The sequence below is a fragment of the Echiichthys vipera genome (genome assembly GCF_963691815.1).
Source record: "Echiichthys vipera genome assembly, chromosome: 8".
NCBI classification, from domain to species: domain Eukaryota; kingdom Metazoa; phylum Chordata; class Actinopteri; order Perciformes; family Trachinidae; genus Echiichthys; species Echiichthys vipera.
Window position 1 is genome coordinate 15,485,106 of NC_139833.1, and position 243,793 is coordinate 15,728,898.

General features: G+C 40.9%; 19 protein-coding genes across 24 annotated transcripts in view; 6 read left to right on the forward strand and 13 right to left on the reverse strand.

Annotated features, from left to right (window-relative positions):
- Positions 1-9,023, reverse strand: part of LOC310950416 (ataxin-1-like) — a 10,711-nt gene extending 1,688 nt beyond the window's left edge. Inside the window, exons 1-3 of the mRNA XM_083918218.1 lie at positions 8,767-9,023; positions 2,681-4,744; positions 1-1,488 (exon numbers count right to left, since the gene is read on the reverse strand). The exon at positions 1-1,488 is cut by the window's left edge and continues 1,688 nt beyond it. Of these exons, the coding sequence (XP_083774344.1) occupies positions 793-1,488; positions 2,681-4,477 (2,493 nt within the window). The 5' untranslated portion in view covers positions 4,478-4,744; positions 8,767-9,023 and the 3' untranslated portion in view covers positions 1-792. The remainder of the gene's footprint in view (positions 1,489-2,680; positions 4,745-8,766) is intronic.
- An 11,882-nt stretch (positions 9,024-20,905) lies between these two features.
- Positions 20,906-25,205, reverse strand: fam8a1b (family with sequence similarity 8 member A1b). Its single transcript, XM_083917589.1, has 5 exons — positions 24,722-25,205; positions 22,327-22,447; positions 22,057-22,180; positions 21,782-21,921; positions 20,906-21,679 (listed from the first exon to the last, which is right to left on the reverse strand). Exons 1-5 carry the CDS (start codon positions 25,176-25,178, stop codon positions 21,535-21,537), a joined length of 987 nt encoding a protein of 328 aa, XP_083773715.1. The 5' UTR covers positions 25,179-25,205; the 3' UTR covers positions 20,906-21,534.
- A 2,706-nt stretch (positions 25,206-27,911) lies between these two features.
- fabp4b (fatty acid binding protein 4b) lies at positions 27,912-28,761 on the reverse strand (the record flags this gene model as incomplete). The annotated part of the gene is made up of 4 exons (XM_083918276.1): positions 28,635-28,761; positions 28,299-28,474; positions 28,112-28,213; positions 27,912-27,965 (listed from the first exon to the last, which is right to left on the reverse strand). The coding sequence occupies exons 1-4, from the start codon at positions 28,705-28,707 to the stop codon at positions 27,912-27,914; spliced, it is 405 nt and encodes a 134-aa protein (XP_083774402.1). The 5' UTR covers positions 28,708-28,761.
- Positions 28,762-40,250: 11,489 nt separating this feature from the next.
- On the forward strand, positions 40,251-42,246 carry LOC310950884 (hairy/enhancer-of-split related with YRPW motif protein 1-like). Its single transcript, XM_083918908.1, has 5 exons — positions 40,251-40,382; positions 40,599-40,671; positions 40,777-40,860; positions 40,987-41,068; positions 41,185-42,246. The coding sequence occupies exons 1-5, from the start codon at positions 40,297-40,299 to the stop codon at positions 41,790-41,792; spliced, it is 933 nt and encodes a 310-aa protein (XP_083775034.1). The 5' UTR covers positions 40,251-40,296; the 3' UTR covers positions 41,793-42,246.
- A 2,559-nt stretch (positions 42,247-44,805) lies between these two features.
- On the reverse strand, positions 44,806-48,826 carry stmn2a (stathmin 2a). Its single transcript, XM_083918171.1, has 5 exons — positions 48,707-48,826; positions 46,962-47,057; positions 46,653-46,825; positions 46,336-46,527; positions 44,806-46,232 (listed from the first exon to the last, which is right to left on the reverse strand). Exons 1-5 carry the CDS (start codon positions 48,723-48,725, stop codon positions 46,173-46,175), a joined length of 540 nt encoding a protein of 179 aa, XP_083774297.1. The 5' UTR covers positions 48,726-48,826; the 3' UTR covers positions 44,806-46,172.
- A 1,928-nt stretch (positions 48,827-50,754) lies between these two features.
- Positions 50,755-55,122, reverse strand: upp1 (uridine phosphorylase 1; the record flags this gene model as incomplete). Its single annotated transcript, XM_083918076.1, has 7 exons — positions 55,110-55,122; positions 52,383-52,494; positions 52,119-52,277; positions 51,887-52,001; positions 51,236-51,445; positions 50,995-51,141; positions 50,755-50,906 (listed from the first exon to the last, which is right to left on the reverse strand). Exons 2-7 carry the CDS (start codon positions 52,398-52,400, stop codon positions 50,755-50,757), a joined length of 801 nt encoding a protein of 266 aa, XP_083774202.1. The 5' UTR covers positions 52,401-52,494; positions 55,110-55,122.
- A 2,463-nt stretch (positions 55,123-57,585) lies between these two features.
- gra (granulito) lies at positions 57,586-58,985 on the reverse strand. Its single transcript, XM_083918103.1, has 6 exons — positions 58,889-58,985; positions 58,697-58,755; positions 58,250-58,307; positions 57,932-58,038; positions 57,784-57,842; positions 57,586-57,639 (listed from the first exon to the last, which is right to left on the reverse strand). The coding sequence occupies exons 1-6, from the start codon at positions 58,968-58,970 to the stop codon at positions 57,612-57,614; spliced, it is 393 nt and encodes a 130-aa protein (XP_083774229.1). The 5' UTR covers positions 58,971-58,985; the 3' UTR covers positions 57,586-57,611.
- Positions 58,986-62,937: 3,952 nt separating this feature from the next.
- Positions 62,938-68,801, reverse strand: rbm12bb (RNA binding motif protein 12Bb). The gene is made up of 2 exons (XM_083919198.1): positions 68,719-68,801; positions 62,938-65,384 (listed from the first exon to the last, which is right to left on the reverse strand). The coding sequence occupies exon 2, from the start codon at positions 65,360-65,362 to the stop codon at positions 63,440-63,442; it is 1,923 nt and encodes a 640-aa protein (XP_083775324.1). The 5' UTR covers positions 65,363-65,384; positions 68,719-68,801; the 3' UTR covers positions 62,938-63,439.
- A 2,572-nt stretch (positions 68,802-71,373) lies between these two features.
- Positions 71,374-92,039, forward strand: setd2 (SET domain containing 2, histone lysine methyltransferase). 2 transcript variants are annotated; one of them, XM_083918289.1, is made up of 22 exons: positions 71,374-71,500; positions 72,864-72,985; positions 75,463-75,484; positions 75,576-79,616; positions 79,745-79,872; positions 80,049-80,177; positions 80,316-80,439; positions 80,546-80,623; positions 80,708-80,805; positions 80,948-81,080; positions 81,334-81,468; positions 81,560-81,688; positions 82,043-83,122; positions 83,205-83,253; positions 83,333-83,705; positions 83,834-84,650; positions 86,194-86,319; positions 86,835-86,971; positions 88,010-88,121; positions 89,403-89,477; positions 89,624-89,725; positions 90,319-92,039. In XM_083918289.1, the coding sequence occupies exons 2-22, from the start codon at positions 72,957-72,959 to the stop codon at positions 90,478-90,480; spliced, it is 8,079 nt and encodes a 2,692-aa protein (XP_083774415.1). In that variant the 5' UTR covers positions 71,374-71,500; positions 72,864-72,956; the 3' UTR covers positions 90,481-92,039. The 2 variants fall into 2 exon arrangements, with proteins under 2 accessions (XP_083774415.1, XP_083774414.1); XM_083918288.1 differs by lacking the exon at positions 72,864-72,985 and having other exon boundaries at positions 71,396-71,500.
- A 1,512-nt stretch (positions 92,040-93,551) lies between these two features.
- On the reverse strand, positions 93,552-103,379 carry nradd (neurotrophin receptor associated death domain). The gene is made up of 6 exons (XM_083918483.1): positions 102,994-103,379; positions 98,686-98,818; positions 98,144-98,497; positions 96,529-96,736; positions 96,272-96,414; positions 93,552-95,371 (listed from the first exon to the last, which is right to left on the reverse strand). Exons 1-6 carry the CDS (start codon positions 103,030-103,032, stop codon positions 95,058-95,060), a joined length of 1,191 nt encoding a protein of 396 aa, XP_083774609.1. The 5' UTR covers positions 103,033-103,379; the 3' UTR covers positions 93,552-95,057.
- A 4,763-nt stretch (positions 103,380-108,142) lies between these two features.
- nbeal2 (neurobeachin-like 2) lies at positions 108,143-143,555 on the reverse strand. Of its 3 annotated transcripts, XM_083918411.1 has the most exons (55): positions 142,990-143,555; positions 135,987-136,075; positions 135,620-135,784; positions 134,999-135,080; positions 134,524-134,636; positions 134,231-134,313; positions 133,428-133,513; positions 133,022-133,325; positions 132,783-132,889; positions 132,295-132,381; positions 131,321-131,404; positions 131,023-131,121; positions 130,238-130,872; positions 130,013-130,145; positions 129,528-129,647; positions 129,083-129,416; positions 128,777-128,859; positions 128,558-128,650; positions 128,132-128,303; positions 127,377-127,510; positions 126,281-126,440; positions 125,870-125,972; positions 125,551-125,701; positions 125,171-125,326; positions 124,896-125,055; positions 124,521-124,609; positions 123,686-124,393; positions 123,370-123,554; positions 123,048-123,204; positions 120,770-120,913; positions 118,878-119,201; positions 117,331-117,480; positions 117,062-117,219; positions 116,766-116,890; positions 116,541-116,658; positions 116,156-116,313; positions 115,921-116,054; positions 115,729-115,836; positions 115,554-115,649; positions 115,327-115,451; positions 114,233-114,373; positions 114,017-114,147; positions 113,809-113,918; positions 113,594-113,711; positions 113,305-113,402; positions 113,089-113,202; positions 112,904-112,990; positions 112,695-112,804; positions 111,534-111,706; positions 111,346-111,440; positions 111,121-111,237; positions 110,061-110,222; positions 109,817-109,965; positions 109,585-109,720; positions 108,143-109,379 (listed from the first exon to the last, which is right to left on the reverse strand). In XM_083918411.1, the coding sequence occupies exons 1-55, from the start codon at positions 143,062-143,064 to the stop codon at positions 109,272-109,274; spliced, it is 8,436 nt and encodes a 2,811-aa protein (XP_083774537.1). In that variant the 5' UTR covers positions 143,065-143,555; the 3' UTR covers positions 108,143-109,271. The 3 variants fall into 3 exon arrangements, with proteins under 3 accessions (XP_083774537.1, XP_083774538.1, XP_083774539.1); XM_083918412.1 differs by lacking the exon at positions 132,295-132,381 and having other exon boundaries at positions 123,370-123,551; XM_083918413.1 differs by lacking the exon at positions 132,295-132,381.
- A 2,328-nt stretch (positions 143,556-145,883) lies between these two features.
- On the forward strand, positions 145,884-152,977 carry ccdc12 (coiled-coil domain containing 12). Its single transcript, XM_083918301.1, has 7 exons — positions 145,884-145,974; positions 148,797-148,870; positions 151,552-151,631; positions 151,827-151,888; positions 151,984-152,018; positions 152,122-152,198; positions 152,664-152,977. Exons 1-7 carry the CDS (start codon positions 145,891-145,893, stop codon positions 152,741-152,743), a joined length of 492 nt encoding a protein of 163 aa, XP_083774427.1. The 5' UTR covers positions 145,884-145,890; the 3' UTR covers positions 152,744-152,977.
- A 2,875-nt stretch (positions 152,978-155,852) lies between these two features.
- Positions 155,853-164,853, reverse strand: LOC310950838 (kinesin-like protein KIFC3; the record flags this gene model as incomplete). Its single annotated transcript, XM_083918844.1, has 19 exons — positions 155,853-155,978; positions 156,110-156,339; positions 157,421-157,550; positions 157,656-157,776; positions 157,879-158,009; positions 158,096-158,200; positions 158,274-158,455; positions 158,533-158,644; positions 158,735-158,865; positions 159,608-159,755; positions 160,269-160,442; positions 160,550-160,747; positions 160,845-160,982; positions 161,219-161,284; positions 161,606-161,778; positions 163,725-163,977; positions 164,101-164,258; positions 164,420-164,516; positions 164,752-164,853. 19 exons carry the CDS (start codon positions 164,851-164,853, stop codon positions 155,853-155,855), a joined length of 2,775 nt encoding a protein of 924 aa, XP_083774970.1.
- Positions 164,854-168,956: 4,103 nt separating this feature from the next.
- On the forward strand, positions 168,957-173,509 carry cep72 (centrosomal protein 72). Its single transcript, XM_083918657.1, has 14 exons — positions 168,957-169,065; positions 169,281-169,408; positions 170,190-170,382; positions 170,465-170,573; positions 170,836-170,987; positions 171,069-171,127; positions 171,221-171,263; positions 171,840-172,040; positions 172,146-172,327; positions 172,451-172,544; positions 172,633-172,811; positions 172,912-173,038; positions 173,132-173,243; positions 173,345-173,509. Exons 1-14 carry the CDS (start codon positions 168,990-168,992, stop codon positions 173,403-173,405), a joined length of 1,716 nt encoding a protein of 571 aa, XP_083774783.1. The 5' UTR covers positions 168,957-168,989; the 3' UTR covers positions 173,406-173,509.
- Positions 173,510-174,399: 890 nt separating this feature from the next.
- Positions 174,400-188,271, reverse strand: tppp (tubulin polymerization promoting protein). Its single transcript, XM_083918077.1, has 5 exons — positions 188,161-188,271; positions 182,573-182,653; positions 181,187-181,522; positions 176,386-176,539; positions 174,400-176,301 (listed from the first exon to the last, which is right to left on the reverse strand). The coding sequence occupies exons 2-5, from the start codon at positions 182,584-182,586 to the stop codon at positions 176,113-176,115; spliced, it is 693 nt and encodes a 230-aa protein (XP_083774203.1). The 5' UTR covers positions 182,587-182,653; positions 188,161-188,271; the 3' UTR covers positions 174,400-176,112.
- A 2,991-nt stretch (positions 188,272-191,262) lies between these two features.
- On the reverse strand, positions 191,263-195,608 carry zdhhc11 (zDHHC palmitoyltransferase 11; the record flags this gene model as incomplete). The annotated part of the gene is made up of 11 exons (XM_083917833.1): positions 195,493-195,608; positions 194,406-194,618; positions 193,762-193,940; positions 193,539-193,640; positions 193,325-193,449; positions 192,344-192,499; positions 192,118-192,236; positions 191,971-192,020; positions 191,822-191,885; positions 191,671-191,749; positions 191,263-191,402 (listed from the first exon to the last, which is right to left on the reverse strand). Exons 2-11 carry the CDS (start codon positions 194,616-194,618, stop codon positions 191,263-191,265), a joined length of 1,227 nt encoding a protein of 408 aa, XP_083773959.1. The 5' UTR covers positions 195,493-195,608.
- A 1,100-nt stretch (positions 195,609-196,708) lies between these two features.
- brd9 (bromodomain containing 9) lies at positions 196,709-204,913 on the reverse strand. Of its 2 annotated transcripts, none has more exons than XM_083917661.1 (17): positions 204,779-204,913; positions 203,717-203,937; positions 203,503-203,628; positions 203,279-203,417; positions 203,097-203,154; positions 201,809-201,953; positions 201,566-201,676; positions 199,833-199,978; positions 199,600-199,732; positions 199,366-199,441; positions 199,164-199,259; positions 198,568-198,700; positions 198,091-198,202; positions 197,891-197,947; positions 197,700-197,805; positions 197,178-197,348; positions 196,709-196,958 (listed from the first exon to the last, which is right to left on the reverse strand). In XM_083917661.1, exons 1-17 carry the CDS (start codon positions 204,825-204,827, stop codon positions 196,858-196,860), a joined length of 1,980 nt encoding a protein of 659 aa, XP_083773787.1. In that variant the 5' UTR covers positions 204,828-204,913; the 3' UTR covers positions 196,709-196,857. The 2 variants fall into 2 exon arrangements, with proteins under 2 accessions (XP_083773787.1, XP_083773786.1); XM_083917660.1 differs by having other exon boundaries at positions 199,833-200,020.
- Positions 204,914-205,690: 777 nt separating this feature from the next.
- Positions 205,691-210,664, forward strand: trip13 (thyroid hormone receptor interactor 13). The gene is made up of 13 exons (XM_083918081.1): positions 205,691-205,769; positions 206,588-206,735; positions 206,880-207,006; positions 207,993-208,048; positions 208,148-208,238; positions 208,341-208,413; positions 208,497-208,560; positions 208,653-208,739; positions 208,925-209,031; positions 209,137-209,290; positions 209,912-210,024; positions 210,149-210,218; positions 210,300-210,664. Exons 1-13 carry the CDS (start codon positions 205,696-205,698, stop codon positions 210,393-210,395), a joined length of 1,260 nt encoding a protein of 419 aa, XP_083774207.1. The 5' UTR covers positions 205,691-205,695; the 3' UTR covers positions 210,396-210,664.
- A 4,569-nt stretch (positions 210,665-215,233) lies between these two features.
- nkd2b (NKD inhibitor of WNT signaling pathway 2b) lies at positions 215,234-242,767 on the forward strand. Of its 2 annotated transcripts, none has more exons than XM_083919160.1 (10): positions 215,234-215,578; positions 215,698-215,724; positions 215,840-215,931; positions 237,411-237,471; positions 238,651-238,778; positions 239,995-240,090; positions 240,233-240,374; positions 240,731-240,788; positions 241,342-241,469; positions 241,641-242,767. In XM_083919160.1, the coding sequence occupies exons 1-10, from the start codon at positions 215,554-215,556 to the stop codon at positions 242,228-242,230; spliced, it is 1,347 nt and encodes a 448-aa protein (XP_083775286.1). In that variant the 5' UTR covers positions 215,234-215,553; the 3' UTR covers positions 242,231-242,767. The 2 variants fall into 2 exon arrangements, with proteins under 2 accessions (XP_083775286.1, XP_083775287.1); XM_083919161.1 differs by having other exon boundaries at positions 241,345-241,469.
- Positions 242,768-243,793: the final 1,026 nt, after the last annotated feature.

Here is a 243,793-nt window from a genome sequence, read left to right on the forward strand (position 1 = left end):
ACACACTGCAAACACAATGGTTTCAAATCCTTAACTGATTGACGAATAATTAAATGATTTACATTCAGGCCTTTTCAGTTGATATTTGCAGGTTGTCCTGACGACTGAGCTTGTAGCTACAGCCACACAAACGCAACTTAATTCTGTGCTTTGTCTGACAGATGTGCAGCAAAACACACAGGCCAGCGCACAGATTTTCAACGGTATGAAAATTAAAAAGAAAACCTCATATGCTCATTAGATATACAAGGCAGCATGAGATAAAAGCCATGATTATTGAGCATTGTCACTGAAACACCAGAGGTCTCTCTTTGTCTCCAACCACTCATAAACGTCACCACAAAACAAATAAACGGTTAAATAAACAGGATGAGGGTTAAAATATGGTTACCCACTTTGTACACACTGACATCGGGGTCTGTGCTTGTTTGTGTGATAAGAGGAATGGTCGACTGCTCAGCATCAAAGAGGATTAAGCCACGTGACAAAGGAGACCCCAGTTTATGATACGCCACACACAAGTCAAATGTCTCTCAGCTGTCCGACTGCCATTCATACTCAACATTCACGCTGCATTCATTTTTGCTTCCAGCATTGATTGCACTAATCTCGTGTGTGATACCACTTAAGGTGCTCTACTGTACTTCATCGTAGATGTCAGACTTGTGTGAAAGAAAGGAAAATGTGTAAATACTGTGTAAACTCAGCCTATATTACAGTAGTCTGGATAGAGAAGAGAGAGGGGATAAACACAAAGCAAACCACAGGTAATCAAAATTCCTTAAATTTGTCTCAACAGTCTATTCTTCTGTTCAAGCACCTTTCACTCCCAGTACTGGAGTGACCCTCTATGCTGATTTTAACCTCCTGAGGGATGAAGGAGGGTTTGGGCAGAGTCAGAGGAGGCTCCTCCTCAGCTCTCTCAGTCTGGTCCCGCTCCGGTGCTGACCAGCGCCTCTTGCGGACTGTGGATCTCTCTGGATCCCCACATTGTATTTTGGTAAGAGCAGCCATGTCTGTTTTCACTGATTCCTGTCTTACTTCTTCATTCCCAGAGACTGCCAGCATTGGTCCAGCTCCATAGATCCCCTCCCCTTGTCCTGGATCTAGTCCCAATCCTGGGGGTAGCTCTAGTCCTGGTCCTGGTCCAGAAACCTGCTCTCTCTCCAGCCTGCCTGCACTGGAAGCCTTCATGAGGAGGCCACCGTTTCTGCCTGCTACGTTTGGACTTGCACTGTTTCTTATAGTGGCTTCCACACTGTGACAGGAGTGAGAGAGATGAGCGGTCTTCAGCTTGGTTTCCAAAGACTGGCTGTCTGTTAGTGAAGTGGTCCTCAAGCCACGGAGGGTCAGCGAAACGCATACATCACCCACACACAGCTTAGCGCAGGAGAGCTCAAACTGTTGGGTGGTCCTGTCTGGGCAGCAAGACGACCAGCCCTGGCCAAATACAAAGAAGGGATACTCCACCAGCACCTCCACACACACCTGGAGATGAGCACAACAGACACAGTTAGCTTTTAGCTAGATACAGAATGAAATGTTTCTGTAGGATTTATAAAAGAAACATCTGTTTAAAGCCACTATGGTTACATTTGTGTGGGGTTATGTATGTTGGAAATCCTTCTGTTGGCATAAGTTTTTGTTTGTAGAACAACAAGCCTCAGGCCTTTTTCAGAGAACATATTTTGACGTGTCACAGTGGGAACTCAGGTGTAAATAACATGTATGATGGCTGAATTCCAGATTAGGGGTCCTAGTACTGGGCCTGCTGGCTCGCTGTCACACTGTCAACGCTTACCGTGTCACTTAATAGAACTGTGCCATTGTTAATGTTATTATTTACACCTGTGTTTTTCCTGCTTTGAAAATTCAAAATGTCTGCTGTGAAAAGAGTCTATTGGTGCAGTCTATTTTAGAGCCAGACCAATATATTGACACAGCTATTAAATGCTTATCTTAACACAGATATATCAGTATCGCTGTATATGCAGTACAGAAATTCACTGACAAATGTATTCTTCATGAAAAAATAAACTTTTAAGTAAATTTCTCAGTACAATTCTTGAATAACCATATTCAGCAAATCCTTATCAAAAATGTTATGTATTCATGTTAAAAAAAAACTCTAATACAGATATTGGTATCAGCTTCAGTATCAGTTGGGTTCTGGAGCCCTTTACAGACATGGGGTCCGTAACACTGATGGATCCATTTATCTGTATAAGTAATAATTGGACCTTTAATAGCTACATATATAATGTAAATATTTTGACAAATGCTACACAAGCATGAGCAGTGTAGGTACTGCTGGAGAACAATCAGTAGGTTGGAAAATAATGACATGAAGGAAGAAGAGTTCTGCATCAAAGATGGATTTCATGGAGGTTCATTTTTGCAGCTGAGGGCCTAATTAAGGACCACAGTGAGCATTTAGGGAGCTCAGCCGTGTTTATCAAAAATGGATCACTTCATACATTTCCTCATCCATTTCATTACATTTAGACAGAATATAGAATTACGGTGACTATTCCTTTATGTGTGCATTGATATCTGCCACAGTGGCTTTTTTAATAATATCACTGGGGGGCGCCAAATACTTTCACATTCTATACATAGTGGCTTTAGAAATTAAACTCATCATTAACCATATAAGAATAATGAAGGAGGAATAATTTACCTGGGCCTTGAGCTCTCCCACAGAAAACTGTATGACCACAGCATTAGGACTCTGTCCACTGTCAATACGCTCAACAGTGCTGGAGTCAATCTTCAGCTCGCTGCTAATCTCAGCACTCTGGATAAAGTCCTCCGTCTTGAGGTCCTCCACACGCTTCAGCTCCCCGTCAGCCAGCTGGATGATGGAGCCTCGCATGAAGAATGGAGGAAGCGCCACAGGGGAAGAAGAAGAGGAGATGGAGTGGGAGGCTTGGATGGAAACAGGGGCAGGACTGGGGACAGGAGCAGGAGTTGGGGAGGGAGCTGCCGCCACTGCAGGAGCCGGGTTTGAAGGCAGGACCGGCATCACCGGTGCCTGTGCTATGGCAGGGGGTGGTTGATTTCCATCCGGCCCGAGCGCCTCACACTTGGACAGAGCTGTGGCCAGATAAGCGTGCGGCATGGCAGTGGATATTTGAGGGGTAGTTGTAGCAGTCAGGGCGCTGACGGTACGACTGACCTCAATTTCTGTGCAGTTATTGGTGCCGCTGACTGGGATGAGGAGGGACTGACCGCTCGGGATGACCAGGTGCTGAGGCAGTGCCGCATGGTAGCTGACAGCATGCTGATTTGAACTGGTGATATAGCCAATTATTGGCGGCTGTGTGGAGGAATAGAGACTGGCTGGCAGCTCCTCGTGGGGTAGAGTGGTCTGGATGACTGTATGAGGACCAACAGACTTAACCACATCTGAGGAAGAGAGGGAGGTGAAGGAGGAGGATCTGGACACTGGTTTCCCCAAACAGATTCCCCCTTTCTCGGTCTGGACAAAGGAGATCTTATTTGAGCCGGTTTCACGTTCAGCTCCATGGTTGGGCTGGGCCAACAGCACCAAGGAGGTCTGGAGTCCTGCGTGGTTTTGGCCGTAGTCTGCAGGCAGGAGGATATGTCTGGCCTCATAGTTCTGGACCTGCTGATGGTTCACTTGATGACTGTGAGTTTTAGTTTGTTTGACCATCTCTAATTCCCCGTTCAGCACGCCCTTAGAATGCCCCTCTGGTTTCTTTCCAATCGAACCATCAGCGTACTGAACCAGCAACTGGGAGGGGGCAAGAGTGAGCGTTTGAGGGAGGACAGCTGCTTGAGGGTGGAGCTGGAGGTGGGCCGTGGATGAAGTGACAGCGTTTCCGCTAACGGTCAGAGGTGTTCTGCTGTCCAGGTGAATGTACTGGCTGGTCACTTGGGGAGAGTTTGGGAGCGACACAGGAGCCAGTTCTGTGGGAGAGAGGCCTATTTGAAACTGCTGCTCCCCTTTGGTGTTGGGGGAGATGAGAGCAGTGGTGTAACCATCCAGGTGGGGACGCTGTCCTATAGCAGAGTTGTTAGATGCAGAGCTAGTATTTGTGGAGATAATGTGAGAGGAGATGTAGCCGGCATAGGGCCCAGAGCTGATGAACTGAACGTTGGGCCCCAGCTGAGCAAACTGGATTGTCCCGGCCTGCTGGGGAAGGGCCGTGGGGTAAACTGCAGGCAGAGAGGCCAGGGGTACCGCAGACAGAGGGGTGGCCGAGGAAGGGATAGAAGTGGAAGGAGAAGAGGAGGAAGTGGAGGAGATGGGATATCTTGGGCTCTCTGCGTCCCTGGATTTGCAGCGTTCACTGGCTACACTTGCCAGCCATGCTAGATTCTCTGTGTGAGGACTGTCAGTAACCACTGAAGCCGGAGGTGTGGCTACTACCACCGGCCTTTGCTCCAGCGCCAGGATCTCACGCTTCTTAGGAGGCAGGCATCCATTACTCCGCTCCTGGTTGGATTTCATTGTGCCAGTGTGGTTTTAATATCCTCAGGTAGTAATTCCGAGTTCTTCTAGGTCTGTCTTTCTCACTCCACTCACCTCAATGGTTATGTGCAGCGGACGGCCTAGCTTTGTGCTGGGTGGCTCAGGTTCTTTTTGTGTTCACTGGAAGACAGCTCCAGGTCTCAGACCAGAGAAGATGTAGTCACTCCAGCTCAGGAAATGAGCTCCATAGACTTCATGAGGAATCATGTCTGACCGATCCACCTCTTCCACAAAGTCGGCAGGAATCTGATGGCAGAGAAAAGCTCAAATCAGATAACACGTAAATGTCCACACCACATGTTGTACAGATTTCTAAGCCCACTTAGGAGAGATTATGGAGCTTTATAGATAAACTTTCCTTTACTTGAATTTCAATTCAATCTCATTAGTCTTATTGTACTGCAGAACTAGCTCAGTAAGTACAGCCTGTGTTTATAAACCATATTCACATAATGTTCCCTGCAAATGCAAAACAGCAAACACCAAGATACTCCACTCTTAAAAATGCCCCCCACTTTCATATTTTGGTCAAGGTGTTGTTCTTTGTTTTGCCACAAGGTGGTACCTGGTATTACGACTGCGTCTCATTCGTCTAATGCACTTGAGCACAACATGTAGGCCATACTATGTGTACACGTTTCTCCACGAAGAAATAGTTGCCTCTCGAGGATCTACATGGACTAATCTGTCGAAACTCAACCGGTCTTTCGATGGGTAATGATATCTGACATACAAGAAACTACAGTACAATGGTGTGTGTCATCATTTACATAACATGGAAAAAAAGCTCTTTCATGTTTTTCACCACCAGGCTGGAGTTTCCTGAACTACTGTGTGTGTGTGTGTGTGTGTGTGTGTGTGTGTGTGTGTGTGTGTGTGTGTGTGTGTGTGTGTGTGTGTGTGTGTGTGTGTGTGTGTGTGTGTGTGTGTGTGTGTGTGTGTGTGTGTGTGTGTGTGTGTGTGTCTGTGTACATGCTCACGTGTACAGGGTAAGCGAATGTGTGTTGCTTGCTGTTGGCTGTTATCTTGTTCCAGGCTCTAGGGTAAGAAAGTAGAGCAGAGTAACAGCCTCAGAGGAGCTTATTGTTTTGTCTTGCGCGGATTCGGTAGGGCTACTGAAAATATAACATCCACCTCCACACAGGAACTCTGGGTCAGCGGGCACGTTAGAAAAATAAAGTGAAATCAATATGGCTTAAAATTTGATTATGGAACATTCAGCAAGAAGTGTAAATGGGCCTCACTGAAGTGCTTCAAAAATATTTTAACAATCGCCTTCAGCCGTACCCCCTTTAAGCAGTGTTTTAAAATCCAAGGGAATACAAAGTGGACAACATACAATGAATGAGTAGGCTCTCTTAGAGTTTGATTTAGTGAGAGGCTAGGTGAAGGCTGAGTTTAATGAGTACTGGAAAAAGCTCTTTATTCGCAGCAAGAAATAGGGGAGGTTCAGTGGAACTCATGACGTATAGATGGTGGGTAAGTAAAAGGTCTAGTTAGTGAACTATGTCAACAAGCTACAGCAGCAACTAGCCATGATCAATGTTTAATTGCAGGGCTACCCCAAAATTCAGTCTTGGATACTGTAATTCTTATGCATGCATTCATGCTCGCTGACTTAAAACATGCACACACAAACAATATGCAGTGCATCTATTATTTCAAACAACAATAAAATGCAGCCTTTAGCTTCCCATGGGCTCAAGTTTCTTTTTCAGATGTACTGTGCTTTCCCTGCAGGGTTATCTGTGGGTCAATGCACACAACTCTGAGTTGTTCATTAGCCAGAGGCACCACAGAGATGGAGTGTATGACACACACTCACACATCCATCCATTAATTTTCTCCCCCTACATTCCATTCAGAGGTGCCGGGCTATTTGACAGTGCTAAATTGTATTTTCATATTACAGAGAGAGGGTTCGCTACAGCAGGCTACCACAGACATGTTACATAAAGATGGGGGGGACCCCACAGAAGTCTACCATGTTCAGTTTCTATTCAGATGCATCTACATCTAGTGCTGCCTTTGACAAGGTCACAGCATCCAGAAGCAGCAAAAAACCTCCGTGCCATTCATCTAACCGTACAGCATAGTAAATCCACCAGATGTAACAAAGGGGGGAGCAGCAGAGCTGGAGAAACGGAAAGAGGAGAGTGAGGGGGAGGAGAGGGAGGAAGGCAATGTAAGATGATAGAACTGTGTAGAAGGAGGAAAGAGAGTAAGAGGGGGGGAGTGAGAGAAGAAAGAAGATTAGGAATGGGAGAGGAAGAGAGAATGGGGAGAAGACAGAGCGCTGCTTCTTCTGACCCACATTGAGCAGCGCCCGCAGCATCAGAGCGCCATAGCCCCCGCCTCGCTGAGAGGTTCCCGATCAGCAACACAGCCGCTGCTACAGCCGCCGCTACAGCCACTGCTACACTGTGCAGCATCTCTCTGTGGCAACAACCCCACCTCAGCAACACCGTGTCAACACTGTAATGACATCACATCTGAAGCACAAGTATGATTATAGCCGCATTGGAAGACAAAGCCAGCATTATCTGATTTCCAAACGCCACAAAAACAGTTACTTTCAACAGACCAGCAGATACAACAGAATGCTCTTAAAGAAGGTGTCTTTTCCTTTCCTCATATGACCTGTACACAGCTGCACTCTATGCACATGGTCACACACACACACACACACACACACACACACACACACACACACACACACACACACACACACACACACACACACACACACACACACACACACACACACACACACACACACACACACACACACACACACACACACACACACACACACACACACACACACACACACACACACACACACACACACACACACACACACACACACACACACACACACACACACACACACACACACACGGTGCAGCAGCCAAATGCCTCACTAGATTTTCCAGCCTATTATTAGAACACTGACACCAACAAACATACGGTCTATGTGATACTACGGAGAACAAAGGCGAGCTTTCAAGACATGACTGTTACACTGAGCCAGACAGCCCTGAGTCAGTCCCCTGGCCCAGGACTGTCACCTCTGAGACATGTATGGAGGGATGACAGCAGAGAGCAAGTAGGGAGGAAGGATGCTCTCTGTTCCGTTCATCACACTGATGCTTTTGAGCCTGACGGATGTGATCCGCTTTCATACTCCCTCATAAAAAGCCACACAAACCAGAGATATAGGTTTTTCCGCTGTCACTCTGCACGCAGGAGGGCAGATGACATCTTTTCATTCAACCTCTCTGTTGTTTCCAGGTGGAAAGGCACCCCCAGCAGAGTTACATCTCCTCTCTTTACGCAGCAGTCGCCAGCTCCTCCAGTCCCCCCGCCTTCACTCATTCCGCCTTGAGCCCGGAGTCTTCTCTCGTGCTCCCAGACCCACTATTTACTCCTCCCACTGATCCATTGCTCCATAGCAATAATATTTCTCTGCAGCAGCATGATGCAGGTGACAGAAAGGCAACAAAATTATTTTGTGACAAAATATGTAAAAGATTCATGCAAAAAGCTATAAACCTGGAGTGATAAACCTGTTGTCACTACTGCTGTACACCATGTTTCACCTGCTAGACCAGTCATAGATACACAGTGAATACCCTGTACGGCAAATGGCTATATATAGAAAACAAAAACATCATTATCAATCCGTGCTCTGGCATGAAACAGAGGGGGAGGTACTGTGGAAGACAATATGTACGTGCGTGTATGTGTGATTTGCTGCATATAAACAGGACCTCGACTCAACCCCTATTATAAACGTAGCTGCTTTACCACAAAGCTGATCAATACAGTGTACTGCTTTTCTAATAACCAAAAGAGCCATTTTACTGCCCATTCTCTGTAAAACAGTGGTGTCTGTGCCTTTAAGAGGCGGACCGATCGTGTGGCAGACTAAAGCAGACAGTAAGAACAGGCAGTGGGTTCAGGCTGTTTGTCTTCACAAAGACTCCAGAGTTCTGCATCACTGCCCAATACACACCGATCGCACAATATACAAGCAGAGCGGATGAGCGCAACTACAACCAAACAGGGTCAGTGCATGCTGAAGCACACAACTGTGACTCTGGACAGATGCTGTGACTGTAGCCTCTGGGGGCTTTAGAATGACAGTGAGAGCGCATGAGTGTAGTAGCAGAGCAGGAAAATACTACTATGCCACAAATCAAGAGGAAAAGACAACCCCCCACCCCTCCTCCAGTCCTCTGGTTAGAGTACTAAGAATAGCTCACCAGTCTCTCCACAGCCACTGCTTGCAGAGCCTGTCCAAGGATTCTTCCTGCCTCTCAGTGTATTTGTGTGTCTGTGTGTGAGTGCGTATGTGTGTTGGAGACGTGTTTCCTAGGACTCCTCTTCCTGAATCTCTCCTTTGTGCCGATCTCCTCTCCTGGAGCCTGTGCTGTTGCTGCTCCAGCTCTGCCTTCCTTTCTGGACTCTACCGTTTGGAGGCTATGCTGCTGCTGCTGCTGCTGCTGCTGCAAAGGAGGTAAAGGAGGTTCCCCACTGCTGAAGCTAACACCAAGTCCTGTGTTCAAGGCTGCTCCAACGCGTGTTATGCAAGGCCACCAGACCGCCAGCTCCCTCTCTGCCTGGCTGCTTCTCTCTCTCGCTCTCTCTCTCTACCTCCCTCCCTCCTCTTTCTTTCTCTCTCTCTCTCTCAGTACTCCAGTGACACAGCTCCTCCCCCAGCCAGCCTCATCAGCCGCATCAGGTATTCATTCAAAAAAACACACTCTACTTGGCATAGCGCCCAGACTACGCTCACACAGAGAGGGAAGGAGGGGGAGGGAGCAACAGACGGAGGGAGAGGGAGGGAGAGAGCGAGAGGGCTGGAGGATCAGAAAGCATTTGCTCAGACAGACATACTGCATGGATGTGAATAACTGTGGGATATTCACTTCGGTGTATAAATGCAGAGACACTAACACATGCACGTTCGCAAACCGACGGAGGATTAAATTGTCCAGTGTGTTAGCATGATGAAGCCGTTTTAATGCACTGCTTCCTTCTTGTTCGTTTCCTAACCTGCCTTGTGAGCTGCTAAACAGAGTCTCAACCTGTATTCAGCTGCAAAGTGACTCAGTGTAACCTGCCACCCCTTCCCCAGGTCTCCCTAGGCCTCCCTATCTTTTCCCCAGAGATAGTTCCCTCGAAGCAGGCAGGCAGCGCTGATAAACACCCCCTCACCCAGCCGCTTGGCACCGGGGCCGTCCTCACCCGAAGGCCTCCTCCTTATCCTGTACAGCATACAGCAGCAGAGTGAGCCAGGCTGCAGTGGCTTCACCAGAAGGCCAGCCAGCTATCTGCTCCTCTGCAGGCGAGACAAGCAGGGTGTCCCCTCCATCCAAACTGTGGACTATAGGGAAAACACAGAGAATGTGAAAAAAAAAACCCACAATACTACTACTACAACAACAAGCTTAGTGAATAGTATTACACCCACAAACGCTCTTGATTGGGTGGGAGGGTTCCTAAACTTTCTCACGGGTGCATTCTGTACAACAAGAGATGTAATGTGCATAGCTATAGGGAATTGTGTGCAGGAGCGTCTGAACTGCATATTGAATTTATTCCTTGCATTGGGAACTACATAACCACCTCATTAAAGTTTAATTTGGATAATTTCTTTCTTTACTCGTCAACCTACTTGGCCCAGAGCTGGACTCAACCAATGCAACAGACACACACACACACACACACACACACACACACACACACACACACACACACACACACACACACACACACACACACACACACACACACACACACACACACACACACACACACACACACACACACACACACACACACACACACACACACACACACACACACACACACACACACACACACACACACACACACACACACACACACACACACGCACACACACAGGCACACACAAACTCAGGAGGATCTTCAACAAACACTGCATCCCTGTTTAACTCCAACCCAGTAACACACTCAGACAGATACTAGTACATCCCAAGGAAAGAACACAAAGCACTCACAAAAGCAATCTGGTTTATGCTGTCCAATGCAACGAGGAATGCAAAGATCTCTACATTGGAGAACAAAACAACCACTGCTTAAACGCATGGCCCAACAGAGGAGAGCTAACTCCTCAGGCCTGGACTCTGCTGTCCACTTACATCTCAAGGAGAAAGCCCACTCCTTTGAGGACAACAATGTCCACATCCTGGACAGAGAGGACAGATGGTTTGAAAGAGGAGTAAAAGAAGCGATCTATGTAAAAGTAGGGAAACCATCGCTAAACAGAGGAGGAGGCCTGAGACACCACTTATCTCCAATTTACAATGCGGCCCTTCCATCTCTTCCCAGGAGATTCAACAATCTAACCTCAAAAAATAACTGTTCACAAACGGCCTCCTGTGACTTCAACGACTGTCGTTATAACCCAGTAGAGCACTAACGAAGTCGAAACCAACTTCTTCCAGTGAGAAACATGCTGTCTCGAGCGGGGAGACTAGGAGGATTGATAGAGGGGTTGGTCACAGAGGAAAGAACAAAGTTGTAGTCATGACAGCAGACATTGACAATGCATCAAATATGGATGTTGTGGCAAAATGAGCTACAAATTCAAAGGCATGGATGCTTCAGGCACATCTTCAACCTAACAGCACAGAAAAACATTCACCACAGATTCAAGGTGGGCACCCAAGTTGAGTGTCATCAGTTCAGCATCTGACCACACACACGTGACAATCTCCCCTTCTGTTCCTGACCTATGGTGTTGAATTATGTCCAGAAAAGTATTTTTGCTGAACATTATGATGTTACAGTGAAGTTGACAAAAATATAATCAGTTCATCCTTGAGTCCAAGTGGACGTTTATGCCACATTTGAAAGGCGTTCCTTAGATATAGAATTCACAAGAATGGAGCAGACGAGCAGACAACCCGAAAAACATTAGACAAAAAAAATAACAAGAACGTGCTGTATGTCTTCCTTGACAAAGGGGCTACAGCCTCCTCTACCTACTGTAACTAATGTTCCTTCAAAGAAACCTACCAAGCCAATGTAAACCTCAGGACAAAGCTATCCATCCATTCATCCATCCATCTTCAACCATGAGGCGGGAGCTGATCCAAGCTGACATCGGGCGTGAGGCGGGGTACACATTTGACAGGACGCCAGTCGATCAATCAATCGCAGGGCAGGACCGAGCAACACAATCCTTTATGGAAATAAACATGACAGAATACCATCATGAAGCATGAGGGCATCTACAAGGGACTTAGAATTTCATTGCCTTGAAATGTCTCACAATGCTATAAAATGAAGGTCAGAATAGTGTCAGCCAAGGGGGCTGAAATAAGCTTCCCTGTGAGAATTCACATGTCCAGCTGGAGTTGCATGGAGCACAAATTTGCACTGAACTGAGTAGATCCAAGAGTGACACTGCTTTAAGACGGAACGGTCAAATCGCTGTTTGCACCTCTATCTAAGATTTCTTGTCAATTTCTTCATAGAATCAATCATCTTCTACACCTTTGTTGCCTGCTAGATGTCACTCCTGGTTTTCGGTTACTGTATCTACTGAAAAAACTTAATCTTTACTGAATCGAACAACAAACTGCACCGTCAGTCCACATAAACATGAACAGCCTTAAGCTGCTCAAGTTCCCTGTATGTTGCACCCCATTAACTACAATATGTTCCTGCCAATACTCTTGAAAAAATACCTAGAGTATAAATTATTGAAAGGTTCTGAGCTTGTCTCCCCTTATTCCCATGTATGTATGCAGTACTGGTACAAAGTTATAACGCTGAGGTTACCAGAAAGTCTTCAACGCTGATCAGGAATATTTGACTTTTGTTGACAGTTTTTCAGATACTAAAGATACCATTGGATGCTGACAACTGTAGTCCAACCTGACAGAAGGGTTTTGCTGGCCTGGTTGCGCGTAACTTTTTACTCTGAGCACACACAACTAAGTTTTGCATTCCTCAGTGGTTTGCACACATAAGGAGAGGGCGTGCTCCAATCCCTAATAACATCATCGTATGGATATTAACTACTGAAAGCTGATGATCATGTGAGCCAGAGTAACAGTAGTATAAACGGTGGTAAAGTAAAAAATAGTCATGGTAATAGCACTTGCAGCAGTAGCACCCTGCCTCACCATCGCATTGCATTCCTTCATGTTTAAACACACAGATGTCTCTACTCACTGCCTCTGCGTGCTCTCTCTTGCTCGTACACAGTAGCCTTCAGCAGAAAACACAACGAAATCTCATGTGGGCTCCAGTTGCTGCAATTTGCATGACCTTTTACTGCAAAGCACAACACAAGTTCCAATTTAAGTTCTGGGTGAACTTTTTTTTTTTTCAACCACAGTCCTCACAAACCTCAAGAGATAAATCGCATTACCTTGAAACTGTTTAGTGTCCAGAGAGCAATTATCCAAGCATCCTTACCCACATGCTGTTCTGCATCCTCCCCATTACACTCCCTGGGTTTAAGTGAGCCTCCTCTCATGCAGCAGACATGTCCAGACATGTAACACACACCCATGCACACAGCACAGCACAGGACAGGGAAGCATGTGCATGATGCAAACACACATGGGGAATGGCAAGCTCTTTCCCACGATGTGCGAACGCTCTAGTTGTTTGCACTCATTCATCATTTTTCAGAAACATTTCCAAGAACACCCTTTTAAAACAATTAGCAAACATCCTGCAAAGTTCGGTTCAGGCACTAGCATGAAGTTGGTGATTGTTTGATACATTAAAATAGTAGTGGAAGAAATACTTACTTCTGATACTGAAGGCGACGCCTCCTAATTTAAAAGCAAGCTAGCTATTGTGAAAATTAGCTTGCTGCCAGGTTAACTAGCTGTGTTACATCGGTAATATTAAACCATTGTGTAAACAGACACAGCTGTTGTTGTGTTGAGACGTGTTCTCTATTACTGACTTTCTTATTCTCTTTTGAACAGCCCCATTTTACATTTTTAATAATAATAATTGAAGATGAGCTATGTTTGTCCTAAGTGGACTTAACCAGAGATCTCTAACAGGGGGTCCCCAGAGTTACTGCAGGGAACAAGGCAAATTTTTAATCTTTACAACAGTTTTTTGTTTTTGTTATTTTCTTTAAAAATGTGTCTGAAACTAACGTGAATACAACGTTTTATTAGCAACTATAAATTCGTGGGGAAAAATACATTTACACAACCTTGATGATAGGCTTACTGGTTTATAGGCACTAAAGTGACCATGAATATGTATGAATATGTTAATAATTATCATTGTAATATCTTAGTATTGTATGCACTATATAAAAAAAAGAAGCTGGGTATAGGTATCGGCCACTATAGCTGTTAGGCCCAATTTAATATGCTGCGATTGTAGTAGGGGTCCCTACTTCACCTCTCTTTCAGCAAAGGGGTCCTTGACCTAAAAAACTGAGAACCCCTGGACTAATCCATGTGCACATTATAGATGGGGGAAGGGGCCCTGAAAAGCCTCTAATAAGGTTTGAAATGCATCTTAATAACTATTCAACCAATAGTAAATAGTAGTTAAATAATGCTAATAATGTAAAACTCCAAAGTTGCAGATAAAAACTAACTTTTAATATCTAGATTTTGAGGGCCTTCCCCAAGGTGAGGCCAAAGTTAGTCCAACTATTCCTCTCAAGCAGGTCTGTACCCCAGGTATACAACCAGCAAAGAATAGCAACAAAGCCTGAAGAAATATGAAAAAAGTAAGTTTTGGAGCAAAGTTCTGTAGCCTATGTGAGAGCAGTCAACCATGCATTCGTAACAAAGAAGAGAAAGAAAAGTGAGGTGTGGGTGGTTGGATTAGACGGGCATCTGGTATCAGAGCGGGAGGTAAATAACCCTGGCGCAGTTCTGTGTAGGAGCAGACCTGTCTCTGCTGTGGCGGGCTCCAGTTTGGAGGGAACAACATGCATACTCCACGCTATGTGGGGAGAATGTGAAAGCGCTTGCTGCCATGGCAACAAGGCAGCTCCACAGTCTCCAGTCCCCATTAAGAAAGATGGGTGGCAACGTGGCTATAGCTCAATGGTGGTGTAGCATGACACGCTGAAAGAGCCTATTGAAAGCCAGTGAATTCAGCAGTTAATGAAAAGAGCAAAGGGACAGCGAATCCGCCAGGCAGGTGACACTGACCTCACCTCTTTATTTGGGTCCATGCACTAGTGAGAGGTGCGTGAATATTACATCTTCTCAGCATCACTGTTTTTATCAGTACACTTTTTGCTCAAAATCTATGGGACATTGGCATTAAATTCAGCTGTAATTACAATACGCCATTTGTTGAGTGCTGCCAGTGACCTTGAATAGACTCCTTGAATTAAATGTCTAAAAATGTAATCAATGATGGTTAAGCAAGGGGTTGGACCTCTGAAAACATCCCATTTTACCCTTGTAAAGAAAACAGTGTCCCTTTATTTTAAGGTTATTATAAGGTCAAGGTCCTTCTTTCACAGACTCCAGGAAATGGTTATCTACACAAGCCTAATGGACTGTAGTGCAATATATAATACCTTTATTACTGTGTGTGTCATTTCACATCAGAAGGTCCAAGTTTAGAAATGTTTTGTTTATTCAGCATCTGAATGATTTCCTACACAAAACAAGTGCAATGTGTTTCGTACGTAGTTGAGGTAGTGGCTGCTTGATCTGAGGTAGTAGGCTCCATCAAAAAAGATTACTATTACCCCTTTCTACATACAACTTACAAACAAATGTATTGTATCAACCAAAAACACATACATTTTATTCTGTCCTCAGAATAGTACATGTTGTATTTATTCATTCATCTTCAACGGCTTGTTCCTGTCGGGGTCGCGCGGGGGGGCTGGAGCCGATCCCAGCTGACATGTTGTATTTATGTTCCTAAGAATAACATATTCCACCAAACAGATCATTTGAAAGTCATGCTTCTCAGTTAAAGGATTGTGGTTTTACCTTAAGACATCATTAAACTGCTCTGTTACATGTAGATACTGTGCATGTGGTGAAAGCCAAATACAGCAGAACAAAACAGATTTCATCCTGGGTCTGTGTGCCAAGACTTCATTCAGCTGAAAATAGCAAGCCACTGCTTACGCACATCTCCACAACATAGTTTAGGCAACTGAAGGATTGGGTGGGAGTGATTTGTGGAGGAGGAATACAACAAGTCCCTGAAGGAAGTTAGCAGAGTTTGTTCAAACACATGAACCGAATCAATCACAAAAACACCAAATGGTGACATAATAATAATAATAATTATAATAATGAGTTAATTTGAAATGTGCAAGCAAGAAGCTCTAAAGATGTCTGCCGGAGATTTGTGGTTTAACAGAAGAGCAAATGAGCAAAGGACACTCTCTTATATTATCTATTACATTTTATAACATTAACGTCATTACAGAGTAACTGTTACAAGTAGTCAACATGGATCCATGCTGTTTCTTTCATAAGTGCCTGATTGGGATATTCAAACGAGGAACCAGGGCATCATTGAAATGACCTCAGTGACCTCGGTAAAAGCCTGCCCACTCCGCCCACTGAGGTGTAGGTTCAATACCAGATTCCCACAACAGAGGGCAGTGTATGGATCTCTTGACCTGCAGCTGACAGTCGGGTAGATACTGTACATTGATCTTTAATGCAAAAATATGTCTATCTCAACATTATGATGACTATGAAAACAAACTAATACTTGTATGTGGCTACTTCTTCTTATGTGTACATCATCTTTGCTGTTTAGGAAATCATATAATAACGATAAATAGACCGATTCATAACGATTGAGAAGAGGCTACTGAAGTTTGTCCAGCTTGGATTCTGTGGTATATTTCAATATTTATCGCCTTCATACACCGCCACATTATAATGTAAAGATATCTTAAAACTAAATAAAACCATAGGAAATGTATCACCACATATATTTAAAGCTGTTTGGAAAGTGAATATAAATCAAATATTTCATGTTTACATGTGAAAAGAAAAAGACAGAAAATAGGGAATGACAGGCAGCAAGAATCACATCATCGTGGGCAACAATAGGCTTTGCACTACAATCGCTGTGGAGATTAAACCGTGTAACAAATAGATATGTAGTAAAACCCTAATTTAATGCAATTTTAGGTTGGTTCTTAATCGTTCAGACTAAAACATTCAGATACCACTCACAATCGGAAAGTCTCAAGGGTGACCAAAACAGATATGTCCTTTTTCAGCTGTCATGTCTGTTTGAACTAATGAGCTAGTTTAATAAATCAATCTTTAATTAAATGCATTTGAATATGTGATTTAAAGGTCAAGCTCAACCATATTAAATCACATGGTTTTCTTGAGACTCAAAAGCTGCAGAAAACTGTTACTACTTTCTCTCTGCTGGTCAGATGCTTTTATCAGGACTAGTTTATCTGCTCTTCCTTTTTTTCTCCATTATGATTACATTTAGCTACGGCCTTATTTCTGTTTAACAAACTCAGTCCCTGAAATATCATAGCATCAAAGTTGATTTTGTTCTGTTTTTCCATTCAAAGGAAACAGGAGAATGCATGTCAATTGGCAGCTAACATTAATTAGCCAGAGTACTTGAATTTTCATTTTTCATCTCTGTTTTCTAGTTCTCACAAAGATTTTTTTTGCCCACGAAAAAAAACTATACGCCATAATACATTTTTATATAGTACAGCACTGATGATGAAAATGTCTGCGTTACATCGCTACATCAGGCTAAATGTTGGGAGAACATCATTCCTTTGCCATCTCTTTGTTTGTTTCTCTGTCTCTTTAAAGGTCCTGAGAGTGTTGTGTTGATTATAATGCAACTGTTGCCAGGCAAATATATGCAGCACCTCCTTAGTCCAAATCAGTGGTGAAGTGGAACCAAGGCACAATCTCTCTTGACATGAGGGTGAATGTCAAAAGTTGCAGAGCAGCTTTTGAGATGACACACGAGGGAAATGTATTGGCCAGTTTCTACCCGTCAGTTTCTCTTCAAACATACATATGTGTGGAAAATGCCCATCAGATAGTGTGTTACCTTAAATCACTAATCTGCGAAGGAGAGAAAAAGCTGAATGTCTCTGCAGTAACCAATGCAGCCTCCATGGTTGTCTTGACAACTCATGTCTTTCGCTGCCTTTAGAAGAAATCTATTGTATTAAAAAAAACACCCAGACACCTAATGTTATTATTTTATAGAAAATAGTATGAATGCTTTAAGCTACTGCTCTCCCTCGACACACTCAAGGTCTCTCTTGGTGCTTCATCACTCATCCTGAGTTTTTACTTCCTCACTTCATATTCACATCTACCTTTATACCATTTCAACACCAGGCAGCAAACGAATCTAGAGAAGATTATTCATATCCTTACTCTCATTTATTCACTTTCTTAATAGTTCATTCATAGTCAATTGGCCATTTAAACTGCATCCAAATGGTACAGTGCTGATGCCCACATCCAGTTTAAATTGGCTGCCTGGATGAAAATAGTCAGGGTGAGGAGGGCAGCTGGACTTAATTATTCACTTTTTTTAAAGTGTTACCCTCCCTGCTTTATTAAACTTTCCAATGGACTTTCCCCTTGACTGAGATAAAGAAATAACAAACTCACAAAAGTGCGAAAGTAAATAATGACTTTAAGGACACAAAATGTGTCATTCACAGTGAATATTTTAGTCCGGTTGAGCCCAGACTGTTTACCTTATCCCTCTGCCCTGTATGTGGCTCTGACACATGGCTGTCAGAGAAAGCTGTGAGCCCTCCATGCTGCCTGTAGATGACTCCCTTGTCAAAAAGAGCCCGAAAGAGTGGCAGGAACTCAGGCTGGACACCTCACCAGTTCAATGCCATATGGCATGCCATGTGGCAGCAAGGAACTAGTTTTGTGAAGCACGGCATCAAACAACAGACAGAAAATAAAGAACCAAACAGACTAATGTTTTTGCAGTCAGTAGCAGTGAGGACGATAAACTCACCTTACTTCTTAATGTCTGAGACCACCTTCTTAGTTTAGGGTGATTTATGATCAAACAAAGTATGGATGGACCTTACATTGATTTTTTTTTTTGGCGATAGCAGGAATAACTCTCAGCACTGCATCATTAATGCCATATTAGGATTCCTATTCTTAGACACAAGGATGATCTTGACTGTGGTAAGGATAATTTATTTGTGTTTTTAATGATAACTAGTGCTAGGGCTGCATGTGAGGGTTATGCAACAGCAAGTAGCATACTTTTACATAAATGTCTGTTATAATAATTGTAGTAATAATTGTTCCCTTGAGCTTTTCTAAAAAATCTTCCTCCTTCACAATCCCTTTGGATACGAGCCAGAGCATGTTGATGCAAAAATAGATTACAAACATGCCTCAACTCCCAATAGAGCTACAGTCACTCATCAGTGTACAGCGCAGTAATGGTAGTGGATGGTGGGTAGTGTCTGCCCACACTTATCTGTTCTTGGTAAAGCCCTTCACAACTATGAGTTATATTATTCCACTGCCTACAGTAATGGCATGGTGCATGGCAGCATGTGTGTGTGTGTGTGTGTGTGTGGGGGGGGGGGGGGTCGGGGTCGCCCTATAATCTGGAAGTACCATCTGTGGCTGTCAGCTGAAGCTGCCACTTAGTGGGCCTAACACAATCACCACTGCCAACAATTGGAGCTTCAACAGTCCTCAGGTAGCATGCCAGAAACGTCAAAGCATGGGAGAAATGTCTTGAAACATGTGCTCACCGTTTTCCTGATATAATGAATTGTTCCTTTTTCTTTTAAAAATATAATTACTTGACACTTTTGGCAATATTGTCTTTTTTTACACTATTTTGTTAAAAATGAAATTGAATGATTTGTTTTCTGTGCAGACGGTTGACTGTGGTTCACTTTTTCTGTGATGATCATTACACAGATTTAAAAGATTATGAAAGCAACAGTACTGTGGGCTTATTCTGCACTGCATGATGCATCTACCAAGGAAGAGTGTTGTCTGCATGACTGACAAATACACACTAGGTGGAGCCAAACTCCTGTGGAACATGATCGCTTTGTGTTTTGGAATATACCATTTTTTACAATTTCAGCTTCTCACAAGACAGCATGTAATCAATTTAAAGTACTGTATATATGGATTACAATGAATATGTTACCAGGTTCATATATTATGACACATTTAACTGGAAAAATATTGAAGCATCATACTAATGAAATAAAATAATTTACTGTGGGAGTACATCAGCCAGCAGGAATAACTGCATCATATTTATATCATCTACAGCATTATCTATATTTATACGCAATGCTCATATATGCTCTGTATTCTTCTGCACATTTAGAACTATAAATATAATTATAAATTGGTGTATTTAAAAATTCAGTTGTATAGTATTATTTATATCTACAATACCATTATCCACTGTAACTGCTACACTGACCTTAGTGTTCAGTGCTAGAAAACCCCACATTGGGAGATAAAGCCACAGTCTTTATTCATATTTTCTGTAGTATGTCTTTACTCTTATTTTGTTGGTCTCTGTTACATTTTATATATATGTGTGAGTATTTTGTGCACCTTGGGCTCAGAAAACAACATTTTGTTTCCAAAAACTGTGTATGTGGAAATTAGAATTAAACCACTTGACCTAAATTCAATGAATACCCCATATACATAATAATACAGTGTTATAAAATAAAACAAATTAGTAGAGCAATTTGAGCAAAACCTTAAGGTTACAGTTTTAAAATGTGGCCACAAAGTGCTGGGTAATGGGCCATAGTAAAAGGAAAACATACAAATGGGTGGTAGAGGAAAAGCCATCAGTCTCACTTGTGGTCAGGGCGACCACAAGCTTTTAGAGCAGCTCAAATGCACGTTTGTATTAATTCTACAAGACTGGTGGAGACTTTTCCAAATATACAATAAATATAAGCTTAACACTTGGTGGTAGAGAGAATTGTTAATAGGTCTTTGGATTATATTTGGTGACTATGAAGGTCATTTGTTTATTTCGTCAACCATCTATGTCTCTCTGAGTTATACTTTTTAGGGTATGGAATTCTTCCTAATGACGCGTTGACATGCACAATAAAATGATTACTAGTTCAAACATACTGTATGCTAATATTAGCACCAATTACTCAAGGAAAATATACGATAATTGCACATTGATGATTCCATGCAGCCCACATTAACAAAACATGAAGCCACTTAATTAGTAAAAAGTATATTGTACGAATGATCAAATAGCCGATAAAGTACTAACAGACAGAAATCTCAAACATTCAGGGAAATAGTGGTGGTTTAATTTAATATTCTTAAATGCAAAAACAGTTAATCACATAAAACGTGTCATACATTAACCTTTCAGTCACACACATGCTGTGAGAGTAAAAGGATGAGCAATTGTGATCAGGTTTACATTTCCTTTTGATAAATTTGAATGAACCCCAGGGTTTCAGCATCTGAAAAAGCTGATCATGAGGCATCACTCCTGCAGTGATGAAGGTCGACAATCCATAATTTAAAAGTGTGAGCATACAACTCTTAAGACAACAATTTAATACAAAGAGATACTGAAGGTATAATCTCATAAATGCATGACTAGCAACTCCAATACTGAGTGATACAAGACATTCACCCTTAATCTGGAAGATTAGTATTTAATAAAAGAGGCAAATGTTGTGTTAATTAAATGGTGGTATATTCCAACATTATTCCTGCCTTAGAAGGAGACGTCAATTTGGCACAGGAACAGTTTTTGAAAGCAGCATGTAGGAATGCATGCAGTAATACAGTACGTATCCCAGACAAACCAAACCCAAGTTGTAGGGAACTGAAATAGTTCAGATCCAGATGTGTATAAAACTTCCATCCATCTTAATGCTCCTGTATGTTCTGACCAAACCTTGAAAGGCTGAGTTCTGCAGGCATTAAAAAAAAGACACACACACTGACACACAAAGTGCCTGCTTAGTATTAGTGGATCCTTCTGTGTCATCTGATCCTGGATCGCTTGACAACAATTGTACCAGCTACCATATCATACACAGTCCTGTTGTGTTGGAAAAACAGAAGCGTGATGAAGGCCGGGAAAAAGAAGGCAATTGAAAAGTTCTTGTTTAAAGCTCGCACAGCTGATCTGCAGAGGGAGATAGAGACAGGAATTACAATACATACAGGAGAGACAAACTGGGTTGCGTCTGTAATGAAAAATCTGAAAGATTTCAAATGAACTACTCACGCAGACAGAGAGACGTTAGTTGCCGGCACTACAAGCACCCTGTTGGGCTGAATCAGAACTGATGAGTCACATGTAACGACTCTGAGTCCAACAAGAAACTTCCCTGGAGTTGCTCCTCCTGCTCCCCAAATACACACAATCTGAAAGGAGAATGGCGTAGAAGCTGTCACTTAAACTGCATGGGGGCCTTGCCAAATTTACTAAGAAACGGCTACGGTTGAGACCACCGCTTTGTCTCACCTTACTTGTATTAGTAGACAGAAAAAAGTGCTCACCTCATAAAAACATACTAATATCCGGTACACAAGTGCAACAAGCATCATTTTCTGTAGCTCCTCCATTGATGTGTCCTCGTCTATTTCCTCCACTATGAAATGCATGGCAAACTTGGAAACATCCCTGAAAAGCAAAACAAAATACTTATATGATATTAATCCCAAGAGTCCCCATTCAGTTAGTTTTTTTTAATGGGATGAAAAAACACAGGCCTGATCATCATTTCAACCCCCCCCCCCCTTCTACTTACAGAAATGAAAGAAACTCACTTGATTCCACTCAGATGCATAATACTGATGATTATGGTCGCTTTTATGAAAAACAGTATGAAGAAATCAACCATTTCAGCCAGGAATCTTTGGAGAGGTGAAGGGATGCCATACTCCCGACCTGTGAAAGAAGCAAAAAAAGCAGCAGGTACAGTAAATAATAAAGCCAAACACCCTGTCATTGAAAAACCTTTCACACACTCACACTCTCCTAGGGAGGCTTTCCACAGGATTTAGCAAGTAGAGATGTTCCAAAACCATTTTTCCCTCCCGATAAAGAACTCCTGAAATCAAGTCAGTCGAAACTGAGTACTGATCTGATATTAGTGCATCAAAAAAATAAATAAATAAATATACACTTTTTTTTAACAGCTGTATGTGATACGACTGCTATTGTTATGTTATGGCCTGGCTCAGGTTTGTAAAACATAAACAAATACATATAGACAATGAATGCCATATAACTACTTTATCATCTAATGTGACGACAGTCATAACACAAAAAAGAACATAACCTCCTTTAAATTAGTAGATATTTTTTCGGGGCTAAATGACATGGTATTGGATGGGTTCATAGACTTGTGTGCTTGTCAATACAAGTATTTTAGACAGTATCAGAGGCATTTGCGATACTGGTATCATTATCAAAACTATTAACCAGGCTGCATGGATTTGATCTCATTCGGTCACAAGAACATTTGATGAGACTGCATGCATTTAAAATATGCTATCCATGCAATTTATAACATTCATTCATTCATTCATTCATTCATCTTCAACCGCTTGTCCCTGTCGGGGTCGCGGGGGCTGGAGCCGATCCCAGCTGACATTGGGCGTGAGGCGAGGTACACCCTGGACAGGACGCCAGTCTATCACAGGGCACATAGAGACGAACAGAGACAGACAACCATTCACACCTACAGGCAATTTTAGAGTCATCAATTAACCTAACACGTGCATGTCTTTGGACTGTGGGAGGAAACCGGAGAACCCGGAGAAATAACATGGTCAATAATAATTTGGTATGGTTATTCTCATTCTGTTAGTTATAGAAGTACTGTGAACTATGGCACAGACCTTCAGGGAGCCTTTGTTGCAATTCAAACAACGTTACATTAAAAAAATATAACAACCCTGGAGTCTTTGTATCATTATTAGGCTGTTGGCATCTGGCAATGCTAGATGCAGTGGAAGAATGTAACTAAGTAAATTTACTCCAGTACTGTACTTAAGAACAAATGTGGGGTGCATATACTTTATTTTAGTATTTCCATTTTATACTTCTACTCCACAACATCTCAGATGAGAATCTTGTACTTTTTACTCCACTATATTTATTTTAAAACTTTGGATACAAGTTACTTTGCATATTTACATTATTAATACAAAATACGAAACAAAATAATACATTATGATGAATTGCTATTAATATTAAGCTTCCATGCAGTATATAAAGAAATTACAATTAGCTCCCCCTTCAACAGCTGCAATATTAAAGTGATGAACACATTGATACCAATAAAAATAATAATATCAATAATCCTAATTCAATAATATGTGTGTCACTGGTTCTCAAACTGTGGTGCTAGTACCATTGGTGGTACTCAACCTCTCTGTGGGTGCTTGAAGGAATCTCTAAAATAAAAAAAGGAAACATTAATTACTAAATTAATATAATACTTAAACTTTTAGGATCCTTGAAATGTAATTTAAAATAACTTTAGCGTTTCCTGTCATATTTTTTGTTTCTGGAAAGTTTCCAGCAATTTATCAAAGATGCAGCGCCCCTTTGCAAACCTTAGCTGTGAAAGGTTACCTACAGTGTCTCATCCACATTTTAAGAATGCAGGGTAGGAAATCAATGACACCTCTTGGTTTGTTTGATCAAATTGTTCAGTCATGTAATCAGAGCCGAATTACGAGCTAAACTGTGATGGCAAGATAGTGAGCAGAGGTAAAATGATTGGTGACATGTCAGTTCTGGTGTTAACCTTTCATACAAAGTAGCTGTGGCTGAAGACAGTCAACAATAAATAATCTTAATTGGGAATAACCTTCCTGTCCGTAGCTGAATAGTGTCGGCCCACGCTGTTGTATTTGAACATTGGTCTTAGTAGTGGGACTTGAGAGAGTCGGGTATTTCCTGAGGTGGTACGTCATGTAGTTTGTAGTTTGAGAACCACTGATGTTTGTTATTCTGAAATTGGACATTTTGCACAATGTCAACTTCAAATAGTTTTATGCTGATGCTTTTGTACTTTTATTTGAGCAAGATTTGAACGCAGAACTTTCCCTTCTAACACAGTATTTTTACACAAGCTCTTAAGTAAGACACTTCTTCTGTGACCTCAACCTGGAGAGACTAAACGGCCAACGCAACGCCAGCAGCTGTTACCTGGTCTCTGTGCATTTCCGTTCTCCCGCTGCGGCTGAGCGGCCACTGCAGCCCCGCCAGCGGCGTCGCCTGCTCGGCTGCTTTGGGAGGAGATGGCAGGCGGATAAGGCGACAACGACAGACCAAACGGACTGTTATACCAGTTCTGGGAGTTGATATCAAATTGTGTCGCCGAAGTGCCGCTCTCCGACTGTAAATAATAAGGGCAGGACATGGCTGACGCTGCCATCCAGCTCTGCCAGTGGACATATCCAGTGTAATACTGCCACATCCACCTCTGCAGCTGCTCGCAGTACTCCCGCGTGGCTCGGCTTTCTTCGGCGTCTTTCTTGCCCTCGAGGTTGTTCTGGTTGCCTATTCTTTGGGAAACATCGCCAACTACTTGCTTGACTGTGTTAGCAAAAGGTTTCTTCTTTTCCTTGTCGACTTCCATGTTTGTGTTTTCTTCGTCGGCCATGTTTGATGATGGCGTCACGTCACGTATGACGTCATTCCGGATCATTTTATCTGGACGACGAAAATATTTTTTTTTTTCTTGTTAAACCATTTCCGGTAAGACTTTAGTTTGGTAGTGGAAGTTATCCCTCTCGGTATATCTGCAAGAAGCACTGCGATTTGAACCTCTTCTGATGATAAATTGTATTGACATAAATATTAAATGTAATAAACACATACGTAATGCCTTCTTTGAAAGAAGAAAAATTAGAAATTAAAGATTTTTGGTACAATATTTTTACAGGTACTGATTGGCAGAGGGCATTACTATTACCATATACATTCTGTATCACCAATGCAATTAAGGAAGTACACATCAAAGTTGTACACAACATATATTCTACAAATCTATTTTTTTTTCCAAATTCCTAGATATTGAAAACAAATGTTCTTGCAACAATGAACCAGAATCGGACGCATGTATTATATAATTGTTTGCTTCCTTTTGGACTTTAATGTCAATCTGTATTTGGTCAAAATTAACTGTTAATCCGAATTGAGTGTAGAAATGTAATTCTGTATTTTGAACATGAGACATAATACTGAATTTATTGTTAACTTGCTGATTTTATAATTTATATATTTATATCTTATTTGCACAGATCCAAGGTAACAAAAACTATCCCGTACTTCATCGCTTTCCAAATCAAATTCCAGAATTATCTAAAATCTCTCCAATATGTGGAAGTCCTTAATTCTTTCATGGAAAAAAAATATATATATACATATACACGGTTTGTTATACAGAAGTGTATTTATACCCGATTTATTTTCTTTTTTCTATGCATTTTCCATCTCAAATTGTGTGTCGAATACATGTCTGATTTGTTGTAGATGTTAAATTTTTAGTTTGTTTAAAAAAAAGAAAACTGTAAGGTAGCAAGTTATGATCGATAAAACATTTGTAGGGAAGTATAGAGTAAAAATTAAACATTTATATGCTAAAGACAGACTAACTCTTATAAAACTCTTCATTTCACGACTAAACGTGACCCCCACCCCCCTTATTTGGTTATAGTGGGGCCGTCCAATAATCACCTGCTATTACAAGTATCAGCAACAAGGGGGTAGCATTTCTGTGACAAACTGCAGTGAGAAGTTCACATTATGTAATAATTCAAATTAACAATTTGCCTAATGCAGCTAAAACAGGGTGTACATATTTTAATTAGCTCTTGGTTATATCTGGTGCAATATATCTTTTGTGTATTGTCCCTGTCAAATGAACAAATAAATGAACGCTTCATAATGTTACTTTTAGTCTTGGATTTGTTTGGATTAGGCCACCCCTAGCTGTGATAGTTACATTAATTATTGTACCTTAGTTTTGAAAACTATTTTTATTTTATATATTGCTGCAATTCACATTTTGAACTTCTTAAACTTGAGCCGTTATACATAACACTTTATGTCCTAGTAACATTTAAGGCAATTTTGTCAGTGTTGTATTATAGAATAAATGATTAATCATTTATGACTAAAATATCTATTTTTAATAATGTGAAAAAAATAAAACAATGTTTGTCGACATAGCCACTGATGGGTCCTTTTAACAAGCTTTAACAGCCAGGTCGAAAAATAACAATTTCTAAGAAATCATCATCATCATCATCATCTCATGGTGTGACTGTTTAAGGGGTAAACCCATTTAAAATGAGATCTGCTTATCAAAGCCTTCACCCACACACCACCCAAGTAATCCTTAACAATGGGGTATTCAGACATCTAAAATGCGTTTGAGAGAACTGATCTGCAAACCCAACAGTCTTTTAAAAAGTAATTTTTAATGCAAAATTTAACCTCTTCAGTCATTTCTACAAAATATACATTAAACACATGGAAAATGTCCAAAACAATTGTGCGCATTTAGCATGGGCTCAGGATAAGTCAGCTTTTCATTAGTCTGTGCTCAAAGTTGCCAGTGCACCACCTGGGGGTCGATCATTCCCTAAAGCCTGGAAATCTTTCGGAGAATTTGGGCCTCAACCTACTGCCCCAAAGAAGCCTAATTAACACAAATCATGTGCACTTGGTTGAGCGCCACAGCTTTTCATCCAAGACAAATGAGGTCACTGCTCTGACCCCAAGCAGGGATTTGGCCTTCTCACATCCCAGTCACCCACATCCTCATGTGCAGATATGGCATGTTGCCTTTTGTTTAAACAAAAGGCCTCTGTAAAGCCCCCCATGTCCATGTCCATGTCCAATAGCTTTAAAGATTGGAATTACTTGCTATAGGAGTTAAAATCAGGATTTTGTTAAGCCAACCCCTACCTATGAGATTGGGGACTCATTAAAAATAAAGCCAGGTCATAACGAGCGCATGATTAAAGTGAGGTTTTTTTTAAAAAAAAAGAATTCTTAAGTCCTTGTCTTATGACTACAACTACAGTAGCTGTGCTTTAATAGTTTCAGCTTTAACAGAAGCATACACTCCAGTTTGGAGTTATGTTTTAGGAAAGCAGGACATAAGCTGCCCCAGAAGTAGTCTAGCATTTAAAAAAGCAAACAAACAATTTAAGGGGGGGGGGGGGGGGGGGCATGCAAATCATGACATTTGATCCTACAAGAAAATAAAAATGTTATAGTCATGCACAACTCCACAGATTGAAGTGTCAGTTAAAACTTTATTGGCAGTAGCTCAGTGCATAGTGTCTTGCAATGGCACAGAGGTCCAGTCTGAACTACTGATGTTTTAAGCTGCTTTCTCATAGGTCCTCACTGCAACCACCTCATCCATGAAACATTTCTGTTGAGTCAGTGTTCAAATGTTAAGCATCTTATAGGAAAATTTAAAAAAAATAGACTTAAATAGAAACATTTAACATTATAATGCATATGAAAATACCATACACAAACTGCTTATTAATCAGTGTTGCTCAGTTAATTACTTACAGCTGTTAGTTTTCCACCTTCAATTTCTCTTTCTAGCGTTGTTTTCTTTCCATCCCACGTCTGTTGTTGCACTAGTTTGCCATTGTCAAAAGTGATGGTTGTCTGAAAATCACGTTCGCCCGTCAGAGCCTCTATAATAATAATAATAATGAGTTATGATGAGTCTAAATAACAAAACTTGACCCACCTTGGTCTTTCGGCCATCTGCAGTAGTCTCCTCGAATTCCTCGCTCAGCTTGAACTTGATCTCTGTGGTCTTGAAAGTGGTCTCAGACTTCATGGACACAAACCCGGCCTCGTCCACGCTGATCACCAGGTTAGGCTTGGCCATGTTGCCCATTTGCCGGGTGGCGAAGCTCACACCTTCAACACACAATGAGGATTAAATAAGATGCTGTTTGTTTGTGCGATGGTTGAATGGTTGATTCAAATTGCACATGGCTACTGAGATCCCCACCCTTAGACTGGACACACCGTTCAACAACAATAGCTTTGGCGACTACTAATTAAATAATGACCATACCGATTGCCTTCATGTATTCATCAAAGTTCTCGCTGGATGCAAGAGTCCAGGTTCCAACAAACTGTTCAACCATGTTGCTGAAGAGTGACCTCAGTCAGCCGCACAAACAAGATACGTGAGATTCTCCGGTGAGACGCAGAAAGAGTCAGACCCTCAGGAGGCCGCATATTTGAAGCCCGGTCCAACACGTGCTTGATTCATGGCTGACCAATCAAGAGCAGGTGCCGACGTTGCTGTGGCAACCGGTGGATTAGGGGGCGTGGCTTTTAAATCATATTTCCATGTGTTTGATAGGAGCGAAAGTGTGAGTTAAGCCGAGGTCTGCTGACTCTGACTTTTTTAGAAGAAGTACTCCGAGCTTTTACTTCAGTAAGAAGAGTAATGCACACTGTAGAAATACTCAAAATGTTAATTAAGTGAAAGTACAAACGCATTGCCATCAAAATATAGGCCTACTTAAAGTACTCAATATGCAGAATTGCCTGTTTTGGAACAGAATATTATTGGATTATAACTATTGAGAGAGTATTGTAAATGTTTAATGTCGCCGTTGTTAAGGTTGAGGTAATTTGAATAATTGTATTGCTGCGGTGTAGCTTAATCTACCTGTATATATTTGTTGCTAATATTTTGTATTATTGTTTATTTGAATTATGTGAAGTCACTAGTAACTGAAGTTACCAAATAAATGTAGTGGAGTAGAAATATTAAGTAGATTAAAAAGTGTCTCAAAATAGTACTAAAGTAAAGTACTTGAGTAAATGTACTTTCCACCATTGGTTTTGGAGGAGGGGGAAAGTGGATTTATGTGTGTCTCCATCACCCCCATAATTGAACAACTTTAAAACAAACATCTTCAGCCAGTGTGCATGTAAACGTTTATATAAAACAACATTTAACAACAATAGAAAATGCACAAAAAGGCCTACCCATCAGGATCACATTGAAATGTAGTCACAGTGTTTTCTCAACAACTGCAATAGATTGGAGACTTTTATTTAAAACATTTTTTTGTAAATCTGTCTAAAATTCCACAATATCACATACATTTGTGCCACTACACAGCAACACTGACTCTTTGAGTGAATGGTAATACTACTTTTGTCCAGTAGATGGCGCCTGTGAAAAGCAAATAAAATAGTTCCTAGAGTTTCTGTTCATAGCTGAGCATTTTTTGCACACTTTGTAAAATATGAGTGTTGGTATGGATCTCCAAATCGAATTAAAGTTAAACATTTGTATGTCCATTCCTCATGTAGCCCATGTTTTTCAACTTGACTAAAGCATGTGCAATACATTTACAAATGAATTGCTTGACATGCAATGAGAATTGCAACAGGTACATTATGGTAGACTTAGCCTATCAAAACTGAATTACAACACTGTAGCAGAAAATAATCATTTGAGTGGATTTGTGTCCAAATGTCAGACTGCTGTGTACTGCCTCCCAGTGGTTTCAGTGAGACATTACAATATGCCTTTTGTGGCTATTTAAAATTGACAACTCAAAATATACCCAAATGCATGAGTTGCATTTGAGAGAAACCAAATATACAAAATCAAAATCCCGTTCTGCTGCTTATGTAATCTAGTTTAGAGCATTTGTAAAGTAAAGCAGAACGCCCTGAACAATAAGTACAGACCTTGCTTCTCTTTAATAGATGAGATTTCATTAATTTATGTATTTATGCAGACCTGTGAATAAAGACCGTTTTGATCATATATCAACCAATAAAAACAATAAAAACAGCCTAATCCTTATTTTTCCATTTGGGTTGGCTGCTGAGGTGATGAGAGTTCACAAGTGCTGCTGATGAATGTCTCAATGAGATCAAAGTGAAAGGGTCTGCAGACAGAAATGATTGGAGATGCTCAGAGCAAATCAGATAGAGATCAGATGATTGCCCTGTGACATATCTTCTCAGTTAATTAAAATGGATTCACTGGTTAACAAGCTCTTACGACCGCCTCCCACCGTAAAATGCCTTCACATTTCAAACAGCAACAGCAAAGTCCTTCGGTTATGTAATAAGGAAACATAATAATAACTGAGCTGCTGACAGTGAGTATGAGTGCAATGAAAACTCTTCTGAGAAGAAGAACAAGCTTGTTTGCCGCCCCAAATGAGTCCCTGTGGCATTATTCTGCATCCCATCATAATTTTGTGTTTCCAGCTTTTGATGAGAGATCCTGATTTTTATTCATATTAATCATAAGAGCAGGGATATACCATACATGACGACCCTCGTGAGGTGGATTCATCCTTTTATCACGCCAGATGCTGGCTGTATAATGCAAAATTTGCCGTATATATGAGAGAAACTATCAATGCATGTCATGAAAGGCTATATGAGACCCCCACACGGCTGCAATATTTGATTTCATGGTCCACATGCATTAATTATTTATTAACTTCAGTGACGGGCTGTAATGGTGTGATAGGCTGTGATATATCATGGAATGTTGTTTACCAATCCAATAAGCCGATTACTTGTTGTTCTGTCACCCGGGTTTTTTTTCCTGCATACATACAGGTGCCATCCAGCAGGCGCAGAGCCCATCTAATGAACATGAACTCTCACTGGCAGCCACAGAGAAGTCCTTTCCTCCTGGTTTTCATCAACACTTCAGCCCCCATTGATGGGAGAACAGTGGCCATGGACAAAAGCTGTATATACTGTACAAACACAGCTCTGAGCGGCAGCACACTGACTCATTCTTCAGTGTGTGTGAGAACGGAGGGGGACCCCTTTCAGCTCCTTTGTGTTGGTGTCTGTCAACAGTGTAGTTGGAGGCAGAGCCCATTGTGGCAGCCAGTGTTTCGTATTGACACAGGGCCTCGCTCAGCTTGTTCCCAGGGTCCAACCTGAGGACTCATGAATAATGGAGAGAGGATCCTCAGGGCCAAGGGGGAGTTCGCAAGTCTGACTGGGCTCGTTATAAACCTAAACTACAGCTTTATATGGCGGCAGGTAAAGATGCGGTCATGGCTCTGCAGCCAAAGATCTGCCACTGTGAGAATCTGGCAGAGGACTGAAGTACAATAAATAAAAAGGGCACAGCACATGTAAGATCATGCAAGTCTTTTTCACTTCATCTTGTTTGATTATTTCGTTGTATTCCCCTAAGCTTGAACCGTCCTCTATTCTGGGAAAAGCCTTTGCCTGAGGTAGAAGATACATTTCCTCCATGTAGAGCTCTATGAAAGCCTTTCAGTAGTGTCTTTTATGTTCTGTAGTTGAGACGTCCATAATCTGTTCCCCTTTTGAAACAAATCCCACAGATGATTTATTCATTTTATTTTGGCGACCTCCTGCTGACTTGTCCCAGAACCGCAAAACTTGTTTAAATAGATGCATCTGAGTCATGACATTTAACAATACAAATGAGCCATCAGAATGCCAATAAAAAGACATGTCATAAATTTAACAGCTATAAATGTAAAGTAAAAAAACAAATGATGAAACAATATGTTCAAGTTTGTGCGCCACAAGCATTCAGGTCTGGTTCTCAGCAGGTTGCAACCATCTGCTGAGAGGCTCACACGACCTGAACGTTGTGCCCTCTCCTTTTTGCCTTTTTACACGGCTGCTGGATGAAGGGGAACCAGAGGTTAGGGTGGGCGCCAATGGTGTTGAGTGTATGTGTGTGTGTGTGTGTATGTGTGTGTGTGTGTGTGTGTGTGTGTGTGTGTGTGTGTGTGTGTGTGTGTGTGTGTGTGTGTGTGTGTGTGTGTGTGTGTGTGTGTGTGTGTGTGTGTGTGTGTGTGTGTGTGTGCGGTGGAGGTCAGAGAGGTGCCTCTTGCTTGTGTGCTTTGAGCTGTTTCATGCTTCATGCTTTGATCTTCTCTCTCATCCCTTCATCCCACACGCTCCCTGTGCCTCAGGCTTCTGGTTTGCAGCACACCGACGGTGGGGCGGGAGAGGCATGATGGGGAGGGGGGTGTCTACCTCTCACAGAGACACTGCTTGTTCTGTCAATACAGAGAGAGATGCACAGAGTAGCCCATGGGGCACAGCCACCGGGTGCAGAGGGCAGTGGGCGGAGGGTTTTCACCAGGAGCTAAAGTGATGCATATTGTACAGTTCTCTGCTCCTCTTTTATGCTCTCTTAGATCTCCAAACAGTGGGCTGGAATTCTTGTGTGAAAAACAACTGCCACAGTGCTTTGAGGGCGGCCTCCTGACCCCTTACAACATGGGAAAGTGCACCCCTCAGCTGGCAGTTATATCAAGCCTGCCAGAGTCATGAGAATCCCTGATAAATCATTTGGCTTGAGGCCTCTCATCTCTCTCTCTGCATCTCACGTGGAACGATTATTTCCTATGAGTCAATATAATATGCTATGCTACAAAAGCTTTATATAGACTGTGATCAAAGTGTTGTCGTGTAGACCTAATAATTGTGGAAATAGGTGATAGTCTTGGTACAGCGTGACAGCCGTCATGTGTCAAAAAAACATCCTTTTATCCCTGTCCCGTGAGCCTCCCCCCCCCCCAAAGAGTTTGATAATCCTCATATAACCCCTCGTACACACACACATGCACACAGCCCTCCCAATACACCACCTGCTGAGCCGAGACTGGGAAACACAAAAGCAGAGGCACAGAGCAGAACCCCTAATTGATGATTAATTGGAAGGGGGAGCACTTACCTTTATTTAGACATGTGGTAAGTGTTAGGCTGTGACAATTAAGTCAACCATCTCAGCAGATGACTGCATTTAATATTTCATGACACACTTAGACAAAGGGGGGCTTTCGGGGAGGGGGGGGGGGGTTCTGCTGTGCCACTCTACAGCCAAACAACCAAGACTTTCATCCCTTTCAAGACGATGACAGCGATCATAAATTTCTATGACATTGCTCTGGTGAACTGACAAGTACTTTCTACTTTCTTTCTTCTTCTAAAGGTCCCATATTATAAAAATTTAATTTTTTTTTAATTATAAAGCAGGTGCTTTAAAAGTACTGTGGAAGTGCAATCCACAGAGAAATTAATTCAAAAACTTTGGCTTTAAGGAGGTCGTCAGGTCTTTCTTACGTTGAGATGTCACAACTATACTATATATAATTAGAAAGTGCTGCTACAGGGCCATTGCAGTCATTCCCCAGCTGCAACGATGGTAAAGAAGACGCCGAGAGTGCAGATGCTGAGGACCCGGCAGCGCTGACCAATCAGAGCAGACTGGGCTTTTTCAGGAGGGGGTCTTAAAGGGACAGGAGCTAAGACAGAGAATTTCAGACAGAGGGTGAATACAGGTATTAAGACAGACAATATGATAAAATAATGTGTTTTTTAATCAAAGCATGTACGAGTAGAAACCCAAAATACAAGTATGAACCTGAAAATAGCCAAATATGGGACCCTAAGTTAAATGGACATGACTGTGGAGTGGACTAGGCAGCTAAGACTTAAGGACAATGATGCATTTACATCAGTTTTTGGACAATTAAACATGTTGCCAAGGAAGGTTTGCCAGATGGAGAACATACTTTTGTTGTTGTCAGCATTTCATTCTACATAACTTGAAATGGACACATGATAAATTGAAAAAGGGGAGGCAAAGCTAAAGAATTGCATAAAACATGTGGCTTATAGAGTAAAAATAATGCATAGAGACAGATACAAGTTGGGTTAGAATTAACAGTACGGGATCTGATTCATGTTTGTGTGAGTGAGAGAGAGAGAGAGAGAGAGAGAGAGAGAGAGAGAGAGAGAGAGAGAGAGAGAGAGAGAAAGAGTAAAGGCTGCGCCAACAGGCTTTCTGCAGATCACTGGCAGTTTGACTGCAGTGGAGAGTAATGGGGCTGGCAGGGCGGAATCAATTACTGGCCACAACAGATTTTCCCACAGGTCGGAGCTTGGGAAAGCAGTACTTTACTGCAGCGCAGACAGCTGGCACAGAGCATCCACTGGGAAAGGAGCCGGCTCACAAAATAGACGGCTTTTTTCTCTTTTTGATAAACTTGTGACACACTACATATTGACTCTTTTTTTGTTCTTTTTTCTGTCTAAAAATAAAAGTTGTTATAGTCAGATGATAAGATTTTATTCCAAATTGCATCATGCAAAAATAAAACTGCACACAAGCCCCGCTATAAAACCTTGGCCCGGTGTTTGAGGGAATGTAACTAGCTCATGCTGTGATAGTTGACCTTCAGAGACAGACCTATCCTAAAACATAGATGTGATCAATCATGTCTCTAACAACAGTACACACGCACACACACACACACACACACACACACACACACACACAAGGAAGAGAGAATTGTCTACAGCTTGACTCAACTAATAATTCATATGGCCAGTGCCTGTGAGGTTCCCTTTCCTTTGCGTGATGTAAACCAGGAGATACATTTCAATTAGAGCCCCAAACCACCCCCACCTTGCCTCACACACACACACACACACACACACACACAAGAGCACACACACTCCATTGATATGCAAACAATGTTTTTCCTGTGGCAACACAATGTGTGGCCTTAAAAGTAGCTTGCTCCTTTCTCTGTGTGGACATCACGTGCTGTCTCCTGTTGCGCCTATTTGGGAAACCAGTCTTGTGATCTGCCTTCACTCTATTGTGAAGTTGCATACGTTAACTGGTAATGGGCAGCATACTGGTAAACCTTATGAACAATATAATTGTTGGGGGGCCATTGTGACGGGAGTGTGCACCATTGTGGGAAAAACTAATGAAATATATTTTTATTTATGCAAAAGCGACTCAGGCCATCCACATTTATTTCAAGCCAGCACATACGATTGTCCATATCAGGGTCCAGAGTTTTGTCTTTTCTTTCCTTTTCTTTTCTTTTCTTTTCTTTTCTTTTCTCGTTGCTGTTTATGCCCTGTAATTGACTCTAAGCCCCTGTAATTGGCAGCCGGTGCTGAGATCCTGGTGTCAGTATTATGACCGGAGGAGCTGTCTTCAGAAAAAAAGTTTTTTGTTTTTTTTTTAAAAAAAGGCTGTTAAACAAAGAAACAAGGAAGTCAACATATCCTTACCTATCTAAAAAGCACAGAGAGAATGGATCCCAACAAAGGCAGGAAAGTAAAGAATGAGAAGGCGGGTGTATTACAATCAAACAGTCGGAGTAGGTCTCAGGCCTGGCCTGATCCCTGCCCAATATAGCGCCTGGGTGCTGACTGGAACCAGAGGGGACAGACAGGAAGCTGTGGCCCATAGGATAACATTGTTGTATGGAAGCTGTCTGGGAGACATTTCCCTCAGTCAGACAAGCTATTTAGAACCAACATGGGTGGCATTTTCTCTTTCTTACATAATATATCATAGCTCATGTATCTGTACATATGCAGAAAATTGAACACTTCTTTACATGCGCCTCCACATGCTTAAATAAAGCATGAATAAGGCATGATCTCACACACTCACACTATGAAATATTCTCCTGATGACCCCCCCTCAACACACACACACACATGCAAACTTCACTGCAGCAGTTGTTGAATGACAGGTATAAGATGTCAGGGTGGTGTGCACACAGGATGCAGGCACGGCTGTGAACGTCGCTGCTGCCGACAGCCCCAACGGTTGACATATAGTAAATCAATCCTGATGGGAGGGTGGGTAGGACGGAGGCAGAGGGGGGGAGGGGGGTCCAATGGGACTGAGTCGGCCTCTGTCAGACACACTCAGCCACTCAGCCAGCCAGAGAGAGACTGTCGACGGGTGGGAGAACACTCGCCGGGAAGCGCTCACACGGAGATTGAGTTACCACGGAATTAGATCAGGGCTGTGGGAAACAGCACCTCCTAAACACACTCGCACACTCTCGGTCACACACACATAAACACATGCAGACACACCAGCACACACTCAGGCTGCACTCTTCCACACAAAGAGTCACCAAGGGAAACCTGAGGGAAGATTGAGGAAGGCAGCTGGGCACACGCCAGTTTCAAACAAATGCTTGCTTATACCTCTTAGCTTCCTGGCACTGGTTTGAGAGTGGTTTCTTCAAATTGGTTCAGAGTTAGGCCCACGGTCAACAGGCAGACTGGCATGTTCCAGTTATTAAATGCAGGAGAGTTAGAGAAATGTAGCAAATGAACTCAAAACCAAACACCAAACTTGTTCACGTCCAAAAAATCATCAAAGGTCAACTGGAGTGGAGGCTGAGAAAATGTTGAAAAGTCAAGGTTTTTGGAGGGGAAAAAAAAAAATCATAATTATGTTTAATGGATCACAGGAATGTCAGGGCTAATGTGAAGGACCTTGACAGTCAGGTGTGACGAGAGTGGTTTGTGTCTGCTTAATGGAGACCACATGAACCTGCCTGTCCGCACTGTAGAGCCCTATTACCATAATAGCATCATAAACAATACTAAAGTGATCCCAAATATACTCAGGCTGCCTATCAGCAAGAGAGTCACAGGAAGGCTGTGTATGGTTTAGTCTGAGGGCTTGTACCGCTACTGGCTAAGGATATGAACCTGTCCCGCAAGCACCAAACATCCTGAGTAAAGAGCAATATAGAAGCCTACATGAGAAACACTATCCAGAAAGGGAGTGTGCAGGCCTCAGGAGTTTTTCACCACGGGATTATGCACATGCTAAGGTCTATAAATCGACCAAATGGGAGTATGAAAGTGTAGAAATGCATGAAATGAGTGAAGTTAGGCATGATTTTTTTTTTAGTGAAAGTGTGCTGACAGGGAGGGGGGGGGGTCAGGGATAGTGTGAAGGCTCATCCACACTCAGAAATGACTGAAGCTTGCACATTGTATCTGTCACCACCGAAACCCCTCTGACATTCTGGGAACAGCATGTTGGCCTGCAGTTGCTCCCTGGAATCAAGCTCTCATCCGCACTTGTCTAGCTCCCAACGCACCGAGTTAACAACTGACCTGATGGACAGAGCAGAGAAACAGCTGCTGCTCTACAAGGTACTGGAATGGAAGGCAGCAGGGGGGTCACACTCCCACTGATGGCCTTACCAGACACGATGGGTCAGGATGCAGGAATTATACCAGCCTCAAGTGGTGTCGTCTCACAGGCATGACATTTGGCTGGTGTTTTTATATAGTATTTCATGCATTTTATATGTCCACTTATGTATAGGATGGCAATCTTAAATTAAAGTAGCACCATTAAAGGTAAATGTTTTGCATTACAAGTTTTACTTGAGGTAAGGAGCAGAAGTATTGGCAGTGCTGGACAGCAAATAAGTATATGTACTTAAGCAGCCTACTGCACTTGATACAATTTTGAGGTATTTGTATTAGACTTATAGTATTAGAGTATTATAATTGTATGCTTTCTGCTTCTTCTCCGCTAGGGAAAACATTGTACCTTTTACTTCACTACATTTATATGACAACTTTACTAATTACTTATATTTCAATTCAATTCAATTCAATTCAATGAACTTTATTTATCCGTGAGGAACTTTCATTTGTGCGGTGCATGTACTGTTCACATACCCAACAACACAATATACCACGCACATCACATACACATACCAGCAGTCCAACGGTGGTCCGACGATATAAACTTGCAAAGCACAATACATGAAGTAGAGGCAATAAAAAACACAACAAGAATGTTAAAGATTTAGATATTAAAAACCCATATGAGTATATGAAATAAAAGGCATTTTCATACAGTAAATTAAACCTCCCAACAGTATAAAATCTCTGTTGCAGCCACATACAACATTAAAATGCCTCGTACGTGTTACTGCATCAATAATAATAATAATAATAATAATAATAATAATAACAATAATAATCTTATATAATATATAACATCAAAATGCCTCTTACATGTTACTGCATCAATAATAATAATGATCTTATATAATATATAATGTAACAGCTGAAGAGCCAATTGGGCTGACTAGTGAGTACTATTACTTTTATACTTTGAGTGCATTTTCTTGATTTCACTTAATTTAGTAAGATTTTGAAGGCAGGATATTTACTTGTAAATGTTTTTTAAATTGTGGTATTAGTACTTTTACTTAAGTAAAATATCTGAATAAGCTTACTTAAAAGTTAGTATTACTAATTATTATTATTAACAAGTACTCACAGTGTCAAAAATAAAAGTAACTTAACATGAACTTATTAAAGCATAACATGTTTTTGAGGTCATTCACAACATTTGATATATATTGATATATAAATATATATATATATATATATATATAAATATATATATATAAGCAGAAATATCTGTATCTCCTGCTTATTTCTCCCTGATACATACTAGAAAAGCAGCCAGTGAGGATCAGTTACAGAGTGGAACATAAACATTGAAAGCTCCCATGTTTTATATAGTTTGCCCTCTGACCTGAGCATATAAGTGGTGTCAAAATTTTCACACCTTCTGCAGACCACCCCTGCTCCCCATCCAGAGCGAGGTGTTCTTATGTTTTGCCGCCTGTGCCTAAAATTGTTTTTTAATGTAGCTCACAAACCAAAATACTCATTTACTGCATGCAGCTTGAGCTTCTAAAAACATGTCTGTGTCTCTTCCCCACTCCACGGCAGAGCGAGGTTCACTGTTTTCACTCACAGTGAATGAATGATTCCCTGGGAAGGTCTGTCTGCGCCAGTCAGCTGACCTGTTTGCACTGACTGGGGAGGAGGTGGTTTCCTAGGAGAGCCTGGCAACGCTGACCGACTAATGTTGGGCCTCCCGGCTGATCAATGCTGTTTTGGAACCACACAGCTGACAGCAGACAATGAACAACACACTCTGCTAATAGGCCGTGTGTCCTCCACAACACCAAAGAAGAAGACGGCTCCTGCTATAATGGGGGCCTGCTGCTCATGAACTGGGGTCTCAGCAGGGAGACTGGGAACCTGAGGCTAGGAGTCCACCGGTCAGCCCGAGCTGGCAGGCCTCACACTCAATCCTCTCTATTAAAGGCGTGTATTAAAGATAAGATAAGATAAGATAAGATATTCCTTTATTAGTCCCACAAAGGGGAAATGTCCCATTTACAGCAGCAAAGTGGATAGCAAACATAGAAGAAGTATCAATATGAAACAATACATTGTACAAAAACTATAAACAATATAAACACAGGAAAATATAAGAATCTTACCTACGCTTAACCACGACGTCTGTTGGACTCTGTCACACTTGGTTCATTGCTTGATTTATCTGACGTTAGCTTTTTTTTAATTTGATTTATGTTTATGCTTATTGTTACTCTGATCCTTTTCCGCCTTTGTATTGAAACTGTTGCACAATAATTTCCCTCGGGATAAATAAAGCTTCTTGAATCTTGAATCTTGAATCTTGAATCTTGAGATTGAAACCAGTTGGTGAACGATATATATCATAAAAATCACGCTTTTAACATAACATTTTAAATGTTGATTCATTGCAGAAACTTGTCTCAGTCGGGGCTTTCCTCTGAAACTTTTTCATTGATTTTTTTATTTTTTTTTTTTTTGTAAAGCAAATGTCATTCAAATGCCAGCTCGATGTTAACAGGCTCAAGTCTTTCCAAGCCCCGCCCACGTCCTTCGTGAGGCCCCGCCCCTTCCCCGCGGTGTGAAAATGATCAGAGCAGAGGCGCGCCTGACGTTTAAACGGCTGCACGTACCCCTCTGCTGTCAGTGCACCGCTGGAGCTGTCTCTGAAAGGACTACCTGTGATCACTGAGTCTGCAAGCGGGATGAAGCGAAGCCACAATTACAGCTCGTCGGACAGCGATCTGGACGACAATGTCGAAGTGGAAAAGGATAGCGGTGACGAAAATGGGTGTGTTAACTTTTTTTAAAAGTGTATTTATTTAAATCATTATATGTCACATGGCAGATCTGTTAGTTTTATTTCCCTAAGCGCAACATTTGAACATTATGTCATGTGTATTTAATGTTGTCTTGTTTTTGTTGATGAACTCAGAAGAACCATATATTTGATTTTAATTGATATATATTTTAATTGATATATATTTATTGCTGTTTTACCTCTCAGTCCGCTTGATTCTCACGGCTCGATGTCACCCTCCACAACCACCCAAGTTCAAGCCAGAAAAAGGCGCAGAGGGGTAAGTGAACTCACTGTCTCTGGTGCCAATTTGTTGTTCGATAGATTCCACTATGTTCCTTTCACCTGTGACCTAAATGACATTGTTTCTTTTACCCATTGGCAGATTATTGAGAAACGGAGACGTGATCGGATCAATAATAGTCTGTCAGAGTTAAGAAGATTGGTGCCAAGTGCTTTTGAGAAACAGGTAAATGGCTCATACTTTCATTCTTTCCTTATGGACAGACTCACATTTGCCCATGCATGTTTTTTTTCTACATAGACAATAAGGAATATCAATATAAAGTGACTCTTTTGTCCTTTTTCTTTACAGGGATCAGCTAAATTGGAAAAAGCTGAAATTTTGCAAATGACTGTTGACCATTTGAAGATGCTGCATGCGTCTGGTGGCAAAGGTACCTTTTGTTTGGCTTTGGATTTAGATGAAAAATACATGAATTAATGTTGTATTTCCCAAATTCAAAGTGCTGTGAATCACATGTCCTAACCACTCTGCTTCCTTTCCTGATAGGTTACTTTGAGGCTCATGCTCTAGCTAAGGATTACCGCACCCTGGGCTTCAGGGAATGCCTGGCAGAGACAGCTCGCTACCTGAGCATCATAGAGGGTCGGGACGGTGCAGACCCCCTCCGTATACGTTTGGTGTCCCACCTCAGCAACTACGCCTCTCAGAGGGAGGTGCACAGTGGACTGGAACACTTAGCCTGGGGCTCTGCCTACGGGACTGCCCCTGCCCATCTTCCCCACCCCCTGCTCCTACAACACCCCCAGGGCAGGACACCTGCATCCAGAAGCAACAGTAGCCCACCCTCCTCCTCTTCTTCTTCCTCTACATCTTCCTCCCCCTCCACCGAGGCATCTGGGACATCCAGACTCAGTGTCATGCCCCCCACAGAGACCCTCAGGGTGATTCCAAACGGCTCACTGGCCCTCAGTCTGTCTGTGCCAACATCCAAGCTTTCCCCACCACTCCTTTCATCCCTCTCCTCACTATCCGGCTTTCCCCTGTCCTTCGGCGCGTTGCCCCTGGTGTCCCAGACGGCCCTCGGCACAGTGAGCCCCTCCTCCAGTCTGTCAAAGCCTTACAGGCCGTGGGGCACGGAGATTGGAGCCTTCTGAAGCTAACAACTGGACTGAAGGCAACAGCTGAGCTGTGCCCATCACCACAAACAGGACATTGAAACGGGGAACAAAGCAAACTTATTTTATTTTATTAAGTATAAAGAATAAGTGGGAGAGGTTACTCTAAGTATATCTTTACTCTAAAGAAAGAAATTCTAAATGAGTTTATGTTATTCATTGACTAATTTAGTTAGTATCCACCATCTCCAGGCTGAGGACTGATATGATGATATGACATACGGGCTATGGATAGATTTACTGTAAGCACAAATATAGAGGTAATATTTTGTAGTTTACATACTGAAACTTTTCAGAAATGTGTCAAGCACGGATGTCTGTATTTAACATCATGTAGAGTTACTGAATTTGGTCTGCTTCTTGTATGAGAACTTGTGCAAATTAATATTATATTTGCAGTTGTTAAAAAAAACTAACCACTTGAGAATTGGAAACTTGCATTCTTGTATCTATTTGTAATATTTTTGTACAAATAAATTGAAAGTATGATACATGGATTTAAACCAACATTTTTCTTTCTGTTGTATTAGCTGCATGTTTTGTTATTATAATGTATAATAGGTAGCTATTCTTTTTACCATGATGCAACGTAGTCCTTTATACAATCAAACTAAATGCCCTCCAAGTGATTAAGACGTTATCTTTCCAGATGACATATAATCTGCAGGTGCATTTTTGTTACAACCCTGTAGCTGTTAATCATGAGATAATAAGGTCCCGGTTATTGACTGAAAGGCAATTCCTTTACTGCGTGCCAGGTAAGTAACCAAATCTGAGAGCATTGTTGCCCTTATGAATACCCAGGAAATCATTAAGAGCCAGAGGAAATCCTTTACAATGTTGTCCTGACCTCACCAGCTTGGGTTGGTCTGAAACGGAGACAATAGTGTGAACAGGATGGGGACATTGGAGGAAAGCAGTTAAAAAGTAACAATAATACACAAGACAGCCAGACCAATAAATCACTGTTCAGCTCCACTGTGTTGTTTCTGGTCGAATCTGAGTGACAGATTTTTTTTTTTTCCTAGGGGGTCGGGGGTACTCCAAAATGTTAAATGACTCAATTTTATTCATCCATGAAACAGCTCCGGCTTGGAGGAGTCTGTGATTTGTTCCATGTGGGTTTAGTCCACATGCTATTATTAATGTTAAGTAACTTGTCTTCCTTCAAAATAATAATCAATCTAAAGCAGGATACACACAACTGTATTTGATGTTCTGAGTTCTGATGAATTACACAAACCAGCTCCCTCTAAATCAGTTTTTGTTATAATATGTCTTTATAATATTTGCTTTTGGCATATTGTGAACTTTTTCCCTACTTTTGGATTGGTATAGGCTCCAGCTTGGTTTCTGTTGCTTAAAAATAATCTTTCACCGCCACCTAGTGGAGGAACTTTGTCTCACACATGTACAGAAAGTCATCGTACCCTTTTGAAATAGTCACTTCTTTTTTTCAAAATTTCTGAAAATTTAGAAAAAAGAAAAACAGTTTTGTAAAAGTGATGAGTCCCCAGATTTAATACTTTGTGGAGGCACCTTTTGCTTTAATTTCAGCCATCAGTCTGTTGGGAAATGTCTCTACCAGCTTTGTGCACATTGGGAAATATTTCCCCATTCGTCCTGCAGGACTGTTCCAATTCTGTGGTGAGCGGTGATGGATGGCACTCTTCAAGTACATCCACAGATGTTCTGTAGGATTCAGGTCAGGGCTCTAACTAGGCCACTCTAGGACATCCACCTTCCTGTTCTTTAGCCACTGTGTTTTTATGGAGGTGTGTTTTGGGTCGTTGTCATGCTGGAAGGTGAACCACCTGCCCATTTTCAAGTGTCTAACCGAGGGCTGCAGGTTTTCCTCATGCATTTGGGTGGACTTGGCAGCATCCATTTTCCCTTCAATCCTGACCAGTTGCCCAGTCCCTGCTGAAGAGAAACAAGCCCACAATATAATGCTGCCACCACCATGCTTCACTGTAGGGATGGAGTGTTTGGGTGGTGCACTGTGTTTGGTTTCTGCCCAAAAAGTTAAATTTTGGTCTCATCTTACCATATAAACTTTGCCACATGGCATCAGAATCTTCAATATGTTTTTTCTTACAAGACTCGGTGTAACATTCATGTAGAACTTGTGAAATTGTTGTCATATGCACAGATCGACCAACCTCTGCCATTTAGACTCATAACTCCTTCAAGGTCACCATGGGCCCTTTGGTAGCTTCCCTGCTCAATCTTTTCCTGGCTCAGTCATCCAGTTTGGAGGGGCGACCCGATCTAGGCAGGTCTGGGTGGTGCCATATGCCTCCACTTCTGGACAATACTCTGAACGGTACTCAGAGGGATAGTTAAAGCCTTTGAAATCTTTTTCTATTCTTCTCCTAACTTGTGCCTATCCACAACTTTATCCTGAGCTCTTTTGAAAGCATCTTTCCAACCATGGTGAATTATTATCTGTGTTACCATGCTATATAGGAGAGGAATCCTCAAGGAAGAGCTGATTTTATTCTGAAGTAAAATCAAAAACACCACACTTGATTTCAGATGGATGCCAATTAACTTGGTGTGTAATCTGGAAGGTGATTGGTTATACCTGAGAATGTGTATAATGGTTATTCTAAAGGGAGTCATCTCTTTTCCAGCCCTGCTTTTCTAGTTTTCCATTTTTTATTAATTTTCAGAAATTTTGAAAAAAAAAATCCCTTGGATGTTGCAAGGCAAAATGTGTAAATCACACTGAAAAAAATCATTTTGAATATAAAAAATATAATTTCAGGCTGTAAAACCAAAAAAGTGACTATTTCAAAGGGTAAGATTACTTTCTATAGGTACTGATCGATTCATTGTATATGTTTATTATATGTTAGTCTAACCCTCAAGGAGTTAAATTCCAAAAAATTGGACTGAAACATGAATGAAACATCAACTAGGGGAAACCGGTGATTCTCAGGATGTGTAGATAACTGGTTCTTTTTATTTGGCAGTTTTCATTTCCCTCCTCTTTTAGCACAGAAAAGTATTAGATGGTGCATGCCATGTTCACAGAACCCCCAACCTTTATTCAGCAAAGCTTTCACAGAGAAATATATGAAGGGAGAAACACAAGCAGCAGAGGATGCAGGCAGATATCAGTGGTACTGTATATTAAAAAGAGACTAGTTCAGTGTGCTGAATGTAAACCATCCTGCATCCATTCCCGTCTAAAGAGAGCAGAGGCTAATGATGCCTTGTGGTATATATTCGCATTCACCCACACCCACGCAGACATACGTTATGTTCACTCTATCCATATCCAGGTGGGAACAACAGCACATTCCACTGTCCAAGAGGATATGCATGGTACCAGTATTGTGTCATAACATTCAAGAGCTCAAATACTGTGTGTGTAACAGAACTACTTATTCAGCTAAAGATGGAATCATTGAGAAAAGCCGTTGTCAGGGTAAGTGGGAATCTGCGTGTGTACAAACAGTTGCTTCCATTTGGCAAAGACATTCTTAATTACAATAAAGCACCTATCAAGTTCATTATCAAGCTCATTTCAGAGGAGGTGGACACTTTGTGTACTTTACTGTGGAGTTTGGCGTATTGTTAAATTCCAAGCGTGCGTGTTGAAAAATGAGTGGGTGTGCGTGAGGAAGATACAGATGCGATACGTTGATATCTCGAAAAGGAGCCTGTGGTGGAGGTACACCGACCGTCATTCTTTACAAAGACACAGAAACATCATCATCATGACATCATCAGAAAACACTGCAAATGCCAGTCTACAGCCAACTCACAACACCAACGGCTTTCACAAGAACATGGTTGTGGCGTCAAATTTCAAGAACTGAATAATTAATCAATTACAAACAAAATGTTTGAAATTGTACAGTGCAGTACAGTACAATCTTTGTATGTACTTCACCTACCATCATAGATAGATAGATAGATAGATAGATAGATAGATAGATAGATAGAAAGATAGATAGATAGATAGATAGATAGATAGATAGATAGATAGATAGATAGATAGATAGATAGATAGATAGATAGATAGATAGATAGATAGATAGATAGATAGATAGATAGATGGATAGATAGATGAGAGAAAGACTTTAAGAAAAAAGTATTTACAAAATAATAGCCATATCCTCACATTTTCTCTAAAATCAACAAATCCATTCAACTTTCAAGATGAGTGTTATTGATGTTTGTATCCATTGATAATACTGATAGTGGTGGTGCGGTGTATTGTGATGTAGTGGTGGGGTCCAATGGTTGGGTGTCTGTTCTGAGGAGGTTGAGGGCAGGGCAAGGAAGGGGGTGGGACTGGATGGAGGGGACGTTGATGGACCATGGAAGTCAGGACTTGTGGGAGGCTCATGCTGTCAGCTCTTCCCTCAGCTCTTTGTTCTTGCGCACCAAAGCTGCGTGTCTCTCCTAAACACATCAGAACAACAGAGAGAGAGAGAGACTAGTTAAACATCAGGCGGTGCCCAAACCATACCGAGTCAGAAGGTGGATACACAAATGCCTTTCTCACCTTCTCCTGTAGACGCTCGAGCTTGGCTGCCAGATGGGCGTCACGGTTCTCCTTGATCTGCTCCATCTTCATCTGGAGCTTCTCCTCGGCCATCTTGCTGAAGTTGCTGTTCTCTTCCATGGCCTTTAGCAACACGTCCCTCTCATGGTCTCGCTTTTCCGCCAAAGCCCTCAGCACCTGGGCCTCCTGATACTAAAAACACACAGCAAACAAAACAAAAAAAAATACATCAACTCATTATTTTTTTAAATCCCAAAGTGTGCTTTCTTTTTTTCATTTAAACACCCAAAGCTATTTCAAACATGTAAAGTACTTACCTTCCTCCGGTCTTCAGCGGCTTCCAGTTTCTTCTCAATGTCCTCCAGGGAGAGATCTCTCTTGGGGGGTGAGGGGAGGTTGTGGGCCACCTCCGACACCGGAGACAGAGGCTTGAGAATCACCTCAAAAGCCTGGCCAGACGCTCGCTTGTTTAAAGCTTTCACCTCCATGTCTGTAAATCAGACAATTATGATGGTGACACCAGCCAAATCAATGTCCAATAACACAATATATCAGTCTAACCATATGTCATCATTACTAACATTTGTATTTAAAAAGGGCGGATGATACAATGAGCTGATCCATACCTTCAAACTCACAAACAAGCTTGTTGCGTGTCTCTGGGTAGAAGCAGGAGCAGATGAGGGAGAGGACAGACAGCTCCTTCATCTTCTCTTTGTATGCTGTGGGGATAAAAAAAACACCATACTGGTGAGTCTCTCTGTGTTACTCATGAAAACAGTAAATCAGACCTGTTTAGGTTTTCTCAAAAACCACGTCACTGTACAAATGAAAATTAATAAATATACTTTATATATGTATATACCTGTATATAACAAAATAAACCAATTATAATTATATCCCTTATTGTCTCAGCGTCTATTGTGTTTCTTTATTAGATGAATGCAGGGTGATTAAACTAAGATTATACCATTGGGAGCCGTCTGGGACTCATTTGAATCAAGGTATCAGTGCCTTGTCTAATATCCAGTTGCAATCTGTATAAAAAGAAAGATTAGACAGGCCTGTGCGTCAATTTATTCAATTTCCTGTTTAACTTTCAGCTGATTGTCTCTTGTCAAGATCGCAATAATAAGAAACTTGGGGCTTGAGGCGAGATGTGCTTTCACTAGTTCTTTACTGACAATTTTAAACTCAACAAGTCACTTTTTCCATGCTCCCTCTCTGTATGTTGACAATGTGCCCACCTGGCTGTTTGGAGAGGACCACAGATTGTTGGTGCTGCTTAGCCTTCTGCTGCAAAGGCCAGTGTGTGTGAAACAGCCCCATGCTGCAGGGCTGGCCTGCCTCCCACCCTACCATGCACCTCTCCTCCACTAGCTCTGCCACCACACATACCATAATGAAGCCAATCTGCACACCCTGTTGTATTTTAGAAGGACCAAATGGCTTGCTTATATTACTGAGGCACCATTAATGTTTTTGATATCTATAAAGATGATAAACAAACCCATGGAAACAAATATGCTAAATACCTGGCCTACAACAATAACTGTCCTTCACAGGAGATGACTAATGCAGGCTACAGTCTTATCTGTTCATATAAGATTCAGTAGGCTCCTACGCACCATTTCTATTTCTTCATATGCCGTTTATTTCGCAGGTTTTTTTTTGCGAAATAAACGGCAGCCCATCGGCCCCAGCTGGTGATGCATCCTTGGCAAGGAATACATAAGGAAAGCTTATATAGATAGATCAATCCCAAATCTGATTTAAAAAATCGTGTTCAGGAGACATGTTGAGTATAATACGAATTATAATAATCATAGCAATAACCTAAGCCAAGTAATATAGAAGACAGGCGGATGAAGCCATCTCAGCTTCGCTGTCGGCTAAATGGTCGGCAGCTCAGCATCTTGGGTGGGGTCCGTCTGCATTATGCTGCATGTTGGGGCCGATGAACCGCAGGTGCGGCGTTGTAAATAAAGCTGTCGAGGGTCAATCCGTGTTATCTAAAGATCAACTGTAACACAATATATCATCAAAGCAAATTGTGACGAATACATTGACGTAAATAGGATAATAAAGGAGACATTTCAGTAACCTAATGACGGAGGACGCTTTGCTTGTAAACCCATTGAAAAGCCTATTCTTGCTGACTTACAGTCTAAAGATATATCAAGGCGAGTGCTATTAGTTTTAATCATTCCAAAGAGAATATTTCTGAGCAAAGCCATTGCAGAAGCACGGCCATACATATAGACAATACCAGGCCGACATGCATGGGCTCTATTCTGTTCGTTAAGGCCATCATTCATCCAATCATCTATCCATGCATCGGTTTTAACATGATCAGTCTGAACACGCTTACCGGTTGCTGTTTTGGCCATGGCTTATGTATTTCTCCGCAGAGGATGCTGTAGCTCTATTCAGGTGACGGTGATGCTGCTTAAGGCACTGAGTCAGCGAATAGACCAGAAGTAGGATCGGATGGCAAACAGGAGGTGGGCACGCACGGGAGCGCGCAAACAGACCCTCCTCTCTTCCTATGACGCGCAGAGCGGTTTCAGCATCCTATATGACCATATAGCCTACTTAAAGCTGGCGATTACACCGCAGAAACACAAGGAGATCGATAAATATGTTCTCCAGACCAGATATTTAATGACTTTTGTTTCAATGGATCCCCATTTATGATACATTTATGAGAAAATAGGTTCACAGGAAGCCACTACAACAGTGTAACCAATATACCATCAAATACTTTGTTTAGTCATTTTAAAAACAAACAGGACCAACTTTAATTGAAATATTTCAAATAGGCTAATAAGAATTTAGGATAATTGAGCCAATCTGCTGTGTATTGTTCCCTCTTGTCAAAACAGGCTATTAGTCAGACCGTCCAATTTAAACCGTGACGTCATCTGACGTCAGTGTTGTCCTACAAAGTGAAAGCATCCAGTCCTCCAACATAACTAATAGGAATTTTTGTTGAAGTTGAACCCAGTGACTGATTTAAGTTCTTGAAAGCGGTGTTGTTCATTGTCATCAGTAGTAAAACTATTCAAGAGGTGCACATAAGCTGGTTAATCTAAAGACAGGAGGCACCCATGGGCATATGTTTATGATATTGTTTATAAGCCAAATACAGTTTCAATAGAGATCATCTTCAAGAAGTATTCTTATCATTCACTGGCCAGGAATTTGTCCTCCTGCTTTACACATAGTGCTTCTTGAACTGAGAAATAGTTGCAAGATGTTGTGTACTTTTGTGTTGTGTGCAATTGTAATAAGCGAGAACATAGAAAACATTTCAGACTGCATGATAATTTATTAGTGATAGAAGTTAAGACATTCAGTTGATTTTTCCCTCTTAAAATAACATTTTTTTTGCAGTATTTAGGTCCTGTATGACACTTCTTGAAACATTACAGAAGCGAAATTTGAAGAAAAACAAATGCAACATACATTGTGCATAAATAAATACTCGAGATTATACATATTTTGCACAACCAATACCACCACCAGGACACATTTATCAATATCAGTGTCATTTTTCATAAAAAAATGTCATGAAACATTTCATTTCATTTCATTACATGAGGTAATTCTGTATACATGTTGCATAAAATAGAGGCCTTAAATAAGACATCTGATGACAGTGAAATCATTCAACTACTGTGAATAAAGCCCATTTCACACATGCACCACAAACCTTCAGTTATCTAGCAAATACCTTGAGGAGCTATATGCCAGAACGCAAATGTTCGAATCACCTGAATCAGACAATAAAACTGACTTTTACCATGCCAGCACCCTTCTACAAAATCTGTGTAATGTCTGTTTGAATGTAAGAATTCTGTGTAAGAATTAAGAGAGCGAGTGGGCGTGTTGATGACTTTTCTGTCACAAGGCTCGCTTGACACCAGGAAACAAACTCACGCCCAAATTGTCGGACAAATACAAGGAATAGCAAGATACTGTTGTTCATGACTAAATAACAAACCGGCTACTTAAGCACATAGCGTAAATTGCATCAAGTCCTGCCTTTTGCAACTCCACCCAGGTACCACCCCTTGTCTAAATCAGAGTATTTCCAGTAAGTGAGAATGCTTCTGACACGGACAATCTCCTGTTGTGTGCTACATGTGAGAAAGGGAAATGTCAGACAATGTCCTATACTAATACGTCAGACATTGTCCGGAGTTCATATGAAAAAACGACTTAAGTGTCAAATGATCAACAAAAGACAGTACACATTTAGGCAGTACATATATCAAAATGCAGTGATTATTCTGGGGGTATTGAAAGGTATGGCTATTGGTGTAGAAGGAAAAGAGTGTATACAAAACAATTGAGTCATTGCATGGCACCATGTTTTGATGTATGCTTGCATAGCAGTGGAATAACTGTTAAACTTTAGCTATGTGTTGCTTTAGCCTTCAACTGCTTCTTAATGTAGTAGCCAACCAGTATCTGAGGACGTTGTTGGTAACTGTGAAGGACTTCATGAGAGACATTAAGCTGATCCCCCTTCAGTCGATCCAGCAATGTCACACACACCACCGCAGCTTCACACAAGAAAGAAATGTTAGAAACGAGTTGAAGACAACAGTCTTTGTTTCAATTTGTCAGCATGATGCTATTGCATTTTCTTACCTCTTAGACCACTAAGCTTGCACATAGCAGCAAAAACTGATGACTCCATTTCAATATTGCAGACTCCTGCTTCACTGGCTTTACTGAGGTAGTCCTGTTTGTCCTTCTCAGTGTAGGAGCAGAAAGCACCATCCAAACGGGCTTGTCCTGGATCAGACAGACAGAAAAATGTGGCAAAAGATGAACTTAACTGAAATACTGGTGAGACGTTATTTCCACATAGATGCATCAGGAACCATACCTTCGTAGAAATCCAGTGTACACATGGTGTTGCCGATCACTGTCTCAAATTGATTCAGCTCTTTGCTGCACTGCAGAAGCTCCTCGGCCAGGCTTTGGTCCAGATCAGTATTGCGCACCACTGTTTTCCCCAGGATAACCTGCTCAAACTTGGGCAGGAAGGTGGCATCCATAGACTGCTTGGTGACAACAACTGTGCCAGGCTTAAGTCCTCAAAACCAAAATTGTCAAGTCAGATAAACAATAGTTTCTAGTCTGAAAGTACAGTTTCAATGTTGGTTAACATCAGAATGAATATCAATTACTTACTTTAAAATACCTATGTTGTTCTGAAAACTTTAAGCAATTATACACAAAAGCGGATGGCACACTTTAAAACCTAAGGCCTAAATACTGAGTACTCAAATATACATCCATTGTATGAGCACCACACTAACCCATCTCATGGTAAGGGCATTTGACCCCACAGGGAGTCTTAGTCAAGTCGATTAATCTTTTCTTATAGAAGTTCATAAAGTTCATTTACAAGTTGATTTTCAGTCACAGGGAAACCAACAGTATTTAATAGCAGAATTTATGGTTTCATAATACAGGAATAATCAATATATAATCAGGCATTCGGGTAACAAAAATAAATAATTAATAAGCTTACCTATTCCACCTGATGTCCCGATGCGTACAATTGTAACATCTGTGCAATGAGCGTGATGGAGGAGCTTTATTAGCTCGTGCAACATTATGGCAATAGATGGGATGCCCATCCCATGCTGCAAAATAAAGCACAGCCATGTCATACACTATTTAAACAGCTATGTAGTTTTTAATACAAGTACACAGATTATTAGAATTACTACTATTTTCATGTTATGATAGGTCTTACGTACACTGACAGACAGTACAGGGCCAATTTTGTACATAGCATAGCGGTCCGTTCCAGCACAGATGTTTGGGTACTCTGATTTGGGGTCTTCCATACTGAGCTCAGCAGCAATGTACTCAGTGAATGATTTCATTCTCCAAGGACTGCCCCCAACACACACAAACTGAAAGAAAAAACAAACAAACAAAAATACAAGTAACAGCACAATAAAGATTATTATGGAGGTTATTTTTTTCCTCACAAATTCATGTAATAAAAAAGTCTTTACTTTGACATCACCAAACATAGCTGGTAGGTCATGAGTTCCGGTTCCTAAACCGAAGTGGTAGAGGATGTCATCTTTCAGTCCATCCAGGTGTGGGTTGTGCAGAAAAACAGGGCTTTGGGGGGGAAAGAGATTTTACAAGGGTCAGTTCTAACCTGATGATCACACTGAATTGTCATTTTGTTTCACTTCATTCATTAAGTGGCTTTTATATAGATAGTTTATGTATAGGTGTGTATATGTTAAAAATAGTGTGCATTTTAACTGCAACAATGTAATCTATAATGGAAGCAAGTGGATGTTTTAGTGTGTTCTGTGACCTAGAAATGCAACTTAATAATCTTATATTTAATTTTTGTACATTATGTAATTATCATTTTGGCTGATACTGTTTATTAATTATACTGTTTTTTGTACAGGAGTAGTAATGTTTCAAATGTAATGTTTCGATGGTTTTGAGCAGCAGCACATGCACATTTTTTTACTACAGTGTAACAGCCAACAAAAATAAAGAAATCATAAGTGGACATGGCAAAATCTAGTGGTAAATGTACTTATATAGGCGCTTTCAGTCTACTTGTCACATTCACCCATTCATACAGACAATCACAATGATGACAGTGGACATCTACAGACCATCTAATCTAATCATTTACACCACATTACAAAACCATGCGCAGCACAGGGAGATATTTGGGGTTCAGTGTCTTGCCCAAGGACACTTCGACATGCGGACCGGAGGAGCCGGGGATTGAACCACTTATCTCTTGAATGGAAGACGACCCGCTCTATCTCTGAGCCTTAGTCAAAGTGATATCTACATCATAGGCTACATCCACCCAGTTGCTAGTTTTAAACACACCTAGCTAAAACTAATGCAGTCTAATACAACAGTCTTGTGATACATCTCACTTCATGTGGGTTATAATGGTGAATTATTGTTGAACTGTTTTAGTGAACCGTTTAGAGAGAGAGAGACGTTGATTCTGTATTGACATTTTAAAGGATGTGTTTTGTGGTGCTGTTGAACTGTATCACATTATACAGAGGTATACTCTCATTGAGCTACTGAGTGTAGCCTAGATATATTACACAATCAGCAGTGAGAACATGTATTAAGTGAGAAAATGTGAATTGGGTGAAACGAGCTTTTACTGATGCTGACAACTCTTCTAAGTTTGACTGTTTAATAAGCTCAAGCAACAGTACAGAACATGGGCATAGCTTTATGTGAGTGGTTTAGCTTAAATACAGAACAAATACGCAACTACACATCCACTTCTAGCTGACCAATTAACAATCATAGGCTGTTAAGTTAGCAAGTAGCCCCATCTAGGTGGCTATATATATATATATACACTCCCGATGCACCGCGCACATCCGCCTCTAAACACAGTCACGCGCCCAAAGTAAATAATAACTGCCTACGTCCCTTTCGTACACGAGCAGTTGAGGAACTATGCTTTATCTTTAAAGGTTGAAAATGGAGAATGAGCAGAACACCACCATCTAGTGTCTCAAGATCGTAGTCGCAACAACAAAAATAATTCCAGCTGTCAGGTTGCCAGGTTCGTCAGACCCGGACCAGTAGCGTACAGGAGACCAGAGTCTGTTTGAGCCTGTTTGAACCCACCCCCTCCCGCAAATCGCACCATAAAAACAAGTATTGCAGAGAAGTTTGACTGACAGTTACCGCTACAGCTAAGTTAACATGAACGTTAGCTTACCGATGCTGTTGAACTGCTTTATCTTAGTCCATCGAGTGAATGCTTGGCCTATATTGACTCTCGTTTTTGCCCGTCTCCTGTCACTCGTGGGACAAATAACGCAGCTACATGATTGGCAAACTGCATTTCACCCAGTGTCAGTCTCCAGTAGCTGCGTCCAACAACAGACAACCCTGGCAACCCCACAATGCCCGCAGCTATTGGCTGGTACAATGTAAACAGAATGTGACAGAAAGTCATTGTCAAACCCGTAAAAAAAATTGATAAAACAATACTAATTCGGACTTTAAATATTTTTTTATGCAAAAGCAATACTTTCATTCTGTACCCCTCAAAATACCCTGTGGGTGTATTATCTTTTTCTAAATATAGCTTTTAATGAAGATTCTACATATTCAACCTTTAACTTAAACTGTTATTTGTAAACAACGTAGCCTATAAATGGAGTAGACCTACTACTGGCATTTAACATTCCCTTGTAATTGAATTTCATATAGAGGACCAACATTTCCTTTATGCTTGGTAGCTAAACCAGATATGATAGAAATAGTTAAATAACATTACTGCCTTGGCTTGTTATCCTTACAGTTTCCTCCTCCAAAATGAACCATACAGCATAGCGATAGCCTGAGTCTAGTCTATGGACCCTTTTTCAAGATGTAAACATAAACATTCAAAACCTTAGTCCTAGTTTATTTCCTGTTGCAGTGTATGTGAATGGCATCAGCTGACAGGAAGTTAAAAAGGATCAAGGTTGTTGCCTAGCAATGTAATTCAGTTGCAAAGGTATATAACCCATTTCACAGTAGTAAGCAAACATTCTAGATGGTTATGTTACATAAACATTGTAAATGTTTCAGTTCATTTCCTGTTGCAGTAAACAAGCACCCATGCTGTTGCCTAGCAATGGAATCCCACTGAAAAGGTCTATCGGCCAATCAAATGTCTCGTTTTAAACACTTTGGAACTACAGGGATTAACTCGGGACAGGGGAACTTCTCACCTGGTGCATAACGCGTTCCGCTTGTCGTACTTTGGATTCATCTTCCTGGAAAAAGGAAATTGTGTCCATGTAAAATTACATAAAGAAATACAGTGACCAAGAACAAGCCCTAAACGTTGCACGGAGAAACGGAAATGGTGCTTAGCCTTACATGAGGTGAGGAATTATCCTAAACTAAAACACAATTAAGATGCTTTTTCCCAGTTCAGGACACCCCAGCTGCGAAAGCACGCAGCACTTTCTCTCTCACAGCGGGGATACGAAACCGAAACAGCTCGCTCCATCTGTTCCCCTCGAGGTAAACCAACAGGACAAGAGAATCTATTTTAAAAAAAAAGCTTCAATATAAACACCAAACAGACATTTACCTTGGGTATGTTGCTGCTCGACTGCCGGTGCCGTTCTGCCAAATTACCTTCGCTCTCTGAACTGACGTGACGTGAGTGTCCAGCACAATGGCGTGACGTCGAGCACGTAACCGGGGTCACGTAGGCCTTGCTGCCCCATTCACAGGATGTTGACTACTCTGCTTGGGTCACGAACACAAAGGTCTAAACAGCAGACGTGCAATTACCACATGCACTGATGTCCGCAGAGAAAAATAACAGTGTGTTGTGAAAATCCCTATGTTTCACAGATGATTCCTGTTACATGGCAAGCAGTTTAAACATTTAATAGCTAGACTGGATATGTATTGCAGATATCTGTGATTCAACAATTCCTAGTCAAAAATAACACCAGATATCCACAATTACATTTTAGATATGTAGAATGAACACTCTGGTTCTCTGTTATGTAATTCTTAATAGGGAAAACTCCCATTTCAGATACCTACAATCCAAGTGTTACTAGTCATCATTTAATTCCAGATATCCATGTAATTTTGACTATCCAAAATGCATTCAGACTAGTTAAAGTGTCATTACAGATATGCACAACTGCAGTTTTCCTAGTAAGAATTACATTACAGATAACAAGATAATAAGTAACATAGTTTATACTTATCATTTTTACTAGTAAGAATTCACTTTTGACTAGGACAAACGGTGTTATGGATATCTAAGATGCAATTACAGATACTGTAAGAGTGTAGACATTAAAACAGCTTGCCATACCACATCCACTGCTGTCCGTAGAGAAAGCAACAGTGTGTTAAAATCCCTATGTTGCAAAACGATTACTGTCAGCTTCATTAAAAAAAATTGATGACGGTGGTGATAACCTCCGCGTACACTCCCAAAACCTATAAAACAGCCCAGGTTAGTGTTCCCTAATTAATCAAATGACTCATCACGCTCCTTTCAAGACATTTTACTGTTATTTACCATAGGTGAATTCAACTAACTTTCAAAAATGGTGTGCAATATCTCAATAAAACATGAACCTTAATTCATTACGCCGTTTTTGTTCTCTGGGCCTGTAAAAACTCACTAATTTGCTTCTATTGACTGGTCTTTAATGACCGAAAAACTAGCTAAATAAAGTCAGTTTGCCTTATATTGAGCTCCTTCACTGCATTACAGTGGCCTTTCGTGGTTCCATTTTGAAATAGCTTGCAGCATTTTACAGCAATATTTATTTCCCTCTCATTCGCTGCATATATATATATATTTATATATATACATACAATTTTTTTTATATATGCATGGCACTTTAAGCCTTTGCGTGTAGGTGAGTGTTTAGAAGTATTTAGTGTGTCATGACTTAGTAGTTCTTATACAGTTGAGACTATTTTTTAAAACTGTGATGTCACTTGTCCTTTGTATAATTGCTGCGATGTCTTGTTTTAATCCTGGAACGCTAAATCCCCCACCTGCACAACAAATTTAAAACTAAAAGAGAAACCTTAAACTTTGTCTTTCTGTGTTTTTTTAAGCAACATCTTCCACGTTACAGTCATTTGATACATTAATATAGAAATAGGGATTATTGCAGCTTTAAGTTTAATTACATGCAAGAAAGAAAATATCAGCACACTCAACTTTTGAGACAAATGTTCCTTTATCAGAGAAGAATTTCACATGTTTAGTAAGACACTTTAAATCACAAGGCTGATGTTATCCCAGCTGAAACCGCTGATCACAAACATCATTCTGACTCACTTCAGGTAGTGTTTTTTTAATGACTTGACTTATATGAGTGACGATGAGTCTGCATTAAATGTCATTTCCTCCCCAGTTTCTTTAAACAAAACATTTTCCTCACACTTGACTTGTAGCCACGAATATCTTATTTTACAAAATGTAAATACTTCACTCCAAACTCTCACACAGCAAAAAAATAAATAAAAGAAAACATGCAATATTCATACTAATCAAATAAAGTCGTTTAGTATTATGACGTTGTGAAACTTCACAGCAAACTCTTATTAGTCTCAAATAAAAATAATGTACATGTACATGTTATTTCCATAAGTTAAACCATTTCACCAAGAAAAGCAATAAGCAAAAGAAAAAACAAACAGAAACATTCTTTGGGGAAGTGAACACCTGTGCAACCTCCTTAAGGTGAGTGAAGCCTTTCTGCCGCCCTAAAAAGAGAAAAAAATAGTAATTTCAAACTGTGATGTTTATACTGTTAATTGTGTCAAGATACCCACTGAGCCCAACACCATGATTGTGATGTGAAGTTAAGGTAAAGTCACACTGACTTCACATTATAAAATGAAACTCACATGTCTTCTTTTCCTTCATTACACCTAAATTCATGACGCCTTAGGTGACCAAGATCTCTCTGTTGAGATGGTAAACAAACACAATTCAATCCAAATGGCACAGTTATTATTTAGATAGGATTCCTACATAAAACTGAATACCACTTACGGCCTCCATTAGGACTACTGGATGCTCTGGCAGGAATTCTGGCTTCTTCCTGGCCTCAGGACAACTTGCCAGACCAATTAAAAATTCTCGCGTGTAAGAAATTCTTCCTATTAAAATATATAAAAATAAACATGATAAGAGTTCAAACCAGGGAAATCAAAAGATAGGCAAGAGCGTTTTGTTTCTGTCACTGCAGGGGCCTTTTGGCAAACCACTACTGTAAATAACAATTTTGGAAAAATAACCTCCCTGCTGTAAGCACATAAACCTTGCAGAAGTGCACACATTTTAATAGTCTTTCAAATAAACACAGCTTACCTTCTTTCTGTTTGTGGAGGTTGACAATCTTGTAGAACTGCTCTATGCCAATAATTGTCTATCAAGCATGATATTAAAAGATCATTAGAATAGCTTTACAAAGCTCAATATTATCTAAATCAACAGGCAAATATTTTATTCAAAGCTATTGGAATGGGGAAAAAAAATCAGTGAATCAGTGATTAAAATGATTAGCCGTTCAAAAGAAAATGATTATCTATTATAAACTATTATCAAAATAGTTGCCCATTCATAATTGTTTAAGTCATATATCAGGCAGAAATACCAAACATTGTCTGGTTTCAAGGTCTCAAAGATGACGATTAGCTGCTTTTGCTTTGGTTTTTATATTTGACAGATTTCTTTTAAAAATCCACAGAATGATCAATAAAGAAAATGATTTGCAAATTGCAACCCTAAAATCGTGTCTTCTTTGGGGTTTCTTACCTCTCGAGCTTCTTCCTTCATCAGTGCCTGTGCACATGTAGCAGCATTTAATTTGGGCTCTAAATGAAGTGAAAAAATATGAGCATATCATATCATATCATATGAGCATGGCGTTAAATAAGAACCCAATGCATTTCACACTGACGTCTTTGAGATTCCTATAGGTTTGACCAACCGGTGGAGAGTGCTTACCACTGTCAACGTGGATGCAGCGGCGCAGGGGTCTGGCAGGCTCCAGATGTTTTTGGAGGATTCTTCTCCTTGATACCTCCATTCTAGTGTCAGTGAGGTTCAAACTTGTTTTAAATCTACTGCACTCTACACGTTTATACTGAGTAGAGCTGTATTAATACAGGCAGGCGATACTAGTGTTTCAATATAATCCGTGTTTTTGCTGCGTGTCAGGAATGGTGTTTTGATTGATTTCAATTTCATTTTAAACAGAAAATAATATTACACAACTAAAAAGCACAGATATACATCAATACCAAATACTTGAAGCTTACACTTATTTATTCCCAACCCTTCTCCATAATTCATTGTTAGTGAACAGCTTCCTTTTGTCATATATTCATATATATTCATATATTCATTTTTTATTTCTTTATTATTATTATTATAATTTTTTCGACTTGAAGCGTAATTCCAGTGTAAAATCATCCCAGGGCCTTTTTCGACAAATTCAGTCATCAAATAAGCCATAAAGATCATTTTTTCACGTATAAATGATTAACGGAGATATCCCAGAGTCGCTAACAAAACCAGCAGTGGTCAGAATCAGAATCAGAAATACTTTAATAATCCTAGGGGGAAATTGTTTTTGTTTCCAAGTACAGCTATACAAACAACAACAATATTATACAGATAACATACGGTATATATATATATATATATATATATATATATATATATATATATATATATATACATAAAATATCAAAACTACAAATGTAATATATATACAGCTGTTAGCTAACACTGGTTAGCTTGGGGAACTATGGTGTTGGCATTAAAACGGACTTTTTAACCAATACTGATCAGAATAACACCAAACCTCTGCAGTGGCATGATAAGAGTCCTTACACATAAAACAAAGCTCCAACAACGTAGTTCGTGAACCCGGAGTTTATTAAAAGAGTGTTTTAAAGACTTACCAACTGGCCCCGGTAACAGCTCCTCTCATAGTCCATTCAAGTCGAATACCAAATGATATCTAAAAGAAAGGAGCCCATTGATGCTTCATTTGATGTGCAGGGACTCTTATCATGCTACTGCAGAGGTTTGGTGTTATTTTGTTATTAGTGGTTAAAAAAGCCGTTTTAATGCCAACACCGTAGTTACCAGAGCTAATCAATGTTAGCTAACAGCTGACCACTGCCGGTGTTGTTGGCGACTCAAGGATTTCTCTGTTAATCGTTCATACACAAAAAAAATGGTCTTGATGGCTTATTTGATGACCGAATTTGCCGAAAAAGACCCTGGGATGATTTTACACCGAAATTACGCTTTAACGTCAAAAGTATCTTAGAAAATGCAATTTATTTCGCATATATTCCTCTCAATTATATATCATATTTTAGTGTTACAACTCTTACTTAAGAGTCTGTCAAACTTAAACTGATCTTTGCCCATTTTTATTATTATTAATGTAATTACTTTATGAACTATTTACTAATTAGCTAGATAATAAGTCTTCGGCATAATTTCACAATATCTTTAAGTTCAATTATTTAAATAGGTCTACTAGAGAAAAAAATCATTTGGCACTGAGGAGATGCTCCAGGTTGAGTGCAGTATAACAGCAATGCGAGCAATTCAATAGAAAAGACTTAAATTGGACCTAGGAGCTGATGCCGAACTCTTCCACAACTGTTTGTGTAAAATGATGTTCGTGAGAATTAGCAAATAAAGTTGTGAGAAAAGAAAGACTTCATTAATCCACTGCAGGTATCCTTAGTGCATCCTCAAACGTTATTCAAACAAAAGGAAAGTACTAGTATTTGATTTTCTCTAATTTCACGTGACATTCCTATTCATTAATGATACATTATATTTTCCTGCAATGTGTGTATTGGCAATAAATTGAATTAAGGGTCCCTTATTTTAATCTTGTCTTTATTTCCTTCCTATTTCTTACCCAATTGATTGTTTGTTTTTTTTTGTATTGTCTTGTCATCATATTGTCGTGTATGTGCACTATTTGCCTGTGTAAGAAAATGATTAAAAAAGAAGGAGCCTTTTTATCTTAATTAACTGTAAAATAATTGAACATAAACTGATATATGTGATGACAAGCTAATCCTAAACTATTTTCAAAAGCTCTTTCTAACGCTACCTGGACTGTGAACGACCTAAGCTTTGGAACACGGCGAACATTCCTGTTGCCCATCGCAGCAGTAGTTTCACAGCAGACGTCTGTGTGCGTGATAACGGGAGGCGGTTTAACGTTCAACAATCACTGTTTATCTAACGGACGGGACTGTGTCTAACGATTGTACCGACCTCGCTTTATAACGTTAACGAAACAAAACTAAACTGTAAACAAGTTAACGTTAGCTAACCCTATGAAAACTGCAACTTGACAATGATGCAGAAGTTTGAACTGTGTAAAAAAAAAAAAAAAATCATAATTCTACCTAGCAACACGTTGGCCTAGTAACTCATACCAAAGCTGTACGGGCTCGTCGTTGTCATTTTTACTTCAAATGAAATACTTTTTATGTTTAATTATTCACCTGTCAGTTCGGAAAGGCTCCCTTGGCGTGGTTTGGTCTGCTCACCTCACCGGTGTCATGGTAGTCAAGATAAAACACAACTTCCGGTGGACAACTTTCAAAATAAAATATTTAAATATTATTATTAGCGTGTAAAAATCCAACATCTGTTCAGTTTAGTCAGGTAAATGGTGACTTGGTGAACACCGAATAAAACCTTGTGTAAAGTAAAATGCAAAAACCCTCCTCCCCTCCACTCTCTAAGAACTGAGCTGAATGTGCAATAACCCCCTAATCCCCCTTTTACTTTTACTCCTTTGTAGAGTAACACCTCATGGTGTGTATCTTTATCTTCTTTTTTTTTTTTTTGCAATTTCTATTTATATTGCCAATTCTTGAGAGCTGCTAAACTGTGTTTCGTTGTCCTAAAAAATAATGACAATAAACTAGTGATAGATTGATACCTTGGCCAGCAGATATTTGTGTTTTTTTTAGGTGTATTGGTATTCGCCGATAATTTACACACAGGCAGCTTTATGTTGCTGGAGACGCCTTTTAAAGTTCCTTTTTTTAATTGAGACTCGTAACATTTGTTATCATCATTGTGTAAGTTTTATTATGTACACTGAGGGGGCAAAAGTAGTACCAGCTCCAAATATCAGCAGTCCGTATCGGTATCTACAAAATCCACATCAGTCAATCCCTACAATAAAGACATTCTAATGTGGTTATATTGGATCGATATATCGAGAATCTTTAAGGTTTGTTTACACAAAGATTACAGGGGTTAAATGACCGCTTCCTCTGCTTGTGATTCAATAAGACATGGAAAAGGATCATTGCATGCATACATATCTTGGCTGCATCCATATAAACACTTTCTAATTTGCCTTAAATCTGTCAGTTTGTATTTAATGTTTATTTAAATCATTTTGATGTTTGTTAAATGTAAGATTTGGATTCATCATTACACCAGGATCTTAACTCCGTAACTATTAAAAATATTTTCACCCTTAACAAAAATGTCAACATTACTAAGCATTGAATTGGTTTTCTAAGACCATACCTTTTGTCTTGCTGATGTTCAGACGTGATTGATCAAGCCACCCTGATCTTTCCATAGCAGTTAGTGGCTTCTCGGCTGTTGTGTGGATACAACTGTCCCTGCGTTCCAATACCCACACTAACCGACAACAAGTATGCTAGAAAAGATTTCATATGTCCCAATACATAATGTGTCAAATGCAGTAATCCAAAGATGCCAGGATGGGACATTGATCATCGGCAGACATTGCGATTCTATCCCATAACACTGTTTTGGAAGATCATTAACATAGAGACTAAAAAAAATAAGTCTAATACCAATCATTGAAGTGCACCATTGTACACTTCATATTACTAGACAGTGCATTATTAAATGTAAGACACAGACATGCGCTTAAAGAAACAAAATGTTTATTTGAAATACAGCTTCTAACAGTTGTTACTAATATATCATTTTACAAGTCTTGCTCTTGAACGTATGAGTATAAAAGTCAAACACTGTATCCCATTTTAACACCATCATGAATACATACAGCCTCTTAACCATTGAAACAAAACTTTTAATAGTAACTGATTCATTTTAATTGGTGATTAATCTGTACTTTATATACATGTTTGTGGGGCATGCAAAATGTGTTAACACTGCATTTTTATACACTTCAGAAAAAAACAGGGAAACTTAATGTACAGACATTTGTCCACACTACGTTGCAAGCTAAATAAAATGAATTTCACTTAATTATTTATATTTAATCAATATATTGCTTCATCACAAATAAAGGATGCAATTAGGGGAAAAAACAATTCACTGTATTCACAATCATAAGGCCATGGCATAAAAACAAATCCAAATTCAAGATCAAATCAAAGAAAAGGAAAAGGCTATTGCTTCCCTTAAATCAAATTAGTTTCAATCAATATTGTATATGTTGAAGCTACACCAACAGGGCATGATAAGTGCCAGCCATGAAAAGCAATGTGACTTTCACACGAGTAATAGCTGAATTTTTCTTGGACCGATGGGTCTTCCACTCAGTTCCTTAATTGCTGTTAAGGCCTCCTGGAGGGACTCAAATATCGCAGTCGCAGAGCCTGTAGGTTTCCCACCCTGGTCATACTGCAATGAGACAGACCCAGGGATGACGCGATAGCCATAGCAAAAGTCATAGATTTCTTCATTTCTGATTTGGAATGGCAAGTTAAGCAGCTTTACACATGTGTGACTGTTATTATGAAGCTCTGAGGGACCTAAGCCTCCACGAAAGCCATTACCTCTGTCTTGTGGAGCATTTGGCCCTACTGCATAGGGCTCATAATTACGGCCTTCATGGATGTGAGCCTGTGTATTAGTCATTGGTATATCACCATCACTGGGAATCCTAAAGTCACGGTACTCTGTGTCACCAGGGCGATAGGATGAATCGCTTCTCCTGCCTGAGAACCTCTCCTTTCTTGGCAGTGTCTCTTGCACCATTGCCTTTTGCACCACTGGTGGCTCAACCCCCAACTGCCGCATTTGAGAAGGTGAAATGCATTTTAGTATGACTTCTGACCCAAGAAATCTTTGTCCGTTGAGAGAGAGTGCCCTCAAAGCCTCTGCCTCAGACCGGAAGATAACCAAAGCCTTCCCAACTCCAGCACCATTATCGTCACGCAGCACAAACACCTTGTCCTCTGTGATATTATACCCAAGGAAGAAGTCCATGATCTCAACTTTCCGTACATCAAATGGCAGGTTCCGCACAAACAGACACAGTTGCTCTGAGTCATAAGGATCACTGGGGTGAGATGGAGGCCTCTCCTGAGACATTTCAGAGTCTTCACCGGGTTTGACATCCATGATCTGAGATTCCAGAAGGGCAATCATTTTCTCTCTAGAGATTGGCTTGGTAGATATCCATCGGTTCAAAAATAGCCTTTTTTCAGGAGTTAACGCATCGCAATAGTCACGCAGACTCTTGAACAGCACAAATGCAGATCTGGTTTTTCTCCCGTCACTGCCAATTAGGTAGAGGATCTGGTCGTCCTCAAGGTTTGCATTACGAAAAAGCCTTTTAATTTCATCTTTTTCCACTCCATAGGACAGATTTTCCACCAAAACACAGTACTCATCATCAGACGGAGCAATGGGTCTCTGGGCCAAAGGTGATTGTGACCTCACATGATGTGGATTCCTCTGACGGCTAACGGGAGATCTGTCCCTTTCAAAGTTGTCATCCATGTTGACATCCCTTGACTTATTACCAGTACACTGATGCCAAAAGTTTGATGTTGTTTGGGAAACCTCCACATACCTCGACTGAATGTATTTCCTATCCCTCTTTAGGGCTTCAATTGCATCCTCTCTTGTTGCAAATTTGACGAGACCTTTCCCATTGTTTTGACCACTTTTTTTTTTCAATATGACCATGTCAATAATATGCAACCCACGGAAAAAGTCACAGATTTGCTCTTCAGTCACAGAGAAAGGCATTCCACTTAGATACACATGCAGGAAGTCATCAGTGTTTGAAGCCCTCCGGTGATGGGGGGGAGGGGTATTGCCCGATCTACTAGCTGATCTCCTGCCCATCTCAGGGTCCACAGATCTTCTAGGACGTCTTGCATTCTCCTCATGTTGTCCCTTTTGATCAAGCTCCACATATGTTGTACTTCTTTCAAGCATATTTTGCATCTCTGCTTTACTACTTAGTAGCAATGTAACAGGTGAACTCTTGATGAAACCGCCTGACCGTGTCATGGCTCTTCTTGCATCTTCATCAGAAGCAAAGATAATGAAAGCTTCCTCTCGCTCCCCACCAATTATATGCACCCCTCCATCCGGAATTTTGAGGCCAGTGAAGAACTTGCGAATATCTTCAGAACCTGCTGTGACTCTTAGCCCCTGTAAACGGATGACGACTGCCATGCTGAAGTACAAACAACAGCACCTGCAGACAGAAGGGTATAGAACAGCATTATTGCCACAGCTTCTCAGGCTCAGCTTCAGTTTCCTGGCTTTCCAATATAACACCACTGAACTGGAAGAGCAATGTGAGGCAAAGAAAATCAGAGAGAAGGAACACCATTACGCTCAACGCCAGTTTTAAAAACAAACAAGAATTTCTAATTTGTTAAACATAATTCAACACTGTAGGCTTGCTCGAGACTGGAAAGTCACAATTCACAATATCAATCATCAGACCAGACCATCTGCTCTTTACTGAAATGGCAGCTAGACTAATGATAACAATATCAACCACAAACCTTTTTCTTAATTCCAACCCAAATTGAATTCACTTTATATTCAATCAAGTTCCATGCAAGATTCATCACTTCGCCACATATGAATGCATCACGACTCATATTTTTGAAACGTCACAGCCATTATTTCATTTTTATGACTTCTCCACCATTAAAGGCTGAATCCAGGTGTTGCGCATCACAATTGTACGTCCAAAGCTTTCAAGTTTACCAACGACTATTTCCACTTATTGAGTCAACAAAGTGATCAATAACACCAGGGTTGAACTTGGAACAAGATTTTTTCCAAATCATAATTGGACAGCCTTGTTGAACCGTCTTGAAGTGCAGACTTGGAAGTAGGCAGTTTGTCAACTGGAACACAGCGACTATGCGGAAAGGACAATGCCACCATTATCATGGCAAATCTACAAGACATTTGCATTGGCTACATCAGCACCGGCTGCGATCTAACCAAAGAAGCTCAAATTGTGTCGCTGAATGGAACCACAGGCCAAAAAGCATTAACAGTGACGATTACGACTTACATAATTTGGCAAATTTTACTATTACAGGGTGGTAAAGGACGACACAAGTGGTTTTGCATGTTCAAACTGAATACCATCCGTGATTTATTTCCGTGACAGTTCACCAACGCATGCAGTCAGATTTGAGATTATTTTGCCAAACAGAAATGTTTAGGTGCTTCACCTGCCAAAACATGTCCACCTTTGTAACTCACAGTAATTATGATAGTGCTCGTGAAATACTTTTTATCCTCAGACAAAGTTCCATGGCAAAGACAATTCTTCTGTGCAGTCACATGTTGGCTTGATTAGCAGGACTGATTTCCCGCCTATAAGTAGTTCTCCATGGAGCATAAAACGTTTCTGACCAAAACATGGCTCGCTATAAAAGGATGCACAACTCCATCAACTTTACTGCAAATCTGCTGGATAGCGCTTAAAATCAGGATGTCGTCATTCACAAAAGATTCATCCACTGCGTCTCCACTTTGCTTTAACTCTTGTAACAGCGGTTCCAAAATATCCCATTCACGGAAGAAGAAAAGCAGTTGTAGATTGCATTGTTTGCCAATCTACACCACGCAGTCCGTTTGTTTCAGAGGACGGTGTTCTGTTTAATGCAATAGCAGCAGTGTCCCCCTTTCTTGCCTTTTCTCCGTCCCGCTCTGCTCAGCCTCATTTCCTCCTTTTCTGGCCCAAACAGACAACAAACCAGCTGTTCCATAGAAAGTGTCATCGTCTCTTCATCAGAATTCCTCATCATGATAGTTGATGTGCTGTAAAGTATCAAAAAACTTCCCACTCTGAAGTCAGCAAAAATATCAGACCACCACAATCAGACAACTCAGTGCAACTGTCAAAACTTAATTTTTCGTTAAATGAATATTTCATAATAATTTGTAGGCTATTTCCTGTTGAATTTCCAACATCAAAGCTTATGAAACCAATGCTTTGTGGCAGCTGAATGGCAAAGTTCTGTAGTCAGATCTTCAAAAAGTTAGCTTTAAAAAAAAAAAAGTACAAAAACTCAGTGCATATATGTGCTTTACTTTGATCCATTAGTTATGTTGAGTAGGTTTCAACTTTGCAGGATTTTTAAGGTGAACTAAAATGAATTTGGAAATGGATTTCAGTGATGTAAATGTTACCACATTAGATTTATTGGGCTGACTGTACAAAGCCAATCATATGGTTCTGTAGGATTTACTATGACATGGCTAGCTGTTTCGTGACGAACCTCTGAACCAGACTAACGTTAGCCTGCTGCCAACTCGGGTCAAATGTTAGAGAGGAAATTATAACACATTAGGTGCTCAACACATAGCTGTGGTTGAAAAAGTTGTTCATCCACATAGTCAAATCCACCATGAAGACAATATAAGTTACATAGTCACTGTTACTTCTTTTAGGTTTGATTTAAAGAAGTAACATTTAAACGTATTCTAAAAAATGTGATACTAAGAGCATTACAACAATACTATATATTTGGCAGATGAAATTTCTATAATTAAACTGATGATTCTTAGAAAAATACTATATCCATAAAATGATTTGACTCAACAAACTATCCTGAATAAAGATTTCTAAAGATTCAGATAAAAATCATATTTGACCACTATGGAAAACCTAAAACTTAAAAACTAAATTGGCAAACACAGATTCTTTAGGCATTTCAAATGTACTACATTAGTTTAGCAGAAACCATACGTTTTTATATTTGATTGTTATTCTTCCTTCCTTTTTCTGTTTTACTGTCTTTGTAAGATTTTAAATTATTATATAAAAATAATCATAAATTAATTTTATATAGCACAATTTGTTTCAGTACTCAGACGCTTCACAGGAAATACACATACAAAACAGACAAACAGAAAGCAAGCTTACCAACACTAGAACAAAAAACATTAATAGAAAAACAGGGTGGAAGATGGCGGAGTTAAGCTGTTGTAGGTGATGTGATATAAATGTATAATTATATTCTATATGTATTGTGTATAACTCTGGAGCATGTAAGAAAAGTAATTATTATTTTAAATCTTTTCAATCATATTTAAATTTCCAATTAATTGTTATTACATAATCACTTAATATCAGTACCAAAACAGCTTAGCCACCTACACCCCCCCACAAAACAAAAACCGCACCGCAACGTCACACCACCGGACACACGTAGTATGTACGTCGCCGTTAATACCGCTCGCGGTAATCCACCTGCAAACGCAATGACAAAGAATAACGCGACCCCGACAGGGATAAGCGGTTGAAGATGAATGAATGAATGAATAACGTAAGCTAATTCGTTAATTAGGAAGGTGGCGAACATTACAAACGCCCGTGCCGTCCGAAACAAAGAAGCTCAGCAAAGTAGCTACCGATAGCTCTGTAGACGGCTAAGTTAGGCCTCAAGCGTTAACCTAGCCGGTTTGACAGCCAACAACCGACCCGAGTCAACGACGACGTATTCCCTAGAAACCACAACACAGTCATAACGACACAACCGACGACAAACACTTACACAATTGACAACCACAGATTCTCGTGCAAAATCTCAAGAATATCGGATATAGGCTCTGGTTGGGCTAGTTCGGTTTCGTGTCGCTCTCGTCTCGAAGTGGTGGCGGAGAGGTAGATGTTCTTCTTCCTCTTCTTCGAATTTCTTCTTCTTCCTTTCTCTGACGTCACACTGTGCGTAAACTAGCTTGGAAGCTGTTTGTCGCCACCTACTGTGTCGAAATGGGTAATGTCCATATCCTGCAGTCCATGAAGAAGAAGAAGATGAGATCAGAAACAGAAATACAGGGGGGAAATTATTTAATTTATTTATCAGTCCCACAAAGGGTAGACTTCCATATTACAGCGGCAACGTGGATAGCAAACATAAAAGAAGCATGAATAAGACATAAAAAGTAGACATATTCTATCATTCCACAAGGGATGTTCATTTTTTTCAATCTGTTATTTTAGGATATCACACACACGCACACGCACACGCGCACGCGCACACGCACGCACACACGCACACACACACACACACACACGTTCTCCTTTATCATTTAAAAAATCAGAAAAAAAACATTTTACTGTATCAATGGCCTTATTTTATTTTGTCTTTTTATGATTACTTTTCTTTTTCTTTTCTTGTTTCACATTTTATTTATCCACCTTATTTGTTTGACCATTTCTTCTATCCTGTATTATAGACTATTTGTTCTTTTATTTTACTAGGCATAAATATATATATATATATATATATATATATATATATATATATATATATATATATATATATATATATATATATATATATCACCAGCAATTGAGCATCATACTGATTTCTTTCAAGAGAGCAATAATATTAGTCTAAGTTTAGAACAGGCTGTGATTGTAAGATTACAACCTTCTCATGAGTCACCATGAGACTATTAGGCCTACAAATCCAAAAGTCAGAAGTCCTCAAGGTTTTTCTGGGGTGGAGAACACAAATTAAACATCAAGATCTTACATGCAATTCGCCTGTGACTGTTGTTTAGTTTTTTCTAATATATATATTTTTCTAATATATATATATATATATAGCCTAGTTTCATTACATTGCCACAATGATAAATTTCAAGTCAAGTAGTTTCCGTTTGTTTTGGGCCTCCTCTATGTTGTCGCTTATTCTCATCAAGATAGTGAAGCTTTTAATTGTATCTTTAATAGCCTATATATTTTATTTTGATGGCTCGGCCTCCCAGTGCGCTCCGGGGTTCCATGTTTCCACATCATGTGATGTTGTTTAGCACAGCAACCTCAGCCAAAAAACGCTGTTGGAGGATCAGTGTGGAATAAAAAACATTCCAAAAAGCATGCTCATAATCCTTTGTGCAGATTGGGTTGCGACCCTTGTTGTAAATTTACAGTTTGACCAATTTAATGCACTAAGAATTGCTAACAATCAAGTTTGCAACAAAACATGTTAGGCTGTAGACTGGAAAGATGAAGGCTGAAGCTACAGCGTATTATGCCTATACCCTGCTTACATTTAGATTATTGGCATAGTTTAATTAAGGTCAATCAGTCAAAAGAAAAACAATCGCAAACAAAAAAACAGATAAACAAACACATTTCCTTATATTGAACACACATAAATATTACATGTCACAGATTTTCTTCTTTAATGTATTTGCTGTTCATCACCTTATATTATAAATGTCTGCTATGTCTTATAGCAGACATTTATAACAAAAACGTCCAGCTGGAAAGTGTCACTTTGCAACAATAGATACCAGGAATCTCAGGAAGGGACACTCGTTAATACTCAACGATTGAAACCATGTGAAACATACACATACACATACTTTTAGACATGGTGTACATATAGACTGTGTTTTGCACAAGCCACATGTTCTATTAAACACTATTAAAGGTGGGTTGTTTCTTTTTCAATTTGATGATGTCAAAATTGATATAAGTTCCTGGCAGAGTAGCTGTAAGCTATTGTGGACAAAGCAGACTAAGTTAATTGCAACCGTATCTCTCTTTTTGTCAGGTGTGCCATAACCTTATATTCCCATATTTGTTTTAAACCTATGAATTGAGTTACACCTTTTTTTGTTCCTTCTCAAGATTATTCCATGAATCCATACTGTATGGAGGAATGCGTATGACTTAAGTCTCAATAAATAAACAAATAAATGCATAAATAAATGTGTAAATAAATACAGGAATAAGTCAATAAATGCAAAAATGAATAAATACATAATTAAACGTATATATACATAAATAAAATAATAAATACATGTATTTATGTATGAATAAACAAATTAATAAAGGCCCGAATAAATGTATACATAAATAAATAAAATAAATCAATGATTTACATTTATTTCTTCATTTTTGTTCACTATTTATTTCCTCATTCCTGTGTCCATATGTTAATGAGGTAGGAGGTCCCATGTATTAATTTATTCATTATTTATGCTTTTTATTTATTTATTGAGACTTAAGTCATGTTTAGCTCTCCATAAATCCACACCTTTTTACAGACACACATCTATTTTCTATATCAGTTCTAACTCTTGTTCCTCTGAGTTGGCTTACTGTGTGAGCTCATGCTGTAGCTCGAAAGTACCGACACTCACCCAGGCTGCAGCTGGGGCGCAGCAGCGGCAGCGGAGCCTCCAGCCGACGATCATTTCCGACAGCTCCGTATGGATTTGACGTCGGCATATATTGTTGCTTGATGTTTTACAAAAGGGTCGAGTACCAGTGATTTCGAAGATGGGGGAACCTTGTGACCTTAAGCACTTCGTAAAGTAAGTAACGCTGATTTTTAATCATGTTATTTTTGATTTAGCCATCTTAACTACACACAAGACAAAACATCACTAGCACAGCATGCTAGTGAAGCCGGTGGAGAGACTCGGGAGTGTTACGGGACCATTATATCCTTAAACGGAAACGTATAATCAAACCCTTTCTTGCTTATTCCGTACACCAGAAAAGCAGCGAGCTTCCCCACAAGTAGAGGAATTAATTAAATAGACTTTGAACAGTCGGCACAGATCAAAGTTAACAACAGTCACGTTAGCCTATAGTGGCTAATACCGTGTTAGCCTAGCTTAGGTTAGCTACCGATGCTAGTACAATTCCTCGGCTTCGTTAACAGAAAGAAATGTTTAACGTTGCCCAGGCAACCTAAATGTCAAATGTCATTGCATTTCCAAGCATATGTTTGTTTGCCATTAACATGAATACACATATAACAACACGAGCTAACGCTATATAAAGATGGTACACTGTTAGTTAGCATGCTCAAGGTAGCTTAGCCTGCTCTGATATTTTCTATAAACAAGCGTCACAGTCGAACACCTACGTTAATGTCACGACACCTGCCCGTTTAATACTTATAGAATGATGTGGTATGACTAGTTATAATACCTTGGTACAATATTTCACTAAATTGAAAGGTTTGCTACACATCCGCTTGTCGTTTCCATGATGGGTTGAACCATCTTTTTAAAGGCCATGTTTTGGCTGCATCCAATTCTCGCGCACAGGCCATGCTTAAGTTAAGTTTCTTAATTTGCTTCAAACCACAAGTCACTGTTTGTGTTCACAAGCGTGTCGTTCCAACTCCTCATTGCACCGACGGCCTTTGTGTTCTCTGTAGGCCATTTGCTTGCGCTTGTACGTTACATGTCCAATAATAATGACATGCATGCTCTCTGATCGCCCCTGCATCCATGTTTTCCATCTTCAACCATGATAGTACTATTTATGAACTATAGGTGCATGCAACCTTTTGCTTTTGTTGTTTTTGGGATGCACACTAAAAGCGTCAGCAGTAGAGAGCAACAGCCCACAAAACTGGGGAAAAGGAAAATCCTTGTCCTATAGCAGACATTTATAATAACGTGCAGCTGGAAACTCTCTCACATTGCAACAATAGATAACAGGAATCTCAGGAAGGGACACTCGGTTGAAAGCATGTGAAACCACATACGTTTTGACATGGTGTACATATAGACTGTGTTTTGCACAAGCCACATGTTCTATTAAACACTATTAAAGTTGATTTTTGAATTTCAAAATCGATAAGTTCATGGCAGAGTAGCTGTAAGCTATTGTGGACGAAGCAGACTAAGTTAATTGCAACCGTATCTCTCTTTTTGTCAGGTGTGCCATCACTTTGGAGGGCTCATTTCTCTGATTTGGATTATTGTTGGCCAGCAGCCTCTTCAGGCCTACTAATCCTAGACGAGTTTCTCAATGGACACTCTGCTCAAGTCAGAGATCAGGTATTAGACAGCATAAAATGCAACTCACAGTGTATGTCTTGTTTAGAGTAGTGTGGAATTAAATTGGAAATCATCTTAGTATGGTTTCCAAGTTGTATTTTGTTTTGGATGCAGTCTATGTAGATATATCTGGCATCTGTGTATTGTTAAAACATATTCAATATTTCAAGGTCATCCTAAAACCAAGGCCTTGTCATTATTTATGCACCAATAGTTAATTATATTAGTTATTTAACAATTAAAACTACACAACCATTCTCTCAAAAATGTTTTGGGCTCATTTTAAATGCAGATGTCTGATAACATGTTGTCTTCATGTGCCTATACAGTAGTATACAATGGAAAAAACATATCTAAATAAAAAGTGAAGCCATGTAATTTAATCCACTTGCATGAACACGATTATATCATAAGTAGGGAAGGAGACATTTTTTTTTTGAGAAATCATTTCAGGAACTGTCATTAGGTATCAGTTAAGGTCACCATATATAAATAAAGGATGGCACAGTACTTGCTATTGGATATTATGTTCACTCATACTCAGCTGATGTTTATTATCTTGACATCTTTCTATTTTGTTTAAAGATTTAAAAAAAAGATGTATAAAGCTTTTGGTCTAGTAGGCCCAGTCGATGTAAGCTGCTTGTTAAAGCCTTTTCTATATAAAAGAATGTCACTGCAGACGTGCCTTATTTTGAAGGTCACAGGGAAAAAATGAAATCTCAAAGGATTAAATGACCCAATTGTTGCCCAGCACCCGTATTGAGTCTACCCTAAGGAAAACATACTTTAACATGACAAAAGGAGAAACAAAAACCCTATTATTAATCTGTTATACACAATGAATGCGTACTGTACATTTTGTGTTTCTTTGTTTTGGTGGATTGTTTTTTGCCTCTGCTGTTTTTTTAAGTTGCAGCACCAGTTGCCATCTTAGCATTGTAGGGAAGTTTTGGTTTACTTAGTTTCAGGGTTAGGAATATATGTCAATGACATTTATCGGACAGTAATTATCTCATCATCTCATAAATGGTTAAACTCATCTCCATCCCATTATTATCAGCACAGACTTTTTTTCAAGGTTACAAAACAAACTATTTTCTGTCAGAAAACGTGCGTGGACCTATTGATAGAAAGATTAAAGACAGGCAGTCCTTTATGTCATACAAATATTTGTTGTTTCATATGGCCTTAACTTTTTGAAACAAAATAATTTATTCAGATGTTGCAGTTCTCCCAATTTTATTGCAGACAAAGTGGATTTCTTTGGTTTTTGTAGTGGTGTTGTATCATATTAAATGTGAATAATGCATAATGTCTGGTCATGTTCACTTAGCCTAACCTTTTATTATATTTATGTCTGACAATAATTTTAAATTAAGTAGGCTATGGAAAGCTAGCCTTTTACTATGGAGGTTATCTCATGTTGGACACATATTTTATAGTGAAAAGGCCTATTGTTGCTTTTCTGTGCATGGTGGCTCATTGTCTAGCACTTTAGCCTCACAATAAGAGACAGGTCCCAGGGTTGAATAACAACTCTGTCCACCATGTTAAAGCTTGAGCTTGCATGCTCTCTTCATGTTTATGAGTTTCCCATGGGTGCATATGTTTTCTTCTACACCATAGGCACATTACTGCTATTGGGCAAGGCACTGGCTTTAGAAATGGAGGTGGCACTTAGAGGCATTAGAGAATCCAGCTCCAAGAGGGTTAGAATGGATCAAATGCCTAGGCGATATTTATTTACAGGAATCAATATAATCCTGTTCGGGTTGGATCTAACACAGGTTTTCCTGTTTTAGATCTGTTGTTTCATTGCCCTATTCTCAGAGCATAGCAGTTAAGCACTTGGCCTCAAGGTTTGATGGATTAAATATTCAAGACCATCAACACCATGCAGTATTTATGTAATGTTGAGCAGGAAACACCCTTATATTGATAAATTGTTGTTGAGTTGGCATCGGTCCCAGGAGTTTTGCCAAGTGTCAGCCGTTTACCGCCATTTCCTGTCACTAGATAATTTGGCGGTAAAGTGACAGAAGTGGTTTAGAAGAAATTTGAAAATGGATTCTATATCACAGTACTTTCTTTACTTAAAATTTGAGACAAATCTCAAGCATGCTTAGATTAGATTAGATTTCTTTATTTGTATCTGCAGGCAAATTTGTCTTGCAGTGAGAAACATTCATACAAAACAATACAATCAATAAAAAAAACAGTAAAATAGTAAAACCAGGCTTGCCCTTAAGCTTGGGAGAGTATACCTGACACTGTTGTAGATTAGGGAGCAAATGTAACAGGAACAGGAAGGAGCACACATATGTTCAGGGACATGTTTATATCCCATAAAGACAACTACTGATTCTTATATCCCTCCCACTCTTATTCTAAGTTGTTGTGCTGCATGAACTGTGTAAATTGATTTCTGTATGTCCTCTCTTTTTATGTTCCCATGATGCTCTAATGAACAACAGAGAGGAGGGGAGCAGTGCCTCGGTAAGTCTTAACTAAACAAAGTTACCCCTATGTCTAATTTCACAATTTCCAAAAGAAACTCAAGTTACAAGTGGTCTCTCTTTTATTGTAGGTGAAGGTGGAGGGCCTATCCAAGGCAGCTCTAATCAAAAGCCTGTCTCCCAGAGTCATGCTATCCAATCATCTCTTGCCTAAGGGGACCAAGATGAAGGTCAACCTAGAGGATCAGGGTCGTCAGAAAGTGTCCTTCAGCTTCGCACCAACCAAGAAGCCGTTGCAGAGCCCGTTCTTTGTCCCTGCTAGTCCTGAAAAGTCTGTCACTGAGCCTATTGCTGCCTCACAGTCAACCTCAGACAAAGGAGGGCAGAATATAGACAGCAAAACTGAGCAAAACCAGATACCTGTGGTGCAAACACCAATAGCAGAGACACCTTCTCAATCACCAGTCTCCCCAGCCACTAAACTAAAAACAGACTTGGCAAAGATGCATTTCAAGAAGCAAATTCTCAGTGTCTCTGTGACTGAAGAGGAACCAGCATCTCTGGTGCCAGAGGAGCCGCACTCTCTTGAATTGGAGGTTCTGCAGGAACCAACAAGTGTAACTGAATTTCCAACACCCCAGCCTCAGAATGTCATCAGTGTTTGCCCCTCTGAGAATGCTCACATTGAAGCTACTGAGTCAAAGGTAACCCCTAGCCTCAAGAAGGCAGCTGCTTTCTCAGGAAAAGATGGAGAGAGTTCCAGCTGTGCAGAACAGGACAGTAAGCTAGACAAAAGGAAAACCAGGTCCCAAACTAATAGTGCACCCCTTGGTTCAGAATCTGATGGAGATTTAGGCTTGATGTCTTCTATTCGCAAGTCAGTTGACTCCAAAAGTAAAACAAACTCTGACAGCAGAAGCAAAGAGGTCAAAAAGTCTTCCTCTGGTTCACATGTGGAAGAAAAGGAAAAAAGTTCATCCAAGCGGTTAGAGAATCATGAAAGGTCTTCTAGTTACTCCAAATTAGACCGTGATTCTAGACACACATCCTCACGCTCATCTCGATCAGACAAAGACCGCAGAAGGTCCAGGTCTAGATCACGGTCTAGATCAAGAGGGTCTCGTACAAGTTCTTCTCACTCCAGGTCCGAGAGATCCCGATGTGATAGAGGATCACGCTCCGAAAGGTCCTACTATCATGATTCTGATCGAAGATCACACCGGAGTTCTCCACGCAGAGAGAGAAGACGTTCTCGCTCTCGCACAGACAGAACTCGGGACAGTTCTGACTCTGAGGATGACCATAGGAAGACAAGGACAAGGACTAGTGACTCAAGTAGATTGTCGACCCATTCAAGCTCACATAAAGAGTCAAAATCATCTTCCTATTCAAAATCTGAGAAAATCTCTAAATCTGCAGATTCTCCTCACTCTTCAGAGTTGGATAAAAGAACACAATTGTCAAAGTCTGAAAGGACTACAAAGCGACTATCGGACTCTGATTCCCAGCGCAAGTGCTCGCCTGATCTGGATTCCAGTTACCGTAAATCTAGCACCCATTACAAGTCCGAGACCAACAGCAAATCCTCTACTTCCAGTATGCATACCCACTCTCAAACATATGAAAAACAGCAAAAATGCAGCTCTAGTGACTCTGAGGCAGATCATAAGGGAATATCACAGGCGTCTGACAAAAGCTCTGGCTCTGAGGAGAACTGTAAAAACGCCTTTAAGAAAACCAGTAGGCCAGACTCGAGGCAGATGACCCCTTCTAGATCTTCTGTTAAAACTAGCGGACATGATCGACAATCAAATGACATTTTTCACAGCCCTGGCAAAGCACCATCATGTGAAAACCCCACAGAATCGTGTTCTCAGAGTGAAAATGAAAAATCTGAATCCCAACAAGGTGGAAATGAACATAGTAGTCAGGATTTTAAGGGGATGGTCTCATGCACTGATTTTTTGCAAGAATCATCATCCAAGAGATCGATAGAAACAAAAACAAGTATTGAAGTTGTAACATCTGCTATAACCTCGAGTGAAAGCCCAAAGCATGTAAATGCTGACCTGGAAAACTTGACTAGTGTAAAGGATAGCCTTTATTCTAACGATCGACCACATGTGAACTCAAATACAGCGGTCTTCGATTCATACAGTAGTAATAATAGTATAAAGTGCAGCCAGGACAGGAAGGCGGTTGATTGTTCACTGGGGCTAAATTCCTTACTTGATACAGCAGATATACCGGTCATCCATGATGTCCAGCAGAACACTAAACCAGAAATTGTTAAAGTTTTGACAGTCGAGGAGCCATCCGCCACACGTTTGCAGTTAAAATTTGATTCATCGTGTCTTGAATCAGAGGATCAGCTGACACTTGAACAGCAAAATATGAATACTGTTAAAAAGAGCAGCAGTACTACCAAAAAGTCCAGATGGGATATTGTTGGGCAGGACACGTCAGAGAACGATAATTCACAGAGGACACTTTGTGCAGAGAGTAAGCCTACTGTTAAAAAAGTGATTTCTGTCAAGAAAATAGAGATTTCTAAAGACAATAGCCAACATGAATCTGAAATGAAAGATACTATTCAGCAAGAGGCTGAGACACATTCCAAACTGGTTAAGCAGATGGAGATCTCCAAGCAGGAAGTCGGCTCAGACACCACGTCAATGAACGATAAACACAAAGACCAAAGTGAGCCTTCACAAGCGAGCACCAGCATTGACCATTGTTACTTAAAACTGAGTGTTTCTCACACAGAAACAAAAAAAGATGAGCTTCACGTAAATGATACATCACAGGGTGACACAGCTGCAAAGATACAGAGTTGGAATGGTGATGATCATGAAGAAAAACCCAAGGGCAGCTCTCACAAGAGCAAAGTGACTAAGAGAACGTTACTCAATCAGGATGCACTAGGAGGACAGAGTGATATCAGCGATAGTGACAACTCCGAGTATGATTCTGACTGTGGCGAGGCTATAAAACGACTGCACTCGGTGGTGGTGGTGCCAAAGAATTCTTCCCTAACAATGGACACACAGGACACAGGAGCTTCCCCATGCAGTCTAGTGAGAAGTTCAGGACTGCACAATGTAAATATTGATGAAGTCCCAAATCAAAGCCTGCAACAAAGGCAGGGGAGTCCTTCTGCACTCGTGGAGACCGGTGGTCCATGTGCTGGTATTAATGATTCATCCCACAGCACCATGTTGTGTCAATCCCAGAGTAATATGATTGATAGCACCAGTCACTCGGAGGGCTCCAGCTTCATCAGTGTGCAGCCTTACATGGCTGGTCATATCAGTGCCCATAGAAGCACCATGGATCCTGCTCACAGCCTTGATACTTCCAGACAGTGTGAGCAAGCTTACACACAGCATAATGTAAGCAGCAGAGGAGAAAGGATGCTCTCTCATTACCAACATGATGATTTCTCCAATGCTGACAATATCAATGACAAGAATGGATTCAGCCTGGGCTGGGATTTTTCACAGTCAGAACAGCCCAGTAGTACATACCAGCAGCCGGATAGCAGTCACGGGCCACAGCTACCAAACACTAAACTGACTGAAGCCTCTCCCAAGGGACAGGAGCACAGGCAAAGTAATGCCATCTGGAACCACCTATCCCCAAATACGCAGACTAGCAGACAACCCTACCTCCATGTGCATGAACATTATCAGGATCTTGCAGGCGAAATCCATCCAGACTCCCTAACTAATGACCACGACGACTACAGTAGGGATAAACTATCTGATCCCAGTAAAACAGCTGTTGAATGCAGTGGACCTAACACTCCTGGGTCATCAAGCTTTGTACAAGGACATGAAATAAGCAGCAACAGCAGGGGCTCTGCTGTGCCTGACCTCCCTAGAGAAGACAACTTCAGACCCCACAGAAGTCGGGGTCCTCCCAAGAAAAGACGACCAGAGATCGAGTCAGATTCAGACAATGAGGCAGAAGCCGGGCCTGCAGGCAAAAGGGAGTGTCAAGGAGATGCCGACGATGCTAAGGAAACTCTTGTCAAACCCGAGGCGCAGCGTCCAGTACTCAATCTGCGAGAATTTCAAGACGCCAATAAATGGAAAGAGTTTGCTAGGTCTAAGAAGATGCCTCCTTACTTTGACTTGATTGAGGAGAATCTGTACCTGACTGAGAGGCAAGTTGTTGTCCAGCCTGATTTAAGAAAATATTATTTTGTTTAAAGATGAACCTTTTAATAAAAGAATGAAGTTCTTTCAGGTTTGATCTTTGAAAGTTTTAATTTTGAATGTAATTTTTTTGCAGAAAGAAGAGCAAATCTCATCGAGATATTAAGAGAATGCAATGTGAGTGCCCAGTGCTGCCCAGAGAAGAGCGTTCAAGGGGAGTATTGGCATGCGGGGAAGACTGTTTAAACCGGCTGCTGATGATTGAGTGGTAAGTTAATTATTACAGATTAGGTTGTGACAACATATAAGAAAGCAACATTTAATATTTAACATTTTGCCAGGTTCTCGGCTTTGAAAAGCAAATTTACTAACAGAGTTACACCGTGTAGGATCCTACTTATATACATATGTCTTGACCTATGATTTTTTTTTTTTTTACCCCAGCTCCTCACGGTGCCTGAATGGAGCCTACTGCTCTAATCGTCGCTTTCAGATGAAACAACATGCAGACTTTGAGGTTATCCTCACAGAAGACAAGGGCTGGGGTCTACGGGCAGCTAGAGACTTGACTACGTAAGACTCGTAAAATCTTTCAATACATTTTAAAGTGTTTTTCTACCACTTATCATTAAAAGATTCACAAACTTACTGGTTATTGTGGGGTTACTTACTTTATTGTATTGCATTATTATATTTCTATTGTTATCTCAGAAACACCTTTGTACTGGAATACTGTGGGGAGGTATTGGACCACAAGGAGTTCAAAACAAGGGTGAAAGAATATGCTCGCAATAAGAACATCCACTACTACTTCATGTCTCTAAAGAATAATGAGGTAAGTGATGGTATGACACAATTCGTTAATGTATATATTTAAACGGCAATCTAGTTCAATGATTCAGGCAAAGTGGTAGAAATGCTGATCTATTATGTTTCCTCAGATCATTGATGCAACACTGAAGGGTAATTGCTCTCGGTTTATGAACCATAGCTGCGAGCCTAACTGTGAGACCCAAAAGGTACAGTGGCGAGATAAATAATACTTTTTGATGTTAACTTACTGACAGCTCAATTACCTCATGCTGATTTTTATCCCTTTCCAGTGGACTGTCAATGGTCAACTTAGAGTTGGGTTCTTCACTTCCAAGGCAGTCCCTGCAGGAGCTGAACTGACGTTTGATTACCAGTTCCAGAGATATGGGTACTGTTTCTCTGCAGTTATTTCTTTTCTTCACACTTGTATTTTGTGCAGTTTATGTTTATGTCTTATAACACTTAAAACAGAGTGGTTATTTATCCTGTTAATGATGGTGGTGACCCTTTTGCTGTATGTTTTTCTATAGCAAAGAAGCACAGAAATGCTTCTGTGGAGCAGCCAGCTGCAGAGGCTTCCTGGGTGGGGAGAACAGAGTTAGTGTTCGGGCAGCTGGAGGGAAGATGAAGAAAGACCGCAGTCGAAAGAACGCTCTCACCACGGTCAGTTCTTCATATTTTAAAGTGTTAATTGTCTTTGGTTTACATCTGGCTGCCAGTAATGTTAGCGTAGTTCCACAAGAATTACGGCCACAATTACTTAAAGAATTTTCTTAAATTGTCATGCTCCAAATTTTAGATTATTTTGTTCTAACCATCGTGATATTAGCACCTTATTGTATGATTTGTCTCTAAACCAGTTTCTCAAAGTAAAATCTCTTATTTTAAATGTTGTCATCACTTTGTCCTTACTCAGGTTGATGAGGAGCTGGAGGCATTACTGGAGAATGGAGAAGGCCTGTATGATGAGAAACAGGTGGTGTCTCTCTGCAGACTAATGGTTCGCGTGGAAACCATGGAGCAGAAACTCATCTGTCTCAAACTCATACAAGTATGACCTGAGTAGTTGATGTCTTTTTTTATATTGCTGATATTTATATTATCATTTGCAGTACATAATATGATATTTTTGTGTTGCACAGGATACTCAAAATCTTTCATGCCTGAAACAGTTCCTGGACCATCATGGGTTGTCTTTGCTGTGGATCTTCATGGTGGAGCTTTCTGAAGCTAAAGGCAACAATGCCAATAACACCAAACTGCAGTTAGAGGTGAAATATGTCATTGACTTTGCATTAAAAGTAGCCTCATGTTAAAATGCCCAACTTTACAGAAGAAATAAGCAAAGCCTGGTACAAAAAACGGCTTTGGTCTCTGTAACTGTACGGAAGATAAATTCTTTTATAACTCACCCATTTTAATTATATATATATGCTTAAAGTTATATATACTTAAGGGTGTGACAGGTGAGTGCCATCACAGGAGACTGTAGGCTTCATTTAGCCCACCTCAGCTCCACCCCTTCAACCATTTTTTCGATTAGCTGGGAGTTAGGTGAGATTAATACAGTCATTTACATAGCCCTCTGCTGTATGATCACTGTTAATCTACGACTCTGTTTCCAGATTATGAAGACCTTAGCTGTGATGCCGATTGCTACGAAGAACATGTTGGAGGAGAGCAGAGTCCTTACCTTCATCCAGCGATGGGCCCAGACAAAAACTCTCCCTCACCCGGCTGAGATGGACGGCTACTCCAGTGAGAACACCTCCCGTGCTCAAACGCCCCTCAACACTCCTGATGGTTCCTCTACCAAATTAGGACCAGAGTTGGATAGTGACTCCTCCAAACCTGCTGTGTACCCCCGCCTTAAAATCATCAGTGAAAACAGTCTGGACAGCGCACTCTCTGATGCTAGCAAAGCATCTGATGGGAAGGAGGAAGAGGAGGATGAAGATGATGAGGAAGAAGATGAATCCTCACGTGCCGGACTTCCTGATGCCAAACCGTTGAATGCAGAGCCAGCATGTAAAGCTGCAGATCCAATGAAAGAAAAGGCGGAAGAGTCTATGAAAGAGGAGGTTGAAGTCAAAGGGGAGAAAGAGGAAGAGACGGGGATGAATTTAAGCAGTGAACTCCATCCTGAAGCTGAGGAAGGAGAAGCAAAAATGGAGTTGGATGTGGAGAAGGAGATTGAGTTGAAGGAGGACATGAGTGAGGATCATACAGATGAACTTGAGGGGCCAAAAGAGCCAAGTGAAGAACAGGGGAGTGAGTGGGAGCAGACCAGTCAGGCAGTGACAGAAAAGCCTGAATTGGACGGAGACCAGCCCACCGTTCAAGTTCCTGAGCCAGAGAGTCAGTCCATACAAACAGATGTTGCTGATCTTCCAACTGAGCTGCCTTCAAATAATATGGAGGCCCAGGCAGAGACACAAGAGGGTGAGAAACCTCCTCCTGGCAGTGAGGTGCAACCTGGTGAATCTACCGCTGATGCCGCCCTAAGCTCTGAGGTCCCGGAAGCCAGTATACCCTCAGAGGTCATAGCGACCCCCATAGATCCTTCAGTGATAGGAACTCCTTCTCAGGATGAAGAGGAAGGTGTCTCAGATGTGGAGAGTGAGAGGAGTCAGGAGCCCCACCTCAGTGCTTTGGACATTAGTGGCATGGCTGCTAGGCTTCTGGACAGCTGGAAAGATCTGAAGGTGAGCTCAAACAGGTTCACTTAACTGTTTGCATACTATTGTACTCAGAATTTTGAAGTCAAAGTTGTCCTTGTCCTTTCAGGAGGTGTACAGAATACCAAAAAAGAGTCAGGTGGAAAAGGAAGCAAATGGTAAGTTTAGTCCAATACTGATATTTGGCAGATTTTTTATATTATCCGTATGATTTTGGCTGACTAGATTTTCTCGCAGATCGCAGCAGAGATCGAGACACAGCTTTGACGCCACGCACCCCTTCTGGTAGCCGAGAACGTGAAAGGGAGAGAGAGAAGGAGCGGGAACGCGACAGAGACCGAGATTATGACAGGGACAGGGACAGGGACAAGGATCGAGAACGGGATCGGGAGCGAGACCGGGACCGAGAGCGAGACCGAGATCGGGACCGAGACCGAGATTGGGACAGGGATCGGGAACGGGATCGGGATCGAGATAGAGATAGAGATCGGGAACGGGATCGAGATCGAGCCTCTGATAAAACTCCACAACGCAGCGCGGAGAGACGTAGGAGACGCTCCGCTTCACCACCCTCATCCTATGAGAGGAGCAGTCGACGCACTGAGGAACGGTAGGAAATTTTGTGATTGGAGTAACATTGTCGAGGGTCTCTTCAAAGCATAATGTAATATTTGTACAGCAGTATTTCATAGTGAAGTTTTTGCATTAAGCTGTGGTCTTGTTCTCTGGACTTTTAAGGTTTGACCCATCTAACAGCAACAAGACACGGGGAGTTGGTGGAAAGGAGCGCAACAAGCTGTCCACAGAGGAGCGCAGAAAGCTGTTTGAGCAGGAGGTTGCTCAGCGGGAAGCCCAGAAACAACAACAGCTTCAACAGCAGCAGCAGCAGCAGCTCCAACAGCAGCAGCAGCAGCAGCTCCAACAGCAGCAGCAGCAGCTTCAACAGCAGCAGCAGCTTCAACAACAGCAGCAGCAGCAGCTTCAAACTATGGTTTATGATCCTGCTCTGGCCTATGTCTCCAGCCCTGGCTTCATCACCTACCCTCCTGGATATCCCATTCAGACCTTTGTGGATCCCACCAACCCCAATGCAGGCAAAGTACTGCTACCTACCCCTGCGGTTGAGCCCACCCTAAACTATGAAGAGACACCTCCTCAGCATCTTATCTCAGACATGGGACTGTCCTCTCCATCCCCCACCTCCCAGGCCACTCCAGTCTCTAATCTTTCTCAGCACATTACCACCACTGACCTCGCCACTGGTAACCCCCAACCGTATGCTCAGCCAACTGTAGCAACTCAGGACGCAGGCGTAGCTGTCCTCTCTGTACCAGCCCAGGCGGCCCCTCAGGTACAGGGCCAGCAGAGCTACACTACTCTCTGGGATCCCACTACTCAGCAGGCACTGACTGTGCACACACAACCTCCACAGCAGTATGCTACAGCCCCAGCACAGGCTCAGACACAGACAGCCATCTATTACCAGGGTCAGCCATGCCAAACCATCTACAGCATCCCCACTGCCTACCCACAGGCAAACACTCCCGTCATACAGGTAGGGTGCTCTGTGCCTGAGGCGAATATCCTCTGTTGATTTTGCTGTACTTAGTTATTTGAATTGCTCTCTAGAGCACAGGTTCCCAACCTGGCAGTCCCGACCAGAGCTTCAGTTGGCCTATAACTCAGCATTTCATTCATTTCTGTGAAAATAACAACCTCATTAAGTTTTCTTCAAAGTTCAGATTAAACTCACAGATTAAGGGCGCACTCACACTGTCCTTCCGCACCGGGCCAAAACAGGTTTTTCGGCTAAAGCCTAGTGCGTTTGATCAGTGTGAGTGCACCCGATCCGCGCATAGCTGCGGCCAGCTGGCCGTCCACGGCCCGTCTGAGAGAGGTGGGCTTTTGTAGAGCTCGTTTGCACATGCACAAGCACGAGCGTGGGCACGTGTACAAGCACGAGGCCTACGGCGGTTCTGATGTCTTTTATGTGAGCCTGTTCGGACATAGAAAATAGAAGGACGGACCATGCGCGGACATTTAACAACAACAACAATGGCGGTGAAAGGTTCACGTTGGTGTGATGCGGAGGTGGAGTGTTTACTGCAGATTTGGTCAGATGAAAATATTCAAAAACAGTCAGACAAGACGCACAAAAACTCTGAGGTCTAGCGAAAGATTTGTAAACAAAGTGACGCATTGCGATGACGTCATCAATGCGTGTGACGTGTTACGACGTGATGACGTATAGGCAGGCAAGAAGCATTGGCCGAGGCCCAGGCAGTGTGAGTACAAACAAGCTGGCAAGCGGGGGGAGAGGGAGGGGGGGACAAGTACCCTAAAGCCCGGGGCGCGGTGCGGAAGGACAGTGTGAGTGCGCCCTAAGAGCATGGTGAAGACCTGACCAAATGCTATATTCAGAGCCTTTCCTCTTGTCCAGCATTAGAAAAATATGTAAAATAACCAAAAGAGCTAATAGAACAATGGTCAAGTGTCAGGGAGAAAAAAAAACATAACAAAATGCATAATACAGAGAATTGTGTTATAAGTTCACAGGAAATAATCTGTTCAAAATTCATCCAATCGCTCGTTTTTTACAAACTTCTCACAGTTATTGAGTTCACAGTTTATCAGTGGTTCTTTACTGTTATTATTGTGCATTGGATAGATACTGTAATATCCATAAATCATGTCATTTAGTCAGAGGTCATCAGTTTACTCAATGATAGAAAGGGGGTCCATTAAGGAAAAAGGTTGAGAACCACTGCTCCAGAATATCCAGTGTTGAAAAGCATAGATCTTTTATTTTTGCCATTGATGTTGAAAGCCCTTTATATTAATGGTGTTATAATTTAAAGTGTTTGTGGTTGGACTTTTGCCTAACCAATTTAGTTTAACTTTAAACAGAAGCAAAAAATAATGCAGTATTGTAGAAAAAAAGAGAATCATAGCAGTTGTGCATTGCTGCAAACCTTTAAGCCATCCTGTGTATTAAATCATTATTGAACACTACAACACAATGCAGAAGCATGCGCAACACACAATTTCTAAATGTTCATAGTGACCGTCTAATGTGAGTGGATTTTATGTTTCTGAAGGCGTACACTGAACCCACAGCCAGCTACCTGCATGCCCAGCCTGTGTATCCTGGTCATCAGCAGGGAGTGGTGGTGCAGCAGGGAGGCACAGTCACCACCATTGTCACATCCCAAACTGTCCAACAGGTAATGCATAAACACACTAAAATGGTGTTTTGAAAGGATGATGGAAACCTAACACATTGACTCATTCTCAACTGTAAAGTAGTAGTAAAATAATTTTTATTCTTGAGTTGCATGAGGTCACTGTTTATTTGGCAGTTTAAGTCTCCTGTCTTGAGGATTTTTGAGATTTTTCCAAAATATGTAATAGGCTACATGGGATTTTGAGGGAACCTTTGTCTCAATATGGCCACAAGGGGGTAGTATACAGTTAAATAAGTTAGTGCTTAAAAGCTACAGCATTTGGTTCATGTCTCACATAATGACAAAGATGTGACTAGAGAACAAATACAGGAAAAGTCTCATTTGGCTTTATTTGTAAATATGAATCTAAATTCTGTTAAATGACTTTAAACTACTGCTGTCATCAAAAATGCAGCTTAGATTCTTTCGATTAGCAAAATCCAAAAAGGGTATTTCAAAGTGAAGCTACATGGATTTGCTGCTAATCCTTTTTTTTTTTTTTTTCTCATCTCCAGGAAATGATTGTACCCAACAATGTGATAGACCTGCCTCCTCCCTCTCCCCCCAAACCCAAAACTATTGTCCTACCTCCCAACTGGAAAGTGGCCCGGGACCCTGAAGGCAAGATCTACTACTACCATATTGGTACAAGGTTGGTATTACTATGTATCTGTGAAGTGTTTGTGCCTCTAGAACCCCCCTGCATTGTATGTTTACAACCCCTTTCCCACTGGAAAAAAATCCCACCACTTACTTAGCTTTTGTCTTTAATGGGAAAGGTTTGAATTAGAAAGTATTCCCGGGACAAATGACTGAAGTAGTCATAGGTAATAAGCGGCTCCAGCTCCACTCAGCAGTGATAGAAACACTACATGCTGCACTGTGTGTGTGTGTGTGTGTGTGTGTGTGTGTGTGTGTGTGTGTGTGTGTGTGTGTGTGTGTGTGTGTGTGTGTGTGTGTGTGTGTGTGTGTGTGTGTGTGTGTGTGTGTGTGTGTGTGTGTGTGTGTGTGTGTGTGTGTGTGTGTGTGTGTGTGTGTGTGTGTGTGTGTGTGTGTGTGTGTGTGTGTGTGTGTGTGTGTGTGTGTGTGTGTGTGTGTGTGTGTGTGTGTGTGTGTGTGTGTGTGTGTGTGTGTGTGTGTGTGTGTCGCAAAAAAGGTGTACGTGAAAGGTCATTTGAGATAAGAAAACATGACGTCAATACATATTTTGATATTATTCGATGATACTGCACTTTTATTGCTGTTCCCGAGAAGCCATTAAAGTCCATCAATGTGTTAATCTCTATACATCTCTTGTTATAATTGATTTCACTACAACAGTAACGTCTGCTACTCTTTGTCATCTTAGCCTCAAATTAGATGCCAGTGCACTGGGCCAATTACGCTGGTACTGAGTTTGAAAGAGAGACTGAATTAGAAACAGACATTAAAAAAAGAAGTAGCCATTGTAATATTATCACTGGCCTCCGTGCTGCTTTCTACTGTTTGCTGGTGAGTTTGACGCATTGAACGTGACACACCAGATAAAAAAGAAAAACAATAAAAAGGGCACACTTGTCTACTGGCAATGGGAAAGGAGTCTATCGGCTATTTTTGGAGCGTTTTCCCGGACAAAAAAAAACCCCTGCATGTACACTCTATTTTTGATGGGAAAGGGTTTTATCTGACATTTCTTTCTTCTGTGCTTTAGGCAAACACAGTGGGACCCTCCAACCTGGGATGGATGTAGTGACAGTACTAGTGTGGACCATGAATCTGAGATGGACCTGGGAACACCCACCTACGATGAGAATCCTTCCAAGGTGAGCAGTGATCGTTTTCGAAGTGTGCTCTGAAATATAAATTATGTGTAGCAGTTGCGCACTAGGCTTTTGTGACTTTTTAGACTTTTTAGACTTTTTTTATAGCTACATAGTACACGGAAAAGTCTGTGTCCTCGTTTGACAATGAGAAAGAATCGTTTTCACTGTTTTTTGTTCCCAGAAAGTTGTGTGCTTGGATGCGGAACATGATAATAGTGTTTGTTCTTTGAGGTAATTGAAGAAGCAGCACTGGTGATTACTTTCAGCTGTGTCTCAAGGGAGGGAAAAAAGAAAAACCCTCAGCACAACACCATCTTCAGTGAGTGTTATGTCCTCGCTGATGATGACTCCTCTTTGCAAAATGGCTTCATCAGAATCTACATGGAGACAAAGATTCGAAGAGATTCCACTCACTCCATCCCCCTGCTCAGCTGCTTGTCCCTAAGCCTCAAGGCCATAAAGGGGAGGGGTGACTCAGCTCATCTCTTCTTCCTCTGCCTCGTTTGTTTTCCCTCTTCATTTTTATCCTGACTTTGAGGATAATAGAAACCATCTGGAAGGACTAGAATTCATTTATTTGCGGTTTCTTGTGTTATAATTTAACTACGTAAGTGTCCCTTTTGTCTTTTAAAAGATGGTACGCAGCTGAAAAAAGCATCAAAAACTGAGATGGTGAGACCCATGTTTTCCATGCAGAGTTTCCCGCCAAGAACAGCTACAAGGTCATGGACCATTTCCCAACATGTGTTTAGACAGTGGTGGTGTCCACGTCCAGCACTTGAAACTATGGCACATGGTCTGCACTTGTAAAGCGTCTGATTTCACTGTTTTTAGATTCCTGGCCCTGGCACTGTGTTTGTGCGAATCTTTGGTGCTTGCTTTTGATCCTCACCACTTTGTTGTGGGTATAGGAGTCAGCTGTTGCCAGCTTCCCTTTGTTGTTGAAGGCTGAGGCCACAGAGGCAGCATCCTGGCAGGATATCCCTGCTTTGTGTCAAGTAGCTGGTGAGCAGGTGCTGTTTGATGCCCCACTGACCTTGATAGCTACTGTTTTGCAGCCAGTTGCCATGCTTGATTGAGCTGATGCACAGGTGGGGCCTCACTTTTGATTTTAATTTAAGGGAAATTACTGTCATTATGACACAGTACTACTGAGTAGAACTGGATGGAAGTTAGCTTGAAAAGTTAGACTTGCAAAGCAAAGGGTTTAAAACAAACCATAATTGTTGGCACACAAGTATTTGAAAGATCTCATCCATCTCCTCTATTATGTCGTTACAGTTCTCCACAAAGACGGCTGAAGCAGACACTTCCAGTGAGCTGGCTAAAAAGAGTAAAGAGACATTTCGCAAAGAGGTGAGCCATAGTCTCTAAACAATATTCGCACCAATGTTATTTAATTCCAGATGTTTCAATCTGCCGATCCTCTTCTAGCCACCCGTGCAAATGTTCATATTGTCCTGTTTTTAACAAATATTTTTTTGTGTGTGTATGTTACTCAGATGTCCCAGTTCATAGTGCAATGTCTAAATCCTTATCGGAAACCAGATTGCAAACTTGGACGCATCAGCAACACAGAAGATTTCAAACACCTGGCTAGAAAGGTAAGATTAAACAATAAGATGTTTACACATGCTGTTCGAACTTGCATTAATACAGAGAAGCTGTAGACCTTTCCTCGGCCTCTTCGTGGTCAGAGCACAATGGACATATTGGTCAGCTTTAAACTTAAAAGGCAAAGTTTTCCTCAAACCAGAACTAAATAGTTGAGCTCCCACGATTTATTTTTCCAGCCAAATGTTTTTGTATTGTGCCTCTGGAAGAACACATTGTACATGTAAACTATTATCTCCCTCTTCTTTGTTTTACTCATTCCTTTCTAAAAAGCTCTGTTCAACCAGTGTTTCTTCAAAGGGCAGCATTCTTTTTTTCTTTTTTTTTTCCATGGTTCCCGGTGGGATGTAGGGAGTGGTTTGCGCTGAGTGCCACTCGGACATACCACGACTCTGAGAACATGGGCACAGTAAACAGAAAGACGAGTTGGACTTCACTCATTTAGAGATTGGGTTATAAAGGGCCAAGTCAACAAAAGAGAATTAACTAGCCGACCAGAACTTGCAATGTAGTTATTTAATTTACCGTAGTCTGGTGACAAGAAACATGTCTAACGCTTTCCTCATCTCGCCCATTCTTCTAGCTAACTCATGGAGTTATGAACAAGGAGTTGAAGGCTTGTAATAATCCTGAGGACCTTGAGTGTAACGAGAATGTGAAGCACAAGACCAAGGAGTATATCAAGAAATACATGCAGAGATTTGGCACCGTGTACAGGCCCAAGGAAGACACAGAGGTATACTAACCTCAGAGGCCACCATGTTACATTTGCTCTGCGCTAACACAGGAGAAGCACAGATTTGCCTTCCCATTCACTCATCCATGTATGTACTGGCCAGCCTGAGCCGTGACGTAGTTTCCTACGTGTATTTATGACTAAGAATTGCACTGCTGCCCAAGAAGCTCTCCAGGCCCCGTGGTTTCACGTAGAAGGCCCCGTTCTCGAGACTGATGCAGGCTTGAGTGTCGCCGAACGACCCGGAAACTCCAGGTGCAGTGTTGTCGAAGGATAACGCTACGGGGGTGCTATGGAGACTAATGTTTTCACTGACTGTTTGATTTTAAGGTTTTTTTTTCCTTCCCATTTGTGGCTCTTAAATGTTCCTGAGAAGATCACCTCAATTCCACTTTTTAAACTCTGCTAGCCCTGAATGAGGATTGCTCAACAGAATCAGCTTTGGTATCATACGTATCAGTTTCTTTCTTACTTTTCACTGTAAAAAATGGATCAATGACAGAACAGTGCAGTGCCCCCGCCTCCCTCTTCCTTTTTCTTGTGCACGCTTTAACCCCCTGCCACTGACTCTGTATCTGGTGCTGCTTTTAACTGGGCTGTGGAGGTCCAAGCTCTACTCCTCAAACCCTTCCTGCCTTCTAAACCGCAAGACTTTGGAGCCTCGGTTGTTTTATGAATGCATGATGTAGGCTGAGGTCAGAGTGGTGTCCTTATGGAAATTCCTACGTTTTCCACGGCTCCTGCTTCAAGTAATAGGCCCTCACTGGGATGAGCTTTTACTCACAAAACACTTAGGGATCAGCAAATAACCAGCAGGTTGGCAACGTGATCAAAATGTCTTTTATGAAATGTGTCTATAATAACAGAAGCAGGGTTTGAATGCTGTTTGATGTGCTGTTTAGCCATTTCCTCTCCAACCCCTCTCAACTTTTTTTCTGCCGTTTCCTCCTCTTACAGGAATATTGCTGAACATGAAGGTTGTAGCATTTAAGTTTTAACCGTTTCTAAACAATGTGTGTGTGTGTGTGTGTGTGTGTTCTGGTTCTTTTTTATCACATTAAGTCCAAGTTAGAGGATACTTTGAACCTCCTCGCTCCACAAACTGTCAGTTATTATTAATTTCAAGGATTTTTCCTCCGGTTGTCAAGGTTGTATTCATTAGCATTAGGTCACTGATTTGTTGCAGCCTATTAAATTGCATTAAATAAAGTTCCAACATATGTACATTTCTCTTTATGTGAATATATTGAATAATAGTTTTGGGAATGTTTAAATAAGCAGACATTTTGTAAAAGGACTATCATTTCTGTATTGAAAGTGTAAATAATGTGTAAAATTACCAAAGCTGTACGCAGGAGAGTAGGGTCAAGGAGCCCACCCATCCTCACCAGCTCAGCCCTCCTGATGCAGTTCCCACATCAGTATGTCAAACCTAGGACTCTGTTGAATCACATCCCTCTATTTTATTTCAGTGGTGGGGGAGATTTTCATAGTGTTTCCTTTTTTTTTAATTATTATTTTTCTATGTACAAAGTAAATTTCACCCTATTCTTCTGTAAGTACTGTGTAAGCACATTGTCATACTGAGTGTACAAACATTTTAAAAGATAAATAAACTTTTTTTGTAAAATGACATCCGCTTTCCTGTTGTGCCATTGAATTGGGTTCACTTGGTTGTGAGTGATTTAGACTCAAACAGATCTAAGCAAATGTGAGTGACCTCTGTGACATGATTAACTGCTGAGTGCACACTCAATCCCATTTTAGATCGACTCCCTCTAATAAGGGGCGCTCATGGCATGAATGCCACTAAGACGCATACACACAGTGTTGAGCCAGATGTCTGGCCCCAGTAAAGGGAATCAAAGTGATCGACTGCCTTCATTAGAGGCGTTCAGTGCGCTCTAAATCAGGAGACCTGTGACGAGTAGAGTGAGGCGCTGCTGTGCTTCCCCTCTCTCTCTCCGGTCCCAACCCCCCTCCCAGTGTACGCACATTCCGCAGCCCCATGCCTGTGTGCTCCAGACCGCAGTTAAGCAGTCCCGTCTGGAGTGTGTGACGGCATGTAACACTGCCCTAGGCCATGCAAGATGCCTGCTCCCACTTAGAACTGAATGCAAAGAGATCATTAACAGATTTGAGTTCAGAGCTGAGGGGGAGCAGGATCAAGATTGTGCCTCAAAGAGAAAAAGGAAACTCTCCTGCAGAATATTTTGGATGAAGCTGTTATTGTCATTTCACCCTCAAAATTATTAAATACCCCTTAACTGATTTCCCTCTGGGTCTTGGATAGGAAATGTTCTTATATACTAAATCCCTTGATAAGGGCAAGTATATCCCAAATACGTCCAAACTTCCTCACTCTGTTATTCATCAAGTGGGTTTTATATTTTACTGTATGTGACAGACGTGTTTCCATTTCCATATTTCCATGAATGTTAAATGTTCTTGCCATTTGTTTAGGCCCTATGGGAGGTTTAACAGAAGGATATCTAATTATAAACATAGAAGTAGAGATATGTTGATTTTTTTTATTATTATCTGTACTCTTTCAAACCTATTTGATGAACTCAAATACCTCTTTGTTGTTCCCGCCATCTATTTCACCCATTTACACTAGCTATTTTAAATGTATTTATTATGTATTCTTTTCATTTTAGCCGCTCCTTCAACCATTTAGTAATCCATTACTTTTGGCAAATTATTTCAACAGTTTTTACCTTTGGCTGACATGTATCCATTTAAAATGTCACATTTATCCATTTATTTTAGGTAGTTCACTCTCCATTAGTTTAAGCTACAATGTCAACTGTTTATCCATTAACTTTAGCTACTTAACCTTATTTAGCCATCACCGTTTCATTGTTAAAACGTATTATTCCGATGTTACATATGACTCAAAATGAGAATAAAAAAGTTATTTAGTGTGGATGTTAATTGGAATTCTATTTTATTTTTTATTTTCAAAATGAATTGAGCCACACCACAAGCATACTGCAGAAGTATCTCTGGGGAGAATAACCGATGTACAGCATAAACACTTAAGAGTTGTCGCTTCTGGTACAACAAAGGTGCACTGACTTATCAAAGTTATTTATTAAATGAATAAAACTCTTACAAAAACACATTAAAGCATACCATTAGGAAATATATACACAAAACCATACATGGCTGGCGTTAAGAAAAATATCAAACCATCTGAAGCCATCACAAAGTGTAACTAGCACTCTGCAGATGTCCAAGGTTCTCATAGATTTTATTTAGTTTTAAATTTGACATAGTGATAAAATAAATACAAAAGATGGCAACTTGGACACGAGCATTGATGTTAACAGTGTCTTTGATTTTTCTTTTTTTCTGTGTCTAATATGAGAAATCAAAAATGGAGTTGTGTATTACGAATGTAAGGAGAATTGATTCATTTCTCTTCCCTTTCTTCAGTCTTCACATCCCATAAATGATCTCACTTTAAGCCATGAAACAAATCATTATTTAAGATATTTACAATCATAGATGATTATTAGGAAGAGCTAAAAGAAAAAAAGGTGTTTTTATATTTCACAGAATGCTTCATTTTCGTTTCTTCTCATGATAGTCGAAACATCACTGGTGCATAATATATCCTCAGTTTGAATAAATACCAAGGCTACATGGTGACTGCAGCAGAAAATAGAAGGGAAACAAACAACAGAACAAGGCAACAAACTTAATCTAGTGAGTAGTTCCCATCTACACATTAGATAAAGTGTTCTTAGCAACTGAAAGAATCATCACAGCGGTTGATCGCCTGGCCGCGTAAACGTTTTCTTCTCTTTTTGGGCGTGCACATGTACTGTACACTGAAATGATCCCAAATAGGGAAAGTCACATCATGTTGGAAAGCAGAGTAGTTGGAAGAAAGTGTCTCCATCTGGCAAAAATCCTCCTCAATACCAAAGAGGTTGCTGGAGTTGTGATTCATAAAACAAGGCTAGCTAGACTAGAAACTTGATGATCTAAGCGTTATTTGTTTACAATAGCACGGGGAAGGCAAGGGATAAATCTGATTACTGTCCAAATAACATGTAAACTACATTTTTTAGAATAATCATACTTATGCAACCTGTCTAAACACATTTTTCTGTTTCTGAATACTCACAGTAATCAAGTTTTTATGCATGGCAACAACATTATACTTATTGTAGTTCTCACTCTAGTTCTAATCCAATATGACCAGGTTTCTGCATTGTCTATTGAGCGAGGCTCAACCAGAATTGAAAATGTTGTTCCCCCAGTAGAAGTAATGAGAGGTTGCAACACACTGTATATTCAGAGTTCTCATTTCCAAGTGGTGATTTGCTCTGAGGCGATAACAGACGCATCACAGGAGATTCTTTCATGCAGATGGATCCATATAAAATCAAACGGTGACATAACCTGGGGCAAAGGAAAGCGATAAAAAAATGAATTTGTTCTCTAAGTAAAAAAAAAAAGAAGTTGTCCAACGAAACAATCAAAGACAGAGGTGATTATATCAGAGTGCCTTCCTTGTCAATGAAAGTTCTTCACTTGAGTCTGTTAATGTCACACGTGTGTTCGAGGAGTCTTCAGACTAAAGAGACACCCTGCGTGGGGCAGTTAAGAGACGTTACCACATCGGGTCTCTCAATGCGGGCCAGTGCAGAACACAGCAGTCCCAGAGTGGAGCCTTCTTTCTGGGCCCAGTTAGAGAGGAGCGTGTGAGCAGGAGCCTCTCCGCGCCCAAACAGGTCCAGCTGTTCAGGCTCATAGCCCAGCGCTGCGCCCAGCTGCCTCCACCCACGGCCCCCTCCCTCATGCAGAAGGCGCTCCACCTCTTCCTGTCTGTGGGGGGGTAGGTTGATGTACAGACGGGTGTCCTGCTTGCTATCCCTCTTGGTACCTTTGGTAACACAAAGAAATTTAGTTTACCGTATGACTATTTATAGGCTACTTAGGAGTAATTATATTATTAATGGATATCATACTACACAGTTAAAACACAAGTCCAACGTCACTTCTTTTTGGAAATACCAAGTTCAACATTTCATGTGTGAAATTAGACGGCTTCTGTGTAATTCTTCTTGTGGGGAACAATGCAAACTTAACACCGGAAACACACCAAGCAATGGTGAAATCCAGCTCGCCGAAATAATGACATTTCTCTGTGGCTGGGGGTTGTGTTTCAGGTGGGGAGAAATTATTTTTTTTAACACAGGTCAACATGTCACAGGAGTCCTGTTTTTACTGATGTGCTGTTGGTATCCTCTGACCAACTTTTAGTTTGGCTGCACCGTAGAATTACACAGCTACAGCTTTCCTGCTCAAAGCAGGCCGCGCTTCGCCTCTGCTTGGTGTGTTTTTTCGGTGTAAAGGTGCCCCTCTGGAGTTTTCTTGTAAACAAACTTGTGTTTACATTCAGTGTTTCTTTCCAAAACCCACTGGATGTACCCTTGAGATCCTAACAAATGTGTCAAATGCATTTACTTCAGCATAAATTATTAATGCCAATTTTAAAGATAACTCCCCCCCTAAAGTTTACATCCAAGCTAGCACTGTTCCTCTGCAATGCCATGCAATGCATTACTGCCACCAACTGGCGTTAGGAGAGCAGGTACATTAGCGTCTTTGTGCATTTGCACTCACTCACAAAACGTTGCTCAACAGCGCTGCTAGCAGGCAAATACTCCAAATACTAGGGGAACATTGTACTATCTGGAACTGAATTTTCCTTTTTCTAATATCAAGGATTATATTAGAAAATCAAACATCATTTAAAATGTTAAAACAAGGACTAGCATACCTTTGCTGGGCTGGTTGTCCTGTAGGCTGTGAGAGTCCAGAAAAACACCGCTGTCACTTTGGAGCTTTTCTCCCTCTGGAGACGCTCCCAACTCAGCTGCACGGGCCTTAGAAAGAGCCCTCTTCTGTTTACATGATCTCCAGCTGAGAAGAGCAGAAGAAAACAATGTCAGTTAGGCTAGCTACAGTGATGACTAAGGGCCAAACTTATAATCTGTAATACATCCATTCCAGGATACATCCCTAGTGAAAACTCACCATTTATAAGCAACATAAACAAGCAGACCCAGCACCACGGCAGCCAGCACAGACACGTAGGCCAGAATGTTGTTGCTGCTTCCCTCATCCTGCGGGGTAAACTTGGGCGTTCCGGGGGCGGGGCTGGTCTCCCCCTCCTCAACACCTGGCCAGCGAGGAGCTTCAGAGCCACCCAGAGCAGGACGAGACAGAATATGCAGCTTCTTATCTATTGAGATTGAGAAAAGCAGAGACGTGTCAAGGACAGTATATCTTTGTATCTCCACATATGCGCTGCAGAAACACATTTGGGTTGCATAAATTAGGGCCCGAAATAATTCCACAGAAGCCTGTGCGCCTGATGTAATGATAGCCTCAGTCATCCCGGTCCCCTGGGGTTTTGAAAACCTTTCATTGGCCCGTTTTCCACCCTCGTTTTCCCTCCTGCGGCCAGCCTATTTTGGATCAAACACAACACAGTACTGTGCTGACCTCTCAGGGGTTAAAGGGACGTGACATATGGACCCAGAGCACAGATGACCCGACTCCTGGAGAGCGAGTGTAGCCATTTGGGGAGCAACCGGACTAGTTGTCAGGGTCAGCAGCCTCCCTCGGCGTTCAGGTTCTTGGGGGCAGTTAACCTAAAGACCTGTCGAGCTCACACCCAATTGGATTACAGCACTTAAGTGGGCTCTTTTTCCACTACTCATGTTTCTCAGCTCAGAGTATTACAGAGTGTTCAGATGAGGTGTGGATGCAGGTGTTGACCACATGTCCTTATATTCTCACAGACCCTCCTACTCTCCGTCCCCCTCCCTTTAGCTCATTCTTTTATCTTTTTATCTTTTACTATTGCTGCCTTCCCCCACATTAGATTCTTTAAGGGATATAAGTCTGGCATTACTGCTGGAAAATTCCATTAAAATACCAAAACCTTGACAATCCTCTGTCTTTTTAATACTTTCCAATTCAAAAGCCAGTTTGTTCATACTGAATATCTGTTTTAAACTATTCACAAATGTATAGTAAAACATTGTTAAAGGGAAATTTATTAAAACAACAAGGACCATAGTTTTAAGAAAACATTACTCAAACAGGAGTAAGTTTTGTTTGTTGGAGACTATTTTCAGCTGCGTATCTGGTGCACTAGTATGAATTTAAGGCAGCAGGAAAATTTGTGCCTGTGTAGTTTTTGCAGGTTTGTAGCACAAAGACACAAACAATATCAGGCTTTGGCAGCACAGAAAATACTTGTTAGTAAGTAGGAACAATTTAGTGTCGTTTTGTCTCTTTTCATGTGATTTGTGAAACATAATTAGACAAGTTCAATGAACAGCAAGAGACTCTGCTTTTTATTACCAAATTACAAACAGCAGCAATCCAAGTCATGGTTTGCCTCCTGCCCGCTCTACCCAGGCGCCATCCCTAACCTACATCAACCATTTCCAGTAAGTGAGAACGCATCTGACACGGAGGATCTCATGTCGTGTGCTATATGTGTGACAATGTCAGCACCTGATTCTCGTGATATTGTCCAGAGTTCATATGTGAAAACGGCTTAAGACAATATCGAATGTCAACAGACATTTATATACATATATATATGTTTTCTCAGTCAAACTTCCTCACAACTCACCCATGCAGAGTGCGTCAGAGTTGGGCATGCAGTGTCGGATCTCCACCTCGCTGTCAGAGCACTGGGTGCAGGTCTGGCATGGTTTGGTGCTTATACGGTCCTCAGAAAATGTCCCAGGGCCGCAGATCTTACACTGCGTGTCTCCCTGTGGGCCGCACTCCCGAAAAACACCCTCGCCACGGGTGCACTTGGAGCAAGGCGCGCACAGGCCATGGGTGCTTAAAAAGAAGAAGCCGTTGTCACATTCACATTGTGTGTCTTGAGTGGCAGAGCAAGACGCCACCATGGGAATACTGGGTAGGCACTTGTTACAGCGGTGGCAACGGCCGAGGCCCTCTTCTGAGGAAAACTTTCCTGTGAAACAGATAACAAAATCAGTGTCAGACTGGAGAAACTGTGATTCTCTCACAAATATCCGTGTCTATGATAAGACCCGGTGAGGTTTAAATCTTCCAGCCTCTAGAACAGATGACAGAGATAATGATAAGGCAGGTAAAACATATTCCACATTGGTGCAGTAACATTAGATTATAATTACTTACCCTGTGGGCATGGTGTGCACTTGGTATCCTCTTTCCCACACTCTGCCTCGACTCCGAAGCCAACAGGACACAGACTGCAACACTGCCCTGATTCAGTGAACTGGCCACTGGCGCAGGCATCTCCAAGAGTAACCTACGGTAAATAAATGACAGTTAGAAAAAAAAATATTATAATACTACCACTGTTTAGCTCAACAAATGCTTTTTCTTATGTCTCAGGCTATTCAGAATCAGCAGTCATGAGGTTCATACTTAAGTTAGGTGGTTTACCAAAAAAGAAAATTATAGAAAAGTTGTTGTCTTTGTCTGAGGAGTTTTCTACCTTACACCACATGTGGGAAGAAAATCGCACACACATCCCGCCCCTGTGCAACTGAAGAAGCGGGGAACTGGGTGAACTGAAAATGGCCTTATTATCTTTCTATCTGCCTCAGTTTTCACTCTTAAAGTGCTCTGAGTCCTTATCTGCAAGTGGGTAATGGAGGGCCCAGCTTGAGTTATGACATGAGGGATAGATCAGACATTCCTAACGGCCTGTGCAGCAGGGCTGGTGCCTGTCAAGAGTGGCTGGCTTTAATCAGATGGCTTTGGACCAGTGGAAAAAAATAAGATATAAGGGGTGGAAAACACTCAGAAAAGGAGGAAGGAAGAAGTAAAAAAAAAGGGAGCTTCCGCCCTCCCACTCATTCCATATCAGTGCGAATGACAATGTAACTGTGTGTGTGAATACAGTGTGTGTGTATTTCTTGGCATCAGAAAGGGGGGTGGGGGTATATAAAGAAGCCCCAGGCAAGGGTGTCAATTAACCAAGGCTACCCAGCATGTGAGTGTCTGTTTGGGTGAGAGGGGGGCCTTTGAAGTCGCAGGTGTGTCTATGAAGGTCAGTATTTCACTAACTCCCCTTCTCCAGGCTCTGTGCAACGGCATCTTAAACATGCACACATTTAAGGGAGATTGGCCCGCTCCGCCTGGGGGCTGACAAGAGCAAACAGATGTCTAACAGCTAACCTCCTGCACAGGGGAAAAGTAACAGCTAAACAACCCCACTGATGTCTCTCTTTGTCTCTGAAGTCTGCCAACAAACACAGGCAACGTGTGTGAACCTGTAGAGCCTCCAACAAAAAGGCCACCAGAAAAACACACACACACACACACACACACACACACACACACACACACACACACACACACACACACACACACACACACACACACACACACACACACACACACACACACACACACACACACACACACACACACACACACACACACACACACACACACACACACACACACACACACACACACACACACACACACACGCCACCAGGCTCCAACCCTGAGACGCTCCATGCTGATACTACAGGAGAAACAGCTTTGAAACTGGGCTCGCCTCTTTCCAAAAACAACAGCCAGTTTTACTGCTGCGCTCACAGAGGAGCCTGATGATATTTGAGCACCAGCCGCAGGACCCAGATCAGAGGTATTAGGGTGTCTGGGTGGTAGGATCCAGCACGCAGGGACCAGTAGGATGTTTGGAGTTTGCAGACTGCCGAGCCTGAACCATAATAACGAAGCACGAAGGCTTGGGTTCTCTCCGTGTGACAGATTGAGCTCCTCCGCTAACACCAGCTAACCTCTTAATCTTGGCTTTGATAAATATTTGGTGACAGTGGCTCTGTTTTATTTTTACCTTCTGCTTGGATTTCTATCATTTCACAAAGCCTGGTGTGAGTCAGGGCTGGTGTAAGCCTGCCTGGAGGGCAGAAGCTGCCAAAGTCTTGGCACTTCACCCACTGGTGCCTGGTGTACAATGAAATATTTAGTCCATGCCCCACTACAGACGAGTGGGAACAGTGATCTACTCAGTAGAGGTATGACTAAGTCATTATCTATTGTATACAGAGAAAGAAATAGTATGGATGCCACTTAATGTTTATTTGTATGAGAAAATGTAGTACACTCAATAGTGTAATGAATTGATAAAGTTTTCACTGTATGACTTTGAACTAAATCGATGATAAATAGACATAATGACCAATAAAGCCACCTCATCAAAGAAGTGTATGTTTCCTTCCTTTATGTTTTTTTAAAGTTTTGTAGCATCCGAAGATATATATATCAAACTTACAAAATTACTTCAATGATACATATATCTTGATTTGGTGCCAATTTTCAACTGCAGATGAGTTTGCATGCACCAAAGAGTATTCAGTCTTTTTTTTGAGCTTGGGGGCAGAAAGTCTGAAGGCAAAGGGGGGAGGGACTGCAGTTGCTTTTTCCATTAAGGTAAGAAGCTGCAATCTGATGGGATTCCCCAGTGAGAACAGACGGACCACCGAGGAGCACTGCTTTCAATAGGGCTCTCAACTCCACGGCTGCCGGAGTCACTCAGTCATCGCGGATCACACACACACAAACACCACACACACTTCATTTTAGCCTTCACCGTGAAGTGAGTCCACTTTTGAAGTGTGCAGGCTGGAGTTTCCACAGTTAATCTAATCTGCGTGACAATAAACACACAAAAGGATGCTCTCTCCCTGTGAAGACAATGACCCCATGAGCCTTTTAAAATCTGGCTGCTACGGCGACAGATAGAGGTCTTTCAGGCAGAGACAGCCAGAGCTGAGGAAAAGTTGTCAAAGCTCCACATCCCATTTGCACTGATTACTTATATTAGTATATGGGGGAGCATTGAGGAACACATTAAAGGACTAGTTTCTCTTTTTTTTTTATCAGGCAGAACGCTTCACCCAAAATTATGATCCTGAATCAAACAAGACAGCACACAGTTAACCTTAAATCTACTGATTTTCAACTCACACCAAAGAGTTGAGAGGGTGTTTAAATGATCGTTAAATCTGCCCCCTGAAGAAGTCTGCTTAACTACTCTATGGAAATTCAAATGACTAAATGGCTAAATGGCTAAACTACCTAACAAATTACACGCACACACACACACACACACACACACACACACACACACACACACACACACACACACACACACACACACACACACACACACACACACACACACACACACACACACACACACACACACACACACACACACACACACACACACACACACACACACACACACACACACACACACACACACACACACACACACACACACACACACACACACACACACACACACACACACACACACACACACCACAAACTGGGAGAAAATTGTGATAATTGCTTTGCTCCGGATATCCAGACCCCATACCGAAAAGCTAGGCCACATTTTCACCAGGAATTGTCCTAAGCAACAAAAATGGCAACATGTACAGTAAAGACAGGCAATAAGAGCCTCAGAGTTAACAGTGGAAAAGCATGGAGAGTGCACTCACACACTGTAACATGCAATCTACGTCTGCACTAAATCATCCAGTGAGTAATAAGAGAATCATTTGCCAGCACAAATACTTTTCAGTGGGCTAAAGAAACTTGTTTGAGAAATGGCATCTTAGGTTTTTAGAAAAAAAAACTTTCGATGTCACACTTTTAAAACAGGGAAGAGATACACATCTTTTTAAGAGCGAGTTTTTATCTCAACACTTTGATCTAAACAAAAGTGCTTTGATTCTGAAGAGCATGTCCAGACAGGACTACAGGCCCCATGGGCTTTTTTTTATGAGGTAGAGGAGTTTTAAATTATTGTCTACAACTGTGGAGGCCTTCTTTTCACACGGATCCTGCCTTAATAATACGCTATCAAACTATAATTTGTTCATAAAATACATAATTTATCACTGTGTGTGTGCATCATTGTTGGTTAATTGTGTGCTCCTGTGTTTGATTCTCGTCTGATGTTCCCCAAGTTGTTTGGCTCATTCTGGCCTAGAGTCTGCACATATGTCCTGGATGATTTTTGAAAGTCTACAACAGCCTGTGTAGATGTACAGTAAGTAGGCCACAGTCCAAGACAAGCAGCATTATAGCAACATAAGCAGTATATAGTCATGAGAAACCTTTAAGAAAAACAGGACGAGATTTAATCTGATGTCTCCTCTCACTCTTTCCACTGTTATTTGAATGACAACAAACATATTCACCAACAGGGGCCGTGTGACACAGCCTTAATGAAATATGGCTCTGTTGTGTGAAACGGAATTCCTTTGGGAACAATGGTGTGAGACTAAACTCGGTGGTTGAAGCTTTACAGTGGCTACTATTATGGTGTTTATTATGATGATGAGAATGAGAAATAAGAAATAAGCACATTACAAACACTTTTGAGTGGAGGATGTATTTGCGTTGGTAAAGTAGTAATTAACTGTTGCTTACTTTTAACAGCAGAAGCGCGCAGACGACGAACGGTCTCATGTCTGCGGTCTCCAAAATCCTCCACGACTTATTGGTGCGTCTTTTTCCAGTCTGCAGCCCTCAACAATCGCGGTGTCACTAAAAAAATCCTCACTTCTCTCAATCGAAATGTTACACTCATAAAAGGCAACTTCTCATAAAACGTGCTGGTTCCGCAGACGAGAAAAGTTCGCTCATAGTCAGATGTTTCAGATGGGTTTTTTTGTTTTTACGCACGAGAAACGCGGACCGTGTAATCCGTAGATTCTTCCATTTGCTTCTTTCAGCGCGCTTCCTGCTGTTTCTCTGTAAGTTAACACAAGGTTTCTTCTGTTTCAGCTGGCAGGATGCAACGACTGCCGCCTCTCCCGCAGATTTGCAACAGATGAGGCAGGCAAAAAAAGCTCCTGCGAGCTCTCCCGGGCCTTTTCTCCTCCCCTCTCCTCAGCTTTCACTGTGGCTTCGTGATTGGCTGCATCCCTGCGACGCGCTGTCGGGAACAGCAATGTAATGGAAGAACTGCAGTCAAGTTTGACATTGTTACTAGAACTATGTGTGATTATGTAGTCAAATGACTTATACCCTTAGGAATCAACACATACATGAAATATTACCAAGCAGTAACACGTGGAGGTCCACAATTATCAGTATTAAATGAATAATTGTGACATTACGAAATTAAAAAATACATAATTAAACATACAAAATATCAATAGGGGAATGAAAGTACACTTACTTAAGTACTCTACAAAAGTACACACTCGAGGTAGGTGTACTCTACATATTAGTATTACCATCGTGCGTCTTTGTTCTTTTGTACACTAAATTCATTTGTATAATCACCATAGTTATCAGTTACTTTACACGCTAAGACTTTACATATAAAGAAAATAGCTTAAATAAGTGCATTGCATTGTATAATTCCCAACATACTTTCTCCACCACTGCAAAATATATTAAAGAACCATGAAATAGTGATATAATACATCATGGAATGCTATTTCATACTGTTTTTTTTCCACATTTATTATTCTCTATTTAGTCATATGCTTATTTGTTTTATTATGTTTTATTTAGCTATTTATTTAGAATTTAAATTTGGGTTATAATGTGGCATAATGGCTGGTGGCAGTGGTGGAAAGTTACTGTGGACGTTCACTTGAGTATTGCACTTTATGCTAGGTCTACTTCTAATCCCCTAACATTGTACTTTTTACTCCCTGTATATTGCAGCTTTACATTGCAGGTTTCAGATTATCAATACAAAATATAATCAACAAACTAAATATGATGTATTTCTTAAATAGATCATTTACTCAGCATTATACAAACCAGTTAATCATAATGTAATATACATTATTCTGAAATGGACTATTCTGCATAATAAGTCCTTCAAGTAACATTTTGAATGCATTGCTGTAGCTATAGCTTCAGCTTCTTCCACCACTGTTTGCTGAGACCTCAAAAAGTGTCCTGTCGGAGGAACCACGAGTCCAGATGTATGCTACATAGTTGGAATAATTACATTATCATACTTCTCATTCCTAGTAACAAAATCTGTAAACAGCTTTTTTAAATACATAATTATGGGTCACACTCATCTATATTCCCACAACATTCTTCCTTGTGAATCAAAAGAATCCTCTGTCGATCCTAGGACATAAACCTTATTAAATGGAGCTCTGTGACATGACACCTTTTTACAGCTCTACAGGGATACTTACATAGAGCTGTGATCAGTTGTTATCAGAAACAAAAGAAAGCATGGGAATCAAACAAGCGCCCTTAAGAAGGAGCACATGTTTGATCTCAGCAATTCAAAAGATTAGAAAACCAACGTAGGGTAAATTACACACCTTGTAAATTGGAGTGAATGCATCGCAGGGGGCCTGGAGACTTCAGAGGAAAACAAATGGAGATATCTCACAGACACAATACCACTCGCACTTCAAAGCCCGCTGAGAGATGATAGGAGACACAGAGGATGTTCCTGCTCTGATACAACGTCAAGCCATATTTTCAGTTTTTCTCTCATTCATACACAAACGAAAAAACTGGGTTCTGTGGCAGGTGCTCAGATTTAATTAATTGTCATCCACACTGAACATTTTGTTCAGTATACAGTCAAAAAGTGTTATTTTCTTGAATTTTCCTGAATAAAAATATGTCTCTGTTTTAATCTTATGTGTTTATTTGATCATTTATTAGATGTTTGATATAATTAACTGTAAAAATCTTGCCAGGTCATTTTTGTCTATACAAACCAAATTGTTTCAAGATTTTTTTAGCATTAAGTGTAATTTTTTATAACAATATTGCTGCAATCTGCCTTATTCTAGTCTGCCTTGCTTCAAGATATTGATATTAATGTCTAGAAAAGTCTTGAAGCAAGTATGTTTTTATTGGCAACATGTTGTAGTATTCTAATGTTAACACAATGGTCTTTTTTTCCCACTTTTGGAAAAAAGGGAATTTTAGGACTACTTGGTAAGATGGATATTCTTTCACTGCATAAGAGCAAACATCAAACAAATGGTTAAAATAAATAAAAGTTTATCAGCAATCAAAGACAAATAAGCAATTCCCCTCACTACTTTACTCTTTACTTGTCTCCACCATCTTGCTGAAGGGCTGCAAGCTCTTTATCTGAGGTCCAAGTTCCTCCTTGGTCATACATGGGTGGGAATGATAAGGCAGCTATAGAAAAAAAAACATGATGTTGTTGTCCACAGGCTATGGAGAAATGGATCAGAGGGGGAGGAGAAGGAGAAGGAGAAAGAGTGGGGGGAGGGCTGAGGTCGTTGACAGAGGCCTGTTTGAGGGCTGTTACGGTTCATGACAGGAACAACTTGAACAACGTTAAAATTGCAGCATTTCACAACATCCATCCCCTCAGCCTACCCTCAGGTCTGGTTAGGTCAGAAGTAGATACCGCCAATAACCGAGAGCAAGGTGTCAACCCCTCCCACCATTGTCAATGAAGCCACATCACAGTGAATGCATCCCTCTTCACCCTCCTACTCCACTTCCTTATTCAGTATTCTGCGGTTTGTATTTGACCGGGGGTCTACAGGTTGGTTTTATCACCCGCCTCGCCCCTCCCCACCCCTCTGAATTGTACCCCCGGAGGTGTTTACGGGGAGGCCCGACAGGATGTTCGGCCCACCAGGAGATCAAAGTCTCCTCTTCAAGTAAATGTGCATGTGACCTTTTCAACTCTAATAGGGTTAACATCACAGATGCATGCAAGGCTGGGATTACAGTAGAGGAGCTGGATGATCAGCGGATCAGTTTCCTTCCTGCTGTGGTTCACACACAAGAATCCAACCCCACTTTTTTAAGTCGATGGCCGATCATCCTCAGGGTATGGGCAGTGGTTGACAGAAAAGGGGGATTCCTGAATATAAGTGTGCGGTTTCAATTATTGGCTGTATTAGGGCAATTTCAAGAAGGAGCATTAAAACTGAATACGGCTTCAGATTTAAACAGAGAGAAAACAGACAGACGTACAGTTGAGTAACGTTTTTCAGCTGTCATGTTTAAGTTACAAAGGACATGTGGCTGCTTGATTTTTAAAAAGTAAAGTAATTTCAAAAGTATCAAGTATCAAAATTAAAGTATTTTCAACATCTTCCAAGAACAATACAAGAGCTAAAATAAGAATCCCAATTCAAGGCAGTGCTGACTTTCGCTAAAAGTGTAATTTCGTCGCAAAATCATCCCATGGTCTTTTTCGGCACTTACATACATCAAATAAGCCATCAAGACAGTTTTTTTCATGTATGACCTATTAACAGAAAAATCTGGGAAAGTCACGAACAGCCGGACATGGCTAACACTGATTAGCTCTGGGCATTACGGTGAAGGCATTAACACGGCTTTTTTAAGCACTATTATCGCTCAAAATAACACAAAATCTCTGCAGTAGCATGATAAGAGGCCCTACATGTAAAACGAAGCACCAATGGGCTCCTTCCTTTTGGATTGCATTTCGTAATCAACTTGAATGGTCTTCACTATGAAAGGAGCTGGTACCGGGGCCAGTTGGTAAGTTTTTCAAAACACTCCTAATAAACTCCGGGTTTGCTAACTAAGTTGTTGATGCTTTGTTTTATGTGTAGGGACTCTTATCCACCTACTGCAGAGGTTTGGTGTTATTTTGAGCAGTATTAGTGGTGAAAAAAAGCCGTTTCAATGCCTTCACTATAATGCCCCGAGCTAATCAGTGTTAGCCTCGTCCAGCTGTTAGCGACTCTCCGTTAGTAGTTGTTTCTCGATGGCTTATTTGATGTATGTAAGCGCCGAAACCATGGGATGATTTTGTGCCGGAATTACACTTTAAGGTTTCATCGAACATAAAACATTACCGAAAACATCATAACATCACAACTTAAAATACTTTTTGATAAAGGAGTGTGATTGTAAAAAAGACCAGATGCTGAAAGAAAGCCTCCTTTTTTGAGCTCCACTGATTAAACTAAAGGCTCCTTGCATTTTTCTGCATAATTAAAGATTACTTCACTCTCAAAATCCGAGTGAGTAAATGATACACAAATGATCTTTCTGAGAGTGAAGTATTCCTTTCAGTAAAATATTACATTCATGCCATTTAGAGCAAAACAGAGCAGTGTCACAAATAATTAATATCAGTATGAACAATAGCAAACTAGATGATCAAATGTGTATTTAAAACAGCGGCTAATGCAATCCCTCCTTTATATTCACAGACGAGATGAGATACACTCCATCTCATCTTACAGCGGAATAAATTGTGATTTTAGTCGACCTCAATTGACTGATTTTGTGTGTATTTCCAGCGTGTAGGCAACATATAGGTTATTTTATACTTGCTTAAGGTTATTCTGAGCATCACCTACAAAGACTAGGTCATTTGTATGTGTGCAACATGTTATGGGTATTGCATTTCGCCCAAATAGTTCCCTTTTGTCTCTGTCCTGTCATGACACTGCATAACAACTGCTTTGTTCTAACCACAGTAAAAGAAACTGGCAGGAAGTGAATTCCTCTGAAACTTGCTTGCAGACTCTCATGCTCACGTGTCACAGAGTCATCGTGTCTTCAGATGTTTTTCAGCGCTTCATAAAACAGTAAATACCAGTGCAGGCAAGTATGAGCATCCAGCCAACAGTTTACTGAGTTCATTAACAACATCTTATCCACATCTGAGTCATAGTGGAGTAGTACAATGTGTTTAAATCAGATCAGCACAGTCTGACATATAGTGATCTTACATGGAAATAGATGGTTGGAATTCAGTGTTTATACATGGCTCAAGACACAAGCTTAAAAAAAGGCACTTTTCAGATGAAATAAAACAGAGATATATAGTCGTGTGATGAGCAGAGTAATAAAACTAGTACAGACAGATTTGTAAAGGTGTTTGTAAGGCAACAGAAGGCTCTCCTCTTGAGTTTCATTGCATCCAAGCTCCACAGTCATGATAAAAGTGAATGTATTTCACATACTTGACCATTAAAGCAGTTATTGCTTTAATTGTAACAGTTTTACATCGCTTCAAGCCTAAAAGGGATGCGGGATTACACCGTGGTATTGCAGCGGACTTCTGCTGCAAGGGTCAGCAAATCCTGATGTTGGCCGCTGAAGGTCACAACACAACATTGGTTCGCTATAGTGATCAGTTACCTCATGTATCTTTCCTTTACAAAGCCTCCCCCCTCCTCCCCCATGTGGTATTTACCAGTATTGCAATGTGGAAATCTGGAGCAACATGTACAGCAGTTTTCAAGTTTCCAGGAGTTTTAAGACAATGTCACTGCCAAAACAATGACTTTTGGGACAAACTACAGCACAGGGATCACAGCTGTTCCTCTGACCGGAAAGAAGCCTAGGAGCCTGGAGAGTTCACGGCGTCACTTCTCTCAGCATCTGAGGCTGAATGTGCATCATCATGAGTCACATCCCTGAAATATGACTCACTGTATATACAGTTCGACAGCCGTTCACAACATCAAGCTCCATCCAAAAAAATCAAGGCCACTCTTTGGAATGATGCTGATTAAAAACAGTACACAACTGTAAAAAGATATACGCAATAAAATATCAAATCATTTAAGAATTTTAAAAAAGTGCACAGTGTATAGTTGCTCTCTCAGAGAGATCAGTGAACGATAGCTTCCCAGCTTGTAAGTGGAACAAAGGCCTTAAGTCTGGCGAGTGTCTTGGTGGTGCAGGTATCTGCCGCCTACAGAGTCCTGAGAGCTCCGCCACCACTGCTCATCTCATTTGCCAGCATTCTCAGTGGGATTATACTCGGTTTCACCTGCTGACACCTGAGAGATGCGACGTGTGGAGCCCCACAGGCGACGGGAGAATTGTCCTGAGCGAACCTGAGAACAGGAGCGGAAACAAGTTAATCTTCTCTTGAGGGTTTAAACCCAGATGTTAGACTAAAAACGCTCAATTATCATCTGAAAAAACTGGTTTTCAACAAGCACTTAGCATCACTGAGCCCCCCTTCCTCCTCACACACTCCTAAAATACACCTCCACTCCATTCTCTCATCTCACAATCACTTGATGTCCTGCTTCTCACCTCCTCTGGCTTCCCTGCCCCCACCACAATTAACTTCCCATCCTCTAGCCCCACTAGGATGTGGCTGCACTCTTTGGTGACAGACACACTCCTCACAGGAACCTTCAAGGCCAGAGGCATTACCGAAACATCCAGGCTGTCAAACAGAGAAGAAAGTTGAAAGTTAAAGTCACTACACAGTACATGCTGCAAGTTGGCAGCATTATTTAAACAATTTTTTCAATGCTTTTACCTGCATAAATCTCTTATGTGGAGGCTGCCCTCCGCGGTCCCCAGGATGATGTGTTCAGACACCAGGTGGAGAGCAGTCACCGGCTCCTCCATGGTGATGGAGGACAGCAGACAGCAGTTTACTGAGTAAACATGAATGGAGTACTTTCCCTGTAGGAGAAAGCAGAATTTTGGTGATGGTGTTAGCATGTTGAGGAACTTGTTCGAGTGTGTATTTGTATGTGCATGTGTATGTATTAAATTACCTTTCTATTAGAGCGTTCCTCAAGTGATGTCTGCACTACAATATGGCCCTCCATGCCCACCTGGAGCTCAGAGATTTGGGCAGGTACACAGCTATCACCAGGAGGCCGCAGTGTTCGCAGGAACTGTCCTCTACGGATGGTGTGCACTATCACGGTCCCATCCTGACACACAGTCAACATCAAGGGAGGGTTCGTTAAGATGTGATGGAAACCGTTCTCTACTTTATGTGCATTGTATGTTTTCTTCAGTTTCACAGTGCAAACCAAAACCATATGGACTCGCAAGAAGCCAGTTTATTGGAGTCTTGGGAACCTGTCATGTTGTTACATTTGGTAACAGAGAGTCTTAATAGATCAATGCAAAACCCCTAAAACTACAGCTAGGCATAATGGGTTTGTATGTTCCCTGTATGTCCTCTGATTTAACCAGTGTTTCCATTTAGAAGCACATTTTTAAAAAACAGCAACTTAAAATGAGAGTCAGCTGAAAAACGGTGGTTGCCCTTGCTTGGTTACGTTACTCAAACGCTTTCCAGGTTTGAATAACCGCTGGCTGAGATGGCAACATCTGTCCTATAAAGTGTGTGTTTTTGGGTTGTTTCCTGTGGCTCATACAGATTATATTCTCACTTCTAATGAGCAAAGCATCACAGTTTGCTTGGAGAACATCCAAGTAGTGTTTTCACGCATAGTGTGGTTATTTACGTTGAACAGCATTTTTCACACATAAGAGAGAGATAGAGAGATAGAGAGAGTGAGAGAGAAAGAGAGAGAGAGAGAGAGAAAAAAATGTCTTCTGAAATAATAGTTTATGACAGAGCTGAGAAGATAAACCGATTCATCTATAAGTCGATCAACAGAAAATCACCTTGCAAATATTTTAATAATTGATTAATACTGAAGAAAAAGAGTTGCAGTTGGACCTTTCTCCTACTTGTCTGAACCTCTAAGCACTCTGAACCTTTTACTTTCTGTTGACACATTTTATTTGTTACTTATTGTGCATATTCCTTGCTTTGTATCAAGCTTATAACTGCTCACAAAAGGTGATATCGCTAACCTTTGACCCTGAGACAGCCATGTCCAGTTCAGTGCTGATGGCCACACAGGTGACCTCCTGGTCATGTCCGCAGAGAATCTGCACCGGCCGAGGAGACAGGCCGCTGGAGAAGCCACCCTGAAGGACAAAAAAGGCCATGACTTTGATTGCAGCTTATAATCATGCACATGTGTGCAAGGATTTGAGTGAGTCTAGTTGAAGACAGACACATTTGAAGATGGTTACCTGCTGTAGAACCTGCCACACTATACAGGATGTGTCCCTTGAACCAGAGATGAGGTAGATGCCACAGAGATCCAGAGCCAAGCAAGTAACAACGTCTTTGTGGAACACATACAAATACAAATAAATATGGAAAATCAAAACAAAGCATGTACTGTATATAAATTAGACACACGTCAATGAGAGCTCACCAATGTGCCGACAGATCCTGCCCACCAGCTTGCCCTTCCCGAGCTGGGTGACGCGGAGACTGCAGTCCCAGTGTCCTCCACTGAACAGCAGGCGGCCATCATTGGACACCACCAGCACCTGGGCGCTGATCTCCACCCCGGGAGAGAAAGGTCCGCTCAAGAACCGCTGCGTTCTGCAGCGCAAAGCGGGGTTGGAAAGATCAAAGTTAGAAACAAGAAGTGAGAGTGAGCTGTGGTCTAAATGTGGAAGAGATTTATAATCAGTACATTAAAGTGTCACAGCATCCACAAATTACAACCTGCATGAAATCCAGTGTTCAGATGGTTCTTATCCTGATTTACTTTGTATTCATGTGATCCATGTTTAAGGGCAGTTTAGAATAAGATCCATTAAACCAAATTTTCAATGAAATAAAACAGGCTTTAAAGCATCACAGACAAAGACAGATAATCAGGCAGATGTTACACTTCCATTCAGCGGTCAGGAAAGTTTTATACATCTTTTGAAATGACGTGAAGTGAGCGACTTTTCACCAACTTGATTGGGATTTCTCAGGAGAAAAATAAACGAAAAATGGAAAAAAAAGTATCGTATTTTTTTTAAAATATTGAGAAGCTTGTTACGGCCTTTTTAGATATGCAGGATATATTGATGAACATTTATTTAAAGGTATTGTTCAGATTTTGTGAAGTGGGGTTGAATGCAGAGCCAGTGTATTATTTACATACATGGCGGTCAGCACGCCGCCCCGTTTGGAAAAGTAGCAACTAAACAAGCTCTCGTCAAAACCCCCAGACTCCAATTTTACCTCACAGAACACAAGGGTTGCTGGTCTACTGCTGCCTCCATTGGTTAGTTTGTTTGTGTTATTGTGTGACTTTGGCGTTTTAAAGGATTAGAAACCAACAAAACTAACAAAAAAACTGAATGTGTGCCGTTTTTAGGTGGCTAAAAAAAATTAAAACAGCAGTGCCTGCATCTCCAAAACTGGGGCCGTGCTGACTGCCATCTACTGTCGGGTATACAGTGACTATGGATAAATTCCACATACAACCCCACTTCAAACCATCTCTCAACAGTCACTTTAAATGTTGAATTGTTATGTAAACTACAAAAACTTGAATATGAGCTTCACATTCTTGTTTTCTGGGGGCACTCACTTGGTATTAGTGACGGTGGGGTCCTTGGTGAAGGTAAAGTAGTTGGCGATGTTTTTGTCGAATGGCAGCCAGCTGTGTGTCCCTATCAGTCCATTTGAGCTCACAGTCACCTGTAGAGGAAAATTGCCACGATACAAAAATGCTAAACCTCAACTATTATAAATATGAACGTGTTCCTGTTGTTAACAAAATGTCCAACTGATCCTTACCAGTATGTCCGAGCCCTGGATGATGAAGGAGTGATTCTGGCTCTTTGGTACCACTGCCTGGACCAGAGGAAGGCCATCGCTTACCACCTGAGGCAGACACAAACACAAATGTGAATACAGACATGCACACCAACACAATATGAGTTATTCATTTAGATTAATAACAAGATCATGACAGGACCCACCTCCACAAATGGCCGGAGTTTGTCAAGCTGCTCAAAGATATTTGGGGGCAGCGTGTCCAGGCGGGCCTGCCGCCTAGCTGCGTTCTCCGCTGACATACGAGGAGGATGAGGCTCCTGGTTCGAGATAGAAATGATATATATAACTTGCATTTTTTAAACAGAACTTTTCAGCATTTTGTTGATAATCAAGGCTGTGAAATAGTTTGGGAGTTGTACCTTAAGGAGCTGACAGGGAGTCTGTCCAAAGTTGCTGATGATGCCTTCCAAGGCCTTGCGCTCCGTCTCGTTGGCTATTGCATCCAGATCTACTGCACCTGCAGGAGCGCCAAACAAGGAGCAAGATTGAGTCTCATACAAGAACAAAGAAAAACACTGGTTATGTGTAAGACTGAAGGGAAATATGGGACTCCAGGAGCATAAGATAATACTGTTGGAATTATTTTTCCCCAACATTAGCAGGTTCCATGGATCACTATTAAAGAAAGATTGTTCACTCTGGCCTTACCCTCATAAGTGCAGTAGTAAAAGACATTAAGGGCCTCCACTGCCTCGTCACCTCTCTGCTTGTAACCAAAGATCAGGTCAATCCACTCATGGAGGTGACTGGACACATGCTCACTTTCCTAGATGTTTATGATACAAGTTGTCATTTTGAATAATTGAAAACAAATGCACGACTGACAGGCAGTCTATGTTTTAAGACTGTTTGTGTAGACTCACCAGGGCTTTCCTGTGCTGCTTAATGAAGTCTTCTCTTGATGTGGCCCAGCGAGGCAGCAGAACATCTGCCACTGGGTCCTGAGATATCTGCAAACGTCCCAGGTCGAAGCCTACAACAAACAATGCAGCTGCGATGCATTAGGTTCTTTCATTAAACAAATATTTGTAGATCAACATCTCACCACAAATTAAGCATTTGCTTCCTCACCGTTTATGTTCTCGAGGAATTCTGGGAAGTAGAAGAACTCTGGGATGAGCTCTTTGACGTCGGCTGGACTCTCCATGCGAGCCTGCCAGGCTGCTGCCACCGCGTGGAACTGTCTGTCTGCACAGTCAAACCTAAAAAATAACAACATGTACCAACATGAGACAGCAGAATAGCGAGACATTTCATGAAATATAATGCACTAGTCAGCATCCTTACCTGCCGCTCTGCAGCTGGATATGCAGAGTTGTAAACGGCTCCATGCGGATCATGTAGTGCATGACTCCTGCTGCATTAGAGTAGTGTGTGCCATAGTGGAATTTGTCGATGGTGCCTGTTGAGTCCTCAAAGCTCTCATATCTAGTGACAAAAAGAAAACATACTCATTGATTCAAGCTCCAGACTGGTGGTTTGAAAGAATTACTTATCTGAAAAATGATGCATCCTCGGTTGGCTATCGATCTGCAACCCTTTTAAATGGTTCTACATTGTAAAAAGTGAGATTTTCATGTCTTTGTTTTATCATAAAGCAAGTTGAGGCGCTATATAATAATAATAATAATAATGGGCGGCACAGGGGTGTGATGGTTAGCACTGTCGCCTCACAGCAAGAGAGTTCCTGGTTTGAATCCCGGCTGGGGTCCTTCTGTGTGGGGGTGGCATGTTCTACCTGTGTCTGCGTGGGTTTTCTCCGGGTTCTCCTGCTTCCTCCCACAGTCCAAAGACATGCATATGTTAGGTGTGAATGGTTGTCTGTCTCTGTTTGTGTCTCTGTGTGCCCTGTGATGGACTGGCGTCCTGTCCAGGGTGTACCGATCCCGCACCTAATGTCAGCTGGGATCGGCTCCAGCCCCCCCCCCCCGCGACCCCGAAAGTGATCAGCGGTTGATGATGGATGGATAATAATAATAGTACATTAATCAAAATTCAAATAAATGTACATGTACCCGAGTTAGCTGAGAGGCTAGTTTTCATTGGCAGTTCCTTTGCCTGAAGTTGTGGGCATCCTAGTAAAAGTAATACGATATGTACAAAAGTAAAAAAAGATTCAAAAAAATAAAAATAAATATATATATATATATAAATTTATACCCAGGCCTGGATCAGCTCAGACTATGCTTTTTAGGAAGGGGTCTTAAAGAGACAGGTGCAAAAGAGAGCGTTTCAGACGGAGAGTGAACACGGGTATTTTCAGACAGCCAGTCTGAGAAAAAGAATGTGTTTTTTGAACACTAAAGCATGTAAACATGTTTTAGTAGAAACCCAAAATACAAGTATGAACCTGAAACTCCAATTTTTATATGACCGCTTACTTTTCTCTGACATTCTGTGCATGGCGGGGGTTGACCACACCTATGGGTTTGGACAAGTCTCTGAAAACCGATGGGTCCTCCAGGTCCAGAGTGGGAGAGGTATAGTCACACAGGATCCAGGGGAACTGAAGAGAAACAAAAAACACAACTCCAACATGATGCTCCTCATACTTTAAATTCACCTTCTTTTCTAACAAAAGGATAGAAATAGAAAAGAGTGTACTAACCACAGGATACTGCGACAGGTCGTTGTAAGTGCGTCCAGAAATGGTGTTTAATTGCATCAAGTACTCGAAATTTGAGATTTCTCTGCAGACCCATTTCTGTTCAACATATCAGAACACAATAAGAAAAATGCAGATCATAGGAACACTTCATAGAGGAACTGAAGTAGATAATTACCTGTGTAAGCCCAGAGGCCTTCAGTAGCTCTTGGGGAGAGCGAGAGCCAAAGTAAAACAGGTTGGGAGGCCGCAGCCCCAGGATCCTAGAGTACACCTTGTTTCGTACCTGAGAGTGCACACAAAGAATTTTAAAACATCTATTTCCGTCTAATTATAGATCAGAAGGAGTCAAATTTGATCTGCACGTCACCTTCTTCCTGAAGTTGATGAAGTAATGAGCCTGGTCTATGAAGAACAGCTCCAGTGCTGATCGTCGCAGGTTGTAGCGCCTCAAATGAACTTCTCTGAGTTGAGACAGAGGTCTCTTGAAATCAAACCCGATTCCTAAAGACACAGATATTACTGACTTCTGTAAGGATGCTTTGAAGAACAGTAAAAAAAAAATTTAAAAGATAGGTGCGATGATCATGGTCATATTATCTCACCTTCTTCTGTTTCTTCTTTGTCACTGCTGCCATCATAGAAGTACAGATGGTGCGTGGTAACCTCCAGACGACCCGGAACAACCGCCACAATGGTGATGAGCTCACAGTCTTCAGAGAGAACCAGTTTTTCTTTCTGGCTCTCATCTTCTCCTTCCACCCTGAAAGCGTGGGAAAAAGTTAAACATTTACATTTTCTGCACTGTAAATTAGCATTTAATGGCACATACAGTATTATTCACTGACTTTTCATTTATTTTTTAGGCCCGTTCAAAACTGATGAGCCCAGTAAACATGAAGCGACTCTTTTTTGGCGCGTGGAGAACTTTGACACGCTGTAAGCTGCAGGCACTCGTACAAATGGGAATTATGCGAAATGGAGACTCACTTGTTATCCAAAAAGACGAGGTCTTCGTCTCCTAACTGATCATCCTCCATGTCGCTCACTTTTGCTTCCTTTGCGACAGCCAGTGGGAGGGGTTCAGAGCTGCGAGGGCTGTCAGCTCCTGGGGATTACAAATGAAAAAGAACAACACCTTTAGTGCAACTTTACTGTATGTATTGCTTACATGACAAAAGAGATAAGTTCATATGTTTATACGCAGTGACATACCCATGTTGTCCCTCAGGGCACTGGCCTCACTGTGGGGATCATAGTTGTGGTTGGGCACAAGTTTGAGACGCATCTTTGAATAAGTCTCTGCATTGGACAATTTCAATTTCACCTCTGGTTGAACTCTGGCAAAATAAAGCAAAGGAAAAACAACTATTTAGCACATTCTGGGCAGCAAGGATCAGCAAAATACAGTATAGATGGTGATCAACGTTGTCCCCTCATACTGAATTACATGTAATTCTTGATCAGAGAGATTAAAAAAAATACTGATTTAAAGTCCGAGGCTGTCATACTTGTTGGCCCATGCTCCTCTCTCACTGGTCAAAAGCCTGCGAAGAGCTTTCCAGTGCTTCCACACCACCCCCTGCTGGCTGGAGCTCTGCTTCTGCCAACTGAGGTACCGGTTGTTCTCACTTCGGACTCGCTTCAGGTAGGGGTCCACGATCACTTCCTGCTTTCACACAAACATATGCAACAGTCAACAAATGTGAAAAGATTTAACCCTCAGCAAGCGGTTATAAGAGATGTGTTTGTGTTACATGAAGCTTGTTAGTTTTATAACCTGAAACTTGGACTTGCTGTCTGATCTCTCTTTGTCCCGTCTAAAGGCTGTACTCATCAGGTCATCAAAACATGAATTCCAGAAATTGGACATGATGTCATGGCTCCTCCCAAACGTGTCCAGCTCATACTGCTCCATGGTGGGCTGAACCTACAGGTGGACAGCAGAATGCACCCATCAGATGTTAACTCTCAGCCATTTACATTTACACCCCAGTAGGTATAGGACGATGGTTGAGAGACCTCCATCGCATCAACAACAGACTCTTCTCCCTAATGAGGACAAGGAGCTATCACTGCCTCGACGCCAAAACAGAGAAGATGAGGAAGAGTTTCTCCCCTATGGCCATCCAGGTCCTGAACCAGTGACTATCAAATCCATGACTCAATACACATCATCTTATACCTCTTAAATATAATCCATCCACCTGTCACTCATTAAAAACGTCATATGCACTAGCTAGATTGTTTGAATTTGTTTGACTTGTTGTTTCCATGTTTACCATTTTATTTTCTCTGAAATGTAAAATATTTTACTTTTTCACATCTTTGTTTAATTATTATATTTAACCAAGTACTGTAACTATGTATAACTTATATAATACACTGATATAACTTGATAAGGATGATAAGCTCCCGCTTTGAAAATTTCCATAGGCAATAATTTCACCTTTTTTTAAAAATATGATATAATAACTAACACAATTCCTAAAGGAGGAATTCTATCTGTTATGTCAAATATATAAAACAGGATGATCCCCATCAACTCATGGTACAATTGAGAGACAGGACTGGAAATACACTTCCCCATTTCTTTAACAGTTCCCCCTTATCTATTTATTCTATTAGGAGATTATTTATTTTTTTACAACTACTGCACTGTTTAAGCTCATCTCACTGCCTCACCACTTCATACTCAAAAGATGAAGTTGTTTAAACATACAGAAACGTATAGATATACCCGATACAAAGGCTAAACTGCAAACACATACACACTGGCATATATGCTTGAGAAGTCAGCCTGGGCCAAGTTTCAAAACTGTCATGGCAGCCAAAGTTATGCCACTCTGGTTAATGTATTGCAGGATTTGTATACAAGAGTAATCTAAACAAAACAGATTTATGAACATGTACTGTCACACACAGCCATGATAAATCCAACTCTTCAGCTTGTGGTGAGCATGTCTGGCATCTGCCTCAAGTTTGAGCATAAACTGATCTCTGCTTAAAATAATGTGGGTCAGCTAGAGAGCACGTTAAAGGAGTTTAGGTTTGTTTTTTCTACTTTCTACACTTGTGATAGCAGTTTTTGAAATTTGGTTTCGATTTCTCGGCCACCCACCAGGAGGTTACTGCTCAGACCAGGAGGCAAGATTGTAAAAATCTTGAATGTACACTAATGTGACAAAGAACAGAGCCAGCAGTATCTCAGAGAGGACGGTTTATTATACCTGCTTAGTCATACCAAAGACAGGAGGGGAGGTTCTCTAGACTCCCTAAATAAAAGATAAATGGAATCTATTTTAAGTTCACAGCCAAAACACTGACCTGCTTTTGGTAAAACCCCTGCCACTCCAGTGTGTGACAGTAAGCCTTCAGGTCCTGGGCAAAGGTGGTGCTGCCGTTGGTGACGGGCAGGTTGGGGAGTAAGTTTTGGAGGGTGACAGGGTCGGCATGCTGGTCGAGCAGCGTACGCACGATAGGCACGAGCTGGGAGAAAGTCTCTGCATGTTCACTGTTGGTGTCGTCAATTACACCTCCCGGCCACAGGGGGGCGCCCAGCTGCCCCAGCAGGAAGCACACCTCCTCCCAGCTGAGACACAGAACCGTCTGGAGAAGGCTGTGGAGCTTCACGTAGGCCATCACACACACCTGGAGAGGGGGCAGTGATAAATAAACATATGTTTGTAATGGTGTTTTAAGTTTATCAGATCTACACCCCTCATGAGAGAACATATTTGTCAAGGAGGACTTAATCCATGGTGGAAGAGTATCATAACCACATTGTAAAAATACTCCAATACAAAGTAAAAGTTAATCAGTAAAATGTAAAATTTCAGAACTAGAATTTCCTCACACAGGAAAATGTGATAAATATTATATTATTATATATTATATTATTGAATTGTGAATACCAGTGGTGGAAGAAGTACAATACCACATTTATGAAAAACTCTGTAAAAGTCCTACATTCAAAATCTTACTACAAAAGTATTAGCATCAAAATACACTAAAAGTACCAAAAGTAAAAGTACTCATTATGCAGAAAGGCCCATTAGAGAACAATGTGTAATGGGATTATAATCATTGATGCATCAATGTGTTCATCACTTTAATATTGCAGCTGGTAAAGGTGGAACACATATTAATTACTTTATATACTGCTGGGTAGCTTAATCCGTTTTAATTCATCATAATTTACGAGTTGATTTATATTTAGTATCAATAATATCAATTTGCAAAGTAACTATAACTAAAGCTGTGAAATAAAAATGTAATGGAGTAAAAAGTAAAATTACCTCAAATTTGTACTGCGTGAGTAAATTACTTTCTACCACTGGTTAATATTGATGCATTATTCTACAAGCAGGATTTTACTGATGTATTTTGTTTCGGTAGAGCTATATTTGTATATGTTGGATAATTTGATCTATGACAAAACATCATATTTTATAAGCTGATGATGTGTTTGGTATGACAAGTCTCCATCTGCAAAGTAACCTGGTAACTACAGCTGTCAGATGAATATAGTAGAGTTAAAAAGTAAGATACTTCCCTGTAAAATGTAGTAGAGTAGAAGTATGAAAGTGAATAAAACTGAAATAAAAGTGCCAGACAACTGTACTTAAGTACCATACTCGAGTACTTAAAAACATTTCACCCCTAGAATACATAGCTAGGTTAATGTTTCTTTTATTTTAATTTGCTTATTCACTCAACCGTAGCAAGTAGCTCCAGGCTTCTTTTATTTTCCTGCAGCTGTAATGTCAGGGAGCAATTAAGTTGGTTTATTTCAAACATGATGCTGTGAAAAACAAACGGCTTAAAGGGGAAGTACCACTTTGGAGACAAACACAATCAGCAGCATGTGATGTAAAGCCTTATGTTCAGTTCATTTATCCCACAATCCTACAGCGAGAGCAGCAGCAGTCATAACTCTGAGAGGAGATGCCCTTTCATACAGAACACTCCCCAAGAGGAATGACTGCAATGTCTTTGAAAAGAGACCCATAGAAGGCCTGGTATTTCTAAACTGGCTTTATCAGAGTTCCCTTATCAAGTTGAATAAATACTGAACACCCCTTTAAATTTATGTTCTGCGAAGTTCAATCATACAGGTGTTAGGGTTGTGAAAGACATGTACGGTGAGAAACATTTTTGCATTTCTGGTTGGCGTGCTGGCTCGGTGATAGACATGACAAGTTGTGGGTGCAGCCGACCTGTGAGTGCTGCTGTTGGATATATCCGGTGATGATACGCAGGCCGATCTGAGCCATTTCCTTCAGTTCGGTGTTACCGGGGCTGCCGGGGGTGCTATGCCAGGCCTGCAACTTGTCCAGCAGGTTCACCACCCCCTCAAAGATCTGCAATGCAACAACAACCGTCAACAAAGGACTTGACAAAAAGGCTAGACCTGTTTCCACACCTTGCAGCATCAACGACAACCTAAACCCATTCAAAACATTAAACAGAGCTTAACCTTCATTTAAAGAGGTGATTCAGATGCTACCTACACCCAAACGCGACTCTCCACCTTTCAGTAAATCATTCCCCCTGATGTTAAACATAGTAACCGACAAGAGCCACACCCAGCCTACGCTTTGCCGAATGTTGACTCATCTGATGCCTTTGATAAACATAATTGTTCATATTTCCTTTAGTAATCCACTGTAACCAACACAATTCTATCATTGCATCCTGACAATGTAGTCCAACATTAAAAGATACATTCTGTATCTTAATAATTGTATTTCAAACCCTCAACATAAATTATTTTAGCTTCTTTATATAATTCAATAGTCAAATGACAACGGTTGTGGGAGGACAACACCCTTAATTGTTCTGCGCAGTGTGTGTCACCAGCTCATTCACGGCAGAAATCTGCTGCATTGTTTTTGGCAAGTAAATTGAAGTAGACCGTTGCTCTGACTGGATCGAATATTTGTAATTCATCAGTAATATTCCGCTGGTGTTGAGTATTTATAGAAAGCAAACATGCAGCCTGCCTTGCATTGGTATGTAGTAAACTCCTGCTGTCAGTACTGCACTGATGGTGAGGTCAGACTGCTTCTGTCTTACTGATGTAAGCTATTCTCAAGACCCAACTAAACATGTTAAAGGAATATTTCATCAGTTTTTGAGATATGCTTCTTTGCCAGGAGTTAGGTTAAGAAGATTGATACCACTCTCATGTCTGTGTGGCCAATATAAGGCTAAAACTAGCAGCCAGTTAGCTTAGCTTAGCATAAAAGCTTAAAACAGGGGGAAGCTAGTATGTTCTGTCCAAAGGTAACAAAACAGCAACTCTTTAGCTCAGTAATTAACACGTTATATCTCCTCTGTTTAATTTGCACAATAACTGAAATGTAGTTAATGAGAGTCAGTTTCTTTATAGTGTCATATGTAAACTCAGCGTGCTGTCGGTTGCCCTCCATCTCCTGGTGTTGCTGTACAAAAACACTATCCAACCCAAAAACACAATCCAAGCCATCCTGCTGAAGTGTTTCCCTCACTTCTCCCCCATGTTAATCATCTCCAACAAATAATCTGCTTCCCCACTGCCAGTCTCTCACATTTGAACCTATGATTTAAACCTGTGAGTCATCACACAGCTCGCGCTCACAATAGCAAATGACATTGATCACCACTTCACATTATTCTCATCTGGCCGCAGAAACAGGACTCCTCAATCTAGAAGAGCTTGTTTCAGCAGGAGTGTTGTCCCCTCTGCAATAGCAGCCCTGAACAGTATGCTCACTGACACTGATGTGAGCTGGGATGATGGATGCATTCATGATGATTTTATATACTGTCTATCTCTATGTTCCTATGAGTTGCTATGTGTACTGGCTATAAAAACAAATATCCCTCTGGGACATAAATGTAAATGTAAATTTTTTATGTGCTGGACCATTGCTTGGCTGGGAGCAGGCCCAGAGGTTGCCAGGCAACCAGAACCTAATTTGACTGGCTGTAGCTTCATATTTAATCCACATACACAAGTTTCCTCTCATCTAACTCTGCATAAAATAGGGAATAATAGTTCATTTTCCAAAATGTCCATACAGCATCCTAACTTTAAATAATATTTTTTTCTTTCTAGGCTTTATAGTGGTAAGAACCATGAACGCAAAATGTTCTCTCTTTTGAGACACTTGATTTATGTATTTTGTGCGTGTATACCATAGCCTGTTTTTAATCAGTCACTTGTGAATGTGAATTTAAGAATTATTTAGGCTACAACTTGGTATTAATTCCATACTCCTGGAAGCCATCAGTTGGTTTTGGTTTGTTTAATTGACAATATTCTCTTATAGTTGTAAGGTATAATATCAGGCCTTGTCTCGAAAAAAAGGCTTATTTCCTTCCTTCCTCCCTCCCTTGTGTATTGAGTCAACCAACCTTTATCAAGAGAGTCATTGGTAGTCAAGAAATAACCCCAAACCCTAACAGAATATATCAGTGGTCAGTATGTTTTAGGTGGAATATGTTATATACCTTTTCACTCCACAGCGTGTGGTTGTCCGTTCCCTCAGCAAACAGGAAGTCCTGCAGCAGCCTGAGGAGCCGAACCAGACTGGGACAGAAAGGCAGGGACACTCCCTGGGCGTCTCTGAGGTCGGACAGAGATGACTCCAGCATCATCTCCAACAGACTAGCACACAGAGAGGCAAACACACTATGAAGACATCGCCCCAGTGTGACACAATAACATTTCTGGATATTAAGAGAAAAGGTGACACAGCTGAAGGTGTGGTATAACTTGTTTTTGCATTGCAGGACAGCTCCACTGCCATGTCAATGCGTGAATGTAACGGACCTGCGTTTGATGTCATCGGGAGGGCGGACCAGTTGGCAGGAGGAGCCCAGTTTGGTGAGAACAGAAAAGACCTGTCCTCTCTCTCTCCACACCACATCCTCCACCACCTCCGTCACACTGCGGCTCCACAGCACAGAGAAGACAATGTTGGTGAGCAGGTTGCATAGTTCCTCCTCTGGAGTCTGCTGTAATGCAAACCACACTCAGTACCAAATACTTACATAAAAGATCTAAGACTTTAAACACTCACACTCACAATAAATGAAAAAAAAGATTTGATATAACAGTAATATCTGAGCTGAGGAAGCAGCCGAACCTGTGGGTTGGACGTATTGGAGATTGTGTCTCCAGTTGGAGGGTCTGTCCCATAGCTGGTATCATCCAGCACGTTGGACAGACTTGAGCTCTTCCTGGGTCTGGCAGGTGGAAAGGGTTTGCAGTGCTCTAGAGGAGATGGTGTGTTTGTCAGACTACCTCTAGGAGTGTGTGTGCCAGTCTCTCCCATAACCCCTAGCTCCAAATCAAACGGCGTACCAAAGGGTGAAAGGGGTTGGTAGTCTCTCCCCTCCTCGTCGGGGCGACACAAGGTGATATCAACCGCGTTGGTGGTAGAGGATGAGTGGCTCCCCTGGTCCACTGAGTCAAACGACTTAAAGTGGAGGGAGCCGGTGAAGTTTTTAAGTGGACCTCCACCTCCACTTGGAGGCGATTGGGATAAATCAGAAAATCCCTCAGAGATGTCCCGCTGGCCAACTTCGTCTTCCTCTTCGTCCTCGATGTCCGGTGAGGTGCGGTAGCTCACGAAGATGTCTGTGTGTGCTTCCTCTATGACGAGAGCATGATCTTTACGCAGTGGTGGCCGGTAGTTTGGTTCGAAGGAGCTGTGGTTGCTGGAGTCTGCAATGCTGGCAGCGTGGGACTCATAGAACTCTTTCACATAGAGCTTGGTCAAAACATCCTGCCATCCGGGCTGCCTAGCAAGCTGCTTCACATAATCGTCGTTGGAGTAGATCAGATGAAAGAGCTGGGGTAATGTGACAGAAGAACTTGTTTTCATTACAGAGATTATAATTATGCTAAAGATGACACCTCACGCTCAAAAGTTGACTATGGTAGTTTTAGCAGAGTATAAACCATGTGAGCAGACTGACCTTGCGGCAGACGTCTAGGCGGACAGTGAGCTCAGCTCGGTGGGACAGACAGACCACAGCCAAGAGGTCTCTAAAGTTAGGGGTCGCCTCTGTGGGACAGCAGACAATTGTATTTCATTTTAAAGTCCTTAACCTATTATTTAATCAGCTGTCTGTCTGCTAAAAATGCTGGGAACACGCAGTCCTGCTGAAGCAAATTACTTTATGAGCATTAAACTCTTTACCTCTAACTTGAATTCTGACTCTTGACTGTTATTGCGGAATACTTAAGATTTTAAAATACATTTTCAGGTGCTTTAACATTTAAAAATGTCTCTTTTTATCCATTTCAAGCTCACTAGACCCCCCCAGAGCGCAGAGCTGCTTCGGCGTTACCTGTAGCAAGGACCTGCTCATACAGACATCGCACGGTGGTCATGGTTACGGGAATTTCATCAAGGAAACAAACCAGGCCATGATATCCAAAATCCTTCAGCTTAATACGCTGCTTGCTGCGCTCGGACACTCGCTCGCTTTTGAGGATTTTATATAAAACCTGCAACATCGAAAGGAAATCGTGTAAGAGTTCTGACAATATATCACATGGGAGTTTGCAGTAAAAATCTATCAAAAGATAAGCTTAAGTAAGAGGTCAAGTCAGTTGTTCTCACCCTGAAGACCCTCTCTCTGGCCTCGTCTCCGAAGCTTGGAGTGAGTAGCAAGCAGTACAGCTGCTCCACGCCCCACTCCAGCAACACGGCCTGCACCTGCTCACGGGGAGGGCTGCTCCTCAATAGTTCGTAGAGCACATCCAATGCCCTCACCGCCTGGTGAGAGAGGAGAGAATCATATGGACAGAGGAAAGAGGTGAAGGAGGATAAAACACCAATAAATATGGAATAAGCAGGGTAAAGTTTTAAGTGGTAAAAGGTGGTTGATCAGGGAGGGTTCATTCTGGAAGGGATTGGCAGTGAAATATCACGCTGAAAAGGTCAGATGATAAGAAAATGAAACTCCCTAAAGAAACACAGATACCACATATGAGCACTACCTGTTTCTCCTCTCCAACAGTCAGAATGTAGGCGAGGACACTGTGAAGCTCCTCTGGTGTAGGAGACTTGAGAAAGTCTTTCAGCAAGGCAAACAGAGAGGTTTGAATCGTCTGCTTTTCATCAGATAGAGAGCTGCCATCTTTCTCAACACTACGACCAAAAATATAAGTAAAGAAATAAATCATCTTGTGAACTGATAAAATCAATTAAAATAGATAGAATAGATGTTTAGGCGTACTTTGAAACCACTCAATTCTCAATCTATATTGTGGTGGACATCTGTGTTTTGAAACCACATTGTGTATGTCAAAGGTTCACCTGTAGTATGTGCGAATGGTATCCAGAATATATTGGACCCCGTACTTCCTCTTCAAGCGCTGCTTGCCTTTGCTTATCACAGACGCCAGGTACTGCACATGGGCTTTAGAAGAAAAAGGATACTTTGATTACCTCCCTCCCGTTTGACATTTAGAAATGTCAAACCAATATCCAAGGTTGTACCAAGTGTGCATTCATTTACAAAACAGTGTACCGAATGGCAGCTTCAGGAGAGGATTCACTTTTAATCCTTGCCACAGCCTGATCTCTAAACAATGTATTTTTATCTCTGCTTTTACCTTTCTCTTGGTCCTTTCAGTCTTGCATATAAATGTATAAAAAGGGACACAAACAGCTTTGGCAGACATGAAAAGATTCACAGGTGCTTTACAGGTGCTGCTTGTGCCTTACCCAGACAAACGGCAAAATGGCTTTTAGTCCAGATGCGGAAATCAAAGAGCAGGTGCTGGTAGAGTTGCTGTAGAAGTAGGCTGTTACCCTCGTTGAAAACCTGCTCCAGCAGCAGCTGACAAGCCATTAAAACGTTCATATCCATCATACTGCCGGGAACCTGCAGCAGAGGAAGCGCAGAGGGGTGTTTGTGTATAATGTGTTTTCATGTATTTTTGATTTAGCTGTGCACAGGGAGTTTGGGCAGTTTGTTTAGTAGCACTTGAGGCTGAAGAGGCATATAGAGTACACATGTTTGTGTTCAGTGTGTATCGCATGTGTGTTTCTGTAAAACATGGCAACCTCATGTGATTATTAGGACATAGCTTCCTTACAGGATGCTCCACCTTAACGTCATACATTTCAACACTTCCTGTTAAAAAGCATGCCAGTGCTGCACCAACACAGCACCTGATTGGCTGCAAAAATGAGAGCTTCAAATTAATAGTGTGTAGCAATGTAAACTTCTGAACACCTTATCACCAATCTGAAGAAATCCTTTCTACTACAGACGCTGTACGGAATTAGGTCGACTGCACCTTTAGAGGGCTCAACAAATCTGAAAAACTGGGTCCATAACAAAGTAATAGAGCTTTGTCTTTGATGTGACTCAAACACATTTTCATCACTGTGTACCTAGTATACAGATTTATTAGCTGCAAAAAGCTAACAGGATGGCAAGATATGCTTTCTTGAGACCCACTAAACACTTTAGAAACTAACATTTATCAGCAAAATATTACACCAAGAACTCAGAACAGCAGTGAATCACATCTCATTGTGGCTTCCCTGTCTTTTATATAATGTGTCATTTTTTGACAACAAATGTTATCACTGATATCTTTTGTTCTCCGTCAGACAGATCAGACAATCTGGCAAACTCTGCATAAATGTCCCCCATTTTAAGAGCCACTGCCGTTTCAACACCATAGCCATTCATTACACAGCAGTACTACAATGGAAAAGGTCAAATATTCACTTTCAGATGCTAATCACTTCTTCTTGCAATTAGTTCCCACTTGCTAAAGCGAACCAATGCGGTGTAGGGGGCACTTACTTTGCTGAGCATGGCTCCTATGGTGCTCGGCCCGTGGCAGTGCAGCAGGCTCTCCTGATTGACAGGGTGATGACGAATCAGGTTTTTCACCATCAGCAGGAAGGCGGCGATGCTGTTTCTCTCTAGTCTGCCCTCTGAGAGAGGAAAAAAATAGGGCAAAACAACTTTTAAGACTTCCTGTGTAACCCACAGACTTCTTTATGCATTGCCAAGCACTTTATTGACACTATCATATCTCAAGATGAGTCACTGTATGGGTATTTGTCCTACTTCTGTTCCGTTTATCACATTTATGCAGACTAAAGTGCACTGGGCCACTGATTTGCAACTCTCCAAGCAAATGGTATGAATTTGAATGATATGCTGCTTCTGACATTTAACCTGTTAGCATTGATTTCATAATCTTTGCTGGGGTTGTCCATTGTATATTATAGTATGACTTATCTGACTGTGTAGCATACATGCACCGTCTGTAGACTCTGACTCACAGCCATTCAAAACGTCTTCTGGCTTTGAATAGCATTTAGCACTTCACATAGGATTATAACTGAACAAAAAGATCTAGGAACGACAGCACAGATAGCCCTCAACTGCATCGAACACACAGGGCAGGGAAAAAACTAATACTGTAAATGTATGTTTGAAATTCTATTTTCACGACAGATAAGTGAAGGAAAAAATGTTTTTCAGTTTTTATGACAAAATGAACATAATCCAAGTAATACTGTGAATATCTGAGCTACACATAACCTGACCTGCAGACTTGTTCAGTGGGAGTAGCATAGCAGCGGGGCCTCTGGGGGAGGTGAGCTCTGGTCCCAACAGGTCTGAGATCTCTTGACCGCCGTTGTTAACCTGCTCAGCCTCACATACCTGCTCGAGCAAGGGCAGCAAGACCCCTATACCCCCTATGACATTTACAACATCCTGCAGGGGGGGGAAACACACACAATATGCAACCTTCCACATTAATTTCATTCATATCAGATGAAGGGGACCTGCCTAAAAAAGGAAGCAGTAAGACGACAAAAATAAAAAAAGGAAAACCAAGATCAGAAGGTCATAAGCGGATAACATAGAGACACGCTGTGACTGATATTTCACTTGATAGTTAATAAGATTGTATGAATTTTACAAAAGGATATATAACAGCTAACAGCTCAAAGTGTTTCATATCTAACCTTGATGTCCCAGTTCACTACCCTGTGTCCTGTCAGCCTGCCATCATATTGGTGATTGGGCGACAGGTCCAGACATACATGGCTCTTAAAGGCCTGTAGAAAACATATGCACACATGCACAACAGGAATATTTTACTGTTGTTTATCATCTTCTATACTATTATCAGCATAATAAAAATATTGTAATAAAATATTTTTTACTGAGTTTCAATAAGTCACCTGTGGAGTGTAGTAGAGCAGAAGCTTGCTGTTGAGATCAGATAACTCCCCCTCTGCTTTGAATAAAGACACGTGATTGGGGCCTGTGATCAGAGCAGAAAACCAATGTAGGTCATAAAATATGCAAACATTACTTGATGCACATAAAAAAAATGACTCCTCTGAGTATTCTGTGATTTTCTTTGTCACTGGTTTCCTGTATATTTGATTGTCTGGTGAATTTCTGAAAGATCTAAATGCTGAAAACACAAAATGTTGAAGGTGAATACTGCGACAACATTTGCGTTTCAGCAGAGCGTGACTGACCTGCAGCGTGCAGAGTTCTTGTCTGTGTCTGCTGCAGAGCCTCGTGGCAGATGAAGGCGGTGCCCAGGAGCCCATCCAGAGACGTGGGTGTTCCCCACTCTGTGTCCTGCAGTCCTGCTGGGATGGTGTGCACTGGGGAGTTTCCCAAAGACCCCCAGCGGCCTCCTGCAAAGGTGGCTGGGAAGGACTGGGAACGGCTGAGGGAAGGGCCATGGGAGGGGAAGGCGAACTCAGGCGAGGATGTGTTGGAGGACGTGGACGTGGGCAGGTTGGGGGAGGTGGTGGTGGTAGTGGTCCGATTGCCTGCAGATCCGATGCAACAGGAGGTAAAAGCCTTCAGGAGTCAGGTTTATGTAGAGACGGAAAAAGGGGAAGTTAGATTAGTAGAGGAGAACTACTCAGTAATAATATGTCAATGAATACATTAGATACTACTTTCAGTTACCTCACTGAAAGATGGAAAGCGAAGCTGAGCAGTTTTACGTGGCTCTCCATCGATATAGATGGTAACCAGGTTTTGACCAAAGGGGCGACGGCCCGGGATGTGGACTATAGCCACTGAATGCTGTGATGAGGATGAAATTGAAGAACACACCTTCTTACTGGTGATAACACTGAAAAATACTTATTTAGAGCTTATAAAAGGTACAATTTTGTATTGAGTATTGGAGCCTCACAGTCTCACAGTCACATTTGACAGCTTTCATTTCATCATATTGATAGAGCTCTCTCACTTCTTGTCTCTTCAAGAGGAATGCTCTTTAATTTCTTACAGTAATTACACTCCAAGGTTACAGGCCCAGACAACGCTGCTTAGACAAATGACGTGTGATTTTGTCCTTGATCAAATCTATTTTTATTTGGGACAGGCTGAATGAGGACAAATGTTGGCCAAAATCCTAGCTGTACTATGTGTTCGTCCACACTCACCCAGCATGAGTCAGTCAGTGGGTGCTCTGGCAGCGCGACAGCCATGTAGTCTTTCTTAGTGCAAACAGCCACCACCAGCACTCCCTCCATGGTGAAGAAGGCCTCCAGCCCAGTTCCACTTGCCGTGAAGAAACTTTACAAAAGAATACATATTCTGTCAAAAACACACAGCCATATACATATAAAAGTTAGCAATTCAACTTCTCACAAAATAAGTCGCTTTACCTGTAGAGCTGCTTCCTGCGTGGTCCCCTTCCCATGTCATGCTGAGCCCCTGTGCCAGAGTTGACAGAAGTTTTACGGTTGTTGGAGAACTCCATGTTGAGGCAAAGCCAGGCGTGAAAGGAAAACCCACTACCTGGCCAGCGATGGACAGTGGGCACCATAATACCAGCCATGGGGGGCGTAAGATCAAAGTACTGCAAGGCACTGTCCTGGCCTTCTCTGGCCGCCATGGCCGAGAGCACTTGGATAACACGAGCGCAGTAGGGATGCACCCTCCCTACCGCTGCGCCATTGTCCTGATCCACCCGGAGCATCCGTAGCAGGCTCTTCAGCTCCTCTGGTCTCAGACACAGGGAGCCCAGGTCCTGCAGGAGGCCCAGCAGGGCGTCTGCACACTGCCTGTCCAGGCTCTGGGGCTGTAAGAGCACCTGCAGCAGAGCCCCCACCATGTCTGCCTCCACAGCCACGGTGCGACAGGACAAGGAGCCACCGCAGACGGTAGCAAGCCACTGGGCCACCAGCAGCTGAAGATCCCTCTGACCCGACAGGTCAGGCAGCCACTGCAGGAGCAGCAGCAAAGGCTGGTCGTTACTAATACCAAGGTGATGGGCGTGGGCATGCTTGCCCTCCACTGCCTGGAGACAAAAACAGTGACGGCAGAGGATGAAGATAAGGTATGGCCACATGGTTGATAACTTCAGGCAACAATTTAAATAGGAACAAGAGCTAATTGACTCCTGCTGTCTCTGAACTCAGTGGGGATAATGAGGAAATGTGTCTTTCACCATGTTCATCAGCTCCTGCAGAAGCCTTTTGGTGGGTTGACCTTGACTCTTCAGCACATCGAACAGCTGGGAGTAACCAATCCTCTCCTTGAAAACCTCCTAAGGGGGAAGGAGACAGAAATAGGCTGGAGAAAGCTGCTCCACAGGGGATAACTAGTTGGCACACTTCCATACATTGGAAAGGAATACAATGAGACTTCCTAAATGAACGGAAAACAGCTTTCCTCTCATTTCTGCTGTCATTCATAGTATAATGAAGAATATATGATTTGACCATTGAGGATCACAAGGGCCTTACCTTTGCAGAGGGTGAGTTGCTCATTATAGCTGTGAGGACTCCTAAGGCATGAACTGTAATACTGTCGGGTCCTTTCTCCCAAACCTACATAAAAAAAATAATGACTGTGTTTGTAAAACTAAAAACGTGCATCATGACTTGACACCAAAACCAAGCAAAACGTTCCAACTGCACATCACCAAAAAGGAAAACCAAATAAACCAAGTGATTATCTGTAAAGTGCAAGAGAGGAAGAACAACACTTTTTTTTCACCACAAATTACTGGAGCAGAATGGGTCAAAGTAAGTGCACTGCTGTACCAGTCACTAAACAATCGCCTCTTTGTTCATAACTGATAGATCCCAGCATGCATAAACCAAAGCCAACCACCAATAAAAGACTGAGGCAATCCCCAACTATTGCTGGATTAGGCAACATGAAAACACCTGGACACGAGCCAGGTCTTCCACGCAAGCACAACCGGTAGAACAGGCAAAATATAAGGAAAAGAAGGAAAAACATGCATTTAAAAAAAAATGAAACAAGCATTTCATGCACCCTAAAACACACAGCATGCTCCTCTTGCCTTGTGTTGTCAACAGGGAATTCAGCCTCTAATTACAAACGTGATATAAATCAACACCCCCACACAAGTAACGATGAATCCTCCAAGTGATAATTTGAATCTTAACTTTGCAACATGCACAAAGCTAACGCCAGCTTGTCCTGTCTTGTATTTCAAGTTGGATTCAAGTAGCCCAAAATAACAGTAAATCACATTTAACACAGGCAAAAACAACTGATTAAAAAAGGGAACTCCACTCAACAATTAACACATTTAGCTGTGCTACCTGCTTTATTTACAAATGAGTGTAAGCCAGACTTCCTGCCCAAAGCTTCCTGTTTAAACAGCTCAGAGTGGTTAACAAGTGGAGAAGAAGGCTGAGTTTCCTGCTGACAGACCAATATCATCAACACCAAGTGGGGAGAGTACCTGGTCCACTTCGACCTCTGTGAGTAAACATGAAGTGAGGTCACACACAACCCCACGCTCCGGGTTACGCATGATGCTCTGAAAGAGCTGCCGCACACACACACACACACACACACACACACACACACACACACACACACACACACACACACACACACACACACACACACACACACACACACACACACACACACACACACACACACACACACACACACACACACACACACACACACACACACACACACACACACACACACACACACACACACACACACACACACACACACACACACACACACACACACACACACGACGATTAGACATTGTCATAAAGACAGGTTTGATGCTGGTCTCTGTACAGCTGCGGCGGGATGCGTGTTCATTAAGCTGGAAGCGTAAACATTTTTTGTGATACTTCACAGAAAGAGGTTAGACAGCAGATGTGGCATGACAGAGCAGACAATCTTGCTGGACAGAGGTCTGACCTTGCTGTTCTGAATGAGCCTGAGGATGTGTTCAAAGCAGTTGTTGTTGAGGAACACAGCCTGCAGAACTGGTCTGTCAGAGCACTGCAGGATCTCTGGAACAGCAGCTAGAATTGACAACAAGGAGGATGTTGACTCTTGACTACACTGGGTAAAATCATTTATTTAGCTTCCAAACCGATTCAGAGATATAAAAATAAGGAATGCTTTACACTCCACTAGATTGGATATGCTCTTACTTAGCATTTGGATCTGGAGGGAGATCAGGCTGTCCTCCCAGCTCTGCCTCTCTTTATGCTCACTGCTGAGCGGACGGTTCCAGTTGAGGAGCTGGAAGAAGCTCTCCAGTATCGTCCTAATCTCCACCTGCCGCTCCGCAGGGCTGCTGGAGTGCAGGAGGTGGATCATTGCGATCAGGCACTGCAGGGTCAGCCGTGGGAGGCCCGTGCTCTTCGGTTCAGTGGAGGTCCGGCAGCACCACGCACGCAGAACAGAGAACAGGTCCTCAACAGAGTGAGGGGTAATGGAGAGAAGGCCATTCTTCTGGAAAAGACATGGACAAAGTCACTTAATAATCTGTTTTAATTTGCACTTGTAATAGTTTTACAGTAATCACTGATGAAGAGGACAGATCGGCAAACAGACCTTTTTTCCACTGATGACAGCGCCCTGGAGATGAACACACCTGAGAGTGAGGAGCTCTGGGATCCGCTCGCTTTCCTGGAGACTTTCTGTGAACATGCATTCAAGCCAAGAAACAGTGTTATGAAGAACAGCTATCACCTAACAACAATTCAGAAAAACGTTAACGGCCCCATGTTGTAAAATGTGAGATTTCCATGTCTTTTTTTAGTCTTTAAACGAGCCATTAGGACTTCCATGAGATAGTGATGTCACAGCTATACGAGATAGGGTGAAAGTAGGGTGAAGTCAAATGTTCATTGTACAATGGCTCAGCAAAAAACGTCCCAGACAATGCCACGTCTGGCATTCAGAGTTACTTCAAAAAGAAAAACCCAAGCTTTACTACTTGGCTAGGTATCACACAATTAGCTCTTAACATTTTTAATTAAAGCATGCAATCATGGTATAATCCTCCTAAAGTTTGGACATACTGAAACTTGCCCAGGCTGAGATTTCCCACATGGCTTATAGATTAGTACTTGCTGACCAAATGAGCTTCCATAATTAGAAATGCTCAAACCCTGGTAATTGAAATGTGATAATTAGATGTTCACCGGTTATTTTACATCCTAAGAAACATGGCAAAGAATGAGATTTGGAGAAAACGAAAGGTCACCAATTTTCAAGTCAAAAATGAAAGATCTAAGCTGTGTTTAGGCAGTGGTGATAACAGTTGTTGGTAACAGTTGGTGGTAGCAGTTGATTCTTGTGAGGTATGTGAGGTCTGACAGAGTGAAAGAGCAGAGGAAAAGGGAGTGTCTCACCATGGAAAAGAGCAGGCAGCTCTTCTGGCAAGTCCAGCGGGGAAAACTTATACTTATTCCTCTCCAGCAAGCTCACCTCCTCCCTGCGACACACAAAAACCTTGAATCACCACATCACACCTAGTCAGTCAGGGGATGCTATTAACACCGCTGGCGCTAATGAGGCTTGACTCAAGACGGGGGTGTTACACATCACAAAAGGTTGGGCAAGATGTCAAATGCATAAGATACTCTTTGGGTCTTCATGTGACTAAATTCCACCTCCCACACAGAGCGAAGCAGCACACACTCACCCTGCCAGGCGTCTCCTCCACGTCTGATAAGGGTCAAACAAACTTTCACACAACACGAGTCCATGCTGCACAACCATCTGCAGGGACGACTGCTCCCCTTGTCCCTTCTTTAGCTGTACCAAATTAAAAAAAATATTGGAGACACATTTATCTATAATTCATCTCCAGCACAGATGTTATTTTAACGTGCAACAAATACAACACATTCAGTATAATGAATAGAAGACTGAATACATACCCACTTCTCTTTTCACTCCAAAATAGTTTTGTTACTTCTATGTGAGGATGTTTCTTATTATATACAGAACACATTCTGTATAGGTCCAATGTCTCTTTAACGTATGAGATTTCTGCACAGTTACTACAAGGACGCTTAATCTCTCCGCATGCATGATATACTGAGCATGCAGTAGAGCCAAGCCTCGACATAAATCACTGAAATCTGTGTTTGAGGTACAGTTTATAATGGCCTTACCTGGTCCAAACAGAAATTCAAAAGCTTGATGGTTTCAAAAACAAAATCAGGGGTCTTGTCTGGGTCGATGTTCTCCATATTCCTAGAAGTAGAAAGAAATTTGTGCAATTGAGTGCTGAGAAAATCTGAGAAAACATGAAGGGACAACTTCCTGATGCTGAGTCGCAGGCTGTTTGCACAACCAACATTGCAATTACTGGAAAAGCTGAAAAACTGTATTTCATCTGGTTCCCTTTTCCACCATTTCCTATTTTGCTATTGGTACAGATTTAATATTCAGTAAAGGAAATTGAAAAAGGATAAGACAAAATGACCTGATTTTATACATTACGTACTACAAACATTTCAAGTACATTTTTATTGACAAAAATAAATTGTATTTAGTCTCCGGTATCTGCCCGAATATTATTTTATCCCTAAAAATATGTCCTACAGCCTAATTTCTATAAGTAATACCACAACTTAGGGAAGAAATGATAAATGACCTGCAACCGGAGATTGCCTATTGTCATGATAACAACATCTACAATAGATTTCACACAATACATTCATTAGCACAACAGTTGTACTATGTTTATGATCATGATGATGAAGCGTATGCACAGCAGGCCGGGCCCTCACCTGCAGACAATGATGAAGAACTTGATGAGGAGCAGGGGGTGAGGAGTGGTGCCGTTGGGTTCGGCAGCGTCGGAGAGGTGCGTTGCGCTCTGCCATAACTGGGTGCCTAGGAACACCAGGACCTCGCTGGGGAGCAAGGGTACCTCCGAGCTGCACTCCTCCAGCCTAGAAGAGGAGGATGTGGGAAGGGAGGGGATGGGAGGCAGCAGCAAAGAGGCAAAGGGCGTTGTGATAGGCGCTTCGTTTACACATAACATAAACATGTCAAAATGGTATCTCTACAGGAGGTCGGAGACCATCCTGCTTTGGGGAATACAAACCGGTGAGCTTCTGGGTATGTAGTTTGTAAATAACTTTTACCACGTACCTCCTAGGCTCCAGCGACTGCACATCAATAAGCCTCTCAAAGGATGCCACAAATGCCTCCAGCCACTGCTGCAGATAGCCCACGTCTCTCTGCAGGAGGGAGGAAAGATCAAATATGCAGTGAGCCGTGTTAGTAAATAACAGTGTGCGTGTGAAAAATGTTTGCACAAGAAATATCAATGGAATATGTTCTTTGTTTGTGCTCGGTTGTTGCGCTACTCTGCAAAGGTTGAGCATTTAACTGACGCACTGTGGCTGACAAACATGCCACTGACTATGACCTGTTTTTGTAACAGGATGTTGCAAAGAGATGTAACTCACAGAGAGGAACACATGAGCCAATTCTTTCCTTTTTTCAAAACAGGGGGCTAAAAGAAGCAAAAAAGTCCTTTCTTTTAAGTCCATTGCAGTCATAAACTATGTATAAAGTGGTCAGCGTACAAATGTGAGTTCTCAGTGTGCGCATGTCGTTGTCTTACACGAGACATTCCTGCATCTTTATCACATAACTTAAGGTGGTTTCAGTTGTGTGAGGATGTTAACATACAAACTGTTGTTATCACAGTTTTAATCAGCCTCTGCAGTGCAACGTATCCTGCCACTCTTCGCTCCTCACATCAGTCTCTCAAGCTCACACAGACTAAATAGCACCAATGTCATAAGGGTCAGCAGAGACACAACTTTGTATGGAAATATTTTGATCTTTTTGGAACATTTTATATAAAGCCAACTTATCCTTAAAGGTTACATATTGTTAAAGTTTTCAATTTTGTAAGAGTTTTCCATGCCTTTTTTGTTTTTTTTGTTTTTTGTATTAAAAAAGCAGGTCAAGGTGCTATATAAATACTGTGAAAGTATCAAAACGCACAATCCACAGAGAAATGCACACACCGTATTCAGAAACTGTGTCTTTAAACGAGACAACAGGATCTCCGTAAGGTTGCAATGTCGCAACTATACTATATATACACACATAATATATACTGTGTATATATATATATATATATATATATATATATATATATACGTATATGCAGTAATGGTGAAGAGTGCAGGTGCAGAAGACTTAATGCTGACCAATCAGAGCAGACTGGCCTTTTTCTACAGAGGGTCTGAAAGAGACAGGCGCTAAAACAGAGCATTTCAGACAGAGGGTGAATACAGGTATATTCAGACAGACAGTTTAGGGTAAAATAGTGTGTTTTTTGAACATTAAAGCATGCAATCATGTTCTAGCAGAAACACAAAATATAAGTATGAACCTGAAAATGAGCATAATATGGGACCTTTAAGAAGTCCTGACGATTCAGACTGTTACTGGTTAGAACCCAGGGTTTCAAAATCCAATTACATACACAGGACATCCAGAAATGTTCTTTGATGTACCATGTGATGGAACAACCTGAACATGTAGATCAGCTGAGTATGCACAAAGCCACTGTAGCTAATACTTGAGGCAGCTTCGGTAGAGCAGGCAGAATGAGGGAAGACACAAGCTGTTTCAGACTTACTGACTGACTCACTGTACACAAATAACAGAGGCTACAGTACAGCAAACAGCACATGGTATAACAATAAACCAGGTACTTCCCCATTAGCCGTCTAGCAAATAAGTCAAAAATGAGCAATGTGTAGTGTGCTGCAGTTGATGTTGGTTACTTTCAAAGCTGCTGCAGCTCCAACATACAGTAGATACTGTAACTGTGGACAATTGCATGTCTAATGTGTTGCTAATTGTCACAGTTCCTGTAGAGAAATTGAAACCTAATGCAGTTAACGCTGAAAACATTTCTAATGCTGCATTAATGTTAAATGTACATTACCAACTGGCATTGACTTATAGGCCAGTCCATCTCTCATTGTATGCAGCTGAGCTGGGTGCCAGGTTCTTGCGAACCCAGTCTCAGATGAGCCTTCGGTGCAGTCCCCACGCCAGCAGCTCAGAAGCCGCGCACACTAAACATGCACCGATATCTGATTCGCTTCTCTCTGGTCTTCCAAACGTCAAGCAAGCAACCAGGAAATGACATGTCACTTTAACCGTGGTTTATTTCCTCCATACGCAGCCTCCTCGTCAAGCCCCTTCCTCTTTTGGTCCTACAGCTATAATTGTGAGCAGATATGAGATAGGCCTCTATAAAAAAAAATTAAAAAACTTCCCACAGCAACAAAGAAAGAAAACTGAAACGCGACAAGTTAAAGCAATGAATGTAATAATGTAAATACTGTATTTCCAGACGGAGAAAGTTTAGGTCATATGCCTTTAGCACATCACTATAAGCTTCATATACACAATCTGATTAGCAAGCTATAGAAAAAATAATAATAAAATGATGTAAATCGAGCACATACTGGATAAAATCTCTTCATGTACTCTGTGAAAACAGGAAATCTAACTGAACAACCTATTGTTTTGTTTCTATATTTGTCTACTGGAAGTCCCAATGTACAAGGAAACACAATAATAGGGGTTAATTAAGGGATGCAATTTGAGCATAGTGGGTTGACAACTCTGCATAATATGATGGCAGCCTTCATTTTTACACTGAGTGGGACCTTCTAGTTTTACTGGGGAGGGTGTATCATTCTAGCATATAATAAAATAATTAGATCACAAATAGGAAGTGAGTCTGGTTGGCTAATGAGAAGTAAAACCAGGGGAAATACATTGTTTTTTTTCTGCAGCAAAACTGGTTCCCACACCTGGTAGAGCACCCTGCTTTATGTCTGCACCGGTGACCTAAAAATCATCCCTACAAAATTACTATTGATCAACACCTCACAAGAAATAAACATCCCTTGCTTTCAGTACAATTGCTTTTTCCCCCTCACATCGCACAGAGCAAGTAAGTCAAGTATTTGATCGATATAGAAGCTATTAGAACAGATGTCACAAACCAACCATGAGGTACCCAACCCTTATAAACTGTGGCATTTATCTCCGTTGTAGCTGCACAAGGCCAAGCAGCTGTGCAGCTCTCTGCTGCTTGGCATTCTGCTTCGCTCCAGCTTCCTGCACAAGTGAAAGCAAAGAGCACTTTGATTTTCCTGGTTGGCCCTTCTGTTGGTAAACAGGGGAGATCAGGGTACCCGAGGGAATTTAATCACAGGGCTCATAAGATGGTGATGGGGAGCTGCAAGGTTGGCTGTTATTGCTGTTGCATCTCTCATATTGACATAATCATATAAATCAGAACTGAGACACATTCACGGCAGAGTGTTGTGGCGACTAAAGCCAGGAAATGTGACTTGTTCTTTCTTCATAGCAAGCAGAGGAGGTGGTTTCACAGCAGCGTGGATGGTGACAGTCGAGTTGGTCCATCTCTATCGCTACAGGCTTTAATTAGTCCCTCTAACAGTCTCTTGAGCTAATGATCAGGGGATAATCACACACTGTTTCTCTGCTTGCCTTACATCTTCGCGAACAATCCATTCATCGACCAGCTGTTTCAGCTCTACCTGAATGTTGCATGTTGACGTGTGATGCTTTTTCAGAAACCTGCTTTAAGAAATGAGACTTCATTGATCTGCATTTACCCCCAACCATCAACAGCTAAATTGATTAGTTTTAAAAGTCAAGCATTCATCCAGTTAAAATACCTAATATTTACATGTTCCTGCTTCTCAGATACAAGGGTTTTATTGCTTTTCTCATTTTTTTTTATAACTGTATATTGAATACAATTGGGTATTTTGGCTGTTTGGGACAAAACAGGCAACATGAAGACATAACTTTGGACACTTAAAGTGGTCATTTTTGAACTAAATTAACTATTTCTGAATTAATTGCTAAATTCATCCTTAAAGCATTAGTTGCCGGCCTACAACCAGCATGAAACACCGATGATTAAAATAATTAATGTTAAAGTACAGTTTAACAGTTTACTACTATATCATCCAGAAACAATACCCTTCAGGTTGTCTGCAGACACGACCTGACAAGTAAAGTTACTCCCCCAGTGATTAGATCACACTCTTCTGTGTATGTCCATACCTGTCAGGCATGAGAATTTTATGATGGTCTGAAAAACATTCGTAGATATTAACTCCAGAAAAGGGCCGGTTCTATTCATTGTATGAGAGGCACTGAGCATCACTTGGCTGAACATGCTCTCACCAAACTTCAAACTCCAAAAACCTGATAACCAAGAAGCATTCAGTAAACACTGCATGTTTACACTGTCACTAAAGTTGTTTGTTGATCTATATAATTAAGTAACCGCTTGTATGTTGATGTAAGTATGTATATGATGTATCTGTACACTGTGTTCTCGGCTGTAGAAAATAATTAACTGTCTAGCTTATAATAGGCTGCCAGTTTGTTTGGTCATTTGTACAGAAAAAGTCTCATTTGGGGCAAGCTTTAGACAAGATGCCTCGATATCACAATGGCTTTTCAGTTCTGAAACCTCAGCTGATCTAAAAATCTAGCAAAGGGTGTGTGATTTCTTGCACAATCGGAGGAAGCAGGGCTCCTTTATCACCGACAAGCCTGAGCACGTTTTGCTTTCTTATTGCAAATACAGAACGATGACTGAGATACTGCATGTACTCAAACATGCTGGGATCAACTAGATCTGCAAAGATGAATCGATTAGTTGTCAACCATTGCCAACCACCAACTATTTTGATAATCAATCAATTTGAGTAATTTTTCAAGAGAAATAAAATCTAAATTGTCTTATTCCAGCATCTTAAATGTGAATATTTTCTGGTTTCTTCACTCCTCTATGACAGTAAACTGAATATTTTTTGAGTTGTGGATAAAAACAATATATTTGAGGATATCATATTGGGCTTTGGGAAACACTGATCAACAAAATAATCAATCAATCGAGAAAACAATTGACAGAATAATTGACAATGAAAGTAATCATTAGTTGCAGCCCTAGTACTACTGTTAAGATTAATGACAGCTGTATTATATACTGTAAACTCCCATAATCTAACATGAGTTAATATATATATATATATATATATATATATATAATATTAACTCATGATAGATTATGGGAGTTTACAGTACAGTATAGAAACACACACAAACAAACATCAACAGACACACAAGACTGAAATATTTACTGCTGCCTGGGGGTGTTTGTTGTAACTCAAACAGAGAGCAAGCCATTAACACTATAAGTAAAGGCTTGTTTGCAGCACAAACAAAACATGTATTAAACAGAGCTCAGGTCAGTTTGACGCATTTGTAATAATCAAAACATTCCATGATGTGTGATGAATCTTAAAACAAGGCCTGTGAGTCGGAGATGGAAAATGTCCAGTTTAAAACACAATATTGTCTGCGCCAGCTTGACTAACAGGCAAACAACAAAAACACTGTGTTGATTTTTAGAGGAGAGGCAGGTGATTGTTCTCTGAAGTGGTTCTGCTGCCTTTCTGCAACCTATTGTGTTCCTCTGAGTCACAGAAGGTGGTGGCATTAAAAGCTGAGCTCAAATAAATCCATCGCCTCTGCCATCCTTCATCGCAGCAGGTCATTTGCATGTATGCAAAAATCTACAAGAAAGCTGTGTGTCATTCACTGAGACTTTTATAAACTTTGTTCCTATTAGCCCTGAGGGCAACTGATGAGAATTAACTGAGGGCCGAGAGGCAGCTTTATAAGGAACGGTCTTGCACACAGAGATGCTAGAAAGCCACACACACACACACACACACACACACACACACACGATTATTTGTGACAGTGCCAACAACTTCTTATATGATTGTAAAAGAAACTGGCATAAACAGGAAAGTTCAGTCAATCTGCAGTTGCAGATGCAGCAGCAGCAGACCAAAGGAGAAGTAACAGGGTGAATAAGAAACACACTTCCTCTGGGATGCATCCACAGTGACCACAATGACCACTTGATAGTAAATGTTGCAAGAGTTTGTTGATGCCTTTAGAGCATTTCTGCAGTTATTCCAGCATTGACTTGTGCCCCGTCTTACCTAAAACGCGTTTATCCAGTTACCTAGACTGGACTTAAGCCTAGTCCCTAAATCAAAGCAACATTCAATCGAGATATGGAATGAAAAAAAATGTAGGACTAGACTTTATCCTCGTAAAGAAACCGGCCCTTTAGATCCACTGTGATAATACTAGAGCAGTCTGCACACCCTACAGTGAACATACATGCAAATTTGGAAAGAGGTCTCGTTTCTTCTGTCCTCAGGCATGGGAGCAGATTGCAAACACATTAAATAGTAATACTTAGTTTATTCACAGCCAAAAGTGTATTTCCTTTCAAAGAGGAGGCATGACATGAAAGCATGTGCAAGATCAGTTTTACTAGGAATTTGTTTTCATCATTATTACCTAGATATCGCACCTCAATGGGCCAAATAACTGAGATCCACCCACAGGGGGCAACATTTGAGACCAAAATACGACACTAAAAATGTTGACACTCATTGTATGTCAAATTAGATTAAGTTTTTACACTAAGAGTCAAAAACATATGTTCCAGGTAACGAGAGGATATTTTCCTGAACAATATAACCAGTTTTTAAAAATATCAATCCCATTATGTTTTAAATGCGACATGAGGGAACAGGAACAGGAACAGGAAGTAGCCTCAGTGACACCTGCGCCGCAGGTACAGGATCAAACACACTTCGTTAAGTGGGTTCATCTGCTTCAGATATCATAATTACTTACTGCTTTCAATAACTAAAATGACTCAGTGACACAGTCAAACGATATGGCAGCATGATCTAGTTCTAGTATGCACGGGCCAGCCTTCTCCACTTGGTAAATAAACAGCTGCTGTACAAATAAGCACACAAAAAATAAGCGACTTCCTCATGTAACCGTTTACAACATACGACAGAGACATGATGACACACAACATGGCTGCAGTACAGATATCTCTCTCTCTCACACACACACACACACACACACACCATGACCGTGTGTTCATCGGGTCACGTTATAAACTTCAGGCAGAGGAACCTGCTGCAACAGGTGTCACCGTCAGGTCTTCCGCACTTGCACTCACCTTTGTGTAATATAACATCCACAGCTCATACAGTCTTTCCTTCGAAGCCATCCCGCCGCCCTTGTGGTTGCTCATATCTCTTTTCTCTCTCTTTTTTAAAATAAATCATGAAATGGTAAGCATGAGCCAACCCAGGGCTGTTTGACGTTGTTTCCTACAGGCAGGAGGACGCGCCACGCTCCTTGGAACCATTCCTGCAACAAGAATAAAAAAAAAAAAGAAAATTCGGGCGCAATAATCCACGCAAAAGTGCTTTTCTGTCTCGAAGCGCAAAGTTATCAGAGTGGCGTGAAAAAGCAAAACATGACGATGTGAGTGCGGCCACGGTGCTGAAATCGCTGTCGATATTTATAAAACCAGGAACAAAAATGCGTGGAAATACATGTCTGGAGGAACACCCATGTCCGCATTTAGAGCGAGCTTGTTGCTGCTGTATGATTCCTATTGGAGAGAGTTCCCACGGAAGCGACAGATGCCATCCGCTCAACACCGAGAAATGACTGCGCTGCCCGTGTGGATTCAGTCAGCAGAAGTGTACAGCCCTGTGTTATCTGATGCACGCTATCATCAACTAGTGTCTGACTGTTAAACAAGACATTCAGAGGAGAGTTGACTGAAGATCATGCTCACAGGTAGGCTGGTATTCTTAAAGACACAAACACAGCCTCCTCCAGCACTCCTCTAGTCTGCAAATGGAAGTTGAAGTTTATAGCTGCATGTATTAACATAAAAATAGATACATATCAATAAAATGCAGCAGCATTTGGGGCAGAATAGGCAGCCCTGTGACCTCATTATGTGCAAGTGATCTTGTCTCAAGAAGAAACATTTGTGCAATTTCGTATAGACCAAGGATGAAGCTATGACTTTGCACAGCAAGCAACATTCAGTACTGATAACATAAAGACACACACACACACACACACACACACACAGAAACTGAACTTCAGACTAGACAGTAATAAATAATTATAATACACAGTACAATGGCTCAATACTGAAAGTAAAACATAGGAGCATTTTCAAACATTGCTCCAATAAAACTTTTGGGTTGTCAATTTGAAGAATGGCCTTTTCATCTCCCCCCTTTTTATGCATGCGGAGAAGTAGTATTTGGATTTTATAAGTGGTCCTAATCATTGCTAAACAAGCTAAATAAACCACTCAAAAACCCTCTGAGATCAGCTGGAAAATGCATTGGCACCAAGCTGTAAACAGGGTTGTTTACCCTACAATAGACTTTTTATATGTTAAATACATTATGCTGTCGATTAGTCTACATACTTTTACTTAAGTAATCTTTGAATGCAGGAATATTAGTGGAGTAATTTCACAGCTGAACTTTTACTTACTTATTTATCTAAAATTTTTATTTGAAAGCGACCATGAGCAATTAAAAACATAAATGCAACCATTTGATGCATTGCACCAGAGTTAGCCTTAGGCTAATTTGCATCTGCTGTACAAATACAGCGTGGATAAAAACATCACTCAACAAATAAGAACATGTAACATACAGTTATATATCAAACCCACACACACACACACACACACACACACACACACACACACACACACACACACACACAAACACACACACACACACTACATGGTCAGAGGGTGTGGCAGCATTAACAGCACCCAGCACCACCTACACACATACACACCATGACAGTCCCATGGGTAAATGAAAGTGACTGAAATAAAAAGTAACGATGGTCACTAAAAAGTTACTTACTTCGTCTACCACTGTAAATTAGAGCAATTGCATCTTTATGTCTGTATGTCTGTTGTAGGTTACTAAACTGATAGTTTAGTATAGTATGTATCTGTTATGGTAGACTGTAAGTAATTACTAATGTACTACAAATTGGAGATTTATTGATTTATTACTGTTATGATCTTTAACCCTGTTATCCCCGTCTACAACCAGGTTTGTGTTGTCACACACTTGGTCATTAGTGAGATGGACACAGTGAAGCTCGAGGCAGCTGTATTACCATGGCGATGGCCTACATTCCTAACCATGACCTGACAGTGTGACCATCAACAGGCGGAACAGTGTGACAGTCTGTCCTATGTATTCCCCTTAATGTATAGGTCTGCTAATAGTCCATAACTATGTTTGAAAACTGTTCAAAAATATAAGCTACTAAAAGTTAAATCAAGTCACTTTTAATCCATGTGCCCAGAGGCTACATCGAACACATAAAAAAATCTCATTATCCTCTCTCCGTAGGAATTTGATTATTTATCTGTGGGTTGAGACAAGAAGATTTACATATTTAGCCTATTTTCTTGATGTATAAGAATGAGGAAGGGCCATGATGATGGTTAAGTTTAGTTTATTGATACAGGGAGATATATGCAGGTCAAATATTTATGTATGTTGCATATGTATGTAAATAGCCTATATAGTATGTACTGTATGTATGTATATGTTTGTAGCATATATATATATATATATATATATATATATATATATATATATATATATATATATATATATATATATGTTTATATACACACACAATATATGATAAAGATCAACTGTATAACATAATTTAAACAGCAAAGAAGGGGTAGGATTTGTGTGTATAATATTTAATTTGTGTTGTTTATGAGAAATGTATTAATTGAGTTTGTGTATCGTTCATTTGATTGTTTTTTATTTTTGTTTTGTGTGTTTTTATCTTTTTTTTGTGAAAGGAGACAATGTTTTTAAATATGAATACTTCAAATGTAAGCAATTATTATTATTAAGAAATCTGTTAACAAAAAACTATATCGTGATCAGGCAACAGGTCACTGCAATCGATGTGCTCGACGGTCGTTTATCCGTCCTCCTCAGACAGGACAGTTAATAGATTTCAGAGCATCGAGCGGCGCGTTGAGATAAACATGGAGCGAGCTGTTGGGTCACTACAGGAGCAGGCCCTGAAGAGAAAAGAGAGGCTAAAAGCAATAAGAGATAAACAAATCCATGTAAGTATCTTGTCTGGTGATGTCTGGTGTCTGGTAATTGCAACATAGCCAATAGAAAACGCTTCATTTTGTGAGTGAGGCAACCTTAGCCGACTTAGCTTGTAGCTAACATTAGCATATTCATGTAGATGGCAAATCATCACAACTTTGGCTCGTGGCTTTGTTGTTGTGCTGTGAGAGGGTGCATGTTAAGATGATTCAGATCTAGTTAAGTTCAGTATTTATTTGACACAGTGCGTTTGTAGTTGTTATATGTCTGGTTTGCCTGTGCGGCTAAAGTGAGCATGTGTGGACTTTTTTTTCTCAGAGACTCATTTATCAACGGTAAATACTGTGTCTTAGTCAAATCTGATTTAACAATACGTTTCTATCTGCCAAGGAAAAGAAGTCACATGTTCAAACAAGCCTCTCAACAAGGCACTTGAATATATTTATTATCCAAACATCTAATATTCTTCTTCTCTACAGACCAGTAAAACCAGAGCTGAAGCAGCAGTTGCATTATATTTAAGACATATTAAGCATTTAACATATAAGGCCTCCATATCTTTTTGACACGAAGTGCAGGATAGAAGGTGGCTGCAGGGAACAGATCTCTGACCCTCTCTTTATGAAAGGAACAATTAGTTTTAAAAGAAAAAAGTGTCTGTTCAGTATTTAATGGCAAAAGTTTATCTGTGTGGAATACACCAGATGTATGGTCTGCCACTGGTCGTAAAGGTCTTGGATTATACTGGACACATATCCTTTCAGGCTGTATTTTCTGACATTTCCAGTCTGCTACAAAATGTATCCCCTCTCTTAAATGCACAGATGAATTCGATCAAATGTTAAATTGTGCACATGTTTCAGATTGATAGTAAACTTGGTAAATATATAGAAGTTTCTTGTTTCCTAGCAAAAGTTACTGGGGGATACAAATTATTTCACACTGTATTGTTTGCAGTTTTTGGTCTGGCACAAAATGTATTCCCTCTAAAACACACAGATGATGTTCTACCACCAGGTATTTCATTTTTCATGTATTCTAGATCATAACAAGTAATATTGGTAAATATGGAGAAGTGTCACTGTCTTCTTTCCTAGTAAAAGTTAAGTGGGGACACAGATTTCTTCAGACTCCAGCCAGTTCCCACGACACGCGCCAATTGCGAGGGCCCGTTCATGGCTGCCTACAGCTTTAATTTTTTATTATTTTATTTCGAACTTAAGTGCAAAAATGAACATTTTACTGCTTTAAAAGAGGATTTGAATGAAGCTCGAAGGTGCCTCAGTTGCATGAAATGAGCAGATGACGAGATATGTATCTGTAGAAACTGTAAAAAAATCCAATTCCTCTATGACATTCTTCACTTCAGGATATGAATTCTTCCTGCAAGCTGGCAAGCCACTGTTTTGGCAGTTAGGCCAGAATGTGTTTAGCTAGTGTTCAACAGGTATACTAGCTTGACTAGCAATATTTGATCATCGGCTGGTGACATTCCTGGAGCCTGGGGTTGTTTTCCTTTTGTACTGCGCTTCAAGAATGAGTCAGTCCCCTGAATTGTTCTAGCAGGTGGACAGGAAGCCTCTTCAGGAAAATGCAAGATGGGAGGGGCTCGATATTTATCACTTTCCACTTGGGGTCAATTTTGTCCTTGTTTTTTTTTTTTTTTTTTGCATTTCTGCAAGCCTGTTTTATAAGTAGGCCACATTCTTAAATGTTTCCCTTGTTCAGGGAGCTTGTAAGCTTGTAAGCCTATTTCTCAATTCCTGTATATCTGTATTTCTGTAGAACTACCAGTGCTATGAAATGGACTGATGCATAGTTGGGTTTGTTTTTTTTTTTTACAATTGAGAGCAGAGCGGTCGACCAGCATATAATGCTGATTTTATTTTGTTTTATTTGCATCTGATAAAGTACAATAATTTAATATTGATAACAAATGAGGCATACTGACAACTGATTAACTTAAATGCATTTATTTAACATTGTTGTGTGCATTGTCTCTGTTTAGTCTGTGTTTGGTTGTAGGCTATGAGCTGCAGCAGTTTTGAAACATTTCATGAAAGCCTCTAATGCGGGGCGGCCATTGGCTCACTGGGTAGAGTGGGTGCCCAATGTAGGCATAGTCCTTTGGCAGCGTCCTCCTCTTCCCCTTTTTCCTGTCACTCTTCAGCTGTTCTTGGAAAAAACGAAAACGAAATAATATTATTTTTAAAAAAAGGACAAACCTGATAAATGTTTACTTGTCGGTAATAGTAGTGCGGCTGGGAATGCCCATCCCAAAGTTCTTCGGTAGCTGGCCCTATAAATAAAATTGAATTGAATTGAATTGAATTGTGGGTTTTCTACTGTGATTCTGACTTCTGCCCTTACAATGGCAAAATTGACACAACTAGAATGCAGATGTGTCTGCAGAAATTTTTGTTATTTGGCCCTGTGAGCATAGGCATTGGTCGATGCCAGTTATCTCAAAATGACAGTAATCAGTCTATCAATTCTTTTAAATCTTGTGTTTATCAGAAAGGTGCTCATGTTTCTTGGCAATAAGTCATTCAGCATAACGAAAGCATGAAAAATAACAACTAATTAGTTATTTCGTCAACTTAGAGGGGAAAAGAATTGCCCAAAATTGCCCCATGAAAAAAAATATTCAAATTCCTACCCTGTTTAGGGAACATCTCATACATCTAGCATTTTTTAAATGGCAGACTACAGTGTTACTCTATGCTATTTTTTTGCCAGTGACTGAAGATTGATGTGTAGGTTACTCTTCAGTTGTTGTTGTTGTTGTTGTTGTTGTTGTTATTTTAACAATGTTGTGATGATATTTTTACAGGGGCGAGAGCAGGAAGATGGAGAGCCAGAGAACAAAAAAGCTTCACTAGAAGAGACTACTGAAATAAAACACAGGTTGGTTCGCACACCACGCACACAAATGGCTTTTTTCTCCAAATCATATTTTCATAAAAGCATTCAACCATTGCTCAGTGTTGCTTGCCCCTTCAGTTGAGTTTTTTAATGCTGCACAAACGGAACTGACACTGATATGGAAGTACGCGATCAGGGCATTTATTTGCCTCTATCTGAACACCATCTTGTAACACAGCGCAGCCATGTCTCAGTACAGGTCATGAGATGCAGTGTTTACACTGGGCTGGATCACAGCCTCCTGCTAATAGCTACTCAAATATCCTACAGCTTACTCAACTTTGTGTGTTAGTCGGTAGGCAGGAGCAGCCATCTTTCCTGTCCTACAGGACCTTTTTCTTTTTCCATTGTTCATATTTAATGACTGCACTGAGGGAGTGTCGCAGTATTTCCTCCAGTTGAACAGGACAGATCTCCCTCATAAGAATGAAAATAGCTGCAGAGTTGAAATGCTTAATTTAGACATTAGTTAGTGAAGAGAAAAGTTCAATTTAAAACGTACTATGTTGTTGTTTTTCTTTATCCATGCTTTCTTTGCCAAGTCAAGACACATTTGTAGCAGGGTGTGAGTGTCATATATCTTGTATTAAAATTTCATGGGAGATCAAATTGCCAAACCCAGGCATGAAAGAACACAACCATCAGCATGTTTGTCCTAAAGTTATTGCTACAGTAGAAGATACACAAGAAAACAGTAGAACCTGGGCAGAGACTTTGTCGGCTCCCTGTGTAATCATACATTCCTAGAACCAAGCCTATTCCACAAAAGGCGCCAACTGCACCATGCAGATTTTCCTGTTACATCTTGTTAGGTGTTGTTAGGGCTGCTGTTTTTCTTTAGAAAGGTAGGCTGATATGTAATGAGATTTTAACTTCTGTGAGACAGCAAATACGATTTAAGGAAGTTCAAAAGTCTCTGACTATTTACACGTTAGCTTTTATAATCTCTTTGGCTGATGTGTAAATGAAAAGGCTGATTTTTCTCAGGAGTTATTTTTGCCCTGGTGAATGGAACAGGTAGCTTGATATCAGTGTAAACACTTGAACACTCTGCTGCACCTCCTCTTCAGCCACAGTTCACTTATTTGAGAGAGCCACACTTGGATCAGTGCTCTGATTTTATCCTGTTTTTTCTCATGTTAGTGCTGGATCATTTTCAGTCCCATCTTCCCATCTGCACTTTATGTCGTGTTTCAATATTTATGCTCACCATCAGGTCAAACACTTATTTTGACTACCATTACTTATCCATGACAAGGCATACAAGAAATGATGCTGCAATATTCATTAAATTTGCTGTTGACCTTCACTTTTGTGCCACAATTTCTATACAGGATGTCAAATCCAACACATTTTCATTGCATTTACGCGACAACTTTCTCCCCTGTGGACTTTTGTCTTAGTCTTTCACCTAGCATCAACTTTAGACCAAATTATCAACTTTGTACAAATGAATGATGACAAGAATGCAAACACTTCCTCTGTAGTGTCTCGTAGATTGAAACTTTTTGATATTGGTGATTCTCTTTACATAAGTTTCATCTTATTACCAAAACTTCCATGCAATCTATCATAATGCAGCCCAATTGCAATTAAGCAATAGTAAATGATTGCTAAGCACAAGCTGAGCACATTCATGCTTCCTAGAGGAATAACCTTTTTGATTAGTGGATTTCTATTACACATTGTGCCATCCTTATTTATCTATTGAAGTCTGATAAATGATGGCCTGTAGTTAATTCTGGACAGATGCCTTCTGGCTACGCCAAGCTAAGAAACTTGCTGTCAGGACGCCTGGACTTTATAATACTGTGACTGTGAAGCTTAGCCATTGATGTACTCGTTCTGTTTATCATACTTTTATCAGACTCAGCTTAGATCATATTTATATTATTAATTTTGTTTTACTTCATATAAAAGCAATCAATTGTATTAAGAAAAAAACACATTATTATTATTTACATGATTTATTATGACTGTAATATGAGTGGCAGCATGATAATTCAGTTTAAGGATTAGATGGATAGAACGACATATATCTTTAAGAGAGATACAGAGAGCTGTGTGTAAGAGTGGCCCTCAGTCAGCCAAAGGCAGAACATGACTAGCATTCCTGCCCATAACCATACAAGGCATCGGCCTGTCTGTTGGCAGCAGGGGTGTGATGAATGTATCAAGAGCGTACCCTCGAGCCTCATCACAAATCCATGTTAAGCTCAGAGCAGCTGATAAGTCTGTAGGTCCGTGCATGATCAGACAATAGTTTACCTCTGCCTCTGGACTTTGTGTGTAATTTGCAGAGATGTCTTATAAACTTTCCGAGAATTCCTCTGTGTGAAGATGTGACGAAAGACTGCGTAATTCAACATCAAGGTCAGCATTCCTCAGCTGTTTGCTACTCTCCGCAAGTCTGTGCCCAGGAGCAGGTGGAACATGTTAATCAGACGTGCTCATAGGAATAAAGAAGGACATTATATCCCACCTCCTCTAGGCATTAGATGTGCAGCTGTGTGGGGTTTTCAAATGGCCTTCTATGCTCCTGAATCTCTGGTGGAATAAATTCACCTACGCTGCCACCTCCTGGGCAGTCACAAAAGTGTGTGGGGGGAAAAGAGTGAGAGAGCAGCGTTGACTGATTATTGCATGGTGATTTCTGTCCTCAGAGAGCTGAAGCTGAGGAATTACACCCCTGAGGATAAAGAGCTGAAAGAGAGGCAGGTGCCCAAAGCCAAACCAGCATCTGGTGAGAACTCTTCAATCATAACGCAGATTATTTTGACGGGTGCCTTGCTGTTGTGTACTGTTTATATTACATTGCCTCCAGGAACGTCATATTACATGGTTAGCTACTGGACGATACCCCTTGAGTATTTCTCACAGACTTCTGCTGATATTGTCACATCATTTATGACCAATGATCAATATTCTTTGTTTGCAGTGGAGGATAAAGTAAAAGACCAGTTAGAGGCAGCTAATCCAGAGCCCATCATTGAAGAAGTGGTGAGTACTCTTCTATCTATATCTGTATTTATGTATATATTTATTTTGTTTAAGAAGTATTGAAGTTGCCATATTCAGCCGTTTTCTTTCCTCAGGATTTGGCCAATCTCGCCCCAAGAAAACCAGACTGGTAAGACCTTTCTGAAAATGATTTTCCAGGTGCATAAGATCTTGGTATAATTAAATATAATTTGTTTTACATATCATCTTTTTTATTGTGATTCTGAATCTAGGGATCTAAAGCGTGACGTGGCAAAGAAACTGGAGAAGTTGGAGAGGAGAACACAGAGAGCCATCGCCGAGCTCATCCGTTAGTATTTCATGTTTTTGTAATTTATCACTGACACTAGAGCGACAAACAGGTCTAAGCCAGGCGTGAATTATTAGGCTAATTGCTTTGTGCCACCCAGACTCCACAGAGGCTTGAAGCCATCGGATAACAGCAATGGTGTGATTACTCCGCTGATGTGTGCTCCACATTCTGATAATAGGCATGAGTCTTCATGGAGAACACAAACAGCTTTAAATGTCGTCCCTCATTTTAATGTGTGACATTGAGAGCACAGGTAGTTAATGTGTACTCACAATAACACAATTAATGTTTATAAGGGATTCTAAACATAAACAGCAGTCACTACTTTCAGTTTGATGTTAAAAAAAAACAGACCTTAACCAGAGTTATGGCCCATGCTGCAGGATTTACACATACATGTAACTGATTGAAGGATGCAGTGAATTAATTAATCAAATTGTCTGTATGTTTGTGTGCGTTCAGGAGATCGACTCCGAGGCAGCGAGGAGGAGTTGGCCGGTGCGGTGGGAGCTGTAGGAGTGGAGGAGGGAGACTCGGACTGATTTATCTTAGTTTAGTTGGATTGTATTGTCACGTGTTGTGCTCTAAGAGACGGCTACATTCATCGTCGCAGAAAGTAAAGTCCTGTTTTCTTTCAGGTCTTCATATTCCCTTTGTGAGTCCTACCTGGAGTAATTGTATTATTACATATGAATATGTAGTAGTAAATTCAATGACATCAACATTTTGTAGTAATGTTTTATATTTTGAAGTAAAAATCATGTGTATTTTTCAAATGCCTGATTATTATTTTCATGAATTTTTCCTAATTTGGTAGGAGTGGGCAATATGGATTAAATCCTGTCACGACATATGCGATTTTGTATTGCTATCAATTGTTATATAGAATCTTCCATAAAACAGTTCTGCCCAATTGTTTGCCAAATTGCCCAAAATGGCCTCATACATCCACAGATCAGTGTTACATTTACAGTGCCTATAGAAAGTCATGATACCCTTTTGAAATAGTCACTCTTTTAGTTTTACAGCCTGAAATAATACATTAGAAAAAATCCAGCGTGATTTAAACATTTTGCCTTACAAAAATTCTTTTTTTTTTCCTGAAAATTCATTTAAAAAACTGAAAAACTAGAAGAGTAGTGTTGGAAAAGAGATCAGTCCCTTTAGAAAAATCATTATACACATTTTTAGGTTTAACCAATCATCTTCCAGATTACGCACCAAGTTGATTTGCCTCCACCTGACATGAATTGTGGTGTTTTTGATATTACTTCAGAATAAAATCAGCTGTTCCTTGAGGATTCCTCTCCTATAGAGCATGGTAACACAGATAATAATTCACCATGGTTGGAAAGATGCTTTCAAAAGAGCTCAGGATAAAGTTGTGGATAGGCACAAGTTAGGAGAAGAATAGAAAAAGCTTTCAAAGGCTTTAACTTTCCCTCTGAGTATCGTTCAGAGTATTGTCCAGAAGTGAAGGCATATGGCACCACCCAGACCTGCCTAGATCGGGTCACCCCTCCAAACTGGATGACTGAGCCAGGAAAAGATTGAGCAGGGAAGCTACCAAGAGGCCCATGGTGACCCTGAAGGAGTTACAAGTCCGAATGGCAGATCTGTGCATATGACAATAATTTCACAAGTTCGACATGAATGGCAGGGTGCCAAGAAAGAATCCTTTTCTGAAAAAATGTCACACAGTCTCGTAAGAAAAAACATATTGAAGATTCTGATACCATGTGGCAAAAGGTTAAATGGTCAGATGAGACCAAAACTGAACTTTTTGGGCTGAACTCCAAGCGCTATGTTTGGCAGAAACCAAACACAGTGCACCACCCAAACACACCATCCCTACAGTGAAGCATGGTGGTGGCAGCATTATGTTGTGGGCTTGTTTCTCTTCAGCAGGGACTGGGCAATTGGTCAGGATTGAAGGGAAAATGCTGCCAAGTACACCCAAATTCTTGAAAACTTAGTTGAAAATGGGCAGGTGGTTCACCTTCCAGCATCACAACGACCCAAAACACACCTCCATAAAAACAACACACTGGCTAAATGGCAGGAAGGTGAATGTCCTGGAGTGGCCTGGTCAGAGCCCTGACCTGAATCCTACAGCATCTGTGGATGGACTTCAAGAGTGTAGTCTTTCGCCGCTCACCACAGAATTTGACTGAACAGGGGGAAATAATTCCCATTCTAGGTGCACGAAGCTGATAGAGACAAATCCAAAGAATCGGATGGCTGTAATTAAAGCAAAAGGTGCCTCCACAAAGTATTAAATCTGGTGACTCATCACTTTTAAAACACTGCTATTCTAGTTTTTCATTTTTCAATTTTAAGAATTAAAAAAATGATTGACTTGAATGTTGTAAGGCAAAATGTGTAAATCACACTGGGATTTCTTTTTTTTTTTAATGTATTATCATTTCAGGCTGTGAAACAAAAAAATGTCTATTTCAAAAGGGTATCATGACTTTCTATGTATACTGCACGTGTCACGCCTAATTTATTTTTCCATTAAGTTGCTGAGCATCCAAAAAGAGAAAAGACACTTCAAATACATCATATTTATTCAGAAAAGTGTCTGAAAATTAACTCTCTAGCCATCATAAAGTGACCCCTATGCACTCATGATAGTTACTGACTGCAACATTAATGTCTTGCTACTACTGAATCAAGTTAGCTTTGATCCAATGGGTGATAATGGAGGAACAATGATAAACAGATAACATATAAGCTGTTGCGGTATGACATTCACTAGTGATATCTATTGCAAGCACCTAAATACCTGTTACTGAAATGTTCCTATTCCTTCACAATAAAGTGCATCTTCTGTCTTCATAGGCCCAAACTGTCACCTCAGTGAGGTATTGCACAGTTCATTATATTTCCACTCTAAACACAAGGCCACCTGCTCCCTTCAACAGCTTTCCTCTTTTTTTAAAAGGCAAATGAACAGGGCTCTTAAGAAAAACAGAAAGCATTCAGTCGCTGCTCTTCTGAAGTTCACAATAAACTACACAAATATGTGACTTACGTGTCATTGAAATGATTAATAGCCCATACTTTCATTACAAAACAGATTCTCCTACACACTACAATCTTTAAAAATATACAACACTGGAGATGAAGCTCACAAACTACAGACATGTATAGCGAGATGATTAATACTGCAAAAACTGAAGTGCTGTTATTGTGGCTATGGAAGCTCGTTGAACCTGTTTGAGCATAAAGCTGGTATCTAATACTGTGATGATCAGCAAGAAAAGCTGATAAGCTAAATCCTGGATTTTGGCATTTCATTCAAATAGTTCAAAGAAGCATCAACTCTAAAAACCACAGGGGGGAGTCAGAGGTTGTTTTGGTACTCAAGAGTGGAAGAAAAAATACTCCTGCATGCAGCTAGTTGATGATAAAGGGTTATCACATGTCAGAGAAAGACAAAGAGGAGGCCTCAATACCTAACCTCACTAAAAGGTTGGCATTCAGGTGCCGCACAGACCTCCACAGATTTAGCCCTTGAGCAGGATTGCTGTTGATCTCGTTGACACTAGTGTTATGATCGGTTGGTAGGACGGGTGATAATCTGACTGGTGCATTCATGGCTTCCTGGTGATCACTGGGAAACAGAAAGTGGCTGATACAGGGCTATCAGTCGCACTGTCCTCCACCGGATTCAATCTTCCTGGCTGCAGGACCCAGTTCCACCTTGCACACCCTCTGGGCGAACTTCAGTGAGCACAGTGTCTCTCCCACATTACTCTCCAGAGCAGACACCTTTAGTAAAAAAAAGTTGAAACAAAAAAATAGGCTCATAACAAGCATCGAGGAATACTTCAAATGTAATAAACGGCAATGTGCCATATTTCTAAGGCTGAAAACCTTCAGATTTGGAGAAGTGAACTTACCTGCACCACCATGACAGTCTTGCTGCCTTTACCCAGGGAGTCTTGTAATAAGTACGTAAGGCGCGAGTTCCTAAAGGGGATATGAGTCTGCCGAGCTCTCAGTGCCTGAATCACATCCCCCAGTGACAGTAGGGAGCGGTTGATATTCTGGGCTTCTTTCAGCCTCTCTCCCTCTGCACCAGACTTCCATACCCTCTCTGAGCCAGCCAGGTCCACCAGGTTCAACTTGCCTGTTGAAGGAAATGCAAATTCAGAAAAAAGGCGAAAGGATGAACCCAGTCATTCCTGAAAAGCTTTTTCTCTTAACTCTCTTTCTCAAACTTACATCTGCTTATAGACTGTAGATATTCACAATGATATACCGATAATACATAATAATAAAGTAATAAGAGAAGTCAACTTCATGCACCAAACATTCCCCAAATCGGCCCTCACCCGGGTGGGCTGAACGATGACTCCCACTCGATCATAACTGTTTATTAGCATATGGTAACGCCCCCTAAACACTATAAGAACATGGTCAACTGGAGAGATGTCACCAAAAGGCAGCTGTAAGAAGAACTTCAGCTTTGAAATTGACATGTTAAATAAACTCAAACAAAGTAAACATGTTATTTTCCAAAGTCATTACTGGCATCACAGGAAAATCCAAAATTGTTAGGTTAATTGATGACTCTAAAATTGCCCGTAGGTGTGAATGGTTGTCTGTCTCTGTTCGTCTTTATGTGCCCTGCAATAAACTGGCGTCCTGTCCAGAATGTAACCCCGCCTCACGCCTGATGTCAGATGGGACATCAGGCCCCCCTGCGACCCCGACAGGAAAAAGCGGTTGACGATGAATGAATGAATAAAGATATAATATATAGATATAATAATCTCTAATATCTTACAATCTAAATTTTATTGCCATGTGCACAACAATTACACAAAGCAGTTGATAGTGTTAAAAATCTATAATTTTGGGCTCCCGTATGTAGACAGAATTTGCAAATGAATATATTGAAAGTAAACATAATGTAAACAGGTATGTATTAAATATATATGCATTGTGAGAAAACAGGGGGTACTAAGAAACTAAGAACAAATGGTGGATACGAACATAAATAAGAGAACATTTGTTCATATATCGCTTCTTGCATGAAGCCCAGTGTTTTTGATTCAGAATCATGTAGAAGCTACACTGCACTCTTTAATAACACAGAGAGATTCAAAAAGGAGTGCCAAATCAGATTCAGATTAATTGCAGACATTAATTTAAGGGAGCCTTTCAAACACTTTCGCTGTAGGAGGAGAAATGCATGTGTGACTAACCAGTGGTTTTGGACCCGGTGGCGAGGTCGGTGCCCTGAACAGTGATGCAGAGCAGAGCGTGGGAGCGAGAGCTGTGCTGGTTCATCTGAGTGCCAAAGGTGATCCTGTTTCTTCGAGCTGTGGCTAAAATCTTGACAAAAAAAAACAGAAATAAATAAATGTAATGCTTTATTCTAATAGTGAACCTTAATTCAGTATCCTATCAGTATGGATTGTTCAAAACACACTGCGTCACCTTCTTGATATGCTGAAAGCTCTTAACTTCGATGACCCTGAGGCCTGGTACGTGCAGCTGTCCTGTTCCGTCCGGATTGATCTTAATGTCTAGTTTCTCTCCATCCTTACTCAGTAGGTCTCTAAAAAACAAAACATAATGGAAACAATAAAAAAAGTAGCTCATAGTAGGTCTAATATTTTTCATGCTGAAGGGTATCCAAGAAAAGTACAGCATATTGTACCTTAGCACCTCGTTGTAGATCTCCACAGAGCTGACAGTGACCGTGTAGGACCACATGTCCTTCCTTTCCTCGATCTCACTGAAGAGATGCTTCAGGGCTCGCTGGTTGATGCCTGGGTTCTCCACACTGCCCTGAAAATCAAAATGATACTCAGCCTGCAGATTACATTACAGATGCTTGCTCTTTGGCTCCACCCTGGTAAAACTAGATCGGATACCTCCATTGTGTGGGTTTTTCCAGAGCCGGTCTGTCCATAGGCAAATATGCAGACGTGGTAGCCATCGATGCAGGATGTCACAAGCGGCTCAATCTCCTGGAAGACCTGGAGAAACCAAACAAAGGGTTAGAGTTCTTGTTACGACTATATCCCTGAATAATGCTCTTCATTTCCATACTTCTTCCTGTGTGGCCTGAGGGTGGAAGACCTTGTCCAGTTCAAAGATGCGACCCTTCCCTTTGTTCAGCACACTGAGTGAGGACTCGTTGTTGGGGTCCGTCGTCACCACCACAGACTTGCCCTCCTCATGCTGGTCCTCCTTCAACACAGGCTTCACACGACACAGCACGCGGATGTTGCCTAAAAACAATAAGGCCCAAGTTAATGATGCAGAGTTTATTTCCCGCAGTGGATATTATTTTGTCTGCTCTGCATACCTTTAAGCTCCACCAGCTGCTCATGGTACTTCCTGCGCAGTGCGACCTCCTTCCTGTATTTCTCCAGGAGATCTTTGTTAGCTTCTGACATTTCACTGATAGCTGCTGAAATCTGGCGAACACAACACACATGCATACGCACAGATTGATCACCCCCCTAAATAAAGAGGACGAGGTCATGATGTGACGTCACTGTACGTACCTGTTTTTTTGCTTCACTGATAGCTGCTCCATAAAAGTCTGAGAAGTTTCGAACCTGGCTCCTCAGACTTGTATAGTCTGTTTTCATGGAGCGTAAAGTCGGAGGGAGTGCAGTCAGACGTTTCTGCAAGCCTGACAAAAATAAAAAAGCTCATGACAAATAGACTTTTGTCTAAATGAATACGTTTGGAAGAATAGTTAAGCATTGTGAGAAATGTGCTTATTTCCTTTTTTTGAGGAGAACTGGACGAGAAGATTGATATTACTCTCATACCTGTCTGTTAAATATATAAAGGCTATTAGCCATCCGCCGGTGGGCGTAGCTTAGCATAAAGCAACAGCTGGCCTTGCTCTATCAAAAGGCCTAAAATCTTGGGGGAAACTAGCTACAGAGACCAAAAACATTTTTTGTACCATGCTGTAAACATGTTTATTTCTGCTGCAACGATTGGCATTTTAACATGGGTGTCTAACCTGCTTTTGGAGCCTGACTCCATTGAGGAATTTGGTTTTTACACATGAGTTATATGCAAAACTATTTCTTGGACAGTGGCTGCGACATCTTGGAATCTTTGCTGACTACCTGTTACCTCAAGGGGATGACAAGGAAGTCTAGGTTGTCACTGTGCCCAGCCAAGGAATAACCCAACAAATAACTCCCCATTAAAAGTATGCACTATTATTACACGGTTTCTAGTTAGATTAAACATACAAGATAGAACATGTTAATCAGTGTGATTAAGAGGTGCTGGAAGGCAGATTTTGTTTCCAGTCTTTATGCTAAACTAAGCTAACCAGCTAGAACCTGGAGCCTCATATTTCCCCCTTTCTCTCTTCTCTTTCTTCGGGTGTTTAATTATTTGGTGTAACTTACTGAAAAATTGGTCCTGCAGGTTCTGAAAGTGCTCGGCTGAGCAGGTGGCTGCAGCCTTCACAGCCTCTTCCTTCCTCTCCTCCAAGTGGCCAATCTCTTTCAGCAGCTCCTCCCTCAGTTTACTGATTTCTCGCTCGTACGCTGCAATCTGCAAAAGGTTCAGCACAGCGATATGTCAATCTGTCAGCTCGACCGGTCCAATCTGTTCAGGCTCAGCTCTGTAATGAGTTCATCTGTCAATGAAACTGATCCGGCTTGTGAATTTCCAGCAGCAAAGTGGAAACTTCCTCCTTTTGCCTTTGATTTTCTCTCCTTTGATCATCTGTTCTCTAAACAGCGTGTGCTTTATTTACCCCTCTGGACTTCTCCAATTCTGTCCCTTTCATTTTTCAAATCAGAGTTAATGGCATCCGGAGGACCGTCTGGGATTTGTTTCCTTGTCTCCTATTGGCCAGCAGCCAATGGAAATAATATGCATACTAATGGATATTGAACATTATTATGGAGCTTTAAAGTCAAAAGTTCACCTTACAATTTATGTTCAGATTGCTGCTGCCTGGGACATGCTCAAAAACTGGCGTGTTTACTTCTCAAAACTTTATACACAAATTATAAATTGTAGTATAAATTGTTACCTACTGCATGCATCAAAGCATGTTACCTTGTGCTGCAGATTACAGCTGTATTCATCTGACTTCCTGATATGTTCCTCCAGTTGTTTGCACCGCTCATTCTGATTGGACAGCTTATCGGACAGCAGTTGATTCCTCTGTCTGGCTTTAGTCAGCTGCTTTAATGTGGCTGGTGATTCCACCTCCACAGTTTGGGTGACATACTGAGAGAGAATATATCTGATTAGGGTCATCTACTATACAAATAAGGCGCCAATGTGTATTTTGATGTGTTTTGAGTTGACACATCTCACCCTCGGGTCAGATTTACCTTCACTGCTGGCTCCTTCCCTCTCTCTCTGTCCAGCTCCAGCTGCAGCTCCCTCACTCTGTCTTCTCGTTTCCTCAGCTCCTCTCCTCTCCTCCACTCACTTTGTTCACTCTGTCGTTCCAGTTGTGACAGCTGCTCGGCACGCTGCTGTAGGGACATCTCCAGCTGCTGCACTCTGCTGCGGAGGTTCTCATTCTCCTGGTAGTGAACAAGAAACATCAAAATATTGTGTTTGCAATTAACGGTAGCCTCGGTAGCAGGTCAGTTAGTTCTCGGCTGTGCTGGTGCGTATCACCTTGATGAGCATAGTGCTGGACTGGGAGGGGATGGTTGACAGCTGCTGCAGGAGACCTTGGGTAACGCTCAGGTTCTGCTTCAGACTCTCGTTCTCCGCTGACAGACACAGAACACGCTTCTCTGAGTCTGTGGCCCCCTAAGGAAATGAAACAACATTACAACGAGACATGCATCAAAACCACAATTCTTCACATACATATATATCTCTGAGTGTTTCACCATCATGGATTCATAATTAAGGAATGCTGACTGTTGTTGTGTGTCATTTCAATAGCACAGCGTTTTATTCAGTGCGCGTGGGCAGCTGTGGCTGCTTTGCTGATGACGTAGAAGACTTGACTAATGATTAAATCAATAGTTCACAGCGCTTACGGTGGCTGTTCTCAGTCTTGAGAGCTCCTCTTCACGCTCCTCTATGCCACTCTTGAGCTCATCGATCTGTGCGAGAAATGAGAAGGGTTTAAAGTTTTTAACAGGACAAATTTTTGAATATCAACATGTTCAGCTCCCCATTTTATTCCATCATTCATTCCATCATTTATAGCACAATGTGACGATATGTATGTAATTATTTCTATATAATTCTCTTTCCAAATTCTTATGAGCATGAAAGCATTTTATAAATACTACTTAATGAGTCATTTTTTCAGAGATACTGTAATCAAATATAAATGTGAACACAATAAACTCTATTTTTGATGAATTATTTATGAACTTCAGGTAGAAAATTTGGGATTTAACTAAGATGCAGCTGCCAACCTGCTGTTGAAAGGTCTGTATACGAGAGTGTCTATCCTTTTCCTTCAGCTCCAGCTGTGAGTGCAGCAGACGGAGTTCTCCTCTCAGCTTGCTCCTCTCGCCCTGCAGACCGTACAGAGACTCAACCAGCCTGTGAACCCCAGCTTGTGTCCCTGCGTCACTGCTGGACTCACCTGAGGTTACATAAATCAGCAAAACAACAATCATCATCATCATCATCTTGTGTCCTGACCTTCCCCTGACCTGTTTGCTATATGTTTTTAGTTATGACTCATTTCCACAGTGCGCTTGAATGCTTGCATGTGTGTAATATTAATGAACATTAGGTATGCACTCCAAGCTTTTGCTCTTTTACACACCATGTAGTCACCGTGCAATGCAGTGAAGTTAACATTATCATTTCCACTCTCAAGTCTCCTACACAGACATATATAGGATGACTGCAGCTTCTCCCATGCAGCCTGGAGCAAGGAGAAGGCTTTTATACGATGCAACAACCTGCTAAAAGCCCTCTATTGTTCATCTGGAGGTGCATGCCCAGCAGCATTTTAATCATTTTCCTCACTCCTCAATGATTTATCGGGCTCTGTCACATCTGATTTTCATTGCAGGGCCTTATGCTAATTCTATCAACACGCCATGTAAAGTTTGCTGTGTCACAATGGTGCAGGGAGAGATGGTGGTGGCGCCAGGGCGGAAAATGGAGGAAAGGTTACAGCTGTGCATCAGGAGCATTCACACAAATATGCTTGCAAACACTTTGAAAACTCTGCAGGGGCAATGAGATAGCTTTGTTTAGTTCAAAACTTATTTCCTCTAACTGAAAAAACAATAATGACAAAGATCCAAAAAACAACCGAGGTTTCTTGCTAGATTCTGGATGGAGCACCAACCATTTATTCAAATCAAATACTGAATAGAAGATCACGTCACAGCCAAAATGCACCAGTGATGGGAATCCAAGAGGCTTCCTTCCTCCACTCAGGCTTGCACGTTGCATTACAGTAAACAAACAAACCTTGGGACATGGCCTCCAGGCTATTTTTAGTCCAACACAAGTACACGTGACACCCTTACATGTGCCAGACCGTGTAAGTGCATTTGTAGGGAATAAAACGGCACTCTCAGCCATGTTTAATTCATGACAGGGAGCGAAAGAGTCACTATCCAAGTACCAAAGACCCTTGCCACAGAGTCACATATCATTCCTCAGAGACTAATGAGAGTCAGTGCCCATGTGGTCCTCTCTTTACACCCCTGCACACTGAGATTCATTTAACCCGGCCTGGTTGTCACAAACGTTATCATACATATTGACATATTTCTCTGAGGCAGTCAGCCTCAGGACAGGAATCAAAACTCTCTACAGCTTCATGCACTTGTTAACATGCTGTACATATGCACAGAAAAGTGATGTAAGAAAGTACTGTTGGTGCAACTACCCTTCTGCTCCGAGGTCAGAGAACCATCTGGTCAAATCTGAAACACAGCAGATGCCCACGTCTAAAGCTTTGTAATCAGTGGCAGCGGCAAGTGTTAGTCTGGCCTCTTGAATTAGACCCACATAAATCTAATCGGTCTGCTGATGACTGCACCATATTCTTCTTTAAACATATAGAAATAACAAATCTAATTTAGGGTAAACCAACAATACAAAAACCACATCATACACTGAAGTGAACTACGTAAGTCACTGTCTGCCAAATGGATGGACTTCTCAAATCCTGCTCACATTTTTAAACGGTGATAGAAAATTACTGGATTTCCACGACAGCACAATACCCACATGTATGACGAGCATTTGAAATTGGCTTTCATTACTCATTGCCCTCCTACTCTTCCTCCATCCATCACATGATCTCATCTAATCTGAAGTCTCATATATCGATTTGAATCTATCTATATTCAGTGCCATTTTCTGCTTCCCTTCCAACCAATCTACTTCTGTGTGGTTATTAAAACAGCCACTTGACCTCAAATTCTCTGTTTTTTCCTCATCCTCACACCCACCGCATGGAAGTGTAAACCTATCCCTCTTGCACCTTCATTTCTAGTCCCCTCCCCCGACCCATCTTTCCTCGCTCCTCCCCCCTCCTCAAGCCTTCCCTTTCTCCCTCACCCTCGCTCATTGGGCTGGGGGTCAGTGGCTGGCTGATGGCCTCCTCCAGGCTGCTGATGATGCTGCTTTTGTCCCTGAGGCGCTGGCGGTAGGAAGCTCGCAGGGCCTTCATCTGGCGGCGGTGCTGGACACGGTGTCTCTTCAGCTGAACCCGGTATTGGTCAGCCTGCTGCTGCAGCTGCTGGAAGTGGGAGTACTGCTCCAGAAAACTCAGTAAATGGGACATCACCGCCACCAGGGGAGAGTCTGTCAACTGGGCAGAACAGAAGCATGCATACAAACACAGTTTAACACCGCCAGAAGCTCCTATTTGGGGAACTGCTCATTTATGTATCAGCTGAGCAGCTTGGTCGAGGTGCTGACACAGTTTTTCTACCTTTCCTGTTGTTTCCATCTGAACCTGTGAGGCCCTCCTTTTCTCGGCCTCCTGCTTGAAGGAAAGAAAAGCAGCAAGAGGGGTGCATGCTGGGATGTCTGGGCCCTCTTCCTCTCCTTCATCACTCTGAGACATTTCATCACTGTCACTGCTACTGCCTGGATGGCAGCAAATCACACCAATGTTAAAGAGTAAATGAATGTATGCTATAAATAATCAATTAGTAGAAACGATCTATTTCATAAATGTTGCATCATTCTTCCATATCATATGACAGCCTTTATGTTGGACTATAAATAAAAGCTATTTGAGCACTCACTGGATTCACCGCGCCGAACACATGCCTTTTTTCCCATTTTGGAGGAGTGGCCATCTCTCCTTCTGCTCCCTGTTTCCATGGAAACAGGTCCTGGCTCCTGAGCACAGCAACATACATTAAGGTCAGACAGTGTAGGCAAAATATTTACACATTGCATACATAGATACCAAACAAAAGGCAGAACAAGGACACCACCAATTTCTACATCCTTTATGATGGAGCCTTTTTGTACGTATGTCAGGTGGTAGATGGCTCATGCATGTTCCCCACAAGAAAAATGTTTTTCCCTGACAGAGGACCCCCAAGGCTGGACATGATATGACTAGACATACGTCTGAGCAAGATCCGCACGCCCCCTCCAAAAGCTCATCTTCCTCCTCCTTCTTAAAGACAGTGTAGAAGATGTAGACTAAAAGGGAGTAGAAGGCGTACATCTCTACGCCGTCCAAGAGTCCCTGTAAATGACAGATTAACTCTCACACATAGATCTCAAACGTGCAGAAAAAAATAGTCTTTTTTTTACCCTGATATTTCTGTTATAATCTAGTCTAGATGATAATCAAAGAACGCTTAAATGTAAAAAATGCACATCTCTAGAGACTACTTTATATAAAAACCGCCATCCCCTTCCATCATGCTGAAATGTTTATCTTCCTTTTTTTTTTTACCTTATCACGTCTTTTCCTCTTTGATGATGGCAATCTGACATCCCCGTCATTCGTGTTCCACTTTCACACTCCATCTGTGTTGATGATGTCAATGACAAATCTTCCCATGCAGCCCTTGTTCTCAGAGCGGCAACAGCATCCCAGCATTGTGTGACTCCCTCCCTCCCGTTCTCTCTCCTCCCCTCGCTCCTCCTCTCCACTTTGCTCCATCTACAGGCTGCATCTGCAGCGAGCATGCTCACTGCGCTTTCCTGATCCGCTGCAGTGGTGGTTTGATAAATTCACTATGGAGACTGATTGAGCCCTGGGGGGAGACAGAGTTGGAGGAGTAGTACCAGATTGCAGGTGCTCAAGTCAGAAAATGCAGCATAATACACAAATATACATAGATTTGTCTGTCAGGAGTGTAGACAGCTGGACACTTGATCACAAGCCATGAGATCTTTGAAATGCAATGTGAAATTACACAACTGGAGTGATTTTCTGATAAAAAAATGTACTTAATTTATTCAAGTTATGTGAACTTAATCTTCCTCTAGTATATATTTATATTTTTTAACAAAAATAAACAAATAATAAATAAATGTACAACATGTGATATTTAAAAAAAACAACAACATACATACTGCCCAAAGAAGACATGAATTAAATGACGAAAAATTACAATAAAGTACAGGCAGCACATTTATCATGACTTTAATCCAGACTCATAAATGTGTTACTGAAAGCCATGTAAATGTCTGTGGTCATCTGTGCCCTTAGCTCTGACAAAGGCATTGTCCCACAGACAGAAACACAGCCACAGATACTTGTTATTACACTGCAGTAAAACTGCTGAGGCAGCTGCTCAGAACTCTGAAATCCTAAAAGAGAATCTGCAGTGTCCACTACAAACCTCTGTAAAGATTTATAATATCTTGCAAGGGCAACACTGTGGCCAAAGCCTTAAACAGATGAGTTCATTTATGTTAACATTAGCATTACCAAGGAAGTAATAAAAGTGCTTGGATAAGTATCAAATAGACATGATGATAAGGTAAGAACATGGCAAAGACCTTAGACCACTGCAGATATTTTAACAGTGATACTGCTGAGGCTGCAGAACAAATAGGACCCAGACTACGAGGCTGCTGGATGTTTTTGGATTCTACAACACTAAAACTGTCGGAGAGATGTGTGGAGGGTGTCTGCGGCCTGAGAGCGAGTGCAGCCTGCAAGACATTCATGGAAATGATCACATAGCAAATTAAAACGCTGACATGCTGGCTACATCATATTCAAATTGATTGGCATAATAAATGACAGTGAAGCAGAACGCCACCAAGGGCTATCAGTTGTAAAGTGTGGTCACAGACGCTCATTCAAATGACTTTGTTCAGTGGTATTTGTGTCTTGTCCTTTATTCTAATTAAGTTCATATGAAGTTCAGACCAAGGTGTATTCTTACTGTAGAAGATACTGTAGATTACAGTAAAGGAATACCTGGGAAATGGCAGCTCCAGTTTGATTTTCCATTACTATGCAGACGATTTACCTTTTGGTTCTACGGTGGATTTAGGTACTAATGCTGCAGCTAAATTTTTTTTTTTGGATTAATTTCTTAAATTCAAGGATATTTAATTTATAAGGATGTAGCACAGAGAAAAACTGCAAATCCTCACATTTGAGAAGCTGGAAGCAGCTATCAAGGCATTTTTGAGAGGGATTAATAATTGTTTGATTTTCAAAATGATTAAAATTATTGCCATTTTTTTCACCTGATGATTTGATAAATCAAGTATTCACTTCAGCTCTACTGGACAATTACATTAAAATTACAATTTAGATGGCACATCATATGAGCTCATCTAGGAAAATTCCTAACAATGCTTGCTGTAATGGCAATGATAATAAAGTCAATGCAACTAAACTCAAATCTTCCTTGCGTATTTCCTGAAATGCTTTTTATTATAGGCACATTGATTTTATGCATAGGTTCATTTTGTAGCTCTGTGCCACTTGAAAGTTCATTAACATACAAATCCTGACTAAACATATGAATCTCTATTGATTTACTAAATGCCTATATTACATTGGTCATTCACATCCAACAGAAACTTGCTGAGGGCTTCAGTAGAGGCCCAACAGCCAAGAGACATGGAGCCCTTTAAAAGCCACTTGGTTAGTCCCTCAGTTGCAGCTGGAGACATGAGCGGAGCAAAAGTGTTTGTTCCGACCCTCTGAGCCACAAGCAATGGGAGGCTGAGGGCCACAGCGCCAAAGGCCCCTAAAGCATTACCGGCGAACAGGCACACCGTCAGACTGCAGGAGAGGGAAGACAGGCCCAGGCAGCGTGTCATCAGTGTGAGAGCATCTGCCGAAAGCCAGTCACACAGTCCCAGCAGCAGACAGGAGCCACACAGGAGAATATGTGCTGTGTTGCGGTCTTCACTGAGCCACAGGAAGTCGAAGGAGATCAGCGCTGGAGCCAGAACCTCGCCGGCCCACTCTGCCTCTCTCTGTAGAGAGATTAGGTACAAGCTGGAGGGATGTACGATGCAAAGCGCTGCAGAGAGTCCAAGCAGGAAGAGGCCTACTGAAGGAGCCCTGTGATCCTGCAGAGAGAGATGAATGCAGAGGCATTATTAAAATCACAAAGTGAGATTTTTTCACACAAGGATTTTTTAATTTTCTCTAATTAAAAGTAACAGAGATCTCAGTTCTGGGGTTTCCAGAATACACACATTCAATGTGTATTACAAATACATGTAGCAATATAGCTGCAAAACTCACAACAGACAAAATAATATCAATTAACTTATCAATTATTTTACTAATTAATAGATGAAATAGTGAATAAAAAGGTACATATAAAAGCCCCAATATATATATATATATATATATATATATATATATAGTCCCAATATATACATTATTATAATATACATAGTTTGAGACAACAAAAGGTAGAAAGTCTTCACGTGTTTGCCATTTTTGCCTGAAAATGACTTAAGACTATTTGGTTAACAAGGTAGTTGATTGTTTTTATGGTAGATCGACTAATTAATCGATGAATTGACTATCGGCCCTAAAAGTTTTAAAGTTTTTAGTTATAGCAATGAAGTTGTAACATCATCTACATTGGCACTAATGACACCCACCTTAAAGAGTCTGTAAGAAGAATACAATGCTGTGGCTGATAAAATGACGTTTGAACAGGAGGTTTCCCACTCTGTGACACAGGACGCCATTGAGCCTGAGTGAGAACGAGTGACACTCCTCTTAACATCCACGGTGTTGGCAACGTTACCGTTACTAAGGGCAACAGAGAACGTTGTTTCTAATAAACGTGTCAGAAGTGAACCACTGAAACTGTTTAATGTCTGGTGGTATTTTATTTGGTAAACTAAACACAGGAAAACACAAATGACCAAACTTTAGGCAACAACGCTTGCGCGTTTGTTTTGACACGTGACCAATCCGGATATGGAAAGTGCGCATGCTCCAAGAGATGCCTTCAAAGTCACCCGTAAACTCTGTCACTGTGCCTGCGGAATAAAAACACAAAATGTACCTAACATTGGACGAAGCGAATTAATTGGAGTTATGAATAGTGTTTTGACATTCTCTTAGACAATTTTATTGTTTTTGTATAAGACTGGTGCTCTACAAATACAATTTAAAAACCTTGCAAACCTTTTATTAGTATTATTTTATTAGAAAAAAGTTTCACAAGATTTAGGATCACATAGCAACCAAGACCATGATATTACAAATCAGCAGTATGGCAAGCAGGACTTTTCAACGGTTTGAAAATAATAACTATTATTAGTATGAGTTCCAATCACTGGTAAAAACAGAGTGGTCAGTTGTTGTTTTTGTATTTTCCGAGAGTACCTGAAGGCAGCAGAAGTTCGAAAAGTATGGCGGCGGAGTGTTTGACAACTATAACAGAGCAATGGATACGGGAGAGATTGCAACTAAAACATCCCTGTCTCGGTAATATTATCGTATTCTAATAGTAACATTATACAGGAGTAAATAACAGCTAACGTTACGGGTCAAGCCATGGCGTCGTTATGTTATGTAAAACATTTGTAGCTATAGTTACCTTCCCAAATAGCATCAGCGGCTAAGCTAACAGCAGCTAAACAAACGCACCAGAAGCAACTAATGCAGCGAGTGCACTCTCATTTATTATACTTTGTAAACAGGGGATGTCCGCTCTCTGAGCCTCCCGGGGACGTATGAAGAGAAGATCAGACATCTGGGAAACGCATTGACTAACTTTGCCCGACTGAAGTCTCTGGACCTGTCCTGCAATGCGCTCGTCTCCATTGAGGTGGCGTAGGCCTATCCACTCCGTAATTGTATCTAAACTATGAACGTGTTTGTAGGAGTTAAAAATGTTTGTATGTTACAACTGAAAAAGGTCAGCCACTTATGGGGAGACACTACAGGTGAATATGAAGAAAAAAAAAACAGACACAAAACTAATATTTATCATCATGAAACTTACCCAGTTGATTACTTACATTAAGACACATATTTATTGTGTTTCAAGTTTTCTGAAAATGTGTTTAAAAGTGTTTCAAAAAATGCAAAATAAAGCGTTATCATTTTCCATGGTTTTAGGAATAAAATGTTATGTAAATCAGGGTAGGATCGATATATGATCTGATATATGTAATTGCTACTGGAGTGGAGATTTCTGTCTCAAAGGATAAGAAAAACTTACTTTGAGAAGGCCATTAAAGACATGTTCTGTAAAAGTCCATACATTTTGCAAGCCACTACAGGTGAATAGGGTAAAATATTGTTAACTTATAGATATTGCCCTGATACTTCCCCAGTTGATTACTGATATTAAGTTGTTTTTTTGTATTACAAGTTTTTGGACATCTAATATTTAAATAATGAAATGAGGCATTATCTTATGTTAACTATTGGCGATTTTAGTAGAACTCTGCAGACAAAGTGTAGTAAAATAAACACCTGAATGTGTATTTTGGAAGGAAAATAGCCCCAATATCTCAGAATGAACCAAATGATGATTTTGCCTTATTTCCTTTTTCTTATGCACTATTATGAATGTATCTGACTTTGTATTGTTTTCTCCACAGGGGGTTCAACATTTAAATGTGCTGGAGAGGCTGATCCTATACTATAACTGCATACCTTCCCTTGAAGAGTTGAAAGTGCTGTACAAGCTGCCAGCTTTGAGAGAGCTGGACCTCAGGCTCAACCCTCTGACCAAAAGTTACCCACAATACCGCCCGTCTCTGGTGCATGCCATGTCCAACCTACGCAAACTAGGTAAGATATATCCATGCCATCCATATTGTGCTAACTTCAGGTCAATTTTCATCATAACCGAGTGTCCTCCATTGCCTTCTAGATGGCTGTTCAGTCAGAGACACTGAACGCAAAGCTGCCATAATGCAGTTCTCCTCTGACCTACTACCTCAGCAGAAGAGCTCATCTTTGAATCAGCTTTCTGACCAAAGGTACATAGATTGTAAGATGCTTGAGTTTAGATATTTCAGTTCAAGTAGATAAAGCTGACTTGAAAAAAGGTCTGTCTTAAGAATATGAAAAACACACAGCAAACTGATTTAGTATGAAGAAGCACAGAAGCTTTGGGAATGTTTGTGTGAAGTCTGCTCAAAAAGGGAGGGATTCAGGTGCTTTAATTATAAAGAAAGCAGCCTCATATGGATCAGTGTGAAAAAAACAAGTTATATCTTTTCTGTCTCACTTGGTTCCCAGAAGCAGTGATCAGAGACTGGTTGTAGTTGATCGCCTAACCAAGAGGCTCTCTCTCCTGACTGACACTGATGATATTGTCTTGAATTTTGTTGCGACGAATGATGGCAGCCAAAGGGAAACTCAATCCCACTCACTTCACAAGGAGGCAGAAGGTAAGATGTCAGAGTCCAAAAAGACACTTCTTAAATCCATACAAAACAAGTTGTATTTATGTTTTTATTGTTCTGTCTCAGAACCCAGAGAGGACACATCAAAAGATTTTACACAACAGAGGAGTTCTACACCAAAACTGGTAATTGTTTTATTTCACTGTAGGCCAAACAATAGTATCAGTTGTGAATTCACATTATCATATATACTACATGTGCTCTTTTTTAATTTTCAGGAAACTGCTAAATCCATCCTCAGGTACCCGCCTACAAAATATGGTATGTTTTTGCAGCTCTCTGTACAGACTTAAAGAAGATACAGAGTTAGTCAAGTCATGCTAGTGGTTTATTAGAAGATCCGGAGCCAAATGAACACAGCACAAAATACTTTTTATTTGGTTGTTAATAGTTAAACTGGTCAAGACAGATGGCTGTCCTCCACAGAGCTGGGTCTGTTTAATGTCCCTGCCTGTTAAAGGGAAAGTTTTTGCGCCGCTGTGTACACAAGTGATTGGATTAATACTGTATATAATGACTATTATTATTATAATTATTATTAAAGATATTGCAACTTGTTGCTGCTCATGGGGGAATTGTTGGGTCTCTGTAAATCATAAATAGGTCATAGGGTGTGGTCTTGAACTACTATATTATGTGAAGTGTCTTGAGATAACAAAATTTAATTGAATTGAATTAAAATAAAATAAAGGGCACTAAATCACAGTTGTACCCGGATCATTGTCCTGTTTTTTCCACTAGGTGGAGACAGAAGCCAGTTCTTATTTATTTTTTAATCATGAACACTGAAGGTAAATTAATATCAGCGTTTTATTCTGTCATTTGTTATTTGATCAGATAACACAGAGTCCAAAGTGCCACACATGAAAGAACCATCTCATAAAAGAAGCTCTACCTCATCGAAAGTGTCTGAAAGACCGAAGGTGTCCTTTAGCCCCTATGTAGAGAAAAACAGAACAGTGCCTGGAAAACAAAAGCTAAATGACTTCCCCAAACAAACCAGACACGCAGCCAAGGGACATTATACCCCTAATCCTGGTAAGAACAATGTCTATACATTATAAAACCCTTTGTCAGACATTAATACAGATCCACAAATACACTTGGCATGTTGTTGAATGTGTGTTTTCAACACTTTTCCAGATCAAAGTCAACATCATAGTTGCTCATTAGTTAAAATCCGGCCTCCCAGTCCCCGTCGTCCTGGTTTGAATTTGTCTGACCCCTCCAACCCCCTCTTACATCCTCCACGACTGACCTACTCTAGCTTCAACAAGACAGAAGGGAGCACTAGCCTGCTGCAGCAAGGGGAAAAGAAAAAAAGGGTGGGAAGATAATTCAGGCCTAGTATTTCTGAATCATTATTTATTTGTTCTTACTTCTTGTAAACATCATACTTGAGGTTGTTTCTTTTCCCTCATCAACTCATCTCTTATCTCACCTCCCAGGGTAGTTATAGGAAACCCCTGGAGATGCTCCTCAACCTTGTGGACAAACACTGGACGGGAGAGAGATCACTGCATCATAACAACAACTTCCTGTGTGAGTTTGGTTTGAGGAATGTGTTATCTGATTACAGGAGACTTACAATACTGAATGTCTTCTTATCACGCCTATTTTTTTACTCCAGCACAGGCTGTCCAGATCCTCTCTATGATGGAAAACGATATTTCCAGTCGGGAGGCTGAGGTCAAGACCCTAAGACAGGAAACTGATGCACTGAGATTTCAAGCAGCTGCACAAGAGGAAGAGCACAAATCTGAAGTCTGTAGCCTCTCTGCCCAGCTGGAGAAAGCTCGCGGTGCTGTCGTGAGTGGATTCAGCACTAGAAAAACAATGGTTCTGTTATATGAGGTCTTGATGATTTTGAAGAGCACGCTGTATTTTTCTTGTCTTTACTCTAACACAGGGCAAACTGAACAAGCAGCTGAGGATTGTCTTAGAGGAAAATGTGGCTCTACAGAAACAGCTCATCAAGTTAGAACGACAGTATCTCAAATCTTTGATGAAAAGTTCACCTATTACTCAGATTAAAGGTGGGTGTGAATGCCAGTGGGAGAGAATTTTTGAGTTATCATTTTGCTGTTTTCCCTCACAAACTGTCCCGCTCTTTGCTTGCACATCTTCAGAGGCTCAGACAGAAGTGGAGGAGCTGAGGAAAGAGATCGAGGGGTTGAGGGAGAAAGTGCAGGAGGCTGAAAAAGTCAAGGATTTGTCAGATATGCTGCAAGAAAGCCACAAGTAAGAAGATGCACTCCGTTTTGCTGTATCCGCTCATGTTCTCATACCTAAAACCAACCCTGCTTTGATATTTTTTGTGATTTCTGTCTGTCTGTCTGCAGGTCCTTGGTGGCTAACAATGAGTGTTTTCTAGCAGAACTGAAGGGAAGTGGGGAATGTTAAAGAGGAATGTGAACGAAAACATCCACACTGGGTTGAAAATATCAAAGCAAGATTATGCAGAGCATCATATCAGCACTGCATTCGCTGCACAAGGCTCGGCTGCTACAGACATACAGTTTTTTAATCCTGTTTACTTTATTTATTTTACTATATCAGTGTACATTTCATTTTTTTGTGTGTATTAAGTTCCTAGCCCTTTTAAAAAAGTGTTTATTATTTAAAAAAAATCTACTGGCTGGGTTTGCTTGATGTAAACCGTAATGGGGAAAGGCAATTCATTCAAGGAAGTTTGTGTATAAGTGTGTGACAGGGCTGTTATGTTAAATGATTTCAAGGGGGAAAATGTTAGCGAGAAGGTTAATGTATATCTCCTGGATCAGTGGCAAGATTGTGTCCTCGTAGCTGCTTCCCCCCTGTATTTTTTTATTTTTTTCTAGGTCACTTGTGTCTCCATCTGCTTTGTACGCTGCAGTGGAATGAATGCATCTAGATTCCAGCTGCACTGTGACTTTATTTATACCTCTGCCTTCAGGCTGGAGAGCTACATACACACACACACACACACACACACACACACACACACACACACACACACACACACACACACACACACACACACACACACACACACACACACACACACACACACACACACACACACACACACACACACACACACACACACACACACACACACACACACACACAAAGACACACTTTCCACTCACAAACACTAATGCAAGCCCTGGCAACCCAGGGATGCTACTACATAAACTGAACGTAGCTTTTGTTTTATGTGAATGTTACAGGTCAGTGGTCGGTGCTACTGGTGTGGAGTTTCACAGCCTTAAGAACATAAAAACATTGTGTTTTGACTGACACCGTCTAACCGAGTTGGAGGTTCTCTGGTGTATTTTTTTATTTTCAGTAATGCACTACAAATCATGAACACACATTAAGAGGTCTGAATAACCAGAACAAAAACACACTGCATGCACCAGGGCACAATAGTACATTAAAAGTTATTTGAAAAAAAAAAAGAAAAAGAAAACGATATTGTTCCTACCCATTAAAGGTGCACAGTATTTGGCATTAAGCACAGAAAACAGATCAAGCTACTGCAGCAGACCAAACTAACACACTGATAGCTGCTAGCCTTACACTCGATGCACGATTCTTCATCAGCTGAGGCTACAGGTAGTGTGACAAACACTGTCACTATGTTGAAAAAATATTTTACAAAAGTGTAGTACTTGTTTGCAATTTTCCCTTTTATCGTAGACAGAATGAAAGGATACAACAGTGGAACCCTGCATTAGTTTTCAGTTGAATTTGTGTCTTGGATGACAGTACCACACATCTTTACCAATAGACAAATATAATATAATGGCACTGGAGCGTAGCTGACTTTGTATGAACAAGTTGATACATATTGATTTCAAGCAATACAAGATTTGATCATGATCCCACAATTTCATCACTTACTAATTCATTTTTAAGCATGGAAATATTTAAGACTGCCCAGTAGTGTTTCCTCACAGCAGTTCAGATAAGATATGACAAACTCCTACTGTCATCTACTGTATGTGCTTCTGAATCAAATGCAATATACATAAACATGCACAAAGTACAGCAATACAGAAAAAAACAACATATGAAGCCAGTGTCATAAATTAAGCCACGTGGCTATGACGCTTTAGAATATACACAATCTTACCACAAATATATTAGAACTACTGTATAGAAATCTGATGAGGACATATAAGTAAAATGTTAAAAATACAATCTTGTACAACTGAGCTCATCTACTGTGTTTGGAGCTTCCTTCGGCTGAATGTCACCAATTTAAATACATGTTAGCAAAATGGTTTGTGGTCTGAATGACGGCAGTGTTGGAAAGAATAGATGACTCCTGTTGTATTATTTTTATAAGCATTAGTTAGAAGCAGGCATATTAAAAGGTTTACAAATGTAGGGGTTTTGTTTTTCATATTCACAAAAGTAAGAAATGAAAGAGGTCAAAAATTTTCAGTCTAACATTTAACTAAAAAAAACAACAAATTCACAAAACCCTTAATATATTTTCTTGGTTTGAGCTGAAGGCAAATTATTTAAAAAAACAGCAGATTTTTTTTAACACTTAAGAACAGTTGACAAGTGGGGGTGGCAGAGAGACAATAAACACTGAAGATGGAACAATAAGAAATAAACATTGATAATATTTCTGTCAAAAAAAGTTGCCAATTCTCATTGAAACTGCAAAACAAATTAAAAATGCATTTATTCGGATATAAATGGGAATAGAACAATCTCCATTAAAAAGTGCAATGTTAATTCATCAAACTGTTGTCCCACTTTTGTTTTTCTTGGCATGTTCATTGTGCTCAATAAATATTATAAGGCCCTATCATAATAACAACGCTTCAATATTCATAGCATAGCAGTTTTCTATTGTTTGTTCTCTTCAGTGTTTGGCAGTAACTTGCAATCAGACAGGAATGTACCAGCTGGTGACGACTTTGTAAAAATAGATGTAAACAGTTTTCCAGTTCTCACACTTCTCAAAGAGAGGAACTCAAAAACATCTCTCTCTCTCATACACACACAGACACACACATGAAATGGATGGCTGGGAAAATATATGAAATCCTATTCATTTGTGCTTTCTTTGAGTACTAATAGAAAATGATCCTAGAAGTTGATCAAATTATTTATTTACTTTCTTCTCATATGACCCTCGATGTTTGTACCCTGAGACGTATCCGGAAGTGTCAACCATGTCCACTCGTCCCGCCTTACCCTTCCCGCGGCCGGTGTCATCAAAACGCTCTTTGTGTGACCCTGTAAACTTGGTGGTGTCCGTAAGACGGCTCACTGTTGGGGAAGCCACGGCTCTCTGTGAGAACGTTCAGAAAACATTTGAGTTTATTCTGCTGTTACTGGTATTAAAAGTCAGCAAAATTCACGCTTTGAGTCTTACCGTGACTCCTGCGATGATGGGTGTCTTCCCCTCAATCAGCTTAAAGACCTCGGCCTCGGCCTCCTCTCCCGTCTTTTCTTTATATTTCTTCCTGGCCAGCTCTCCGAGTGCAACCTTGAACTCGTCGTATGTGATGGTGCGACAGGATTTCTTCCTGAAATGTAGGTGGAAAAGAAACTTAAAGCCGTCATACTGTAGAAGGGGAGATTTCTGTTGTTTCGTCTTATTATAAATACTGTGAAAGTATCAAAATGCTCAATCAAAAGAGAACTGCAATCATCCTGTATTCAGAAATGAGCCATCAGGACTTCTGTACAGAGTCTTGATGTCAAAGGAACTATACTTTATTAGGTTGAAAGTAGCGCTACGGTGCTATTACAGTCATTCCCCGGCAACAATGATGGTGCGGAGACACCAAGAGCACAGATGCAAAAGACGGCCAATCACAACACAGGAGCTAAAACAGAAGGCGAATGCAGGTATATTCTTCATAGTATGAGAAAAATAATGTGTTTTTTCAAACATCAAAGTATGTAAATGTTCTAGTAGAAACCCAAAATGCAAGTATGAACCTGAAAATGTGCATATGTCTTCTTTAAGCCCATAAACCTCCGCAAAAATGTATCTGCTCAACTGTCTCCAGGGACAGAAACCCTGTATTTAGGCTTCAGCTTTTCTACGGCCTCTCAGGAGTTTGAAAGCTTAAATGAGAACAGACAGTAGTGTACACAGAGCCATGTGTGATCACTTCAACATGGCAGATGTAAGACACTGCATAGAGATGGTATCCTGCTGAGATAAACAATGAGAAAACGTTCAGTGTTTGGATCTCGTCTCCCAGTACTCAACCGTTGTCTGAGCAACCCCACACACTTACACACACCTGTAGGCTGTATTTGTGACTCTCTTTATAGCATGTATCATATTGTGTCCAGCTGTATAGTTCAGCTGTAGTAGTCGGGACCCAGGGGCCTGATGTTTCCAGCATTTAAGCCTTCTGAATCCCCTAGTCTCATTTTTAAGATGAAACGGTTTTAAACACTGACAAAACCATACCACAGATCATCATCATCAATCATTCTCCTTCTAAAAGCTCTCCAGTTGTTTAACTGGCCATTTGCCCGTTTCACTTCCACATAAAAAAGTGCATAGTAACACAAACAAACAAACAGCCATTACCGTGGTGATAAATCACCTAAACAACAGCCTATAAAGCATGCAATCCTCCTGAGCAACCTGCTGTCATAGCAACAAGCTACAGTAAACAGGGGTGCTTGGGTTTATTATTAATTTGACTCATCCAGTGAGCAGTTTTGTTTGGGCGATCCATCAGTGTTGAACATTTGAGAGCTCCATTCCTCAGCGCCTGTTCCATGCTGTCTATTGTCAGACGGGAAACTGGACTTCCAGCTGCTGTTTCTGTCCAAGGAAGATTACTTGTGTGTCCTCTGCAGATCTCCCCCATACTGAGCTATTAAATTCATATATATATATATATATATATATATATATATATATATATATATAAACGGTTAAGCTGTGGAAATAAACAGCAAATCACAATCTGAGGAGGCTGCGATAAGGTTAAGAAGGACAAAGGTTAGAGGGCTAATGGAGCTTTATTTTATTTTTGAGATACTGCGGCAGCTGACCTGCAGTAACCATCTGCAGTACATGATTCATATGGATCTGACCCAGTATAGTAGGCCGAATCTGCTTCATGCTAAAATGCTAGTAATTAATTAGTGCACATCAGATTTCTAGCTCATCCATAGTTTATACTGTGGTGTTCTGGCTCCAAGCAGACAGACAGCACAGCAGATACTCAATGTGGTGCAGCAGACTTTCACAATTAATACAGATTCATTCAGCCATACTCTAATTAGCCAGTGCTCATTAAGATGTTTAATTTTCCATGTGCAAGCAAGAGCGCCTTGACACTGATTAAAAGGAGATCTGCATCTCTGGCATGGCAGCCCTACCCGGCTCGGTCATGCCTGGAGTCAGAAGCCAAATGAAAATGAGCCCTTCCCCCAGTCTCTACCTCTTTTTACCCTGTGGCTGGCTCTATGTTCACACACCACACACTTTGTTCAGATTCTACTGTACTGTCTCGACACAGCTGTGGTACAATATGCACGTTAGACGAAATGACCATCGATTGGAACCTGTACGGCTCACACCACCTGCACCATCACATCCGAGTACCTAATGTATACAACACTACACAGATTCACTGTGAAAAGCATGTCTAATAGGGAACATGTTTCTTCCCCTTAAATCTTTGAGGCGGTTGCACTGTGTAGTTTTCACCTTTCTAAACATTGCTCACCAATGAAGCGGGATGTGAACAAGTTCAAATTTCACAGTCAGCTTTGAGTTTGTCTCTATTCTTGCCAAGTAAAGTGTTCACAACACACCATTGCCATGCCAACTGTGAAGGTGTTGATGTGGGTGACTTGCAGTCCTGAAAAACAAAGATATTTATTTTGCTTTAAAGTAAGCAAGTTTACTATAAGAAGCTCTGGCTGAAAGAATGAAGTTGCTCAGTGCCTTTCAGCAGAGAATCTTCATTATTTAGTGTACAATTAAGTCCAATTATGACAACGTGTCATGCATTGATATATATTCTGCAGCCAAATCTTCAATTCAAAACATTTTTGAGCATGGGGTAGTGACTGTCAGGGTTGCGTTTTGAGTCACTAGATGTTCTGCGCCCTTTTAGGATGTAGAAATTCTCGATTATGTATGATAAAAAGTTTCAAATAAAGTCAAATATGTGAGTCAATGTAAGTCTGAAGACACATGCATGGCCTTTAATTGGCTATAGTTGAGGACTGATTCCTGCAACCGCTTTTGTGAGTTTTAAACTTAGGAAACTAACAGGTTCATTAACAAATCAATTCAAATCAATCAGTATAATACTTTATTTCAAGTACCTTCAAATATTTTTATACTTGATACACAATAAATCAGAATTTAAAAGTATATACTATAGCCATTTTAGTTTGGTGGAAATATATTTGATGACTTCAAGACAGCAGCTGTTAGAAATATTTTGTCTTATATGAACACTGTTTTGTTACAAAGACAGAAATAAACAGTTTCAAACTGAAAAATCACACTGAAAACCATTTTGGAATCTTCTGTATATACGTGTGTACACAGAGTGACTGAGATTGAACTATGGTTACACACCAGCAGAAGATGGAAAATCCACTAAATCACTGTGAGATTCTCACTCCTGAAGCAAGACTCGATTATGAGTGGCTCCCAGCCATACTCTTTTATTCTTGTGCTGTCTAGCAGAATAATCTTATCTTTATTCACAACATTCAACCAGTATCAAAAAGCTGCCGTGTATATGAATGAAACAACTAATGTGCAACAAAACATACAAACCCAAATCATAGAAGCCCTGTCCTTTCTTACACCATCTTTATTCTGTGTAATTTAGGATTAGGACCAGACGTTATTAAGAACTTTAGTACTAAATAAACATACAAGCAAGGATCAGAATATAAAGTGTCGTCCAAATAACGGAAAAAAACGTTTCTGTTTTTCGTTTCAAGATTGAAACAATATAGAAAAATATATACAACAGACATTTTCTTAGTTTTGATGATGCTCTTCCTCCTTCTATCACCTTCTTCCTCATCCAGCTATGGAAGAAGGACTTTATCTCAATCTATTGCAATATCCCCTCACGTATTTGAAATCATGGGTTATGTAATCCAGTGGATGTTAATCACATTGAAGTGTGTGTTAATGTAAATTTTGAAAACTGCAATTTAAAATGATATTCCCTTAGGTATTTCAGATAATGTTTTCATAGAAGTTTCAGTCAGGATTTTTCACAATATGGGTTTCATTGAAGGACAATACATTTATTTGAATCATCGCCCTGCTTTAGTTTAGATATATCTGTAGGTATTTTACCGTAGTTGGCCACAACTATTACCATACTAACACTTGATGTGGTGGGGAAGATATTATCCAAACTCATCTGTCAATGGAGACGTGACTATTTCTGTTATTAGTCTAAATTCACTCTCTACACATGGTGAACATTAAGCACAGCTGTACAGATGAAAAGTTTTTCTTCTTTTATTAAATAATATTGAGGTCACATCATATTTTTAGACTCTCCTTCACTTAAACCAAGAAGTAAAGGATGAATCAATCTGGCCTGAGGAGATACAGGATGAGCCATCCTGGCCTCTTGCGCTCACTGCTGCCTCTGATGGACAGCTGAGCCAACATAATATAAGAAGCGAAGGCATCTTCCAAAACACTGCCTGAAAACATTGAATTCAATTAGTACAAAATATGTGCCTCAGAGTTGTTGCTTGTTCTAATTTCAGTTTAACAAATGTTATTGTTTTCTTAATGTTTCATTGGTACGGACACTAAAGTTAATTTGTTGATATTTATAAGGTTGGTGCCTGGTTTACTTGACTGCGTGCTTAAGATGATGCCCATGATTCTAGTCACTGAAATAGAATAGAAACATTCCTACAATGCAGTCTAGAGACAGTTTTATCTTCAAGTCTGTGTTTTTAACCACAATGCAACCATTTTTACACCACGTTAGTGGTCTTTTGGGCATGTTGATCTGAGTGACTAAGCCTGTAGTCATCTCTGCCATCTGCAACAGTAAAGTAACAATAAAAGAAACCTGCAGTGGCATGCCTGCTACAAGATCTTAGCTGGCTCATATGTTGATAGATTGAGGGCAACAGACCTTTAGACAATGAAAGTAGCTCAAATATTCTCAAATTGACAATATTGCTTTTCTTACTTGACTTTGCTGAAGACGATATCCACATCAGTGAGGGTGACGTTCTTGCCGTCAATCACTCCACAGTCCTTGCAGAGCTTGGACCAGTTTTTGCCGTGCAAGTCCTTGCCGGTAGCGCGAGTGTCACCGTGGATGGCGAAGCGGCGAAACGACTCCTCCAAAGCGGTCACCTCCACTGGTGTGGACGAGCCCACACCTCCTTCACTGGTCCCATTAGACTCTGTTGAAAGCCTCTTGGACAACCGGTCTTTAGACTGTTCACTATGCGGCCGTAAAGGGGCTGAGCCCATGTTAGGATGCTTTGCTGTCTGGACTTTGAAGTCGTCTATGTTGACTCTGAGGGGGGGGAAATACAGCATCATTTGATCATCCATGTGATTCAAGAGCTATGCATTTACAGTTGAAGTGATCAAATGGAAAATGTGGTAGTACCTGCACTCTTTCGAACCACACAACTGAATATTCAGAATATAAGAGGTCCTATTGGTTGTACATCAAGTAACAATATTTAAGATCCCATATCATAAAAGTGAGATACCATGCTCAATCCACAGATAAATGCACACAGCCCATATTCAGAAACTGTGTGTTTAAACAAGCCGTCAGGACTTCTGTACAGTTGTGATGTCACAACTCTACTATATATAGGTAGATAATGCAGCCACAGTGCTGTTTCAGTCTTTCCCCGGCTGCTATGGCAGACAAAGATTTGGCAGATCCAGAAACACTGACCAACCGGAAGGGGCTTTTTCAGGAGGGGGTCTTAAAGAGACAGGTGCTTAAACTGAGCGTTTCAGACAGAGGGTGAGTACAGGTATATTCAGACAGACAGTACGAGACAAGTAATATGTTTTTTTGAACATTAAAGCATGTATACATGTAGAAGAGACCCAAGTATCAACCTGAAAATTAGCATAATATGGGACTTTTACAATTATTACCAAGGGTGGTTGTCAAAATCAACAGATACAAGAGAAAATGACATTTAACCTCAGCCTGTACATCAAGAAGGGAGAAGTTATTTTGGTAGACATATCGATCCAACCCTGTCCTGTAAGATTTGCAACAAACGCACTCCTTTGGCAAGCTGTGTCATGCCTTAAGGTCAAGACACAGCTTGCCAATTTGTCTTTGGCTGTCACTTTTTGTCAGGTACTTCTGTGTTACAGGCACAATTAAACTCTCCAGTGGTGTGTTTCTGTGCTTGCATTGCCTGGGAATGGACAGATGTCTTGTGTGTTCTAGCACAGGGGTGAGTGATATAAATAGAGCTCTGTGTAACCCAAAAGGTGTACATATCAAGAACCAAGAGAGCAGATGGATATTTGAACCAACACACAAAATGTGAAGTGAAGGCTTGTAACATGAAACATTTTAAAAACTTACTTCTGGTCTGCCATGCTTGTGCAGGAATCGGGCTCCTTCTGTGCAGTGCTTGGATTCGCTGACTTCTGTTTTCTCTTTGTGCTGTGGAAAAGATGAGAATGGAGGTGAATATATGGGGGGGGGGGGGGGGGGGGTGTCTGTGTATATACTATGTGAGGGCCAGGAGTGGAAGGGATAATAAAGAAAATAACATAGGAGCACAACAAAAAGTACAATATTCCACTCCTGTCCCGCCACTCTTTAATCATGCTCCAATAAACACATAATTATTTATGACATTATGTCTAATCCAGTCTGATACACACAGACTGAGAGAAAGAGAGAGACATTTAAGGAAAACCTTCAGAATAAAGTAAATAATAATCACTGCTCAAAAGGGAACCAGATCAAAATCCTCTTCATCATCAATTAACACCAAATTACCTCCAGATAACGTCCGTGCGTTAGCTATTGTTTGTTGTGACACATCTTTAAAGGTTGGATTTGCACGCTCAGCAACAACTTCACTCCCCTCTCTCGATTACGATGATTTCATTCGGTCTGAGTTCAGGGATTCCTCTCTAACCACATCATCATCTTGACTTGCTTCTCTTTGTACAAAGCAGAAGCATTTCACCTTCTCAACTCACACTTAAACTACATCTAGTGTGCCTACGTTGTTCAGTAAGGTAACGTTACTGCCATACATAAATGCCTTGCTGCTATTTCTATCAAGAAAATGTAACCCTGAACTATATTTGTAGCAAGTGACAGTGCTCTGCTCACCTTTCAGCTGTTCCCATACTTAGCGCAGCATCCTTAAAGGATGTGGCAAAGTATACCCCAACAAAGTCTCTAAAACCAGTAGCTGCCCTTGCTACAGTTTAAAGAAGATACAAACAAGATGCAAACCGGACAGAGATGCTGCGTCCCGTGGACCAAACCGTCTGCTCCAGCTATAGCAAAGTTTTGAGCCCCTCAAGTCCTCCAATAATGTGTGTTCACTCACCACCAGTGGCGTGAAGTGGCGTGAAGTGAAGGGTTTTGTTTCCACGACCCCGTTGTTAACAATTACAAATGTGACCTTGTTAAGTACAGTCGACACTTAAATGGGTACAAAAGTTCCAAGATTGACACTGCATGAAGCCATTATAATCAGGATGTTCATTCTTTGCGGGGGGGAGAAGAGATTATTAACGTCTATGAATAATGGCATTCACATAAGCAGACACTGGGAACTCATTGTCCAATGCTAGTGGTTTCTCTGTCTGACCCATGCCCATTTCTTCACACATACACGCATGGGGACATCGCAGAGTACCACTATTGATGGCATGGGTTTTTTGTAGTCATATGTCATCGAGGACTCAGGCCAAGACGATCTAGATAAAGTTAAAGAGGTTGTTGAAGCCTCAATTTTGTATTTCTATAGTGTATTTACTAATAAATACACATAAATATCTGTTTGACGCTAGTAGATATTTGTAAGTGTTATATTTAATAAATATTGAGTTAATGGAGTTATGGAAACAGGCTCATACCATATAAGAGTATACTTCTTCCTACCTCTTTATGGACATGTCAAATTTATTTATGTTGTTATTTATGTTGTTTATGATCATTTGTATTTTGCCTGATATCAGACAGTCAACTAGTTACACTCAGGACTATGGACCCAGGCAATTTAATTTTTTTTGTTATTCTTGTTTTTTTTATTATTTATATTCTCTGTTACATGTTAAAAATAAATAAAATAAATCTCGCAATAGCAATTAATGTTCTGTCGACGGACTAATCAGTTGTTTCAGCTTTAATTTCATCACACTCTTTTAGATCACACACAAGTTGGGGTTGATAATCAAGTAGTTTTCAGTACATTTATATGTTTATTTGGGGTTTACTGATTTATAAACGCTCAAATTATACTGTAATGCTAAAGAAAGGAGCTATTTTATTTAAAATAATAACCTACATTACATGTAAACACAAAGCAGAGTAATATCTGATTTGTGTTTCCCTGTCATGCCCACGCTGAGGTTCCATCATTATTAAATTTACTTTGAGTGGAGATCACCATTCTTTCATAGAATAGCTTGCTGTGTGTTTTCCTTTGTGCTTCAATGACAAGAGCAAAATCGATGTGTAACAAAGGAATCTTTTCACTCTCCTCCTCCAATTTATAGGCAGCAGTTTCAAGTGTCCGAGTCAGACAACGAGCCCCCTCGAACTATATCATGTTCAATACATGAGAGAGAGGTCATTAACACAATTCAGTGGCCTGATGTAGAATACTGAGCTGAAAAGTTTTTTTTAAGTGTATCATTATAAACAGTATGGATTAGAGGCCATTTGGTGCAGTGCAGCTGTACTTTACCATTTGGGCGTTTTGGCTAAATTCCTGCTCTGGTACATTTTTAAATAAAAGACAAATACAACCACCATTGTAGAACACTTTTGTCCAGTGCCTTTTTTTGACCCATTTTTCCCACATACAAACGAGAAGCCATTTAGTTAAGGGCAGATCTCCAGAGACAAATATGTGACTGGATGACAGCATGCTTACATACACTCGCCTTCTGGCAATACACTGCACAGATGAGTGCTTTAACTATAAATTGACCCATTTTGAACTGTATCTATTCATAGCAACAATACGCAGCCATGGCTGGAACATTCTATTCATTCTCAAGGGAGGAGATCTGCCGGTAGACAACATGCATGCTGAAATACCCAAAAAACGACATTTTTAATTGTTAACTGTTACTTTGGCAGATGGTGTTTAACTCTTAAAATGGTGACACTGATGTCAGAGTGATGTGTGTTTGTGTGTGTGTGTGTGTGTGTGTGTGTGTGTGTGTGTGTGTGTGTGTGTGTGTGTGTGTGTGTGTGTGTGTGTGTGTGTGTGTGTGTGTGTGTGTGTGAGAGAGGAGAGTGTTTAACAGAGGCCTACTCCTCCGCCGTGCCATCGTGGTGAGTGGGCATGTAGCGATACCATCTGCTTTCTATCTGGATCAGAGTCCAGGCAGCTGCTCAGGAATGTGACGGTCTCAAGTCAATTAAAAGGTAAAACAGAGACCATCATTACTATACTGAAGCCCCTAAGTGTGCTCAAAACTGATCTCCATAGTACGCCAGCTTTCTGTGTATTCGTGACTACTCTGTTATACTTCCACAATTGCCCTAAAACACATCTGTGTACCAAAGAGCTGCAACTGTTAGTCAATTAATCGATTAGTACATCAACAGAAAATTAATTGGCAACTATTTTGATCATCAATCAATTGTTTATGTCATATTTCAATAAAAAAATAGCAAAGGTTTGATGGTTTAGGTTCCTCAAATTTAAGAATCATTTTAAAAAAATGAATCTAATAAATTTGATATGTTTGAGACTTGGACTGTTGGTCCAGACCCTGTGTGTTGATAAACTCACCTTGGTCTCAAGGAAACATGACAGACATGTTTAACTGTATCTGTAGTTTTATAGACCAAATGATTGATAATCATTTTTGAGAAAATAATCTGCATATTCATAAAATAATCATTAGTTGTAGCCCTAAATAACCACTGTTGCACTGGGAGACATCTGTGATGTCTCTTCATTACAAAGAACATGGGCATTGTAGTTTATTTTGACATATAATCCCACATACATCGTTAGTGGTGTTCATGGTGGTTTAAGACGGGCCAACTCAATGTCCCCTGTTAGATTCCAGTAATTCCCCTCTCGGTTTCTCCACTGTAAGTTATCTAATAAAAAGCAATATATATATATAAAGTTAACTGGTCTCTAGTGCAGCAAGTGTGTATTACTCTGTGGCTAAATAGAGCCCAACAAATGCCCTGTTTACTCATATTTGAGTAACATTTACTAAAAACCACAGTACCCACATGTTTGAGGAAATTATTTAGCACTTTAAAAAGTTACACAATATATTTGTGGCAACTTTTAAAGGTTTACATCTTCAGAAACGGACAAGTCCATTGTTGGTTTTGGCCTTTTCATGAAAATTTGATGAAAACAACACAAATATAGAAGCCATGTCCCTAGACAGCTCTTAATAACGATTTCCCCCCCTTCTCTCACTCTCCCTCCACAAACACGAGGATGGAGGGTATGACATCAGCGTGCTGCAGCCGGGTCTGAGGTCACCACCACACTGTCTCTGTCAGTCCTCGCCTCCCTAAACCCTTTAACTGCTCTGTGAGTCAAAGATCTTGGCAAGCATTGTGCAGTAGAAAAACAAGATGTTTGAAACAAGCTACAGTGGTTATTGTTGGCAGCAAAAGCAAGCCAAATAGAGGTATAAGACAGTGTAAAGACAGCACAGGGGTCCTTATGCAACCCTGCATTTGTGAATACATGACAGCATAAGTATCTATGACATGACTCAGATGGAGAGAGGCCTGTTGAGCAGGCAGCAAATTAGCTCTGAGTCCAGTTCAAGATTTCTAGAGGCCAGTCTGTGTTGTATAATGTCTCACTTAATTAAGATGTTTCAAAGTCATTTTAAAGTCTTTGCAATGCAATGGAAATGCCATGTAGTGTCTCTGTTACAACGATTTCTTCTCCAGCATCCACAAATGCTGAAAGATGACACACAGTGAAACAGACAATGGCAACTATCCCTTTTAATATTAAGAGCAGTAGTAGTAAATTATGCTGTCAGACTACAACGCTTTTGCCCAAAGGCATTGCCTTCATTGTTTAAACCTGGCTTGGATTTGTATCATCACAAACAGAATAGGGTAATTTACACTCTAGAGGTTAATTGTTTGTGACAGAACCCAAAGGCTCTTGGACCAATGAAATGAAACCCAGAACAGTAAAATCTAGGGCAAAGTCAGTGACTGTGTCTTTATCTCATGCATACCTAATTCAACCTATGGGGAGATCGCAGCTACAAACCCAATTCACTGAGATGAAGCAAACACATTACCTACTGTAGGTGTACTGCCTTTGAATGAACTTTTATTACTCGATTTATTACCCCCTAAGAGTTCAGTTCACCAGGAAGCTAATAAAAGAGGGCATACATAGATTTTTTTTCATGCATAATTATGTAACTACCTATATGTAACCCAACAGATTGGCATGAAAGCTGCAGCCACAGGCCAAATGCATTGTCAATCACTCTGTCTGACCAATAACAGTGCTTATGGAGAAACACTTACTCTGTCTCTCATTATGCCCGCGTTTAAAGTATAAAATAGGAGATAAAGCTCGTGTTCATGTTACTGGCTGCACTGTTGGCTGCAGAAACCAGTGTGTCTGAATGAAACATGTTACATAAACCAGATGCACACAGTCCACGTGATCCGTTTGTTATTGTCAGCCCCAAATGCACGTCTGCCAATGCAGAACACGGCGTCATAGGTAAACAGCTACCTTTTGAAATGCGACTCTTTTGAAAGTAGAGCATGCTGCAGAGACATGGAAACAAAATAAACCAAAAAAAACATCAGGAATCAACTCAATGTGTGTAGGGCTGACATCGAATTCCCCAGTTTTCATATTCATTTGCATGCAGGTAGCCTACCATGAGCCAAAAAAAAAAAAAACAAGCAACGAATCAAGAAAAGGTGCTAAATTCATTGTTTTCAATCACCTGGCTGATGATGCAATCCTCCACTTCCTTGTCAAGTTCACAAAACCATGATTTGCGCGTCGCGGACTCTTGAAGTCTCTTTCCTCCCCTGCTGCTGCCTGTGAGCTCAAGTCCGCCCGACGGTTGTGTCCCCACTCCGAGATGCTGAAGAGAAACCAGCCCGCTGATTGGCTGCCGCCGTGTGCGACGAGCTTGTTTTCTTCTTTTACCTCGGCGTTGTCGGCTGTGATGGTGCCACATTGCTCACCGGGGCGCTGATAAAAACAGCATCTTTTTTTCGTGCTTTGAAATGGAAGATGTAAACAAAGGGTGGTTTTATATGTTAGGAGCTTCATAAGCAAATAACCAGCATTACTCGGGCTACATGTGTGTGACCATGATGAGATATGGAGGGATGGAATGAGGGGCAATGGTCACATACAGTAACCATAAAAAATATATTTTCAAACTGAGTGCCTGAACCCTGATCCTGGCTCTTGTCCAAGCACACAATGTCTTAATATCCTGGTTGGACTGTTGCTGGCCACATAGAATATACTGTACGCTAGGGTTACACATTGTATCATGACGACTATCTGTTGGGAAAAGGGATGCTTATCTTTCCAAGACTTCCCTCTCGATCTTACAAGTCTGACGTCCAGTGAACTAATGTGTTACATAACTAGTAGCCGAGCCTAATGGCTGGACATGGATGGACATTGTGTAACCCCCTGTCTTATACTCATGGTTCAAATAATAGTAATACCAAATTGTCACATACAATTCAAAGACTGGAGCAAGTAGCAAAAGCATGCATGCCTATGAGCAAAAGAAAGGGATCAGATCATGATGAAAACAGCCTGGACTGAGTGAAATCGCTCGATGACATAATGGTCTTTCTCAAGCTGCTTCAACTGCGCCACTGTGTGGTTAATAACAACCCCTACCACATTTGTTGTTACTCAGTAAATGGAAGGGCAAAGCATTCATATTTACAAACAACTTGTTTTTAGTTGCGTAATTACAAAATGGATCAATGTTCTTTTTTGACATACTGACTTCACTGTTTGCTTTTGGTGTTTTTTTTTTCATTCAGACATAGCATATCATTGTAATGTTGTGACAAGGAATGAAAACTAATGCACTGGATTATTGGCTCAATATTGGCTCAACACACTCCACAACACAGTACACCACCCATTACATGTGGCCCATGTAACACTATATACACATTAGTACATGGGATTTTATGACTGAAATATATTCTCTCATTTTAGGTGGGTTACATCACAGACAGCCCACTCTAAAAAAAATAGAGATGACTGTGGAAGAAGGACAAACAAAACGCTTTAATTTCCACTCAAAGACCCAATTTCCTGTCCCCCATCCACCTGAATACCAGCCTCATAGACAGTCAAAGTCCCACCTCATCCAGCTTCTACAAGCTTCTGTTTATATTCTACGATGAATACTCTACTGGTTGGATTTTGCCAGCAACATATGAACACTCATTCGTCAGCAACAGGGACTCATGTTGGGTTAAAGACAAAGCATTAGAGGGTCTTTGTAGATGGAAATCCAGATAGACTCTGCATGTTGATGTATTTTCTTTCTATTTCAGCCACACAAGATAGAAAAAAAAAAACAGCACTGCACCGATCAATGCAAACGGCATCATTTAGGACAGTATTAGTCACCTACAAATATTTGTTTTCAGGCAAGAAATGATGATATGGTTGGGTCTACAAAGGAACAGCAAAATATTAGATGGGTTGCAGAGACATTTAGGAGACCCACTGGAAGATGCAATAATGACATATAGAAGAAAACTGGAGGTAGAATTCATTCTGCCACTGAAAATGTAGAAGGCCATGCCATGAACACACATAACTTAGTTTATTTGACAACAGAGCAACCCCTGTGTTGCTGCTGTTGTTGTTGCCAGTCACTCAGATTTTGAAAGGAGCTTCTTTACTCTTGAAGTTTAAGCTCTGTATAACTTAACCTCACCAGTACCTGCACACTTTTTATGCTTGTGTCTACTGAGCAAGATGATTTGATGGCCCTGGTCTGGATAGTGACCTAAATATTGGTTGCATAGCAGAGAGAACAGAGCTTTTGCTAAAATTTCCAATTTAAAGATGAGGTAGGGCCGAAGGACATGGGTGTTTATATTTTATTGTATTCTGTGGCATGTCTTTTTGTTTTTTTACAGGCCATTCAGCAGCCAGTATCTGTATGTAACAAGGACTTCAAATCATTTCTTATCCACCTTGCTCTTATTGCATTTACTGTTTTATACATGTACTCTTCTGTTTTATTCAAGAATTTGACGTAGAGATTGCAGCAGCCAATTGAAATGTTGTCCGTGTATTTTTGTAGTGAAGTCCATCTGTAGGCATATTTTCACTGCTAGAGGGACAGCGCCACTGTGTGGTCAGGTACGAAAACAAAATAACAGAGCAAACACGAAGATGTAAATTTACATTCTATTAAATCTACGTATACAACTGTTGAACACTTCCGGCTTTGAGAAATCAACAGTTGATTAAACAGCAAAGGAGAGTCCCCTTTTCAAGCTATAGCATCTGCTTCACTACCTTCAGTCAGACAATATTTTGCCATATAAGTCTCTCTTTTAAGCCATCAGATAAAAAGACAAGATGCTAAAAGTTACTGCCAGTATAGTACTCGATGATCATTCAGCTTAGAATGTGAACCGTAAATTCCAGTGTCATGTTTCAGTGTTTCAGGAAGATGCCAAAATACATCCATCTATCTCAGGCCAGTGGAAAAGAGATGAACCTGGGAGTGGGGCTGGACTTTGGCTCTCTTTACAAGTCAGTGAGATAAAACAATGCTTTAAATAATTCAACCGTCGTAATAAAAACACACAGATAAAAAAAAGGAACAAAACACAATGACGGGTCCAGCTATGCATACAAAATGTCCACTGGATGAAAAAACAGTATCAAACTATGGTGTAAATTCAAGGACGTCCTCTGTCTTTCTCAACAATAGTCCATCGTTGTATGGCTCCATTTCATGAAATATATCTTCATTAGAATTTAGTTCCTGAGAGCAGAATATCCTCATTTGACACCACGCAGACATCAGTTGATGCTAAGTATTATCTGGAGTCATTACGGAGCTGCCCAGGGGGTTCTGCACATCAGGAACAAGGTGAATAGACTTCACACCGGTCGTCTGAGCCTCTTCAGCGCCAGGCTTCACGCTTTCTGTGTCACTTCTAGACATTTTCCCTTTCAGACACAGGAAACAAGAAGTAATATTTACAAACTGTGTTCTTAGTAGTTCTAGTAATCCATACTAGTAAATTTAACTGACAAAAGTCCCATAATCTGTCTGTAATGGGTTTGTATGTGTACTTTATTTACAGTAATGCAGTACAACAATCCTGATATAAATAACATAAAGCTTTTTCTTAGCATATAGTTTGTGATGTTGTGTTTACTTGTATTGTAAGGCATTTCTAATATTTCTGCTACAACAGTGCAGTCAGATACCTACCTTCTGCATTCTGTGTGGGATTTTCTGTGCCATAATGGAAGCCATTCTCCTTTTCTGCTGATTTTTTAAAGTTCTCCAACTAGAAAAACAAAACAGGTTTTTAATGCAGTATTACAAATCATTCAGCTGAGATAAAAGTAGACATGCTTACCTCTGTGCATATAGACTCTGAAAGTCGGCTTGTTAGCGGTCCTTTAGGGTCAAATTTGCAGGTACTGCAGGAAAACCAGAGTGGCATTTATTCTCTTCAAAATTAGCTCTAATAAAAGTATAACATGAACGGTAAAGAAATTGTTTTACCCTGAGCTCTGCGATAATGCTGCCTCACAGTCAACAGAGCTCTCTTGATTCTTTAAAAAAAGAAGAAAAGAGTTGCTATACATGACAGATTCGATAAGAGACATGAGGTAAGTGATGTGACAGTGAGAGGCAAAGGACGGGTCTCACCTTTGGGGCCTTGTTATTGATTTTCCCATCGTGTGGATTTTCTTCTTGCGTGTCTCGGTTTCTGGCTTGTTTTTGGCGCTGCATCTTTACATAATCAAATGTGCTTATGCCTTTATAAACTGTAAAGCCAAGAGGAAAACAAACAACAGAGGAGAATGGTGAGGATTAATTAATGAATGAGGGAAAGAGAGCCCTATAAAAATGTCTGTTGAAGATTGTGACTCACAGAGGTAAAAGTGGAAGCCCAGCAGATGACTGAGCAGCAGCAGGCAGATGAGGCTCAGCATGGCTGTTATGAAGGCTAATATAAGGAGACCAGCTGAACTAGTCTTTATGGGTGCTAAGGGTAAAAAAGCCAGCCAGGTACCATTCCCCAGTATACCTGTAGAAAGAAGGCAAAAAATAAGGATAAGACCTGGGGTGCCCAGTATCTCACCTGGTAGAACAGAGTATTCACTGCAGCAGCCCGGGTTCGATTCCAACCTGCTGCCCTTTGCTGCACATCATTTCACCTCTCTTTTCCCTATTTCCTGTCCATCTTCAGATGTACTAATAAAAAAATGCATAAAAAGCCAAAATATAATCTAAAGGATAAAACCAATATAGGGAAGTAATCTGTGTCATTGGATTTTGAATTTAAAAAGAAGTTTTAATTTCGAGCATTGAATATTTATCCATTGAAATTAAGCAGCTGAATTTTTCCTGCCTTCCCAATTCAATGTTCACACACTCATAATCAAAATGTCAATGTTTAAAAAATCAATATACCACATTCAGCTGCAATATTCAATGTATAAAATTCAGTGTTAACTGAACCCAAGGAAAAGCAATCGATTCTAGATCGGGAGTGTGTATTGAATTTTGCAGCTGAATGTGGCCTAATGAGTTAAATTCAGAGGCAAAAAATCAGATACATACAGTATTGTCAATGCATACATATTCAGTGATAGAAATTCAATGGCTTTTTAATTTAAAAATCTGATGACGCAGGTTTAATCCCATACCAATAAAACCTTGTATAAGACTGAATCATTTAATTGGCATGAAGGAAACTGCAACAAGCTGGATTATATCTTATTTATCAGATCTATCTCAGATTGTACATGTTGACGATGCACACCAAAGCCAAAGCCAAAGCCAAAGCCAAGGTTAAACTTATTAATAGGAATCACTGCTTCTAAGAAAACTCAAAACTTTGATGACTCACTCTCAAACTGTGGGGAGGTCCGTAGGCTGTTTGGATCCAGGTAATGCTGAATAAATATGAACAAGATGACAACGATGAGCAGGAAGACACCTAGTGTCGCAGAGGACAGTGCCACAAAGAAGCACCTGAAGGAAAAGGACATTAAACCGGAAGTTAGTTTATCATTCAATCCACCTTTCATTTGAAAGCACACTAGTTCATCCAGCCATCTTACCAATAGTTTCTGCCACCCACACAGGTGTTCAGCCATTTGCAATGGTGATCAAAGTCCTTGACACACTTGTTGCAAACACCACAGTGTTTCACTCTGGGGCCACTACGTGAAGATCGATTATATTAAACGTCATTTAAAAGCAACTCTTGCACGATTGACAAATGATATCCTTATTAATTTAAAAAGCAAAATCACATTAGAGACTACTGCTTTGGATACTTACACCTTGACATCGCATAGATAACAGTGAAGGTTCTGGATGACATGTGGCTGATTTTTCCTGTCAAAAAAGGGCATTGGACTGGAATAGCTCTGTTTGGCTCTCACACTTGCGTCGGCTGGGTCTATAGTCGCAGCAGCAATATGAGTGAAAAAGTGTACAATAAAAGCTATGCCTGCCAGCTGTACGCAACAAGAATAAAGGAAAATTGCAATAATATTGGGAAAGTACTGCAATGTATGATAATATAGTGCAGAATAGTAAGTACTGTATACACAAACAAGAAACTGTGGCACACGAGTGGATATAATGGGTGAGAAATGAAATAGACTGTTCTTATGGCTGAGTGAAGCTTCAGTAAAAATGAACCAGTGTTCACATCATGCAGCATTCAACATGTGACAAAAACACCACTGATGATGTCTTTTGAGCTTAATAGAGAAAGAGAGACAGTCACATCTGGTATGACTGGAGCCCATACAGACAGCCCACACAACAACATCCTTGTCCTGCCCAACAAGCCCAAACAAAACCGTAGCAGAGACTAATCTTTGCTCCATATTCAAATCTGAAAGACCCACTGCTGCACACTTAACAGCAGCTACAACGGACAGCAGCGAGGTTTCAGCTGCGTGTGTCAAGGATACAGCATAGAGCACATGGTTCCACGGCAGTGGCATAAGAGGGATATAGATGCCAAAGCTGACTATGGCGAGGTAGCTGTACACCAGCCAGCCGACCACTTGGAAAGCCTGAGGAGGCCATGACCACCCGTTCATCCTGGGAGGCTTGGAGGGGACCAGCTCGTTTCTACTGCTGCCATGCATGGGAGATGTGCGTCTTTGAGTGAAGCAGTTCATCTAGAGAAAAGACACACAAGTCAGTAGAGAAAAAGCATCAAGCAGCCACCAACACACACACATTATACATACTCCGTGCAAGTCTACCTCCATTAGAGTGTGGCTGCATTTGCTGGGGAAATGAGTTAGGAAAATTAGTTGAGCATAATGATAGTGAGTGTTCAGCCATTATTGCCATTATGGACATAGTGTACCTAATACACTGGCAACTAATACAACAGCCTTAGTTTAAACTCACTGGTATAAATGTGGTGGACAAAATATCAGGAATATAATTAAACAGAAGAACAAAATGACCAATGACTGTTTCAACAAACACAGATTATACATTTTCATGAAGGTTGGATTTATTGTCTAGCTGTATTAAATTGTATTCGTTTTTTTACTCAATAAACTACCAAAGGCACCACTGAATATAAATAACAAGGAGGTTATTATCACACCACATAGCCTAGAGAAAACAGCTGATTAAGAGAAATAGGGGTACATCCCCTTCTTTGTAAAAGGCCCAGTAATCACATGTTTTCACCTGACAAAGCACTATGCTTAAGGCTCATTTAATAGGCAAAAACATGAAAACGATTTGTGGCTTTTAAAAAAATTAATAATGCTTTTTGTTCATCACTGCATTAGACCAATGAGTGAAATGTACTAGTTGACTTCCTGAAAATTGTTTTTAGTCTCCTTTTTTGCTTAACAACTTAAGCTACTAAAGTTAAGCTTAAGTTTAACATTAGGGTTAAAGTTGTCTGCACTTTGTGTTTAATTTACAATTCAAATAACACTTTTTAAACTTAAAAAAACAACAATAGTCATTACAATAGTAATTACCTAGGAAGGTCTGTGAAGTTTTAAGCCATGCAGAATTACTTACTGTTGCTGTTGTTGAAAGAAAGCGACCATGGGCTTTAAACAATACGCTCCTTTTTAAATACAGCCGGAGATTTCCACCACTTGATATTCCATGATTAGTTTATTCATGATTAGTTTATCACACAATAGATAAAAAAAAACATCCCCTGAGCAAACAGACACAGCGAGATTACTAAAAAACACACCCGTAAACACGGATAAAATACTCCGTATGTCCCCGGATTTGTGTCGCCGAAGGACGTGAATCAGAAACTGAAGAATCAACTCTGCAGGTCGGAGAGGCGCTATGGAAACCGTCCTACTGCGCATGCGCACTACAGCTCTCCTCAAGACACCCGACGCTGTATTATAGTGGCCCTTCAGGGACTGGGAAACTACGCAGTCAGCTTTATCTTGCTTAATGAAACTCAGTCTTTGTAGTTCTTGTTTTTTTTTGCCTTGGAGATTAAAAGCCCCTCGGGATAAAGCCAGTGTTTCCCATGAGAGCATGAGGGAAATGCAAACAGACGCACAGGACACTTCTGCTTTTAAAGAGACACATTCTTTCATGGCTGATTTCATCTTGAGTTTCTCATGTAACATTATACTGGCAATAAATGCATGCGTTTTGCTTTATTTTCACTTCCCTATTGTGTCTCACGTACTGTCTGAGACAGCAAATGTTGCTCATGTTGCCTGTAGATGTTTACTGCTGCACAAATCAGCTTTGTATCCTTTAACTGCAAATACACTACGCTTCTACTGAGTCCGACTAGTTGACAGGTCTCTTTGTTTACAGCTGCTTCCACAGTATATATACACACTACATAAAGTATGCTGTATAAAAGTGTCTCATAAGGTTGTCAAAAGTATTGATTATCTTTCAATATCGTGTCTTTAAAACGATACAATATTGACATTTGATAGTATCGTAGCTAAAAAAAAAGCAGATCCACAGATTTTCAGTCCAAATGCTACACAGATGAAACAATGCGGAAGAAAATCCATTGTGTGTTGGCATGTGTTCAATGACTTTCTGTGCCAGCACTGTGTGCAGAATGCCAATTTTAGAAACTTGGGGCCGTGGTCAAGTATAATTTTTTAGAATACTATTAGTGTTAAGTTTAAAATTCGGGTATTGTGACACCTTAGTTTCTCTTTTTCCTTATTGAACCACACTCATTTCTAAATACGGGTGCAAACATTTATTTTCAAGTGTTGCACTCAAAACCATACAAAACCATACAATTACACTACAAACACTCTGTACAATCGTATTCAGTCTTTAAAGCAGAGGCTCCTGCTGCTGCTCCGCAGTGTTTAAACAGCCCAAGACTGAGTACCTAGTGCTGTTAACACCAGGATAACTTAATGGCAGTTTGTGTGGTCAGCTGTTGGCTGTGCTCTCTGGCTCCGGAGACTGCAGGAACTCGTAGGGATCATGAACCATTTCAGACTGGTCCCCGACGCCCAGGTGTGAGGGGCTCCCTGTGGATAAAAGATAAGGCTCTTATGTTGTTGCACTGATGTTACTAATCTGTGGTAAGCAATGACAATTTTGCAGAAAAGTGGAGATGTAACATTTAGTTGGGCAACATAGTATTGTGGATTGTTAGGATACTAATAACAATATGTTTTAAATGAAACTAAAAGCAGTGCTCCTTTATGAGCACCAAGTTTTTTTAGTCTTACTCCTATTGCAAATACCTAAGTGGTGCTGGTCCCTCTCTGAGGCATTAGAAAGGGAGGACAGATTGGACGAGGGTCTGGAGCCGACTCTGTCCACCTGAGCCTCCTGGAACTCCTGCAGGAGTTTGTCTGCTTCGTCAAATTGCTGCTGGCCCTCCTCGTTTCCTGGCTCTTTTTTCACAGTTTTACCTGATAAAGAAAGAGGGAAAGTTTATGTAAGACATTAAATGAACAAATAGCTAAAAAACAAAACAATACACTACCCCCATTTAAAGCAGAAATGACAGAATGGAGCGTCATATCCAACATTTTTTCAGTGAAATCAAGTAGTATGAGTGCTGTGCATGTTTCATAATGTTATAATAACTCTGCCTTAATAGGATTAAGGTGATTGCATGCTTATTGTGACAAAGGGACTCATCCCATTAAACCAAGTTTAGTGTTACCATGGACTCTGCCACTAACTCTTAATTAGGGTATCATTGGATTATTGGGGTACTTTTAATACATCCACTCAAGCGCATTGATGTGGATAATCACCTAATGAGCTCAGCATGGATATATCCAGGGACATATCAGGATAGTTCTTCATTGACATGAAGTCCAGGACTGAGCCACTCTCTCCCAGGCCACTGCCATCTGCCATCTGAACAAAAACACACAGCTCCAATCAGACAGTCGGGCATCTATTTATTTCATGCATCATTACTGTTTAAAAAACTACAGCGTACCTGCATGTCACAGATGTTGGATTTGGTTTCATCTGGTTTTAGCAGGATGTTTCTTTTCTGAAATGCATCACAAGCATATCAGGCCATAGAACAGACTGTGGTGGTATTGGTCAAGACTGGTTACTGGATTGGTGACTTGAATGATGGAAGTAATGTGTGTAATACTATATTTTTCTGTATGTTTAGTATAAGTCAGATACCTGTCTGATTTGACTGACAGCTTTAGTGTGATCGTCTGCCGTCATCTTGTCCAGAAGCTTGTCGACCCAAGATTTCGTGACACCCCGGCAGCCCTTGACAAACTCCTGTATGCTTAGGGCGAAAGGGAACATATTAGAAGCTGAAAGCGTGGGATATTTATTTTGTCTTGACAGTTTTAAATCTAAGTTTAACCAGGCCATGTCAGTTTTCTCTCACTAGAATTTTGACTAACTTTGGAGCATTACCCCCCCCCCCCCTTCCTTTGGCACCAATGGATTGATTCAGCCGTCTGGTTTCATGTGATACCAACATCTTCTCTGTCTCTACCATAGCTTTAAAACAGAGCCAGCTACAGCCTCCTAAAGACAGTCTAGTTAGGGGGGCTAGAGGGTTGTCCAGGCTTAATATTACAGGGGTACTGACCCTGCCTTCAGAACTGCCTTTGAGTTTAACCAATGACAGAGAAGTCCCCCTACCTGAGAGCACACTGTACCCCTGTGTCATCACCATAGGCTGAATAGAGCGTGTCCACCTCATCAGGTAGCAGGTCTGGAAAGATGGTGTTCTTCTGAAGGGTCTGAACATTGTAGGCACTGCTCAGAAACGTTACTACACAGAGCAAGAAAAAAAAAAGCATAATCTGTTGTAAATCATTGAATTTGTGAAATTTAATAGTAATTGAGTAATTGAGCGTTTTTTTTTACTATTCAACAGCGAATATTCGGATATTCGTTGTCTGACGCGGCGGCAGAGGGTGGGTTTCAGTGAGCAGCGTGAATAGGGAACGTCCCAGCCTGCCAGCTAGCACCGTGCCAGAGTGCATAGGCATTACACTCAGCCATTGACTGTCTATCTTAATTGCTTTGGTTTAATTAAAAGCATTACTATTTTTAAGGATTGTATTATTCTACAGTTGTGATAGTAAAAGCGAATATCTGAATACCAAAATTGAAAACTGAATACCTACCCAATTAACAAATTCCTGAATAGTCGCCCATACCTGTCCAGCCCTATCGATTAGATTAAATGACTAATGTGGATTCAATCAACTAAAGTGCACATTACACCTCACCTTTGTGTCTCCTGTCGTCTTTAAAACCCAAGGTTGTTAATCCAGGCAGAAGCTTATTTGACAGAGAACTCAGGTCCACTTTATGAGTCTCCTCTTCTGCAAAAAAAAAAAAAAAAAGAATAATTACATTAATGTAGTGCAGATCTTGTGTGAGCAAAGTGTTTTGAAAGATGTTTAAAAGACGAACATGGTGATATCAAACCTTCTGCATCGGGATCAAGCTGATTTACAACCGTATATAGAAGAGAACTGTCTGGTTCTTTACGCAAGTAGCCCATCTGAAAACACAGAACAGAGAAAACATAAACTATACTGAAGAATTAACTCCTAGAAGCGTGGAACCTTACTATCACTTTGTCATTTTAACATAAAATATAGCTATAGCTGGTACAAACACTATGTATGAATGCAAATGTAGACACAATAAGAGGAAAACCTTGGAGTTGGGCATGTATCTGTTGATCCGATCTCGGGCTTCATCTGCAGAATGCTCAACAAGTGCCAGGACGTGCTCCTCTGCTGTACTGTCAGTCAAGCTGCATGCGTTTCCCTCCGGTTCAAACAGGTAACTGAGACAGCAGAAGTGACAGCATTAGCGGATCATTACACTGACACGGTGCTGAATCACAGAACTTCCAATTTGATCTAGATATTACAAATAAGGAATACCTGATAACTTCCTTCATGTCTTTGACTGGTTGTTTCTTGGACTTCTTAGCCGATTCCACTGGGATGGGGATTATCTCTGGAGGAGGTATATCAGCTGCAAGGTCTTCATCTCCCAAAATGGCTGCCTGCTGGGTATAGTCCATTTCCTGCATGAAAGACATGCTGCGTTTTAGAGCCAACAGCCGTTCCTGTACAGAAGGCAGAGGACAAAGGGGCAACACTTAACGTTGTCTGCTTAACTGGAAACGTATAGATACAAATGGAAACGGAATCGAATAGGGACAGTAATAAAGCTACTGGTGATTACAGTGATGTTTTAAAAGGAGCAATCCACGCTAAAACAGAATGATTTTTGACAATACAGTCAAATCATATCATCCATGCTTGAATTTCTAATACCATAAAGTGACAATCGATAAGACTTAAGAGATGGTGGAGATGGTTGATGATTAAAGAAATGCCACATTAAAAAAATATATCATAACGCTTCCACTTGCTAGGTAAGCTCAAGAACTTTCAGGTGCACGGAAATATTTTAGAAACTTGACCTATGTTATAATGTGATCATGTGGTACGGTAACCTGAATTGTGAGACCAGGAAGCTGCAGCGAATTATAAACATGGCCTCCAAGATCGTTGGGAAGCCACAATACAACTAAGTATTTTTTTATGGTCAACTTTAAACAAACCAATAACCCCTCTCACCCGCTGCATATTGAATTTGAATAAGTTTCCTTCTGGGAGATGTTATCGTGTACTGAGGGACAAATAGAAATCTATTAACAATTCTTTGTTCCAAATGCTGTCATGGCGATCAATAAAATCCGATTGTCTAGGATATGAGGAGGTAGGCCTATTCCTGACTTTACTGAAGTTTGGAATTTTATTTTGCATAGACGTGTGGTATTTTTTAAATTAATATTTATGTTGAGCCTATTCTCTTTTGTTGTTTGTATGTTTTTTTTATGTGGTGTTTAATGTTTTTATGACATGGTGAAACCAAATACAAATTTCCACTTTGTGTACAACAAAGTATTCATATACTTATTTGTATCTTTTGACTTGGTAACTTCCTGTCTGTGTTTTAGTTATACAGTACGCGTGAGTAGGGCCTATACTGATAAGCTGCTCGGAAGTAGAAAATGTCTAAGTAGTGTTTTGAATATATTCCATTATTCACTGTGTATGGAGCAGGGCCATGATTTGACTAAGTGTCAGCATGACTGCACTCGGTCTGCTATTCCTCTCTAAACTAAAGTGCATCATTTATAGAAATTGATAAAGGCAGACAAAAAGCAAGTATTAAGTATTTAAATTAAAGTCTAAATACCTATCTGTAGTGAAACTTCTGTAAAAGCATGTGATAAAAAGGTGAATCACTAATAGAGCTGGGTCTGTTTGACGTTCCTGCCTGTACAAAGCAAGGTTTTCCTCGCCACTGTGCGCACAAGACTGCTGGATAAATACTGTATATAAATACTATTATTATTATTATTATTAAAGATAGTGTGACATGTTAATGCTCAAGGAGGAATTGCTGGGTCCCTCTAAACCATGAATAAGTTCGAGTGTAATGTAGACCTACTCTATATGTAAAGTGTCTTGAGATAACTTTTGTTTGATTTGGCACTATAAATAAAATGTAATTTAATTTAATAAATACACACAATACATGTACCCCCCAAAAAAAGTATAGGAAATGTGTTTGTCTTTGATCCGTTTGACCTCATTACCTTGCTCATCATCTTGAATCCTGTATGGAGCAGTTTCTTGGCAGCCTTGTAATAGACGGTCTCAGGTCGGTTGTAAACCATGGCATTGTCACACATCAGTTTGAAGTCCGCCTGAAGGTGGGAAAAAAGTGTTCAATCAGATATGAAGGCCAACATGGTTTACACACACTTTCTTATACTTTATAATGCTCTCAAAAGAAATACATATTCACGATCCAAACTCTCACTTCCAAAAATCCTCACCTTGAATTCTGTAACCGTGTTGTAGTCATTGTTTAGAATCTTGTCTTTCATGGTGCTGAAGTCCATCGGATGTTTGATGATCACTGAGTAACCCGGGGCGATTGCATCTGTTACTGGAAATGAGAAGAATCCATGGGGGTCTTTCCTGGAAAGACAAGTGAGGCATGATGTTATTCACAGCACCAACTTTTAGATTTGTTTAGACTTGTCTTTTTGAGTGCATGTTGTGATCATGTCAGTGCAGGTTATCTGCGAGGTCAATACAATCAATATGAATGGATCTTGCACGTGCTGTGATCATCAGGATGTAGCCCAATTTACCTTTTGTCCAATGTTGTCCTTGTGTTGATAGCAATCTATAGTTACAGTTTTATGCAACAGGAGACGCTGTATATGAAAAGGTGACATTATGAACTGAGAGTGGAAAGCTCAGTGTGTCCAACGATAGAAAGATTTTATCTTTTGGTGACAGATTGTGCTCAGTAATAGTGATAAAACAGGCAGATTAATGCCATTTTAAAATAATTGACACCGGCCAATGCCTGCGCTCATGAGGCCGACGAAAGCATTCAACCACTCGAACCTTGCTCACGGGGCTCGAAAAACTATTGGGTGGGCATCCCCCTGCCCCCACTGCTACTCCCGATGAGTAAATCCTTTATCATATTTGGGACGGTAAGCAAAAGTAAATTCTTTGATGGAAGGTTTTAAAAATGATGTTTGTCGCATTTTCAAAACTTTGCGGCAAGTTACGGTCTACAACTAAACACAGACTAACCAGAGGCGATGCAGTGTTAAATACGTTCATTTAAGTTCAGCAATTTTGTGTCTCATTTGTTTTATTATTATTATGCAATTGCTGCATTTCATACAAACAAAAACAAACATTACATTGGCATTATATATTGAATATCGGCCACCCTGCTCTCTAAATATTGCCATTAGCCATTAAAAAAGCCTATATCGGTGGACCTACTACAGTAAATATTGTGTCAATATGCCAATTAATTACCGCTGAGGCCATTGTGTTTTCAGTTTGTTTGTTTGTTTGTTTGTTTGTTTGCAGGATTACAGATAACTACTGACCTGATATTCATTAACAAAAACATCAAGATTCATCTTCAGGGACTAGTATCAGCCTTCCTATCAACCCATAGTCTTTATGCTTCTGGCTCTTTAAAGTATTGACTGTGATCTCGTTAAAACTCTTCTGGAGCAACACTGTGGCATTGGAAGGACAGAAGGTTACAGATGGAGGCAGCAACTAGACTAAATCAGTGTTGCTCACCTCTGCAACTGCCTCAGAAAGTGCTCCAGCAGTTGTTGACGCGGAGTGGATTCACTCTCTGCATTGGGCAAACAGATACAGATATTCAGCAGCACATTAACAAGTGAATCATTGTTAAAAGAAAATTGAATGTTTTCTTAGGAAAAAGTATTGATGTGGTCCTCATAGAGAGGCATCCTTGCCTTGTTGTGTCCTGCATGCTCGGACTGGCCTGTCTCCTAGCTGGTCTCCTTCCAGCTTCACATCGGGGTGAAACTCATCCTGATCTTCTTCAGGCTCTAGCTCATATTCTCTCTCTTTCTTCTTTTTCTTTTCTTCCGGCTGATGAGATACAGTCAAGTTGTAAGTACAAAATCATTCATTGAATGTATTGTCATATTCTCAGGCTAATGTTAGGTGCACTCACCTCTAGCCCAATACTTATACTTTTTGGCAATGTGAAAGGTTCAACAGGCACACCAGCGCTGGCAGCAGTTGAAGCTGTTGCCACTGTTTCATTCTGCTCACGCTCTCTCTTCTTCCTCTTTTCCTCCTATAGAATGGGACAAAAGACACCTTTTAACTTAAAAAGGCACGCAACACAGATGTGTATAAGGTACAATGTTCTTTTGTAAACTAACCTTCCGTCGCCTTCTCTCCTCATCATCCACATATTTGTCTTTATCCTTTTCAGACTTTTTCTTCTTCTTCTTCTTTTTCTCTTTGTGGCGTTCTCGTTCATGGTCTGACCGGTCATCGTAGTAACTGGAGTCATGGCCTGAACCAGAGAGCTCTGTCACCTCACTTCCTCCAACTTTGAGCACAAGCTTCAGGGGCTTCTCGAGAGCCTTGTCCTCATAGTCTGCAACCAAAACAGGCAAAGTGAAGATGACAGGTGAGATAGGAATCCTTTTGTGTCATGAAAATGTAGATTTAATGGATTCCTGTGTCATTGCCAACATGCAAAAATAGATTTAAAAATCCCCTAATGTCAAAAACATATAAGAAAAAAAAAATAATAATATATTATAATAAATAATATATATATTATTTATTTTATGTGACTTGTATTTCAGTGTGTGGAACAAATAAATAGGAATCATAGTACAAGGTGAAACGTTGTGGAAGGAGTAGGTGAGCATGTGAATGGTGTTAGCATTAGTATGGTAGCAATACCGCAATACTGCAAGTTTTGTTTGTGTTGCTTTAGACGCCAGATTACTTGTTTATGTTTTGTAATAAGAGTATGATAAACTGTCTCTTCTCTGTCTACAGAAAACCGACTGTAGCTGTGTTATTGGGTTGCATTGCATTCAATTGTGTTGTTTTATTAGGTTTTAACTGGTTATGCAATTTCTTACAGACTAAACTAAATTGCAATTTCAAAGTGTTAATATAAAATATGAATATCGGATATATATATCTATATAAATAACTAGGTTATAATTAACAGCAAAACAATAACAAAAACAAACATGCAACAAATATTGACTATATTGAATTATAAAGAACAGATTAATTGAGGATTTCAGAGCGACATTATACGAAAGAGATGTGCACCATGATTGTAGATTAAGGTAGATTTTTACACGCAACAATGAAAACCTGATGTATGTTGAGCTAGCTAAGCTAAGCTTGCTAACTAACATAAAGCTGACTGGAACAAAAGCGGAAACTTAAAAAGACAAAATGCACTCAGGTACCATCAACTGTTCTCCACTCCGGTTTATGTTTCTTGTGTTTTTTCCCCATCTCTGTATTTATATCCGAAGAAGACTTGTGTTTATTCCAATTATTACGGTATGTAGACACTGGAAGCTAGCGTTAACAAGAAAGCTAGCAAGGCAAATGGAAGGAAGCTGGGACACCAAAAAAAGATGTCTGCGCTCTGCAGTATGACCATGAGTTGGTTCAGGTAGATGGCGCTAGAAATAAAGTGATGGTTTCCATCCAGGGGCTCTTTGGGTGCGCTTGGGCGCATTTTCCTTTTTTACATCTTTATTAATGATACAAATAAAGTCAAGTATAGTGACCAAATCAGTGCTAAACAAATCATATATTACTTTCCAGAACAAGGTCACAACTCTTAAACATAATATTTTTAATTGTTCTATGATAGAGACTATCGGCAATTGCAGACCAGATTTTACTGCGTATGTGTCATACACACCCCAAAGCTCAGACTCATAATTTTGGTGTCTGGTCCTCCTTCCATTTGCTTGGAGCAACAGTCGGAAGGGATGTCCCCAAATAAATGGCGTATTTCCGGTTAAACAAATCAGCGCGCTGAATTCGATTGAGTGTTGAATCCAATAATCTAGAGAAGAAGAAGAAGACGAAGAAGAAGGTGAGTGACTGTTGACAGCACAGCGGACCGTCGACAGTTTCTATGGTACCAGAACTTTGATTGATAACCAGATTGATAATGTAAATGGTGTATAGTGTGGTTTCCGGTTTGTTGATGTAGCAGAGTGTTAACCTTTACTACCACGATCATCAGCTATGTTAGCTAACGCTAGCTACAACACCTCCAACTTAACATTCTTAGACTCGTGAAAAATATAGAAGATGCTGCTTTTAAAGTTGTGAATGTTGCCCTAATGTCCTCAGTTTTACAGAGATGGACGGTGACAGAATGGAGGTGGGAAACCAGAAACAAAACATCAATGTGGAGGTCCATGTTAAATCTCACAGGTGGGTTCATGTTACTTAGTTAGAAACATGCCAGTGATTCATACCTGTGTGGAGATCCAACCACAGAGCCTATGAATACAGAACACACACACACACACACACACACACACACACACACACACACACACACACACACACACACACACACACACACACACACACACACACACACACACACACACAAACAAACACACAGTTTAACTGACCACATCCTTTAAGGTGGTATGCAATGAGATATTATGTTTTGGGGGCATATGTCAGCCTTTCCTTTAACAACTGAATAAAAGTCAAATTTTCCAAACATATACATACATTGGGAAATGCCTGAAGTGACTTATTTTTATAAACGTCTAGAAACCAATATTCTTATTGGTATTTTAGGGATGCACCAATTCGACTTTTTCAGTCACGATATCTGGGCTTTGGGTGTGGTCTGATACAGAGTACCGATCCGATACCAGTCTCTTATTAATAAAGTGTATGCCTCACTAAAAGGAAGTGACAGGGATCATTCTTTTATGTGTCAACATCAGGTTTAACTTAAACATATCCTTAAACACTGCTTTCCTAACTTTGGGAAAACAAATTTTTTACCAATGAATATATTTTATTTTTCAATATAAATTTTAATTATTCAAATCATAATATTAATAATAATAAATAGAGTGGCCCCATTGTCTCAGACACCAGATCCAGCTTTTTAGTCAGCATTGACCCAATATAGGTATCTGTATCACAGTTGCTAAAGTAATCAGTTAATAACCCTAATGATAACTAAATTATGTAACTCCATGGTCTTTTTCTTGTTCATATTTCAGCACAGCTAAACTGTCTGAGGTGAGGACACATGTTCTTGCTCTACTGAATCGCCACAGTATGGTTTTTGGAAACTACAGATGGACAGAGTTTGACGAAGACTTCCTGCAGAAACACGTGCAATCTGTGGCTATAGTTGATCTTGAGGAAGTGGTAACACAGATCTGTTTTGGTTTGCTTTGTGAATCATTTCTGTCATCTGTATATCATTATATTGTTCATAACAAAGTATCAATGCTTTGCAGTAATTCATTTATTCATTTTTTTCCATGAACATTTCCCCCCCCTACTCAGCCCCTTGATATGAAGAGCTGCTCTATCTCCGTTCACATCTTCACGCTGAATGAGGATGGACCCAGCACGCTCAGTTTGGAGGAGGATGAGGAGCTTTCAGCAGCCAATCACTGGTTGCTGCCAGCAGGTGACACCAGACATTGTTGAGGATAGCATATTGAATAGAACATCAGGATAAGAAAATATAGCTTTGTTAGGTTTGTTTATTTCCAGTTGACAGCCAGTAAAAACTCAATACAGGAAGTGATCATTCTACATTCTAAAAGTTTGTAGTTCTTCATGGAGAAAAAGATGCTGCGGCTATCTTGGATTCCTGCTGTCTTCTTATGCTCAGTATGATACACTCAGGGTGCCCAGTCCTGCTCCTGGAGAGCTGCTGCCCTGCATGTTTAAGGTTTCTCCCTGCTCCAACACGTCTGACTCTAATGATTATCAAACCTGTGAAAAGCTTCAGCTGCTTGATAACGAGCACATCATTAGACTCAGTAGCTCTCCAGGAGCAGGATTGAGGCAAAGAGGTGCCTGTGGTAAGGATAGGTGTGTTCAGAACATATCGGATACTGGATTTATGAAACTAATTCAGATTCTGATATTTGTTAGGGGACATAGACAACAATTGACTGGAGAGGATTTGTTCACATATACAATCAACACTGATGTAGGGTTTCAAGATGATCTTAACCCTATTTGGTATATGTGCAATAATATTGGCTGATTTATCAGTTTGGTCCTAATATGAATGGTCACTGAAAAAATAGATTATGCAGCAGGGGTTCTGTGAATATTTAGTTACGTTTTTTCTCCTGTGAAAACCATTAGTTCATTGAACCAGTTTAAATCCAACCTGGCCAAAGCATCCTTTCTCTGCTTTGGAGAAAACTACAATTGTTTCATATACAGTTTTTACGCATACAAGGATACATATTCAATAATCAAAAGAGAGATAAAGCCTGGCTCAGGTGTTAACGTAAAGGCACAATTAAAGTAATAATGATGAATGATTCATTTTTTATGTTTAATTATTGTGATTTGCACTGTCTATTGGCTTCGGCTCATTAAATTTTGATCTTTGCTGAATCATCCCCCTGAAATGACTTGATCTATTTTTAACAGCTGAATTCCACGGGATTTGGGAGAGTCTGGTATATGAGAGTGGAGTCAAAACCCAGGTAAAAACTTGAAATAGCAGTTGACAGATGAGAGCAAATCATTACATTCGAGGACATTTTCACACAGCCAAACTTAAAATGTATTTCATTTTCCTTCAGCTCCTGGATTACGTCACTACAACAATTTACTTCTCAGACAAAAAAGTTGACAGTAACCTGATTTCGTGGAACCGCGTTGTGCTGCTTCACGGTAAATATCTTAAGAGGAACCACAGTTTCATTGTTTGAGGTTGTGTCAGGGATGGGATGTGTAAAATAAGTGATTTTTCACTATGTGTATGCCCACATTCAGGACCCCCGGGCACGGGGAAAACGTCACTGTGCAAAGCTCTCGCCCAAAAGCTGTCAATCAGACTGTCAAGTCGGTAAGACAATCATTCATGCAAAACCACTTCAGCAGCAAGTGCACCTGCGCTTTTCATTTCAAAGTACACTCCTCTCCCTGCAGGTATTCTTATGGGCAATTTGTCGAGATAAACAGCCACAGCTTGTTCTCAAAATGGTTCTCAGAGGTACACCTGGCTCCTTTTTTATGTTACATTGTTTAATTGAGGGATGTTTTAAATGGAAATGATATTATTGTCATCATGGCTCTTTGTTACAGAGCGGTAAGCTGGTCACGAAGATGTTTCAAAAGATCCAACAACTGATTGATGATAAAGATGCTCTTGTGTTTGTTCTGATCGATGAGGTAAAAAATCAGCTTCTTGGAAATTAACTTGATATTGGAATATGTCTTATGTGGGCCCCTAAAATCAAATTATTGAGTGCAATCTTTCATTGATTTGCTTTCTCAGTCACTGACATAAAACAGAAGACTGTCTTGTCGTACCTTAGTTGTCTCATGTTGTGGAGTGTCTTTGCTGTGGTGGGTAGGTGGAGAGTCTAACAGCAGCTAGGAATGCCTCCCAGGCGGGAACAGAGCCCTCTGACGCCATCCGAGTGGTCAACTCCGTTCTCACTCAACTGGACCAGATCAAACGGCAAGGGAGCAAAATCACTCTTCATTATTGTTTTTCCCTGGAAAATCCTTCCATCAGACTTTTATTTTGTTACACAAGTTAATTTTGTATTGACTGATATTTCAGACACTCCAACGTTGTGATCCTGACCACCTCCAATGTGACAGAAAAGATAGACTTGGCATTTGTGGATAGAGCTGACATCAAGCAGTACATCGGACCTCCGTCTGAGAAGGGCATCTACAACATTTACCTCTCCTGCCTGGAGGAGCTGATGAAGGTGACCGAACTTTTTTGTTTTTCATTATTTGCAGTTATTCATCATTTATAATGCAAATCACACGTGCCTTAACAAGTCTCTTACTTCCATGTTCATACTATGGGACCAAATCCTCTCAATGGTTAGGCCAGCACCTTGATTGAGCACTTTGGATGAAACAGTCTTTCCATTTGACTAAACAGTAAAACACAATGATTAGAGAAAACATTTAAGAATGCTACAACAAAAAAAAATAAACATTTGAACGTGAGATGATAAGTGAAGGACTGAAGTAAAGTGGCCAAATGGCAGGCCAAGAATATTGTAGAGAGCTGTGCTAATATAAAGACAACCACACAGGATTTGAGAAAAGTCTTGAAACTAATTAAGTTTTGAAACTTAACAAAATATAACTCTATTATTTTTCCTTTGTTTGCATAAAATCAAATATTTGGACTCAATAATGAACTTAATAATGAACTTATAATGAACTTATGCACCAATTATGGTATATATATATATATATATATATATATATATATATATATGAGAAACAGTAATAAGCAGTACAAAAGTTTTTATTTTAATACGGCAAGTTGATAATTCAGAATTTCCCATACGTCTACGCTTCATGATGTGCAGTGCCAGGTCATCTACCCGCGGCAGCAGCTGTTTACCATGTTCGAACTCGAGACGATGGGCTTTGCGAAGAGCGAGGTTTCCGAACACAGTCTGAACCTGAGGAACATTGCTCTGTGAGTACAGCCTCATAATGCAATAGCACCACAATCCCACCGTCTCTGCTCTAGTCATAACATAGACTAGAGTACCAGTGAGAACTGCCAATGGCTAATGTTTTGTTTCTCTTTTCATTTCCAGAAAAAGCAAAGGTTTGAGTGGAAGAGCACTTAGAAAGTTACCATTTCTGGCCCACGCACTGTTTGTAAAGGTAAGTATTTGATTTTGTTCTACAGAGTGTAGGGGAAAAAATCATATTGTTTTTTTTTTAATGTAGTTTGTTTGCCTGCAGACACCGACAGTGACTCTTGAGAGGTTTCTTGACGCTATGGATCAAGCAGTGAATAAACAGAGGGAGGAAAAAGCTAACCTGGTCAACGGTGTCTGAACTTATTACGCTGCCCAAAGGCTGACGCATGATTGTTCATGAGCTCTCAATCCCATGTTTGTTTGTAGTTTGGAAAACTACCACCCATACATATTTGTATAAAGTTTAATCAATTAACTTGGCAGCAACGTGTTAAATATATTGTCATGTAACATGGTTTTAAAAAATGCTATCTATAACCTAAGTCTTTATTCAGGTATTTTCTGTTGGTGCTACAACCTTTTTAAAAAAAAGTTCTCTGTTCTTTGTTTCAAAGTGATGTTTCTTTTATGTAACATCAGCTTTCGCCTTCATTCAGCTTCTTTTGGTTCCCATGTCAGGGATAGTTCACATTTTTATTGGTATACATTATTGGTATTAGTTAATTTCTTTGACATTACTGCGTACACATTAGTTCAGTCTGGGGATTTTAGTGGAGACCCCTCAACAGGATCTGTAGACTAAAGTAATGTTCATTAACGACACCAACTTATGCTAAAAATGTGAACTGTCCCTTAAACGTGCCATTTTTTTTCTACACTGTTTTGTGTTTTTAAAAAAGGGATTTCCCTCATTGACCATCGCTTTGATCTTTGTTAGTTTTGTATTTATGTTAACATCAAATCCTCTTTAAACTCTGGATTCATGAGTTCATTAAGACTTTAATTTGTATATAACATTGCAATAAACTATCGTTTACACTCCTGTGTGTTGTTGAAATGTTGCAGATCCATTTTGTAGACTTTAACAAAGCCTTTGGGCCACCACTTGGTGGCGCACAGATGCTGTCATACAGTTTTAAACATGGAAAGACTGATTTTATTTAGTGTCTTTTATGAGATGTGTGATAATCATAATAAGGGAAATAAGTGCACAATGCCCACACCAATAAAACCAGATTGCAGTTGACCTTGAGCCTGTCTCATGTTGATTAAATCTAAACTTTGCTGAGAAACACAAATATCAAAATGTACATTTGTAAATCTGGGAGTAAAACGAGTTGATCCAGGTTCTTCTTGGAGTGAAGTTGTGCAGTTACAGGGTAGTCCTCATTTATGACACAGGCTCCTGCACAGCGACTCAAAGATATATATATGTGATTATGTGTGACGATGTGTTTTTGTGCATGGCTGCTGCCAGTTTGCCCTAAAAAACAAAAGTGTTGAAAGATGATTCGGTTATGAAATGAATCGGTCGTATGCACAGTTTACACGAACAGATCAGTGGCTTCATTGTTCGCATGAACATGTTTTGCATTCTGTGAATGCCCCGCTGCTTTGCATGTCAGCTGCAGGGTTCAGACAATGTGCCCTTTGTTTGTTGTTGAGCAACAGCTTTTTCACTCCACTTCAAAGGTGGATTCTGTAGCCTGATCCTGAATGTAAAAGGAAAGCAAACATTGGAGTTCATCTTTATTCACACGCTGCTTTATACTCAATCGCTGTTGCTCTTAAAATGATCTTTCTTGGGTGTTCTATTGAGCAAATGAAATTCTGGGGGATTGGATTTTACTGTCTTTGGTTCAGATCAAGAAAAAAAAATGACACTCTAATCAAGACCTTCAAGGGGAGATTTTTTTTTTATATGTCATGAAGTTTTTATGTGAGATGAATAACACAAGGAAACTCTACTTTTCTCTAATCTGATCAATGATCACAAAGCGAAAAGAAAAAAGGAAGACAGAGAAAGGGAGAGCTGTAGGAACGGGAATAGTAAATAAAACCATAATTGCTCTGTCTGGAGGCCTTTTTTTTTCTCTTTCGACTGTAGTTGCTCCAAAACCAGGCAGCTGTTAAAAGGCAATCAAGACGCAGAAGGAAAAAAAGTCAAAAGCCTTATTGTTACAGGGTTTTATCACTGTTTCAAGCAGTTTGAAAATGTTAGAAAAGTCCAAACAAAACAAACAGTCTGATGTTTATCCTCTCAACCGTTGTTCAGGTACATGGCTGAAAGCAATGGAATATCGCTGCATGTGCCAATGGTGATTCACATAGGGAGGGAAATAACTTACACACATACTTATGGCATGTTAAAAAGAAACTGAGCAGAGCTGCACACAAAACCACGGAAACTACCACTCATTTCTTAAGTTTGAAAGAGGTTATGATTTACATTGATATGATCCTTTATTCTAAAGTGTATTGACTGACGCAAGTTTAGAAAAATCCTTGCACTTTTGCCAGTAAAATGATCCACATCCTTTGTGCAAATACATAGTAAGATAAAACTTTAAGCCATAAAACTTAAAGCTTTGTCAGGGGTTCTCAACTCTTCATCTACATGACAGCCTTTGATGATAAACCAGGACTTTTACCCAAGCAAACTCTTAAAAAGACAACCTCAGCTCTCTGTCTGCTCCCGGTCTAAATTATCCTGTCAGAAACTTTATGAACAATCGTTTCAGCTTGAGATGGGTTTTTTTTGCATCCCATATGTATGTCATCTGTTCAAGTAGGATCTTAGTGAGAGAAAGAAGGATGAGGGGAGAGATACCTTGGAAAGAGGCAGAATCCTGGAAGCCAAGCTGCAGAAAGAAATGGTGATAATTAGGAACTGCTAGCAGGATCAAAGAAAGCTGCCATCAATGAGCTATATGCAAATGTCGGCTCATCCTGTCAGCCGCAGACAGTGATCTGAGAGTTCTGTGTCTGTGAGAAGTCGAATGGCAGATAAATTGACAGGAAGAGCAGTATAGCTCCAGTCCACATTCATGATGGTGAAATTGGGACACGATGATATAGTGCAATTTTCACAGAAAAATAAGATGTTCTTCCAGCAGCACAGAGACATCTCATATGTTCCTCCAGGCGGAGCGGCTTTGTTTATGTAATAAAGGATACAGTTTAGTGCATGGACTGTAATTTCTTACATGACAGCAGCACTTTGGAGCACTGAGAGTGAGTGAGCGACTGACACAGAGCCTATAATAACAGTTGTGGGCCTTGATAATCAATTAAAGATCAAAAGTAACGTCTCTCCTCATTTTGAATATAATCTACACAGGAGTGGGATGTTTACAAAACACTAACACAACATTCAGGCTTTCATACTTGAGCTAAAGGTTGCCAGTAAATGAATATTCATAACTCTTGGCATGAGTCCTGCTGCGGCTGGGCCCTGTTTTAAGGCCATGCCAAAAGAAACACACCATAAACTGTTGAAGAGCTTTTGAAGTCTGGTGAGTTCAAGTACAGTATGTTCTTCCTGGTTCTCTTTTATAAACAAGAGTTTATCTTTAGCATCTGTTGTGCACACTCCTAAAGCAAGTAATGGAAACTATAGTGGGGCAGCTTATCAGTGTGTGATTAGTTAGACTAGTAGAATATTAATTTACTAAATAATACTGTTATTAATTGCACCTTGTGTGGAATTGTGTGTTTATTTCTGCACAACAGGAAAGCTGGGGAACCTCTGTTTTTTGAACAAACCAAAATGTTATTTGGGATGAAATAATTAGTCTATTCTTTAAAACTGGTTTATATGTGATCACAGGACTATGTGGAGACTATTCTACTCAACTTTTTTTTTTATCTACAACTTTATTAGTACAAATATTACATAGTTTTATTGAGAGAAACTTGTGATACAAATAGGCCTACAAACTAAGGAAACTATAGGCTAAAAATAAGTTTATAGGCTTTAGGCTATGGCTTATAAATAGGTTAGTGTCCTTTCTACAAATAAATGTGGCTACTAATGAAATTGCTAATCAAAATATTAAAAGTCTCCTCATGAATAGCCTTTGAAATCTACTTTGTAAACCAGAATGGAAGTTGTTGTGGAAAATCACACCAACAGAGGACGCAGTTGCACATTCAACGACGCGTGAGCTGCCAAATCAGCGCTCAGTGCGTCAAGCTAAACAAAACCTATAACCGGAAATCGATCCACGTGCTCTTCAAAATGGTATATTTGCTCAAACTAAAACTAAAATCATTATTGGGTAAACCAGTATAGTGGTGATAGCTTAACAAATGTGAGGATTTGCTTGATTTTGGTGTAAAGTGAAATGTTTGTTTCTATTTGTTTTGTTTCGAATGTTTTCTACACACACTTTTCCAAACATTTAACTTTTGAGGGAGGGGGGTCTGGAGCACATCTACTGATTGACACTTTAATTATGATGTATGACTATTGTGTTTGCAGTATAAATTACTTGAAACAAAACACTTTTACACCAGCGCTCTTGGCTGCAAATCAATGACTTCTCCAGTCTTTTCCCTCTAAAATGCCATTAACTACTTTTAAGGCTTAACTTTGGCCTTTTAACAAAGTTGGATAGGCCTTATTGCTATCACACTCCTTAAAGACTTAGTGAGTATTTGATTATCAAAGCAACGAATGGGCACAAAATTATTGCTGCCACCTTCTTAAAATCAAACAATGGGGAACTCCTTAATCCTTGCGGCTACAAGAGCTCAGTCTGTCAGGGGCTCGGGAAGCCCCACTTATAGAAAAAGTATGGAGGTGGACTGGTAGTGGCTAAAATGCCCTTGAGCAAGGCACGAAATGAAGGCACTTTTCTGAGGGCAGCCCACTCGCTCTGACATCTCTCCATTTAATGCATACATGTCCTACTTGCATGTGTGTGTGTTCCTTCTTCTTCATTCTGGTTAAGTATAATAACATTGATTTAGATCTAACAACAAGCTTTTTCATTTGCAACCACATTTTTTTTATTCCATACATTTTTTAATGTTTTATGACTTGATACACTGTTGCAACATTTTCATCGTCAGCGCTGATATTTTATTTTGTAAAAGCAATAACCGGAAGCGGCGCACCTGCTCTGTCTGTCTTGACATCTGTGACTGTGAGCTGCGGTGTTCAAAGCGCTTCCACATTCAGTTGCACTGAAGGGAGGTGTGGAGGCAGGCTGTGAGTGTTGCCCCGTCTCTCTCCCTCTCTCTCTCTCTCTCTCTCTCTCTCTCTCTCTCTCCCTCTCTCCCTCTCCCTCTCTCTCTCTCTCCTCCAGAGATCCTTTTTCCATATGGATGTCGGTTGTGCACACAGACAGCTGATGCTTCAATGAGCACGCGACTTAATTACCTGCCTTTGGATGAAGTTGGAGTTTTCTTCTTGCAGAACAAACACAATGTGACCATGTTGAAGCAGTGACTGTGTTGTCCGCGTCCTATATCGGAGTACCTTTAGTGATCCAGGGAAGAGGGACTTAAGAATGGGGAAACTTCAGTCAAAACATGGTAAGAAAGGTTGACGTTCTCAGCCTTGAATAGCATTCTTTATCAAAAGTATTTCGGTTGTAGAGTCTTAGAAAACTAACGTGAGTCTGTTTTGCATCCCTGTTTCTTGTGGTCTGAAGCGTGTAAGCGCAGAGAAAACCCTGAAGGTGAGAATAAACTGATTCTTTTTGCATAATGAAGGTTTATGTTATTCTGATAAAGTAGACTGAGCTTGAGATGTATATCCTAACCGCTCATCGGTGGGTTTTCTTCATGTCTCAGGAGACAGTTTTGTTGTGAACGCCTTCCTCCGGAGAGGGATGGAGGAATGTGAGAGGTACAGCGCGACGGATCACAAGCTGAAGAACCTGCAGGTATCAGGCTTTTTTTTGGCTTTAATTTACTCCCCGTTCATAGTAATTCACATTAGATTAATTCAAATGTTATAATGGCTTAAGTTGTAATGGCTAAGGGTGCGTGGAAACCAGTTTTAATAGAGCATTTCCGAGAGTGCAACAAAACATTTGCATCCAATAAGATAAGATACACCTTTATTGATACATACAGAAACAACAGAACTAAACAGCCTCAGCTAATCTAAAATAGGAATATAATTTAAAAAAAGTAAATATACAAGCCAAGTAAGGTTATAAATCAAAGATAAAATAAAATCAAAGAAGTTATGATTTTCTTTAATCTTCTTCTGTCTAAATGGTGAGGTATTGGCTGTTTTACATGTTGAGTGTGTGTGTGTGTGTGTGTGTGTGTGTGTGTGTGTGTGTGTGTGTGTGTGTGTGTGTTTGTTGCTGATGTGATGAGTCTGTCAAGCACCTCAGAATTGGTTGAAGCTGTAACATTCCCTCTTCTTGAGAGTTGAGCTGAGAATTTCTTGACTTGAGGAAAAAGGAAAACTGTATCCATAAAGCATGTGTAAAAGGCACGCTGATGTCTTTGCAAAGTTGTAGGTTGTTGTTCTTTCTGTCATGTCTGGCTCCGGCGCAACACTGCAGCGGTTATTCCCCTGCAAGCATCATTGGATGGGTTATGACAGCCGTGAGCCCCGTGTGTGATGCGGTTTGGCAGAGCAACACACGCACACACACACACACACACACACACACACACACACACACACACACACACACACACACACACACACACACACACACACACTCACACACACTCACACACACACAAGATGGAAAGGTAGTCGTTTCTCAGACTGAGGGATATTGCCCTTGTGGCTGCTGGCATCATGACTCAGGGCTGTGTCTTTTTCCCTCAATGCCTCCCATTCTAGTGCGGCTCCCAGTGGGCAGCCCTCTGTGGCATAACATTACATCACTTCAATTAGGGTGTCGTTTTGGAGGGGTAGGAGAGTCCCGAGCTCTCAGACAGAAACTGTGAGAAGTTCACGCAGAGGTACTGACAATCTGTGAGGTGTGTGGTTGTAATAGTGGAAGAGTTATGGATTGTATCAGGGCTATAAACCGCCCACTCATGGCAAATTAAAAGAGAGCTTTACTCAGCTTCAGAGGAGTCTTGAGTTCACACTCCCCTCAAGGAAAACCACCAAAGGCATACGCTTGGCACTTATTAGTAGGTGGATCCCACCCTCCCTTCTATCAAAGTCGGGCTCCTGATTTATTTTGTGTCATTACTCGGTTACATTAGAGGCTTGTTCTGAGGCCAGAACTGGATAGCTATCAGCATTTAGCTAACCAGCCCTCCCCAAAATGAAGCTGTTGTGTCATATACAGGTCTTAAGATGTATTGATGGTGAAATATTGCTAAGTAAAAACCAAGTAATGCTTTTTTTGAGGCATAAAGTGACATAACAATTCAATTTTACTCCTCCATTTACTCCTGTCATGCTGTTTTTGTTTATCTTTCAGACTTTATATTGTACTTCAAAGATTATTTTTTATTTCTGTATAAACATAAGAGATCACCAGTACAGAAAAATTGAAGAAACATCTCTATATCAAAGTTTAAAGCAGTGATAATGTGTAAAAGCAGAGCTGAAACCATTAGTTGATGAATTGATTAATTGATGAATACATTGACAGTAAACTAATTGACACATACTTTGATAATTAATTGATCTATTGTTTGTAGTCATTTTTCAAGCAAAAAATGCCAAACATTCTGTAATTCTTAATCGTAAGGATTTCATCAGAGCAGCAACAATTAATCGATTACTTGTCAACTATGAAATTTATTGCCAACTATTTTGATCGATTAATCAAATTAATTAAGAAAAAAAGACAAAATTATCTGATTCCAGCTTCATCAACATTTTTCTCTATTTTCTGACATATTTTAGACCAAAAAACTGGTAGAATCATCAAGAAAATTATATGTAGATTAATCAACACTGTAAAAAAATAATTAGTTAGTTAGTTTCAGCTCTAGATTTGATGCAAATGCCAAATGTGACAAATCTTCAGGTTTTGGACTGTGGACAAAACAAGCCATTTGAAGACATCACTTAGGGCTTTGGGAAATGATATTGGCCATTTTCACTATTTGCTGACATTTTATAAACAAGACAATTATCAATTAATGTGAAATTATTTTCGAATGAACTGATAATGAAAATACTGGTTAAGTGCAGCCCTGACGCAAAGCATCGAATGCCAAATAATCTGGTATCCTGAATGATATTGATACTATGACGATATGTTGCATATATGCTCACTATTGTATCACAGAGGCAATATGTGACTGCCGGCTCTTATACAGTGACAGCTCTATTCATGCTATTTGAAATGAGCCTATGCCTACATTAATGTACAGATGGATGATGTCCCCGGGGATGTTTCTTATGCCGTATAGTTTCCCATCTAACAGACCGACTTTCAACACATCTAGAAATGATCTCTGCTGTACGACAGAGCACCATTTCCTCTTTTGATCCCCCATGCCGCTAATTAATTCTTCACCAGGATCAGATTACATCCTCACATTTCCAGATAGCATTGTTGGATCACGAGTTCTTAGATGTCCTGGTTTTAAACCATGATTAAACAAGTCAAATCGAAAATAACAATAATTAGTTTTTAGATGGATTTTGGCAACATTTTCTACTCTTGAGTGTTTCATCATGTGCTAGCTCTCACCAGATAGTAGTTTCACCATTTGAGCAGCAGGGACAGCTAACATTACTTATGATTTTGTACAGGAGGAGATTGGCCAAACACACTGTTTAGCTCTGACCATCCCCCTCCTCATTGTCAAATAGGGGAGTAGGATTCCTGAGCTGTCTGGCTGCGACTTCAAAGCGCAGAGCTGGGAGTTATAAAAGGGCTCTGATATCACTGGAGCCTCCGAACCCTCACCCCTCTATCCCACTGCCCTGTCCTGGGGGATGGGCTGAGAGATGGAGTACAACCATAGGGAAAGAAAAAAACAAGCGCTAACATAGCCCGTGCCCAACATCAGTTTGTGAACCTCCTCAGTCATTTCTATTCAAGAAATCGTGAAAGCTTTGCCGCACTTTCGCAAAAAAATAAATAACAAAAGATAAAAGGATGCAAAGACCTGTTTAAATATTGATATTGCTCCAAACCACGATTGCAGCTGGCAGGATGCCCCCAGTATGTAACACTATAGGCTCCTTAAAGAGTGGTATTAGTGGACAAAGAGGGCGTGATTCAACAGGATGACTTGGCTCATCCTGGTTACGGCCGTCAAGATTCTGACACTTCTTTGCAGGTGCTCAGGACGAGTCTTACCTGTTGGAGCACCTGGTGTCATGTAGGAATATTACAGGTGGGATCAAAGTGGCCGTCCAAATTATAATGGCCCAACCTTTAAAAAGAATGAGCCTAGTCTGTGGTTATTGAATATGTAAAATACAGAAAAACCCTGTACTTATCCGAACCTGTGTTCATCCGTGGAAGAGCTCTGTGAAGGTTCACTGTGCTTCACCTCTGGAAACATCAACACATCAACAGTGCAGACCCTCACACACACACACACACACACACACACACACACACACACACACACACACACACACACACACACACACACACACACACACACACACACACACACACACACACAACAACGCTTCATTTTGGAGCTTCAAACAGACATGCTTGGATGCCCAAATAATGACAGGCTAATTCAGCCTTTCAGCACCATCTTTTGTCTCAAACTTCCCACAGACTTGGCCTGTGAAGAGGGAGTGTGTCAACATTTTAAATTCCACAACAAAAGGCTTTATTATTCCTCTCTGAAAGGTTAATAATATCACACTTGAAGGTAAAAAGGCTCAGTTAGGGATTCAGTTGGTTGTAATGATGTGCCAAAAGCTTCAAGAAGCAAATTTATTTTGATTTGCCGAGAGTTACGTAGCACTCAACCCTCAATAATACATTTAGTTTAAGAGCAGAGTTCCAGAGCGGCTCACTCAACTAATTGTAAGCTAATGTTTTTTTTTAACATTCATTTGGAATCTCTGAATAAGACTTTGCCTTAATATAAAAATCCTCATTTGGCGATGCTGCTTAAAATGGATGTTATGTTTGGACAATTATACCCGCTGCTGGGCATTTGGGTATGGCTTATGTCTTGTTCATTTTGAGCTAGCGGTATTTGATTTGGATCTGAGGCCAGGATATCTGTTTAATTTTAAGTCTGTGGCCTCGAATCACATTTTATTTTTCAGTACACAGCCACAAGCTTAAAACTGAGGCGGTTTCTTTTTTAGTTTGGAGTTGTGTGCGTTGGATACAATCACGTAGCTCCTGAAGACCTCTCTCAAGAAATATTCTCATCAACAACGTCTCGTAACTTTTCCCATCCACCTCTATTTACGATCACAAACGACAAAAAAAAGCATGTCCCTGATGAGGCACTACCAGGGAGAAATACATGGTGGAGAGGAGACAAAAAAGGTGTGCTTATATATGTACTGCTTTTGAAGGGACTTGAAGGCATTTGGAGAGTTTGTTTTTTTTCCACCCCTTCTGTTTTTTTTTTTTTTTTTGGAAATTGGCTTCACAAGAAGGCGAGCTGTGAGCCTTCATCTCTGAATGAAAAGCATGTGGCTGGCATCCAGAACAGCGGGGTCTTTCAGCACGGCCCCGGCAGACATCTGTTCCTGGTTTGTACAGCAAAATCCTGGAGCAGGGAGAGGGGCTGTGGTGGAAAGGGGGGTGGGAGAGGGTGGCGGGGAAGAGGAAAAGAGGAGGAGAAGGAGGAGAGGGGAGGGTTGAGGGTGTTTTTTTTCATGGGGGAGATCTTTGAGGGGTTTTAAAGGTAGTGGGGGAAGGGGAGTAATGGAGAACCTCATCCGCCTTGTCCAGTGCATTGTTTTGCTATTGATTGGGGCAATTGACCATTGATCTCACCTTACCAAATCCCACTGCTCTTTTGCGCCTTTTTTCTATGTTGGTCGGCATTTGTCCAGAGCAAACATTCACCCCTCCGTCAGTGTAAACATCATCACCTGGTCGGCTTGGACACTCATCACAAGTGTGAGATGCTTGTTTTAGCCATTCTTTCATGTTTGAGTGTTTAAGTGTGTATCGTGACTTCACCTGTGAGTCAGAGGCCGAGTCCCCCTCTCTCTTGCGCTCTCTGTCTGTGTGTTTGTGAGTGAATGACTGGTTTGAAAGAGTGATTTGGTTTGTGCGGCCTGTGCCTAATGGAGAAAGACATTAGGAACACTGCAGGCGGATTAAATGTTTATTTTTCTGAGGATATTTATACGGTCTGAAGTACTTTGAAGCAGTTTGCTCACTTTCACCCTAATTCCCCTGTGACCTGCACTCATGAAGGCAGCATGGCCTCTCTCTGGGAGGAATCAAAGAGTCATCACACATCCTTCAGCACAAACCAGGGTGGGATTTATCTACTGGGGGCATATGAGAAAAAATAGCTGTGGGCCCCTATTGACCCTTTCCCCCTTTTGATTTTAAGACGCAAACTAATTTTTTTACACAGGTCCCAAGATTCGGACAATCCTAGTCTGACTCGCTGTATGTAGACTGTTTGGATAAAGCCTGCCATTGGCCGTCTGTTTCAGTCGGCATTCTCCTCCCCTGCCACTGCCACTGCTATTCATTTTGCAGTGCCATCATTGCTGCATCCAGAGATTTGTTGTGATATGTTAAAATTAGGAGTGTGAGGTACAAACAAGCTAGAACATTTTTCTATCCTGTCTCAGTTTTTTTTGCCACCTTAAGTACCTTAATATTTTGGTTTACAGTATATACTGGCTTTAGTGGTGCGTTTTACTAAACAAATGTGCTGTTACAATTATCAAATACTACACACAACTGTCACAAAGTGAACCTGAGGTCTCTAGGTCTTTACTTTTGGTAATTTAAACATTGTCTCATATCTGCACAGACAAAATTAAGCTACAGCCAGTAATTTAGCTTAGCATGAAGACCGGGAACAGTTAGCCTGACTCTGTCCAAAGATAACAAAATTTACAAATCTCCTACGAGCAACTCCAAGAGTGCTTTCAGACAAGGAGCTGTTACCACTGCCTGAAAACATATTAAGGCTGCGTTGAGACTAACAGTCTGTGAAGAAACACATCTACTTTTGATACATCATCATGTGGCAAAGCGCTGATTTGGCCAATCGCATATGTGCAAGATTACTTTGTAACATTAAAACTGTATTTCTACTGTTTACCACACAATTGCCAAAACCAAAATATAATTACCGCCAGAGTTATAAAGCTGTTGTGCAAGGTCTTCAAATTCACAGATCTGTTACTTAATCTGGACTTCCTCGATTGAATTCCATGTCTCACAGAGAACGGCCTGTCCCACCAGTAAGCTACCTGAAACAACACGCCCCCACCAATGCATCCAGGTCATTCATTTACATGTTTTATCTTGTCTGTTTAAGAAGTCACTGCGTTCTGCTAAAAAAGTCACAGAAAAATGAGGCATAAAGCGTTGTGAGTTTTAGGGCCTGCTCACACTATCCTCCCGGGCCGAGACCCGGACTTTAGGGTACTTGTCCCCCCTCCCTCTCCCCCCCGCGCCCCAGCCCCGTTTGTGCTCACACTGCCCCGGCCTCGGCCCCGGCCCATGCTTTTTGCTTGTCCGTACGTCATCACGTCATCACGTATGCGTGTGACGTGTCACGTCGTAACACGTCACACGCATTGATAGACGTCATCTCGATGCGTCGCTTTGTTTATAAAATGCGCGCGGTCTTTCAGGGACGCACTCGCACATAATGGAAAGCAGCGTTATGACATGGTTGTATAAATAAAATAGAATTAAAACCATTTTTGTTGTCTACATTTACTTGTTTTAAACTGTGTTGTTTTACATCTCATAACCTGATCTTTATGTATTGATTGATGCACTGAGGCTTACAATAAATTGTTTCCAATAGATGTATGGACCTTATAGGTTTATAAAAAGACAAGATGTATGGTAAGACAGTTTTATTAAAAGTTGGCAAAACAAAATTATAAACAACATATCTAGAAAAACACTTAAAAAATATAAAAAGTCACAATCACGTTATATAAAAGGTAAAAACTATTTAAAATAAACATGCATGGAAGTTGTTAAATACCTTACAATAACAAAATTAAATACAAAAAATAGTGCACGCAGCAGTCTTCTGGCAGACTCCGGCTCTGTTTTTTAATAATTTTAATGTCACAACTGACAGTAGCTCAGGTTTTCCTGTGACATAGACCTGGCCGGTTGTGTCATGGCACCCAGAAGCTGCTGAAACATGGCATCTGTCCGCTGTTGTCGGCGGACCTCAGTCTCTGCCTGAGTGGTGATATAGGCGTTAAGTGTTTCTATGTCCAGCCTGCTGCGCTCCTCCTCTAAGCGCCTATAGTCGCCATTGTTGTTGTTGTAAATGTCGGCGCATGGTCCGTCCTTCTATTTTCTATGTCCGAACATGCGCACATAAATGACGTCAGAACCGCCGTAGGCATCGTGCTCGTGCGCGTACACGTGCGCACGCTCGTGCTCGTACATGTTCAAACGGCTCCGCTAAAGCCCACCTATTTCAAGCGGGCCGTGGAGGGCCAGCTGGCCCCAGTTGAGCGTGGAGCGGGTGCGCGCACACTACTTAAAGGTGCTAGACTTTAGCTGAAAAACCGGTTTTGGCCGCGGCCAAAAGGATAGTGTGAGCAGGCCCTTAGAGATGCTGGTACGCAGATTTTGGTTACCGCTGTTTCGAGTCTTTGTGCTAAGCTAAGCTAAGCTAATCATCCCATCTCCTGGCTGTAGCTTCATATTTACCGTACAGACGAGTGGTATCAGTCAATAATATCTAATGTAGCATACCTTATATTTTTTACAAGGTTAACATAGCTATATCAAAACAGATATAACACAGCAGCATTCCCTCCACAGATTGATGGTATAAATAATAAGAACATTTTCTCCTGCTGCTCAAAAGAGAATAGTATATATTTAGACAAGAGAAATGACAGTCGCTCCCTTCATTATTGGAGCTCTTATCTGCAGACATATGGAATGAAGCTCTGTTGCCTTTGGAGCTATCTCAGTCCCATCAGCACCGCTTTGAAGTCACTTCTTGTCACTTCTTTTCATGATATTTATGAGATATCTGACTGAGTACTTCAGAGAGAGCAGTGTAGCTTTACAGGACCGGATTGCAGCAAGTCATCAAGCATACAATTGTATGTGAATACCTCCACTTCCTGAACGGAGGCCATCAGAGGTTTTCAGTGACACTACATGACCTAGATGTGCATGGTCAGTGATGACAGCAGGGAAACCTCACTTCCCCTTCATGGTTAGTGTGCTGGTGGCTGTTTGGGGGCAGCCCCGCCTAGGGTTAACACTGGCCTGTGTCTTTGCTCTCGCTGCCTTCCAGGGGAAAGAAAATACCTGAAGCTGGAGCCCAGTGCTTAGCTCTGACATTTTTGGCAAAGGCTGCTGGATCCAAGTCTGTGTTTGATCTTATGCTTCTCCCAGCCAAGTAAAACACCGGGAGACTCAAAGGTTATTACATTTTAGTGTGTAAGGTATGTTTCCACATAAACCCCTGTTCCCCCTTAGAAAACTTTAGCTCTTTTCCAAGTGGACTTCATTTCGCAAGCCTTAGAGCAGCCAGGGGGATATCATATTTTTTCAGTTATGGTTGTTGGTGGTGTTATTATATGCTGTTGTTATAGCCATTGTTAATTGATTACATTGTTTAGATTACATCTTCAGTGAGGGTAGTGCATTGTTGGAGCTCAGGGAGGACACTGAAAGCTTCAGACTCAATCTTAAACATTATCAGAGGAGGCATTGCAGATCTATGTTTGTTCAATATTGTGTTGCTTTAAATATTTGCAGATTGAAAGGGAGACTGGGGTTTTGATTGTTTGTTTAAAGTGGACAGAGGATTCCTCTTTTGAAGACAACTTTGCAGCCAGTAGAAACTTGAGTTTGTCTATACAAAGGTCAGATGCTTACCTGACATATATTCCACAATACACGCACAGGGGAAACTAAAGAGCTGCACAATAAGCTGATAGATATAAATTACTTAGAACATAAATCTTTGTCATGAAAACTTCTACTTTTGTTGTTCGCGTGAGAAAAAAAATAAGTACATAAGGACGGAACAAGGACAGCGCTTCCAAATATAATCTCTAAAATGTATGTCAATCCACGTGGCCACTTGCATCTCCTTTTGGCCCTTTGGTGGATTACATTTACTTTCTGTGTTGTTCTTGTACAAAAAGCTTTCAGAGTCACCCATGAATGCTTCAAAACCTCATTCTTGCTTCACATTCCTGAACCTGACGCCCTGCTAGGTTTGAGACTGGAGAGTGAAACACCACACACCACAAATCCTGGCTTCCTGCATGCAAAAAAATGCCCAGCAGTGGGCACTTAGAACTGGCATTTTTACTCATTGTTGTGATGCTGTGGTCTTCAAAAGTAATCTTTACATAAGACCCTTTCCCACATGTACTGAAAACTTGAAATGATCTAGACATTAGCTGGAAGAGCTGTATGTATGTCCTATTGTGTGCCCAAAGGGTGAGGATTTGCAGCAGGTTGATGATGTTTCTATCATGTGGCTCCACAAAACCGGAAGAAAACAAACATCCAAGGGTGAAGAAGAGAAGTAACTTACACAAAGATGTCAGTGAAAATGTCTAACTGGAGAGACTACGAGATTTGTGAACTTCTGTCGATTAGGGCCAACACTGAAATCGTCAGACATACTCAAGGAATGGCAAATGACTCGATTGTCAATGACCAAATTACGAACTGCCCATGTGACCCCTGTGTAATCCATGTACTGTCCTCCCTCTGAGTATTTTTTAGTACGTGAGAACGCATTTCATTGCAGACCATCTTGTGTTGTGTGCTCCATGTGAAAAAGGGAAATTGTGGACAATGTCCGCATTGGATCCGTAGGGCAAAGTCCAGAGATCACATGAGATAACAGCTGGAGCTCAAACATATGGCAAGGGTCTTATAAAGTTTAGTCTACACTCCAGGTGTCCCTTGTAAGATTTAGGAGTATTGCCATGGTTTCAAGTGTTTATTCCATACAAGGAGTCAATACCTTCAGTGGATATTCCAGAACCCTGAAAAAATGTCAAATTCACAGCAGAACTGTGTTCGCAGATGAACAGAATTTACACACCATCCATCTTCCTGTCTTCCAGTATCATATCCAGAATGCCATAGCACAATATTTATCTGACACACCCAAAACCCGGACCCCTGAGGAGTTAGGCATCTTTCTCTCTGCTCTGAGCTGAGCCTCCCCCTCTTTGGGACCCCAAGCTTGCACATGTGTAGGTATCGCTATTACTCAGCTCATAAAACGCCACAGTCCCATCTGAAAGTGGTTAGCTGTTGAAACACACTAGCAGCTTCAAAGCTCAGATCCAGGCTCTGCAGACGGTACAGGCCTGGCCCTCCTCCTGCACATCAAATTCCTCTCCGATGGGGAATGGCTGCAAGCTTGCTTTTGTTACACAAACCTGTTCCCGTCATCAAAACCCCTCAATGGGTTTCCATTAAAAAGGAAGTGGTTTATTTTTGTCATGGGTGGTCATTTCCAGGGGAATTTAATTTCGGGATGGAATGACTGCAGAATAATTCTACTTACGTTACAGTTCAGGAGAAATAACAAATCAGTGCTTCTCACATTCTGCGCTTGTGTATTTATATACACCTTTTGAAACACCTTTTGTGCTTTTTCTTGTGACAAAAAGAAGAGGGAGAGGATGAAACGGCGCTGAAAGAGGCCACTGTTCTCATTTCCTCTGAAGGCAGCTTTCTTTTCTTCCCCCGCCCATTTCTTTCCTGAGCCTCGTCCACTTCAAAAGCTGACCTGGCCCTGTGTGCGCCATGTAACTTGTTTACCTAAAGGCTCATTTCAAATATACAGCAGCTCTCCTTGAGATGCCCGCCCCCCCTCACTGAGAGCCTTTCAGAGACACAATCTGCTTGTAGGAGGTGCTTCGTTAAGAAAACGCACTCTTCTAAATCGTGATTCTATTTCACAATATTGCTGCTGAGTGATTTTTTTTGTTTTTGAGTGCAGTCTTCCAAAATGTTTTTGAAATTATGTTAAAAAAAGAAAGAAAAAACACCTTTAGGAGAAGAAAATCTGTTTTTGAAGATTTTTGGCAGTAGATTTGCCTACAAAGTTCTCAGATACAGCAGCTCTACAAGGTCTTTCTCTATAACCACTCACTTTTCATGTTGATAGGGGCTGACTGATCCTATCACTTCAAGAATGCCAGTGTATCAGAATATCTGAACTTTTACCCCCTATGTCATGTGCTAAGCTTTGAAAACTGCTCTATCCTGGCAGCACCTGATTATCTCATAGCTTTTAAGGTGTTATTGCACATCAACCCCATTTGCTTTGTGAAGCATTAATCGTCTTTCACTAACCTTTATCAAACATTAAGTGTCACACTTAGTGCTTTTAAGTGGACTGCCTCCAGACGTGCTGTGTGATAGAGAACACGACTCCATCAGACTTGTAGCTTTATACCTAAGATAAGATAAGAATATACAAGCCGCTAAGCTAAGCTAACTCAGCTCATGTTTGGGTGCTCTTTCATATTGCCTAACAGCCCTGGTTTCCAGTAATTATGGCTGTGAAAGCAGCAGCTCTCTGTGCGCTCTGCTGAGCTGCCCTCTGCACCATAGCCTTTTGATCTCTGCTTGTGCCATGGATGAATTACGTTCCAGAATTTCACACTGGGGAACAGTGTTTCAGACACACACAGCTAGTCTGTCAGGTCACTAAAGTGCACACATGGCAGCTTCAGTCCAAAAGGAAGAAGCACAGATGTTGCAGTCTCGGTGACTGGGACCTCAAAATCTCTACTTGGCATATTTCTGATGTGTGTCAGATAAAAATATAATTCATGGTTTGAAGCTTTAAAATGCCTGTCTTGTTGCTACGCTTTCAAAATGAATTTATCATACTCGTACCCTTTTTATTTTTTCGACCAGTAATTTTCTTTGAGAATTATTCAACAGAAACATGAACGAGCGTTGCATGATTTGGGCGCATCAGTAATTGGCTCATGTGCCACTTTCTTTTTCTCATCGGCTCATCTTCGACTTTCAACATTGTCCCCTTTCTGATGGGAAGTTGTGTCTCATATGCCAAAGCATTACAGCCAGTGGTCCTTTGGCAATGGTCCATTTTACAGGCTTCCTTCACATCGTCTGAATATCGTGGAGTCTCCTCTGCTTCCTGGGCCCAGCAGGAGTGTATTTTTAGGAATCCTCAGGAAAACACTTGGTGTTGACCCTGGGATAACCCCCTGTCCAGTTCAAGGATTGTGAGGAACTTCACAGCTTGGGAGTAAGCCTGTTCTTGCAGTGTCAAGAATGAGACTGGCAATCCTTACCAGCTGGAGGAGACACTGCCTGTTCATTGCGGGGCTGTTGCGCCTTTATTACGCCACACTGTCTGCATGAAAGGCACAGAGTCGTAATGGGGGGGACAGTCCGTCTCTGTCCTGCTCTTTACTGACAGGTGTGCTACTATAATGTGTAAAGTTGGCAGTTTGTGGGTTGGGTCGACTTTGAGTGGTTGATTAACGGAGCAGATTGGCTCACACATACTAAACGCAGATGCCTCTTTTTCTTCTTCTTGTGTGAAATCTCAACTTGGGTAGCTTTATGCCGCTTTTGCTTGGTGTTCTGTGTGAATGACCAAAAAGCTGCCGTTCCGGTGTTCCTTCATTGTGGCGCTTTTGTAAAATCTATGTGAAAAACAAGTTTTTGCAGTGCCCGGTCGTGCACCTCCAAAATTTCTTTCTCCTCAATATTTGACTCCTTAGTTAACAGGGATATTTAAAGGTGATAGTAGTAAAGTATGTCAATGAACATTTGATATGAGATATGAATTTACTGTTTATTACAATTCCTCCCCAGCATTGAGGGGTTTGGTCCTCTTGCTGGGTCTATATTTCAGTATCACTCTTTGAGTGCTTGCTTGGCGAATACTGCATTGAACAAAGAGTTGGGTATATGAACACCTTTTGTGCATGCTCGTAGTTTATCCGCCATCTGTGGAGGCCTGGGCCACGTTGTAAGCAAGGCCTTTCCACAGCAACACAGACAGACAGGAGATAAAAGAGGTGCAGCAGCTCTTTTTTTCTGTATGTCAGATTCAAGATATTTAGTGTCAGAAACTGTGCAGCAGTCCACAAAGCCAAGACATTTTCCCCCCAAAGCCTTAAATATTTCATAGTACAGTACCAATTATGCAAACGAGCAGCGTCTCCTGGGACTGGAGGTTTGGCAAGTGTCATTGAGAATAGTTAGGCTACAGCAGATGAGTTATTAGGGCTCTGCCTGTGTGCTTGCCTGACTACCTTGGTTATTTGTTAAATCCTACTGCACTGAACTCTGTATTTTGGCAGTCAGTGACCAGAGATCCTAACTCTCCCTGAGGGCTGAATATAATAATAGTACAGTACAAATGCCGCCCATCTCTGTTTGCCCAGTATGCCTCACAGATGGATGTGTTGAGAGTTCATGCTACATTACCGGCTGATTGGTCATGGCTACAAAAGCTCCTCTTATCGGGGTCAGTCATATGGATCTGTACTTCTCTGTATAAGTTACCCAAAGGGAGCAGTAACTATTGGACGGTAGAGCTATGGTCATGACCCTGAACCTGTTCTTATGCTGCTGGAAGACATGTTCAGGAAACCAGCAGGCAGCTCATCCACCAGCCCTTAACAGCAGGCGTGCCCTAGATTAAAGTGAGCAGCCAAAAAGTCATTGTGGATTAGACGGCATCATTCAAGTGGGGTACACACTTTCTAAGGGTTATGTGGAAAGCTTAATCCTCAATTAAATTCTATTAATTCAAAGACAAAATAAAAATGTAATTTTATTAGATAATATACACACATATTTGTGTGAAAATAAACAGCCAACTTGGATTCCAAATTGTTGTGGCTCTGTGAGCTTTAGTAAATGTAATCTTTCAGCTTCACATCTTCCTGAGCAAGTTGTCACTAAATGTTCCTAATGATATTGAATGAAAGCTAGCTAACAAGGAAGCTGAAATGCATAGCTAACTTGCTACAAGCAATTGATAAATAGTTAAAATAGATCCTCTGCCAAGCAGTACAAATTGCAAACTTTACCAAAAAAATCAGAATTAGAATCAGAAATACATTAATAATCCCAGGGGGAAATTGTTTTTGTTTCAAACTCCAGCTATACAAACAACATATTTATCAGCAACAGAAATATAGAACAGTATATGTATAAAGTATTAAAATTACAATGGTAATGTATTTACAGAAACACCTAAAAAAAAAAAAAGAATTATTTGGAACATGACAGGGGATGAAGGAGAAGTACATGAGCTCATCTGATAGTGCTGAGTGGATACATCAGACTAAAAAAAGATTGGGAACCGCTCTGCATGTAAAGCTTGGGCAATGTTGCTGCTCTTCCACAGGCGCGCAGCTGTCCTTCCCCAACATGGTTTGTTTACATTTCTCAGTCACCCGCAGGAGCACTGTAACGCCTGTAGTTCCACCAGCCTCCAACCACAGAGCCTCACCCCTATGAACTGCCAGGCCTGCTTTTCAAAGCTGTGACTCAAATCCCTTGCAGCTTAACAAAACGAGCAGTGAAAACAGTGCTGTTGGTAGTTATCTCACAGGTGAGAGCAATTATAACTGACATCTCAATACTAGACAGACAGCTGGAAACCAGACACTAACAACAGTACACAAAAAGCGACTGTACAGGTGAGAGTGATTGTGTCGAAATGGTTTTTACATAGCGGAGGCAGACAAATCAGAGGTGTGCTTACAAAGCTTTGCTGACTGTAACTGACAACCAGTTTAAAAAGTCGATTTACAGTATTGAATACTGCTCAGCTGGACGCTTGTGGAGAGTACACACATGTGAGTGGTGGACCAGTAATGGGATTGGCCACCTCACCCACAACCTGGCATTCTCAGATCCACTGTTGTTTAAAGGGCCTGTGGAATGTGGAACAAATCCCTTCAGCTTTATCGGCCTGGGCGCACTCCCCATTGGCTGGGCTTAAGAGCCAGGGGCCTCCGCGGGAGCTTACAGAATTTCACATGGAGGCCCGAAACAGAGGAACATCCTGCTTGAGTCTAACCGCCTGTCCCACACTGGCTTTGATATGCCGTCGCCCTGTGCACTCGCTTCTTTCTTGTTTGTCAGGCTGTGTGAGCATGTTTGAAATCCTGACTCTTTATATCCTGTCTAGTTCCTGTCTAGTTTTTTTTTTTGGTCTGGTGCTGCAGTATGTAGTTCATTATAAAGCTGAAATGATTTATAAATTGATAAATAAGTTGGTTGGAATTAACACTTGAAAGAATTTGCACTTTCACCAGAACATTTGCTGGGTTTTTGGACAGAAAATAAAGATATTTAAAAATGTAAGCTTGAGCACTGGGACATTTTCTCCGTAACCTGACCTTTTATCGACTAAACATTTAATTAATCAATTGAAAAAATTTGAGTCGATAATGAATATAATCTTTTAGGCGGTCAAGGCAATGGCAAGAATGTGGTGATTTGTTACTTATCACAATACAGGGGTTATGATTCAATGTAGTGCAATACTTCAAGCAAGGCGATATATTGCAATTTTTAATATTAAATCTATACAGTGCTCTTGAGAAGTATCACCAAACATAATATTGCAATACTCAAGACATACAGAGATATCCATATTTTCTTACATCCCTATAATTGTAAGTGGCAGTAAGTTAAGATAGTTTTAATTCTTTATACATAACTAGTATGCCTCATCACAAGACATGTCTACTTACAAGAATGTATATAGACTTGAAACTTTGAATCAAAAAAATTCATATCATGAGTTTTTTTTTTTTATAAATCCCAGAACAAAATAAAGTCCAAACTTCTGACTGCTAAGAGAAGCCCTTCTCACTAAACTTTTGTTCAAGTAGATCGTTAAATGTTTGAGTGCATATAACACATGGCACAGGTCATATATAAGTCCAGGCAGAGACTATTGCATTACAACACCAAGCCCTGTTACCTCTGAATTAAAGCAACATGCTCTCTGTGGTGCAGTCATAATCTGTGTGGCACACACAAACTTGACAGCAACGTTCTGTTTTTCTCTTTCTAGTAACAGATCAAATAGTGTTTTGATCGACTGCTTCTAAAATGTAATACATTTGCCTAACCCAGATTCATGAGTGTGATATCAGTCACTGGTATGGAGCACATGGTTTCTAAGTCCCTACAGTAGCTGCCTGTGTGACAGCTGAGAAGAGGGCCCTCCATTACATCAGACTCCTATCAAAGCCAACTTTAATAAAGGCAAGCTGATTTCAGCACCGGTGACAGATGCAGGGTGGTCAGCCAGTGATTCTAATCTTTGTTTATGCCATCCAGCAGGTCATTGTCAAAGTGAAAGGAGGATCAGTGAGAGGGTGAGGAGGTCACTGGAGGGGCGTGCAGAGTATAAGAGATGGTCTCTGCTGATTGAAGGCGAGTGGGTGACTTTCAGTGGTTTACGTGCTGCTCTTACATAGACAGGCAAGCATGCTCATCCCTCCCCACAGCTGTTGTTGTACTAGGACAGAAGAGGCTTCACCCCAGTGATTCATGTTCTGCCAAGGGAGAGGTTTTGCCTCCTGTTTGACCTCAGAAAGAGTCCTGCTCCCCTGAAAGGGCCATATCTGGGCCATCTTGGCCACATGAGTCCAATCCAGATGATAGGATGGCATTATGCTCTAATCTAATTTCCATTCATAGAAAAACCTGGCAGGATGCATACATAGATAAAATACCCTATTTAGTGGACAAAGGAACATTTTAGCTGTCTAGTAATGGCAAGGATTAAAAAGGTAAGGTTGAGGCTAAACTTGTGAATGCTTCCAAACCTCAGGGGCCTCGGTTGAGTCATGATAACACTGCATGGTTAGGTTATTAAAAAAAAACGTGTGTTTATATTGTGATGAACATTATAAGGCAGGCAAACTCAAACCCAGCAGTATATGCGGTGCTGTTTGTTTTAATATTGCTACTCAATACTAGCTGAGGCCAATGTGCTCTGTCGACTCTGAGCACCATAATTACCCTGACTTGGACTGAAAGCCGACGCCAGATGAACCAGAGGGAGAAAGAGCTTTCTGTTCAGCCGTCAAGAGATCAACATATTGTTCTTTTACTGTCTTGCAAGAGAAGAGACAGAAGTTGTGCAACTGCCCCCCCCCCCCCCCCACACACACATACACACTTTCTCTCCACCCTTCATCTCCCCCACTTCTACTCTGCCTGTCTTCAGTGTAACCGCTCACATCTGGTTTTGAGTCAAGGCCAGGTTGGTTTCTTCTGGAATGGAGGGCTTTTATTTCTCAATGGCCCCACTCCCTCTCCAGTTTCATTCTGCGGTAAAGAGTATGTAGTTTGTTTACGAACTGGTGTTCCTTTCTCCATATTGATTCTACTCACTCTTCATTTTCATCATCGGGGAACCCCACAATCATCCTCAATTAATGGCCAGTTGCAGTGGGAATGCTGGTCAGCTTTTGGTCATCAAGGCTTTCCTGTGGTGCCCTCCTAAGTGTCAGTTCCAGGTGTCTTTGTATTTCTAGAAACTGTGTACATCCTGGAGAACTCCCACTGTTAACCGCTCAGTATTCGTCTCCCGAGAGACTTTCTGCATCAAATTAAGGAAATAACAGAGATTGATGGTCTGGTTTGGACATGCACAGACACAAACTCAGAGCTAAATGTACAGTTGCAGCACCTAAGGTAGTGTAAAAGTTGCCTTTAAACGTGTGCTGAACGAAACACTTTTATATAAAAGGTAAGCTATCTGAAGTATTTCTGAAAACCACTTGGCTTAAAAGTATACAAGGAAGCATCCAGACCATAGACTGTTTGATCCAGGCAGTATCCTGTGTTTGTATTTTTTCCAACATATGTTTGTACTTGGATTCGCATCCAGAAATCTGATCAAATTGCCATATTTCATACCCCGAGGCCAGAGGAACAGTGTAAACAATCTTCATGTTAGCCAACCCATGTTTTTGAAGAAGTGATGTTTTTAAAAAAGAATCAGTTGTGCATCGTATGTTTTGAAGAATGGACTAAAAGAAGTTGGTGTGCTTATATTTAGAGGGTGAGCTAGAAGAGGGGGATGTGAGAACAAAGATGTGCAGTGTTTTCCAGAGGGAGGATGGGTGGTAGGCAGAGAGAGAGAGAGAGAGAGAAAGAGAGAGACTGCTGGGGGATGTCTGATGTCACCTGGTAGGGAGCTATGAAAGCTTCCCCTGGTTACCCTATCCCACATAAAAGTCTGGCAGTAGGCTGAGGCTTTAGGGAAGCTTGGCAGAAGTGCTGCATTAAACAGGAACAAACATCACACACCTCTCTGTCTGTCTCTTATGTCAAGGCGTCTGGGAGACTGTTTATACGAAACTGTCAGTGCATATTTTCAATGCACTTTTTTTTTAAGACAACTGAGATCTAATACCTTTTTATCTCCTTGTCATTCTTGTCGAAGCGTCTGTCCCACACATGCAGTCTCCCCCACACCTAATATAATACACTGTGTAGAAGTGTTTGGGCTTCAGGTGTGCGCCGCTAGTGCAAAACAAGGAACACTTTGCTCCAAAATGCTAACACGTTTGCCTACAGAGCAGTTTGTGATCTGATAGTGAAAGAACGAGAGCAGCTCAATGCCAGAAAGCAGTTAATTACACATGTGGTGGGCAGATTTGAGCCCAACACCGTGGGCGATGTGAATGGAGATGCCATGTGTTTAGACGTTAAACTGCAGACTGCGGTCAGACCCAGCCTGCTCTCTCATTAGCTCCCCCGATGGATGTAATGAGCATGGAGGTGGTGGTGAGGGGAAGCCATGTGTTCAACACAAGCCCCGCCGGTCCCCTCCTGGTACACGCAGCGAGACGTCTCCGGATATCACAATTTTTAATTAGAGGAGAGATTCACTTTTGGCAGTCGGTTGATTGATTTGTTTCATATATTTAACGCAGAATCCTGTCTTTCATTTAAGAGGTGCTCATACCTTGCTCTGCGCCCCCATAGGAATAAGGATAAGAAGAATCGATGGCTGTCTTTGATGTTCCTCTGAGCTGCAGAACAGCGTGTCTGTGTGAACTCCCTCTTCCTTACATTCTGCCCTTCATTAGGGGACTGTGCTACAAAGAGCAGAGATGAAAGCATTCAGTGTAGAAAGGAAACAACAATTTGGCTGCAGAGACCACAAAAGATGGAAACTGTGTGTTTTTGTGTAGGGATGCGCATGCACCCGGCTGGTTTTCTAGTGTGTGTGCATTTGGTGATTAAAGACTACAGCTTGTTTGGGGCCTAGGGAGTGGTACCAGTTGTCTCCACCTTTCCCAGAAGCCTTCCACAGTCTGTAAAAAACCCACCTCCATCTCTCCCACTGAGCTAACAGGGACTGGAGTAAGCAACAGATAGGCCCTATCTCCCCTTTAACAAGCCACATCCTCCTCCTGCTTCTACTCTTATCTGCTTCTCTCTTCTCCCATCTTTGTTCCCCTTCCCTCCTTTTTCCCCCTTTGTGCCCTATTTCCTCTGCTCCTCTCTTTCTTCTTTATTCCTCCCCGCTTATTTCCTGCCCCTCTCCTGTTTCCCTCTCCTCCTCCTCCTTCTCTCCCAAAAGCTCCCATTCTTTTTGCAGTTTTCTCTCAATGTCTCCGGTGGCCAATTTGCAGGGGGTGTCCGAGCCTTGACCCCGAGACTCAACTGCCCCCCTCCCCCCTTCAGCGGTGAAGGTCAGGGCCAGATTACAGGCTGGAGGTATCATCCTCTGAAGTGAGGAATAATCACGGGCTCTGAGATTGTTAAATAGAACCACAGGCCCTGGCGCTGTCATTACTCTGAGAAAGAGGGGAAGGGGAAGGGGAAAGGGGGGGCTCGTTCACCTAAACGCATGCAGATGTTCAGACTCTGGCATGAGTCTCGGCTCTGTTGAAGGTACATGGAGTTCTTTTGTTTTCTAGCATCTATCTGTTTTTTATTTGTCTCGTTTCACTGGGCCTCCTTGATTCAATCTGGTGGGATTTTATTTCAAAGTGTGTGTGGAGCAGTTTAGAGCGCTGAGATGACGTAAATAAGATGAATCATTTGTTGTTTAAATACTTGTGGTTTAGGGGCTGCGCTGCACTTAATTTTCATTGTTTCCACAATCCAGTTGTAATTAAAGAATGGCTGTGTGTGTGTGTGCGTGTGTGTGTTGTGTGTGTGTGTGTGTGTGTGTGTGTGTGTGTGTGTGTGTGTGTGTGTGTGTGTGTGTGTGTGTGTGTGTGTGTGTGTGTGTGTGTGTGTGTGTGTGTGTGTGTGTGTGTGTGTGTATGTGTATGTGTGTGTGTGAGTGTGTGAGTGTGTGTGCATGCATCGAGACCCTGTTGCCTTTGCATCAGTGTGCCTCTGCATTAGCACATGTGCAGGATGGTTATGAATACATTGTGGTTCTGTGTTATGCAGGATATAGATTATTCACATATGACAGCAGAGGTTTTCACCCCTTTGTCCTGCTTTTGTCTTATGGCTATGGAATAGTGTATTTAATCAGTCCCATCCTATCTGCATGGAAATTTTCATCTGGTAATTATTCTCCATTCAAAATAAATACACAGATGTTGCTGTGAGCTCATTGTGAGGTTTGTTTTAGGTGTTTTTCTTCTTAGAGTCGAGTTTTCAATGAAAAATACAACAAAACTTTCCCCAGAGAGAGAGAGCGAGAGAGCAAGAGAGAGAGAGAGAGAGAGAGAGAGAGAGAGAGAGAGAGAGAGAGAGAGAGAGAGAGAGAGAGAGAGAGAGAGAGAGAGAGAGAGAGAGAGAGAGAGAGAGAGAGAGAGAGAGAGAGAGAGAGAGAGAGAGAGAGAGAGAGAGAGAGGAGAGCGAGAGAGAGAGAGAGAGAGAGACAGAGAGAGAGAGAGAGAGAGAGAGAGAGCTCAGATGATGAAGTGCATTATGTTTTTTTTTTTTATGGATGCGAGGGGTCCGTTTGAAGGGCTTGGAGAATTCTTGAAAGCTCAGCTTTGGCTGCACTCGCCGTGTCCCAGACAGTGAAACACAATAAGCGTGCAGATGTTCAAAGTGTTCGGCGGCACTGGAGCCTCCAGCCCTCTCCTCTCATCTGAGTAGGAAATGCTTTAGCTGGAACTGTTTGTTTTCTCTGTGTCTGTGGTCTGAACTGTAGATTCACTTACATCTCTGACCCCCCTTCTTTTCTCTCTCTCTCGCTCATTCTCTCTCTCTCTCTCTCTCTCTCTCTCTCTCTCTCTCTCTCTCTCTCTCTCTCTGTCTCTCTCTCTCTCTCTCTCTCCCTCTACTCATTTCTTTCCTTGTCCCAGGGGTTTCCAAATGGTGAGCTGAAGGAGGGACAATTCACAGATCAACACTGTCCCCTAGAGGGTAGGTTAAGAAGGATGTCTTCTCACCCATGAATAAGCTTCATGCTAAAACAATGCTTGAATGTGTTGCTGCAGAAAACATATCTAGTGTTGTAAGATGGATGAGCATGTAAATGCACATAGTTTGATTCCTTCCTTCTCCTTCCATCTACAGCCTGTTATTTCTGAATAGCACATAATAATAATAATAACTTTATTTATACAGCACCCTTAAAAACAATTTACAGAGTTTAAAAAGTGCTTGGAAAGATGAAGCAAGCAAAAGCAACACAATATCTGGGTAAATAAAAACAAAAAGACAAAGGATGGAGAACACAGTAGAGAGAGGACAAATCAAAGCAATACAAAAACGTGACCAGTAAAGATCCATAAATAAAGCATGAATAAAAAAGCAATACAAATATGCAAATAAATAATAGAATAGAATAGAATAGCCTTTATTGTCATTGCATTTGCATAAAACGAAATTGGAGTGCTACTCCCCCTTGGTACATTTTTAGAAAATAATATATAATAAAACAATAAGCAAAGTATAATATAAGCAATAAACACACAATATAGAATAAACAATATAATAATGTGAACGGTATAAACAGATGGGGAACAGTATGAACAGATGGGTGGAGAACAGAAACTACACTAAAATATGTATATTTAGGGTGGGGCATGTTATTATTGCACAAATAACAGACCATTTCTATGGGCGCAGTTCTAGTCATAGCCTCTAGAGGACCATAAATTTAAAATATGTTTTTATGTCAATAATTTGTGTTAAACTGTTGATTTGTTTAACGTGGGATAATGTAGAGCGAGCGGGTCATCAATGCAAATCAAATCCCTTCAGGGTGATTCAAGAGCCCTCCGTAGCCTGAAGAGGTTCAATTCACAATAATGACCAGCTCGCTCTTCTTGAGCTCCCTCACTGTATGCATTTATTATTTATTTCAAATTATCAAAAGCATCAAAGTCCATTACCAAGATATTTTGGTTTCATTTTTGGGGAGCCAGAGAAAAACACTAATGCAATTTATTGGAGACAATCTGGGGTGTGGTGAGCAGCAGTTGGTGAGCAATCAACATCTAAGTGAAGTTTATGATCTTGTGAGGAGCTGATATTTTCTTTGACTACTTCTTCACATTTGTGTTTGTCTAACTTAAATGTGTCCCCCTGTGTTGACAGTGGTTCTTCCTCCAGAAAAGGCTGAAGGCTGTGAAAGCTACCTGCAGTATCTGCACTCAGAGGACGGGGTGAGGGAGGTACTTAGAGATTCGACCAAAGCGCCCGGGAAGAAACGCATCAGTCTGGATGTAAGTAGCACATTACAAGTCACACATAACATGAATGTGCGACAAAGGTGACTCATCTTGTAGCAAAGACGTCCGTTCTTCTGACCGAGGCCTGTTCTGCTGAGAGGTTCTTTTCAACCAATATTAGCAAAATTATTCCAAAAACCTTCAGTTTAGGTGGAACTTTAAATAGCTGATAATTATTGTGTGTTAGCCCTTTTAATGGGCTGAGGACATAGTTCAGAAAAAGGTCAAAAAAACTGAGTGAGTTGAAGTTGTTTTGTGTTCCAGTTAGTGAAAATGATTTAAACATAGGTTCGAAAGTAAATCCATGGTGGGTAACCTCTATCGTACCCACAGCTGTATGCCTTCACTCTGTGCACAGAACATCTGTCTGTATGTTGACACTGCTCCAGACCATATCCTGATTAAATTTAGGGACCAATAAATAGAATAAATAGATTGTAATGTTTAGACTTGAATGTTTTAAAGAACTGCTTAGATCTGCCCTTTGGTGATTGCTCCTGGTTATGTGAGCTGAGGAGATATTATAGAACCATAAAGGGCTGCTTCTCTCCCAGGGGTCTCCTCCCTTGTAAATGCATGCTGCCTTTCGCACAGTGTCAGCTTTCCACCATGCCTGCAGCAGGGCCTATATTCCAGATGTTTATTTTTCCAATTATGGCCATGTTACTAGATACATCTGAATCAAAGTTACTGCCAAAAAGTTGTAACTGAGAATAGAGGTTGTGCTCATTTTTCCTGGAAGAAGGCAGAAATACAAGGTCATAGTGGCAGGGCCGTCACCCTGACTTGTTTCTCTGTGCTCCCCCCACACCAGAGAAAGGAAGGCAGCAGAGAAGTGGTCTATTGACATGTTGAAAACCAGAATTTCAGTCGTGTATAAATTCATTTTTTAGAAGTTAAAAGGCGTCTTTAAAGTAGGTGATAAAGTGCATGCTGATTCATGTAATGTTCAATTTGATTGTGATCAGAGGGGATAGTGTCATGCAGAATGAAAGAGATAACACATCATTTCCTTTTAAAAATGCTTCGAATCACACAACGGCAGCTGCGATTACATTGGACATACTTTGCTGCCCTCTGTTGTTATAAACGCTGCTGTGTTTGGTATTTAAGGACTTAAGTAGTACTATTGTTCTGTTTATTACTGACAATAGATTGAAATCTTCCGATTGTTAATGTGTATTAAGTATGTCCATGTTTGTATCCACAGGACTTGGAGTGTGACGTTTCTGTGGAGGATGACAATCGTCAGGAGTGGATCTTCACGCTTTATGACTTTGACAACAGTGGGAAAGTTACAAAAGATGTGCGTATTTGCTTTCATGCCCCTCTGCAGGGTTGTTCTTTTCTATCCAAGTTCCATGTCTTCTTAACATCGATAGTCTGTCCCTTTCAACAGTTTTTTGTTAGTACAAACTGTACTAACTGTGTTTTATGTTTCACTGTAGGACATGTCCAGTCTGATGCACACCATCTATGATGTGGTTGATGCCTCTGTGAATCACTCCTGCCATAATAAGAGCAAGACTCTGCGTGTCAAACTGACTGTCACTCCAGAGCCCAGGTGCCACAGAAGAGAAACAGGAACCGGTAAACGACAACAAAAACAGCATCATACCTTAGGCATGATTTTACTAATGCACTGTAAACCAACTCTTTTCCTATATATTTCTAGACTGTAGATGCTGTGATGTGTAGCTATTACGGCAATGCCTTTTTTTTTCAGATTGTTCCTCTGTTCACACTACCTGGTTCAGAGACTACCAATATTTCTGGACTTAGCAAATATGTAGTTGATATTCTATAAAATATCAATCATTGAAATTGTTTATGTCACTCAAAAGGACATTTCCTCTGAGGTCATGGGTTGTGTAAAACAGCAAAAGTAGCAAACTGTTATGGTGTCTGTGAGTATGTATGTTGAGTCCTTTATTTTACCTCTTCAGATCGCTGTCACCAGGAAGAGGGGCGTTCAGCTGACAAGCGACTGTCCTCCTATGTCAGGTCAGTACATAACAAATATACTTTGCTGGTGTGTTTGCTGGTGTGTGTATATTGTAAAATACACCAATATGGGATATTTGAGACCAATACTGATTTCAGAGGAGAGAAGCTCACATTCATATGATGATGGATATACTGAACTTTTGGGCTGGAATAAAAATAGACCTTTTCTATTTGGCTTGTGCAGCAATTTTGCACCAATGTCACTCTGCAAAGGTACTCATAAGGCTGATTTCCTAAACAGGAATTATTCTCTAATAATTATTTATTTTAATTATTACGTTGTCATCCAATTCTAGAAATTAACACTGCGATAATAAAGATATATTAAAACACCAAATAAATAGCTTAATAAACACCATGTTCAATTGACCATTTAAAAAAAGGAAAAATAAAATAAATAGTTGACATGACACCATTTCTAAACCCCCCTGAGCATCTTTTTTATGCATTATGTGTTCTTAAAAAAATGCAGATATGTCTGTGATAAATCAGTCAGACTCTATGTATAATTGACAGTGCACTAATCATTAGAGTTATACTCATTTTGTAGCAGCAAAGGGCAGAGCAATGAAGCACCAGCCACCGAGGGTCAGCATTACTGTGTGGATGAGAACACAGAGAGGAGGAATCACTACCTGGACCTAGCTGGTATAGAGAACTACACGTCCAGATTTGAAGGTAAGTGTCTTTTTTCTCGTTGTTTTAAGTTTGCATTATTTGCATTATTATCTTGCAATGCCAGGCCGACAGTTGACTATGCGGATGCCAAAGAAAAACAGCACTTCAAAGTATTTTTATAAATCATATTTGTATAAAGCACTGACTCTGTGTCTCTTGCCTGTCCTCTAGGAACCACCCCTGCCTTCCCTCCCCAGGAGGCTCATATTCGGAGCTCCCAGAGCCAGAGCCGCTCACGCTCCCAGGAACCAGAAACCCACGTTGTTCACCAGCGGCGCTCACAGGTCATCGGTGATAGCTACAACCCTACTGAGTCTCGAAGCAAGGGTACGCAGTTTGTCAAATCTCCCAAAGGAACCTACAAGGGAAGCGGAGGGAATAACGGGGTCAGTGGAGGTGGCAAATCCACTAAATGTCACGGCCACCACCACAGTGGCAGCACAGCAGGACACGGGGGTCAGGATGTGTACCACTTGCCACACCAAGCCCAGTCCTCCAGTCACCACCAGCACCCTTTGCAATACAGTCACAGCAAACGCCTCAGGGCAAAAGCCAGAGAGGCCATGTCACCATCCAAAACCCCGCTGTCCCCTCAGTCCCACCCCCAGCAGCCCCCCGTACTGCCAAGCCTAGAGAGAGAGCAGGCGTCCGGTCCACCGGGGAGCCCGGGGTTTTTGGTTCCTGTGGTCCAGCGTCATGAGCACCACCATCACCATGAACACCACCACCACCACCACTACCACCATTACCATCAGACATGACCGCGTACAGCGTGCAGTGACTGAAACTGTACAGGACCAACCACAACCAACCACACCAGTCTGAAGGACTTAACGTCATCCCAAGGGAGTGTCTCACGCTCTGTCAAGGGTCTTTTTTATTCTCCTCTTTCAAGCTATACAGATATATCCTGAGATCAGATGTACTGGGGAATCGTACGACGGCTGACGAAATTGGACCGAAAGGATGTGTTTTCTAAAGTTATTGGTTAATAACAAGAGATTTGGGGCCCAGTTTTGAAGTTTTTTGTAGATTTTCTGCTGGGACTGCTGTGATAGTTACACATGTTCAGTGAGGGGGCAGACGGCAGAAGCCGATCAGAGGACTTTTTTTGACGAGACAACCTTTCTCTCCTGATTACTGTTAGCCGAAGTTCCTGAAAGCTATATTTCAGAGTAGGTGTGTTGTTCTGTGTGAGACCTTTTACAAAACATGGATCTCAGGTGTAAAGGTGCTGCTGCTCTCGAGCTTTTCACAGAGGCTTCTTCCTCATGGAGGCCTGATGTGGACTGAGGGGTTTCCTGTTTGGGGGGGATGGGGGGAATGAAATCACCACTGCCAGTTTTAATGCAAAAATATCTTGCTATATGTATAAAAAAATCTATATATGTAAACACATTTTACTGTATAATTATTATACTGTATATGCATATTTCATCATGGATATAATTATGCATATATGTATTTTGTCTTTTATATATTTTAATAAACGTTATATAGTTCATTTATATTATTGCAGTAACAGTTTATTTCTGCCCATAACACACTTGACTATGGCATCTGCTGCCACTGTGTGGATAGAAATAAAGCAACAGCACAAAACCACTCAGTGTGATCTCATTGGTTGAGACTGATACCAATGATCATGTCATGGTTTTCTTTTAATTATCACAAGAAAATGAAGAACCCTCGTGCACAGCCGGATCACAGCAGCGGCTGTCTACCACAAATGTGATGCTTTTACCGTTACCAGATGGTGTATGATTGTCTGGCTGCAAACAGAAAGGCCTCGTCTTTGAAAGAAGAAGTGTCTTGTGTCTCTTTCTGTTTCCACTTCCCTTTTATTCTCTGAGAAATCAGAGCATTGGCTGTTTTGGTAGATTATTTATTCTCCAAAGTCTGAACAGTAAGGTCACAACACAAACTTGGGTGACCTGAAGAAAGATTTAATACATGATGCTGAACTTCCCTGCAGGGTACACACTGTAGACTATTAACTCTTCCCCTGGTGGTTCTGTATGCCAAGTAGAGGGAAGCCAAGGGAATAAGCTTATCCCACACACCTACAATCTGCAGCATCGGGCCCCTTGTGTATCAATTAGTTTGTGGTAATGTGATTAAACACAAATTCATTTAGCAATATGCACCCATGTAAGGACAATACAAACTGAAATAGAAAAAACTAGATAATCTTCAAGACAGGGCCTCAAGATGAAGTAATAATGTAGGACCAGGTATTTATGTTGCTGCAATGTGCTTATTACCAACAGCAGACTTTTTGATTGAAAATGGGAAAAGCAGAGGTGTTACTGATAAAATGACAA

What these genes read in the sequence shown, in the direction of transcription:
- fam8a1b (XM_083917589.1), bottom strand. Translation starts at nt 25,178, where the DNA reads ATGGCCGACGAAGAAAACACAAACATGGAAGTCGACAAGGAAAAGAAG. An exon ending in ATGCATCTGAGTGGAATCAA is followed by an intron (nt 22,181 to 22,326) that starts GTGAGTTTCTTT and finishes TTTGCTTTTCAG; the next exon opens with GGATGTTTCCAAGTTTGCCA. An exon ending in ACTAACGTCTCTCTGTCTGC is followed by an intron (nt 21,680 to 21,781) that starts GTGAGTAGTTCA and finishes CTCCCTCTGCAG; the next exon opens with ATCAGCTGTGCGAGCTTTAA.
- LOC310950884 (XM_083918908.1), top strand. Translation starts at nt 40,297, where the DNA reads ATGAAGCGAAGCCACAATTACAGCTCGTCGGACAGCGATCTGGACGAC. An exon ending in GATAGCGGTGACGAAAATGG is followed by an intron (nt 40,383 to 40,598) that starts GTGTGTTAACTT and finishes TTTACCTCTCAG; the next exon opens with TCCGCTTGATTCTCACGGCT. An exon ending in CAAGTGCTTTTGAGAAACAG is followed by an intron (nt 40,861 to 40,986) that starts GTAAATGGCTCA and finishes TTTTCTTTACAG; the next exon opens with GGATCAGCTAAATTGGAAAA.
- stmn2a (XM_083918171.1), bottom strand. An exon ending in CCGCTGAAGACCGGAGGAAG is followed by an intron (nt 46,528 to 46,652) that starts GTAAGTACTTTA and finishes GTGTGTTTTTAG; the next exon opens with TATCAGGAGGCCCAGGTGCT. An exon ending in TCGAGCGTCTACAGGAGAAG is followed by an intron (nt 46,233 to 46,335) that starts GTGAGAAAGGCA and finishes TGATGTGTTTAG; the next exon opens with GAGAGACACGCAGCTTTGGT.
- gra (XM_083918103.1), bottom strand. Translation starts at nt 58,970, where the DNA reads ATGGAGGTATCAAGGAGAAGAATCCTCCAAAAACATCTGGAGCCTGCC. An exon ending in CCTCCACAAACAGAAAGAAG is followed by an intron (nt 58,039 to 58,249) that starts GTAAGCTGTGTT and finishes ATATTTTAATAG; the next exon opens with GAAGAATTTCTTACACGCGA. An exon ending in AATGAAGGAAAAGAAGACAT is followed by an intron (nt 57,640 to 57,783) that starts GTGAGTTTCATT and finishes TTCTCTTTTTAG; the next exon opens with GGCGGCAGAAAGGCTTCACT.
- rbm12bb (XM_083919198.1), bottom strand. Translation starts at nt 65,362, where the DNA reads ATGGCAGTCGTCATCCGTTTACAGGGGCTAAGAGTCACAGCAGGTTCT.
- setd2 (XM_083918288.1), top strand. Translation starts at nt 71,466, where the DNA reads ATGGGGGAACCTTGTGACCTTAAGCACTTCGTAAA. An exon ending in ACACCAAACTGCAGTTAGAG is followed by an intron (nt 81,689 to 82,042) that starts GTGAAATATGTC and finishes CTCTGTTTCCAG; the next exon opens with ATTATGAAGACCTTAGCTGT. An exon ending in CAAACACTCCCGTCATACAG is followed by an intron (nt 84,651 to 86,193) that starts GTAGGGTGCTCT and finishes ATGTTTCTGAAG; the next exon opens with GCGTACACTGAACCCACAGC.
- nradd (XM_083918483.1), bottom strand. Translation starts at nt 103,032, where the DNA reads ATGAGACCGTTCGTCGTCTGCGCGCTTCTGCTGTTAAAA. An exon ending in GCGCGCTTCTGCTGTTAAAA is followed by an intron (nt 98,819 to 102,993) that starts GTAAGCAACAGT and finishes TATTTACCGTAG; the next exon opens with GTTACTCTTGGAGATGCCTG. An exon ending in GGACAACCAGCCCAGCAAAG is followed by an intron (nt 95,372 to 96,271) that starts GTATGCTAGTCC and finishes GTGTTACCAAAG; the next exon opens with GTACCAAGAGGGATAGCAAG.
- nbeal2 (XM_083918411.1), bottom strand. Translation starts at nt 143,064, where the DNA reads ATGAGCAACCACAAGGGCGGCGGGATGGCTTCGAAGGAAAGACTGTAT. An exon ending in CCATTTTGCCGTTTGTCTGG is followed by an intron (nt 125,973 to 126,280) that starts GTAAGGCACAAG and finishes TTTCTTCTAAAG; the next exon opens with CCCATGTGCAGTACCTGGCG. An exon ending in TGGCTGTCTCAGGGTCAAAG is followed by an intron (nt 110,223 to 111,120) that starts GTTAGCGATATC and finishes ACTGTGTGTCAG; the next exon opens with GATGGGACCGTGATAGTGCA.
- ccdc12 (XM_083918301.1), top strand. Translation starts at nt 145,891, where the DNA reads ATGGAGCGAGCTGTTGGGTCACTACAGGAGCAGGCCCTGAAGAGAAAA. An exon ending in ACTACTGAAATAAAACACAG is followed by an intron (nt 148,871 to 151,551) that starts GTTGGTTCGCAC and finishes TTCTGTCCTCAG; the next exon opens with AGAGCTGAAGCTGAGGAATT. An exon ending in AGCCCATCATTGAAGAAGTG is followed by an intron (nt 151,889 to 151,983) that starts GTGAGTACTCTT and finishes TTCTTTCCTCAG; the next exon opens with GATTTGGCCAATCTCGCCCC.
- cep72 (XM_083918657.1), top strand. Translation starts at nt 168,990, where the DNA reads ATGGCGGCGGAGTGTTTGACAACTATAACAGAGCAATGGATACGGGAG. An exon ending in GGAGTTCTACACCAAAACTG is followed by an intron (nt 171,128 to 171,220) that starts GTAATTGTTTTA and finishes TTTAATTTTCAG; the next exon opens with GAAACTGCTAAATCCATCCT. An exon ending in ATGCTGCAAGAAAGCCACAA is followed by an intron (nt 173,244 to 173,344) that starts GTAAGAAGATGC and finishes GTCTGTCTGCAG; the next exon opens with GTCCTTGGTGGCTAACAATG.
- tppp (XM_083918077.1), bottom strand. An exon ending in ATCGTCTTCAGCAAAGTCAA is followed by an intron (nt 176,540 to 181,186) that starts GTAAGAAAAGCA and finishes CCTACATTTCAG; the next exon opens with GAAGAAATCCTGTCGCACCA. An exon ending in CCATCATCGCAGGAGTCACG is followed by an intron (nt 176,302 to 176,385) that starts GTAAGACTCAAA and finishes ACGTTCTCACAG; the next exon opens with AGAGCCGTGGCTTCCCCAAC.
- brd9 (XM_083917660.1), bottom strand. Translation starts at nt 204,827, where the DNA reads ATGGGGAAAAAACACAAGAAACATAAACCGGAGTGGAGAACAGTTGAT. An exon ending in GCTTGATCCCGATGCAGAAG is followed by an intron (nt 199,260 to 199,365) that starts GTTTGATATCAC and finishes TTTTTTTTGCAG; the next exon opens with AAGAGGAGACTCATAAAGTG. An exon ending in CCAACATCTGTGACATGCAG is followed by an intron (nt 197,806 to 197,890) that starts GTACGCTGTAGT and finishes GTTTTTGTTCAG; the next exon opens with ATGGCAGATGGCAGTGGCCT.
- trip13 (XM_083918081.1), top strand. Translation starts at nt 205,696, where the DNA reads ATGGACGGTGACAGAATGGAGGTGGGAAACCAGAAACAAAACATCAAT. An exon ending in TCTCAAAATGGTTCTCAGAG is followed by an intron (nt 208,561 to 208,652) that starts GTACACCTGGCT and finishes TCTTTGTTACAG; the next exon opens with AGCGGTAAGCTGGTCACGAA. An exon ending in TGTTTGTTCTGATCGATGAG is followed by an intron (nt 208,740 to 208,924) that starts GTAAAAAATCAG and finishes TGTGGTGGGTAG; the next exon opens with GTGGAGAGTCTAACAGCAGC.
- nkd2b (XM_083919160.1), top strand. Translation starts at nt 215,554, where the DNA reads ATGGGGAAACTTCAGTCAAAACATG. An exon ending in AGAAACGCATCAGTCTGGAT is followed by an intron (nt 238,779 to 239,994) that starts GTAAGTAGCACA and finishes TTGTATCCACAG; the next exon opens with GACTTGGAGTGTGACGTTTC. An exon ending in CAGAAGAGAAACAGGAACCG is followed by an intron (nt 240,375 to 240,730) that starts GTAAACGACAAC and finishes TTACCTCTTCAG; the next exon opens with ATCGCTGTCACCAGGAAGAG.